This window comes from Diplotaxodon limnothrissa, linkage group LG13, assembly GCF_057381915.1.
Source record: "Diplotaxodon limnothrissa isolate DT_005_m linkage group LG13, D_limnothrissa_male_GT1.1, whole genome shotgun sequence".
Lineage (NCBI taxonomy): Eukaryota > Metazoa > Chordata > Actinopteri > Cichliformes > Cichlidae > Diplotaxodon > Diplotaxodon limnothrissa.
The window spans coordinates 12,134,996-12,423,353 of NC_140608.1; the positions used below are offsets into that span (position 1 = coordinate 12,134,996).

Here is a 288,358-nt window from a genome sequence, read left to right on the forward strand (position 1 = left end):
ATGTTGCTTAGTATAAAAAGCTAACAGACTAAATCATTTCGGCGTCCTGCAACATTACTGCAATAAAGTTTATAATAACTGACAATAATAGTCCCCCAGGAAGATACACAATCCCCCTACTTCCTCCAGTGTTTCTTCACATGCAATCTGGTCAAGAAGTAGAATAAGTCTAAAAACTGCAGTTTAGAGTCAAAACGTGGACAGCTAAAATCTTGTTAAAAGTCTGGGGATCCAGTTGATTGATTTCTCTTAGATCACTTTTGTTAGTGTCCATATTTTGCAAAAGTTTGAAAACAGAAGTTTTGCTTCAATCAGCAAAAATCAGCACGCTTTGTCCTGGCAGCAGATGTTAGCTGAAGCTATAATAAAAGGAATAAAATGACTGAAATGCATAAAAGATAACACCATGTAAAAAAACAAACAAAAAAAACACCTAAAATCGCTGATACCAATATTGAGAGAACAACAGACAAATGGTTGGAAAAGCGGTGGTCACTACCATCCATATTTCCTGTCTCTCTTTACTATTCCCATCAATAAAGACACAAAATCCATGTGATGCAATGGCAGGCACCTCATACATCACAGCACCTGCTCGTTCATTTATTCCATGATGGGAAGGGAACATACTGAAGACTATAATGTGAGAAGGGGGTGGGGTGGGTGCTGATTTTGGACAGAGTCCAACAAAGAAGAGGACAGGGCAGAGAAGAAAGCCATAAATACGCAGGGAGGCGAGCAGGTGTTCGAGAAATATGATTTGCGGGGGTCTACATAGCACGCGGTGCTGACAGGTAAGCCTATTAGGTTGCTATTACCCAGCTATAACATGCACCAGTGTTTAAAGGTGATGGGTTTAAGAGAGAGTTATACATTTATTTTTAAAAATGCAGCAACTACATCATTACTGAGCTGGTTTCACATTGATTTAATTCACTGCATCGCCTTTTTTTGTTTTTTCCGAGCTGACATAATTCGGCAGCCGTGAAAGAAATACGTGTTTCGCTTCGCTTGTTGAATAAAAAACAAGCAAACAAACAACAGCAAGCTTGTTTTATTGCAGTAGATGTTAGGTCTGATTCGACTTTAGAGAGCTACACCAGGTTTTTCTCTTTTTTTCTCTCATATTCTGAAAACGACATTAGCCTTCACATCCAAAAGAGTGCAAGAGAGAGCTAAACACTGAGATGGCAGTGCATTTCTGCGCATTGAAAACTGCCAGGGAGCAATCAGTGAAGAATGCAAACGTTTATAAGAAACCCAATGCACTAGAACATGGAGATCTGCAATCGAATTTCACTTGAAATACTGCACGAGAGACACAAGACTGCGAGAAAATTGCTACCACTTGAGCAGCACACTACAGATGGTGTTGAGAGCAACACAGCACATAGCAATGTGTTCTTTAATAACGTGGTGAATATTGCAGTGAAAAGCTGAGTAGCTTCTGCAGACTCCTGCTTTTTTTTCCCTTTCCTGTCAGAAGTGTGAACTCTTTCATCCAGGATATAAGAGGCTGCGGTAAAATCCTCAAAGAGACTAATCGCGTTAAATGAGGTTTGTGTCTGTATCCATGACTTCTGAGTGTGCGTGTGTGGGATGTCAGGGGCTGGAGTGAGGGAAGTTGTAGGTGCCTGTGAGCGACTACAAATTCTTGTCACCTTTGAATCTAAACTCTGTCCTGTCTCCGCTCGAGTCAGCCGTCTCCTGTTTTCACTTGGTTAATGCTTCAGTCCTGGTAACTGTATCAGTTGATCGGGGTGTACATTTATGGAGACTAGGGCTGCACGATTAATCGTTAGAAAATCGCGATCTCGATTCATACTTATGTGCGATCTCATTTCCAAATGACAATGATTAAAAAAAAAAAAGAAAGAAAGAAAAGACGACGACGATTGTACCGCATTTTGATCCGGGACGTAATCTGCATGAAAACAAGCGCTCACTCTTCCTGCTCAACAAATGACAAGGGCGGAGCCTTATACCACGTGATACAGAAGCTGTGCCGTGTGATGCTAAAATTAGCAGGGAAAAAAACAACGGAGAGCACGTCAAGGATGACGAGAAAGTGACAGGAGAAAATCCGTCCCGGTCAACCACCCAAACATCAATAACGGGAACCTTATACAGCGCTTCCCTATACACGTCGAACTCCCGCAGGCACAATGAAATTACGGAGGCTATCACTTATCACCTGACCAAAGATATGGCTCCCATCAACACTGTGCAAAACGAGGGATTTAGGAAAATGATCAACACCCTAGACAAACGCTACACAGTGCCGTCCCGCAACTATTTTTCTATTGTTGCACTACCTGCTCTATACACGCAGCGTCGAGCAACGGTGGAGACGGAATTTCAAGCAGTACAACATTTTGCGGCAACAACATAACGTGAGACATTTGTTGTTTTTATGTTTATTTATTGTTTTTATGTTCAGTCTCAACTGTTACGAAGTTGATGTGCAGTTAATAAGTGCAATAAATATTTATACTGGAAAAGAAAATCGTGAGAGAATCGAATTATGCAAAATCGTGCAGCCCTAACGGAGACACGAATACATTTTCTTTGGTCTTAAAAGTGATTCAGTTTCTGAAGATGACAAAGCCTAAGTTTGCCTTTTAAAAGCCTTTAACACCACCACATTTACTTTGGCTTTCTGGAGGGGAATCCTCGCCTCAAGTGGCCGCTCGTACAGTTCAGCTCATACAGACGCATTCATACAGAAGCATGTGCACAAGCACGCACACATATGCTATGCATCGAAATAAAAGCAAACCTCATCTTCCTTAAAACAGCCAGGGCTGTCCCTGGGTGTCTTAACACAACTCATCAACTGTTAAACCAGAGAGAGAGGCAGAGCAGTAAAAATCAATGCCCCCAGCACTGCAAACAGCAGTCAATTATGTTAGTTGGAAGAGGAAAGAGCGAGAATTTGCAGCAGTGTCTGGAGAGGTAAGGAGAAAGAAATGGGAGGAATCCAAGGAAGGAAGGAAGGAAGGCAGGAAAGAGAAAGTCCATCTTAAGCTAAAAGCAGCAGGCTAATATATGTAATTGATTACCTCTATGCAAATAGAAGAACTTTAAAAAACCACCGACTGCAATTTAAAGCAGGAGCAGAGGCTCTGAAAATCGATTGACGCCATGAGCGAGAGAAGCCATTTTCCTCTAGCCAAGATAAAACACTTTACTACGAGCTGTCAGATACTTATCAGGAGGAAATTAGCAGAGGAATACCATTTTCCCAAACAAACAGGTCAAGTGTTTCTCCTCTTTTGAGTGGCCTGTCTCACGCTTTCACCGTCTCCCGCTCTGATATCATCATCTGTTATTTCCTCCTGTTTAAATGCCAACAGTAAGGGAGCCAGGGCTGTATTTCATTCAAACAGATCATTTGTAATAAAAGAGGGGGGGAAGCCCCACGCAGGCAGGCCTTGTGCACCGGCAGTAGCTGTCTGTTGTTTGAAACAGAGAGGATGAGGTCTCCGGTTTTGCCTCAACTCCCGGGAGCGACCCCAAAGCCTGCCAGCACCCGCACGCACTCGCTGACGCAAGTCCGTCCTCAATCTACGAGCCCGATCTCACCAAAACAATATCTGAGTTTCTGGCCTGCAGTCGGTGTTACTGGCTGAAAAAAAAGGAGAGAAAACAAGAAAGAAAGAAAACAGACAGAGAACAGAGCACAAAGAGATGTCGAGGCAGGCAGCAGCCCACACAAGGCAACTTTGGTGGAGAGAGAGAAGAGGCCAGCTCGGCGTCAACATCAACACCGGTTCTGCAGTCACTGCTCAGCAGGTAATTATGATAACAACGTGTTCCCTAGGCGGCCTCTCTCTGATTTAGTTTCCAAGCACTTACCCTTCCTAAAATCTCCCCCCTGATAACATCTGATATGATTACAAAGTCGAGATCCCTTTCAAAGAGCGCCCACTTATGTGCCTTTAATTTGGTGTACACTAACTTTCCCTCTCGTGACTACTCATTGAAGCTTCTCATCTTATTGTGTACACCTAGTTAAGATGTTGCACCCTTTGGATTGTCATAACATTTCGGAAAATGCAGTGACATAAACAAACCTCACCTACCGACACCATCCGTTACAGAGTGCGCCACTTGCTTTCTATTACCTTCCACTGTAAACATAGCTTTGCCGCATGGGGAAATACGCCATTCCATTGTGTCTGTTAACATCCAGTTTTAGCAGTGGGAATTCGGCCCTGAATGGAATCAACCGAGCTGACCCTGTGATTACCTCTGTGGTGCGGCATTTTCCTTGGCTGTCATCACAGCCGACCCTTTAAACGGCCAGAGCTGCTCTGCAACAGAGGCTAGGCTGTTGACATACTGAAGACATTTAAGATAATCCCGGAGATGTCTCTGTGATTTCCAAGATTACATCTTCAAAGGGGAAATGCGCCCGGCTGCCTGTACTTGAAGGGGAGAGAGATGCGGAGGGCTCTTGTTCTGAAGGAGGGGGTGGAATAGCTCAAGAATGCAATCATGGTTTTGGAGTGGAATAAGGCCTGTCCTGGCTAGCTAAGCTGGCAGGAGGGTGAGAGGATAGGAGGGGAGCGTGGCGAAGGAGAATCAAACCTGAGAGAGAAAACACACTTGTCGGAAGGGGACAAAACACAGCGGGGCTGAGACAGAAGTCTCACCTGTGCGACCAGACCTGGGCCTGCCTTGTCAAGTTGTCAAGTTGAGATTAAATAGTTATTCACTTCCTCCACATAAATCAACTTTTCTTGCCTAAGAAAACAGACCTAAATGCTTCAAAGTGTATACTTTTATATTTGATTGTGTCATAATGCTGAGGTAGAAATCAAAGCTTCTCAAACCTGAAGGATACGGTCGTTGCTAACCAGGTTTGGGACAAAATATTGCTCTGGTAGCAATTTTCTACTCAAGCACTTTATACCAAATGCCTCATACTCAGATGAACACACTAGAAAGCAACTTGGGGTTCTGCCCAACGATTTGGAGCAGTCAGGGATCGAACCACCACCAACTCCTGAGGTACAGACACCCTTAATATGGCTGTGATATACCGATATATGCTCACGCTTCCTCTTGTGATATGTGTGGAAACACTCACTACTTCATGGCTTCTTGCAGAGGCAGAAATCAACCTAATGCAGCTAATACAATAAAATCAACCTTTACTTTGTTGCCACATTGTTTCGTTTTTATGCAACAAAACACTGAACTACTCTTTCCAGTCCTCTTCACAATAAAAGTCCAATAGAAATAATACTGATACTTTTTTTCTGCTCCCTTATTTCCAATGGGTCACTGCATGTTCGATTTGGCACAGATTTTACACCTCACATTAATCCAGGCTTGGAACCAGTTTGTGTCTCTTCCTGGTCTCAAACCGGGGATCTTTCATAAGTATGATAAGCCTGTTAACCACTATGCTATGAAGTCACTATAATTAAAAAAAAATAAGTGAAGTTAGTTGTGGTGGAAACACAAAGAACCTCATGGGGGAAAGCAAAGAAAAGCAAAAAAACGTAATTATTAAAACTGAATGATATCATACGAAAACACTAACACCACAGTTCAGTGAATACATAATTTGTTTTTCTTCAGTTACACAGATCATAAACTACAAGAAATGAGTGTATTGTGATGTATTGAGATTGCAGATTTGCTTAAGCTGGGAACAACGTGGAAACCGGAGACCACAGGACGTGAATGATATTTGGCAACTTCAAGTGACTACAGGTGAAATAACTTCTAGGCAAGCAACAGGAGCATCTACCAATGAGAGGATAGCATTTATTGACAGATGATTTGGACGTAAATACATTAGAGACTCACGTAGGCAAACAGAAACTGGAATCTCCACAAGCGAGCAGACGTAGCTTTAGTTTTCATGGGGATATATCGCAAGCTATCCTGTAACTCCTGTTCATATTTCCAGTTCTGACCCACTGATTGGGACCCCCTTCTGTGATGGTTACTTTGAGGTTAAATAAAGCCAGTTTCCCAGTGGATCCACTGACACACCTCTCAGTTCAAACAATTGAATGCCCTGACTGCTAGATGCCATTTGTTTTATAGCTGATCATGCATGCATGTAGATGCCCTATTGGACAACTAAACTGGCGCTAAGAGTCATGTACTGTCTGCGGTATTTTAGAATCCACCTGAACTTTACAATGAACTGAATGCTGGAAAATCTCAGTCCCTGAGTCACTTAATCACTTGAGAAGCGTTTTAAGTGTCTTTATACCATTTGTTTTTTGAGTGCAGATATTTGCAGAATATACTAGATTGAGTCCACACCATCAAAATCTGTTACAAACGTCATTATCTTAGGTCCATCCACTCATGGCGCGTTCAAGTAAAGTTAAGAGGGCAGATTTGTCCTCTGCACACGACCCGTTCTGACAATGAAGGACTTGGGCGCTGTAACTCCAGCGAACATGACTTCACTCCTGTGCAGCCTCCAGGCAACTCTCTCCCACAGAGTGTTTACTGCATCATCACAAAGCATTTTTAGATCCAGTGCATGACATCTGCAAGCAGCCGTGAGCCGCTGCATCTACGCAGAAGACCCGAAAGAGAAACGGTAAATCGAATGCGCCACGTCAAATTAATTAGGAAGTATTAAATAAAAGCAAGAAATTATGACTCATATCTGCAACAAATGTCAGCAGTGACGTCCTGTGTGGCTGTGAGCACCTCTTAATGACTCATGGAAGTGTTCACTAATGTGGCTCTGACGGACATTAAAATCATTCAGCGGGATTCTTTCCAGTCGCTGACCGGCATTGTGATAACATCGGGGTATTTTAACACAGCACACGAGGAAGAGCTGTGAATAACAGAAGTAATAATGGCTATTTAACACCACACAGAGTGGCAGGCAAAAACCCAAATGCGTGTGCTTCCTCTCAGCTGGATTGATGACATCATCGGGACCAGAGCCCAGAGCTGGGATCAAAAAGCACAGAGTGAGGCCTGCCTATTACCAGCTGCACATACTGTACAGCATGAGAAGGCACAAACATCCAGTCAAAGAGGCACACAAGTCACACAACCACCAGAAGGCTATTTATGAGCCGCGGAAGAAAGGGAGACAGAGGAAAACAAATCTGTCATCAGCAGGAGGCTGGGAGTGAGTAGACGAATCGGCTGAATCATAACTGCGTCTCGCAGAAAGGAACTTATTTTAGAATGAGCACCGATAAACTGCTTTACAAGTGTAGGCAGCATTAGGTACAGTATGTTTCCTCTCAGTGAGCTCTGCATCGAGGGCCCCTCCTCGCTTCTCCAGCCTCACTGGCCACAGTTGAAAAATTAATGCAGCAAACTGACAACACTTAGGGCCTCCCTCTCGCGCTCACTCGCTCTCTCCCCTTCCTCCCCATGTACCAAACAGGATCAATTACCAAAGCAGGGCTCCACTCAGCAGCGCTAAAGAAACAAGAGGCACTCTCCATCACAGCTGCGTGTGAGCGTGCACATGCAAGCATATGTTTGTGTGGTTCGGGCGGCTTATGATGAGCCGAAAGAGGAGGAGGAGGTGGTAATAGTCTGTTTGCTTCTCTAATGACAGCAGCAGAGTGGATTAGTGAGCCTCCTAACCCTTCAGCATCACTCCTCTGAGTGGAGCTTGTAAATAACCAGTTATGGTCAGTGGGAGAAGGAAAGAAAAGATGGAGACACCGAGACTAATAAGCTAACAAGCGCTAAATATGTGAATGTGCAAGCATTTTTTTTTCTTCGTGCACGTTCATTTGTATGCAGGTGGAGATTTCAAGGAGTTCCATTTCTACAACATCAGCCAAGTTATTCAAATGCAGCACATCTGACTGGAGAGGATAACATAAAGAAAGGCATCAGCAGAAATGGCAGCAGGCAGTAATCCCCCAGCCAGGCCACTTGTGTTTGCCACGCAGGCAGGCAGCGCTGTCAGTGGCAGCACCCATACAGGCCTTATCAGTGACAGCCACAGGGCTATTCTAATAACCCCGCTGATGCTCTGCGGTGCAGGGACAGACGGGGAGATGAGCATGCAGACAGACAGGCGGACAGGTTTCACTTCCCGCATAAAGAAAGAGCCTGAGAGCCAGGTATCAGCTCATGCCTGTGTGTGCTCGTGTGTTTGTGTATGTGGAAAACTTTCTAACATGTAATGCTCTGACAGCTTCATACATGCTGTCACTGTCGTCTGAATACGCTACAAGGTTGACCAGCCCACCTATTAACCCCGCACACGTGCCCACTTTGCATTTACGACAACGTTCTCTAAACGCAAGCGTGCTGGTTTTGCAGCCCCCGGTAGGCGCGTATCTGTCTCCGGCATCATTATCACCATTCAAAAGGTCAAGCACAATGCTTCAAGCCTCTTCTTTGTGATTTATGCCTTTGTGCTATTAACTCTCTTCCCATTACTCTCCATCTAGTATTTATTTATTTATTGTCATTGTCAAGAACAATGAAATTGCGTTTGGGGCTTCCATACAACCCCAAAAAAAGAAGAAAATAATAAATACCCCTTAAAACCCAAGTGTACATATTTAACCCAGTGTGACTCCAATGCAATAAGACAATCCTTAGCAATAATGTTCGTAGAAATTCAGACAAAGACCTGAGAAACATGACAAAATACAACAATGCAACCCATTCAATATTATTGTACTGTGAGATATGATATCAGATATGATAGTTATCTATTTAAGAAAGAGGGGGGGGGGGGCAGGAGGGGGAAGAGAATAAAGATATGATGCACCAATGCAGACCAGTTCATTGCTATTAAGAAGTTGGATATGGTTATTGTCCGTGAGAGGGGGGCAGAGAGTTCAGGAGCCTCACAGCCTGTGGATACAGGCTGTTGGCCAGTCTGGATGTTCTGGCCTGTATAGACCTGTACCTTCTCCCTGAGGGCAGCAGATGGAAAAGGTGGCGCGCAGGGTGATGTTGGTCCCGCAGGATACTGTGCACCCTCCTCAGACAGCGAGTGGGGAAGATGTTACTGATCTCTGGCAGACTTGTTCCAATAATTCTGCCAGCTTCTTTCACCACCCGCTGGAGTGCTTGCTGATCGGCCTTGGTGCAGCTGGGGAACCACACTAGAAATCCATACGTCAGAACGCTGCTGATGGCACAGTTGTAGAAGTTCAACATCAGAGATCTGGGAATGTGTGCGCTCCGCAGTCTCCTCAGGTAGTAGAGGCGCTGTTGGGCCTTCCGTACAACTGAGGTGATATGGTTGCCCCAGGACAGGTCCTCGGTCACAGTTACCCCCAAGAATTTAAAACTGCTCACCCTCTCCACCGCCTCACTGCCAATGAAGAGAGGCAGATGGTTGTTATGACCCCTCTTCCGGAAATCTACAATGATCTCCTTGGTCTTTTTGGTGTTTAAGACCAAGTTATTGTCGTGGCACCATGACTCTAGTTGTTGCACCTCTGTCCTATAGTTTGTCTCATCATTGTTGGATATAAGTCTGTAAATCTAATCACACTCCCTCACTGTTGCAGCGCCTGGTGCTCTCAGGACAGAAGCCGCGGCCGACGGGAAACAGCTTATGTAAATACAACACTGTTGACATAAGACGAGCAGTACACGGTGCCTCGCTGCTATGATGAGACACGCCGATTAGCGTCCAGATAAGAACAGCTATCGCTTTATTGTTCTTTCTTTTCATTTGCTGCAACTGTTCTTTGCTATCTTTTAAAAATCCCGACATCTTAATGTTTATTTCATATCTACAGGATCATTTCCCTGAGCTCACCTTAAGTGACTGAGGTGCTGTTGTTAGTAAAAAGACCAAAAGAACAACAAAGAAATGCAGGCGCAGTGCTGCGGGGCTCCATTTGTAGTCAATGAATAACTCGAATATTGACACCAGTAAATGAGGGTGTCACTCATGACGCAAAGAAACAGAGCAGCGTTCAGCAGAAGCGCTTCCAGGCATTCTCTGCATGTATGTGAGCCAATAATCATTACCTTGGCTTGAGAAAGGCTCCACAACCACTTGAAGCCCCGTGAAAACATCTACTCTCGCGTGCCTCGAAGCAGCCTTGGAGCTCTTTGAGGAAAGTGGGCTGACAAGCCACTCTATGGCTGCCACATGCAGTATAAAGACTTAATCAGGTCTACCGTGTCTAAGTACAACGATGGCTTCTGAGAGAATTCCGTCTGCAAGGACTGATGGGAACTTCGGTGATGACACAGAGAAGCCTGCAGGCCTGTCAGCTCGTCTCGATGCGGTCAAATCAGCGCTGGCCTAACGGAGAACTTTTTACCGCGGCGCTGACACGCACTCACACACTGGCTGACACAAATCTCCAGCATCACTTCAGCCATCCACTCAGTCCTTCAACATCATACTCGACATGTGGCGTCTGTGCGTGAGATTTGCAGCATACACACAGACTGAGTCATTCCAGGTTTAAATTTGGATGTTGCATGACACACGACCATCTCAAAATAACGCTCTGATATGCAGAAGAGCGGCAGTGCTTTAGCACAGAGCCAGCTGGACCAGAGACTACAGTGAGGATGAACTGGTAAAGGTTACATTAAGTTCACTTGGCACAAACTCTTTGGTCTGCATCAGTTTCTGCGTTGTATCGAAATGTAAGATCTAATCTTAGCAAAGCAATTTTAGCTCTAGATTTGGTTTCAAGCCCTGGGATAGATTGGCAACCTGTCAAGGGTGTACCCTGCTTCTCACCCTGTGACAACTGGAATAGGCCCTCCCAGCATGCCTGAATTGAAGAAGGAGAAGAAAATGGATGGATTTGGTTTCATTTGATTAATACAAGATTAAACAGAAAAACTGTCAATGAAAAACTTAGTACCCGATGTAGCAAAACGCTAGAAACTTTGCCAAATGCTGCTTTTCTTGCAAGCATCTGAAACGCACACTATTCAAAACACAAAAGAAGAGAGTTTTAAGAAATCAACGCAAAGCCCTAATCTCTTTGACAGATATCATAACTAAAGATTTCAAGATGGTGACTTATATTTTATGTGCCACCAAAAAAAATGCTAGGAAAGAGCGTTTAATTATTGATGGTACTGGAGTAGGGAGATAACCGCTCTCCTCCTGTTATCAATCATTAATGGAGTTTCCATCAAAAACACTTCAACCCCTCAAGTATCAAATATCTCTTGAAGGTGGAAGACCCACATTCAAACATCCCACTTAATCAAAGGGCACACAATGTGCTCTCAGTTTCTCTCATTTTCACTTGCTCAAATTAGGATAATCGCAGCACAAATTAGAAAATTGTTCACAGCTTAAGTGTAAAAGTAGGCATTTTCGCAGAGGTCTTCTTTTGAGTGATGAGGGTTAATGTGCAAATTTTAAATGTTTAAATCACGGGGGAGAGAAAAAGAAAAAAAAACAGCCAGTGCTTTTATTTTCTTACAGAGACAACAGATCAAATGCTGAATCTGAGAAATGCTTTCTTTCTATTTTTTTTATATGATGCAACACCTCAAAGTAGTTGGAAAAGGGCTATGTTTACCCCTCTGTTGCATCAACTCGTCTTTTAATAATATTCACAAGCATTTGGAATTTGAGGAAACCTATTTCAGCTGCATTAGTGGGCCTTCTTTTTCATATTTTTCATTTCATAATGCAACACAAGAAGTCCGCTGAAGTGCAGGCAGGTCAGAATCTGCACTCTTTTACTGTGCAGTCACGCTGTTGTGATATACGAAGAAAGCGGCTTTGTCTTGCTAAAAGAGCGGAAATATAACATGGCCGACAATTTGTACTGTGGTATTTTGAAGATTTGTTACTGCTATTAATATTATATCTGTAACACGAGCTAGTTGTCTCACAGAAGTACATGAAATACAAATCTTTTTAAAGTCATTATCAAAAAGGAGCAACACAAATAAACCACGTGACTAAAAACATTAAATTATCTACTTTTAGGCTTTGTTGACAAAAATCAAATATTTGGCACATGAGTGGCACGTGGAGTCAGTGCTTAGAAGGCTGCTTTTCATGCTTTTACCAGATGTAGCGTCGGTTTAGCAGGCCGGCTGTTTTCAAACAAAGTCAACATATGGCTCATTAGCATATCTGTGCCTCACCTGGCTCCCTCTTTGTGTGTGTGTGTGTGTGTGTGTGTGTGTGTGTGTGTGTGTGTGTGTGTGTGTGTGTGTGTGTGTGTGTGTGTGTGTGTGTGGAGGAGCTGCCTGAGCCCCACCCACAGTCAAAGACCAGCACACAAGCAGCAGAGCAGAAATGATTTAAAGTTAAAAACTTCCAAAAAGCAGACACAACTCCTGTCTTGGTCTTGAGTTATCTCGGTGCATCTCCGCTCTCTCTTCTTCATCCTCCATCTGTCTGCACTGTGCTCAGCAACAGCTCCTCTCCCAGCTGTTAGCGAACTGTTATGCTACCTGGCTAGTTACCGTCATTTCCCAGCATGCTCGTAAGCGCCGTGATTACTGTTAAATTATTTTATGTTTCACAAATTACTGGGAGCGTCACTGAGAGGTGAAGAGAGCTAACTGTGGATTGTTAACGCCCGTGCTACCGTACTGCTCGGTCTGTGATTTTAATCCTTGTTAAGTAGTTGCTAGGCAATGGGATGAAATCAAAACAGAACTTTTTTGATATAAATCAGATGTTACAGTTGTGAAATTAAAATGACACAATGCTTAATTAGGAGTTATATGTGGATTAACACTACCAGTAGGTCACTTTAGCCCGTTGGTAGGTGGCTGCCAGGTAACGTGATGACATCATAACATCTGATGTGGATAAGAACCTTTGGGAGCTTTAATGTAGCTGTGTGCCAATTCTGATTGCTAAACTTGTGATCGTGTTCACCAATACGCCAGCCATATGAGTCGTGCGATTAGAACTATGAGTGAGAAGGGTTCACAGTTACTACAGACCCACTCTCATGCTTTTTACTGCTACCGGTAGACAATAATATAGTCCATTTAAGCCACTTGAAAAGCCTATGTGGATGTTTTATCCGTTCGCCACTATGCCACCCGGCACTACAAGCTACCCCTTTGCTTTAACTCAGAGGATTTACTGTCTATGTTTCCTAAAAAGGAAAAGAATGTATAATTTAATTGGTAATGCCACATGACACTTTTCCACTTTGCCTCCGTCCATCTTAAACAGACGACAGCACTTCTAGATCTTCTCTGTATACATTCTTTTCTTTGAATGGTAGAGTTTTAACTTGCATTTGTGGATGCCGTAAAATGTTCATCAGTTCAACAGCTTTCAGATGTGATCCTGAGACCATGCAGTGGTTTCCACCACAGCATCTCTTCAATGCATTTCTTCTAAATTTATTTTGGAATTGGGGTTTTTTTGTGTGCGGTGATTTCTTTAGATTGTATATGAATCCCAGAATTTGGTGCAATCTTATGCTGAGACATTTTTTTAATTTAATAATTAACTTATCACACCACATATAGAGTGATAAACCTATCCCCATTCTTACTTCTGAAAGCCTCTCCGCCTGTTTTAACATAATCTTGTTACTAATGTAACCCTAATTAGTTGTTAGATGTTTCACCAGGCTTTTTATAGCCCTACACAAATTTTATAGCTTGAATTTGATACTAGTTACACTGTACAGTGAGCATATGTTTTTTGAAAAGCAGTACAGCTTCTGAATCTCACTGTTTGATATATGTTGTCTCTGCTTTCAGTTACATATAAGCAATAAATTATTTGCACCATTCATTTACATTCAACAACGTGTCTGAACTTGTATATGCAGCACTGTTTGAAGAAAAATCTGTCTATCTGGCTCGCTCTGTAAAGCTGAAGGCTGGCCTGGTCAAAGTCACGCAGGACACGATGTGCATCAGCGACACTCACAAAGAACCGTAACACTGCTGCTACCCTTTAAAACAAACACAAGGTTACACACAGCCCCGTGTGTGTGTTTGTGCATGTAAAGCTGCACACACACAAACACACACCAACGCACACGAGTCAGTTAGAGTTTACAGCTTTGGACTGTCTTTAAGGGATCAGCCAAGATCCTTCAGTCCACCGCCCAGCTAAGGCTACACGGTGTAAAATTGACTTTTACGGTATCCTTGCAGCATCTCCTCTAACAGCCTCGCAGGCTCAGATTTCACATACACACCATACACATTCTACACTACATAAGCACTGCAGCTAAGTGATACCAAAAATGACAGAGTATCCCTAATTACCCATCAAGATGGTTCTGACAGTGTTCCGTGTGCCAGTGATCAGTGTCATGGCGTATCGCCAGCAGCGACTACAGTTTGTCTGATTTGTAGCTGCAGCTCAGTAGTGGGTGGTACACCATCAGAGCTGCAGTGCCATATACTTTCTCTCTCTCCCCCTTCCCCTTCTGCCACCCCCCCCCCCCCCCCCCCCCCCACACACACACACACACACACACTGTCCTGTTTCACTAGCCCCGACCTTGCCTGTCATCGGTATAAAGCAGCTTCTCAAGGCTGCTGCATTACAGAAACACAGGGAGGACACTGAGAAGATTCTGTGGAGAGAATTCGTCTTAAAAGGTTCAGACACAAACGTGGGCTCTGCTTTAATTTAACAAGCAAAGCAATATGCTTACATGCGGTGTTGAAAACACGAGTTAGTGAGTGAAAATAGACTGTCTACATTCATGCAGCTGTGCTTTGAGCTGTACCCCAATGCCAACGTGCTCACAAAAACTGTGGTAACACGCAGATGGTTATGTTTACTACATTTAACACCTAGTTTTCTTGTGTTAGCGCTGTTACCTGTATTAAGCACAAAGTACAGGTGAGGCTGATGGGAGTGGCATCAGCATTGCAGGCAGCTGGTCATAAACACACAAGTGTTTGGAAGCTGAAACTTCTGCCAGAATGTTGCGTGAGCAGAAATGACAATGAAAATCACAGGGAAGAGAAGTCAGTTTGTGCACAGTCCATTCAACAGCTGTAAAAGCACTTGTAAGAAAAAACCATCACCAAAGTCGGTAGTTTTCTGGGGAACATGAATGTCAGTGGAAAATGTCTGGGAACGCTGTCCCATAGATGCTAAAATAGGTCAGTATACACCAAAGTGTTTTACCAACTGACCATCACTGCTATAACTAGAACCACGTCAACAACATAGACTATATCAGGGGTGTCAAACATAAAACCCGGGGGCCAGAATTGGCCTGCTAAAGTTTCCAGTCTGCCAAATGTACATCTTTGGAAAAAATTTATATTTTTATAGCTATCCCTTCTGATCCAGAACACTTAGCAATTTATACAATACCAAAGTAAATAAGCAACAGACAAACAATTGTTTTTTCACAATCTACTATAGAAGAAAAGACAAAATATTAGCAGCATTTTTAATCATGTAAAAAAAGCACTTCTTTGGCTTATATTAAAATATCTCCAGGATTAAATGGGCAGTTAAACTTCTTTACACTGACAAAAAGAGGAGTTTTACTGGTCCAAGCCACTTAAGATAAAAGTGGGTGTGGCCCACTATGTAAACAAAACTATATAAACAAAAATACCGGGTCACCAACAGGAGGTGTTTGACATGCCATGAAGCTCCCAGTGCACAGTTTATGTGCCGATGTTAATGCCAAAGAAGGTTTAGAGCTGGTTTATTAAGTCAGCAGTGTGCTGGGGACTTTTATGCACTCAGCACTCGGCTCTGTAAACCTTACACGTCTGACCTGCTGTGGTTCCTAAATGCTTCCACGTTGCAGTAAAACCACTTACAGCTCATTGTAGAATATAGAGGAAATTTCACAAACTGACATGTTGCAACAGTGGCATCCTATTTCAGGACCATGCTGGAATTCAGTGAGCTGTTTAGAACAAACCATTCTTTCACAAAAGTCTGTAAAGCCAGACTGAGGCTGAAAACACCTGAATTACAGATTAAGAGGTGTGGCTCAATACTTCTGTCTACAGAATGTAGCTAAACATGAAACGCCTGTCCAAATACGAGGTCTAGTCCATGTCAGTTCTATAATGTGAAAAAAACACTTACTTTCAGACAAAATAAAATAGTTGAAAGCACCACTTTAGAAAACTGAGATGACTAAAAAAACAACAGACTTATTGTGTTGGCCTGTTTAATTGAATAAAAGAACCTATAAAAACAATAAATGCACGCGTGGAAGATGTGTCATAATTTATCTCATTAGTGTTGGGATAGCATATGTTATTATAGTGCCATTGTGAACCTATGAAAGGCTGATTTATACAGTGTAAGCACACTGTGAGCTTTGGCTATGGTGCTGTAAGTGAACTGAATTAATGCACAGAGCCAGTTAATATTTGCTTAGTGAAATGCTATCTGAAATCTGCAGCGCTGATGGTTTTTTTAAATGCCTTTAAAGTGTAAACCAGCCATGAGTTTGTCAGGTCATATGAGCTGTTCTGATCTTAAACCAGAGGCAGCATTACTAATGAAGGGTTGATCTATTCACTACACTGTCTACAATGTATTAATTGGGTAAATTAACCTCTTTGCAGCGACAGTATGTAAACATTTATTTTCAGGCTTACTGGAAGAAGCCTTTGCGTTTAAATCATGGAGCCATCATGGGCTTGGGTTCCTGCCAATAAAGTGTCAGAGGTCAATTACCTTTCAAAAGATAACAGCCACATTTACCATTTATCTTATCGCAAGCCTGATTTCCATCTTGTGGATTCATAAGTAAACAAGATGCTGAGATATTTATTTTGAAAGGGAGCAGGCGTAATAAAGGGGACTAATCTACTTGTCACACATGCTCGCCTTTTACTTTGTGACTCTGCTGACTCACACGAGATGAGCTGAATCAAAGCGGCTTCTGATTCAGTGACTTGGGAGCTGAGTATTCGAGAGGCTTTGAGCTGACAAATAGGTTTACTGCTTTATCTTAAAGGACCATACCTGTGGTTTCGTAGACCTTTCATTTTTCATTTCATTTCTCAGATTTTTTCAGTTTTTATTCAAAGGCCTTTTGCTCATTGATGACTGTCTGCCAGGACAGAAAAATACAAGACAATCAGAAGTTTTGTTGTTCCTGTGCCAGAGCCAGACAAATCGAATCAGAAAAAGGGGCATGAAAACAGCAAAAATGCATCAGCTGAAATGATCTTTGAAAGTCATCAGACTGAAATCATAATTCTTAAATACCTTCCTTCCTTCAACATTAGTCTAACTACTCCAACCAAGCAGTAGAGCAATCTAAATCTGAAAATGATTTTGACAGACAAAAAAAGACACTAATCATTTGTTAGTGGTAAAATAGCTCCTTCATCTCCCTAACAAAAAACACAGCCTAACGTCTGATTGAATCAAGAACCAAAAAGAAAAGCTTGATTCAGTCAGACTATGTTTTTGCACATTGAACTTAACATGTATACTTTAAACACCAGCCAATGTTAAAGAACAGTATACCGGCCATTTTATTAGTTACACTTTTCCAGAGTAGGGTTGAACCCCTTTTGCCTTCAGAACTGCATTAACTCAACAAGGTGCTGGAAACATTCCTCAGAGATTTTGCTACATATTGACATGAAGTATCACACAGTTGCTACACATCCATAATGTGAATCTCCTGTCCCAACACATCCCGAATGTGCTCCACTGGATTGAGATCTGGTGACTGTGGAAGCCTTTTGACTGCAGTGAACTAACTAACTGTGATGCTCAAGAAACAGTTTGAGGCGATTTAAGCTTTCTGACATCGTGAGTTATTCTGCTGGAAGCAGCCATCAAACATGGGTACACTGTGGTGTAGAGAAGAATGTGGACAGCAAGCATATTCATGTAGGCTGTGGTATTTAAATGATCCTCGTTTGGTACTAAGGAGTCCAAAGTGTGCCAAGAAGATATGCCCTGCACCATTATACCACCAGCAGCAGCAGCATGAAGTTGATACAAGGCAAGATGGATCCATGCTTTCATGTTGTTTACACCACATTCTGACCCATTTCTTCCAATCTTCCATTTTTCAGTTTTGGTGAACCCATGTAAACTGTAGCTTCAGTTTATTCTTAGCTTCTTAGTGTGGTCTTCTGCTGCTGCAAGCCCTCTACTTCAAGGTCTGACGTGTTTTGTGTGTTCAGTGTCACTCTTCTGCATACCTTGGCTGTAACGAGTGGTTATTTCAGTTACTGTGTCCTTCCTATCAGCTCAACGGAGCGTGGCCATTCTCCTTTGACCTCTGACACCAGCAAGGCATTTTTGCCGAGAGCACTGACACTCACTGCATATTTTCTCTTTTCTGGACCATTCCCTGTAAACCCAAGAGATGATTGTGTGGAAAATCCCAATAGATCAGCAGTGTCTGGAATATCCAGACCAGCATGCTTGGCACCAATAACCACGGCACAGTCAAAGTCACTTAAATCACCTTTTCATTCTGCTCCTCCGTTTGAATTACAGCAGGTCATCTGAAACATGCCTACATGCCTATAGGCGTTGAGTTTCTGCCATGTGATTGGCTAATTAGACAACTGCATTAATGAGCAGTTGAACAGATGTGCCTACTGAAGTGACGGTGATTGTAAGTTTTTATGCTGATTTCCAAACTGTTTGCTTTTGGGTTTTAAAAACTAGAAAAAATTATTGATTCTTAAATAAGTTAGAGTTTGTCACAGTCTGCACTGTGCTCTACAATTGTAAGACACTTAAATTGCAATCAGGAACCATTGTCAAAACTGTTGTTGCAGTCAAAAGCTGAAAAGGCACTGCTTTGACAAGCTGCGCTGTCAGAAATTCAAATCAAAATGGGAAGTGAGTAAACATGGATATGAAACGGCGCGTGTGAATCTAGTTTCCTTTCTTTCCTTTAAAGGTGGCTCACAAATCTCTGATGTGGCGTCTTCAAATATACTCGCAGAAGGAGTTTTCACTCTGCTGTCAACCACATCACTAAGTGCCGATAACATAACTTAAAGACAACTAAATGCTGTGTGTGCTGTGATGGATTAGCTGTGTCAATCAAGCTTCTGCAAGTTACACTTCATAATCTAGTGAAGTCACTGGAAACAAACAGCAGCTTAAAAACAATCAGAAAACATCAGAAAAGATATGCATGTGTAAAATACAGTGTAAGTGATTTGGTGTCAATGAGCTGGGACATGCAAAAAAATCATAATATTAGTAGCAAAACTAAGTTATGGTCCTTTAATTGTGAGCTTTCATTTTCCCATGACCGAGTGAGCGTTCGCCAGTCTAGTCACTTGGCAGGAACTCACCTGTTTTGGGGAGGGGGGAGGAGGGGAGCCACTACTACAACACCAATAAATGTCAAAACGGTGAGCGGGATCAATATGCAGGCATTAATCTCTCGAGAAGGTATGCGATGTATCAAACTTGGCAGACGCTGTGTGTGTCAATCCACACTTATGCTCTCTTTAAAAAAACCGAGCAGCCGCAATTAACGCCTTTTTATTCGTTCTGTCATTGGTTTTGTCATTAATAGCGTTGCCCCAGGCACAAAGAGCCAGTTTAACTGTCAAAATCCTCCCTTCAGATCAAGTGCACATCATCGTGCCTGATGAACAACCTGATAAAATTGACATTTCCCTCCTGCCTGCACCTGTGAGTCTAAGAGCGTTACCAGAAGACATGGGACGGTGCCAGCCCAGCTTGACTGAGTGCCACACAGTCCAAAGGACAGACGCTTCACATAAAGACAACAAACAACTTAATACCCTGGTGTGTGTGTGTGTGTGAGGGCGCCTGCGTGTGTTTGGTTGTGTGCAGTGTGAATTTTAATGAGAAATGCAGAGAAAGACACTGGGAGACCAAAACACAAGAGATAGAGCTCTGAGATTGTCTCCCACTGTGTCTGGACTGGCGGCTGCTACTCTTCTTGACCCCGATGCTTCGAGCCACAGATCAGATCAGGGACGCTATGCGACAGATGTCTGCCCTGGCGCTCTGTTCCAGGCATGAGTGCTGCTGGCACACGAACCGACGAGGGATGGCGGCGAGGGGCAAAAAAGGGAGAGAACAGAGTGAGCACAGAGGACGAGCTGGATGGCATGAAAAAGGAGAGGAGGGAAAAGAAAACAGGAGAAGAAGAAAGGGGTGGGGGAATTCACATGTCACTTCCTGCAGACTTCATCAGCAGGACGAGATATACTCCGTCACATCTCTGTCAGAAACCAGTTTGGGCAGAAAGAGATGCTACAAGTTCAGACATACCTCCAGCTGACCCCGACTGACCTGGGGGACGAACAGGAGGTCCTCACGCTCATTTTGAGAAATAAACGCTTGCGTGAGGCAACACACAAGCCTCGTCTCTGTGCAGCAAAAAAAACCTGATAAAACTACAAGTTTTCAATCAGGCACCGCTACACAAAAGTCAACGCACGACCTCCACACAACGACTCGCTTTCACTCTGAGGAGCAACACACGATAAAGATGATGAGAAGAGAGAAGAAGGGAGCTAATTATAGCCGCGCAGCAGGATGGCCAGAAACAAACTTGATTATCATCATCGTCAAGAAGGCACAAAGGAAACCTGCTGCCTCCCCTCTTCCACCACAATCCAATAGAGAGGCTTTTAGCCTTCGTAATGATTTAGAAAGTGACAAGTCAAACAGATTTACTGTGACAGCCTGAAAGGGACCAGCACGAACACTATAACAGCTCACGTGATCCAGACCTCCGAGCACTTCTCCTATTCCCCCTTCCTCTTCTACATCCCCTTTCTCAAGCCAGCCACCCCTTCACCCACCGTTCCAGTGGTCAGGGAAGAATGAGGCCGGCTCAATAGAGGTAGGCAGCAACACTATTCATTTCCCCCCTCACTCAACACGAGCCCCCTTCAAACGAGAGGGAAAAGCTCTGCTTTTGTGGAAGTTAGTTACTTAAAGCGACAGCCCACCAGATAAGGATCTGGTCACGGAAAACTTGTGGTACGGAGTAAATGGAGATACCTTTGTACAATTTTAACACCATTACCCATGGTTTATCAGATTTAATGAGCCATGAATGTGAGGTCAAATTTTCAGCTTGCAGGAGCAGCTGACAACATTTCTAAAGCACTGTTTGCCCTTCCAGCAACCGTAAAACACAATTAAAAATGCTTATTAATCTGCAAAGGAGAATCATTAAATGTGGAAAACATAAGGCAATCATTGCAACATCCTTTTCTTTTTTTTATCATTATTAGTTTTTGAGTAAAGACAGTGCTGTTTCTTACCCTCGGTTTTTCATCCATATTCATTGGAAGGTATCTTTTGTGCCCTGAGTGACAGGCTCTACATTTGACTTTCATTTCCGTGTCTGAAACATGGAGAAAATTTATGTTTGAGCAGCGCCGGTCCCTCCAGGCCTGAGATGGTTTTCCTGGTGCAGTCATCTGATTTTTTTTTTTTTTTTTTTTTTTGCATGCCTCTCTCCGTCTCCTTTCTCTGGAAGGTGAATAACACCTTGGCTGTTGCGAGCTTTGAAAACAGAGCTACCCCTAAAAAGCCGTCAGAGATGGCAGCAGAGGGATATGCGTGGAGAATACTCAAGAAGGAGAGACCCTCAGGCTACCCAGATTTGGTTTCCACTCGTTCTGGCTTCCAAAAGCAAAGGAATTCCAGAGAAAATCAGGGCAGGACCTCACCCCAAGCCACCTCTACTGCTGCTGCTGCTGTTACTACCACTACCCCCATTTCCCTCACAAACACACAGCACAGCAAAGGTGATTTCATGCACCCATCAATGAGACATCCCTTCTCTCTTTGTTACACATTTATGCTGATTTGATATCCAGGGAGACATGACAAGTAAAAGAAGATGGCAGTGTGTGTGTTTGTGTGAAGTTTGGTCTCGTCCATCTGCTGCTCTTGTTTACCGTCACTAACCAGCACGACTTAGACATCATCTCTGGACTGGAGCACAACACTGTGCAACCGCCTCAAGATATTGCAGGTGAGGCAATGATATGACAAACTGCACCCCCACCCCATCTTTTCCAACATGCCCCTTGCTTGACTCAGACATGAAACGTGTGAGGTCCTCACGTGTGTCTTTAACAATGTCAACACATGCCATTCAGCCTCCACTCAGCTGGAGCTGCCAAGTAAAGGTTGGAAGACGGCTGTGAGAGCAATACAGCTGAGCCGTATAATAACTCTGGTAGATCATTAACATGTAGGTAACGGGAGGATGTTGGGACTGGAGCAGACACGGCTGACTGAAGAAATATTATCGCCTTTTTACTAACAATATTTACAAGCATGTTAAATATAAATCGCTTTACTCAAGCTCACATATTTATGAACAGCAGCCCGCATCCTTAAAACACAAGGACTCTCGTTGGTTTGTCAATAATGTTTGCCAGATAATTAAAGAGCCCTGGGAGACAATGATAAACATTGTTTAGAGGCTGATCCCTGGCAAGCGCCAAGCAGTGTATCATTGCTGTCTCCGGAATACACACGATTACCCTGGTCTCATTACTGATATGATAAACGACGGCTTCCACCGTGGCTTTGGTGTGCCGGGAGGACGCACGCAACAGGGGTAGATTAGGGGGGAAAAAGTGGTTAAACACATTGCCCCTGTAATAGACCAGCGCTAAACAAGAAAGATGGGTTATCTGCAGGAGGACTGCAGATAATGTTTGTGATATTTGCAAAGTCAGGGCTGCAGCCAGCTTTTATGGTGCTTCCAACCATTTATTATGAATTGCTGAGATTACTGTTTAATAATGTGGACTCAGACTCTTTGCTTCTTTATTTGCTTCACTCCTCATCTTCCCATTGCTCCCTTCATCCCTCTCCTTCTCTGTGAAGTTAATGCTGTTGCTCGGCCCCGGCCCACCAGCCCGTCTCTTTTTACAGTTAGTGTATCCACACAGAGGTTTAAAATATGCCCCTTTATCTGAGCCGCCCAGGCGGGAAAATGAAAGGGATGTCAGTCCTTAGAACCCTGGGAAAGCGCCTGGCTCAACCGCCAGTGTCAAAACTGAGGGAAGGGCAATAAGCGGGCAAACACACTGAGCAACGTTGAGAAATAGGAAGAAAACAGCCTTATTAGAGCAGCGAGGCTCACGATTATATGCCAATATGATTTGAGGAGGCTCTCCATAACAACCACAACAGGCATCATTAACTGACCAAAAGGCAAAACTGGAAAATCAAACCCCAGCGTACGGCCGACTCCCCGCCCTTAAAGCTGAATGACATTTTTATTGCTCGCCCGCACCTCGGCAAAGAAAAACGAATGCCGCTTTTCGCTATTGACCACGTTATCAGCCCAGCGCTCCTTGCATGCGTAAGCAGCAGGCGTCGCGTGAGAGCAGATATTGCATGACTCCTTCGCAGCCTCATAACCCACACCGCGAGCTGGAGAATAAATGCTGTCCCTTTGCATTAGTAACATCCCAGTTAATTTACGTTGTCAGAAAACAAGGAAGTATGTATCCCTGGAGGCCATGAAGGGAGACAATTCGACCGCCTTCATAGAATCTCTGCCATCACTCTGCATCTCCCACGCAACCTCCACCAGAAAATCAGCATCAGCGTGTACTCTGAGAGACAACAGTGCCGACTAGACAAGGCGCTGTTTATAGCACAAATGGTATTATAAACACAGCATGTGGTGTATTATCTTTAGAAAATGATTCATTATGGCCTATAAGCTAGAAAGATTTGCAACACGCTGGGTGGAGGGGGTAACTAAACTGTATCTAAAATTAATTCCTATCATTGGGAATCCTCCTCGAGATGAGGTGCTGTTGCTTGAAAACATAACAGGTTATATTGATGCGGGCCCAGCAGGCCGGTCGGCCCAGCACCTGGCATGAAACGAAGCGCAGGACAAGCCTCCTGAGATAGCGAGAGGGAGTCTAAGCGCAGACCTGAGTGGCTCTCTGGCAAATGAACCCACGTGGGACACTGTGCAAGGTGTGAGGACCTCTTGGAGGAGGCTTGCAGACGTGCTCGAGTATCAAGAGAAGCAAGGCAAACACAGCAGATCAGTGCCAAAACTGTAAACCCACTGACCCAGCGTGAAGAGGGAGAGGGGAGTAATTAGCGACTGTACTTACAACTCAAAGGAGGAGGAAAGAGTAGAGGAGAAAGTAGGGAAGAGAAGGGGGTGGGGGTGGGGGGGGGGGGGGGGCTGAGAGCACACAGTTGGAGGATGAAGACAATGAGTTTGTTTAGCTTAAACAGGATTTACAAGCCAAACAGACACACGCCAACGCCACTCACTCAGACACATACTATCTCTTTTCCCCGCTGCCTGCCGCCCCTCCCCGCCCCCTCCCTGTTTTGCCAACACAGACGCACAGAAACGCAGCCGAGACGGGCTCTCAGCGAGGATTTCATCAGCTGGAGGAAAAAAGTGAGGGTAATTGCTCGCGATGGTGAGAAGTCTTGAGTGCATGCAGCGGCGTTGGGGCGAATGGATGGATAGAGGGAACATTTTATTCCTCCTGTGCGGGCTCCGACTCTCATATTGTTCCTGATGAGGCCGGGTGTCATTTATGATTCAAGGGCCCCCGCTCTCTCACGGCGGATGGGAACAGGACACGGCCATTGTGACATCCTGTGCACTCGTTTCTCAAAGAACATTAAATCAAACATGTATGAGATGGTGACAGGGGTGGGCCGGCAACTTCTCCCTATTCGCTCTCCTCACCTTCTCTGCACTTTGTTTCGCTCTCGTCTCAGGGAGAGAGAGGAAAAAAAGAAAGCACTTAAGAGGACTGCGTCTCCCTGATGTTGGCAGAGCTCAAGAGCTGAAATGACGGCTCTTAAGAAAGAGGAGTTAAGCTGGTGTTTTGTCTATATTAAACCGATATCTGTCAACAAGGAAACAACTGACAGGCAAAGCAAGGACAACACGGAAAAATTATATCCCCGCTGTAGTTCCTCATAGTAACCAGAGCCTTTATTTACCTCAAATGCAGAAGGTAACAGGCCTTTATCTGAAGCAGGATTGCATTAGAGGCAGCATTTTATTTCTAATTCCCTCTGTTTGATCAGCGTAAGTGGTCACGATTAAACAAAGCCTCATTGCAATCCCATTTGCCATGTTAAAGCTCAATCTGTTAATACTATGGCGACTTAGTCTTGAGAGAAAACAAGGAAGCTAAACTCCACCTACCCACTGCACACATGGTATTAGTTCATTTCCGATCTAACATGAAAGTAAATAAAACCCAACGGGAGCAAACAGAGCAACTCATTCATGACAGCACGTGCAAAACATTTCACCTGATGTCCATAAACATCACCCGCATGCCCGCTCGGGCTCACGGCTACAGTCCTACACGGTCCTTAACGAAACAATGCTGCTCGCCACTGCCGCTCGAGGTTCGGTGCCTTGCTCGAAGACTCAGCATTAGTCATGCTGACTGTCCAGCCTACCTCAAGCAACTCAGGAGTTTAAAAGTAGTGCTTTCTTCAACCACAAACCCAAACCACAGCGTAAGGTTGGCAGCTTGAAGAACAGTGGTGACAGGCATGTGGAACTGAGGGTTTTTTTTAATCCCGGCGCCTCATGTTGGTCCACTTTTGGCTTTCTGCACTGAACTGATGTCATTGCACGCTGTCAGCAGGATGAGTTACAGCTGCTGTATGCTTCATTTTCTCTGAATTAGTTAGCCTGCAATTACCAGGCTTTAACTTGAAGGGAGCTTAACTGTAGACTTATGGGTAGAATTACAACAACATTTAGGAAGTAGTTAAGTGTCTGACAAGAGGGCACAACCTCAGCTCAAACTGAATATTTCAGGTTTTAACTCCCTCTAAGCTCTTATTCTCAGATTGAGTCTTTAAAAACGCTCTGAGGCAACACACGTTTTCCCTTATTAAAAAGACCAAAATAGGCACATTGAAAAACAAAAGGCTGGGTTTTTAGATGACAAGTAATGCCAAGTTTGAACCGCACTCAAGACACAGACAGCGAGAGAGAGACAGAGAGAGAAACAAGGCCTGACTTCTGCTCTGGACACGAGTGGGTGGGTTAGGGCTGCTGGTGAGACACCAGACTACAAGAATCTGTGTCAAGTTGAACAGGCAGCAAGTATTTCACAGTAGTCCTCGAACAACAGGAACAGTCAGATGAAATGTCAGGCTGTCAAAACATTGATTAGCGTTCGCCAGGTTTTTAAGCACTTAGCTGGCTGCAGCTGTGCCGACACACACAGCAAACAGCGGCAGAGATGGTGCAACTTGGTAAATTGCTGAGTAACAAAAAGCTAATTACTGAGACACAAGTAATTAGTTGTTTTCCTGCTACGTACTTCTAATCAGCATTACCTCACTGCTTTACCGAGGTACAATGACAGGGGGTAATGTTAACTCACTACCTTAATCTTTTCTGTGACTAATCAGCATGTGAGACTGAACAACTGCACAACTTAAGCATGCGTCGCAACTTTCTGCAGCCCAAACTATCAGAAAAGACAGATTGATACTAAAAAGATTTGGTTTCAAAGGATACATATTTCCCAATATTTTCCCCAATATTGGCTAATGCTGCAGCTTAAAGAGAATAATCTCCACATTCTGCCTCAGGATCAAACACGCTGTTGGATGCAAACGTAATTTTTCTTCCCGTTTTGCTGCAACTTGTAGCGGGGCCAGTGCATGTGTTGTATTTCTATCTGCTGAAAATTTCACTATTTTTCCAGTAAGATCGCCTTCATATTCTTGCACAGGCAGCCAAGCACTCCATTCTCAGAGAGCACGCCTGCAATTGTGTCCAGCACCATCTTAAATGACTTTGGAGAAGAAGAAAAAAAGAAAAAGAAAATTTTGATTTCAAAGTGTGTATGCTGGAGCCTTTTAGCCTGTTTAGTGAATCAGACACTTCTGTCTTGTCTCTCAGTCTGGCTGGCTGGCTGGTTGCAGAGAGGCCCCATGAGGGACAACAGAAGGAAAGAAAACTCACACGAACACACACATACACAAACAGACACACTTCCAAGTTTCAAACAGTTGCAGATGGCTTTAATTCCTTGCCCTCTTTCTTTCACAATTTATCAGGTAACCTACTCTGAATGACTGCGCTGCCTTTTCATGCTTTGGTGAGATGACTTAATGCTCCTTTGTTTTGTCAGAAGAAGGGGGGCAAACAGCACTAATTAATGTGGTGCAGCTGACAAGTGTTGCTGCTGAAACAATTTCATTACATCACCAATTTAAATTACCCAGGAAGGAGACACTGGAGGGCGCACCCATCCAAAATCTGTTTATACACTTTCTGAGACATACAGGGAGTGGACACAATAATACGAACACCTGCAATCCAATGCAATACCCCAGTAATGAACCCAGTAACTGTTTTTAAGCCTGTAATATCAACTTTTATGCAAGGCTGTATCAGATTTCTTAGGAATCTGGTGCTTTTGGGCGTTTAAAGCATGATGACATTATAACAGCAGTTAATTTGATCATCCGCTCCAATTACGCCCCCTTCAACTTCAACCTTACTAACAAGTAAAGGGCCCTTTTTGTCACCCTCTCTCAAAGTTCAGCTGTCCTGTAGCAGGGTGCACGGTAATGAAAGAGCAGCAGTCTCCACCTCCTCCTTCTCCTCCTCCTCCTCCAATCGTGAGCCCCCCTCTTCTCCACTCTGCCCAGACTGGCCTCACATCCAGACAGGAGGAATTTAACGGGGAGGGTCCACCAGACTTAAGGCAGAAGCCTGCACTGAGTCAAAGCTGCTCATCCACACTCTGCTGCAGAAGGGCTTGTAAATGTGGCAATGCTGTTCTCTATCGGGGATAGTTTAATGTAGAGCAAGCCAGATGCACATGCTAATACTGGACCATTACAGATGTGAGTGCACTGCAAGGCTCCAGTGCAGGCATACAGCTATTATAAATCACCTGAGCATTGTCTTAATTGTAATAGTCACACTGCAACACACAAATACACACAAATACATATAGTGCAAGTAAACTATCTATCAGAGGCCAGATTCACAAGGTGTCCCTGCAAAGGTCCCAAACGACCTAACACGTTGAGCCACTGATCTTTGAATGATCCCTGACTACATCCAGCAAACACAACTAGTGTTATCAGATAGCAATTACCACTGAAGCTGCATGACATGTGCCGTTCAGCAGAACAGAGCAGGGCAGCATATGGACATGCCTACTAATTGCATTACAACAGGTAGCGGATAATAGCCTTGAAGGGAGTCAACAAGCCCAGGCACACTGCTGACTGTTAGCTAAGTGACACACATTCTCAGTTTAGCATCAAACGAGCCATCAGCTGATCCACCGAGACGAGACATTCACCCACACACATACACACGCAGACCTGCAATCACTGACTTACTAGCGCATTCCTTTCTAGTGATTTTAAGAATAATGTACACACGCCTCACGAAATGATCCTACAGACCCAGTGACTTTGGACGTGTCGCTCCAGCGTAACTACACAGGTAGAGGGGATACGCGGCACAGTCTGGATATTACGCCGCGTAAACGAGCTCCGGCTCGGCTCTTAACGTGCACCCGCTGGCACGAGACTCTCAGCGGCTGCTAAAAGGTTTCCAGGAGGTCACCCTATTGTTAGGAGGTAGTATCTGTCCAGCGGGAGGCAAAACCACACACACGCACGCAAACACACGTTCAAAACCCCGCTGTGTAACACAAAAAATAACCAGGCGCGAAACTTACTTTGAGCTCGGACCCGAGCGGCAAAGCGGCGTATTGTGTCTCCAAACCGCGTGTTTACGATGCTCCCCTCGCTCACTCGCTTCCCTTCCACAAAGACGACGTGAGAGCTCCGAAGACGCTGTGACTGAGTGACTGAATCAACTATCGTAGAGCACGGCAAGTTGAAGTGTCAGATTACACTGGCTATTCAGTTACCAGAGAGAGCCGTGCTCGGCGGCCGGCGTGAAAACGTGACCTAGACTTTCCGCGGAAGGACACCCGGGTGTGAAGGTGTAAGTAGACGCTAACAGCCTGATAACGGCACGTTTCACACTGGAGCGGACTGCAGCCGGCAGCTCCGGCTATTGTCTGCTTTTGTGTCATTACAGCAGTGATGCTTCAGAGCTGCACTGTGTAACCGAGCCAGGAGTTAATTGCTAATTCAGCCATTGTGTGAGTTTAATAGCTGTTAGTAAAACATAATAGGAATATACATGAAAGGCAACACCGTAAGCTTATCTGAGATACAGATTTATTCACGTTATTATCAAAAAACGACTTAATTAACTAGCTAGTAATTATTATTGTTTTTTTGTTGTTGTTAGTAGCAGTAGTGATGTGAACTCTATTAACTTTATTAGCCAATTTTTATTGTTCTTTTTCTTATTATTATATATTATAGTGTCTTTATAGTGTAGTGGTTTACATATTTGCTGAGAAAGCAAACAGTCCCTTGTTCAGTCTCAGAAAAAGACACAAATCCCTTTGGAGTTGTATCAGGAAGGGCATCGGGTGTAAAAATCTACCGAGTCGAACATCCAGTGTGGCCATAAGGGAGAAAACAAATCTCTTAATAACTGTCTAGTTATTATTATTATCATTATGCTTTAAGGTTAAGTACAGGTCATGCCTCACACCACATCTTAAATCATCATTAAATCTGAGAAAGGATTCAAATTGAAGAAAAGTCAGCAAGACACTGTACTTATTGGTTATTTATTTGATTGTTTTTTAAATCATTTCACTTTAGCTTCACTCAGGGGCAATTCTAGGTTCAGATTTTTAGGAGGCCTCAGCTCATTAGTTGGATGACCCATTGTAGTGTCTAAGATCAACCAGAGATTTCAATCCAATCCACCCCTTTTCGCCTGTTTCAGGGTGGAGCCTTTAGTTATCAAACCCGAGGCTAAGGCTCATTTGTTAAAGAAGTTAAAGAGGTATTTGTGGCAAAGCAGATAAGATGTGAAACACGCACAACATTATTTCAGTCTCTTAATCACATAGAGGCAGTCCACCAAATCATTAAGCACTTAAAGTAGCATTAATCAGTACAGACACTGGAAAATCACTCTACAACACCATAGACCTGTACATGAAGCAGGCTGGCAATAGAGTTGTTTTAAAATTGTTATTAAACTTTTTGAATTCATACAAACCCTCTGTTTATTATGCAGACTCAGCAGAGAGCATCATCTACCCGAATTTCACGAGTGGAGAAATGATTTGTAGTCAGTCACTTCAATGTAGTGGCAGCCATCCTGTTCGAGCCATGTTTAGAGTGGTATGAATCTTATAAAATGCTGTCATTCATATCAATATTTTCTGTCTAGAACCCCCACTGGCATTTTTAAGTGCGCTACTAGAAAGCACGCAAAGCATCTGTGAAATGCATGAAAAACTACTAAAAATAATTGTAGTTTTTCCAGCTAACGTCACTATTTGCTCCTTCATTCTTCATGTTCTTGTACAACCTCTCTGTCCTTACTCTCCATCCTCTCTCTTTCCAAGAAACTAGGAAAAGATAAGATAAGATAACTCTTTATTGTCATTGCACAGTCATACATAGTACAATAGTACAATGAAATTGGAAAACTGTCCTACGTCGGCACTACATATAACACAACAGGACCCGATACGACACATCACAACGCAACACAAACAACACAACACAGTATAATAACTTAGTAATAAAAAAGAAGAAGAAGAGTATTTGTATTGCACACTGTTATTATTGTACATTAATTGTTATTGCACCTTGTTATAAATATAAATATTATTATTGTTACTGTTTTTACCGTTGTTACCCCCCCCCCCAAAAAAAAAAAAAAGTCCAGGTAGGTAGCCAGTCAGGTCAGCTATTTGCATTGATCAGGGCTATTGCCCTGTTGTAAAAGCTGTCCTTGAGTCTATTTGTTCGGGACCTCAGCAGCCTGAACCTCCTGCCAGACGGCAGCAGCTTAAACACCCGGTGTCCTGGGTGTGTACCATCCCGTAGGATGCTGCGTGCCCTCTTGAGACAGCGAATATAATCTTATAATAATAATCACAAGAGCAAGTGGGGGATCCACAATGCACAACAGTACAGCACACTGCCGTGTTATGTGAAATCATCATTAATGAATGTGGACAAACGGAAGCTACAGCTTTATCATTTTTGTGAATTTGACCACATGTCCATTCTCACCTGTTTCTTTTTGCTCTTTCTTTTTGCTGTCTTCATCCTGCTCTCTCAGTCTTTGTGCCGTCACCCAAAAGTTCAATGTTGCAGTCAATGAAAGACATAAAGTGATCCGTCAGTTCATAGCAATATTCAAACTGAATACAGGCTGCTGCTGCACATAGGTAAAATCATTTTGACCTGCTGTCACCTGGATCTGGATCTATACTGTAAACAAACACTGAAGTCCAATTCAACCAGAAAAGGAACAGAAGTTTTTTTTAACAAGCTAAAATAATAAAGTACAACAGCTCCTTGACTGGCATCTAGCGATATACCAGCAAACTATGAGATCAGAAGGTTAAAATTAGCTAATAATCTCTAATGATTTAAGCTACGTTAACTAACGTTTTTGACGCTATTTTGAGAACAAATAAAAATTAGCAGACACTGTACAAGTCAAACCACTATCCACGCATTATCAGAACGGTTTTTATTTTGCTGTATTTCAGTTAAAGTGTGTTTTAAATCTGCATAACTGATTTGTGTCATTAAATTAGCTCTTCATCTTCTTTCTGCCGCAGCAATGAAAGTCTTATCTAGGCGATCAATGATAAACAACATTGCTGAAGCAGCAACACCTCTGTGTGAGCGCACTGTAACATCATCACATCAACAACACTGGACACTTCAATCTATCCTGTACTGCTGTCAGCCGACAAGTTAGGAAAACATAACCTTTGACGCTAATTCCAAAAACATATAGAAAAATATGTTATTATTAGCACTATTAATATAGCTATTATTAGGAGGTTCTCTGATGGGGTCGTTTAAACACTTGCTTATGGCTTTCCCTTGTTCATTTCTGCCCAACCTGCAGTTGCTTTATGACCCACCAGTGGGGCCACAGGTTGAGGACCTCTGAGTTCTCCCAGTTAGCTAATTAATTAAACTTATATTAAGCAGTTACATGTGTATTATAAGTCAGCAAGACACAGTAAGAAACTACTGTTTAGTTGACCATATCTTTCTCTTGGGACCTGCCCCACAGTTAACAGGTAATCGGTCATGGACATTTTAGTTAAGCATATTAGTTAATTAATTATTATACGTTTCATGTGTATTAAAATATATTTATTGAAGTGTTATTTACGATGAGCAAAAACCAGCCTTAATGAACAATTATTATGTTATTATTATTATTATTATTATTATTATTATTATTATTATTATTATTAAACATAAAGCATTATCCCAGTCACAGCAGTTCCAGCAGAACATTAGATATTGTTTGAAGTAATAAATAACATTAAACTGCAGAAACACGTTTTTATTTATTTATTATTATTTGTTTATATTTGAACGTTTCATTAATAACTTCCCATGTGTGAAGCCTATGTTCCGTCTGCACTCCGCTCCAGCAGTTGTGCAGGCCGGGCTCCAGGTTTTGCAGGCGGCCGGTCTCTGGTGGAAGCCTCAGAATAACAAAGACATGTTTGAGAGCAGCGGCAGGCTGGGCTGAGCGGTGACGTCAAGGAACAATGTCTCTCCTCCCGACACGCACACGCGCGCACGGCAGCACGCAAGCTCTTCCCCTCTCTTCCTACTCTGGCGAGGCTGAACTGCCCAGAGGGAGGGCCGGTCAGCTCCCTCACTCCTCACGCTGTGCCTCCATACAGGATGTCTTCAGTGTGTGTGTGTGTGTGTGAAGAAAATTAAAAAGAAAGAGCAGAGTCCCAGCTAGTCACAGCACAGCTAGACCTGCATGCATGTTTTCCAAACAGTGTATTTCTTGTCGGTGAAAAGCATAAATCCAGTATTATCAGTAAAGGTGATAAAGATTGACAAGATCAGGGCTTCTGAAAGGTAACCAACAATTTCCCTTCACACACTGTCCTCAGTCCAGGGGTCAAATTCCTATCAGCAGCTCCCGGCCCTGGCTCTTTTCCTTTTTGAAGGGAAGGAAGAGACTGCCATCCTTTTAGTTTCCTGCCTGCAGGGCTCCTGACACTGATGCAGCACGGCCCTAAACGGGGGTATCTGCAGAGAGAGGGGGTTGGTTGGGTGTCTGCATCACACTGTGTCTCAAGGACACCCCAGCCCTCTGGTCGAAGCAGCTATCCACACTGATGGGGACAAATGTGGCCAGTGACATCACCGACTCTGGCAGTCACTCATTTTTATTTCAGGGGGCCAGTTTCTTAGACGGAGATTGGGCGAACAGTCAATGTCACAATGCTGTAGCTGTAAGCTCATGATGTGATTTTTTTTCTTCCCCCCTTCAAAAATGGCTCATTGAGATGACCCCCTGTCTTTGTGGTGACACCGCTTCTGTTATGGATGTTTTTCATCTGCCGTGTTACAGCAGTAATATTGATGTTAACACTGTGGTTCACATCTGAGAAATCACATATATGTGTGTGTGTGTTTCCTGAAATCCTCAGGCCGTCGTGTTGTCAGACATTTTGAGCCTTCTTCAATTTAAAAGAAGACAAATATAGGTTTCCTTATTACTCTTTCCTCAGAACTTGGGATCAGCAAGTGACAGATCTATTGTTGGCTTTTGCCATTTAGTTTTTATTCTGATCGTAATATTAGCCGTTCGGGATCATCCATCAACGCTTTGTTTAATACCGACTCAAGGCGACAAGCCCTGTTATGAGTGTCAGGGGGGCTTGCAGCTGGTCGGGTCATTCTTCGGTGGCACTCCGCAGTTCAAAGAATGGCTTGTTGTCAGAAGTCCTCACTTTCATGGTAAGGCATGCGCCTCAGCTTCTCCAAATAATATGGCCAGATGGCTGCCAATAAGATGGATGGATTATAGGTGGGGTGACTTCGGCTTGACTTTGGCTCTGTGTATAATTTCATACACGCAGCATTTCAAAGCCTGAGCGAATGCATCAAAGGAGAACAAAGAGAACTCGCAGTGAAGCATGCTCCGACAAGGTTAATACATATTGCATTGTGTTGGGGGTGTATCAAATTAACATATGAAAACTGTTTAGCCCTTTAAACATTAGTTAACATCAAGGCAAGCCTCGGCTCCCGACTCGTGCTCAAACACGAAATGATGTACATTTCCTTTGGCCACCGTTCTGCTGGTGACAAGGCGCCTCTCTATAGAGGCAGCGCCGGGAGTGATGGATGCTGCTGGGGCTTCATGTTGCTACATGATGGAGGGAAAATTTCAGTTGTGCTGACATCAGCTCTCCCATTCACACAGAGGTGTGATGGTGGTTTATATGCCACCCTGTTGTCGCCGCCATGACTGAGTGACTGACAGAATGACTGATACGTCTTTCACAGGACAAAGACAAAAGAATGTTTTCCACTGGTGTAAGGCGTAAATGTGTTTTCTGACCCTGCTCCTAACCAAGCTTTCTGCTACTTTGCTAACAAAGACATGCAATTATACAACTAGCAGTTTTATAACAGTGCACTCCAGTACTTTAGAAGCAATCCCAGGATTTTTCTCCCAATAAATTCTGCTGTGACCCTTCAGGATGCTTGTTTAGCATTATTTATTGCATTAACCTTTCATAAAGTGGGAGTAGAAAGAAAAGAATCCCATGAAGTTTCAGCACTTTGTCCATATATGTAGAAAAATGCTTCAGACCTCATGTGAACACAAAACACACAACACAATTTTTCCAAAGCCCACTTTAAGCCTTTAAATTGTTTGTTCTGCGTGATGACCACCAGCTTTTTTAACTTGTTTCACTTTTTTTCTTAACCACCCAATTCAGGGTCACAAGGGCCTGGAGCCCATGGAGCTGTCTTGAGGTGATAGCTGCAGTGAACCCTGGATCAGTTGCAAGCATGGCTTAAAGAATATCTGACAAATCATTGCATTTTAAAATGGAATTAGTTGCCACAACCCGGTATGAATCATGGATTAACCATGGGTTAAACCCACATGCCGAATATCCTGTTTTTAAAAAAAGGAAAAAAAATAAATGTTTGGGTGTGAAAATGATTTAATTGATTGACCGGGTGACTGAATCCAGAGGAGGTGAGACAAGGGTTAATTTTCAGGACAAGTAGAGAAGATGTGGGGCAGTAAATGGATCGTCTCCTGCAGAGAAAAGGCAGAAGAGCACTATTTTAAAACAAGACAAGAGAAGTCTGGTTGAGTACACCATTGATTGTCTCTGGCTGTGAGAAGAACAAGGAGCAGAGCGAGAGAGAGAGAAAGGGAGAGGAGGAGAGAGGACAGAAAACAGATGATGTGACTGCTGGACTCTGGAAGCTTGGACAGCCTTTTATAAATGCTCACTCTCGCTCTGTCTGCGTGTTTGTGTGTGTTTCTCTGTCTCGGTTGAACTCTCCATTTCTCTTCTGTTTTTCATGGTGTATGTTGACTGAGCAGTAAGGCAGACAGCCCGGGCCCCATGCTGACTAGTCCGACTGGCTGTGGGGAGCAGAGAGGCAATCAATGACTGCTCACAATAGAGCGCCAGCATCCAGATAGCTAACAGCTCCCCGAGGCCATGGGAAATAGGTGGAGAAGAGGGGGATGATAGAAGAAGGGGAAAGAAAGGAGAGAAGAGGCAGAAGAAAGGTACAGAGCATTGAGCAAAGAGATTTTGTGGGTGTCATAGGTGGTTTTCCAGCCACTGGCAGAAATAAAATAGAAATAATAAAGAAAAAAAAAGCCTGTTTGAAATACTAAAGCACACATTCCTTTGTGGTTGTTTATGCTCACTAAAGCATGTGTAACTTGAAGATTACATACAGTTCAGGAAGCAAACTCTTGGCTATATCCAAAGCAGGAGTCTTAAGTTATGAGATGTAATGTGAAGAGTGGTGGTGCAATGCTTGGGGTGATGGCTGCAGTGATAGCACTATTTTTAGTTGGCTTCTTATTCCCCTCATTGTTGCATAGTTTGCATGTTTGCATACGTGTGCGTGTGTGTATGTGTCTGTGTGTGTATGTGTGCATGAGAGAGAGACAGAGAGAGCGAGAGACTCTTTTTTTTATTATTATTATTATGCAATGCTGTATCTGACCTTGGCAAGAACATGAGCCAGAGGGATAGGGAGAGAGCTGAGTAAATGTGTGACCATTTCAACCTCTGTGTCATCCTTGACTGCACAACTAGCTACCTCACTAGTCACAGGGGAGCTCTCATGAGGACTCCGAACATTATTAATTCAGTATATTCAGTTCCATAGGTTGCCTGCTCCGCGTGTTACACCACCATCGGAGCTTGTTGCGAGGCTGGAATGGAAAAAAGGGTGACTTCTTTTTGTACTAAATCAAACATAGCTAATACTCCCTGGTTTTGCTTGTTGAAAACGGTCAAATTCCCATTTAAAGCACAACCATTACCTGCCGTTTAAAACAGCTGTCAGTAGAAATCCTCTTATTGCTACAAGGAAACCTTGACCAGAGTTAAAAAGGAAAACAGGCTGGCAGACAAGCCACCTAAGCTAGTGCCTATTTCTCAAGATGACATTAATATAATAGCGCTGGTGCCCAAAACAACTTTGTATTGATTCGCATAACCTTTTAAGCCAGTCGATTGCTGCACTCTAACTCAGAATGCTTTAGCATGGCTATGTTTTCAAGCAAGGATTTGTTGCAGTGTTGCATGTTAAATATTATGTCCGGTGTTGTCGTTTTTTTTAAATATAGTTTCATGAGTAGGCTTTCTCAGCTCTTTCTCATCAAAATGTTAAAAGTAAGAAGTGCCATCTTTTACTGACGTGGCTTTTTTTGGTATCGCGACCCCTAGTTTAAGTATTATTTAAAGCTATAAATACTTATGTAACGTCTGTTTTAATGTGCTTTTATTCCTGATGTGCTGACTCATACTCTTCAGTGGTGCTATGGCTTCCCAACTCACAGGTCATGGTGACTCATCCTCAAACACAGAATCTTAAGATCTTGAGGGAGTTCATGAAAAAAGCTGAATGGCCAAAGACACTGGGGTTGTTTGTAAGTGTATGGCATGCTCACTGCAGTTTCTACTTGAGTGTGCCCGCATATGTTGTGGCAACAGGGTGTTTTTGGCGTTTAACGGGGATTCTGCCTCTCAGTGCACATGGAAAAACAAAGCCTGTTCCAAACATGCGACACTAATAACCACCACGTAGTAGTTGTTATTGTGCTGCAGCTGAATGTTTGCGGGACATGTTTACAAAAGAATCTCCACCCTTTCCTTCTTTCTAAGAAATCCTGTGTGACAATTGAGCCATTTGAAAGCAGATGTTGTCTCTTCAGGCTTTCCACATGTAACACCCTCACAATGAAAACGGGACACAAATGCAGTGATTTATTGAAACAAGCAAAAACAAAGTTTTTATAATTCTAGCGAGCTTGAAAGTCGACTCTCTTAACTCTCTATGAATATTCAGAGCTCCTTTTTGGACGTTGGCAGGTTTTTCTTCCATTCTCTGTGAAGCTGATCCCACGCTGCTTCAATAATATTGAGGTCTGGGCTCTGGGGAGGCCAGTCCATGACTGATAGAGTTCCACCGTGTGTTTTTATATCCAGGTATACTTTTACTGCATTGGCAGGCTGTTTGGGGTCATTTGTCATGGTGAAAAACAAAGTTGTTCTTTCCAGACGGTTTTGCATGGTCGATCAAAATCTAATGGTACGTTTCTGTGTTCGTAATTCCATCTGTTTTGACAAGATCTCCAACACCACTGATTGAAATACATCCCCAAACCATGACAGATCCTGAAGCACGTTTCACAGATGGTTCTAGACAATGACTGAACTCTCTCCTGAGTTCCTACGTACATATCGATAGAACTTTAAATTTGCATTCATAACTCCATGAGACCTGTTGAATTGATTTTCAGTGCAGTTTTTGTGTGATTCTGCATAATTCAGCCTATTATTTTTTCCCCTTCTTTAACAACCATTCTTTCACTGAGATCATTTCTGATGATCAGCTGAAGGGCCAGATGCATCTCTCGGGTCCTGTGGGATCGTTTTTAGGCCTGTCACTTTTTCTCTTGTCCTCCACTTGTCCAGATTCCTCAACTTTTTTAAGGACACACTGCACACCATGGCAAGATATGACAAGTTTTAAGCTAATAGCTCTTTGGGAATCACCTTGTTGTTGCAAAAATACATTTATAACTGTCAAACTGTGTTTTCTTCCTCAGTATTCATAAATGAAAACTTATATGTGTTTTTGCGACAGCCTGCTAGTAACAAAGCACCTAAAGGTACAATTTAAAATTGGTTGTTTGCTAAGTTGTCTGTTATGTGTAGACACAACACTGGTTCATCTGTTAGTTAAACTTTTATACTTGAGTTGACCAAAAGGCCAGTGTTAAATGGCTTAACAAAAACGGCATTCCTTTGAAAATTGTCAGGTATGAGGACTGGAATGAAAATGAGTGAAAAACAAAGAAACTTTGAAAGACTTTCAGAAAGTCAAAACTGTTGCACAAGACCAGTTTTAAAAAACTGCAAAAAAAAAAAAAAAAGGCTCCTTGGACACAAAATACAAAGAAATGAGGGGCAACAGGCTTTTTCCACAGATCTCTAAATTTTGTAAACAAAAGAAGTAGTCTAGTAGTAGTACACATATATACATGGATATTAGAGAACTGAAGAGACTCAAGTAGAAGTAGGGATTTGTGACACTGCAAGAGAACACTCACAATGTCCACTTAAAAGAAGAAACACAGCCGGTAGTCTGCTTAAGAGACTTAGCCATCCCAGATCTCTGTGATTATATCCATTAACAATGACTAATCATGTTATAGAACCTACCACTATCTGCTTTGCCAAAAAAACTCTGTGAGTGAGCTTACAACCTCTCGTGTGTCTCTGGAGGGAAAGTGCTTTGTACCGCAGATGAATCTCGGAGCCATGAAGCAGCGGGAGTAGGTATTGAATCTCCTCCAGAAAAAATAAATAACGCCCTTGTCTGCGAGTGACCAGTGCTCCCTTCCAGACTTTCAAGGCAGCTCGAGTTACTGTGGCCCCTAAAAGGAGCAGACAGGTTGTGTCTGAGAGAAATACCTTCCCACAGATGACATCATTGTGCGGGAGAGCGAGGCACAGAGCAAGCCAGGGATGGCTCCACCACAAAGGCTCGATACTCTATCAAAACATAAGATCATGTCCTGATCTTTTTCTCCTAACACATCTAACTGCATGATGTTATCGCTGAGAACACTGTGTCCTCTGTCAGAAGGTTTGGATGTATTGCTGACTGATCACGACCCTTATTAGACTGTTATGTGTCCATGGAGAGGAAAGCTCCAATCTTCAATTATTAGTATTCAAGAGGCATGAAAACATGACCTTAATTCCCCGGAGTGGCAACGCTCAGACAGTACAGTTTTCTATTTAATATGTGCGAGCTCGCACACATGCACATACACACGCGCACACAAAAGATGGTGTGATCTAACCAGGCAGTCTTAGTGATGAGTCTATTGTGTGGGTTGAAATTAGCTCCCACCACCCTTCTCCCAATGAGGGTGGTCTCCCCTGGGCGCTGTGGATGACATTAAAGGGATTTGTCCATGAAGATCTGACTCCATTACTGCAGATAATGCTCTGGTAAGACAACCACGGAGATCAGAGAGAGAAGTGTGCCGCTCCCAACTTCTAATCATGTGTATCTTAATAATCTGAAACGGACTCATCTTTTCATCTACTTCATCTTCATCTTCGCTTGTTTGCAAAGCAGCACAGAATCACGGAGGTTAACAGGGAGCAGCACTGTGAGAGCGTTTACTCTTAAATGTTGTCCATACAGTTAGGTGGCTGCTATTAAAGGATGGTGCTAAAGGGTAAAACCAAAACATTTTAAGCCAAAGAAAACAAAGTGATACTACAGAAGACAGCACCACCTGCTGGCTGTGTCTAGTCAGTGGTGTGGGGGGTGGGAGGGTTGATACGTGCATGCATGCAAAGATGCAGAGATGTAAGTGCACTGTGAGCGAATGAGTCCCTGCAGCTGCAGAGCCTAAAAGGTGTTAGAGTTATGGTTTGTGATCAAAGAGTCCCAAGTTAACTTGTTGCATTGCTCAACTTGATCAAGTTTAAGCAATGAAACCACGAACCAGGACAAGCAGTTATGCTCTGTGACTAAGACAAGAGAACAAGACGTTCGTGTTCAATCGAATGTTCCTGCACAAGCAGCACAAGTGGAAAACAAAAAAACATTCTGTCCTGCAGCGGTCATTCACGGTCTCACTCTGTTGTTGACACTCCTGTGTGACGTGATGCAATAAATGACGTTTTAGCTGTGCAAACATCTCACCGAGAATGGACTCTGGACCTTATTTACCAGTGAGCTGTTAACCTCCCCAGCCACCACCCACCCACATGTTGCCACATATGGGACCTACTGTGCACAAACAGAAAAAATGACTCATCCCTGTGTTAGGAAAGGAACCGCCCAGGTCCTTCGACGAACAGTATCAGTATGTCTGCATCTATATAACACCTGACCCAACACTCAACTCACCGCGGCTCAATGCCCTCATATCCTAATGCTGTTTGGAATGTGTTGCCAAGCAATGGTCTCTGTAAACACAGCACCTGGCAATTCTGACAGGAAACCTCTGTAGCTCTCTGGAAAATTAGATGCCATTATGGCGTGCGTGCCCATTTGTTCAGATAACTGGATATCCGTGCATGGGATCTTTTTGTCAGTCTCAGCTGTTTTGCTTCTACTGTAGCCCCGAACTGTTTTTTTCCCCTGCTTTTGTGCATTTACAATAACTTTTCCTACAACCTTATCGTGTGTTGGTTAATGAGCTCCTAGCATCAGCTCCCATTCCTCCTCATTACTATAAGCAAGCTTTCACCAATTAACTCCCCCTCTGATTTGCACAACAGAGGTGGCCAAGAAAGTGCCATTACTGAACCGCCGAGCTGCTTACTCTGTCCCATCAATTTCCTGTTATTGTTGGCAGTTGAGCTGAAGCCCTAGTATTGATCTCTCACCCTGGGAGAAGATAAGGTGAGGAATCGAGATGGATTCCATATCTATTATCTAATGGAATTCCTCCTCCCAGAAAGGGCTATGGATTTTCTGCCATTGGACCTGCGAAAATGTGTGTCTATGTGTGCCTCCACTGTGCGCGCGCGTGTGTGTACGCAAGTGTCCCCTCTTCAAGCATAGAATGACACTTTTGTAGGATAGATTAATGCAGCAAGCACAATATGGCGGAAAGTGGCACTGAAGCTTTACGGACTGTTGAGGCATTCAGGGAAATGCACTCTCTATGAATGTGTATTGACCTGCTGCTCTTCAAATGGCCCTCTCAGGGAAGTGCAGATACATAGGCTCTCATGTGTGGAGTATTGCATCAAATTTTGACACAGAGTGGTACTGTTATGGTGGCTTTCTTTAGACTGCAGCTTGTATATATCCAGAGCTATTACTTTCTCAAATGGCATTTTTCTTAAAGTGTTTAGAACATAGACAATAGATCAAATGTGGATGTAGCCACAGTGGCCTCACTCAGCATATTTGGGTTTTTTTTATTTTGCAGACTGAGCTAACCATATTTAGATAATAATCAAACATAGCTGCATCATTAGTCTGTATAAGTGCATGGCATGGACACAGATACCGGCTGATTAGTGGAAAGTAGAATGAATGAATTAAATGATTATTCACTCGCCAAGACTTCTTGGACAGTTGGTATAATTGATTACACAAAAAGCCTCGCTAGTTACGACAGAAATGCTCAAAAAGGCAGCACCAACACTGCAAATACTTAAGGTCCTGTTTAGTGGTCCGAGTAAGCTGAGATGAGAGCTAGCAAAGAGCTAGCAACGTTTTGTTTCCACATGTATGTGTAAGTCAGGCTACCACAAGTCTAATTATGCAAACTGTAGGTCCTGATAAAGTTTTTTTTAAAGTCATCCTCTGTGCAGTTGTTGAAGAGGTGGAATTGCATATTGATGTTTTGCATGTGACCATTAACCACGTGACAGTGTAGGGTCAGATGAATAAGATCACACAGGCCCAGAGACCATCTGACAATCACCAGTCGTGTGGGAAAAATTCGTGTAGCTGTGACTGGTTGCTGGATTTTGATGGCAGTCGCTTGGACCCGGTCACACAGCTCTACAGACCGATCAGTGACTCCCTGGCCACCACCTTTGCTAGGGTAAAATAAGTATTCCCCAGCTGGATGGCAAAAGCCTCCCTGTGATCGTTTTGGTCGCTACTCCTGCAACTGTAGTTTTAATGGACAGTGTTTTTAAGTCTACAAACACTGTCCAGCTGCTCTCCAAGCTGTTGGAAAACTGAAAAATGCGGCACAGACTGGAAAAAGTTCAGCTGTCTGGAGCGCTGAACCATCCCCATTTCTGGTTTTCGGCACAGTGTTTCAAGTTTTACTACTAATGTACTACTAACGAAGCATATACATTGTTCTTTAGCAACTTGTCATGTCATGCCAGATAAATCTTGAGTAATGTGCAGATGATGTCGCTTGAAAAACCTCAATGGTGACTCAAAGGTCACCATTGGTCCAGGGATGGACTAAGCTTCTGGTGGCCTTTTGGCACATTTTGGCATATTGAGTTTAGAAGTTACTAGTTGGTTTCTAAAAATGATTTATTGGTTAATTATTAATGTTTTGTTTTGTTTTTTAATTTGGTTATGTTTTGTAGTCAGGTATGAGCAATAAGACAATCTTTTAGAGTGTCAGGCTGTGCAAAAAAACCCGAGATTCATACTTTTTTAAGTAACAGCAAAGGTTAGCTAACTTCATGTCAGGTCCAATAAAGTTACTAATAATGACTTCAGTCCATTAAGTTGATATTCTTTTAGTATTCACAGTTAAATATGCATTAGCTTTATTTTGGACAGAATGCATATGAAAAACTCTGGATAGACTATTTACACTTCCATTAGATAAGCAATAATATTATGCCTCATTTGGAGTCTTGATTGCATCCCTTTGTCCTGGTGTATACTGTAAATGGAAATGGTGCCGTGAAAAGCTGTGATTTTATGCACCATGCACAACATTTTTCACTTGGATTTAATCATTTTATTAACATTTAAAATACTTAAAAAAAACCCCAACAACTTCATATTTAAACCTTAAAATGTATGGCAGCATTTTTCAGAAGGTTAAACATGACTCTTGATTATGGATTGTCTATAAGGAATATGCAAACGAGTTAACAAGTGTGTTTGTAGAAAGTTGTGCATCAGAAGATTAACCATTTTTGGGGAAAAAAATCATCGCAACTGTAAGTATAAATTGATGTTTATACAAGTTCATTGTACTGCACTGTTTTTAATTTATCCGTTCTTTTTAACATCTTGCATGCTACTTTATCAGATCATCAGATAAACTATGCAGATTATCCTCTTTTTTTAATCACACACAGGCATAGGCTGACTCTGCAGAGATAGCACCTCTGATTTTCATTTTCTAATATCCCACGGACATTAAGAACAGTTTCATCCCCTTCAAATAGCGAGTGCACAGGTTAGACGGGAGTTGATGGAACTATAATATTTCTGTATCCCATTATGACTTGATTATCTCCCAAAAATAATAAGAAAAAGGTGTTTGGGCGGTGATGGAAATAATGAAGAATCAGCAATGCGCCACCGTGATAGCTGCACTTCCAATAACTATACACAACAATATTACAAAGAAGCATAAATCGATGCGCTGTGCAGCAGAATGCAGGTGTCTGTGTTCGGGGACGATAGAGTCCCTGCGTAATCAAGCTGCGGCACAGCTGTATAGTGAATATTGTCATTCTGAATGACTGCTGATAAGACGGCACCTGCTTTACAACACACAGGGGACAGAGCTGCAGTGTTTTTTGTGCAATCAGGGAAAGGGAATTGAAAAGCTGTTTTGATTACAGTATGTGAACTGTTACAGTTACTTTAACCTACGCTGGATTGTAATGGATAGATAAATACACTTTCTTCTGCGGTAACAGGCTAAAACCTGGAAGACAGACGTCGGTTCTTTAATGGGGAAAGTGATAGCGTTAGTGGGTAAATGAATGTCAGCAGCAATTAGAGGCCCATCTAATAGCATCTAACAGAGAGGCCAGAGCGCAGACGGGTCAGGAGTTTACCATGTATCACCAGCATTACGTCCACACAGAGCTGATACTTTCCAGCCAAGGACGTCTCGAGGGCAGGGAGGCAGCAGGACAAGTAGGCGATTAATGTGCATACAGCGGAGACTAACAATAAAATACAAAAAGCTACCATCACTGAATAATTCCCTGAAGGGTATATGCAACAGCTTGCTGTCCTTCATCTTGGATTTGAGCCTTGAATGTCTGTGGAGATGCTGAAATAGGTTTAATAATTAAAAAATTAACTGTAGGGATAAGATTGGTAGGAAAGGAATAGAAAAAGAATCCAAAATAAACATGTAATTAAAAATAGGTGTAATCAGTCCTGTGCAAAAGTCTTGAGCCACCCTTCATTTCTTTACATTTTCCTAAAATAGAGGGAAAGTTGTCCAGTAGTTTAATTAATCATGTGAAAACATATGCAAAAAACTGTAACAGCTTATAAAACTCTAACAAACTTGAAAGTCAATATTTGGTATGAACACCTTTATTCTTTAACACTGTCTGAACTCTCTTAGCCAAGCTTTCTTGTAGTCTGTATGGAATAGTTCTCCAGGCTTCTTGAAGGACATTAAAAGCTCTTCTTTGGATATTGGGTGCCTTTTTTTCCTTTCTGTCAAGATGACCCCGCACATTAAATCCGGGTAGTGGGGGTACCAGTACATGAATGAGCTCAAACAATCACAGAGCCTCCACCATGTTATACAGATGGCTGTAGATCCTCACTGTTGTACCTCTCCCCAAACCAAAAATGTGAAATTTTGGATTCATCACTTCCTAAGACCCGTTGTGTCTGATTTTCAGACTAGCTCAGATCCATCTTTCAGTTCTGTATCAATTCTTTGCCAGAGATTCTCCTTTTATGAATGATATTATTTTGAGATACTGTTAATCTGGTGTAGATATTCTTTTGTTTTTTCACATCTGTCAGATCTTTTTTCCCACTTTTTTGAGGACACACCGCACACCATTCCGAGATGGGGCATGTGTTCTGCCAATCGTTGTTTGGGAATCACCTTGTTAATGCAAAAATGCTATTTTATGCCTGTCAAACTGTGATATCTTTGGCATTTTTCATAGACTAAAACTTAAAAGTAGGAACAAATTATATATTTTTTGTGAAAGAAAAAAAAACTTTGAAAGACTTTCAATGCGAACAAAAAACAATTAAAAAAATTAGAAGGAGGTCTGGCAAAATATAAAAAATTCAGTGGTGGCTTGAGACTTTTGCACAGTACTGTTTCTGGTCATGCACAATATTAAACCATAATTACTGCAGCACATGTCTGGCCAGGGACTTTTTTTTATTAGGAAAATAAATAAAAGGATATTCAAAACTCAAATAAAGCACTAAGAAAGAAAGAAAGAAAGAAAGAAAGAAAGAAAGAAAGAAAGAAAGAAAGAAAGAAAGAAAGAAAGAAAGAAAGAAAGAAAGAAGGGGCTTTGGCTGCATATTCAGAGGTTTTCCCCTGGCACACTGGGCTAATCTCATCCCATGCTGACAAAGTGTCTACCTGCAGAGAGAAGGTCCAAGGATAGAAAGACAAAAAGGATGTGTGTGAAAAAGAAGGAGGTGAAAGGAGTAGGGGGTGAATGGAGAACAAGAGGAATGCTGTTAGAGAGCAGACGATGAGTGGAGTGACGTTCACAGCAGCAGTAAAAGAACAAAGAGCAAAGAGGATACAGATAGTTTATAGTGATGAGTGCCGAGATGACGCAGCGATACTTAAAGCTGTGACATCCTGAAACCTGGGAAATAAAAATAAAATGCTGTAAAGCTATAGAACAAAACACGTGGGCATTTTAGATGCAGGTTTAAGCGGTGGTGCTTTAGCCTGCATTTCCAGCCCAACTAGTCACCTTTTGTGCCTGTCATTACTGAAGTGTGTAGGAGGCAGCGGCAGAAGATGACATCAAGCTTAATTAGATATAATTATCCCTTTCTGTATTGTCATCCTCCAGACCTCAGAGCTATACTGTATAGCGTACACTCCAAACAATGTGCACAGCACCCTCTTTTGGCAGGAAAACCCTCCTCTCGCTGATGTTTACTAGCAGTCAATGGGCCATATGGAAAGTGAAGAGGCTCCAGTTTTGACACCATTAGCTTTAATCGGTCCCTTGGTGCAACATGTCTGAACACACTCTGTACTCCGGCGCCGAGCAGGATAGTTTGTCACCTCCTCTGAACATTTAAACCCGACTCTGATTGTGGAGGAGGAGCACGTCGGGCGCTTTAAGTGTAATTTAATAGAATTAAACTACAAAATAAAGCATCGCAGAAAGACTGCATTCTGCTTAATTGCAGAACAAACCTACCATATGCCAAAAAAAGGGGTTTATCTATGTAAACATATGATTTGACTTTGATTTGAGGCTTTTAATCTCCCTTCTGTCATATGTGACTCTGATCCAACTTTTAATTAACAACATCTTATTGCCACAGTAGTGTACTTTTTAACACTTTTTTTCTACCCCAGATTAGAGACATAAAAAAGAAACCATGGTGGATAATTAAATGCTAGAAATGGGACTAACAGGATTTTAGCATTATAGACGCCAACTCTTCTTGGATGACTTAGTTTATATAGGAATCTATTGGCAAAAATGCAGTCGAGACATTTAACAGGTGCATGTGCACACTGCCTATAAGGGTAGTTTAATAGCTTTAATATGATACATGTATATTTTTCTTCTTTTCAGTGATGCTAACTTTGTCGTTTCCGAGATTCTTGCAGATCAAATTCGCCTTGTATCCTATAATAATCACCCGTGTCCATGGCAACCATGTTTCCTCAGGCACCAAGGAGCTCAGGTGCATAGTCTTCCTCCACACATGCTCGCTCTCTTCCTCACACACACACACTCAGGCTAACGGCTCCCCTGACAACTGAGCACAGCTTGCATGGAGTGAATGAAATGAACACCAGAAACACCCAGCAAACTGTTACATCAACCTTTTCTGGCAAAGTCCTCCCATCACATCTGCTTTTGTTATCAGCTCAGAGGAGCTGCCTTCTGTTGGGTTAGGGTTTGAAGGGAATCTGTCCTTCCCTGTTCTTTTTACTTTTTCTTTATTTTGAGAGGAGGGAGGGGAGCGTATGGAAATCAGAATGGTAAAGACAAGTAAAGGTGCCTGTGACATATATGTGCATAATTGGAGCACCTGTGGTTATTTTTGGTTCCACGCGCAGATAGGATTATGATGGATTTTAGCGTCTCTGTGCACAACAGGGCACTGAGTGACACTCAGAAGATTGATATTGTCTTCGGTAAAAAGATCTGTGTCACGCTGAATACAGAACATTATGTTATAATGCTCCTCGTGTCTGTTTCCCGATACGACCTTGCCCGTCAAAGCCTCCTAAGTGGGGTAATTGCTTGTACAACCTTCAGGAGGCTGCGCATGCTTGTCCCCATTAGATTCAAGCATTTCTGGACAGGGCATGGACAGTGCACATTAAGGGCGGCGTCTATTCCCGTCCTCTCCTCCTATCTGCCTTCAATTTCTCCCTCTAATCTCTCCATCATCCTCTGTCTTTATGAGAACTTGTGTTCATTCCCCTGCTCTCCTGCCGCAAGTGAAGTCCCAGCCAGCCGCCAGTCTTTGCCTACGGGCGTATGACAGAAAGAGCTTTCATTTATTAACGATTATATCACTAACACAAACCAGACCAAAGAGCTCCTTCTTCTCTTTTTTTTCTACACTGGAGCAGCACTGGTCATCAGAGGCAAGAGTGAAAGATCCCATGTGGTTGAGATCTGATAGCTTCAGATGCAGTTCTCTGATCAGCAGCATCAGAACAGAAGAAAGAGTTGTCGTATATTCAGGTCTGCATGGCTTGCATCCAGTTAAAAAAAACACTGATTAAGTGGCATGCTGTGATCAAAATGTTGTTTTTTTGGCCGGTGATCTTAAATCTTAATGAACCAGTGAAACACTGGTTTTCTTGTTATTATATGGAAATATTGCTATTTTGCATTTATACCATTTAAATAACTGCTTCCAGCCAGCTGGCTCTGCAATGCCGAAGTCTTATTTTCAAAATCCTATTTCCCTTCCTGCCCTTTTTATGGTAAATGGCCTGTATTTGTATAGCGCTTTACTAGTCCCTAAGGACCTCAAAGCGCTTTACACATCCAGTCATCCACCCATTCACACACACATTCACACACTGGTGATGGCAAGCTACATTGTAGCCACAGCCACCCTGGGGCGCACTGACAGAGGTGAGGCTGCCGGACACTGGCGCCACCGGGCCCTCTGACCACCACCAGTAGGCAACGGGTGAAGTGTCTTGCCCAAGGACACAACGACCGAGACTGTCCAAGCCGAGGCTCGAACCGGCAACCTTCCGATTACAAGGCGAACTCCCAACTCTTGAGCCACGATTGCCCAGCAACATGTAAAAATGTAAATACACTTTTTATAGTGTATTTAGATTTTGCCAAAGAACCGTGGTCTGAATAAGAAAAAATAAGCTGATCAACATGCTGATTTTATTAATTATGAAGCTATGGGTGCATAATTATTAGATTTTTTGTTGCAGAAGACTGGCAGAAATAGCAGCTTTAGTGAAATCCAGCTGACAGAGCTTCCTCATAGCTGAAGCTGCCTTACTGCGATTAGATTTTACTCCTGTTTTGTGATTCTTGTACATCTGAAACAACTTTGCCTCACATGTTTTAAGCTTTTACATGACATTTAAACAAGCTCTCCAACAGATCATCCTTACACTGCCAAAACAGCTCTGACCCATCAGTCCCGTGTTTGTGTTTTGTTGACCTCTCAGGGTGCAGTGTGGTGTCTGGCACCAGAACATCGGCAAGAGATCCTTCAGGTCCTCCAGGTGAGACAATGGGGCCTTAGTGGATGTATGCCTTGCTGCACAGCCTGCAGATACCTGACTGGATTGGGATGCGGGGAGTTCGGAGGCCAGGTCAAGGCTCTAGGCTCTTCTGGTGCCCTGCAAATGGCAGGACTTAAGGTTTCCCAGCAGAACACTGCAGCATAACTACATGTTCAGTGTTTCTCAGCTCACCTGTAAGTGGTTTTAATGCTGAGGCTGACTGATATAAATATAAATATAGGTTGTTTTTCTCTACTGCACTGCCCTCCAATAACACCCAGAGGAGAGTTTAAAGTTGTGTAGGGAAAGCTAATGATTTAAAACAAATATCCCACCTTTCAGCTGAATTTCGTCAAATGGGAGAAGTGTAGGAGTGATCAGGTGATTTGAGATTAACCAAAGTTGTCACATAAATAAGGCTAAGCATAAGTTTTAAAAGATGTTATCCGATGTGTCAAACATATAAACCACTAAAGGGTCCAGTCAGGTCTGCTTAACTACCTTGAAAAGTTTGATACTTCAGCATAAAAATGTGGTCTCATAACTAAAATGAGACTGACACTCCTAATATAACCAGTTCCAAACATAACCCGACGCAAAATTTTCATGGAGTCAAATCTACTTCTTTTGGCAGTGTGTCCAGTCATACTATTATACTACTTACCAGGCAAAGGTGGAGCCAACACAAAGACATGTTGGCTTAGCCGGTCTAATGGTCGCTCTGTTAGCCTGCAGTAATCCAGCCCAGCTCCCCTGTCTCAGCAGCCCTCCATCTGTCACTGGAAAAACCGCAGTGGTCCCCCAGGTGGGGGCGTTGTGTCAGCCTGGCAGGGTCATTACAGCAGGGCCTGGGAGTACCGCTGGTGCAGTCTGCTCTCCTGCAGTCCCTGGCCAGCTCTAACCCCTGCCAGGTAGCAAGCTCTCACACAGACCTAATGTATTCACACTAATTAAACTGTGCCAGGCGCCACAAGCCTACGGCCGTTAAAATAGAAAGACCAACTGTTTGTATCAAAGGATGGGGAGTGTCACATGTTTACCCCTTCCAAAACCACCTGGATCACCTGGACCAGAGGATCACAGACTAGTGCTTTCCTTTTAAATATCCACAAACATTTACTTTTTAAAAATATTTCCCCGGGTGTTTTTGGCTTAATTAGATGTTAGAGCCAGCAGGGAGCTGACCCAAAATGAGGTGAGACAGATGAGAAATAACATGCAACAAAGGACTCTGGCTGAAATTTAGTCAGCCAAGAACATCTCCCACTGCTACTTTCTACACTTAAAATTTGAACTTTATCTTAGTACTTTGCTAATTTAACTTTTTACACCTTGCAACTCCGTTAATCTGCTTATAAATCTTTATTGGGAACGAGCAGTTTTCAACAATCACACCTCAAGTCCAATATTAGTGCATGGATGGAGGCGTCTAGCTCTTCCTGGACCATGATTGACTTCTAAGTGATCTGTGATGCTGGAAATTCTGCTCGCAGAAATGTGCCCTAAACCCTTTTGGTGAGGATGTGAAACTTTCCACTTTCAGTGGATGAATTTTTAAACAGCCTTCTAGCGCAACAATCTGCACGCTGAAATTCAAACATCCAAGAGTAGGGACGTTTACTCAAAACACATTTTTGAGTGGAGGGGGACTTTGAGGGTTGCCGAGGATAACGGGTAGCCCCTCACCTTTTTGTGCAGCGCACCTGTGCTCTCTTGAGCTGTTATAAAACATATAGTCCAGACTTTATGTACTCCCTTCACCGATCTGCTTCCACGTGAAAACAGAGAGGGGAAAAAAGACGACATAATAACAATTAACATGCGTTACTTTGGCAACATGTGAAAGAAGATGGAAGGATGAGAGGAAGACCGGGGACATTTTTCACGGTTAAGGTTTTCTACTTTGAGGGAAATTATGTCATAAAACCAGTTTATGTCTTATTTCGTGCACTTCTTTGTGTGTTTTTAAGTGCTCTCTTGACTCTGTTTGAGGTGGGAAGAGTGCTGCCTGCTAAACACAAAGATGTGGAGAGCTTCGTGCAGCAGTCCAATATGTTAGATTGCTTATTAGTGATCTCCTTCCAGAAGTGGTGTAGGGGTGGACAGTGCCAGATTGCGCACAAGTAATCATCTGAAGTGTTCGGGGAACAAAGTGAGCAGGTGTTTGATTGTGAGAAAACCATTTGGGAGACATTTGAGTCCAGGAGTTGGCAACAGGGGTGATTGATAGATATTTCTCCCATTTTGCATCGCAGAGGAGTCTGTGTGTGCTGTTAATAGGTTTTTAGCTTGTACAATTTGGTATTTATGCTGCAGTTATTGGGGCTTGGATATTATGTTTTTATGATTTTTATGATTGTTATGCTCACTTGTGACATTTTAACAAGTCTGACTTGATCATAATACTGAATTATGAGTCTTTCTGGTTTGGTTTTGTTCATTTTAGCAATGTTTAAAATCTAAATATACATTTATTTTCTTGTTTTTAAATCATGTTGGGAATGTGTGACTTCAAATACCAATAAGCTGCTCTGATTAAGTTAGTAGGTTTAATTGCTTTCTTAATTTATAAATTATTATCCTTATGCTCCTTAACTGTAATTTCTTTCATTTGATGGTGGTACACAGTGTAATATAGGCCGCATTACCGCTGTTGTTGACTTGCCTTTGTACTCTGTCCCTCTGATGATCTTACCGCATATCGCTGCTGACCCACAAGCCCTTGCCTGCTAATTTGCATAAATCACAGTCTATATCTGACAGTTACTAGGCAGTGCAGGCGGGGAGATGCCCAGCCCCCGTGCAGAAACCAGGCCACCAACCCGGAGAATGGGAGGCCTGGCTGCCAGAGTGACAAATGTATCCAGAGCCTACTCTTAACTGCCTCCTCTTGTGTGAATGGTGTCTGCGTGTGTGTATGTACTGTGTGTGTGCACCTCTGCTTGCACATGTGTGAGTACGCCACTGTATAACATAAAGGTTAAAAAGTGCTCAAGGGCTCTAAATAGAGTAACAAAGAGTATATCTAAAAAATCCCCTTAATTCGGTGACCGACATATATAGAGCCTTGTTATTCACTTCTCTACACCTCATCATACTGGAGTGGCAGATAAACAGAGCCAATACAAGTGAGCTGGTTGGTGAAGCATGAAGTTCTGTGAACCATGACAGCAGGTGAATAAGGAGGGCCCATCACTCTGAACCTTCTCAAACATGGCAGTTACCCAAGGATCCCAGCCTACCACTATTATTCCACCTGCAAAAGTCTAAATTGATGACCACATGAGATTGTACCTGTTCAGTGATACGAAGACAGCGGGACACATAATTAAAGGCCCTGCTGATGTAAACGGATGTTTTTTTCTACTGTAGATAAAGGTTTTTGTTCCATATTTTATCTGGCAGAGAAGCTGAGACTCTACTGTTGACATTACTTTCAGCACTGTGTATGGGTCACATGTAACAGAGTACACAGCTGAGTAGATGGTGCCTTCATGTTAGTTTGTGAACTATGTTCCTGGAAAGTCAATTTAGTATAAGATTTCAACTGATATGTCAATTTTGGAATTTTTTTTTATTTCTTAAAAATGTATACTAGCGTCAGCCACAAAAATCTGGTATCTAATTAAACCTCCAATGTGCATATTCATTTAAGGAGCATTACGCTCTCTTCTTAATGAACCACATATCTGATGTTTTAGTTTTCAAAAAGTCTGATTTTTTTGTGCAAAACCTGCAATGTGCATCCCAAAGAAGTTAGAGGAGCTTCTAAGCCTACAGAGGCAGTTGACACATTGGGAAATATTCTGCTTTGAAATGTTGGGTCCTATCATCCATGTGGATGTTACTTTGACACTTACCTAAGCAAAGACCATGTACTGTATTTTATGGAATCAGTAATCCTTGATGGCTGTGGCCTCTAACAGCAGGATAACGTGCCCTGCCACAAAGCAAAAGTGCTTTAGGAATGGTTTGAGGAGCACAACGATGAGTTTTGAGGTGTTGATGTGGCCTCCAAATTCCCCAGATCTCAGTCCACTCAAGCATCTGTGGGATGTGCTGGACTAATAACCCTGATCTATGGAGACCCCACCTCTCAACTCACACAACTTAAAGGACCCGTTGCAAACATCTTGGCAGCAGACACCACAGCACACAATCAGGGCTGCTTTGGCAGCAAAAGGGGGACCAACCCAATATTAGGCAGGTGGTGATAATAATATGCCTGATTTATGCATATTAACATACACAGAATTTAGGTTTACAAGTCAAATAATTATTAGTGAACAGCTCTGATTAAGCTTGTATTTTTGAAACAGGTAGGATGGACAGTGACCCTGTCATCTTCCATAAAGGTGTCACTTACATAACATCACCCAAATATAAAAAAACACAATAACAAATCTCTCAAATCAATAAATACCTTTTCATTTAGCGTCTAATAGTCATATAGGTAAATGTACCCCCTGGTCTCCATTACAAGCATCACGATATTAAGGAAAAATCTGCCACAAGGTTGTGAAAGATTATTACATCCTGTACAGTGGAGCCAAATCATGAAGTACAGGTGTGTGTGCAGGAGTGTGCTATTTGTTTGGCTACATTAGCAAAAATGCTGCATATTGCCCAAATGACTTTTGATTGGATCAGTTATGATGACTGGGCCTGATTGCAAACAACATGATTTCTGTAGTTTATAGATAATGTTTCATTATGACACCTATGATTTAATTTTAATCTAATCTTCAAAAGAAGAGCCACAAATGACTCTCATTAGGTCAGCTGATGACACTTACCCGTAACGCTTGATACGGAAATGTCAGGTGGAGCTTAAGGACCATGCTGGAGAGTTTAATGAGTGTCTAAGTGCTTGAGTAGCCGCATTTGGAGACACCGCGGGGCTCGAGATGCGTCTCTCATCTCTCCAATTAGACATGAGCAGAGGCTTACTGTACTGTGAGGCCAATCCAAAGTGACAGTCAGAAAACAACATGGTGGGGATTGAGGGGATGAAAGATGGAAGTCAACTGGAGCGTGACAGACCAGTCATTTCCCAGAGTACGCCACTGACACTCCTGTCTGTCTCTCTCAGAAAGACTTGGGCTAAAACAAACAAACAAGCAAGCAAACAACAAAAAATAAACGCAGTGATTTGTTACACTTATTTCAATCACAAAGCCGGGGATTATACATCTCTGGGCAAACCAACTAAACTGTGATAATGTGACCATATAGCTTTAACAAGCACTTTGTAGCTACTGGTTTTTTATTTAACTCTGTTGGAGCAGCCCCCATGATTCCCTGCACAGAACCCCAAACATATATTGGGGAGCTTTTTGATTTTTCTCCTTTTTCTGTCCAGGAAGTGCATAAAGCTCTTAAAGCCTTAGATCACAGGAAACCCCCAGGGCCAGACTTAATAGAGCCCTATTTTCTGAAAATAGCAGCTGATTACATTGCACAACCTCTTACGATCCTTTTTAATCTTTCAATCCAAAATAAAGAAATTCCACTTGTTTGGAAGTCTGCTTTTGTTACGCCAATATTAAAAGGAGGCGACCCGGCCATTTTGACTAATTACAGGCCAATATCAAACTTGTGTGTTTTGGCAAAAGTCCTTGAGTCTCTCGTCAGTGAGCAATTAAAAGAGTTCTTGTACTCTAATGAAGTTCTTTCAAAACTACAATCTGGGTTCAGAAAACAGCATAGTGCTGTCACGGCTGCCACAAAAGTGATAAATGACATACTTGTTGCTCTTGATAAAAAACAGCACTGTGCTTCTCTCTTTATTGACCTGTCAAAAGCTTTCGACACTGTGGATCACGCCATTTTAAAGCATAGGCTTCTTTCTTTGGGGCTGTCTAGACATGTTGTCTCCTGGTTTACTAATTATTTGAGTGACAGGACTCAATGCATTAAATGTGAAAATCTGTGCTCAGAACTTTTGAATATTCACACTGGGGTGCCACAGGGTTCAATTTTAGGACCTCTGCTGTTCATCATGTATATAAATGATTTGGGACAAAATGTGTCCAATGCTAGTATGCATTTTTATGCTGATGACACAGTTATTTATTCCTTTGGCTCAAACTTTGAAAAGGCAATAGAATCGTTGCAGAAAGCTTTTGACGTGGTTCAGCACACACTTCTGGAGCTGAAATTGGTTCTCAATGCTGAAAAGACAAAGCTAATGTTGTTTTCAAACATGAAGAGATTTCCTCAAACTGTCCCCTTGGTGTCCACTCTTGAGGGAAACCTCATAGAAGTGGTGCATACGTATAAATATCTTGGCTTTTTAATTGATGATTCTCTGACCTTTAAACCTCACATAGACAATCTTGTGAAAAAACTCAAACTAAAATTGGGATTTTTCTTTCGAAACAAATTTTGCTTTTCTTTTGAGACAAAAAAGCGTCTTGTAAATGCTACATTTTTATCTGTTTTAGATTATGGTGATCTGCTGTACATGAATGCTTCCGCCCAGTGTCTTCATAAGATTGACTCAGTTTATCATGCCTCCTTACGGTTTATTACAAACTGTAGGGCCTTGACCCATTGTTGTGATCTGTACGCTTGAGTGGGATGGCCTTCGTTGTCCTCCAGGAGGTTTGCTCACTGGTGCATCTTTATTTATAAGGCCCTGCTTGGACAAATGCCCACCTACATTTGCGATCTGCTCACACGGAGAAGTACTGTTTCTTACAGCCTGCGTTCAAGCGATCTTTTATTGCTCAATGTTCCATTTGCCAGAACTGAACTGGGAAAGAGGGCTTTTACTTATGCTGCCCCTTTCACATGGAACATGATGCAAAAAGACTGGAAGATAGCAGATCTTATTTCATTAAATGCTTTTAAGTCCAGATTGAGAGAGCCAGAGAAAAATGTTTTTAAAATGTAATTGTTATTTATAATATGTATGTAACTTTGTAATTTCAACGTGTTGTCGCCTCTTGGCCAGGACTCCCTTGCAAAAGAGGTTTTTAATCTCAATGGGACTTTTCCTGGTTAAATAAAGGTTAATAATAATAATAATAATATAGACAAAGACAGCAAATCCACTAGAAAGGTTTTAGTAACTGTGGGTCACTGTGAGTTTCCGTGCAAACCCCACTTAAACTCACACTGCCTCTGCTGCATGTGATGTGATGCCTGGGGTCCTGTGTTATGCTGTGATGATGAAGTGTGCGCAGCACTGACAATGCAGCTGTTTACACATCCTCTGCTCTCACTGCAACACCCAGCCACCAGGTTACGTAATGCTAGTCCATGTGGGTCGTATGCGAGAAAGAAAGGGAGGAGTGTTAGGGCAGCACAAGCTGTAATGATACAATTGGATATATCCTCCACTTTGATACTGATCCCTATACAACTGTGCTTCCTGCCTCCTCTTACACATTGTATATACTTGTCAGGATGTGTAGAGAAGCTGCTGAATCACCCTGTTCCTTAAAATAACCTGGGTAGTCTCTCCATATATCTACCATTTCAGTTGATCTGAATCTTATCTAGATAGAGGCATAATCCCCAAAAAGACCGTTCGGAGGACGGTGGTATACCAATCAGGATTCAGGTGGAAACATTTAGCTGTGGTCTGACAAAACCCCCACACTTCAAAAGCACTTTTGATGTTTCGCCCTTGTTTTTTCAGGCCACTCATGCATCAGTACTTTTGTGAAAAACAGACTCTGAGACAATATTAGAAACGATGCCCGCGGGCGGTTCTTTGAAGCTGAACGCCAAAGCCAGTCGGCCAGTCAGCCCATTGATAGCGTGCTACTCTCCCCACTAGTTTGTATGATGCCGGTCTTCAGTCCAGCTAGTGGGAATACAAAACAGCTTTTTCCTCCAACCCTTGTCAGCACTGATGTTAAATCTTAATATTGCAGCCTGGGCTTCAACAGAGGCCAGTAAAAATCTTGCAGTCATTTGCTCAACAGAGCATGTAACATTTGGCATAAAGCAAGTCAAGCAGCTCATAACGCATTCATTCCAAGTTAATATAACCAAAGTCAAAGAGTATCCCAGTGCCTTTAGTCTTCTGAAGTACTAAGTAAATATTCATGATGGCACGGGTTCATATTCCACATGCTCGCTCATTTCGCACTAGTTTTCTTCAGTGCACTAAAATACTTAAGGAGATATATATCCCATGAAGCCCAGAGCAATAAACTCTTCACTGAATAACGTTGGCCTGGAAGTAACCATAAACCGCAGACGAACGCAGTGCAGCTTTGTTTCATTTTATTTGATTAGATTTTCTTATGCTACATCTTTGCATCATGTCTGAGATTCAGGGGCCGAGCCTTTCCCGGGCATAAACATCGCTGCTACGGTGCCAAGGATATCTGTTGCTCTTAAAATAGCTGCACCAGAAGGCATGAAATTATGCATGTGTTACAGTGGCCATCAGGGATTAACAAAGGTGTTCTATTTTATGCCTCTTCTCCAACAAACGCACAGAGGGAAGTACTTTAACCGCTCCTCCTTGTAATGCATGATAATGAGCCTTGTATTGAAATGTAAGACAAATTATGGTCTATGGAGACAATTACTGCTGCCTAATATTCACGTGATGTCACAGAGCCAGAGCATGCAAGCATGTGGTAGTCATAATATCACATGACCACAGAAACTGTACAAGACACTCAGACTGATATGGTCAAAGTGTTAGCAGCTGGATGTTGCTTTCATCTAGTAAGTCTGTGTGCAGTTTTGACGATTCGTAGTGTTTACACATGCCTTTGGGCAGAGGTTATCAGTCGTCTTATGAACTGTAATTATTATGTAATAATCAGATGCTCAAACTACCTCAACTGGCTCCTTTCGATGTGGAGGAGTGAATTGCCACCTTATCGTGGTGGAGGAGTTTGTGTGTCCCAGTATTTACAGGGGCTATGTTGCCACCTGGTAGGGTCTCCCAAGGCAAAGTGGACCTGGGCAAGGGGCCAGATTAAGAGACTGCTATGAAAGGAATAAAATCAAGGAGCCAGTGTGCCCTACCTGGAATAGAGTTACCAGGGCCCGACCCTGAAGCCAGGTCTGGTGAGGGAGCTCAAGGGAGAGTGTCTGGTGGCTAGGGCTCGGCCTATGGGTCCTGGTTGGGCACTGCCCAAAGAAGTGACATGGGCCCGCCCTCATGTGGGCCCACCACCCACACGAGGCACCACAGTGGTCGGGTGCGATGTATGTGAGGTGGCAGTCAAGGGCGGAGGGATTGAAAAACTATTTCAGTGATCATGAGGATGTACAAATGGTGGGTGGGGAAGCGTGTTGGTTTGAGCAGAGAGTCAAGGAGGACATATGCGCTAGCCTTACTTTTATATGGGAATATAATCAGAATACAACCAGTTTGGAACCAGTTCAGTGCCCTATTGTAAGGCTATGGGTCGTAGATGATTTGTATTAATTGGTGCATGCTGACTCAGAATCATTGGTAATCTGTCTGCTTTCATAAGTTAGATTCAATTATTTGCAAACCTTCACCAGTATTTCTGTCCTGTTACTCCTCTATTGTGACACAGTCAATAACTATAGTAACCTCACTGTGGACAGATTTTGCCACAGTGATACCTTCACAGCCGTGTCAGATTCAACACCTCGCTAGTGTCTTGACACCTAAACTGAGGTCATGTTTATGGAGAATTTGGACCCAAAATGCAGACTCCAGGGCAGGTTTAAATAAACAAAAACAAACCTTTATTTACACGAGGCAGCAAATCCAAAAGGCAGACAAAAACAGGAAACACACAAGGGGGGAAAACACTCAGGCAGACAAACAGAACTCCACGACAGAGAACCAAGGAAAACCTAGGGCTTAAATATAAACGATGTATACAGGGAAAGATAACACAGCTGGAGAAAACAAGACTCAGGTGAACAGAATCAACTAACGAGAAAGAAGGAACGCAAAACCAACACCACACACTCAGGACAAGAGACTATCAAAATAAGACAGGAAACACAAAGAGAAGACTAAACACAGGAAACAGAAACACAGACTAGACACAGTGCACATAGGAGGACAGGAAAACCATGAGAATAACTAACAGTGATAACTACAAATGCCAAATATGAATGAAAACACAACCTAAGCCAAGGTAATATTCAAAACTACAACAAACCAAGTCAAACAGAGAATATCAAACAGAAACTGAGAGTCCAAAACGGAAAATGCTGGGCCAAAACCAAATAAAGGTTGAGTGGGTGTGATCTGTGATCCCATTGCGAGATGGTCTCTAGTGTTGATTCACTTCAATTAGCTGCAATCTCTGATGCAGAAATGTATTCAGTTTATAAGGAAAAGCCTGGTGACTTCCCTGTTAACTTTACAGGAGTTCTCGCTTCCTGCTATTCATTTTTTCTAAACACTTCTTGCTATTCATTCCATTTCCCTCCAACCCTGCTCTTTCATGCCAGTGCAGTTAACTGCACAACAGGGGGCAGCTTATATTCTGGGTACTGCTTAATTATTAATGTGCTTCTTAACACGTAGCCTAATCCGTCTACACAACTTGAAATACTGACACAGGGAGAAATCTGCAATCTTACTTGCAACCTTTGTCATAATATTAGAAGTTGACCCAGTTGCACCAGGTTTTACGGAGAGTGCAGGAACATCTGGATTTATGGTGTTAGGCTGGTAAACTATTCAAACATAAAACACAGTTAGTGAAAGCAGGGTTTCTTTTTCTTCAGGCCCATCCTTTCTATTCTATTCAAGAAAATTATGTAGCACAGTATAAATTCACCACAATGCATAATAATCAAGGAGAGGCTGCTGATTTATTTGCCGCATTCACTTATCTGCACAAAACTTTTGTGTCTTTTTGAAATTGTAATGAAATCAAGGAAGATCAGTATGCAAACATGCTCACCAAGATAATATTGACATGCAGATTTTTGTTTTTGCAGATATAATATTTAGTGTGTTCATGATCTTAATTGAAACTATGGCATTTGCTTATTACACACACACACACACACACACACACACACACACACACACACACACACACACACACACACACACACACACACACACACACACACACACACTCACCCCACCCCCCTATAGAAAACCATCTGACTATCATGAATGTATGTATGCATTCACTCGACACTTTATTAGAGACAACATGCTAGTACCAGGTTGGACCTCCTTTTTGCCATCGTGCTGCCTTGATTCTTTCAAAACTGCTGCAGATTTGTTGGCTGCACAACGGTGATGTGAATCTCCCGTTCCACCACATCCCAGATCTCTATTGCACTGAGATAAGTTGAGTAAAATGAACTCATTGTCATGTTCAAGCCCTCTGGTAATACAAGGATGGGCAGATTTAAACTTTAAAATACAGCTTTTGGAATGACTGCAACAAAACTGTAATAAGCACTATTGTATGTGTAAATATAAATGCATCAATAATTTACTGAGATTGCTGCAATGGTAACCTTTACCTTTCACAAGAACTCAGCTACTCAACTGTCACCTGGTAGCTTTAGTTGTCAAGTGTTTGTACTGAGACAGCAGAAGACATATAGTGGCCTGATCTGTGTGTTGGGGCTTCCAACATAGCCTGCAACAGAGGTAAGGTCAGAGCCTATTGATTTTTAACACTGCTCAACGAGACAGCAGGCTACTCAGTGAAAGACACCACTGTGGAGCCTGTGTAAAGAAACATGTCTGCAGCTCAGTTCCACTAACTGCTACATCCATTTCAAGTAGGTGTACTATTATGAAAAAGCAATGCAAGAAATCTCTATATGATTGCCTTCACGCTTTGATGCTTTCATCGTTTTATCACTCAGAACTGCAATCACCTCGAAGAAGAAAGGCAGCAGAAATGTGGCGCTTCCATTGCAACCTCATGCGTCGCGTGAGCACGGCCTTTGTATGCCCTGCAGTGTAGGTGGGAGGGAAAGTGGGGCACGGGGTCTTTAATGTGCAGGGTGGAATTATATATCCTTTTAATCATACTCCCCCACCCAGCAGCAGTTTAGGATGAGAGTGACAGAGAGCCAACACAAAGCTAATTCTGCCCCTGTCACATCCGATTGTCTCTTACCTCGCAAATGAGCAGCAGTAATGACACTCGCCTGATGGCCCATGCTCGTGCACATTTGCAGGGATAATGTTTGATAGAAATCAATCTGTGATAATATTGTGGATGGGAACACTGAGGTGATTTCCCTCAGATGGGTTTTGTCTAGTGTGAATATTTCAGCTGTGAGGGTGTCGCTTTCAGGTTCTCATTTCATCTTGGAAAGGACGCAGTGTTTTCCAGCATGCTTAACCAATGAGTGCAGAATGCAATTTCATTTTTGCCTTTATGCTATTTACCAGTGCGTGTTGTGGCAGTGAATGGAAGACTTTTACATTAAATTCGTTTAGAATTCTTGATTATACAACACAAAATGCTTTTAATAAATGGAAACTTTGCAATTCAAGTTAAATAAACTGGGTCACTAAAACTATGGCTATGATTAGTCACATGTTGTAGTTCTTTACCAAAGTGCAAAAATCTAATTATTGTGACTCAGTAAATACAGGAATGTTGCCAAAGAAAACTACATTGAATAATATATAACTTGTATAGTTTGATGAGAGATATTTGTGTTCCTCAGGAGGGAATGACATCCATTCTATCCAATCCACAGACTGTATATCAAAGATGGCCATAGCCATGTCACCCATTGGCTGGAGAACTGTGTATTATTTTAAATGTCAGAGAGTGTAGAAACATCTGTTAGGCTGGTAATGTTAGTTGTCAGCTAAAGCTAACAAGTTTGGTTAGCAAGATGCATTCTGTATAATAAACTGTACTGCACAGATAGATGCCATAGAATTTCTGAGACTTTTTCCTGGAGCACAGACTTCTTAAAGTTTCTGTATCACACAGAAAACTTTATTTGTCAAATAATTGCACCAAAATGTCTCCAGAGAGCACCAACCATCACAAACAGGGTCAAGCGAACAGAATTAGCCGAAGTGAAGCCTAGAAGACAGCAATGGGTTACAGATACCTAAAGAAGTCAATCAAAGTCCCTCACTTCAAGCCAAAATTACAAATGGCTGATTTTTAAAAATAAATAAATAAATAAAATACACACCAACAGTAAGTTTATTAAGAAGGGAGTAATTATATGTGGGAAACAAAACCATTCTTGTATCCAGCTGTAAACATGTTAATCTCATCTCTGAATTTGGTATTTCCCATAGAGAGAGTTTGAAAGATGGACTTTGCTTCCAGGTCTGAAAAGTGAAGCCAACATGTCCTGATCCAGATATGTCAGGGCCATGAATTACTCAAAGATTTGCCTTAAGCAAGTTTTATTTTTAATGACCAAGCGGGAAGCTCCAGTGGTTTAAAACAGACTCCTGGTTGTATAGAAGTCTATAGGAAAGTGGACTTCAGTTATTTCACTATGTTACCTCAGTAAACACTTTTCTGATGACTTTATGAGATTTTTCACCAATTTTAAGGTCACACTGCACAAAAAGTCAATTTTACGCATTTTGTTCTTTCTGAGATTCAAATAGAAGCTAATAGAGCAAACAGCTGTATCAGCTGGCTGATTGTATTGGCTGATATTAGCTCTTCGCATTACATTAAAAAGGAGGAGACCAGAAACATCCTTCAAAGATGTTATGAGTGTTGATGTTGCATAGTTTGCCCACCAGGGGGCGATCTGTAACTTCCTGTTGGCAACACACATTTGGAATGGCACAAACACAAAAACCCGCTGATCTGTGCACTGTCAGTCATAGTGTGAATAAATAATCACACATGATAAATGTTAGGGAAATGTGTTTATGTTTTATGTTTCTGAAAGACAAAACACTTTAGGCCAATAAATTAGAATATCAGGTTTTTAAATTACCACATATTGGTATCAGTATCAGTCTTGAAAAAATCCTAAATCGTTGGGATCTATTGGGATCTAACGTCTTGTCATCTAACTTCTTGTCATTAGCCAGTTTGCGTAGGGTTTCACAGTCATACACTCTTTGCTCGTTACTTACAGTTTCAAAACACGATAATGATGATGTCACCATGTCTACATCCACCTACTGCCTCTAGTATTTTTTCATGGGAGTGTACGGGACTGACTTGGGCTCGTAGCCCACCTGAAGTGGCTGTTGGCAGCATTGCAGCTTCATTTGTCAGCCATGGGGGTGGCCGCTTGATCCAGACATATCAGGGCGGTGAACTGCACCAAAATGTACCAGTAATGAGATGATGAGTAAAACAGCAGTAATAAGGTTTATTACATTTTAATTACTTGTGCAAGTGTTAAAAGATCAGTGAATAAATCTAGAGCCCCAAACTTAAACAGGGAACATTAATTAGTCCAACAATGACCTGATATAATGATGCTGAGTAATATCCCTTTTCCCCTAATTTCATATAGCTCCATGAACTTAATGCGTGGATATGGTGAGAGCCACTAACAACACCATGAATTATAAATTTTTTCCGGCGACAGAACATATTATGGGATCAGAGAGGCAATATGAGCAAATCTTCCTTTTTATTCATGCCAGTCCTGTTTAATGAATCACTGGGAGATTGCTCTCACTGTTGCCATTAATCAGAGCTCCTCTGCTGCTGATTGAGGAGGGTAATATGAACAGGAATACCAATGAGTGGAGGAATGTGCACGGGCTGAAAAATGGCAGAATAACTCAGCCATTCAGACAGCCAAGTGCTGTGTGCAGTCTAAACACAACCTTGTCCCATCCTTACCAGGAATGAAGTCTATTACCATTTGACCGTGTTCTCAGATAGGGATTATATCTGCTGCACACCCACTGAGACTGAGACAATTTGTTTTTTGACAGCTATTGGAAAACCGTGTACCACAGTCATATTGGTACTTTGGAAACAGCATGATGCAACATCTAAAACACAAATTTGTTTCATTGATTGAAGAAAACTGGACCAGACTCAGGCACTGGGGAGCTTTGCACTCATAAATTGAATCTATAAATTTGCCTGCATGCAGTTAATGCCCCGAGAATAAGGATAGTTTTTAGAACTCATCTGGGGGTTTGTTTTTCATATTTTGAATCTTCCATTCACGTAATTGTAATTTCCAAGCCTTTACAAGTAACTGTAACTCACATTAGTGACCAAGAAATTTAAAGGAATAATTTCACAGTGCAGAGAGCATGTGACATACAGGTCTGCGGATACGTAACAAGCACCATATTAGGACAGGGTGGCATAAATACTGGAAACCAAGAAATAGTGCTGCACGCCACAGGCAGATAAAGAGTTCGGTTTGGGCGCTGGGGTGACTCTGGTATTGTGCTTCATTGTGAGCAACATATTGTTATAGGGACAGCTATTATTACTGTTATAATATACACAATCAACCCAACATTTGTCTGGTAGAATTTCCTGATTTTCTACGTGGTCCTGAATGTCGCAGTGACTGATTCCTGCCTGCAAACTCCTTCAAAAACCCAAATTCATCGTCTTTAAGCTTCAGTATTTGAGATATAATGAGGTGACTGTGGCTGGATTGGCTGGAAGAAAGGGAAACAGCTGTCCTGGCTCCTTCAAAGCAGTAACAAAATTTTACTTCCATCATCCTAACACATTTTCTTTGTTTTTGGCTTCTTTTTTTTCACCTGTCAGCAGAGCAGACAGATGCAGAAGTTTCATCAATCGTCATGTCTAATTTTTGTCCAAAGAGTGAATGAGAAGCCAGCAATATTACAACTGCCGTATTTGATACAGGCAGCATTAGGCAGCGTTTTGGTTTATTTCAGTTTCATTAGCAAACTGGAACACCGTGATGCAATGTTTGCAAGGCACAGACTTGGATTATTTTTGCATCACACGTTCTCTTAAGCCCGAGGGCACACGTATGCGCATATATTTTCTCAATAACTGTGCTCACATAAACACACACAGATCCCGATGTGGAGATCATGACTTATCACACACAGCGATCCATCATACAGTCACCCACATCTGCTGCCCTTTCCGATTACTCCATCCTCCTTTACCTCCCCTTCTGCCGAATCCTTTTTTCTTTCCCGCTCCTGCAACCATCCGCGTTATCCCCCCATGCCCCGGCCCCCGACTTCCTTTTCTTAGTGCTCTGCAGACTATCCTTCCGTGCCAACCAAAATGAACAGAATTCCTGAGGACATTGGAAGGTAGCCGGGACGCACGTCAGCTGGCACATTTTTACTCTGGTGTGATGTCCTCTGAGCCTCAGATGGCATGTTAACAACCTGGAAAAAAGGACCACAGAGTGGTTTCAATACACCTCGCATGATTGAAACCGAAAAGTGTTTGTTTGTTTTTCTTCACATGTGCACACTGGTTAGAATGCCAGCATTAGACAGCAGGTATGATGTTTCCCCCCACCTTCCTCTGAATGGGTGGAAGCATTGATGGAAAATACCATTGTTGCATTTCAGCGACTATACGGGACAATCAGAGGAGCTCTGTCTGTTTGGGCAGATGCAGTTTGCTGCAGTCTCTGCAGGTTTTTTTTGTTTGTTTTTTTTTAACCTCTTCCACCATTTCCAGAGAAGGATAAATGACAAAACCATGTCAGGCTGGCGATGCAAAGAGGATAATTAGGATTCACGAAACACAGTTTGTCCTCAAAAGCAAATCACATCCCTGGTGCTCAGGGGCTACCAAGGCACAGATCATTTTATATATCAGCACCTAGCAACTGGCAGATGGAGTGAACTTAGTGCAGGCTGCCAAAGCTGATAGGACACTGCAGGACTGCAAAATGAGCTGTGATGATTCCCCTGCTGAGGCCAACAAGGGAGACATACCTCATTAAGATGCAGCGCATCCTTGAATGCCCGGCCACACTTTACAGCAGCAAGTTGCTCTTTTGCAAAATATATTTACAGAGCTATTGAAAACATACCATTTGGAAGCAAATAGCTGCAAAGCAAACACACACCAGCTTGGCAGTAACAAAATGTATTTTATTAGAGCATCAAATACAAGTAAGGCTGTATAGTTTCCAGTTCAGATGAGTAACATTGCACATTGAAGCAGTGGCACACACACAGTATCATAACATGGAAAACAATAAGGCCTTTGTATGAGACGTGTAGGCTATTGTTGCTATTGATTACTGCATGGACATGCTGGCAAAACCACATAGTGAGTCATCGGGAATTCTGTCCATCTCCTTATTAGTATAATACCATAACGCTGCACTGCATGGAGAGGGACAGGCCATTAAAACGGCACCTGTGGTGAGGGCATAAACATGTGTTCCTCATAAATATCCATCCTGAAGACGACTACAAAAAAAAATCCCCACCTCTTTTTCTACATGCAGGTAGACGAATACTCTCATTACAAATCCCCTTCGTGTCTTGAAGGAAAGCAGAGGTGAATGTTGTCCTTTATCTGCTTTGATGTGGCATGTTCGAGGGTCCCTGGAGGCCCTTGGCAGACTCTCGCTGCTGAGACTGCAGGTACTGTATAAACACACCAATCCGCAGCTCAATGTCACCCACCGCCTTCTTAACAGTCTGCTTATTTTTCTCTCATCAATATAGCCTACCCTTTTTTCCATTATTTCGCATCACATTACTAACCCTTATTCGTCCACAGCTTAATTCTGTAAATTACAATTTATTGCATTAACCTGCTGATGTCACCCTGCCTTCTCGTTATTAGAAGAGAAGCTGGATTAGTGCAGAACGAAACTCATTTAGATACTTTAATGCTAAAACAAAGGAGGGGCAGAGAAGATATGAAACAGAGGCAAGAAAATAAAGAGTTAGAGACACTGAGAACAAGAGCCGCGAGAAGAAAGAGAGACAAAAGCGAGGGAGAGACTCCTGGGACGGACCAACAGGGCTGCGGCGAGTGGAGCTTAATTTCCCAACACCATCTGTTACCAGTCCCTGGATTGAAAGCTCCACTTATGTCAAACCTCCCACCACAGAGTCTTTTTCTCGTCTGTCCCCAGTAACTCTTCGCGCTCCACACCTATGTAGCATACTCTATCTTCCTCTACAGGGCAAGATAAGACACTTAAGATGAGATAATCTCAATCTGAAAGCAATTTTCCAGCTCGTGGCAAGGAAAAAGAAAACCATGCCGTGCTGGAAAAATATGCTCAACTTTACCAGCTCACTGCACACTTAATTAGTGGAGTCTTCATATAGGAACTCCTTTCTGTTGTGTCGCGGTCCAAATGATCTCGATAAACTCAGTGTTTAATCTTTGCCGACTGGCACAGATTAAAGGAAAAGCCCATCGGGGCTGCCCGGTATATATAGGGCTTTCTACTGGGAAACAAGAGCCCATGACACAAAATGTGTCAATGGAAGTGGCTCCAAGGTACTGCCCCCCCCTCCCATCCCTTTTTTCCCGGTGGTGTGTACACTGAGGACTCCGGTAGAGAAGTGTCTGACCTACATTTAACAGTGCAAAGGCATGGAAATATGTCAAACTGCAAGGTTGAACAGAATTATATACATTATGTGGAACACAGAGCTTGAGCGTGGTCCCTAACTTGCACATGTTACATCAGATTGGACAAAGTAGTTGCTGCACTTTGGATAATGCTATTTTGGGGGTAGAGGTTGTCATTTTTAGCAGTGCATTAGTGCCTGTCAGATTGCATTTTCCTTGTTGTATGCTATTATTCATTACTTTAAAGTGTGCACTCAATCTGCCACGAGGAGTTTTCCTCTCCTCTTTAGCTTCTTGCAATCATTTCTCCTACAAGAAGAAATTCTAACCACACAAGAAAGCGAGACACTGCCGCAGAAGCATGGAGTGAGGGTAACCCTGAGGACAGAGTATTCCTTGGCATTTTAATCACTTCATTTACAGTCTCTCAGGGTATTCTGATGCAAATTATCTGAAAAGGTCACACTGCAAAGAGGGATATCTATTCTGTTCCAAATGGTATTTATTTATAAACAGGTCCAAACACTGACTAACCTGTGTATTAGTATTATTTAGTCATCACTGACCTTCATATAAAAAAAGGTTTTAGATCGAAAAGAGTTAAAATACCTAATTTGTCAGGTGACCACCCTTTTAGTAGCAGCTTCAGCACATCAAACCAGTTTCATATTTTCAATGAAAGGAGCCCCCATGTGGCCACTCGTGTTATTACAGCAAAAGCTTTCTAATCAAACAAAAGCTGGTGCGCTCACTGGCCACTTAGGTACATCTGCTCAACCGCTTGTTACTTCAGATATCTAATCAGGCAATCAAATGTCAGGGACTCAGTGCACATACACATGATCAAGACGACCTGACGTGATTTGAGTGAGTTATAACTTGTTAACCTGCATGTTTTATGAGAATTGACAGCCTGAAATACAGAAAATTTCCAGTGAGCAAAATGAAAATGCCCAGTCAATCAAAAGAAGTCATTCGGGTTTGAGTTGATAGGAAGGCAAATATAACCCAAATAAACTTTTATTACAAGCAAGGTATGCAGAAGAGCGTCCCAGAACACACAACAAACGGAAGCTGGAAGCAGATTGGCTACAGCAGCAAAGACTGCAGCAGGTCCCCACTCCTGTCAGCTAAGAGGAGGAAACTGAAGCTACAGTTTGCACAGACTCTACAATATTAGCAAAGCAGAGGAGTCTTTATTTCTGCTGTGACACTTGGATGATAGGCCCAGACATTTCAGGTCCCTGAGAACAAACTATGAGTTATTTAAACACCACAGTCTACCTGATTATTGCTGCTGTGTACCGATCTTCTGATGACTACTTCCAGGAGGAAAACACTTTTAGGGTGTGGTGAAATATCTCCAATGAATGTTACCAGCACCTTGTTGAACCTGCATCATGGAGAGTAAGGGCAGATTTCAAGACATAAAGGAGGTCCAACCTGGTACTAGCAAGATGTACAGATATAGATTTTTGCAATGGTCTTGGAGGAACATTGTCTCGCTTCACTGTGTACTGTACCACTGGACATGGTTGAAATGACAATGAAGCCACTTGACTTGATGTACCTAATAAAATGGCTATTGAATCAGATTTACTGACCCTGCATTTAGATTATTTACATTAAAATATAAAACCTTTGCATTATTTAATGAGTTGTACAAGTGAATAATTGAAGAATAAAACAAAACAAACAAAAAAATCACTTGTTGGCTGCTTGACAGTAATGTTACAGCAAAGCCACTGGATGTCACCATCGACACTGCGTGTGTCAATTAACTATGTAAATATGTAACTTGTGTTCATCATATTTACTGCACTCACACTGGAAAACTGGCCCAGAGTCCTTAGTAATGAAATTCACAGATGTCAAAGCTACAAATATCAGCTTTTCCAACAGCTTCTACTCGGCAGCCTACAAAAACACAGCAGGTCATTCAGATCAGAAGGCTGGCTGCCAGCTATCTGACTTTTCACTCCTCGAGTGTTTTACAGAAACACTCAAACACCTGCTGGCTTCTTTCAAAGTCTAGAGTTTAAAAACATATGGTCAATTCAATTCTTTCAAAAACAAATAAACACAAAGACACATTTTTCCAATTTTTTCCAAACTTTATTTGATGACAATATACAAGAACATCTTGAGCACGGAGACCCTCCCTGGCTGTCTGGGATCACTGTGGGGAAGAAAAAAAAAAAATCAATACCACAGCAAATTTAATTTAAACTACAGCAAAAGAAAACCTCACAGGGAGTTTCAGTAAGTTAGAAGAGTGCAAATAAAGACAAATGTTCACAAAAAAAGTTGCATTTTTTGTTGGGACAGTTTAAATTCACACTTGAATGCAGTCTGAGTAAGACATTTTACTTGAAGAACATAATGTCCAGAGTAAAATTCACACATCGACAGGCTTTTAGTTGAGCTTCCTCCCACACAAAACAAGCTAAAACCCACATGCTACACTCTGCTTCTATTAACTACAGATATGCACTATCAAAGCAGTCTGTTCAAATCTAAGACAGAGTGGGAAAAGCCCACTGTAGCAGATAAAGTGGTAGAATGGGCTGGAGTAGTGGGAAAACACATAAGCTGGGAGTTTAAAAACACCATTGCGGGGGGTGAAAAACACTGAAGGAAAACTGCAGGGAAAATAAGGGATGACATGCACGGCAAAGCTCAGGTCTATCAGCGTCTGATGTGCAACACATTAGCACACCATGCTTGTTCTGCTTCTATACCTGCAGACTGACACTTCATTTCTGCAAAAGAAATCCATGGGAAGCAAAATCAAGAACAAAACATGGCACAAAAACGATGTTAACATGTTGAAAATTGAAACGTGGAATAGAAAAGAGCTCTGAATGGACCCGAGAGTTTTGACCAAGGCCAACAGACAGCACCACAGGCATGGCTGGACAGTGTCAATATTTTCCTAGCCAGCTGTGCTGTAGCTATTCCAGATGCAGTGAATTGGGCTAAAACACTGTCCAGCTGGGCTGTGACATTCAGAGATCTATTCTATGTGACTGATGCCAAAGAGGGTACAGAAGTATGCAGGGTTTCAAGAGATTACATAATCATTTAAGCACTACTTTGATTTATTGTTTGGGCGATTTCCTCGCTATGTTAACAGGTTTATAAAACTACAACACTATTAGTTTACAGTAGTACTTGTTAGTACTAGGAGAAGGGATGGGTAGTATTATGTATTAACCGGTGGGGTCAGATCCTTTCATATTGGATGAGTGTACATCCAAAGACAAAAGCACTACAGCTTTAGTGAAAAGATGGATCAGGGGTGGTGCAAAAGCAGGAGTTACTGAACTACTGAATGTAACTCCTGGATTATCTGCACACTGCATTTAAGTCTATTTCTGGAAAGCATTTACCTTCTACAGTTTCCGAAGACAATGAGATATGATTGGAAAGATGACAAAGGAAATTAAAATAGCAGAAGAGTTGTGGAGAAACAAAGATTAGCAGGGTAGAATAAAAGGACAGGTGTGTAATGAAAATCAAGAAATACAGAGATTTCACAGTAGCTTGGATAATGGTCAAGACTATTTCCCCGTGGAAAACTATGAGGTTGGTCAACGAGTGCTCACGATACCTTTTTGCCAGCAGCGCCAACACTGGCCTTCTTGACGCCTCGTACTTTCTTCATTCTGTTCTTGCGTTCCTTGCGCTGTTTCCTGGAGGTCTTCTTTTTCTCATAGAGACCGTGCTGAGGACACAAAGACAAACGCATTTTATTTTACAGACTGTAAAAGAACATGGGAAACCTCGAGACTGTGAGAGGCTTTTAAAAAGACCCGTCAGAGTCAGAGCTATTAACGGTTTATATTTCGTAGTTAGTTTTTCATTTTATTTCATTCTCACTTTTTATTTTTAATAATTTAGTTTAATTTCGTTTCTAGAGTGGATTTTCTTGTTTCATTGTTCTTATTTTTATTAGTTCAAGTGTTAGTTTTTGTCTCTTTAAATACTACTGTATGACAATCACATGTCACAGGCAAAGTTTAGGAAACTCAGTGCAGGCATAAGAACTTTAAAAAAAAAAGACTCAATAGACACATCCTTTTTAATAACAATGTTATCAAACTAAGAAAGGACATTTCCTCTATGTTCAAGGGCTGCTCTGCTAGAGTTCCACCAAAAACTTAAAATCAATCAAATGTAAAACTGTGTTCAGTATCTAGTTTACAGGAGGGCTGAACCAATTCACCGTTAGCACTTCTTTATCAGAGATACTATCATTATTACTAACAGGAACACATTTTCTTCTTTTAAATACAGGCTACTGCAAAAAATGAATTAGTGGTAGTTCAAGGCATCATTAAACTGTATGTCCACCCAATGGCTCTGACCCCACTGTTTTTAATACTCTCTGCTCCACTGCATGGCATACGATGGAGACGTCCTCAGAACTGATTCTGAAAATGCAACAGTGTTTTGCTGCTGTAGATCTTTTTTAGGCAGCATGTGTACTGAAGCTTGACTATCCTTACATGCTGAAAAGGACAGGAAACATCACACACACATAGGGCACAGCAAAACAACTAAGTGGAAGAGGGGGACTAGTGCAACTAGTTGGGGGTACGGAAGTACTTTGCGATGCTTCCTTGAAATACTGGTTGCTATTTTATTTGAGACAGCTTGCCACTGTAAAATCAGCTATGGTCCATGGTATATGGATGGTTAGTCTAATGCAATGTAGCCAACATTATACCTGTACAACGATTAGGAGGCCACTCAACAACCATCCTAATAGTTCAGTGTGTTTTAACAGACTGTTAAAAATGTTTCAATAAATGGTCTGCTACAATCAAATCAGCAAACATCTTGATTTAAATACATGGGAGAACCTTTTTCCTCCTCCACGGTGCCATATTGGGTACAGAGAATTAGGCACTTCTCGTGATATTGGTTTCCTGAATCTCTGGTATCATGACTCAAGCAGGGTCTTCATAGCAAGGTGCTAACTATTTTGACAAACGCGTATCCTGATAAGTCAATAGAAGCCCCATCATTTTCCCTTTCTATATCTCTCCAACATACCGCATGTTTATATGCATCTACATGCAGAATATCAGCCAATATCCCTGTCACATTTTACTCTGTAAAAACATCAAATCTGGTACTAATCTGGCTCTAGTTCAAGATAATAAATACTACGTCCTAATGTCATCAAAACCTCTTCTCGGGTAAAATAATATTCCATAACATTACACTGGAGGTCCAGACTCGTGCAAAATTTGTGAGATGGCTGAGAGAACATACATCTCCTGCTCATATATACCAATTTCAACAGACAGCTCTCTGATTTTTGTATAGCCACTTGTGTTGACTTGACTTGGCAAAGTTATTCAAAACTCACCCTGGCCAGTCTGTGCTTGGGCTCATTCTTCTTGGCATAATCTAGGGAGTCGTACACCATGGCAAAGCCTGTTGTCTTGCCGCCACCAAACTGAGTCCTGAAGCCAAAGACGAAGACGACATCAGGGGTGGTCTTGTACATCTTGGCGAGCTTCTCCCTGATTTCAGTCTTTGGGACTGTGGCCTTGCCGGGATGGAGGACATCGACGACCTACAGAGAGGAAGGGCAGGCGATAAATGTGCTGCTTCAGGACTAGAGCTTAAGCTCGAGATGTGATCAACTATGAACATGAGAGCCCTTACCATTTGCTTCCTCTGAAGCAGTCGGTTCGTCATGAACTTGCGGGTCCTGACTGTTACAGTGTCGTTCTGAAGACGAAAAGAAATTATGCATTAGCAACGAGAAAACTGCTGTACTTGTAAGAGCCTCATAATAGTGAAGATAGAGGCTCACCTGTCTCACCCTACCTAAATACCACTATGTTGATATAACCGTTAAGTCCTCGACTCTCCTAACGTTTACACGGTGTGTTAACTTAGAAATAAAACAACTAATTGCTGTAAAGCCTATTTCTGTCCGTTACTGAAGTGTTCTTGTGGTACTTTAACAAACATGCTAGCCTAACGTGTGGGCCGCCATTAGTGTAATTATGCTAACGTTAGCTGCCATAGGTAGGACTGTAAGCTGCGCTACTTTGTGTTTATTTTCTAAATTAACGTATTATCTAAGCGTGTTAATGTGGCCATGTGGTGCATAGAAAACAATTTACAACGACTGGAAAGACGAGTGTAGCCTCTGGTGTGTGCAATATGCGGATCGACCTCAGTCAGACTAGCATCCTGACGGTATCTCTGAAATTTCTCTAAGATCGTTTCACACTACAACAATATCAACATTTTATTATAAAGCAGCTCTAAAGGATCACTTGGTCTGAGAGAAATGTGTGTTGGTGAACGGATGGCCTCGATGATCGACAGATTTTACTCGCAATTTTCACCACAAGACTCACCATCTTGACGCCGGCCTCGCTCAGGGACGTAGAAAAGGAGGAAGGACCAGCAGGCAACCGGATTAATGCCTGCACAAAATTTAGCGAGCATGTTACTCGTACTGCCTGATGGAAAAGATGATATCGGCGAAATTTTATTTTATTTCGGTTTCTAACAATATTTAATAAATGTGAAAACATTTTAATTACGCTACAAAGAAATAGAGCCTATTATATGATACTTTTAAAGAAAAATCCAGAACTTTCCTCACCATAAAAACATTTGGCGTTTGAGGTAAAAACTGTGGACGTTTGTTTCTGCCACTTAAAAAATTGTTTTTCATCGGAAAAAATACTTTTTTTCCATTTACAAATCAAAATTCTTGTTGCTATACAAAATATCGGGTTATTTTTAAAAAAACAAACAGGTTCTTATCTCAAACGCTTAGATCATTAGCTCAAAATTTTGACTTAATTTACATTTTAGATTCTCGGAGTTTTTAGTAATTTTCGCATTGGTTTGAGTAAGTCAGTCCAACAAAACTTGTTTTCAGTGAAGGAAACAAACTTCCAGAGTAAAATGACATAATGAACAACACTTCTGGCAGTTCTTCAGTTCACTAGACATCAATTCTCATTTTATAGTCATTAATTTTAAGAGATGGACAGAAAACACAACACAGCTAACAACATATTTTTTTTAATACTGTAACATACTGGGCTGAACCTTTTAGGTAGGACCAAATTGCTTTTTGATGAAAACATTTCATTTCCAAACTGCGCTGGAAAAAAGGACACTGTAAGTGCAGGTTTTTGTCAGGGTAACTCCAAACACACACCTCTTTTGGAGCTTCAAGATCCATCCACTTTAACAATGCCCATCCCCCTAAAAAAAAAAAAAAAAAAAAAAAAAAAATAGGGAGATGACTATATAGTTTGAGTAAAATTAGGGAATAGACTAAGTGTAGAGCTCAATTTCCAAACACAGTTTAAAAATTTTTTCTTTTTAAACCAAGTATAGGTCAGATTTGTTTCTATATGTACATACATATGTAGTTATTGAAGAGATTATGAAAGAGCAGTAACAGAGATAGGATTAAGTATTAAGCAGTTTTCCAAACATGTAAAGTGAGTGGTGCAGTGTTGTTGGTGGTAATTCAGTATCCTCCCTCTTGTTTATTATGCACTTTTGAAATAGAGCAATCAATTTACTTATGAACGTAAACACCAACAACACACCAAACACCATTTCTTTTTTTTTAAGAAAGTACGTTACATGCACTATTGTGTTAGATGGTAATAGGTGGTTGGCTAAACAACACTCAATGAATAAAAGACATAGGAAAATGTTTACAAGGGTGATCAGATAAGAAAGATCAACTTCAGCACACCTGTTTGCACGAGTGTGATTCTGCCTCTCCAAGTTGCCAAAACCACACACAAAGAAGAAAAATAAAGCCCCCAAAAAATCTTGTTTTTCCTTTGTTACAGAATTTTATTGATCTTGCAGCAACAGTGTCCACTGGCATTGGAGTCTCATTTAAAATAAACGTCATTTAAAAATCAGAACAAAAGATTACAGTAAAGTTGGTTTCAAATTTGTGTCTCAAAGCATAATATTAAGCCCTCTTTGTGAAACTGAAGTCACTGGAAAGAAATCTGCCGTGTAAATTATAATGCCGTAAAGACTTATCACGAAACATGGCCAGAATTAATAATGGCAAAAAGAAGAAAAAAAATAAAATAATCTGACAGACATCAGAGGTTCCAGTCTTACTGAGAAACAAACTTCATGTTGAGTCATTTACCGAATTCAGAGCTGCTAATTGGACAGAGTACAGTTAGCAGGTATGAATATGATTTGTGGTGTTAAAAAGAAAAAATATTATTTGAACATGAGTGTGCGGTACTCTCACATTGCCAACTTCAATATCCCATATTTACCATTGCACTTCAAAACTTCACAGCTGTTTGAGGATAGAAAAATGGCAAAGAAAATAAAAAGTATTCCTTTTGCTCAATTGCCAAGTACAATGTTACCTGTTCAATGTTGCAGTGAAAAAATAAACATCTGTTGGAAAGTACAAATTGATGACCAGGTATCTAGTTACTGCATTTCATGTAAAGTAAGGCATGGGCAGGCGTGACTCATGAGATGAACAAGGTAATCTAAAATGGGTTAAGGACACTGGGGGACAGATTTGTTGATTACAGCATCCATCAAGCCTGATGCAAACAGTTTGTTCTGGCTGCAATTCAACAGGCTTGACAGTGCCCATATCCAAACAAATTCACTCAGTACTAAGAAACCGTATTAAAAAATAAAATGCATATAAAACATCTGGACTATTTCAAGTTTTCCAAAATCTTGTATCGCACCAAAAACATCAGCAGGATATTAACCGTTTCCATGTTCTTCTAAATGTTTTTATCTGGTTTGGAAAGCTCCCAGCACATGGTGCCAAGTATCCTTCGATTTTATCAAATTATGAATGCAGAGCACCTGCCAACACAAGATCAAAGTGTAGTAAAAAAAAAAAAAAAAAAAAATAATAATTTTTTTGGCAGATGAGAAACATGAAAATAAAAATCACAGCGAGGCCACGGTCGTGATGAAATGAGTGGCTTTATATTGTTACACTGAAATGTAACTAAAATCAAAAGCTTGTTTGTCAGTTGCCAGGTTGAAACCTTACATAAGTGGGAAGTACAATCATTTTTTGATTAAAAACCGCTCAATCGCAGGCTAAAATTCATTTAAAAAAAACAAAAAAAACAACAAACAAACAAAAAAACAAAACAAAACATAAAAGCCAAACAAACAAAAAAACAAAACATATCTTGGAAATTGGAAACTTGTGCACCCTTGTGTTGATAATGAAGAGTGAAGTCTTGGAATAGCATGAAATCTTCACCTAATTGAAAACACAGCATCCCTTTACAAACCATCACTGGAAACTAAAGAGTCCAACTGATAATAATAATAATAATAATAATAGACTGTGGGGCTTTTCAAGTAGTTTCAAAACAATTAAAAAAAAAAAAAAAAAAAAATAATCACTGAAATATCATGCTAACAAGGGTCTTCAAAACCAAAGACTGTGTGGAATTTCATATGTTTCGATTGATTCCGAGGCAAAGACTAAAAAGAAAAAATTTAAAAAATAACCACTTCCTCTCCCAATTAACGTGGATTATTTCCTGTTTTACGTCTCTGCTGGGGGACTCCCGAGAAATTGGACTAATTTGTTTGGGCATTCTGGGAGAAGCTCCCGTGTTGTGAAGTTAATTTGTACTGCAACTGGTAACCATGGAAATCTATTCAAATAAACCGAGTTTCCAGCAATGGCCAAACTGTACCTGTATGATAGACTGAATCCCCATGGTTTACACACATTACATCCAGCAGTGAGACAAAGAGCTAAAGAAGATGGCTGCCATGAGGGCTCACGACATTGGTTTCTACAAGCCAAGCCACTGGCACACGTGTTGCCAGGTTATTTCCTTTTGCTGGTGTGGTTCCAGTCGGTTAGATGTCCATTTCAAACTGAGCATCATCACCTTTAAAGCACAAAGAAAGGGGAACAGGACAAGTAGGTATTGAGATGTGTCTAGAAGAGGCAGATTAATTAATCAATATGTGGAACAGTGGATCTTTTACCAGTTGTAGGCTTCCCATCGTGGTTGTTGGCTTCATTCTTCCGGTTCTCAGTCAGAACATTTAGACTGGTCACGCCAGGGATGACAGGCAGGTGAGCCGGTGGAGTCTGGGCAATGGGAGAATTGCGCCGATCCAGGAGGAACTTGCGGTCGTAGATGATCCGGGTTCCTGAAACGGGAAACATCAAGTTTCTGCTACCTTTCAAAGAGATGGTGAATATGGGTGCAGCTTAATTTGTTTAAAGGCAAAAGCCTGGTCTTCATCCACAGGGGCCAGATTCAACTATATGCAATAACATTAGTGAAGCCAACTTCCTGCACATATTTCCCCATTAGGTTCTGAGTTTCCCTGTACACACTATTGTCTAATAATTTCTGAATAAACGTACTAAAATCTGCAGTCTTGATGGCCATGGTGACATCACAGTATTTGCATTCGTGGCTGACTCAAAATGCAGTTTGACCTTTTTCCTCTTCTCCATAGCAGGCAAACACAGGTGAAACTAATAACATTAACATCAGCTTGTTCACAATAACGGCAGCACAGGTCAAGTTGATTTCATCAGCAGCACCTGTGTGACTGATCAAATCAGCTGAGCTTCTTCAAATTTTAGTTTCACTTCTTCCTCTCAGGCGTTTTCTTCCTGCTCCTAAGAAACCCCATCTATTCATTATTCTAGCCTAAAACTAAATGTGCATTTAGAGTGTAGTTGAGCAGTTTCATTTCACTGTAAACTGACTGTCCTTTTGTGGTTGTAATGCTTAATACAGACATTTCCTGTACAAACCGTTTGCTGATAATGAAAGAAAAACAGTGCTGTGTAATCCTGCGCACTGTTTTTTTTTTGGAGACCTATAATGTAAATGTTCCTCTCTTTGCCTGTATCTGTGCTAAAGTCCATAAATGCAATAAATGTTACAGTCTACACAAAAAGGTCCAGATATATTTTTGTAGTGCATCTTTGAGGTATTTTTGTTCGTTTCCCCAAAAATAATTAACACAATTCAGCAGCTACATACTGAACATAGAATACAGAAACAAAGTATCCAATATTGATAATATTGATATTAGGATCAAACCACCCACTTCTAGAAATGAATGCTTTAACAGAAAGTCTCTATGTAAGTACTATTACTATGCAGAATAAAGCATATCAGTGATGCCAGTCAGGCAGGAAAATTGTGTAAAATTGTCCTTATTGGAAAGGATCCTTTAGTGCGGGCATGTCAAACTCATTTTACATTGTGGGCCTCATTACAGCCCATTTTGATCTGAAATGGACCTGTGAAACTGCCCTTTCAGCAACTGAAAACAGTTCAACTACACATTTAATCTGCATTAAATATGAGAAAAATAAACAAATGCTCATTCTCAACAATACTTCTCTGTTTCTCTGCATGGTAAAGAAATGTTGCTGTAGTAAACGAAATAAATCTGTCAGCACAACTCTTTGGGCTTACATTGTAACAAATAAACGTGGAAATTTACAGAAGGTTCTGGTAGGCCCATACTGTGCTATAATTACAAAACCAAGTTTCTGTTCATTTACAGGACTTGTTTTACTGCAGACCTATTGTCAAAACATTTAATTCATTGTTTATCTGTTACTTAATCAATTGTACGTATACACTGACAAAGTGGAGATCTTTATGTGCAGAAAAAAACCTGTATAAAACTTATTAAAATACATTTAAAAGTCCAAAATTTATGCCCTCTTTCACATTTTCCATCGCCATCCAGTGGGCTGGATTGGAGTCTTTGCCGGGCCAATTCTGGCCCCTGGGCCTTATGTTTGGCAACCCTGCTTGAGTCCTTGTAGAAATCAAGTATTATGAACTGAAGCTAAAACATATGGAAGCTTGTTTCTGCCACTGAAAAACTAAATTTCTTGCGATCCATAAGTCAAAATATCGACTTAATAACTCATTTTGAAGTTAGTAACTTAATAAGTCAAAACTTCGACTTATGCATGAAAAAAAATCCCAGTGGTGAAAACGAGCTTCCACAGAGACACGCCTTTACCTGTAATCTAACGATCATCAGATTTCTGCTCACCACCGCTGGCAAATGTAACAAGTACACCTTTATACACAGTTTCAGGTAACGATGCACTAATGGAATCTCTGCGTTGCCAACGAGCCAATCAGGCAGCAGCTAGAGCGCACGGGGGCGGGGCTAAGCTTTGTTTTTGTTTTCATCTGGATGACAAGGCAGCCTAGGCCAACACTGCCAGGCACAGTTGAAGCTTAGCTGAGACCACAAGCACCACCTCACTCCAAAAGTCCCCTCTTTCCCTACAAATCGACGACAAAGCAGGCGAGCTGCCCTCTCACCTCCAGGAGTGGTAGAGAATAAAGTGCCTCCGGGGGTGGTACAATAGTCATGAGGTAGCTGCGTTGTGTCGTTGATCAACACCGTCTTGGTCGGGATGGCCCTGCTCTCGCTAAGCTGACGACTGGTCGACATTTTTGTTTAGCGCTGATTTGGTGACAAATCCAGCAGCTACAGAAAACTGGGGTGTTTGTTTCCCGACGGACGGTGGAAACCCGGGCCGTTCCCCACTCTCGTATGTCTTCCCTAAAGCTTTCTTGTCTCTCCTTTCGTCCTCCCAGCCGTCAGCACCGTCCCCTCCCTCAGCAAGGCAGGAAGCACGACAAGCTGCGTCCGGATGTGAGGTCAGCCGTGCGAGGCGTCACTATCGGTTAAAACCTTTTTTTATACGTTAACAGGGAAACCTGTATGTTCTTCGGAAATCATGCATGCTGGCAAGAAATGGATGGACTTGTAGGTGTTTCTGTCATGCAACATAAAAAAACAAAAACAAATGGGGGGACATGGCTGTACATGCATGTAGAGTTTCCCCTTTCCTTGCTAAAAGTGAAAACATTATTTTTTATTTTATGAAAAAAGGGTTTAATAGCAGAATAGGAGGCGGTTATAATTAAAATTTATTAAATAATTATAATAATTCTTAAAACTGAGTTTGGTGTTGCTATAAAATATGTACACATCCACGTTAATTTCTATTTTTAAGGTTTCTGAAGAGACAACTATGAGAAGGATGGCAGCAAACGTGAAAGGGAAGGTTTACAAGATGGTAGTGAGACGTGCTATGATGTATGGTTTGGAGATGTTAGCACTGAGAAAAAAAATATATTGGACAATAGGATGTTTATGATGGAGCTGGCAGGCAAGAGGAAAAGAGGACATCCATGAATCTTGTCCTCAGAAAAGATTCATGGATGTAGGGAAGGAGGACATGCAGAGGGTTGGTGTGATAGAGGGGGGTGCGAGGGAGATGATCTCCAAAACGAGCCATTGGAAGCTTTCTCATAGATGATCACTTTGGGATCATCTACTCCGCTTGCCTCAGAATTGAAGTGTAGTCGGAAGAGGGATTTTAAATCAACCTTTACAAAACACAGATATACCTTAAAGTTTCTGCGAGAATAGAAATAGAGAATAAAAGCTAGTAAAAGCAGTGTTTCTGGGTGCATCACTTGTTGGATGGAGGGCAGCTGGCAGCTGTATCTGGTCATAATGGGTCTGCTGTGTTAACCTCCTGGAGCTCAAAGCAGTGCAGAAGGTGTAGCGTCAGTGGTGAGCTGATCAAATGAATATGATTGTACGGTCACCTCTGAGCACTTATGTTGGCAGTTAGCTGAAAGCATTATCTACAGATCAAAACAAGTATAATGGCAAGGCACTTGGATCCAAAAAAGAAAGGGCAGAAGATGAACTGGACAGCAACAAGTGCAGGAAGCTGAAGCATGATTGACAACTGACAAGAAATAGTGGAAGGAGCTAAGAGTAGTTTGTAGTTATTCATGCAGTTTAGAGCTCCATGCCCAATCCTTTAGCTTAACTATGCACATTCTTGTATGATTCTTTTTCAAAAGAAAAGGTGATTCTCTATGTGTGTGTGATGCAAAGAGTTTCCATGTTTGAGAGTGTGTAATTTTGTGTTATATTGTGTTATAATTTTTGTCAACAGAGACCGGATGTCTGTAAACTAGACCAGACAGAGAACAAACTATAAATTCACAAACTATGCATCTGACGAGCCAGATCAAAATCAATGTACTGGCAAAATGCTTCTTGCACGGGTCTGCAGGGCGAGGCCATCTTGTTCCAGTTTGTCACCTGTAGATCGCATTACATGGATTCTCTGTTTCCCCCTTCCAGCAGGTTTATTGGAGAGGAGGCATGAAGTGAAAGTAGGAGATATATGATCATTAGAACCTGAGGTCATCAGTTCTTCCTGCAGGAGGCAATCAGCTAAAGACATTTTTTCCATCTCCTGACAGCAGAGAGGAAGAGATGCCTTCAGACACTGCGCAGGTGTTTTCGTTCAACGTCGACCTGTTTGTAAATTTATGCATGGCGAGGGATCCCCTGCTGTCTGCTTACTGGATTTGAGGCTATCACTTGCACTTTCCTCTTCAATTTTTTGTGCATATATTTGCATATTGTTATATTTGTTCAACCTGTGTTGTTCCTGCTTTGTTTGAGTTTGTTGATGGGCCTTTTTTCACATTTCACATTAATTCCACATTTAAGTGGAATTTGGAATACATATATTGAGAATCCAGATTTAGACTCTGTTATCAGGACTGTTCTGTCAGGGAACATTTTTCGTAAACCACGAAAACAGACAGCTGACATCATTTAAACTCTTAAGTAAGTAACTAAAGCTTGCAAATGAGAAGAAAACCCTTAAGTTAGCAGGACTGTTTAAATATTTTAAATGAATTTGAGACGAACCCCATTTTCTTATCTTTATTTTTTGCACAATTTGAATATATTATGTCAATTTGTGAATCATAATGTCTTATATATGTTTTTTCCTCTTAGTTTTTGTATAAACTCTCAACCTTTAGTACACATGTATCGTGGATAATGGATAATATTGTTAGCACTGATGTTCACAAATAAAGTTCTAGCTTGGTGGTTATTACTAGTAATGAAGTTCAATGGGAGAATTATTTTTTCTGTTGAAGCTAATATTTCCAATCGCCTATAAAGGCATCATTGGCTAAGTACGCATGCGCGGTGCCCTCGGTGACTGACAACCCAGCGCGAGAGCCCTGCGCAGACTCTTCCGACGCCATCCTTCACCCAAATCCAGCGTGAAACAGAAAGCCGAACGACAACATGAGCTTCTCAGTAGAAGAGAGGGGAAACCCGAACTCCCTGAGCTACCGCTTGTTTTTCAGTAAGTAGGAAATAAGCACAAGTAATAACGTTTCGTCTTTATTCTCTACTTTTAGGACTTTCTTCAAATGCCACCGGCTAGTCGCAACCTCCCACGTGTCACTTATTCATTTGTTTTGCACGTTCCCTTCAGTCATATCAGTGAAGTGTGTGTATTTACATATATCCTTGCAAAAGGAATTAATAGAATGTTTTAAAACCGATAGTAAATCTCCTCTCGAGTCCAATAACCTGGCCTAACCGGTCCTTTAGGTTTTGCCCTGTGAAATAATGATGGATCTGACATGAAGTGGCTATACCTGATCGGCGACCTACCTGTTTGTACATGGGAGAAGGAAGTTGCTTTTGGCTAACTTTCGCACGATGCTAAATTACCTGCAGGCATCATAAATCCTTGGAGATGGTGGGACTACGCCCTCATTGATTTATTACAACCCCCGCTCTTATTTATTGTGGGTCAAAGTGTATTTAGTAATTTCAGCAAGGGCTTTGACTGTCATCACATTATAATCTAGTGTTGTTGTTGTCTCACAGTTTACAGTTTTTATGGCTAGATTACTGCAGGTTTTTCATTAAAGCACGTTCATACCAGCTGCAGTAAAGAAGTAAGGGCAAAATAAGCTCCGGTTAAGTATGCACGGCAGAGTCCAGCCTTTGCAAGCAGGGGCCTCCGAGCACGATATGAATGACTTCATTCAGGTGAATGCTGCGTGCAGTTGGTATTTGCCTGCCGTATTCATACAATGTTTAATCTTTGTTGCAGAAAATGCTGAAGGGAAGTACATCTCACCATTTCATGACATACCTATGTATGCTGACGAAGGCCAGGTAAGCCACCTTGTTACGTGTGTAAATATTTGTGCATTTATAAGATCAGCCCTCAAGATAAATTTCCCCTGCAGCACAGGCAGTGATGTTCAGCTGCTTTTTTTTCTGTAGTAGTGAGCCAATAATCGATTTGCAAGGCAGTGGCCTTTACTCCATGTCCTCAGTGCTGTGTCAATACCTTTTGTGATTACTGTAGATTATTTATCTTATCTGCCAGCAGCAGTTAATTGAAGCAATACCTGAGCATGAGCTTGAATGGATGATAAAAAGTTTAGAATTGTCTCGCTTAAGTATGAATGAAAAAAAACAAACTTAAAATAACTTAAAGACAGTTCAATAGATTTCTTTCTCTCTGTTTTTCAGAACATCTTTCACATGGTTGTTGAAGTGCCAAGATGGACAAATGCAAAAATGGAGGTAAGACTGGTGCTGCGCAAAATGCATTCTTTCTGAAGGTGCAGTTGATTGACACAAGAAGGAAAACAAACAAAAAATATATATACTTTTGAGGTGTTTTCACTTACTGAGTGCAGCCCTGACATCGGTGTGTGTGAGAATGCAGATAAGATATTACGTGCTTTTTAGTCTAGTACAAAGTCTGTGCAATACCTGTTGGAACCAATAGAATAGTGCAGGTAATAGTCCAGCCGATATAATTTTTCCATTAGTAGACTCCTGTTCTTTGTGAGAAGGGGCAACTTCAGTTCTCCCTTGACAAGGACAGTGGGAGAAATGTTTTGTCACTCAAGTCTCGAGACTGAAGATTGCTCCATAGCGATATTTAGGGCTCATTACCAGTTATCACAATCATTTGATTGCAGTTCTTGTTACCAATGGTGGCACTATCAGTTATGAGGTTTAGGTGGTGATTACTTTTTCTCACAGGGCCATGTAGGTTTGGATAGCTTTGTTCCCTTAATAGATGAAATCATTCAAAAACTGCATTTTATAATTACTCAGCTTATCGTTGTCTAATAATCACATTTATTTGATGATCTGAAAAATGGAGATGTGACAAATATGCAAAAGGAGAAAAGAAATCAGGAAAGAGGTTTTTTTTTCACTGCATCACTTGTAGTTTACTTGTTAATTTTCTGTGCTAGTCATTTCAATACAGTAACTAGAAAAATTTGCATTTCCTGCGAAAATGCTGTGTGGATGCCTTAACGCTGAAGATGTCTGCTGAAAAAAGTTGAAGAAAAAAAACGTTGCCCTGAGCAGGATTCGAACCTGGCCCTTCTGGTCTCAAGGCAGCTACTCATCTCACTGAGCCAAACTCATTCTCACAAAGAAGAGGTGGAGAGACTGACAATTCTGCTGAAATGAGCAGAAGCTGCTGAGAATTGTGCTGATAAGAGGTGAAAAGGCTAAAAATTTTGCAGAAAAGAGGTGAATCAGTAGAATTTCTGCTGAAAAGAGGTAAAGAAGCAAAAAGATGCGCTGAAAAGAGATGAATCAGCAGAAGTTCTGCTCAAAATAGTTTTTTTTTTCTTCTGAAAACGGCTGAGATTTGTGCTAATAAGAGGTGAAAAGGCTGAAAATTTTGCAGAAGAGGTGAATCAGAAGTTCTGCTGAAAAGAGGTTTTTGCTGAAAACAGCTGAAAAAGCTGAAATTTGTGTTGAAAAGAGTTAAATAAGTTGAATTGGTAACTGAAAGAAATGTTGCCATAAGCGGGATTTGAACCCAGGCCTCCCAGTCTGAGAACGGATGCTCATCTCACTGAGCTAAAACACAGGTCAACCCGGCAAGGAAAATCAGTGAGGCCACTGATAATATGGCAGAAATGGGCAAAAAAAATTCAATATCTCAAAAAGTATAGAAGTTATGAGCACCAAAAGTCATAGCTGGAAAGAGCAGAATTCTTTAAGATTTGAACGGTGAAAATGGCACAAAAACTGCGGGAGTAGTTAAGCGCCGAAAAACGTATGGAAGCAACTTGAAGATGAAGAAAAGATAAAGAATAAAGAGAAACAGGAACTCAATGAGCTGCTTCATAATATGAGACTGCAACAGTATCTGTGATGTAGTCTGTGACAGTGCTGTAAATGTTTGTGCGCTCACTCCACTGTGACAGTGTGAAGTCATTGTTGCTGCACTGTTATATTTTTCCACTTGCCAAATGTTTGAGTGTTACGATCGCTGTAATTTCTGCCGTTAAAACGTTTTTCCCTTGGGCTAGAGATGTGAGCGCATCTCTAATGAGCTCCACCGCGGACATTATCTGTGCACCAGTTAATCTGTAGCATTTCATTAACTTGCTGTCATTCAGCATTTACAGAATATTTCCCCTACATCTTTATTTGCCAGCTGCTTTCTTCTGTTCCCTGCAGAAGAATCTCCTAAGCCTCTTGAAAGTCGCCCTCATTACTCCAGATTTTCACCACAGGAACTCTGGTTGCAAACATCTTTACCAGAATCTTGTCTTAGGGAAAATTTAATCTTAAATGCTGAGTGTTGTCATCATTAGTTACTTTTTGCACTGTGATGAACTCTCTGAATTCTGCATCAGGGGCCCGTTCTTCGTACGTCGCTTACTACATCCAAGATCAAATGACACATCCAAGATCAAATCATCGCGCTAACCGTGAGCTCGCTAATCCGGTTCCCCGAACACACCTGCTGTTGACGATTACTACAGCTGGACGCAGTAATGTGACATCACTGGGTGTCGTAAAAGGGGCTACGCATCGATAGTAGAAACATTGATCGGCAACCCTCTGATTGGTCGGCGAAAATGTCGAAGGAGCGCGCTCGGCTCGGTATTTTTCGGCAGCAGAGCAAGAACTCTTGAGTGAGGGATTTCAGGAGTTTCAGAGTTTAATCAGAACGCAAGGGAACACTGCAAAGGCTGCAAAAGCAAGGAGAGAGGGCTGGCAGAAAGTTGCTGACAAATTAAACTCGTAAGTAATTTAATAATAATAATAATATATTGGATTTATATAGCGCTTTTCAAGGCACCCAAAGCGCTTTACAATGCCACTATTCATTCACTCTCACATTCACACACTGGTGGAGGCAGCTACGGTTGTAGCCACAGCTGCCCTGGGACAGACTGACAGAAGCCAGGCTGCCATATCGTGCCATCGGCCCCTCTGGCCAACACCAGTAGGCGGTAGGGTAGATTTATCATATCACACTATATTATCCAATATTATATTACATTATATTATATTGTTATATTATATCCTCTTTCACATTAGAGCCACAACAGGACCCACTAGAACATGGGAACAAGTAAAAGTGAAATATAAGAATATTCTATAGAATGGTAATATTTATCACTTATATTGCTTTTCGTCTCTTGGAAAGAGACCCTGAAATAATCTGTTTGTTTGTTTATAACAGCAACCAAGAAAAGGGCAGAGCAAAAAAAGACAGGTGGTGGTCCTGCACCCCCTCGTCAACAAGTTGGTTAAGTGAATAATACCCTCACGGGAATATCGATATCTCTCTATGAGCACACTGTCGCGCTGAGCTAAAGGATCCTGTCTGTCCCGCAATATACGCTGAATTCTGAGGACTCTCCTTATCAATCTTGCACCTTCCGCAATGGGTTGGTCGCGTAAACGGACAGGACATGGCTGCGACAGACTTCCCAAATCCACCTTCGCTTTTATAGCCGTGGTCTCTCATCTTGATTACACGAAGTAATTTACAATTACTACTCTGAAATATGACTTACATCTGTAATAATCACATACATGTAATAGGATGTTAATAGTACATTTCCCTTTTTTAGGAAATGACCTGTATGTATCTGTGTGACATCAATAAAAGGATCAAGTGCTGCATTATCTTCAGTTACATTGATGTTATTTATTTATCGCTGTTGCTTTCGTATAAATGAAGCGGACATACCTGCGTGGCCGCGATCTAATCCTGTTTACATAAAGTAAACCTGCTCCCGAGCAGGTTTACGCTTACGGCTCTGTTGCTATGACAGCAAGTCCCGGATGAGCTTCGGGGAACCGACTGATCCAGGATCACGCGAAATCGTCAACAATCTAATCCGGCTAACCTACTTAGCGAGGTACGAAGAACGGGCCCCAGATCTTGGAAGATTTGGTTTGAGCTTATTCCACAGTGTATTTACTGTGGCTAATGCATTGTTTCCCAATTTTGATAGTTGTATGAAGAATTATTGTTTCTAGCTGTGCATGTAACATTAAGTTACAAGTGCATGCCATTTACCAGGAATGAACTTAATATTAACTGCATTAAAAATTTCTTTCAGATTGCTACAAAAGACCTCTTGAATCCAATAAAGCAGGACGTTAAGAAGGGCAAGCTGCGCTATGTTGCCAATGTTTTCCCACATAAAGGCTACATATGGAACTACGGAGCCATTCCTCAGGTCAGTATTTTGTTCAAAAGAGCTGAAGTATCCACATTAGTAGATTGCTTGAACAGTGAGTGATTTAACTTCCTGCTTTCATGTCTTAGACGTGGGAAGATCCGGCACATAAAGATGGAGACACTGGCTGCTGCGGTGACAATGATCCCATAGATGTCTGTGAGATCGGCAGTAAGGTGCAGTGCACGCTGATGATTTTGTGATTGTTTCATTTCATAAATGAATAATACTGCCAATTATGTGATTTCTTCTTTGTTACTGAAAATTAACCATGAGCTGGAATGTCCTGTGTAGGTGTGCTCCCGTGGTGAAGTAATCAAAGTGAAAGTCCTTGGCATCCTGGCCATGATCGACGAGGGTGAAACAGATTGGAAAGTGATTGCAATCAATGTTGATGACCCCGAGGCCAGCGAGTTTAACAGTAAGTGCCTCAGATTTCTCAGTTTTCGTTTTTCTGCATTAGCGTCATGAACTTATGACGACGATGTTGTCCATCATTAGACATCGGTGATGTCCGGCGCCTGAAACCTGGCTACCTGGAGGCCACAGTTGAATGGTTCAGGAGGTACAAAGTACCAGATGGGAAACCAGAAAACCAGTTTGCTTTCAATGAGGAGTTCAAAGACAAGGTCTCCACCTAACATCTCATTTAGCCAACCAGTCATTTTTTAAACACTTTGTCAGCATTTCCTTCTTTGTCAAACTCAGCATTCAGTTATAAAACAGTTCAAGGAACTGTCAAATTAGTTCCTGCATGTTCAGTTATAAAAGCTTTGATTACTTTATAATTACTATTAAAAGTCCTACACTCATATGTAGTTGCTGTTTTATGTTTCAGGACTTTGCCATTGAAGTAATCAAGAGCACTCACAACTTTTGGAAAGCCCTCATTTCCCAAAAGGCTAGCGCTGGTGAACTGAACTGGTAAACTCTGACTTTTATCAGCTGCTTTTAGAAGAAATGCAAACTTGCAGCCAATAATTTCTTGAATATAAGTAGTCATACTTACTATAAATCTCTATATTATCAAACAAAACAGCAAAAACACATGTGTCTCAGCTGGCGACAGCCCTTTCTGCTGCTCTGCAGATGAGGCTACTGCTGCTGTTGGTGAGGTAAGACTTCTATCCCTGCCAGATTTTGCAATATAACATCAGAAATTTCAAATTTGGGTCTCTTTGATGGATGTTTCTTTCTTTCTTTCTATTTTTTTTCTTCTCTTTCTAAAGACATGCCCGTGTGGAAAGGAAGACCCTGTCCCCTCGTCAGGTAACATTTCATATAATTGTTATGATTCTGAGGTTGAGTGTAGCGATTTGAGATTTACACTATTATTTTCATTCGCAGTTGATAAATGGTTCTACTATGAGAGGAAGTAAAAGAGGACCTTCTTCAAGTGGACCAGGAGGAAAGCTCATCTCTCACAGGAATATTTGAAGACCTACTTGGATTAGGAACCAATGGGATGATGGGTGGTGGGGTCTGGGTTTACCCATCTCCTTGTAGATGGAGAAGAATAGCGATACTATTGATCAATAGTAATGATACTGTAGAGAAAGAGAGCACTTGTGTCATGACCAATGATTTTTCGCTTATTTAAAAAAAAAAAAAGTAATCTCTTTGGAGATGTGCTGTAATGAACAAAGTGCAGGCACTGTGCCTAGTAGATGCGCGTGTCCTGTCTGAGACCGAACTGCTTTAATAAAGCTTCTGAACGTGAACGTGTGAGTTTGAGTGGAGTCATTAGTATTTAGTTTAGACCAGTGGTTCTCAAACTGTAGGGTGTTATAGTCACCTGATGATCATGGAAAGATGGAGCTGACACAGTTTTTTAAAATTTTCATTTATTTATTTTTTAAGAGTACTGCTTTTCTTTTTCTTTCTTTTTTTTTTTTTTTTTAAATTGGGATCTGGCTTCTGAAGCGATGTAACAAAAGATTGAGAACGACTGGTTTAGAACATGGGCTTTATTGTTATTTATGTTTATATGCAATAACTGGGCATGCCACCACTGGATTGAAATCGGTTGATGGTGGAGTTAACTCATTTTCGTGTTTAAGATTATTTGAACTTCGTGATGTGGTGGGTTATCCCGTTGGAAGCATCAGAAGATGGCAGCTTCCAACAGGGTACACCGTGGTCATTAAAGGATGGATGTGGTCAGCTACAATATTCAGGTAGGCTGTGGTGTTTAAATGATGCTCAATTGGCATGAAATAGCTGCACTCTTTTTTTTTTACATCACAGCCAAAAGCCTGATGCTTTGACACCAGGGAGAACAGATCCATGCTTTCATATTTATGCCAAATTGTAACCCTAAAATCCAAATGTTGCAGCAGAAATTGAGGCAGAAAGCAAAGTAAAAGCCCAAACAAAAGTCTTCGGCCCCCTTGAACTTTCCACATTTTGTCACATTGCAGCCGCAAACATGAATCAATTTTGTTGGAATTCCACGTGAAAGACCAATACAAAGTGCTGTGCACGTGAGAAGTGGAACAAAAATCATACATGATTCAAAACATTTTTTACAAATAAATAACTGCAAAGTGGAGTGTGCGTAATTATTCAGCCCCCTTTGGTCTCAGTGCAGTCAGTTGCCCATAGACATTGTCTGATGAGTGCTAATGACTAAGTAGAGTGCACCTATGTGTAATCTAATGTTAGTACAAATACAGCTGCTCTGTGACGGCCTCAGGTTGTCTAAGAGAATACTGGGAGCAGCAACACCATGAAGTCCAAAGAACACACCAGACAGGTCAGAGATAAAGTTATTGAGAAATTTAAAGCAGGCTTAGGCTACAAAAAGATTTCCTGAGCCTTAAACATCCCACGGAGCACTGTTCAAGCGATCAGTCAGAAATGGAAGGAGTATGGCACAACTGTAAACCTACCAAGACAAGGCCGTCCACCTAAACTCACAGGCCAAACAAGGAGAGCGCTGATCAGAAATGCAGCCAAGAGGCCCATGGTGACTCTGGACGAGCTGCAGAGATCTACAGCTCAGGTGGGGGAAGAAAGAAGAAGCAAGAAGAAAGCCATTGTTAACAGAAAACCATAAGAAGTGCCGTTTGCAGTTTGCCACAAGTCATGTGGGGGACACAGCAAATGTGGAAGAAGCTGCTCTGGTCAGATGAGACCAAAATGCAAAACGCTATGTGTGGCGGAAAACTAACACTGCACATTACATTGAAAAACACCATCCCCACTGTCAAATATGGTGGTGGCAGCATCATGCTCTGGGGGTGCTTCTCTTCAGCAGGGACAAGGAAGCTGGTCAGAGTTGATGGGAAGATGGATGTAGCCAAATACAGGGCAATCTTGGAAGAAAACCTCTTGGAGTGTGCAAAAGACTTGAGACTGGGGCGGAGGTTCACCTTCCAGCAGGACAATGACCCTAAACACAAAGCCAGAGCAACAATGGAACTGTTTAAAACAAAACACATCCATGTGTTAGACTGGCCCAGTCAAAGTCCAGATCTAAATCCAATCGAGAATCTGTGGCAAGGTCTGAAAACTGCTGTTCACAAGCACTGTCCATCTAATCTAACTGAGCTGGAGCTGTTTTGCAAAGAAGAATGGGCAAGAATTTCAGTCTCTACACAGCAAAATCTCCAGTGTTAAATTAACACTAGAGTGTGTCTATATGGGTCCACTCCTCTGAGTGTTAAATACAACACTGTTGAGTGTTAAATTAACACTTTTGACAGTGTTATATGTTTAAAAGTAACCTAGTCAGTTTTGAAGATTAACAAAGACTAACACTGAGCAGTGCTGATTTTCTAACACTGGAAAATAACTCAAAATGTTAGAAATATTCCAGTGTTAGAAAATCAGCACTGCTCAGTGTTAGTCTTTGTTAATCTTCAAAACTGACTAGGTTACTTTTAAACATATAACACTGTCAAAAGTGTTAATTTAACACCCAACAGTGTTGTATTTAACACTCAGAGGAGTGGACCCATATAGACACTCTCTAGTGTTAATTTAACACTGGATGTGCAAAGCTGGTAGAGACATACCCTAAAAGACTGGCAGTTGTAATTGCAGCAAAAGGTGGTTGTACAAAGTATTTACTCAGGGGGCTGAATAATTACGCACACCATACTTTTCAGTTATTTATTTGTGAAAAATGTTTGGAATCACGTATAATTTTGGTTCCACTTCTCACGTGTACACCACTTTGTATTGGTCTTCCACGTGGAATTCCAATACAATTGATTCATATTTGTGGCTGTAATGTGACAAAATGTGGAAAAGTCCAATTGGGCCGAATACTTTTGCAAGCCCCTGTACATGTACCGAACAAAATACCCAGTGAGTTAAAAAAAAAAACAAAAAACAAAACTAAGTTGAATCAATATATTAGTTTTAAGGGAAATGACGTTTGCTGATACTTTGGAACTGGACTTATTTTGATTACTTTAATTTCTTTCATTTAAAAAAAATATTAGTGATTTTAAAAAGTGTTATTTGGCAAGAAAAAGTTTGAGAACTAGTTCAGAACAGACTAAACTCTCATGGTTGTAATGCTGCCACCTAGTGATCACAGCCCTCATCGCCTTCACTTTTTGCTTTAACTACTATATTCTCTGAGAACCGAGGAAAAATGAATCTTCCCATTGAACTTTTTTGTAATTTTCCTTCCTCTTTAGCGTTAAAAGAGGCCACTCAAACACATGAGATATTAATGGAAAGCCCTCTATTTAGTACATCGGGACTTAGTAGGGTAGCTCAAATAAGTAAAAAGATATTGATCAAAAACAAATGTCCATTACAGAGGACATAAAATAATAAGCTGGTTCTATATATTAAATTTAGATCCCGAGGCCCAGTTTTTGTAGCCCAAAGTTATACTAAGAGGCGATTGTGTCTCCTTTATTTTTCTGTTCCTAGTATGAAAACTGTATAATGTCTGGGTAATTTAATTTTTTTTAAATAGAAATAATTATTAAAATGTAATTACGTTGATACTATGTATGTCGGAAAGTTACACCGAAAATGTAGAAAGATAGTGGCATGACCAGTATCCCCCCCCAAACTAAAAGTAAACTACAGTCAGTAGTGTTAAAAAGCAAATTAAGTTCTAAGTTCTTAAAACACATTTTAAATTAATGTTTTCAGGACCGTTTGAAGTGTACTTTAAAATTTTTTTTTTTTTATTGTTATTAAAAAACTAACAAACAAAAAACCCAGCATGCGCACTTCTTACCTTGGTGTGTTGGTAGCCATCCCGGTGACGTACTTCCGGTTAACTGTCAAAGTTGGAGGCTTTGAGAAGGAAAAAAAACCCAACAACGGACGAGTTCAGTTCACTAACACTGCTGACCAAGGTAACGCTGCAAATGATGTATTAAGTTGGCTTTGTTGGGGTTTAAACTTTTCCATTCAAGACTGCTTGTTGAAACCATTTGCCGACATCATAAAGTTCGAGGACTGGACACTGTGGATCCCTCCGCGCGCTCGTGTTTATTAAATTTACCGTTGTTTATTAAAGCTGACGTCGGTACCGCGGAGCTGCACGTGATAAGCTAGACAGTAGTAGTGATTTCACTAGAACGAGCGTTTATAAAGAGTAGTGAGCTAGTGGTGATTTCTGCTTTTAGCCGTGTTTACTTGTTTTGGAGTGCTGATTTGGTCATTTCATCACTAAAACGGCAAACCAAAGTTTGTGAACAGTGCCTACAGTGCCACAGCTTTAAATCCACAGATGAAGCAGTTAAGTGCCACGCTGACATTTAAGTGACCCTGTGAAAACATTGTATAATAAAGGCATTAACAATTGGGTAATTTCTCAGAGCCCACAGGCCTCACTATTCACTTTAAGTTCACCCAGTGACAGGTGTTTGTGTGTCATTGAGCGAAGGCAGGGGGAGACTACCAAGATCAAGTGTCGTTGTCGCAACCCTCACAAAAATAGTCAGGGGAAGATCACTGTGAGCGAGCGAGACAGCTCCCAGATCAAACCAGCGTCTGAAAAATCACTGAAGGCTGTTTGTTGCCTTGCTTAGCTCCTTTCCTTTCAAGCTTTAAAACTTGTGTGATTACACGGAGCTCACACATACCAGCAGAGTAATCCACGCAGGGTCAAGAATAATGATTAACAATGCGCTTTAGTGCTAGATGACAGCTTTTTGCAGTAGTTTAAAAAAAGGGTTCTTTTTTTTTCATTTACAGACTTTATGACTGGTATCTTATGTACATCACTGTCCTTCATGTGTCATAATTAACTTCAGCTTTCTGTCTTTCAGGAAGCCATCAGAAATGTCTTTTCTATTTGATTGGATCTACAGGGGCTTCAGCAGTGTCTTGCAACTATTAGGTGTTGAAATAAATTTCCACATTTTCATCCATTATCATCCAATATTTGCCATTTATCTGAGGCTGAATTGTGGGTGTGGTAGGCTAAGTAGAGACCTCCCTCTCTCTTGCCTTTTCCGCCTGCTTTTCCAGAAAGGACTCTAAGGTGGCCTGAAGCCAGACAAGAAATGTAATCTCTTTAGCGTAACCTGGGTCTGCCCCTGGGTTTCCTGATAGAACATACCCTGAACACCTCACCTAGGACGCACCTGGGAGACATTCAGGTCAGATTTCTGAACCACCCCAAATGTCCTTTTTCAATATGGCGGTGTAGCAGCTCTACTCTGAGACACCTTTCGGAGGAAGCCAATTTCTGCCGAGTCTCGAGCTGAGTGTCGTCCCAGCTGCTTCACACTCATCTGCAAACCGCTTCAGAGTAAGGTGGAGGTCATGGCTCTATGTTCAGATGAGATCCTGAGACCACCAAACCCTCCACCCCTTGGCTAGATATCCCATAAAAATAAGTCCATAAAAATCATTAACATACCTGATAAGAAAGGGCAGCCCTAGTGGAGTCCAGTATCTGCATATAGCTGGCAATGGAAACCATCATACGAAGACCCTGTAACAACAAGGACCCAGTCCTCCTGTGCCCCCACCACAGGAAACCCAGAGAGAAGCAGCTAAATACCAAGTCTCAAGTCTCCAAGTCCAGTCTAAAGTCTATGTAAACTAGTTTGGTCCCACGCACGCACCCTCAAATATCCTTGAGAGGATATAAAGCACCGATATTGTTGTTTTACAAAATGGTAACTTGGAGGTAGTAACTAGACAGTTTGAAGTAAATTCGAGCCTGAATACTAACAAATATCCAGATTTTCACTTTGTTTTTGGCATTCGCTCTATTTCTATAAAACATATACCAGCCAGTTCTATTCTGGCTCCCAGTTCTCCTGCCCAAGACTTCTTTTAAACCCATCAATTTGACTTCTTTCTGCTATCAGGGTTGTACAAGAAGACTGGGAAGATGGTTTTTCTTGGACTAGACAATGCTGGAAAAACAACGCTCCTGCAGATGCTCAGGGATGACAGGCTGGGACAGCACATGCCGACGCTATACCCAAGTAGATTTTTACTTGTCACATCAGGAATTAGCCATGTGTGTCTTGCTTCACTGCTTATCCTAAAATCAAACCTCTCTTCCCCAGCATCCGAGGAGCTGACAATAGCTGGAATGACTTTTACGACATTTGACCTTGGAGGTCATACGCAAGGTGGGAGTAAAAAAAAAGTGATTCTCAATCTTATTTTTGAGCTTTTTAAAATATTATTGATGTATTTGTTGAGGTGTTGCATAAAAATACTGAAAATGTGTGTCTTTACAGCACGAAGGATCTGGAAGAACTACTTCCCAGCCATAAACGGTATCGTGTACATGGTGGATTGTGCTGACCATATGCGACTAGCAGAAGCAAAAGTTGAACTGGATGTGAGTTATTTGTACTGATGTCAACACAGACAGCTGCCCATAGCTGCCACTGATAGGAATGATCTGTATGATATGTCTGATATGACACTTCTTTTGTGTAGGCCATGTTAACAGATGAAACCATTGCAAACATCCCCATTCTAATCCTGGGCAATAAGATAGACCGTCCAGAGGCCATCAGTGAGGATGCACTCAGGGCAGTACTTGGTCTTCAGGGGCATACAACTGGAAAGGTTTGTACAAGAAATGTGGGATTAAATGATGATGTGACGTCTGGCAAGAGCATTAGAGTCATATGGTGTTGATATTTTCTAAACCATAAACTGTATTTAAAAGGTTAACGTAGCCTCTGGAAAAGTGAAACCTGTTCAAAGTACTTCAAATCTGCATTCTTTTTAATGGCCAGCAGGAGGCGACACCTCTGGTGGGGAAAAAGCAGTCAGATTGTATAGACATATATTAGAAAGTGCTGCTCACTTGATCTTTGACCTCACTAAATACTTTCCTGGTGTCTTTACAGTCTGAGTTCTCATTTCATAACTTACTGAATAGAACATGATGTTCTTTTGTAAAGTATGGTCCCTTTTGGAATAGAATAAAATACAAGATAAAGCTGGCTACGCTCTAGTAGCAGCTTAGTGTTTCACAGTCAAATCTAACTTTTGCTTGTTACATCCAGTTTAAAAAAAAAAAAATAATAATCAAGATGTGGCAGCCAGAATGTCTAACTGAAGGCTTCAAAACAGCACTTAAAAGAAAATAAAAGGCGATGTCACAATGCCTATATCAATTTCTTACTGTTTGTACATGTTACTGTGTTGGAAAGACTAAAACAATCATAGCAACAGTACTTAGAGACAGTCTTCTTACTAGGCTTTTAAGACTTCAATAAATAGGACCGAGCTATTTGACATGGTGTGTTATCCTGCTGGAAGCTGCCGTCAGAAGCTGGGTATACTGTGGTCACAGTGGCTACCCACTTACTTTTCAGGAGCCAGATCGCAGATGGGTGGACTCAGCAGTCAGCCAGCCAACAATATAAAATCTGGTGATGACCTGCTGAGTCTCAGTGTATGCATTGAGTGGTGATCACATTATAAATATATAGATATTTGGATTACTGAGCAGTTCAGGGATACCTAACAAATTGGCTGGTTAGTGTATGTGCATTCTTTTTAGTTGTCTGTGCAACAAGCCCAAATCGACCCTAAGAAGAAAAGACTTAAGGAAACCGCTGCCCCACAACGATATTTTACTGCAGTTAAATTTTTTGTATAAATCTGAGACATCATTTCTGGTTCAAGACCTAAGCGTCGGTTTATTGATCCATGCTGACGAGTCAGGGAAAACCTTTTCTAATAGAGCTTAAAGCACGGTTAAAGTTTAAGATGTGCGTTGTATTTGTTCAGTGTTCATGGGCAAGGTTGCTGGATGGAGTTGTAGATTTAAAGCTGTTCTTTTTGATGTGTATTTTTGTTTCTTTTCAGGGCAAAGTGCCGCTGAAGGAGCTGAATTTGAGGCCAATGGAGGTGTTCATGTGCAGTGTGCTGAAGCGACAGGGATATGGAGACGGTTTTCGCTGGCTTGCCCAGTATATCGATTGATTGACATTTTTATAATAGCCTTAACCAGATTTGTTCCACACAAAACTACCTGCAGTAGAGAGATTTTATTAAATATGCTAGTACAAAATATGTTTTGTATTTAAAAGCCCAGCATTATTCATCTGTTTGAAGAATTCTGTATTTTATCTCAGTCGTACCGCAGCAAGTCAAAGATAAGTTATGAATCATTGGCCTGTATTATTCATACTGAGTGTGGAGTGTGGAGCTCCATGCTGTGGTTCTTCTACCTTTACCTAAAGCCTGTAGGGAATTGTTTCTGCCGTGTAGGACATGCCATGGCTGTGAACTTGTTTCAGACCCGGGTGGGTGTATTTTTGGCTGCTGGTGTTGGCTTACAGTGAAGGTCAGTGTAGTTAACACTGTGTGCTTAGAGCAGCTCTTCTTTGATAGAGGATGAAACATTTTTGTTGGCACGTATGCACATTATTTATTCTGTTTTATTTTTTTTCTTTCAATTGATCGTTTTCAAAAACAACTTTTTTTTTTCTTCCTAGAAAGTGCTGCAAAAATGTGTTGCTGTAATTGTTAAACTCAACTTGCAAGCCTACCTCGGAGGATGCTGACAGTTCTTGTGATAGTATGTTTATTTTAAGGTTTACATTTAGGTTTACAAACACGGCCACTAACAGTAATGTTACCACAAGTGCACTGACTGACTTTTTGCCTATACTAGATATTTACGCCAGCCAAACACACCGATAGGTGACTGCACTGAAAAGACTTGAGTACTTTGTGATTGGTTGCTGCTAACAGTACGCAGTGATTTATGAGAGTACTTGGGTGGTGATTAGCAAAAAAAGCTTATACAGTATTTTTGGATAAAATTATCTTAAAACATTATAAAATATTTTATAAGAGTGTATTTATATTTTGCAATAAATAACTGGCCTGTCTGTTACTTCGCATTCTTAATGCTTGATATATCTCATACAAAAAAGATGTCATGTTCTTGTTGGGTGTGTTGTGCAATATTTTAGCAAAATAAATATATTTGGTAACTCTTTAAACCTTGTTTAAGATATTTTAATTCATTTTTGGTTCATCCACCAAAGGAACATCCATCTATCTATTGATCCATTCACATTCACAACACTTATTAGTCCTCCTTGAACAGGAATGTCAAACTTATTGAGCTTTAGTGGGGTGGACCAGTGAAAGGCTCCTTTCTGTCAGTGTAAAGAACTACACACGTAATACTGTATAATTATGGAAGGTTCCTGTGGTGGAACTTCAAGGTTTCTGTTAGTTAATTGTTTTTCTATTACTTTGGTAATAAAGAGGTCTTTATTAGTGGGGACAGCTGTAAAACCTATAAAAATACAGTTAAAAATCTAAAATCCGAACCTTATGATATTGTGGAAGAATTTCTTAAATTTATGTATTATTCACATTATTTTATTGTATAATGCCTTTCTGCAACTAGATTTTAGCATGTCTCAGTGTCTCTCACACTCATACTCTGATGGTCGTCTGCCCCGTGATGATGGCTGCTCTCACCAAGCTTCATTCTGTCTGTTTTTATTAAATCCAGTTCTAGAGCATTAAGGGCTAACACAGACAGACGACCCATCACATTCACATCGGTCAACTTAGAATCACCAATGATCCTAAATGAAAACTTTTGGGCTGCAAAAGTACCTGAGGAGAAAAATGCCTCACCTTTCACCTTTGATTTCCAGGTAAAGACCCCCCCCCCACACACACACACACACAAAACAAACAAAAACAAAACAAATCAGGTCAGTCCGATTAAAAATGTCTTTATGTCTTTTCCAAGTGTGATAGAATAGAAAGGATATTTTAAGTGACCCAAAAAGGACTGTATTGATTACACAGTAGAACACAGAGTCATAAACGGGCAAAAAAGTTTTTTATTTATTTTATATAAAACTCCATATCAAATGCAGTTGACTTCAGCCTATATGCTGATAACAGCAAAGATATTATACATAAAAACCACACATAAAACATCGTAAAACGTAAATAAACTTCTAATCGGGATATAGGAACGCCCTCTAGTTTCCTTGTTTACCATTGGCTAGAAGGTGTTTGCTTTCAGACCAATCAGGTGCAGGAACGGAGCAGAACCAGGAAGTTACGAACAGGGCGAAGAAGTTAGAAGACACTGTGGGAAATATTTGCCATAAATAGTTTAAACTTAAGGTCACAGTGACTTATCTGAAGGTTCCTTCTCACTCCTGGCATGTACACATTTTTAATGAGCTGCTTTTTCGAGTGTTTTAAACGCCGTTAAAACATTTGTTGATTTGCTTTGCTAGAGCATGGAGTTAAAGGACGTGGAGAGGCGCTGCTGTGTTGTCAAGGTGTCAGAGGCGTCTTCGGCAAAGAAACCGGTGAGCTGCAGCGGAGTTGTTGTCCACCCTCGCACAGGAATCATCATATGCACCGGACTCCCGTTTTCACGTTTTATCATCGACGGAGACCCCCTCTACTGGGACCACGACTTCTTGCCACCTCACAGCTTCAGTGCCAAACTTCAAATCTGCGTCACCTTTCCAACTGACACCAAGCAGAGCGCACGGAGAGCAACAATCACACCCACTAGAAGCAAAACAGCAGCAGGGCAGAGGGAGGCTGCAGCCGAGCTGCTGATGCTGGTGAACTGCGTGGAGTTTAAACACGCTTTCCAGGCAGTTTTCCAGGAGGCCGACCAGTGGCGTTTCCATTGTGATGAGGATGAGGAGCTGCTCAGAGATTTCCACTTCCTCAGCTGGTTTGCTGTACTCAGGGTAGGTGTGGTGCTAGACAGCAGCCAGGATTCAGGAACCATCCCCTGGCAGAGCAGTGCGCCTCTCCAGAAGGGCTGCCCTGTTGTTGCCTGCGGCTCACCTTTTGGCTCCCTCTGCTTGGATCTCTTCATCAGCACCCTCAGCAGAGGCATCATCAGTAACCTTGCTGGAGAAGATAACGCTGTCATCCTCACAGACGCCCGCTGCCTGCCAGGCACAGAAGGTGGAGGGTTGTTTGTGGTGAAAGGTGCAGGCAGCGTGCATCTCATCGGGCTGATTGTGTCTCCATTTGGCTGGAAGGCCAATGAGTGGATTGGCCTCACTCTGGTCTGCTCTGCCCAGTTGGTCTTCAGGAATCTCATCAGCTGCCTGAGTGTCCAGGATCCCCTCAGAAATGTTTGGCTTCATCCAGGAGAGTTGGACATCCAGATGTCCACCGCTGCTCACGAGTCAAAAGCTGTTAAATACCCCACTGTTTGCTTTGTGGACAGCGGGCAGTTCTGGGGTTCAGGGGTTGTTGTCGGCTCTCGACTGGTTGTGTCGTGCAGGCATGTTGTCAACAGGAAGTCTAAAGTCCGCTTGAAGTTCCACCATAGGGACAGGTGATGGCACATTTACTATCTTAAACCCCCTCCTAATTGAAGCAGAAATTAATTCAAACCTTATTAAACACTAAAATGTGTTAATCCGCTAATCTTAGTCTTCTTTTCAAACCTAACACAGTTTTGGGTAGAAAAAAAAACAAGCATAAACAAGTACTAGGAACTTGCCTGCAGATTGACCTGGTTTGGATGAGAGAAAATCAAAAATATATTCAAACTTGTGCATCAAATTCTTGATTTTTAACGCCATTAAAGATGTATTCGGTACTATTATTCCAGCCTGGGAAAAAATGAGTGCAATTTATAGGCAGTAATAAACTTCTGAATGTATGGACAGTCCTATAAGCTGACATGGACTTGCTGCATCAAAGACAAAGCTTTCTGTATGGATCTACACCATATGGGATTATGGTCTTTTCCTGTTTATTTAGCAACTTCACCACATTTTGGAAGTATGTTTTGTGATCACAGAATGTGTAAGACTAATAATCCTCACTTTTTTGGCGATTTTCTTTTCTCAGAGTCCATGATTCAGTGGGTGATGTCCTTTTTTCCACTAAAGCATCTTCACCCTATGACCTCGCTTTGGTGCAGCTCAGAGATGCTGTCCCAGAAGCTGTGGTCTCACGGATGTGTCAGAGTTTCATTCCAGGTTTGATTTCAGTCTTGTGCAGCAGAAACAGTAGAATTATTGTTATTTTCTTATAAGCAGTTCCAGAAGAGAGTTTCTGCTTCTTTACGCTTAAAAACCGTTATGGCCTTTTCTAACTTCAGGTGAATCTGTAGTTGTCGTCGGATACGGTGGGCTGGGTCGGAGCTGCGGTCCGTCCCTGACCTGCGGCGTCCTATCCAAAGCCATTAGCTGGAATTGCCAGCCTGTCATGCTCCAGACCACATGTGCAGTACAAGCGGGAACCAGCGGGGGTGCTGTGGTGCAGAGATGCTCAGGAGAGCTGCTGGGTAAGGAGGTCCTGCAGGAAGAAAGCCATGTGCACCTTTTGAACAGAGGGGGGCACATGATAACCACAGAAAACGTCTCTGTGCAGGGAAAAGTCAGCTGTGCTTATATCAGTGGTTCAGTCAGCACTGCTGTGGCTTTGAATTCACAAAAAAATGTTTCTTTGTTGTGTTGCAGGGATCGTTTCCAGCAACACGCGAGACATGGCCACTAAAGTGACTTACCCACATCTGAACTTCAGCGTCCCAGTGACTGTTTTCCAGAGATTGTTGCAGCACTTTGAGCAGACAAAGGATGTTAATGTATTCAGGGAGCTGGACAGTACAGAAAAAGAAATCAGGAGGGTGTGGAGACTACAAGGTGCTCAGAGCAAACTGTAACCGAGGACCCCTGCACTACACTGACACGTGGTACAGATGACAAATCAGAATTAATTAGATGAGACATTTGCAACTGAAGGAATAATTACTGCTTAATTGTCATCTCAGAGTCATGTGGTTAACCAGAAAATCTTTATAAGGGTACTAATGTTTACAGGTACTTTAAGTACATTTATACCTGCACAATAATTACATTAAATAATTTTTTTTTCAGCTAATGATTAGTGTTTTCTTGGTGTGCTGCTGGATTCCCAAGGTTATAAAATACATTTATCCATTTATAAAATAAAATAAAAAAGATTACGTAATCTGCTGGGATAAAAAAAGTGAATCATCCAACTTTTGATCCTTATTTATGTTACAGTTACAGCATCAAAGACACATTTCTCAGAGCATGTGTTAGGATTTACACCTGCGTCTGGTGCATACAGTTTGTTTTTTTTACCAGGCGGGGAGGAATATTCAGCATAATAGGCTGACAGGCTGCTGAAAATGATTGGTCCCTTTGGGTAGCCAGAGGACTGCTGTCGGTTTCAGGTATTCAGACATCTGTTGGCAGACGTACCCACTCACAGTGAACACATTTGAGGGTTCACCCACTGGGAAGCTACTGGTTCTTATTTCCATTATCACAGAAACGTGAAACTGAGAAATGACATTTCAGAGAATTGGTTGCTGTCAGTTTTTACAATGCTAAGACGAGCTTTCTGGGCCTGAACTCCTGAGGATGTGCATACGCTCTAACATGCTGAAAGGTTTCTATTTCACTGTTCCCAGGCTGAATAGTTCATAGTGGAGTTTTCAGCAGTGTCCCAAGGAGGCTGAGGAGAGAGTTTTCTAAAGGCATTGTGCTGTTCGAAGTGCTGATATGCAGACTTGTGTCTGTATCTCATTTCTGCTGGTTTCTCATAGCTACAAGCCACACTTCACTGCAGAATGAGGTGCAGTAGGGGTAGAAATGAGCTGAGAAGGACACTGAATCCTTAAGGAGCATTTCGCACAGAGACGCATATGCTGTTTTTTTTTTAAATAGCATCTAATTATAGGTGCAGTGTTCGTCCATGCTGCACTGCTCATTAAAATAAGGCAAATATATAGATTTTAATTTGCTATCTGTAATCACAAATATGGCTAGCCTGTCTGTGCACCAGTAACCAACTTTGCTAGAGGAATTTTTATTTTAGAAGATGTAGTAATATTCTGAGCAGTTTACACTAGTGGAAAAACTCAAAGGAGCACTTTTAATTAAGAGTATAGCATCAAGTCAGTTAAACTTCTGGGATCTTGATCTGGTCAGTTAAGTAGCAGAGGGTTGTTAATCAGTTTCAGCTGCTTGGGTGGTAATGAAATTAACAACAGGTGCAGAAGAGAAGCAACGTTGAGACAATCTTTCTCACTAGTTTTGCATTTAGCCAGGGTCAGAGCCTCTAATAGCATGAGGTGATACCTGGATTCTACAGACATTACACAGGTAGTTCAAGTCTTCCAGGATACCAGGTTTGCTGCGTCTCCCAGCACAGTCTCTCGAGCATGGAGGAGATTCCAGGAGACGGGCAGAGAGCCTGTCAAGGCCCTGTTGAAGGGCCTGAACCCATTAGCAGGACTGGTGTTTGCTTCTTTGTAGAAGAAGGATGAACACTACCAGAGCTACAAAATGAGTTCCAGCAGGTCACTGGTGTGAATGTCTCTGACCAAACAATCAGAAACAGACTGAGGGTAGCCTGAGGGCCTGACATCATTTAGCGGATCCCTGTGCTCACTTCCCAGCACCATTAAGCCCGATTGACATTTGACATAGAATACCAAAATTGGCAGGTCCACCACTGGCACCCTGTGCTTTTCTTAGTTAAAAGCAGGTTCACCCTGAGCACATGCGACTATGTGAAAGGATCTGGAGAAGTTGTGGAGACTCAAGACTGTCCAGGACCTCAGTGATGGCCTGGCCCACATCTGGGAAGAGATTCCCCAGGACACTGTCTTCTCATTAGGAGCATGCCCCAACAATGTCAGGTATTCATACAAGCACGTGGGGGCCATAGAAACTACTGATTACCATTTTGAGTTGCTCCAATCAATTTTAATCATTTTTTCCATTTGATTTTAAGGATTTCTTTGATTTCAGCCCTGTATAGTAGGGGTGCAACGCTGCACAAAATTCACAGTCCGGTTTGATATTTTTTTGATACAAAAAAATGTTCATGCCTTTTTAATTTGTCATTTATTAAAATTAAAAATATATATTTTAACTCAAAAGTACAGTTTTTAAATGTAATGTTGCTGAAACAACAAAATAATAATAAAAAAAAAAAATCTATCTGCTCGAGGAATCACTCATCTTTGGAAAAGAGAGTTTATTACAGAGAAATGGCTCTTTCCAAAATAAAAGCTATACTATACGCTTCTTCTGGGCTATATTCTCAGCAGCATATTAAACATATCAGGTCCCCATGAGGAGAATCATGTGCTAACGGCTGTCTAAATGACTCGGGTAAAGTTTGTAGCATGCGTGCTTGTTGTTTTTGTCTGCTTCCACTTGTCTTTGCACTAGGATGATGTCGGTGTAAATGTGCAGTCATGTTCGTTGTGTTCCCACTAGTGCTGTCAGCGTTAATCTCGTTAAAATGACATTAACGCCACAACGCGGCAAATCTCCGTTAACGAGCTACCGCGGATTGCCCCTTGCGTGGGGCTGGACAGCGTCAACACATTAACGAGCAAACTGCGCTAACGCACTAGTTCCCACCCATGTAATTGAGCACTGCATGGTACATCCGACATACTGTTTTACTTTTGTCCATGACAGGCTTACCTTCAGGGTCATACTTCACATGAAAACCAAAATAGTTCCAAACGCCAGATTTGAATGAGGGTGGGGGAGGTTCAATTTCGGCTAGCAGACAGCATCTTTAGAAGAAAAGTTGATAAAATCTGATGTGTTTTCAATGTGTTCCAGCAATTTTGTTTGAGTAATGTAGTATCTAACAGTTTCAACTCGATGTTATATGGGTGTTGGTGCACACGTGTAGGTCAGTATTATGAAACAACAAAAAAAGTAAAACAAAAAATAAAAGCAGTTCATCCAACACAGTCTTAGGTAAATTTGTTTATCAGAGAATTCTGGCAAAATCATGAACCCATGCAAGGTGACTTTGCTGAGTAAGCTTCATCCTCTTGACGTCAGTAATGCACGTAAGCACCTTTCTGTCTGCCAGACTGACTCGCTGATATCCTGGCCAAAAATGAGATGTTCTTTTACAAACACAAACACTTATTGTAAGAGTGCTGTAGGACTTTTTTTGTAAAGGATCCCTTACATTTATCAAATTTGACTTGTTCTTTTAGTGTCTCAATCAAAATTTCCCTTTGTCCAAAACTCTGTTTTATGACTAACCGTTTGCCTAATTAATCATGCCCATCAGCTATACTTATGTTGTGCTTATTTGCCATTTTTTTTCACACTAACAAGGTGCACAGGAATACAATCAACTTTCTAAACCAGCATGTTATTTTTGTTATTTTATTGTATTGTTCAAAGAGCAGATTTAGAGACAAACAGCAGAAAATGACAGATTTTAGTACTGCTTTTCAATGTTCCAGGAAAAAAGGAACAAATGTCAAAGCTATGCATCAGAAAGTCGGCTTTCTTAGCTGACGTGTCATTTCAAAAATATATTTGTAGTGTTTTTTTATTTGTATTTAGTGGTCTCAGTCAATAGTTCTCCAGGCTTTCTGAAGTTCTTTCTCTGGACACTGGCTGTTTTTGTTTCCCGCCCCCATCATTGTCAATCCTCAATCCAGTCCTTGTACCTGAATATTTTCAGAAGAATGCTTTTTGTCAAGCTACTTAATGCTAACCTATGAATCATTTAAGCATAAGCAAAGACTGGTACCTTGTTAACACACTCAGTATAATGTCTTTTATTGAATCAGACGTGTTAAAGTCAGACATTCTTTTAGATGAGTGGCTCCTCAGTGTTGCACTCACTCCCCACCTCCCCTCCTCCTCTCTCTCACTCACTCACTCACTCACTCACTCACACACACACACACACACACACACACACACGCACGCACACAGAGCCTCCAAGGGCATCTCCATACAAGCTCTCAGTGAGCGGCCTGCCACTAGAATCATTACTATATTTTCTCACTTGTTACATCAATTAAACTTATACCCGATTAACTATCAGCAAACTCGCATATGAAATATGATTCCCTGTCCCGATTTCCTCTTCTTTATATTATTTGTCACTTTTTAAATATAAACTTTAAACCTGTAGGTTCGATTTTCCATTTAGAAACTGCATTTACTTGCCTCGTCTTTGTCTAATATTTAAATTGATTTGATCTGAAACATTTAAGTGTGACAAACATACATAAAATTGTACTATCATACCATTTCTCTTATTCAGAATCATGTATAATGATGGGCTGGAGACATTTCTTTTCACATTCCTGTAGACACACACAGACACTAATCTATCAAGGTTACAGCTGTCTACACACACAAAATCCAGACATTAGAACAAACATTCATCATCTTAATTAGATGTATATTTTGATTATATCATTAAGAATAAAGATGATTTACTATTAGCAAAAGCAAATACAGATAAACTCTGTCATAGCATTTTGTATCTCTGTAAACATAAAATGCTGGATCTTAAGACCTTGTCCTCTCTTTCAATCACACATTTCTTGACAGCAGCCAACAACCAAAGAAGAGCTTTGAATATCCTTCAAGAAGCCTGGTGAACTATTCCTGAAGACTACTTAAAAGAAATGACAAGACAAAAGTTTGCCCAAGAGAGTTTAGGCTGTGTTGAAGAATAAAGGTGGTCATAGTAATTATTCACTTTCAAGCTCATTAAAATTGTACAAACTCCTCTTATGCCTTATACACTCTATTTCCCTGTTCCCAGCTTCCTTGGAAATTAAAGGAATGAAGAGCGGTTCAAGACTTTTGCACAGTGCTATAGATATTTTGTATATATGTATGTCTATAGGATAGCCCAATATTTTCTTACCGGTGAATTTAAAGTCCCTCCATTCTCTGTTAATGAGTTGATATTAAAACGCTAAATAAAACAAGCTATGCGGCTGGTTTCAAGGGTTCCAGTGGTGCTAAGCTCCAAAGTTCAATCTCCTGGTAACCCACATTAACACTCCTATTGAGTTCAGGTCAATCCTAATGCATGTTATGTCATTTTGCACTTCTGGATGGATGCAAACTGCATTTCGTTGCCCTGTACCTGTGCATGTGCAATGACAATAAAGTTGAATTGTATTCTATTCTATTCTATTTTCAACAAATAGAGAGCTAGGCTCCCCTTGTGCAGCCGGGGAACAAGATGCTTTGGCTCCAGTTTAGACATGAAAAGAAAAGAGAACACACTCAGTTGTACGGTGGCCACTGGAGCCACATAGATACGTTTATTTTATTCCATTTTTTTATTAAACACAATAACCAATCCACACTATGATACGATGTACACTTGTCAACTAAGCAGCATGTTCTGCTAGTCTTTCAAGGCATTGATTACGGGACTAATAGGTGACATTCTGCCTTCTGATACACACAATATATACAAGCTAAAGAGTGACGCATGAGAAACCTTTTCTTAAGTCATGAATGAGACAGAGCACTACTGTCACATAAGAGCTGAAGCATAAGAGATGAAAATGGCAAAGTCAAAAGGTGCTTTTCAATATTCTAATGTGGCTTTCTCTCTTTTCTTTTTCTTTTTGCCAGATTTCTGCCTTAAAGCAAATCTGATTATCTAAATGTTGTTAATCAGCAAACATAATCGATGAAAGATGCCAATTTGGACGACTGAAGTGCACCCGATCTCGCTTTGTTTATTTTATTCTTTTTAATGCAAAGCACCTGCAGTTTCTTAAAGTCTCCATTATGCATCAGCTAAAAACTGCTCAAAGATAGTTTAAAGGACAGACAACAGAAGAGAACAAAGATTCACAAGTATGAAGGACAAAATTCATGACACCAGACCCATAATTTCTTAACTGTGATCCCCCCACCCCTCCCTTGCTCTTTATCACCCTGTAACAAGAATTACTTCCATAGCATCTGTATCTTCACCCTCCCAACCTGTGCCACTTTCCCCCCCTTTGCTTTTTTTATAATCCAGTGTTGTTCTGAGTGTGAGCGCTTGATCCCGTCCATCTCTTTGCAGGATTTGTGTGTATAAGTGTGTGTGTGTGTAAGTTTGGGACCACAGAGATGCTCCTTTAGAGATTGGTTGGCCCGTTTACCAGATATATCCCCCGTCATCAACCTCTCCCACCTCCTCTTCTTCAGCCTCCTCTGCAGTCTCCTCGGCTTCTTTCTCCTCCTCGTCTTCCCATCCAACCCCACTTCCAAAATCACCTGAATATGCCATTTCGTAATCTGCGGGAAGACGGAGAGAAATCACACGGGCATGGGAGGGGGGGGATGCAGAGAAATCGAATTATCCGCTGTGGCCATCTTGCACATTGCAATATATTCTGTTCAGCATGCCTTCCTGTCAGTTTTGATGGAGTCCTTTCTGTGCCAGTGAGAAATGCTAAAATCAATTTAAAAACACTGACTGCAATGGCAAAAAAAAAAATAGGGGGGGGGGGTGTTTGACTTTGTCTGGATTTTAATAGCTATTTCTAAACCTTGCCAAGGGACCTATTCTTATCAGGCACAGGTTCAGTCCAACCAGTCCTCATTTATCTTGAAAGACTTTTCTCACAGCGACAAGCGGCGCTTTAGAATGCAAATGACTCCGGACACATGAATGTGGCACTTGGTCCCTACTGTGAGTTATGCTGCAGTGGGCCTCGGCCCTTTAACATAAAGAAAGCCTTGTGCAGAATGCATGCAGCGGGGACACGTGCAGAATTGCGCCGATCTGCACTGAACTCTCACTGCATTCAGCTTTCAAGTTCAAAAAATCTGTTTTTTATCGGTATGCGAAACCTTTCGACACTCACCGCAATCTGGCTTGCCACGAATCCTCGATCCGGCCACTTCTCCTCCGTTTTGGTTGACACACCAACACTCCCCCCTGTCACACTGCTGCTTCCTGTAGAAGCCGTCTTCGTCACAGCTAGGAATGAATCGACCTGCCATTTACACGCACACACATAAATAAATAAGAGCAGAGTAAGGTAAAGAGGCCTCGCCTTCAATCTCGCACAGTTTCTCAGTGTGGCTCATCACACATGAGCCCAAGTGACAATATAATGCATGCAGCATATGTGGAGGCTAATTCTATATTCCATGAAAACAATATGTTCATGGAGGAATACCCAGAGGAAGTCAGCATGCTGCAGCCTACTGAGGTGATGTGGGGGTGGCTGGCTATCATGATGTTATAAGGGAGGACGTATAAAAAGCAGCCTGTGATCACACCTAAGTGTAGCTGTGTTTGTCAGTGAGGCAAAAATTAGCCTGGTTGTAAACTTCAGAGATGGGCGGATCTGTTGTGTTGCTTAATTGTTTTTTGATACATTTGTAAATGTAATGAAAAATAATAATTAGGGACGGCTGAACCGTCTATCCAGTTTTTCGGGGGAACGTCAGCGCGTCAGGCTGGCAGACTGCCCCCTGCTCACCGCTCTGTGTCCTTGGAGAGTCTTGACTCAGAGCCCAGTCAGCAAGACAAAATCAAAATCTGCAGTGCACACATGCACACTCACACATAATCCCACACTGCTCCTCTTTACTTCTTAACATGCACGCGTAAGACAAACACAAAGATGCCCGTATCATGTTATAATCCACAGAAGGGATCAGGGACTAACCCCCTGCACCTACCAAACTTCCTCTTCCCGCCGTCTAATACTTGGATCCTCTCGAGTTCAGCAAGGCAGGGGGGTTCTTAAAAGAAGTGGAAATAAAGGCACAATTAGTCACAGAAGAGAGAAAATAACAAAAATCTTAGAGAGCTGCAACTATAATCCATGTATTTTAGGACCCTTTCTTCCCAAATAAATAACTGCACAATCCTGGGACCTAGTTTCTGCTCAGCTGCTTGGCTGACACGCTCAATCTCTGAGAGCGGTGGGAGAATCAGGCTGTCAACAAGCAGCAGAAATGTTTTTAGTGCCTTGCGGTGACCGTTTCGGCCCATAGGGGGACTGAAGGATGAGGAGGAAGACAAACACTGATGGGCCAGCGCACAACACAGACGCAGCCACACCTCGAGGGCAGCCGAGCGCCTTGAAGTTTGATTGCATGTGCCAGAAGGGAAAATGTCAGCATACAGACAAGTGAGTGCGAACCCACAAGCCTGCAAACCTCACATAATCCCCCGAACACTCACTCTCTCTCCAGAAGCAGAGGCACCATTCAGCAGTGGAGACCTTGCCGTCCCTGTAGGAATCGCAGGAGTTGAAGAAGGGCCGAATGCAGACCTCATACTTGTCTAGGTTGATGGCAGCCAGCTCGGCCTGATCCAGGTACAGGTCGCTATTGGTGTCCAGCTTGGAGAACATCCAGCCTATGGAGTCCTTACAGCTGGCCACCAGGCTCCTGTCCAGCACTGCCAACACACAGAGGCAGACAAACAAACATAGACTTTTTTCAGGGGGACAGCTGCACAAACGGAAAAAATCACGCCAGCATGCTCAGAAACATCTCCTGTTTCCAATGGAAAAAAAAACTGCATTTATCATCCTCCTAATGCCTTCCAGTGCTGCCAGTTTCAACGTTAAAAAAAAGAAAAAGTTTTGCATATGAAAATGGCATTATAACGTATTGTTCTCCCGGCTTTACAACGCCGGTTGATGCTTGGAACTTCCTGACTGTACCCTGAGGCATAAACATCCTCCCGTATGTGATGCAGCGTTATGTTACACTATCCATCCAAGATAGTTTCAGGCAAATGGTTGCAAGTGGCACCAACAGGACAATTTGATTTTCCTGCTGTACTTCTTTTTACTATTTTAATTATAGTGATTGGCTGATACGATTACTGATTACAAATCCTTGAACCAGAAAATAGCTCGTGGAAGGCATCCAGTTTATTTCTTTATGAGGCATCAATTATTTTTTGTGAATCTAGAGATCCAGTGTTAAACAGCCAAGAGCTACAGTGTCGACTGTCAGCAGCAGAAACAAACTTTGTCTTAAATGAGACATGAAAAATAGATTTAATGGCTTTCTTAGATATTTTATAGTACGCTACCCTGCATCTAAAGCATTGAAATGCCCTCTTCATGCAATGAGTTTATTAAGTAGTAGCGCTAACCTGATGTGGTGCTGACTGCAGTGGCTTTGGCCCCGGGCTTGCTGTTGTTGTTCTGGTTGGCATTACTCTGCAGTAGCTGGAACCAGTCCCTCAGACGCTCCCCGAGATCAGCCAGATCCTGCCCGGTGCAGCCCTCTGTGTAAGTACAGGAGAGAAAAATATTTGTTGCACCTATTTATGCAGTTATGATGGCTGTTATGCTTGAGTAGATGTGTGAGAATAAAACAAAACAAAACACGAGTTGTATGTCATGTATGTTGCTCTCACCATGTTTACTCTCCTTGGTTGTAGGAGCAGTAGTTGGACAAGGACACAGACCAGAACACTTCAGGGTAAGATCCTTCCCCGTAAGACACGCCTGCTGCTCCAGCTTGCACTGCAACACACATACAGTCATTAAACACACACGCACACACACCGATGACATCGACAAGGGGACACAAAGGTGAAGTGAAATGAGTTATTGCCGCAACGCAGATCAAATATTCATGAGGTGACCGACTGTAAGCCTTAATTCAAAATCAGAGTCCTGCTCTTGAATGCGCTTCCCAACCTTTACTTGCACACAAGGTCAGAAATAGTGATTCAAAAGACAAAGCATTAATCAATAAACACATGGGATTCTGTCACCGCAAGCCACCAATTGGTTCCTCTGAGGCCATACATCACGGCTCTTTGTCTCAGCTTTGTGTCCCTTGAGATTCTCCTCACACTGCTTAGCTCTGAATGTGCAAAGGTGTGTGTCGGTTCTTACCAAACGACGCAGAGCACGTACAGCATGTACCACGGATTTCAAGATGTGTGTAAAAGTATGTGTACATCCGTATGACCTAAATTTGCAAGAGTTGTCAAGGCTATTTAGCAACGTAGCATATAGTAGCAGAATTTATGTGTTGAATCAGCATGTAATAATGTTCACCGAGGGGAACGAGCCACATTAGGGGAGCTCAAGTGCACATCACAGTCACAGCACTACTAATATACGTAAAGCCACATGGAAAAATTAAAGTGGTGCTCAGTGCAGTCAACTTTGTACTGTTGCTTTGCTATATGTATAAAATTCAACCATAAATCTCACTTTGTAACCATTTAACCACTCATTAATCATATTCGATATGTACAATATGGTTAGGTTTTGTCAGTTTTGGAGTATTCCACATCATCGGTGTGATTTTTCCCCTCCCAAAAAAACCGAATAAAAGCCAGACACAGCAAATATGATGCAAATGAAAACTATTTTTAATTATTATTTAATGTTTTTAATTTGTCAGGCAGTTTAGTAAACAGTCCATTTTCAAAAAATGTTAAATTTCTGGCAATTATTTAATTGTTTAGACATTAACAGGTTAATTAAAGTGGGGGATGGAGGTGTACCTTTGAGGCATAGTTGTGTCCATCAGATCCACACACAGGCCCAGTGGAGGAGATGGGACAGGGGTGACAGTTTCCATCAGGAGACCTGAGAGCGGGCTGCTTCAGCCTGCAGGACAAGGGGACAACACAACCATGTCAGCCTGGATAAGTCCAGCTTAGACAGCAACTGCTGCGTTAATTCAGAGTACACACACAGCAGCACCAAAACACAAGCGCGAAGCTAACAGGCCTCCTCTGTGTTGTCCAAATGCATTAGCTTATCATTAAACAGCAGGCAGTCGTACTTACACTGGTGCACAAACAAGCTTTAATACTACGAGTGTGGCCGACAGGGATAAACACTCCAGTTTGCAGCAGACTATGGAGTGCGTGCTTGGTTGAGTTGAACTCATGTTAGTGTGCGTAAAGAAGATTTTTTTTTGACTATTTTTCTGTTTTGGGAATTAGTCAATTCTTGCCCATGGGCTACACACACTCACCTGTGTTCAAGTTTCTTGCGGTTGACGCACACAGCTCTCTGGTAGCCCTGGGCGATACACACCTTGTGTCGGCTGCACTTAACCTTTTGACAAGGGTCCTTGGTGGTGTCTACATCTGGGGAGAAAAAAGAAAATGAGACATGTACTTTAGCTTTCACACTGCTTCACTTTTCCTCCCTCCGTTCCCCCTTTTCTGTCTTTTTTCTGCTCCCTACTTGCTCAGCATAACCCAAGAGTCAGTCTAAATGACTCAAGCTGTGCTGGTGTTGCACTATTTTAAATATGCACTCTGAGGCACTTTTATTTATTGGGAGGAAAAATCTTATTCTTGAACATAAAATTACAAGAGCTTCTTTAGTTGGCTTTTGATCCAATTTAGCTCCTCAGCTGATATATATATATATTTTTTTAAAAAGCGTTGAATAACTTGCAGACTTCATCTACTTACATATTTACATTCTCTACTACACTTAAATAATTCCTGCAATCTGGGCTAAAGCCAGGATGTCTAACTCAGGTTGCCACATCCATCAAACTCTCTGCTAGCAGCACCTCACACATGCTCATATGTCATATCTGTCTCTTCCTAGCAGGCCTCCTGGAGCCTGACCTGGATGTCACCCTCTATTCTCTTTAACTACTTCAGCCTATATTCACCTGCACTATCCATGAGCACAGCTACACAGGAATAGAGTTTATTTTCACACTGCTATCACAGACTTCATATGTAGGACTGAGGTTCGCCTTGAATCCTTACTGTATCCTGTTTTATGGCAGTTAGCAGGCAGGCTTAGGATCTCCTCTCTTGTCCTTTCTGGTTGCAGAATACATTAATTCTGCCTACATCACAGGATTATTGAAGCGAACTGACAGAGATCTGATTTGAGTAGCAAATCCAAAACAATACAACCCCCCCCCCCCCAATCCTGCTACGGCTGAGCTGGTTGTATAACTGATTGACTGACTGCTCTGCTGCTGGGGAGAAGGCTTGGAGGCATTAATGCCCAGATGCAGACTCCTCATCCATTTAAACTGTCAGCAGTGCAGCCTTATTCTCTGGTTGCTCCTTATCCCAGTTGGCATTGATTGTGTACACTATCTCAGTACACAATATCACAGACGTCTCCCAGCTTTTCTTACTCGACTCTGTCCTCTTTTGCTGCCACCCGCCTTTCTTTTCCTCGCAGGTTTGATGTTTCACCACCCGCCCTGTCCAATTCACACCAGCGCATCAGCACAATCACGGTGCATCAGCCAATTCCACCCTTTGGGGACCCTCTCTCTGACATGAAGGAGAAGGCGATTAAGTGTAGTAGGTAAAGGGCCACGCACGCAAAAGGCTATATGTTTTGCAATCCATTGAACCAAAGAAAGCAAAGGAAAGAGAGAAGGAAAACCATAAATACAAATAAGATGATCCTGATTTTTCTAATAGCAAAAACATTTGTAAATAAATCTCGTCTGTAGCGAGTGGCTACAATGCTGGCACGGCGTTGTGTTGTGAGTACAGAAGCATAAGGTGGCTGCCTGAGCCTCATGTTAACTTAACAGGCTTCCACGGATTAAAGCAGTGCCTGCGATGATGACGTTTCCATAGCAACAGGCTCTCCGTGGTCTGGGAATCATTTCTGGGTTGACTGTGATTTGCAGCTCAATCTGGTGTTTCTAAGAACTCTCTCCCTCTCCGTGTCTCAAACCCCCTGTTGTGCAATCATGTTTATCAAGCCACCTTTCTTCCATCTTTTCACATTCCTTTGTCTTCTCCTCACATCAGACATCCTTGCTGTGCGCCCTCACTCTTGGCCTACCTGTTTTGCTTATTATTTTCCACCTCGCATTCCACTATTTTTCCATCTATTCCCCAGTGCACCTACTTTAATTCTTTTTACTTTTAAAAAGCCTCTCCTATGGTTTTAAACTAATGCCTGTAGCAGTAAACCTCTCCTAATTAGGCTCCCCGTGCTTCAGTCTAATCCAATCGAGATTTGCACGAGGTTTATCCCTGCAGATTGGGGATAACGGAAGCAGTGCTCAGGCCACATCCTCATCATCAGCTCTTTTATCTAGTATTTACACACCCAGTCTCTAATGTCATTGGTGCTATGTTGTTTTCTAGGTAGGAGTGTTCTCAGGTGTGCCTGCACTTTGTGCAAAAATAGTCCTGCCTGGATCAAGATGAGTAAATTACTGCTGCTAAATATGATGCTATAACTGCAGGCAACTTGGCAACATTACATTACATATATTTTTATTTTTTATAAAATAAACAGTTAAGATCTACTGTGTTAATTCCAGCTTTTGTGCTAAGATAAGCTACTGGCTTTAATTATACATTTAATAGATGATCATATTTCTGTTCCATTTAAAAATGCTGATTAGTGGCAGCTTTATACCATCTAAAACCCTTTACACATTCACCAGACCTATATGGAAGAAGTAGCAGTGAAATGACAGAGATTTAACACAATTTATTAAATTAAATTATTACATTTCCTCAGAAAATGTTAAATAGAAGAGCCTCGGGAGCAAAAACATAATTTGTTTCACGTGCAAGGCAAACAGGACAAAAGGGTCTCTCTTTTGCCTCTACCTTGTTTTAAACAGGTTGGATCTCACAACATCTATCAATAGTCCTCATAGAGAGTGGACTCAGCACATTCACCCATTTTCATGCGGTCTGCCTTTGACATAACACCAGGAAGTGTCCATTTACAATTTATTGTCCTGTCTACCTGGGAATGATATATGCAAATCCAGGGTGTAATGTGTAAAAACCATTACATACTCACAAACTGTATAAGGAAGAAAGAGCAGTGAAAGGACTACAATTCAGATTACAGTGGAGATTTACTGAATGTCCTTAGAAAATGTTAAACAGAAGAGACTCAGGAGCAAAAACATAATTTGTTACAAGTACGAGACAAGGTTGACCCCCCTCCAGAGTTGGAATAACAGGCTGTTTCCTTTGCAGCCTTATATAGTTTGAAATTACTGGATAGAAGGAACCCCAGGCGGGCCTAAAAAGGATGCTCAGGAAGAGGTGATGGTGAGAAGGACAAAGGGAAATTCCCCAGGGAACTTAATTGGGTGTTTTTCTGTTTTCTGAGGTTTAGAGTTGGAGTAGTGTGCATACAGTACATGATGTGTGCACTGTGTGCAAAGAGCTGGGCAGAGTCCCTGGTAGGGGGAGCGCCAGAAGCGCTGGTTGTTGTAAAGTAAAAACAAGGTAATAGCAGTGGAGATATTTTGCAAAGGGCAAGATTTTCCCAACAAAAACAAAACGGTCTATCCATTGTCTTTATCTTGTTTTAAACACATTATCCCTTACATTTATTAATACCTTCTAGAGCAGCGATGTCATATATATGGTGGGCCACATACAGCTCACTTTGATCATAAGTGGGCCGGAAAGACTTGTTTACTTTGGTGCTGCATGAACGGCCATGGATGAGGTTTTATTAGCAGGAAAAGCTACAAAACGTATTATAATTGAAAAACCCTAAATATGTGCCCTTCTTATGCTTTTTTGATGCTTGATGCATTGCTTGTGTCGTGCGCCGATTTTGACAAACGAGACGAGACAAGGAAGTTTTACCTTTACCTTCCTCGTCTCGTTAATTACTTCCAGCTGTGTCCCCCACCTGTGTGTAATCTCCCTGTGTTTCTCTGAGTGTATTTCAGTCGTGTCTCCTGTCATTGGCTGTATCCCAATTCAGGGTCTGCAGCCTTAAAGGCCGCCTTTCAAGGCCGATTACGTCACCGCGACGCGACAAAGGCTGTCCCAATTCGAAGGCTGCTCGAAATGCGGCCTCAAATGCGTCCTTAATTTCCCTGAATTTTAAGGACGTGGCGGTGTAGACTTCGTGGCCCAATATATCCCAGAATGCATAGCGCGGCGGTGGGTGTGGATAATTTTGCCGAAAAAAACGGCAGATGAGGGGTGCCCGAAGAGTAAACTTTAAGTAAGTACTGAATATTATGTCACTTATTTATGTGCAAATGTTTAATAACGAAGAACATTAAAACATTACTGTTGGCCACATGTCGGCAACGTTATGTGACATTAATGACGTTTGTACTAACTTGGTTTTACAGCCTTTACTTTAAAATATACGCCGTTCAATAGCTGAGCTTAATCTTACAGAGAATGATCAAAGCTCATGTAGAAACAAACAAATGAACAAAAGATTTTCTCCTTCATTTCTGTCAAACAAAGCTGTATGACACGTTTCCAGCTGTTAGAATCATGGTTGCTAGGCAACCTGGGCAGCGCAATGGAGGCTAGACCGTCCCATTTCACAAGCCTCGCACTTCTGGCCTTAGCGGTCTTTAAGTACGCGGCCCTTGAGGATCGTTGAGGCTGCGTACTTTAAGGCTGCAGACCCTGAATTGGGATACAGCCATTGTAGTCGCTGGTCCGTCTGTGTATTCACCGTGCTTCATCTGTGTGTTCTTCCTGCTTTCACCGTCATTTACCTCTGTCCATCCTCCCTCATGTTCAGGTCCTGGTTTGTGTTCAGTAGTTTAGTTGTTCCCAGTTTAGATAGAGAAACGGGACAGAAGGCTATTTGCTCTGTGTTCAATAAACCACCTTCTCACCTTCACGACTGCCTGCGATAGGATCCTCCTTTATCATCTCCAGTGTTGTTCAAGTTACTTGAAAAAAGTAATCAGTAACTAATTACTGATTACTTCCCCAAAAAAGTAATCCCGTTACTTTACTGATCACTTATTTTCGAAAGTAATTAATTACTTAGTTACTTAGTTACTTTTTAAAAACACGATTTACAACCTGAATAGGTGATAAAGCGATAGATCTTTCAGCCCAATTCTACTTTTTCTGCATAATCCATCATACAAAATGTAATCAAATGGAAAAGTCTCTTTTTTTTAAAACTTGTTTTTTCAGTTTTAATCTTTTAACTTTATGCATCAAGCAAAAATTTAATTATATGCACCATTCTCTGACTTGAAGAAATTAGTTAAACATTAGTTAAACCTATTTTCTGCACATTCCAGCATATTAAATAAAATATTTTTTGTGTTTACACTCAGTCTTTCAAATAGATGCAAGTAAAACACAGCAGAAAATAAATAAAATCAAAGACTAGCGGTCCTGTTGCTCTATTTTCACCTGTAAAGCAGGAGTGCAGTAGGCGGAGGTTTGCCCTGGTGCAGGTGTGCCGCAGCGGTCAGTGGAAGAATCCGCGAGTTTCTCTGTGAATTTCACATTACGTGGTAGCGCACTCGGTGCTTGTTTAGGGTCTTTTTTTCGCTATAAAAAGAAGTTTTCTTCCCACGCACAACAGACACTAATGTTTTTGTCACTTTTTATGGAATCAAACTCAAAGTAAGGTCAGTACTTCCACGCTTTAAACGCTGCACGCTCATACTCTCTCCCGCACTGATATATTATCCATTGTTGATCTGCACACAGCTGTTGTCACGAACGTCGCACTCGCTTACGTCACTGTCATGAGACGTTCACGCAAAAAAAAAAAATCACGGTTTTAGTAACGCAGCGTTCCTATGGGAAAGTAACAGTAATCTAATTACCGTTTTTGCAATAGTAATCCCTTACTTTACTCGTTACTTGAAAAAAGTAATCAAGTAACGCGTTACTGCCCATCTCTGATCATCTCCACACGGCTCACCTCACTCGCCGTGACAAGTTGTGACTTCTTCTCCTCCTATAGCCGTACTTTAGCAGCGATGTTATCTGAATGGCGGCACCGATCCTTCAGGACAATACTGCATTGGCTTCCTAATCGGCCATTATAGCGGGTATATCGCGGCCTTTATTTTTCAAAGCCATCCAGTGGAGACTTTGCTGGGCCGATTTAAGCCCCCGTGCCTTATATTTGAATCCCTGCTCTAGAGGAACAGTCCTTGTAAAGTGTGGGTTCAGCAAAATTCACCATGCTCTTTGCCTTTAATATATCCAGAAAATGTCCATTTACCATTTATTGGCCTCTCTATCTTAGATCAGCATATGTAAATCCAGTGTACACTTAAAGGTATACATAAAAACATCAGTGCTATACACATGCACTTAATTGTTAGGGTGTGTGTGCTTGATTACTCTTGCAACCTTACATTACAACAGTTTGCCTACCACAATTTAATGTCTTTAAGTATGCCAATTTAGTCATTTGTGGGGTTGCACAAATCAACTGTAGATTTCCTGGACCTGTTTTTACAGCAACAAAGAGAGATCACTGCAGTGCAGCTTTAGACAATGGAAACAGCAAAACATAAGGAAATTAATGACAAATACTCATTCATTTTGCAACACATGTACTGCAGATCCTACTCACAAATATATACACTTCACTGAGGCCAACATTAGTCAAACAAATGTATAGATTAGTTTTGCTAGAGCAGCTGCAAGACCCACAGCACATGACAGAGCGGGCAGAGCAGATGCAGCGGTTGCGTCAGGTTGCAAAGTGGCTTGTAGGGCCAACAGCAAAGTGGAGAAAAGGTATCAACTGAGCCATCTGATGATATTAAGATTGGAATTAACTATTTGTTTCGGTTCTGAGTCTTTCACCCAGCCTTTTGTGTTTTGGATTTCAGAGTTCTGTTGATTCCTGGTTATAGTCAGCTTGTTTCTTAGTTTGTTATTGTGCTTTTAGCTTTGTGTTTTTGTTCCACTTACTGTTGAGTTCTTCCAGTTTTCCCTGCCTCTCTTGTGTTCCCCATGTATAGTCTCCATCAGTTCTTCCTATTGTATTTTGGAAGTCTCCTACCAATCCTTCACTGATGGAAAACTGAAAATGCTACGTCCAGAGGAACAGAATTTATGGGATCTCCTGCCTTGTGTACGCTGCATTTTGTAGTACTTTCTCTTGTTTCTCAGATAAATTTCTATTGTGTTCCCTGCTATTCCACATCTCATTAATTATCTTGTGTGTTTATATAGCCCTTATCTCCCCATAGATCTTTGTTGTCTCACCCTGTTTCATGTTCATGCTACTATTCATCCCAGTCTGTAGTGTTCCTGTAGAGTGTCCCCATGTTCCTGTGTTTACTGATGGATTTTGGTTTGCCTTAAATAAAATGTTCTTTTCACTTGACACCTGCTCATGAGTCTGAATTTGGGGTCCTTTTCCATCACTAAATTTCACACAATTATCTCCTAAAGTACCAGGACAAAAAAACACACCGCAAGTCAAACAAAGACAATGCAAATGAAAACTTTCCCATCAGAGATATTCACAGCGTACTTAGTTGTGCTTTGCATGTAATGTCAAATAAATGAAGACAATTCCTTAATTGGCTTGTGTCTTATCTATCTGTCCTTTAATAAGCTGCGGTGAGCTCTCTTGGCCACCCTCATTCGGGACAGCATCGACTAAAGTGGAGTCAGCTACTACGATTCCTGAATGCAAATTTCCACCTCAGTCTGACGGCTTTGGCTCTCTTGTCTGTTGACATTTCTAAAGCTCTGTCTTCCTCTGCAAAGCAGTGTAGCAGTCTGGGCAGCCCGGCTGAGAAATGAGGCCTGTAGGCTCAGAGCTTCGGAGTAAAGACATCACACTGATTTAGTGATGTCTCAGAGGGACAAATCTCCTCTTTTCACTCTTTTGCTTCATTAGGCCAGTCATAAAGGAAGGCAGATCAATGGAGGGAGATAACACACTTGCGTCAGAATGAGAGAAAGGGAAATAGATGAAGGGTTTTATGCTGTGTGAAATGAAAGATGTGGAATACTACTCATCTGACAACCTAAGGCAAGCATTTTAAAGTTTCATAAAAGCTGAAGACGCAAATGCCACTTGTGAAGTTGATCCACAGTATGCTGGTATGTTTGACTGCAAAATAGGTAAGACGAGAGCCTCAAAAACTCAGGATTAAGTTCAAAGATGACATTTCATTTTTTAATGTTTGCCATGGCAACAAGTTAAATGAGAATTAAAACCCAACTGTTACCGTGGCTTTATGTAGACACTTGTGTACTACTGGAAATCTTTGCTTGTCGTGCAAGGTAGTGACTGAAGAACTGGTGGTTCCAAATTTTCTAGTCTTTGGCTTAGAAAGAAGTTGGTTTGGAAACATATTTAATATTTTTTTGTTTACACTCAGTCTTTCAAACAGATGCAAGTAAAACACAGCAGAAAATAAATAATATCAAAGACTAGCGGTCCTGTTGCTCTATTTTCACCTGTAAAGCAGGAGTGGGGTAGGCGGAGGTGTGCCCTGGTGCAGGTGTGCCGCAGCGGTCAGTGGAAGAATCCGCGAGTTTCTCTGTGAATTTCACATTACGTTGTTGCGCACTCGGTACTTGTTTAGGGTTTTTCTTCGCTGTAATGCTTCATCTCCTGCTTTGCGTTTCTGTGGGCGCCCCGTGCTAGCAGTGTCCAAGCGTTTTGTTTTTCTTCCCCCCTTTTCATCCCCCCCCCCCCCCTGCAATGGCTCTGCGCCCCCCCTAGTGGGCAGGCCCCACACTTTGGGAAGGTCTGCCTTAGAGTTTGGATGTACACTCATCAGCCACTGTGATTGGCATTCCTACTCAACTGCTCTAATCAACCAATCACATGGCAGTAACTGAATTCATTTAGGCATGGAGACATGGTAAAGCCAGCTCACTGAAGTTCAAACCAAGCATAAGAATGGGAATAAAAAAGATGATTTTGACCACTTTGAACGTGCCATGGTTGTTGGTGCCATAAGGGCTGGTCTGAGTACAGACTGCTGAATAACCACTTGCTACATTAAGGCAGTGGTTCCCGAAGTGGGGGAGAGCCATTGTGTGTGTGTGTGTGTGTGGGGGGGGGGATTAAAAAAAAAACAGAATTCTTGGACACTGCTAGCATAATGGGCAGGTTTCTGATGGGGCTCCCACACAAACGCAAAGCACAGGATCAAGGATCATATGCTTCCAAACCACCTTTCTTCCAAACCAAAGACTATAAAATATGATGAAGCATATCTTGCCTTTGGCTTCAACTGAACAACAGCGGTGCCAGGTCGGGATCCCCGAAAGTATTTGTTTCCCCTGCGTCAGGAGCATGCTCTGGGCTGTCCAAGTAATGGACAAACAGTATCCCACAATTCTTGATTTTTAGTTCACAAACACTTCTTATACTGAAATGTTGGCAATGTTAGCTCTTTATACAGTAAAGTTACAGTGGGATACAAATAATATCAGGCTGATCCTGCCACAATTTGTTCCCCCGGTTCAAATCACGGACAAACAGTATCTCACAGTTGTATAATTTTTGGCAACCACTGCATTAAGATATGCAGAAGACCATCTCTGAACACACAACATGTTGAAGTTACTCTGAAGCTACTCTGTTGGAGTAGGGATGCATCTAAAAGCTGCAGGACGGTAGCTCTCGAGGACTGGAGTTGGACACCCCTGTCTTATTCCAACAGAGCACTTTCACATCACGAATGTGCAACCAACAAATCTGCAGCAAGTGTGTGAGACTGTCATGTCAATGGGGAACAATAACCTGGGAATGGTTCCAGCACCTTGTTGAATCGATGCCATAAAGCATTAAGACAGTTCTAAAGACAAGGGGGGGGGGGGGGGGGTCCCAACCTAGTATGTGCAAGTTGTAACTAACAAAGTGAGTGTGTAATGTTTTGTGCATTTTCAGTAAATGTTCTCGTCCTTGCATTCTTCCTTCTGAATAAAATATTTCCTTTTTACAGATGAACAGGGTATAAGATATTTCTATTAGCATCCTATCACACTCTCATACACCAACTTGCCTTCACCCACAGTCCACAATTTCCTGATCATCAGAGTGCCTTAGAGCTGGCAGGAATAAAGCTGATGTCAGTCATTTTACACTAAATCAAGGCATATTAGCTTCACACCTCTGCCTCACTGTCTTCTCATGCTTTTATACCTCTCAGCCATTGGGAACAATAATTAGTCCTTCATTAAGTCCTTGGAAATTCCGCTAATGGACTCAGCTATTCAGCTGACTTCATTTAGGCTGCAAATCTAGTGACAGTGGTTAAGGACAAAACTCCATGTCATGACTTCATCTGGCACCGGCTCAATTAAGGCTGGAGTTGCAGCAGGAGTTAAGGAGGAGACCTCAATTGTTCTGCCTCCACTCGCGGCTCCTGCTGGAGTGTAAATGGAGGAAAAACGAGGAAGCAGAGCGAAGTGATGATGGGTGGAAGTCGAGCCAATGTTTAGCATTTCCTGTGGGAGTCACATCAGATCCGCTCAAGCGGAGTGCAAACATCTTTCAGCATCTTCGCCAAGGAATCAGTGCAGCTGTGGACAGTGCATGTCTGACCCCGGAATAAAAAATAAAACCACAAAAACACAGGCAACACTGTCTAATATGGTGAACCGGTGACCATCTGGAAAGCGCTACAGTTCAAATACAGGCCACGGATCGTGCAGCAGCACAGCCATATAATGACATTCCGTTTCAATCAATCTTGCAGCTTTGCTTTCACTGCAAAAGCATCCATCGCAGGGATTTCTTCGTTTTGCATGGATTTATATTCATGCCTGAATAATGAATGCATTATGACACATTTTGAGTACAGGAAAAGGTTTTTTACATGCACATACATTACTGTATTATACAAAGCCTGGGAGGTTTCATGAATATAGTTTTATTTTGAGATAATTGGATATACTTTGGATTCTGGTGGGTAATATGTGTGCGTTTTGTGTTATCATTAAGATCCCATAAATAAATCTTACAGGGTAATAGCCTGTTTCACTGGGGCCTGGACATTTACGTATTAACAGAATATGTTCTCTTTGAGCAAATAAAGTATCGGGTTGTGTCAGGGTTACAGAAGAAGCATTAAAGGGGTGTTTTGCTTTGGACTGCCTCATTTGTAACCTTAATGATACTAGTCCAGAGTTGCCCGTCTTTCCTTTAACACATACAAAAAAAATGCAATCCTGTCTAGTCGATTTCTTTTTCTTCATTTTATTTGTTACAACATTATTTACCAGTGTTACTATTTGATTCATTGCAGAATAGTTAGCCTAAGGCTTGTTTTCTTCCACTGTGACCAGGCAGGCCAACAATTAAAATGTCCACAGAGCGATACAACAACAGCAAGTGAGACGAAACTAACCAGACAAAACACACTCACACATACGCACTTTGTCGGCATCTTAAATGTATCAGACAAATTATAAGCAAGAATATTTGAATACCAGTCCAAACAAATATAACACAGGTCAATAAAGAGCCAAGAGTGGGCAGATTTTATAGTGATGATGTTAAATTGGCTTCTTTCCATTTTTCTTGAGCAAAGATTCTAGTGGTTTGCTTTGGCTTTTATTTTGTTGAGAAAGAGCCAAGTTACATTTAGTGGCTATTTTAATTTGACATGTTTCTTAAAATTTGCATTTGAGCCAGAGATATGTCAATTTAGAAACCACATCAATCTTCTCACCCTTAATTAAAAGCAACTTTACTGTCCTTTTGATAGCATTAGTTAACTTCTTTAGCTCAGCACACATTATTAAATCTACTCCATGACACTATAACGGAAGGCAGAGTTTTCATAAGGAGGCCAGTTGGCTGACTACTTGTCCAGCAGACTATTTTATTACAAAAAATGTTGAGTTTTGATTTACAAGCGCAGATTAGCTCTGTGCTTATTACTGTCACGGTACTAGGTCTGCGATCCAGGATTTGTGTTTCTGTTCTGTTCTGTTCTGTGTGTGTGTGTTTCCTCCATGTTCCTCGTCATCCTCGCTTCTAGTTTAAAGTTTCTAGTTTCCCAGTGTCTTAGTTCCTTGTCCTTAGTTTTTAGTTCTCTGGTTTTTGATTTTTGTTTCTAGTGTATTTTTTGCTACAGCACAATTAAAGCTGCCTCTTTGAGTGTGTGATGAGTCCTGCATTTGGGTCCACATCCTGCCTGCCACTCAGCAGATTGTGACAACTACAATTTTTGATCTTTCAATATCTACCCTGCCTCTCTGCACTTTTTTAGAATGTCAGTACGCAAATTTAGGCTTCGACGGCCAAAACGTTTCTCAACTAAACCCTAAAGATTATACATATACAGACATATTAGTAAGGGGGCCTAGCACTGATCATTGAGGAACACCTACTATGCTCAAGATGCATAAGTCTAAAGAAGTAAGTCAGCGAAATAGACAGTGTGAAAAGACGGTTTGAAGCTGAGATGGTTTACATGTAAAATGTCGTTAAAGAAAATTAAAATACTGGGAAACTCAAACTACACCTTTCCATAGTTTGTTTTTAAAGTAAGCACTTCATTTGAAGACAATTTTAATTGAATTTCCCTGTTACAGAGCCAAAGCATACGTGATGCAAACCCGAAATGCTGATATTAAGTTGTTCAAAGATGCCATGAACCAGGGCTTTCTACCTAGGGTTTTACTAGTATTTGAAATTTAGGAGTTGGGAGTTATTGTCTTGGTTTTGATTTCCATTCTTTCTTCAGAGCTTCTGGTTCTTCATGTTGTTTTCGGGCCATTCTGGTTTCACACTTTTTCATTAGTGTTCGGTTGCTCTTATGTTCCGGGTATATCCTCTGTTAGCACAGTTTGTTTTCTCACTGTTCCCTTTCCACGGTTCTTCACTTTTATCCATTCACTAAAGTTCTTGTCTCCGTGTCTCCTTGTTCCAGTTTTTGGTTTTTATTTGTTCTGTGCCTTGTTTCCCCAGCTGTGTCTGATTCCCCTGATTAGCCCTCGGTGTGTGCATTAGTGTATATATTGTTCTGCCATTCCTTCAGTTCATTCAGTTTGCCTTAAGATATATGGTGATGCATTTGTAAAAACATTTGTATGAGTAACTGCAGCATTTCTTGCAGTCATGGTTAAATTATGATCGGATAAGCCAGTAATCAAATTGAAACTTTTAGCTTCTCTTTCTATAGAACTATTACGTCTAACTAGGTATTTCAGAGCTTCACAATACTTGCTGAGGCTTTTGTAAACTGAGCTGAAAGCAGCTTTACTGCAGAAAAGGCCTGAGCATGGAATCATGTTTCAGAGAAACACAGACATAATGGAGTTCCACAATGGAAAGCCAAAAAATGACTAATTGCTAAAGATAAACATGAGACCGTACGACTGATACAAACGCAACAAGGAAGCACTCGGTATATATTTAGTAATATTGTGTAGCAAGTTACAAATCTGTGGTTTTACATTTAGCTTTAATGAAAGTAGTTCATCTTTTACTTGAACTGTAAAAGCCTTAAGAACCTTATTTGAGCCTAAATACATTTATAGGAAACTCTCAATAAGACCATCAAAAGGGCTTTCCCTCCAAATAAGCATTTTTATAATATTTATGTTCCTCATAATCTTAAAAACAGCATAGTCATACATGTTGGTCCATTTTATATATTATTATCACACAGAAAGTGATCACTGAGTATAAGTTATTTATTGTTTTCTCTAATTAAGCAAGCACACTCACAGGCCACCTTGTTAGGTAAACCTCTTCAACTGCTCTTTAATATAACTAATAAACCAGATGACATTTAGGCATATAAAGTTCAGACTTAGCATTGGAATAGCAAAGAAAGACAATTTTGGTGACTTTGAACGTAGCATGGCACAAGATAGGCTGGTCTGAGTATTTCAGAAATTGCTCATTGGGATTTCCCCACACAGAAAACTCTCTGGGTTCTCTGGGTGAAAATGCCTTGTTGATCCCAGAGGTCAGAGGAGAATGGCTAGACTGCTAAAAGCTGTCAGAAAAGCAACACTAACTTAAATAACCACTAATTACAACCAGTATATGTAGAACACACATCAAACCTTGAAGGTGGTGGGCTACAAGCAGCAGAAGACAACACTGGGTGCACCTCCTGTCAGCTACGAACAGGAAACTGAGGCTAAGATTCGCGCAGCCTAATCAAAATTGGACAAAAACATTGCCTGGTCTGATGAGTCTTGACATGTGCTGCAACATTTTGATGATAGGCCCTGAATTTAGTATAAACAACATTAAAGCATGGGGCAACCTTGGTCTCTGAGGAGGGTTTCCAGCACCTTGGTGAATCTATGCTGCCAAGAATTAAGGCATCTATGAAAGCAAAACTTGGTCCTAAAACTTCTATGAGCCATTTGTAAGCTATCAAAATTCAACAAGACGCTTTTATGTTCAGCATCTCTCAGCAGCACACACAGGAAGGAACAAGATGTTGTGAAACTTACTGTCATTAGAACCTTGATTTTCATCCCAGGTACGCACGTAGTCATCCTGCAGAAAGAGGAAGAAAACACTACTTTACCATCTGCTGCCAAGACAACAGAGTCAGGTAATTCACAGTGAGTGCACAGTGTTGCTGATATTATAAAATACAGCATGAACACTGCTACACTCCACATCACAGTGGAGAAGTGATGTAGTTTACATTATCACTGGACACTGATTATAATGTGTACACTGGCATGATAATTAGCTAAGTGAGTCACACCAGAGACTGTGGCTGTACATTCTTTATGGAAATGAGCTCAACAAATCTGCACACTCTGCCTATATTCGAGACATATGGTATCAGGGGTGAGCTGCCTTTTAAATGCTCTGCCTTTTTACCCCTGTTTAATTAGAACATTAATCGCTCTAATTAAAATGGGCAAATTGAAAGAGATTTTGCAAAAAAGGGAGAAAAGATGGATGGTGAGGCAAAGATAAAGACACACAAAGAGACAAGGAAATTACTCATGAATGCAAAAGACACTGGACAAAAGGCGGCTATAAGAGAGCTGTACAAAAAGTGAAGAGAACTGACCTCTACCTCCTGGTGAAATGACAGCAAAAGGAGAGAAAAGAGTCGATATTAGTCAAGAAGAAAAGTGCAATTTTGGACAGAGCGTATTAAGCTGTATTCAAGACATCATGAGGACACAAAAAAGACTTTGTAAGTTCATTTTTAAATCTCTTAGAGCCTGATTTTATAATAATATATGTAACAAAGTCTTTTGTTGCTTAATTTGGTTTATTTACCACAAATTTAGAAGATCAGATCAGATTAGATTTGACGGAGAGAGACCCACCAACATTAGGAAAGTGGTTTCACCTTATCACTAAATGTAACTGAATGATGGCTGGTGCATAAAAACACACAATATTAAATTTTCCCAACACTGCTTCACCACAAACCTAAACAAGGTGAAAAAGGTGGAAAAGAAGGGTAATGAGTATCGTAAGAATACAAGGTGACAGATGTCTCAACCTGTAGTTGGTGGCACATATGACATTTCAGTTTTCTACCTGTTTCATCTTCAGGTTTGGGACACCTGTCAGTACTTTCCTGATGCAATTTATGTCCTGATATAAATACACAGTGGCAAACTGCATTAAAAATACAGTAAATTTTATACACTGAATCGCTGAAACAGAATGCCTCTACATTTTTATGGTATTAAACTGCATTTCTTTTCTGGCATGACTCATCAGAATATACATGTTTATTTGTGATTTACAATAATTGCATGACTGACTGACGTGTCACGGTTTAGCTACATACAGCAGCATTCCCTTTGTGGTGTAGTGCAAAGCTAATAGCTCAAAGAAATTGAATGACAGATAAAGATGCAAGAATATGAAGTGGTCCCTGGGTGTCTCTGGGTGACAGCTGCACTGAAAACCCCCTGTCATTGCTTTAGCCCCTCATAGTTTGCACGGAAGATGCTGACTGGTTTGCAAACACTTGCCAACTCCTCACCTAGCAGCAGCAGTGAAACTGAGCTTTTCTGCTGGTCTGCTGTTTTTAACGCTGTTAGCTGCTGTTAGCCTCTGTTAGCCAGTGTTAGTGAAACTTTCTTCTAAGTGGATCTAATATTGTTAGACTCTGCTGCTGAGTGAATAAACTCTAATACAATGTACGAATGTCAAACAAAACAAAACAAATGTTTATCAAAGGGAATGTTTGATTTTTTTGGATGCTTAAGCCTAACATTAGCTAGACTAACATTAGCTTATATCCAGCTACTGTTGCTGTTTTTAAGCCAGTTGTCTGGAGACGGGAAGATTGCATGTTTAACCTGTTAACAATAAGTAACTGTGACAATATTGGAGGTGAATAGTCATGTTAGAGCCCTTACTTCAGTTCAGGAGATGACGCTTCAGGTAATGAGGAAGAGGTGGAAATAAGGGAGGAGAGAGACATAATGACAAAGAGATGATGAAAATATAGATGTGCAGGTGTTAAATGGTCATATATAGTTTGAAGGAGCTATTTGTGATGCTTAAATTAAAAGTAACTTATAAGGTGTGCTACATATGAGGCCAGTCTCTAGCCATATAGATGTGATAAGGGGGAACTATTAGGCGGGCCACCATGGCAGCATCTACCTGCTCCTATGCATTTTTAATGGATTAATACTAAGTTTATGAGAATGCATCAATTTTCTAAATAACCTGAAGAAATTACTAACTGTACCTTTAAAAATTGTTATTTAACATCTTGATTGACATGGGGAAAAATTAATTTTTAAAACACTTCAGCTTGTATTTTGGGGCTCTTCATCATCTGCCTGCAGGAGCTCCTACTTAGGATGGAGGATATCCAACATGTCTGACAGAAACCTCTGTGTCTGTCTGAGTACAGACTGCTCAGAAATGGACTGAACCAGATGCAACGGCTTAGATTTTGCCCGTACACATAAGCTGCCATAACCACAACGTCTCATACTTCATGAGTTGTCGTGTGTACTCCGAGACTTTCAGCCTGCGTAAAAAATAAAAAAAATACAGCCTTTGCTGCAAAGGAAAACTCAAATTACCAGTGTGGTCATTCCAACTCAAAGGGTAATTTAGATGAATACCAAGATACCTAGAGGATTTAACTTGGCAGGTTATCACGAGGAAGTTGGTATGTGGAGGACACTGTTTGTGTTCATCTGGAGACAGCCAGCAACCTCCAGCCACCACTTGCCAATCAGCCAAGGAATACATATTTTTCCCCAGTGATCAGGGGATGCCGCTCATTCGCCAGTGGATCTTTAGTCCTGTGTGACAACGGAATAATATTTTATGGCAAAAAGATTATACAGATTACAATAGGACTGCCAAAATAACAGTAAAATTCTGCAAAGCTTCTACTTTTGTGTACACACACAGTATGATAAGTTGTTGTTATTATAGATTAGTTCAGGCACACGGTTAACCCTTTAAACCCTGACCTAATTTACCCTTTAAACCAGGGGAAGGAAACTCCAGGGCTCAAGGGCCGGTTTCCAGCAGGTTTTAGATGTGTCCTTGATCTAACACAGCTGATTTAAATTGCTATATGACCTCCTCAACATGTCTTGAAGTTCTCCAGAGGCCTGGTAATGAACTAATTATTTGATTCAGGTGTGTTGACCCAGGGTGAGATCCAAAACCTGCAGGACACCGGCCCTCGAGGCCTGGAGTTGCCCACTCTTGCTAAAAATGCTAACCGTCACCGGTGACGGGTTAGGGTTTAAAGGGTTAAAGAGTTTAATGTTAGCAAAACAAGTGTTTGGCGCATATTGCCATGTCTGAAATAATAAATATGAGTCATTTTAGGATATTTACAATCAGCCACCATCCCTCCTTAGCGATGACTGACTCATAACTGTAAACATTTACTGTACTGGGAGAACGTGCCAAACCGCTCCCCTGAAGGTGATATATCCCAACACAACATGCGAGAAAAGCAGCCGTCGTGAAAGCCAAGATCGTCTTTTTTGACCCTCACCACTGCAACACAGAGAGGTAAGTATTTTCATCACTAGCAAAGGCTCCACTTGTGATTTAAAATCTACCCCAGTGCAGCTCAGATGCTCTGCTCATCCTCTGCTCGCTGCAGTGCCAAGCTTATTCCCCCTCCTTTGGTAACCTGGCTCGTGTCTAAATCTTAACTCAACACTACAGATGAGCTTTATGGACGATTGCTGGTTATGCAGTTTAACCTTGTCTGGTCTGATGGAGTCACACATTTAGAGTGTAGACATCAAAGAGTTTACAACCTGGGCATTAATCCGATGCCTCCCATGCCTCTCTTATTGATGCTACAGCTCCTGCATTATTTAGCAGCCTTTCTGTATTTGTGATTCTGCCAGGACTGATGAGGAAACTGTCCTGCTGCGCTGACAGGACTGGAAATCAATGATTTCATAGAAGAGAGACAGCAGAAAATGTATTCGGGGAAAATAAATTCTCCTGAGTGCAAACTGAAAGTGAGCATGAAACGTGGAACAAGACGACAAGTTTGGCACGCAGCGGAGAAATTACATCACCTCGAATATGATTCACAGACCAGTACTCTGATGAAAACACTGCTGGCTTTTACACAGAAGTGATTAGAGGTAGCAGGCAGCGAGAGATGAAAACACTCAGGTGCATCCAGGAGCTCTGTGATCTAACTGATAACATCAGAAAGATCTCCTCTTGTTAAACAGAGCGGGAAAGCTTACCCTCCACATCAAACACGGCAGAGTGTTCGTCCTGCTGCCGGGCTACAATACTGATTGACAGATCACAATCCCTCATATCTGTCGGGGGAGGATCACAACCCTGTGAGCCTGTCCACCGAAAGATTGGGTTCAACTCGGGAGGAACTGCACAGAGTCACAAAGATCTCTTGACAGACTGAGGTCGTGCTTGTTTGCTGGATTGAAAAGAACAAACAAGAAAGCGTTTGAAATGAATGTGGGGGTGTATGTCCCCCACACGTGTGACTGACAAGTGTTTTGGGGTAAATGTCAGCTGTCAGATGCACTCTGCTCGCCACGGTTATCCTGAGGGGTATGTTCATGGTAACTGCAGAGTGCATCACGGGCTCATCAGTAACAAAGGATACAGTAATAACACTCTCTGGAGGAGATGCGTACAAGCCTGGATGGAACTTTATTGACCCTTTGCTGCAATTTCTGTTAATATCGGCCTTCAGTGGATTCATCACATTCGTGCTAAACCTCACAGAGCTCTGGCATATCCACAACATCAAAAGAGACCAGGGGCCACACAATTCACACAATAACAAAATTATTTAAGCATGACAGCAGCCAAAACCCTTTTGTGAGGGAGGTGAAGTGCCTCAGAGCTGTTGCATACTAAACACAAACGTGTAAATGTGAGCCACTCGCAAACATATAATTTATGCTGATGCAAAATATTCATTTCTGTGTCCCTGTTTCCTGAAAAACAGCAGATGACTGTTTCTGGTTTAATCGTAGCAAGTAAGTACATGTCTAATTCTACAATGTCTAATTAAGGAAAAAAAAAACTTCTGAATGTAGCTCATGAAAAAAAATACAAATTGTCAACTTTAAAATACAAAATATAATCTTTGTCCATGCAATTTTAAAATAAGACTGATTTAATATTTGGCCTTGCACTGGTGATGCTTCATTTACAGCATCGTGTTCAATCTACGGCGTGCTGTAGCCTGATGTGGTCCATCCCAGAAATGTAACTACATTGCTGTGATAGCTCGGTTTGGTACTAATACGTGGTTTGAGTGCAGTATATTGATTATCACGAGGATAATACCTCAGTGAAACCAAATGTAATAGGCTGTAATTGTTGCTTATTGTGTTAATAAAACAGATTGTATTCTGCCCATAAAGACACAAGCCATTTATCATTCCCCTAGCCTTGACAACACATGTATTAAACTCAAGAATCAAAGTCCCTCCCTACTTCGTTTCAGTAAGAGTAACTGTTGTTTTGCAGGTAGCTCCAAGTGCAGGATGAACAAATCAGCTTCACTTGCGATGGTAGACCAATAGAGACCCACCAGTGCATGAATATATATACATCTGTAATGCCTAAGTATCAAATCAAATCAAATCAAATCAAATTTATTTATATAGCACATTTAAAGACCGAAGTACACCAAAGTGCTTTCCAGTAAACCAAGATACAGATAAAAATCACAATATAAAATATAAATTACGGATATAAAATATAAAATAATTACATAATCTAAATGCAGAGCCAGATGTAAGCACTAACTAGTATAATAATTTTTTGCACTTGCTGAAAAAAAAAAAAATCGATGCTGATGCTTTTTCTTCAAGGCTAGTGAGGATGTGAACAGACTGCTACCTGGACCTGCAGGATCTTCACTCTTAAGCTTACTTTACACCAAGGTCATACTAATGTAACATAATCTTCCTTCAGAGTTCATAGACAGATGGGCTTCATGCCCAAAGTCAGAGGGACTGAAGGATGAGGGCACAAAGAAGCTCATAATGTACAATAAGAATTTCTGTCTGGTGGAAATAGTAATTAGCTAAGTGACAAGCAAAAAAAATCAACCCAGTTTCACCTTAAAATGCTGGAAAATGAGGCTTGCAGCGTCTAGTGCAATCTTTATAAGACTTATGCACTGATGTTTTATTTATTATCAATGAAATTATTGTGGAAGCACACTGATATAAACTTGGTCGGGTAACAGCTGTACAACCCCCTCCAGATCTGCTAAATGCAATTATATTGCCTTGAGGTTGCTGAAGAAAACCTCAAGGCAATATAAATTTAATATATTATGCTACATACAGAACTGTACCACTCCCTCCTACCTCATAAAAACTTGCTTGTTGTTCACATGCTTCTCGGCTTTAGTTTACGGATCACATACCAGAGATGAAACAAAACCCCCTCAACATTATTCATATTCTATATCCTTTCTCCTGATCTTATGCGTGTTTGGTTACAGGGCATGAGAAGCAAGCCTGCAGATTCCTATCTCTGCATGCACCAAGCAGAGGCAGAGCAGAGGCATGGCATCAAATACTGAGAGGCTTGTGCGCTTACAGGACAGAGAGAGGCTTATGTAAGAGTGCTCCAAAGACCGGGTAAGTAAAAGAAGAAACAGAGTTTAGTACTTTTTGAGAATTCAATCAATGGTCAAAATGTGGGTGAGGGCAAGAGGGCAAAGTAATAATCTACAGCACTGTGCAAATGTATTGATCCACCTCTCATTTTGCTTCTGATGAGCCAAACTTTCTTGTATTTTTTTAAAAGTGGTCTGGAGCAATAGTTCTCCAGCCTTTTTGAAGGCCTTTCATAGTTTATCTTTGGACATTGGCTGCTTTTTTATTCATTTTCAGTTGAGACCTTGCATTTGCTCATTTTCAGATGAATGTTGTTTTTTGTTTGTTAAGCTGCTTAACACTGACCTGTTAGCTGAAAACCTGGCATATCTCAGCATGGTGTGCAGCGTGTCCTTAAAAGATTTAAGGAAACTGGACACGTTGAGGACAAAAGATTAGAGCGGTGAATCAAAATGGTTTATTATTTTAATTTATTTATTTTCTAATTATTTTCTGTGGGGTTTTTTTAAGCTTTTAAGGTTTTGAAGATGCAAAATTGAAACCTGCATTTGTAGAGCAAGTCTCTGGATGTTTAGAGAAGCACCAATAGAACTAGTGCTATTTTAAAAATGTATTTTACAAGAGGGAGGCATCAAACCAAAAGACACAAATAGAAAACACTAGACAAAGAATGATTGGAGAGGTTTGAGTCAAGACGTTTCCGTCTTGAGAACATTGAGGGTTTTCTTGTGCGAGCATTTGAGTAGCGCAAAGGTGCACAGATTTGTGTCTATATACAACTAATATCGAAGAAAAGCACAAAAAATATAGGCAGATGTGGACAGATTCTACCTCGAATAAACAGACATGACCCCCTTCCTTACTTTTTCCAGAATGAGTAATCACCTTCACTCTGCAAGTGGTGGATAAAAAGCATTCACTCACATCTGCACTAAACAGTGAGGTACTTCGCTAATATGGTCATTGTGCATTATACATAATTCTCATTCAAGAAAGGCTCTAATGTCACTCTTCACGCTTCACGGACAAATGACGTCAGAAATACTGTGAGAGCAAAGAATGGATAAAAGGTCAAATATAAAGCCTGACTGAAAACTGCATCTAATTAGACAAACGGTAAATTGTTTTTTCCATTTGAGTGAATACACATTAAAATGTACAAAAAACCCCAACAAAACTAAAAGGACGGGCTACACTGAATTAAAAAAGACATTTTCATGCAGTTTTAATCATCCATGTTGTTTGGCAATACATGAAGCATAGACACAACAGGCATGCAGACATGCACAGATCCGGTTATGAAAAAACAAACAAAATGAAAATCACACTTAATCCACGAAACCTCTGTGCACTCATGCCAGCCCTGTCCTCACTATCTATAAATAAAATCAGCCCTTGTGCCTTTCAGGGCCCTGTGGGGAATAAGAAAACAGTGTGCAATTCACAGGAGAATCTGGTGCGCACAGCAAGAAGCTTCACACTTTGCAGAAAACACATCTCAACTGAAAAACAGGCTCATACGACAATGGAAAATCAATGAAGCTGCCTAGGTAAGGGTTTCAAAAGGGATAAGAATTGGCCGATGTTCTGAGACAGGGGAGTCTAAAACAGTGTAATCGGACAAGAGTCACACCCACGTTAACACAACAGGACTGAAACCTGGCTCATCTCATGTGAAAAGCAGATATGGGGGTCTATTAATTTCAGTCTTAGACCCTGCTAAAATTCACAAATTCCTATTTTGACTAAAATACTTTTTTTTTTTTTTTAATTCATACATATATTCCTTTTTCCTTGTTTGGGATACTGTTAAGAAATGTCAGTATATAAATATTCATAATCAGTAGGTAAGAGATAAGAATTTTAGCACCAAAGCTTCCTTGGTTCAGCTTGAAGTCTGCTTGAAGTTCCCTTTGCTGAAATGTTATCTTGAAACAAATGGGTCTTGTGACAAACAAGCTCTTCTTTTTGGTGTTTCAAATACTGACAGGCAGACAGATCAAGATATTCAGAAGCCCCCCCAAAATTCTTAATTTCCACCAGAGACTAACCTGAATTTTGGGGTGAATCTACGTGGACTCTGTGATCTAACCGCTGTCAACAGTTACGCCCATGTGGACTGTTTCAACAGCGATATGTTGCTGCATTTCTCGGGAGGTACACATCATGTTGCGACGTAGGGTTATGACCTACCTAAAGCACAGAATTAACACAGACCCAATCAGTCAAAATCAAGTTCATTTTTATTTGGTTGTGACGCGATAGGTCCTTAATTTCTCACATAAATAATGTCCACTTGGTGACTCACTGCTCAGTTAAGCTGATGTCATCTTACGTAAGAAGAATACTGCTTGGAAACTTAATCTGAACAAAAAGAATAAATTATGAAATGTCAAGTACTCATAGTCTCTATATTAAAGGTGGACGTAGCCCACCATCAGCCAGTAGTTTGTCGACTACAGTTTGAAGGCATCATGTCTGGCAACACAACCACTGTCATTGTTTTTTGGAGCCAGAAATGACCATACTGCTTTGTTCATTGTTTATCAAGAAAAAACTGGGCCTAATTAAAACATACCAGTTTGCCCTGCTTGACTTTTATTGTTTAATCTATGCTGACAGTCTCCTGCAATTTGCTGCACTCTTCCTGGATGTCTTCACCTTTCTGCACAAAAACTGTAAAATGTTATTACTTTTCTAGTTAAATAAATATTTAATATATTACTAAATATTTACTATTAGTTGAAAAGTGGTGGAGATTTTTTTAAACCATTCCTTTTTCCAATAATAATAATAATTATAATAATAACAACAATAAACACTATAAAAATCACATCTAAACTCTATTCTTGTCAAACTGCACATAAATGATCAAAACAATGATAACAAATAAAAGTACCTTCCCAAATTATGTTATATTTGCCAATATTAATGCTGAAGATGACTAATCTTTTTTATTGAACTACTTTTAAAAACTTTTCTGTTTAATTTCTAGTAATGCACCCTATTCTATAAAATCACATTTCTTTATTAGCTACCATGCAAGGATTACATATCTCTGAAAAACAGGTCAGAAAAACAGGCCTTGACTTTGAAAAGTGTAATAAATATATTCATAATAAATAAAAGGACAGCTGAAATACAAGGCTTCGGGGCTGTGGGACATGGTTAAGTGTTTATATCTTCAGGGGGATTAAGAATATTCAGAAAAATGAAGGCGGTGTGTTGGCGAAACAGCTGGTTAGTTTGTACGCTCATTCTACCAAGTTACTTCTAAGAGTTGCTAATTTAAAAGTGATGGTTGACTTTAACTTGCATGTTTTATTAAATTAGATTAGATTTCTTTTCTCCATCATTGAAGCTTTCTTTGCTAATGCGCTAAAAGAATTATTACACTCCGTCTCCTCTACATCACATATGTTGGCCAAGATAGTTGGCAATATAACCACAGAAGGTAGTTTACTTACTAATGTTACCTCTGTTTCCACAAACGTACATATAGTAACTGATCTCAGTGCAGTGAAAGCATAGACAGTGGCAGCTTTATTCTGACTTCACAGACCATGCACAAACAACAAGAAAGAAGCTATTGGCCTCTCAACTTGGCAAGCTCATGCCTCTGTTAAGGAGAAACTGAAATGCCCATGAAAGACACCCTACGATTTCATTGGAATCAATGTCAAACCTGCTTCTTGTGACAATAGACGGTTGTGGCAACATGATCACGGTAATGTAAAGGATAAATGCAAAGAGGTAAGCTTTATGATAAAACACAGTTTCAGATAAAAGCAGAGGGATTGTTTCACTTTGTTATGTTTGAATTATTGTCAGTCTTTAGATTGCACTGGGCAAGCACAGCTTGCCTTGCTTGTCCTGACAGAACTCCATTACTATACTGGGCTCAAGAGGGTGGAAAGCTAATTTTTCAGTTAAAGCTAGTCAGCTTGGTTTGTCATATTGATACAAATACCTGCTCATTATTCCTAGCCAAAATTATATTGTCTTTCCCTCAGTAAAAAAACAAAACCTGGCCTCAGACTTTTCGATCAGTCTCTTAATACAATTAACCTCACAGCAAGCCACATTATTTGTATCCATATAAAAAAAGGTCCTGTTCAGTGACTTAAATAACCACAGTACTTTCTCAGTATTCAAAAAATTAGTGCTTAAATACAATTAAACAGCTTATATAAAAAAAACATACCCAGCCCATACAGTTGTCATAAGGTGGGAAATTAACTAATCTTATGAGTGTATATTTGACTCATCAAAGCTCTTTTGCTCATGTGTTTTTAGTTTTAAAGACAGCAGTGTTATGAATGCTGCTTTATCAATTAAAACTTAAATCTGAAGGACCAGACTCGCCAACCTCCTTTCAAAACAAGAATCATAGCTCCATACACTGGATTTATATCTGCACATGACATATTTGCGTGTGTGTTTATGTTTTTCTCAGTTTGATTACAACAAACAGTTTTTCCTCTCAGGATTTCCCAGGTGCTAAAACATCTGGATACGTACAGTTATTTCTAACCATTTTTAACAATTTCTCCACAGCGCTAATCAAAATCCTTGGTATCCACTCCTGTACCCACAGGGCCTGATCTCACACTGGCTGTGAATCAGCCTGGCTCAAGACCAACTGCATTTACTGCTACTGGCACTTAAAGTTATTGTTAGCTTTAAAGGGGGCAAAGTTAGATTTACTGAACCTGCTGTAAAGAACCTCAAAAGGCTCACTGGGTCTTAGATTGCTGCACTGTTGTTTTTCAAATGAGATTCATGAAACAAATTTATATATAGAACGTTGTTTTGCACCAGAATTGATATAAACATGTCATACTGATATGCAATTAGAATTAATTTAGAGTGTTTTTCAGTTGATAATCCATCTTGCTCTATCCAGGTGTGGGTCAAGGGGGCAACAGTATAAAAAGAGATGCCCAGACCTCCTTGTGGCCAGGCATGGCTGCAGGGTTGGCCCCAAGTAACTATTTCCTGGCAGAGTAGCCATGTACCTCTATTTTCTATGATATCATCACTCTTGTCTGTCTTCTCACCCCCAGGAACAATTTGGCTTGGAACACCCTACGCTGCCCCTAACAACATATCACCTCTGACCATGCATAATCATGCGTGCTTGATATTTTAAGTCTAACCAAATCACAACTTAAATCACCTCAGAGAAAAACCAAACAACTCCAAAAAACAGTAAATGGGATCTTTACTAACTTTGTCGTTTACCTTCAGGACACTGGCAGTATCCCATAAAGAGCTCTTTATTGGTAGTTTTTGGGATATTAGGTGTTTCCTGCAGCAAGTTTGGCAAACAGACTCCCAAACTAGGTGTGGGAAATGCAGTAGAAGGTCACTTAGAAATCGAGGCAGGCAGGGATTGCTGGCAACTGGAAGGAAAATGGCTGTTTTAAATACCCAAGTGTTGTTAAGCAGGCATTAGTCACACCTGTATGAAGACTTCTGAATTGTGATGCACTTATTCCATTTTGTAAACAACTGAATCTTCCAAGAAAGTTGAAATTAATCACCCTCTTAACTCTTTAGCAAATTTGTCTTTGTGACACCTGTTCCCTTCAGCTGTGGCTATTGTACCACTGTAGGAAGCAGCTGTAGCCTGGCACGATGAAAGGCTATTTCTTTTTTTTTCTTCTTCTACTCAATTACAGCCCACCTAGGCCTCTGGTAACCAGCCAAGACACCCCACAGTGCACCAGTACTCTATCTAAACTCTGAACAAGCAGACCCTCTCTCCCAAAACAGTTGGAGGCGATCAAGATGCACTCCGTGTGCGTTGCCTCAGAGCTTTGGATGCTTACAGCCTCGAGGAGAATCTGGTGAGCGATAAGCACCGACTCATGCCAGAACAAAGCATGACTAGATAGATTAATGGTTTTCTGATAAGCCGCTATCATCATTCATAGCATTAATGCATCAGTAGCAGTCTATTTTAACATCAGACAGCATGTGCAGTGGGAATAACAGACTGAGCGTCGGGCTAGCGATGATAATTTACTGTTCGTCTGGATAGCCTTTAATGGAGAGTTTGGCTCCAGCGTTACAGACGATTTATCCACAATCATTTCTGTATGCCATGGTGAAATAATAAAAGAAGCAACTGAGAGTGCGCCCACAGTTCTGCTGCACTGTAGCCAGATAAATGGCATGAGAGACTAAAAACAGACAGGTGAGAACAGGTAGTAAAGGTAAACCTGCTAGTGTTTTGGAGCAAAAGAATACAACATCACATCTCAATAAGAACTGTCAGAGTCTACTCCAAGTGCTTCCACCGTTCTGCATATTTAATTCACTGACATCGACGAGGGATCTGATGTTTTTGTGCAGGCCGACGAGTTTCTGTTCATTAAAAATGAAGTGAATGGATAACAGGTGCAGGCAAGATTGCTACTGGGTGGTCCTGAAATGCCTGACTGGAGACGTGCATGTTTTTAAGATGAGGATTTAGGGCACAGACAGTGCAGGATAGGAAGGGGGAAAGCACAAAAATATATACAGTACACAGAAAAATCCAGTTTTAAACACTGAGCTATTTCTGACAAGTACATACTGCCATGTTTGACTGAGGCTAACAATGTAGAGCATCCTTCGGTATGAAGTTGAATTGCTGACTCTTTGTTATCATCAATTTCTAGACACATATATATGTTCATATTACTTCAACAGAAATAAAGGACCAGAACAATTTCATGCCCGTGTGATTTCATGGACGCTATTATTTTTTACAAGGTAAGTTGAGAACAAAATGGAATCTACTGTTGATCTGCTTTAATAACATAAAAGTGGATCTGCAATGCACAAAATTACAGCAGACTCCCATCATTTAGTACACTGTCTATACATAGTGCTGTGAAAAAGTATTTGGCCCTTTCCTGATCTTTCCTTGGGGGATATTTATCAGATTTAAATGTTTTAGATCATCAAACAAATTTTAGCCTTTGAAAAAGATAACCTGAGTTAAAATGATTTTTTTAGATGATTATTTCATTCATTAAGAGAGAAAAGCTATTCAAACCTGCTTGGCTCTGTGTGAAAAAAGTAATTGCGCGCTAAACCTAGTAACTGATTGTGCCATCCTTGGCAACAAGAACTGCAATCATGTGTTTGTGATAGCTGCCAATGAGTCTTTCACATCACTGTGGAGGAATTTTGGCCCACTCGTCTTTGCAGTGTTGTTTTAATTCAGCCATACTGGAGGATTTTCAAATATAAATGGCTTGTTCAAGGTCACGCCAAAGATCAGATCAGACTTTGACTCGGTCACTCCATAACCTTCATTTGTTTTTGTTTTTTTAAGCCATTCAGAGGTGGGCTTACTGGTGTGTTCTAGATCATTTTCCTGTTACATAACCCGAATGTGTTTGAGATTCAGGGGACAGATTGATGGTCCGACATTCTTCTTCAGGATTTTTGTGTAAGAAAGCAAATTTCTTTGTTCCATCAGTCATCCTGAAACAGCAAAGCAGCCCCAGACCATCACATTACCACTATCATGTTTGACTGTTGGTATGATGCTCTTTTTATAAGATGCTGTTTTAGTTTTATGCCAGATGTAACGGGACTCAACCCTTCCAAAAAAGTTCCAGCTTTCGTCATGTCAGTTCATAGAATATTTCCCCCAAAGTCTTGGGTATCATCAAGATGTTTTTTGTAAAATGCGAGATGAGTCTTTGCAGTCTTTTTCATCAGCAGTGGTTTTCTCCTTGCCCAGTCTCTATCTTATTGTTGAATCATGAACTCTGACCTTAACTGAGATAAGTGAGTCCTGCATTTCTTTAGATGTTCTTTTGTGACCTTCTGGATAAGTGGTTGATGTACTCTTGGAGTGATTTAGGTTGGACGGCGACTCCTGGCAAGGTTCACCGCCGTTCCAAGTTCTCTCCATTTGTGTATAATGGCTGTGACCGTGTTCGGTGGAGTCCCAAAGCCTTAGAAATGTCTATGCAACCATTTCCACATTGACTGATGTCAGTGACTTGTTTCTCACCTGTTCTGGAGATTCTTTAGATTGTAGCATGTACATGTTGATTTGAGTCTGCTTCACTTTGTCCGACAAGTTCTATTTAGGGTATTTCTTAATTCAACAGGTCTGACAGTAATCAAGCCTGGGTGTGGTGAGTGAACTTTAACTCGGCTTTCAATATGTGGTTAATCCCAGTTAATTAATAGTGTAACAAGATGGGGCAATTACTTTGGTAGGATTATGTTTGGATAGCTTTTTTCCCTTAAAAATTTCCTTTAATATTTACTCGAGTTGTCTTTGTCTGATATAAAAATGTAAAAAAATGTCAATGTAACCCTTAATTGATTGTCATTTAAGCTAAAAAGTGACCAATTCTTCATAAAAATTTGAAAAATGACAAAAGTTGTTCATGTTTGAGGTAATGTAACAAATCTGCACCCAGTTACCATGATTGTCTTCCCAGTTCCCATGTTTGTCTTATAGTTTTTTCCAGGATTTGGTGCATTAGTGGAATGAAATGTTGAGTGCACCTGTCAGATTAAAGGATTGAAGGTATCCCATTCTATTATTTGTTGACTGTATCTGTTAAATCTATCTGCCTCGGATGCCAAATAGATTGAAGTGTGGGAGCCCTTTTTGTATTGGAAGTGAAAGAGCCTCTTATCCTGATCCTGCTTTTAAAAACCTGCAAAAGAATAAATATAAAATATTTACGGTGCATTTTCTGCACCCTATGTATTCAGTGTGTTTTTGTGGGGGGAGGTTTGGTGTGCATCTGTGTGCATTTCCGTACATGCCAAAGCAAGAGTGGAAGAGCTCCTCTTTCATGTTGTGCTGCTTTGATTATTGCTTTCCAGTGTTGGATTAATATTTAGCATTTGGCTCTCAGAGGACTGTGCAAGTGAATTTGCGTAATCTCAATACCTATAACTGTGTCATTGGCAGTCATTTATACACTAACCAAAATATTCCCAGGGACTGAACTGCTCCAGTTTTTGTCTTTTTTTAACTGAAAGACCATCATGGGGCAACTATTAAGAAAACCCCCCAGCGCTATTTGGTTGCGAAATCTGTATTTCAGCTGTGGACGTTTACAGTTTTAATTACTGAGAAACCCTAATAAAAGAATTTTCCATTTATTCCCACACCCTGAAGCAAGACTTGTGAGTGGATAGAGTCATCAAATTCCCAGTGATACGTGCTTCATCCAGAGACTGCAGTTGCTACAGCAGCAAGCTGAAATCAAAGCAGTTTCTACTGGCGATTCCCTCTGGATGTTCACTGGTTACTTCCTCTGATGTTTTCTCCTGTCATCATCATCATTAACAAAGACACCGCCATGCACACGGGCGTTAAGACTTCCCAAAATCAAGAGCACATCTGTATGCCTGTATGCATGCACGCATATGCACTAACACACTGAGACAATCACCTTTGAGAATAATGATCATGAAAGAGATTCAGTGTGTAAAAGTAGGGGCCGTTTGTGTTGCACAGCAGCTTTGATGTTAAATTAAGGGAAAAGGGGGCACAGAGAAAGTGACATCTTTATATTAGAAGCTCTATCGTTAAGCAAACTGTTTATATCTTGGGATACTCGTCAAATTCCTGTCATGTTTGTGAAAAGTGATGTTTCTGCATAGCTAATCACGAAGTGCCGAATTCATAATGACATCGCTGCTGTAACAAACATTCTGCATCAAATATGGAGCCACGACCAGTGAGTTATAATCCCACCATAATTCTGACTTAATCTTTCCGTGCCCACAATTTCATTACTTCCCTAACTACAGTTCCAGAGGACACACTCTTTAAGTAATCACAGTCAAACTAATCCGTCCCCGAGAGGGGATGCTGACAGTTTTCACACACGTTCACGTCCTCTCCGGGGACCATGACCCGTGTTTTAAGGAGGAGGATCAGAAATGACACCGCAATCTCTTCGGGAAAGGTTATTACTTCGAAAGGCTCATCTTTTCTTCCAGAACAGATAAGCCATTGTTCTCACAACAGATGCTCAAGCTGAAGCAAACCGCTCACATTTCAGATCCAATAATGATACCTATCATTCAGTGCAGTTACCACATAGGATCAATTAAAACCCAATTAACAGGAGTCATATGGAACCTAATCCAACTGCACTATTGCCCAAATCGTGTTGGGATCATTACTAATCATTTCACAGAGAAGCAAAGGAAAGCAAAACTATGGCTATGCAGCCCCAGACACGGCAATATATCACAGTGCTCTGAAAGCTTTAATCAATCCCTGCAGCCCAGTTTAGTGTGTTTAGTAGGTGAAAATGCTCATCAATCAATCACTGGCTCTGCTCTAATTGCTAAATTCCCTTGTTTGTGAAATCTCTTGGAACACGTCTGGTAGCACATCTGGGGCAACCAGTAGTCAGGTCAGTGTGATGGAATAGGTTTATGCCTCTGTGCAAGTGGGGCTGAAACTTAATTGCTTAGAATGAGCAAAGGGCTCATAAGCGAAAAGTAGGAAGAACAGCAGTCGATACACTATGGACTGTGCTTGCAAATGTGGCATTTTTTTCTTGGGCTCTATTGTGGAAGTTTACTGAATCAATATTTATAAAATCACCCGAATTCAATATAATACACAATACCATGTTTTGTCACTTACATGTATTTCCCATTTAATTCTACTATAAAAGCCTTTCTGTGTAAAATAGATCTTATAGTGCTTAATTTTCTATGTTTTTTCACATTTTGAAACATTTATATGTGTTAAAACTGCCAGCACCAAGTTTCTGTGCTTTAACCCGCTTCGAAAGTGTGTGATAATAACTATTAGGCTACACTTCCGAAATGTGGAGTGCGTGTTTCCCCATCAGCGCATCTCATACCGCATTACAGCGGATCTCCCAATCAACACTTACATCTCTGAAGCGATTCCAGTGCTTGATCTTGCGGCTGTACTGTGAAATGGTGGACAGCCACTGCTCGTCTTCCATGAAATTCCCCGTCTTTTCCGCCTCTTTGACGCTCTTCACTTCGGTTTGGAGGGTTGACCCCGCCAGCATCACCAGCGGGACGAGAAGGCACACGATATCCGTATTTCCCACCATGGTAGCGGACAAACAAAAACACCTCGCGCACACCGACTGTCGGCAGCAGGAGGAGGATACCGAGGCTGGACTGAAAGTACCACCTGATTAGCCTATAGGATGCGCCTTCTGCTCGAGGAGAGAGAGAGGGAGAGGGAGGGAGAGAGAGATTTTCAGGGTGTGTTTCCGTGAACACGCCACACATTTATTTGCATGTTCCTGGGTGCTGTTGGTGTTTACAAGCAACGAATTCAAATGCCACGTGACTCCTCTCCGCTCTGGGCTTTTTCAGGTGGGACACTTTGGTTTGTGGGGCAGGTAAATAAAGGCTATAATAATGTATTATTGACTCCTCAGTTAATTCTTTTAGGATTGTGAGGGGAAACATATTTAGATCACCTTTATTTCTGATGAGATAAGTAAAACCTTCCACCTGAAAGGCTGGGATTAGACAGGTTTTAGTTTTTATTTGAGAAATTTTGGCATCGGGATAGTCGTAGATTGGATTTCCTGATCATTCCAGCTCATGTCTATGTTAAAAAAAAGCCTTCAGTCAGTAAAAAGCCCACTCTGACACACACTCAGCCAGCAGTTCTGCTGCAGCACGGTAAGATGTCTTTTTCATTAAAATTTCACCGCAACAGGGAAACCCTTTGCGACCCTTTATCTACAAAAGAGCTATGCAAATGTACTTAGCGATGTTAGTTTGGAAAAAAAATACCAACTGGGTCCACTTAGAGCTTTTCCAGAGGCTTCAATCATATCACACGACTTTCATCAATGAATGCGGCTCTCTCTTGGTTGTCATGGAGATTAATCACTTGGCAGGGATGTTTTTGTTTTATTTACAATTTATTAATTTCAAATGAATCAAACTTTTCAGGTATCAACAGCAGCTATTAGGCGATTCACTTCACCCCCCCTTTTTTCTAAAGTGACTGGATTTTTCTTTTTATTTATGCTTATCTTGTTAGTTATCCTTTATTCATCCAGATATATTCATCCAAAATACCACAGGGAACTGTGCTGTCCCCTCTTCTCTTCACCCTGTACACCTCTGACTTCTGCTACAACTCTGAATTATGCCACATTCAGAAGTTTGCAGATGACACAGCCATCATGGGGTGTATCTGGGATGATCAGGAAGAGGAGTACAGAAGTCTGGTGAGGAACTTTGTCGCATGGAGTCACACAAACCACCTGCAACTCAACACCTCAAAGACTAAGGAACTGGTTGTGGACTTCGGGAGGTCTAGAGCAGGTCCACTGCCGGTTCAGATAGAGGGGGAGGAGGTGGAGGTGGTCAACAAGTACAAGTACCTCGGGCTGTGGGTGGACAATAAACTGGACTGGTCATGCAACACAGAGCACCTGTATAAAAAAGCACAAAGCCGACTGTACTTCCTCAGGAGGCTGAGGTCTTTTAACATCTGCAGGAAGCTCCTGAGGATGTTTTACCAGTCGGTGGTTGCTGGAGTACTTTTCTATGCTGTGGTGTGCTGGGGGAGCAGCACAGCAAAGAAGGACTCATCCAGGCTGGAGAAACTGATCAGGAGGGCTAGCTCTGTGGTCGGCATGAAGCTGGACACTCTGGTGACAGTGGCAGAGAAAAGGACATTAAAGAAACTGATGGACATTATGGACAATGCCAGGCATCCTCTGCACACGGCCATAAACAATCAGAAGAGTCTGTTCAGTGACAGGTTGCTTCTCCCAAAGACAAGAACTAACAGACTTAAAAACTCCTTTGTCCCACACGCCATCAAACTGTTTAACTCCTCTCTGGAGGGGAGAGGAAGGGGAAACAGGAGGACAAAGGAGGGAACAACTAAGCTGTAGTGCCTCTTCACCTCACTGTGCAATACCTTTTGTGCAATACTTTTGTAAATAGTCAACGGTGCAATAGACTCAATACTTGAAATGTGCAATTCACTTGTATTTTTATTTTTATTCCTATTTATTCTATTTATCCCCTTCGTATATTTTATTTATATTGTCTCCCTATTTATATATATATGTGTGTGTGTATAACTCTGTAACTTCTGTCGGTGCTGTGCTTTTTTGGAAATCGAATTTCCCAGAGGAACCCACCCGAGGGATTAATAAAGTTCTATCTTATCTTATCTTATCTTAAATAGTGTGCTTGAGATTAAGATATCTATTCCAAGAGAGACCATGGCGTTATTATTTATAATACATAATCAATTACTGTGGCTGTGGCATTTGTTGTAGTTGTTGAAAGTAAGGCTATGAATCTGCTCCGCATAATTCATTTAATTATCTAGTAAGTGCCTGCACTTACTCAGTTCAAGAGTACATTTGTTTACAAAGTTGAGACTTTATAATAAATACAGTACAATATGACATATAATATAAAATTCAAATCCAATTGCATATAGACAAAACCTAATCATCTATTTAATATAAAATAGTAAATGTAAGTATTTTCAGAAGAATAACACAAGTATTTAGAAATTATCATTTGGTTTCATGGTCCAGCAGCTTGTATGAAAATTTAAAACAATTTAGGAGTGATAGATTACAGCTGCTGCCCAAACAGAGCCTTAAAAATCAATGAACCATAAAGATAATAAAATAAAATTTATTTGTACAGCACTTAATAAAACCAGCATTTACAAAGTGCTTCTCAAAAACACGCAATAAACAAACAATAAACGTAATTTTTTTTAAAAGCCCCCTAGGAATAAATTATAAAAACAATTTTCCATATCAATTATAAAAAACCACACGAGACTCAAGTGCAAGAGACAATAAAATATAATGTGACTCCATAGGAAATAATACATTTAACATAAAATGTAAAAGTTTAAAGAATGAAATGGAGATAAGCTAAGAATGTCAAAGATATAAAATCTATAATAAAAGCGCTACCAAGTGCTATAAATTAACACTGATGAAGACACTGAGGAAGCGAGTTGGACTTCCTCGGGCAGGTCATTTCACAGCTGAAGAGCCCTAACAGCAAATGCTCAATCACCTTTTCTCTTTAAGTGTGAGCGTGATGGGAAAAGTAAACAGGTTTCTGGGAGGATCTCAGGCTGTGCAACTGCAGCCAGGCCATGAATGTTTTTTAAAATAATAAGTTGAATATTAAAACCAGTTCTTAAAGTAAAGGGCAGCCAGTGTAAACAGTGTAACAGCGCCACTTGCTACACTGTAGCAGCAGGACTCGTTAACCTTGCTTATGTGTTTCTCAAGCACACCCAGGTTTCTGACAACTGATTGTACATGAACTGATAACCAAGGGAGGACTTGATGAGTAAATGGAGCGTTTCTGGACCAATGATAGGATTTTCTGTTTTTTTTTCTGAGTTTAATTTTTTAGAAAATATAAGTCTGTGTATTTTACCATTCATTTAATACTAAGCTGTTAGCATAGTAGTGGAACAAAATATCATTTCTCTGTATAATGGTGCCAAGAGACAGCATGTATATATAATTTTTTAAAAAACAAGATAGGACCTAGTATAGACCCCTGGGGGACTCCAGATTTTAGAATAGGGAGAGCTGTGGTCACCAGTAAAAAAACAAAACAAAAATAAAACTGTAGAGCTGTTCCAGATATACCAACCTGATGCTGCAGCCTCTCAGTCAAAAACGTTTTATGGACTGTTGCATCAAATGTTGCACTTAAGTCAAGCAGAACAAGGACAGAACATTCATCAGTGTCAGCAGTTTTTAAAATATCATTTGTGATGCTAATAGGCACCGTCTCAGTTCTGTGATGCTGTTTAAAACTGGACTGAAATTTTGAAAAGATTTTGTTCTCATGTAACTTTTAAAGATGCAGTGGACAACAATTTTTCTCCTGTGGCATCCAAAAAGGTGTTAACTAAGGTGTAATCTCACACGACTCTGCTAAGTGTCCCGGTAAGGGGCAGCATACATGACACCAGGCCCTAGAAATGGGATACCTAAGTGCAACACACCTACAACAAATGTTATGAATTATTCAAACTGTACTGTTCATGCTGTCAAAACTCATTATTGTATGTGAACTTAATCAAAACCTCTCAGTCTTAATAAAAATGAAACAAATTACCACAGTGCTGTCTGATTTCATGTGATTTTCATATGGAATAAAGTTAAAGCAATAGTTAATTACATTGTTATATCTTGATTGACAAACTGACAACCTTGCATTTTTCCCTTGTATCTACATTATAACAATGAAACACAGTTGGCTAAAATAGAAAAAAAAAAACCACAGAAAAGAGTCAATGTTGATTGTTATCTGGATTAATGACAACACAAAAAGAGGTATGCGATGTGGTTATGTTGACTGTAGTTCTATGATACGTCTCGGTTGCGTTGTATAAAATGTTTTGATGCATTTTTTGGGGAAGTACAGCATTTGCACTTTGCCAGGCTATAGCGTTTGACTATATCTGCATAGCCTGCTGCAGTCTCAGCCCTAGAGAGGAGCAGTGAATGACAGCTTGTAAATGAAATGCTGGATTAACTGATGCCATCTTTATTTTATCCTGAAAGAAGTGTATTTGAGACCTTAATAAAGGCAGGCGTAAAGACAGGAAGTTGTTCGAACTGAACATGGACTCGTGCATGGAAATTATGTGATGTGATACAAGCAAGTGTGTGAAAGCAGCTGAGCTTAATCCACATATAGTGAAGCATACAGCAAGCATGCAAATGCTTATTTTTAATGCTACACACTCAAGCTGAATAAAATATTCATGTGTGCAAACAACAAATTTTCTAGCTGGTTGGACTCTGCTTAGTTTGTACTTCCTGCGTTCAACTAAAGCTAACTGTAGCCAGACACGAATACATGCAATCTCCCTGCTTTAATCTCAGCAACATTAATCAAACTGAAAGCAATGAAGAGCATGAAGAAAAATTACAGTGTGATTAACTTCTCTCTTGTAAGTCACATATTAGGAGGAAAACCTGAAGCTACTGCAGCAGGAATCGAGCAAAGGCCTGGCCGTGAACCCAGACAGATGTGATATGACAGTCACGGAGCAGTGAAGCAGAAAGTGAAAGGAAGAAACACGGGAACTGACAATTTTCATCTCGTTCTTTGAAGACAGAAAAGGAAATAAATGGCTGAGAAATCCTTGAGTCATAGTACTATAGGCTGTAATGCAATCTTATAAAAGCACTGTGAATACACTCCTGTGTCATGTGAGTGTTTTCCCTGGGTCTGATGCTTTGTGACTCAGAGGAAGAGATGTAATTGTGACGACCGCACAGATAAAGTGAAGTTCATTAACGAAACATTTTGGATTCTGTCATCCAGAACAGATGTGTGTATCCATGAGCCAGTCTTGGAGCCTAAGTTATTTGTCAGCTTATTAATTAATACTTTTTTAATGAATGTGTGCCATTACTAATGACTTTCTAGCAGTCTGTTTAAGGGGTCAGTCAATTGGTTCAGGTCTCCCTACAGATATCATTATATTAATGATGTTACTTAACTTTGGGCTGGAAAAAAGCAAACTGCAGAACTTTTCCCTGTAACGTCCATTCAAGACTAATAGGTGGTATTAGTCCAGTAAATACGGACGATATCCAGGATACTTTAAGATTCAAAGAGCAGTCACAACAGCCGAGGAAAGCTGTGTTTGGCAGGATTGCTAAATAATGCACATGCTTCTAAAATGAGAGACAGAGAGAGAGAGCTTCACTCTGGGACAAGTCACACTAAGAGTACTTATAAATAATGATCGGGATCCTTTTCTCTGTCTTAAGTCATCATGCATGCAGTGACTTTTTTGCTCTGCTACCTATCACTTAGCAATGCAGCCTCTGTGCCAAATTACACTCGATCAATATCAATAATGAAACTCGTTCACAAACTCAGCAACCAAAGCTGGAAAATGCAAATAATCCACCTCCTTTGGGTGCTTTATGTCAAGTTGGCAGTCAGTGAAAGGAAACGATAACACCTTTTTGTTTTGTTGCTCATGTTCCGTGACCAACAACAATAATAAATGAATGACACAGGGCTTATTACACCTCTGGAAATGTATTTAAAGCAGATAGTGGTAAAATGTTCCTTACTAGATTTTATCTAGGCCTCTTTTTTTTCCTCTTTTTTTGTCAGATCTATCATCTTTGAACAGAAAGGCCCAGCAGATCCACCCTCTGGAGTGTTGTGTAAAGTTTTAATGCTTTAATAAAGAAGAGTGTATCTTCACAAACAAAGAGAGAGAGAGAGAAAAAGCTAAACATCACATTTTCCACTCCCCTGAGAGTGTGGGTCTGTTTCTGCTTCTTCCAGCAATAAATCAAAACCTGTCCCAGGTCCAGCGTCAGGTGATGCAGCCTCGCCGAGCCAAACAGCCGATCCTGCATTCACTGCAAAAGCCTTTTCAGATAAACACGAGGAAGGCTGAGATGGAAAGGTTATTCTTCTTCAGTTGGAAGTGTCTCCTCAGAGTGACAGACACCACCTCATTTTTCATGCCACGAGAAGTGATAAACAGCAATAAAGTACTTCTGCTCACAACGGCATGCCGTTGCTATAGTCACAGCCTCCCAAACACAATCCAGAGACCCTTTCACCTCTTACTGAATTCATTAACATAAGCGTATGCAAAAGAGCGTGAAGAAGAAGGTGGTATCTGAGCACATTCTGGTTAAGTGCATCGTAATTGCTCGGGTTATTTTCGCACCAGTTACTGAAACAAGTATGCTGGGATGAAAAAAAATACAGGTAGGATTTTCTTTGTGGTTCGCTCCAATGATCCTCTGATTAAAGGAAGTACTTCCAGAAAACAACAACAACAACAAAAAGCACTCTCAACAAGCCACTTGGTAATAGATTTATTATACATGAATTAGCCCGAGGCTGGCCAGCTTAACAGCCCTCTCAGGCCTGTTTGAATTGTAAAACACACTGCCTGTCACGCTTTGTTTCCCTTTTTACTTTTCTTCCATGACAATGTACAAATAATGTTTTCCCCCCAAACAGTGTAGTCTGCAGGCTTAAGCTCAGGAAAACGGCACCGGCGCTGTGTGCGGAGAAACATTAATGGAGCAGAATAAAACGCACTTGCTACAGTTGAAACGCCCGTGAAAACGACACGTCAGACAGCCTGCTGTGTGTTCACGGGCACAAACAATAGATGCAACCGGGCATAAACATTTCCCATGCAAACATAAGCACTTTCACCACACTGGCTGCAGCTTCTTCGTTGTGTGAAACTTAAAGCTTGTATAGTGACGCCACTATCTGGTTATGCAGTGCATTACATCAATCGGGGGCCGACTGTGGAATTTCACCACTAGGTTAAGTGCGATTAAGCACACAAACTGCACTATGAAATGAACGTAGCTTAAATAGTTTTGGCATTAGTTTATTGTTAGGTAGTTCAGCTTTTTTATTTTTTTGTGTAGTCAGCTACTGAAATTTTTTCTGTTTTACCTTTCCTTGTTTACTACTTCTTTACTACGACTATTAGGGTAACACCATATATATATATATATGTTGTTGTTCATTTTCAGAATAAAGTTGAAATGTGGAGAATAAAGTTGTCGTTTAAATTCAAACAACTGCTACAGCTGCCTTGTGCAGGTGAATTAGTAAAGGAACGTGATCAGCGATCTTATTGTGTCTCGCGATACATCATACTTTAACTGCACGAGGGTCTAACCATCGGTATCCTTGCATGTGCCATTTCAGTTATCACAAATGTGGTGTTTTCTTTTTAACCAAATGAGGCTTTCTGCCAACACATTCTGCCCCATCTCTGCAGCGTTCTTAGTCTTATCACAACACTGTTTATGTGCTAAATAAAAGGTAAACTTAAAAAAAAAAAGTTTAGCGCTCACAAAACTATACTTACGTAAAGCTGCAGAGAAAAAAAAGAGAGTTTTAGTCTTAGTCAGTGAGGTCAAATGTGTCATCACAACCAGTATCAGGTGGTTCTGGTGCGTGCATATTATGAGACTGGGATGACTACGTGACTGACTGTGAGTCAGTTTTTGATATGACTTGCAATAATGGACTTTTCAAATCTTGCTCAGCACAAATAGGAATCTTATTAGGCTATAATAATAGTAGTAGTAATAATAATAATAATAATCATAAAAAGACACGAACCGAAAACTGAAGAGTGAAAAATAAGTCAATGGACCACGTTTAAACAATGAACAACAAAAGTTAATAAACATGTATATATATATATATATATATATATATATATATATATATATATATATATATATATATATATATATACACACACACACATATACTGTATATATACAAACTAACTCACAGCAACCGTTTCTTGGGGGCTCACACATTAGCAGCTGTAGTAATGATGACTTCATCAACAAATGTCAAACAGGATTATTTCCTGCTTGTTGCAACACTTAGGCTATCTGGGCTTTCTGATATTGCAAATGTAAAATCATAGCAATTTATCATATGAGTGCTGTAAAGCTATTTTAGTTTTTAAGACCGTTAAACAAGGACCAGTCAGGTAAACTGAGTCAGATATCAACTTTTTTTGTGTTGCATTGTTAGAATTTCCTGAAATGTTCATTCATATAGTCAATTTGAGTGTATATTTTACATCTGATATACTTTTGGTTTTACATAGTTTTAATCAACTAAGCTTCAACTTCAGTGTAAAGCAAGTGGTAGTTTTCAAAATTATACTAGTACTTTTCTGTGTTTCTTTGGGTTTTTATTCCAACAAACCTAGTCAAAGAGAAGGTCAGTCCCCAGAATGGGATGTAAGTAACCTACAATCCCCATAAAAATAAGAGGCATGAATGGACACAGAGGCTTAAGACTTTAAGTTGGAGAGCAATTACCTGCTATTGTAAACAGGTCTGGAGGCATTTGCAGCAGTGGGGGATGGTAAAGCCTCCCTGTTAGAAATCATGAGCCAGAATTGTGCAAGATTTTTCTTAAACTTTGGGTCTCTGAGAATAGCACACTTTCTAGTCATTTATTAAAGCATTTAAGTGAACAACATGGTCATAAAGTTGTGACACCAATCTGTCACTAAAGCTTATTGACTGACTGAAAAAAAATTAACATTTAAAAAGGAAAAACTAGCATGTGTAAGCTGTGTAAAATGTAGATAAAAACAGAATGATTTTCAGATCTCATACACCCATATTTTATTCACAGAAGAGCACAGGGACGTATCAGCTGCTTAAACTGAGAAAATGGCAGCAACAAATGTGAAAACAGGTGGGACAGGGCCATGTTTTAGGCTGTGTATCACCCCCTCCCCTTTTAACAGCACTCCATAAATGTCTAGGAACTGGGGAGAGGAACTTCTGGGAAAGGACTGTTCTTCCAATCTTGCCTGATATAAATTCCATGTGCTCAACAGTCCTGGATCTTCTTGTATTTTTGTTGTATTGAACTGAAGGCAGTTCAGCACCCGGACTCTTCTACTTCAAAGCCATGCTGTTGTAATAGATCTAGGATGTGTGGGTCCTGGAAAGGACATCAGCTGGATGGAGCAAATGTTGCTAAAACCTGATTTCTGGAAGTGTCTCTGAGCTGATGCAATGACTTCCATGACAGAATCATGTCTGTTTTGAATGCAATACTGCCCGAGTGCCCAAAGACTATATAGCATCCAATACTGATTGCACACAGAGATTCCTCCAAATTTTAAAAATCTTTTGATGATAATGTTTTTTTTATTTAGATGATTTTTAAAATCTTTACAATTTTACCTTCGGGAATATTGTTCTGAAATTGTTCCACAATTTGTAAATGCAGATGTTTTATTTACAGATTAGTGAACCTCTGCCCATCTTTACTTCAGACAAACTCTTTTAAATATCCAATCTATTGTTGACTTTTTGCCAATTAACTTAATTAGTTAAAAATATTTCACCACCTGTTTCTTTCACAACTTTTTTAAACAATTGTTGCTGCCATCAAATTCAGAATGAGATAACATTTTAATAAAATAGTAAATTATTAAAAGATTTCTATGTTTTATTGTGAATAATATATGGTTTTAAGAGTTTTGACTTTGATTGCATTCTGTTTTACACAGTGCTTTTTTTGGTAATGGTAAGACTTTAAACCAACTTTAACTTTAAAACAAAATTATCATAAAAGAAAAAGAAGAATGAAACTATGAGGATGTGCAGAGGGGAAAATAAAACTCATTAAAATAATAAGATCTAGGCTATGATCACTACAACGCCCCCTTTAAAAAAAAATCTGTTTTTTGTGCCAGCAATGTCGACTGGGCTTACTTCATGCCTGAGAAACTGCCTGTTGAAGTTTAGTTTGAGTTGGCAGTTTGAGTTTAGGTTTGGCCCCTGCTGAAGAGACTTTTAGACGTTTATAAATTATTCCCAGGGGCGCTGTTTAAAACAAAAGCTGTAAAGTTAATGGTCAGCACTCTTTCTGACCATTTGACGGAAACGACAAACGAGGTCTACGTGCGAGACGTGTCCCCCATGTCATTCACAGGAATCGATCTTTCAACAGCTGTACAGTCATCGTCTTTTCCTCTGGGCTTTCGTGTGAAATTTCTGTTGGGCGGATCTTTCTTTATCGTTTAGTGGGATTTGTGTGGCAATCTTTACTTTACCTTTAAAATGACTAACAAATAGAGGAGTAAAAAAATAAAGAGTAGAAAGATCAGGAACTTCTGCGCGTATGCAGGATGGGGGTCGGGCTGTTGCTGCAATACCGGCAGAGGGGCTTTGCCTAATCATCAATGGGATCAGCAGTGTTACCAGGCAAGGCAGAATGCTGAGGACGTGAGCTGAATCGTCATTGGCTGAAAAATACGATGGGCGGGGTGTTCTTTTCGTGGGTATTTAAGGCTTTGTTCCATTGTTGCAGAGGTCTTCCAGCTGGTCTGGTTCAAGGGACGGGGCCACCATTCGAGGATACAATAGCACTTTAATTTTTTTGTTTTTAAGGATGTCTTGCAATCAGTCTCTGTACGGTAGTTTTCCTCCATCTCCATCGGAGGACAGGGGCTCACAGCGGCTGTCCTGGAGCAGTTTGCTTCACAAGCTGACAGAGCTGAAGGGACACAATCAGAGGGTGACAGAAGATCAGTACTGCAGGAGTGAATCTGGTGAGTGTCATTTGATCGAACTAACACTGTTCAAGAATATATATGTATAATTTCTGATTGTTTAAATGCATTTTGGAAAGAGAAACAGAGAACAAGAGAGAACGAAGTCTTAAAGTACCAAGAAAATATGCTTGTCAGTCTTTCTTCCACTTTGTTTAATGATTAGAAAACTTAAAAAAAAAGAAAGGTGAATCCCACACTGCTATATATTCCTTACTAACTTGTAGCTACTCCTTTGTTTCAGGATCTATGACAGATCTGTCAGAGTTAGACATCAGCTCCTTCTTCTATCCTCTGGAGGAGACCTTGGCTGCAGATGTTGTGACTGCCATTGCACATAGTCTCAGTGATGCATCGCACACCAGCTTGGATTGCTCCAAACTCATCCTCCCTGACTGCCTGCTACACAATATCAGCCAAGAGCTGCTCCACTTGGCCGCGATAGAGCCTTGTGGTCTCAGGGGAGCGCTCATCGACCTGTGCGTTGACATGGGGAAACAGGACTCCCCATGTACTGTGGATCAAATAGCAGTAGATCCATCCCTTGTCCCAACTTTCCATGTGACACTGGTGCTGAGGGTGGAGTCCAGTGGACTGTGGCCAAAAGTTCAGAAGCTCTTCAAAAGTAGCAAACCAGCACAGACATCCTCATCGTCTCCGAAGCACCACGACACCCTGAAGCTGAGCACGAGTTTCAGGGCTATCAAGAGGAAACTGTACAGTTCAGCCGCACTGCTGGTTGAGGAGTGCTGATCGCTGAGCACTCCTGTCTCTGATAAGCTGAACTCTAAAGAAACTGTAAAGAAGCTGCTAATTAATGCAAAATCTTAACAAAAGCACTCTCGAGACATAACAATGATGACCTGTCTGTGATGATGTATGACGGGGTTAATACTGAACTACCTTTGTCTCATAGCAGCTACTCATGTGGGTGCAGTGAAGATTAGTGTTTGCACATGGGTCAGTTTCATTCCTGTGAATGTGAAGCCACACCTATAAGGGAATGCCTTATGTATGTGACATTTAAATATACCAACGGACACTCGTTTTGTTTTTTTTTTAACATGAGAGAATAAATTATTTTTTTATTAACTTTTTGTGTGAGTTTTATCTGTCTGTGTCCCATATCCACACAAATTCATACATGCTATGTACTGCAGTGCTGAGACAAAACAGTAAAGCAGCAGTATGTTGTATTTTATTTCTCTTGCACCAACCATTCAGTTATGTTACTGCTGTAAACAGATACTTCCAGCAGTTTTCTTAGAGTAGTCAGTACTTAATGACTTGACATCAGGGGTGTTAAACATGAGGCCCGGAGTCCAGAACTGCCCACCAAAGACTCTACTCTGCCCTTTGGATGGCATGGGAAATGTGAAGGAAGATATCAATTTTAGACTCTACCTCCCCCTTGGCCATTATACACCAAAATAATTAAGTACATAAATCACAGAAAGTGGGTTTAGTTTTTTAAAAAAAGACAAAAAAAAGGAGAAGTATTCTGTCAGTTTTTTAATTTGTAGTCACAGGACAGTCTGCACAATGAGCTAACAGAACTTTTTCTATAATTTTACACATTTATTTCTTGCAATTGAATTTTTTTTATCATGTAGTAAAACTGAGCTATAATGTTGAAACGTCACTTGTTTCCTTATATTAAAATATCTTATGGCTTACATGTGTAGTTAAACTTTACACCGACAGAAAGAGGTGTTTCACTGGTTCAGCCCACTTAAGATCAAAGTGGGCTGTACGTGGCCCATAATGTAAAATTTGTTTGACATCCCTGCTCTACATGGAGTGGAGTAGTCAACAGGTGTAGTTAATGAAGTTAACCAACTTATCTTGAAGAAGAAACCTTAAAGATAACAGGGGAAACTGGCAGACACCAGTAAAAGTGAGATAGTACTGTCTGATAACGGTTATCATAGGAAATGTGTGAATGTTCAACAGTAATATTCAAAAGTCTTGAGGAACGCATCAGTTTTAAAAATGTTGTTTCCAACAACTTTATACATTTTAAAAAGGTTTTAAGCATTAGTTCGCCAGGTTTACTAAAAATCTTTGACATCGTTCAAGCATAAGAAAGGCACTTAACAGAATGACAAACCTTTAGTTGAACCTACAAAAAAAAAGTTACCATAGTTCGAAGGGCATAAAACTGTATTTTTGCAACAACAAGATGATTCCCAAAGAGCTATTAGCCAAATTCCTGGCGTAGCACAGCGTGGTGTGAAGTGTGGCCTTAAAAAAATTAAAAATCTGGAAAAGTAACAGGCCTGAAAAAGCTGCAGCAGATGAACAGCATCTGAAAGACCTGAGAGACCTTCAATTAGTTATTAATCAGTCAGCGACTTCATTTTTCAGCATGACAATGATCCCAAACACATCGCCAATACAGAAAAAGCATACTATTCCACACAATGGAGCACTCCATCAATCATTCATGGATTGGCCTCCCCAGATACTGGACTTCAACTTTGCTGAAGCAGTTTGGGATCATTTTGACAGAGAACATAATAAAAAAGCAGTCAACAATCAAAGAGCTTTGAACTACTTAAAGAAATGACAAGAAAGTTTGGTAAGAGCTCAGGCTGTGTTTAAGTTTAAAAGTGGCCACACCAAAAATTGACTTTGAAGCTTGTTAGAAATGTACAAACTGTTTTTGCTTATATATATATATATATATATATATATATATATACACACAAATCATATTTCCATGTGTGTTTGCATCAGTTTCCCTGGAAAAATATGAAGAAATGAGAGGCTCAATACTTTTACGCAGCACTGTACATCATAATAAAACTCTCATTGGAACCAACTTATCTTGTGTGTGTCTGAACCTAAAGCCAACATTAGACAAGGTGTAAACCGGCGGTTCAAAGAGTGATGATTCACATGAAGTGAATGCGTCACGAAGCAGATGTGTCACCTTTTCCTACACATGTGAGAAGTTTGCCTTCAGGCCATCCAACTCCCAAAAAAGCTTTCCTAGGAATAGCAAACATGGAAAAAAACAACCCACAGTTGTTTCCAAATGCTAGCCAAAGTGCAACTGAAACCTTAAAGTATAGTGAAGCAAGACGTCTAAAATAAAATTTAACACTGATTTTTTTTCCTTTTTTTTTTTTTTAAACAAAAACAAAACCACAAAACACAGAGGACACAAATCTCTACTTTCCCAGAGCGAAACTCGTCTGTTCACCCACCACAACCAGCTGAAGGCCGGTTGCTGACTCCCGAAGGCATTTTACATCCAGCTTTTAAGTGTTTATGTGGTATTTTTTCCAGATTTCCCACCAAAGTCACAAACATATGACACAAACAGCATGACTGATCAGTTGCAGTGATGGTCCTAGAATAACATTATGCCATCAGAGAAACAGCAAATACCAAAACGGGGGATATTGTGATGCTATAGGTCATCATTCTCACCCCCATATCTACTACATACACTGCAGCACACAGTTTAAGCAGTTTACAGAAAATCCAACGAGGACGTCAAAACTGTAAACGTGGAGAAATAACTGAAAATTAAAAATGTAAAGGTTTTGAACTGCGATTCCAGTTTCCTGTGAATGCTACATTTAGGCACACTCAGAAACCCGCTTTTATACCCTGACTTACATAGTGTAAAGTTTGAATTTGGGACACAAAAACTGACTTACTATTGAAGCACATAAGCGAGTGTGTGTACGTGTATGTATGATGTAAAACAAAAGGCGTGCACCAGTCAATCATTGGACAATTTTAATTCAAAGAAACTTTTATACAATTTTAGCATGTTAATTTAATAAATATGGTTTACTTTCATTTGTGCAACAGTTTACAGTAATTATGATCCAACAGGCTACAAGCAAATCCACTTAACAATGTAAATGACTTCAATAACCCCTGCACTGTTAAAAGTAAAATGAATATTTACATTGGTAAAACTACAAAAATTACACGCTTTCCTTGTGAGTGGCTCAGACATCTGTCTATGACAAGGCCATCGGGTTTCTCAAAATATTTAAGAAAAAGAAAACGATTGGGACAGAGGAAGCTAATCTTAGTAGCTTTGCGTACCGACAACAATGCTCTTACTTTTCAGCACGACTACCCGGCCGCCTCTCACCACTGTAAAGATTCTAGCAAGACAATGTCAGCAGTGAACTCAAAGCTTCTCACAGTTCTACAGGAAGTCAATCTACACCGAGGCGCAGAGAGGTTCCCTGATGAGGTCTGCTGCCCACTACACGTAAGGCATTTTTTGATTCTCTTGGTTTGCTGCAGAAATGTGGTCAAATTTGAGTGGGCTCCGACCGATTTCTTCTAATTAGATTCAAGTACTGACGAACCTGAGAAAACCAAGAGAATAAATCACAGTTATACAGCCATTCATATCACAGGATAATCACTTCAATGTTATATATATTTAAGTTTCTTAAAAATATCATTCATTATCACTATTACTCAGTAACATTCACCACGAGTGGAAAGGTTAAATTATACAGATAATTTTGCATGTTTTCACCAAACCAGCTACTGTTACTTTACACCTGGTCACTCTTTTTGAATTGTAGTTCCTACTTTAAAAGGTGGAACGTTAATTTATAGGGATGTTTCCTTAGCTCAATATGGCTAAACAATCACAGTCAAAGACAGATTTCTTTCATTTACTGCAGGAGCTTTTTTTTAAGCAGAAAAACTGTGACACATTGTTTAAATTGCACTTGTTTTCCTTATATTAAGACATCTTAGGGAATAAAGGGGTAGTTAAACTTCTTTACACTGACAGGAAGAAGAGTGTCACTCATCCGGCCCACTTAAAATCAAAGTGGGCTGTATGTGGCCTGCGATGTAAATTGATGTAAATCCCTGCTCTTGAATATCTGGTATCAGTCCCTGACACAGCTCGATTATCAAGCCACGCAAAAACAAGGTGTACTGACTGATTCTTGTAAGATATTAAAAATAAATTTAAAACAGCATTCTGAGTGGCTGGAGTAATGGGGGATGTGTCAGATAAAACATGCAAAAACTGAATTCTTTCCAGTCCATATACGGCATCCTGTAGTACTCATACTGTATGCCACAGACAGCAACGTACCCATATGTGCAGAAATGTTTTCTAGCCATCCAATATGACTTGAATCTCAGATAGTCTGGAACAGCTGGGAGTCCCCATCCTCTGTGCTCTCTGGTACAACTCAGAATCCCCGAAGTAACGAGCACGATACAGTAAGCCTTCCTCTGAAAGTACAAGAAGAGAATTTGTCAGTACAATTCACATTAACTGGTTCAAAATCAGGCAGAACTTAAGTGTTAAACATAGAATAAAATATGGATTTAGGCTCCTGGTTTGAAGTGCGAAGCCAACTCCCAACAGCCAGCAGGGGGAGCTTTCCTCCTGGTCTGGTTCTGCTCTGTCATCCCAGTAAATACTTTTCTGACGACTTGATTACCTCAATTGCTAGGCTAAAATCTAACTGAATAAATCCTGAAGTTCATTTTGTAAACTATGATCCCATTCGGAGTTAAAAAAGATAATACAGGGTCGTATAGTGTCCTTGGTTTCACACGGGACGCACTCGGTTTCCAAACACCAAGGCAGCAATAACAGCTCAACCCAAGGCTGCAAAACAGGAATCCTCCGACCTCCAGGTGACGTCATGGTGGCTACATCTATTTTTTATACTGGTGTTAAATTGCTCAGTTGGACGTTGTTTTAAAGAACTTGGGATGTTAACCAAACAAGCTCAAGCACTACAAGGTGACATAAAATATTCAATGAAGAAAAGAAAATGAAATGTAAACAATAAGAGTTAATCTTTAAAGCCAAATTTGAAGAAAAAAAGAATAATTCCACCCTAAAAATGTGAAAATCTTCCAGTTTTCTTCTTGTTTCGCATCAGATCTTGAATCAAATAATTACTTCAAATATTTAAACTCCGGCAATGTAAAACTCAATAATAATCATAGCTAATGCTGTAAACTCACTCTGCTGCTTCTCCTTCCAACAGTTGTTTCTTAGATTGGAGATGTAGTCTTCTTCTACACTTCTCTCCACAGTCTTCAGCATATTTCCAGAATATTCCTCATTGAAACGTTCTCCCACATAAAAAGGCACCTTCAGGCTTGATGTATGCCTTTTGTGGATATGTCCTGCTGACCTGGTATAGAAACATGTATAACTGAGGGTGTGACAGATGTTCAGACACTTTTGCACAACCTCATTAACCAATGCACCACTTACGGGCGGTAGCTAAGGCTGTATGGAGGCTGGGTGACCATCATCTGACTGAGAGCTGAAACAATGATGAGGATTAAGATGGGCATCAGCTGGACAAACAGAGCCAGACCTCCCTGTGAAGAGAGGAAAAAACAAAAATGGACTGATTAGTTTTTAACCACAGATCAGACACTAAATCAGGTGGTATAAATATCAAGTGTATTGAAGGTCTTACAAGGTTTAAGCTTGTACTCACATCTCTCTGTTGTTCTCGTCTTTCTTGCCTATTATGGTGTGCAAAGTGCATTCTTCCATTTCTGTAAACATGTACGTTACCTGCAAAATTTGAACACATCATGATTATGAAACTGCGCCTCTTGGATATGTAAAATTCAGTCCAAAGCATACTCAAACTTTCTGCCTAATCACTTATGGCATTCTCATGCTCAACCACAGAGAAGGATGTTCTGTTATTTTTAACAACTGGTCCAAGGAATCATGTTATTTGGTGAAACCGGTCTGGTGTTCATGACATCATCTCTCCTAATTATACTGCAACACAACTTGAGCAACAATTACAGAGAAAGTCAGAGAAAGCATCTCTTCAGCAATCAACTAGCACATAACTAAACATTACAGAGGAGCCGACCACATTTATGGAGAAGTGATGAATCAGTAGCGGTAGCTTGTTGGCAGTGTGCGGGCAGTTACGGAAGCCCGCTACCTGCAGAAAGTGTCTGTTGACAGATGAGGGCAGTGTGAAAAATATGTGGTACAACCGGTCTGGGGGCTACTCTTGCTTGTGCTCTTCTTGGTCTGTAAGCAAGCTGAAGTAATAACACACAAAGAGCTGATGTGAATCCGAGTGTCCACTGGAGCTGCTGTTTGTGCATTTCGTGCTGTGCTTTGTGGCCTTTGATGGCTTTTTTGCAATTCCCATTCCTCATGAATGCTGCTGTCTCCCCCTTCCTTGTTACAGCCCACTCAACACAGCGTCATCGACATCAAGCACAGTGCAGTTGGGATTTTGGAGAACTAAACATGAACACGTTTGTCCTGGTTTAAAAAAAAAAAAAAAACCCTCCCAGGAGGGTCTCTGAAGGCAAAAACCTCCCCAAACTCCAAACTCTTCATATGCTAAATGATAAAGCAGCAGTGCTATAAAGATGTACCCAGGTCCGTTTGTGCCGGTGTCAGCCTGCATTTTCTTGTTGTGGAGGATGAAAATGATGCATGGTCAACAAATGCGTAGATTCACACAATAAGCTGGTTTGCAGGTTCCTCCTTCACTGCCTCCATACAGACACTTTGGTGGTAAGGACAGACAATGGTGAAGGCGAAACGATCCTCGATGATTACCAAGAGTTTTTCAAACCTTTCAACTCAACTCATTTCTAACACATGTAAGCATCTAAAACCAGCTGAATATGCTGGCTTTCAGTCTGGAGTGATTATCTTTCTGCATTTAGAAAGGTAATCTGGGAAGCTGCTTTGTAAAACTGCCAGATATGAGGGAAGATTACATATTATGGTTATGTAATAACCACTAGCTGACTCTCGTGTTGTGCAGAATTTCTAAGATCCCTTGCTTGCTTTGATAAGAGTGTATCAAAACACGCCAAACATCTTTACTGGGATGTTATTATTCCTTTGAGCTCTACTTACTTGTTGGAAAGCCTCCACCAAAGAACATGTTAAAGAGGTCCTCGGGTGAGATATCTGCTTCAAACTCATGATGGTGTCTGTGTCTGCTCGGGTGCGTTCTCTCCTCGCCATACTGGTCGTACTGCCTTCGTTTCTCAGCGTTACTCAGAACAGCATATGCATTACCAATAGCTGCAAGACACACAGAAGATCACCACCGTTATGCACTTTCTGAATCTTTGTGTCCATGTCTTTCCCGTAAATAACTTTTAATTTACCTTTAAATGCTTCTGTGGCTCCTGGTGCGTGATTTTTATCTGGGTGAAATTTCAGAGCGAGCTTTCTGTAAGCCTTTTTAAGGTCCTCCTCAGAGGCAGTCTTTTCCACTCCTAGGATTTGATAGTAATCTTTACAGCTCTTAATCCTGCAGGAAAAAAATGATACAGCAGAGATTGTTAGGAGACTACACACGATAAATAAAATAAAACACTATAAACACAATATGTAGTTAGAGCTACAGAGATGTGACTCTGAGTCTTACACTATGTGGATTTTATGATGCTTATTTTTTTAATTTCCGCAAATAATAATAAAAAAATATATATATTTACAACATTCACATCCCCAGTTTGAGCTCTCTCTCTCTTCAGATCTAACTACTTTAACTTTACATGAACCATCATTTCTACCTGCTTTGCCATCTTTAGGGACCGATATTGACACCGGTGCAACTACTGACATTGCTTATGGGTCCGATACTTTTATCACTTCTCTTATTGATTCTAGATCAATTTTCTGTAGAGGGGGGAAACAGATTTGCACATCACTTGGGTGTGTAGAAGACGTCTGTTTGACGTCACTGTTTTGCAAAAAAACATGTCAGCATTGATAAAAGGAACTAATAAGTCTGGAGCAATGTGATATAGATGGATTAGATAATGTGGTCATCACATCCCAGTAGTAATGATATCTTGTCATCCTAAACCTAAACCTGTTGACCTATTGGTCAACTAAATCTGCTGGACTGAGTGATGTGTGAAATACAGTCACTGCACACTTTATGAGGGCCACCTTGCTGAATGGGATGTCTTTTTGCCTTCAGAGGTGCCTTAATTCTTTTACGGCATGGGTATTGGAAAACATTCCTCATGATTTTGTTCCATATTTACATGACAATATCAAAGTTGCTGCAGATCTGCTGGCTGTACATCCATGATGTGACTCTCCCGTTTCTCCGCATCCCAAAAGTGCTCTATCGGATAGAGAGCTGGCGATCATTTGAGTACAGTGAACTCACTGTGAGACTACTTTGAGATGATGTGAGCTTTGTGGTCTGAGGTCATAAAAGCATGGGCATGGTTAGCAACAACACTCAGGCAGAGTGTGGCATTTAAAGGATGCTCAATTGGTTCGAAGGAGGCCAGAGCATCCCATGAAAATATCCCCCACAATGAAGAGCCTGAACTGTTGATACAAGGCAGGTTAAATCCATGCAGTTTATGCCAAATTTTGACCCTAGCATCCAAATGCTGAGATTCATCACACCAAACTGCATTTTTACCAATTTTCTTCTGGCCAATTTTGGTGAGACTGTGTGAATCTTGGCCTCAGTTTGCTGTTCTTAGCTGACAGGAGTGACACCTCAATGGTGTCGGTTCGATGCGTTCTGCCTATAGAAATGCTCTTCAGCATACCTTGATTTTAATGAGAGGTTATTTGAGTTATTGCTGGAAGAAGTCTAGCCAATCTCAATCACACTCAAGCTCAGTGGATCGGCAGTTTCTGAAATACTGAGACCAGCCTGCCTGGCACCTAAAACCACTCCACATTCAAAGTCCCTTGAACCACACGTCTTCCCTATTCTCCTGCTCAGGTTGCACTTAAAGGGGTCGTCTTGGACATGTCTACATAACTAAATGCACTAGGTTGCTGCCATGTCATTGGCTGTTGAAATCCTTGCATTTGCCAGCAAGTGTACCTAATAAACTGGTCAGGTAGCGTATATTCACTATAATCACACTGACTTTTTGATAAACGTCAAGTGATATCGACGTCAGCCAGCTCTACCAGCATTTTCACTGCAACAAAGGGAGCACATAGACGCGAACTGACTTTTTAACGGCCTCCAGCTGCTCGGCTGTGTAGGACTTTCCCGAGTCCGCCGTCGCTTGTGCGGACACTTCGGGCTCCTCTCTGCCGCCGCGGTGTCTCATAGCGGGTCCTTCTCCGTTCACATGACTGCCGTTCTCCTCCGGAGGCTTTCCATTCTGCGCTAAAGACTCCAGTAAGTCTGTGAAAAGACAGAGGAGACATTATCGACGGTTGCCACCTGAGTTCACGTTTCCTATGTCGTTAATCCTACCACGGTTAGCTACTTGTTAGCATCCCAGCTGCTACGAAGACCACTCTATAAGGGATAAAACTGCGAATACCGACTAATCGTCCACTATGTTGAAGAAACCAAACGTATTAGAGAAACGCGACTCTAGGCTGAAAAACTACAAATACCAGTGTCGGCTAGCAGCTGGTGTAACGTTAATGCTAGCATTAGCTGCTTCGGTTTCACAGCGACGGCCTAGCACCCATGATTTAAAAACCCCCCAATCACTTCCCAAACAGGCATTTATTCGACGTACTTTTGGCTTGCTCTGTCGGAAACAGGCGTTGTGCCTTCTCCAGGAACTTTCTGGCTTTATCCGCCTGGTTGTTACTGACTGCATTTAGGGCTATTTTAATGCACCGCTCCGCTTCGTCCTTGTTTGAGTCCATCGCGACACAGCGGAAATGTTTACTTGCCCTGGGACGCAGGGGGATGTCGACAGCAAGCTTATCTGTCCGGTAAATAAGACGTCAGAGGAGTTTCTTTGAACCTCCAGCATGTGCTTCATGAACACCCGGTAAAGTCTTTTGCCGTGTACACCTTATAGATTACAATGCGCTAATCCTCCTGCAGGACCCTCAGCCATAGTAGCAAGTTTTTCAAAAGTAGAAAATGGCCTTGGTAGCTGCACGCAGCAAGTCAGTTATATTTGTCAAACGTGACCTTTTGCGGTTTCTAGCGAATGGCACTATTGTAACCGAACAGGGGAACCCACCATCAAAGAAGCGATGGAGGAAAGGTAAGGAGAAGAAACCACCCTCATGTACTGATGATGTGTCGTGGGAGGAGAGGCTGGCAGATGTGGTCACCCCTCTGTGGAGGCTGAGTTATGATAAGCAGCTTGAGCTCAAGCAACAGAATCAGGAGAAGATCCTGTCCCAGCTCTCTGGGCATCTTTCTGGCGACTCACCTGTCAGGGATAAACTCAGCTTTCCTGTGCTGCCTGTTCTGCCCTCACCAGTGAGAGATGGCTACCGCAACAAGTCCACATTTTCAGTCAACAGAGGAGTGGATGGCAATCCGAAGACGGTTGGATTTTACGTGGGCACGGGCAGGAAGGGGAACATCGTCTGTGTCAGCGGAGACCACCTGCTCAACATGCCACAGAAGCACAAACTGGTGGCCAGGTGCTACCAAGACTTCATCCGCCTGTCCTCACTGGAGCCCTGCCTGCTGTTCCACACCGGGGGTCACTGGAGAGAGATCACAGTGAGGACCAATAAAGAGGGCTGCACCATGGCCATCGTGTACTTTCACCCACAGAGCCTCACCCCAGCAGAAGTGGCCGTCCATAAGGCGGAATTGGTGGATTACTTCACGCAGGGTCCTGGATCGGTCTGTCAGCTGGACTCGCTGTACTTCCAGGAGAGCAGCATGACTCGGTGCACCCATGAGCAATCTCCCTACCAGCTTCTGTATGGTCAGCCACACATATATGAGGAGGTAACCTCACAGAGATTTCATAATCCCTTGTCCAGCTGCACAGACACTGTTCAAGTGCTTGCTCTCATGAATAATTTCATGTATATTTTAATTCAGATTCACTGCCAAAATAGGAAACAAAAATAGGTAAATGTGCACATTTAAACACTTAAATTTAAATAAAGTGTTTGAAATCTGTTATTCTTTTATTCTCTTGGCTATATAATGTCTTAACACGATCCATTCCCGCACAAAAGAATCGGAGAATATTGGAAAAACATTACTGAAAGCTGGTGTCAGTTGCCTCATGCAGAGCTGCACATCATTCAGTACTTGTTTGTGCATGTTTCAGTAAGTCGCTGCACATATTTTCCTAGCAAAATATGAAGAAATTAGGGTTGGCTCGAGACTTTTGCACAGTAATGTATCTAAGGACATGTAAATGAGGCATGTAAGAGCATTATTTGTAATAGCAAAGTTATCATAGCAAGGCAATAGGGAGAAGCAGAAGGGAAGAAGTAATATTTTTGAGGTTAAGAATAGGCCATGTAGGAAATTCAGCTTATTTACAGCTGTGGAAGTACTGGGAAAACCCCCCACAAGATACATCATGGAAGCAGTGGAACATGTATGACTAAAATGTAAGTCGGCCATTCCCAAAGCCAAGAGTACTGTGTCTCATTAAACACCAGAAAATCCAGCGGAGCCCATCAAGCCCTGAATCTTCGCCCAAATTAATACAAGAGAAAGAGATGTATTTCCTTGAAAACTTTATTAAATAACATAAACAACACAGACTGTTGTCTATAAATTCCTAATGTTACACAGTCAGACACAAGGTGCTAAGGCCAGTGTGTGACCCGACTGCTACTGGAAGACAGAAATGTCAATTCAAGAGCTGTAACTTTAGGTCAGAGTAATGACTAATATCACAACTTAACCACCTAATATTACCAGTTTTGTTTCACTTTTTATATAAATAAGTATATTTTCATACATTTGTAATGAACTTAGTATATTAAAACTGAGTTTCTGTTATTACTGTGGCCCACCTGCAGTATCTTCGTGGCCCACCAGGGGGAACTGTCTCTTTAAAAAAGACAGGAGTCATTATTCAAACTTAGCAATGAAATATAAAACTGTGTGTTTTTGTGTGTACAGCCATTGCTCCCTTTCATTGCATCCCTTGCAGGCTTGCATTTTGAAGTCTTGTACCACTACTCTAGCCAAGCAGGTGGCAGTAATACACCTTCATGTTGGTTGTCAGTTGCCATAAAACAATAACATTAGCTTTACTTATAAAACCATCCTTATAAACATTGAATTTATGTAGGCAATAGAGAAGAGTGGGTAGCTACTGTTTAATATGTTTTTACCTTATGATTGTTTTTTTCATTGCTCCTCTGTCATCTTGTGATTCTCAGATACTGGACTTCAAGTTCCGCATCTCGGCCGACGCCTTTTTCCAGGTGAACCAGGCAGCTGCTGAAGTCCTCTATGCCACAGTGAGAGACCTTTGTGTCCCAAACACTGAGGAGGATGGAGGGCAAACAAAAGCCGGCAGCACTCTTCTAGATGTGTGCTGTGGGACGGGTGCCATGGGAATCACTATTTCTCCCAGAGTGGACAAAATTATTGGTATAGAGCTCATAGAACAGGCAGTGGAAGACGCTAAACACAACGCAGCTCTCAATAATGTGTTAAACTGTGAGTTTATCTCTGGGAAGGCAGAAGCTGTGCTTCCTGGCCTTATATCTCAGCTGAGCTTCGCAGGCAGATGCCTTACAGTCGTGGTAAATCCTGCTCGAGCCGGCCTCCACCACAGGGTTGTCCGGGCTTTGCGAAACCAACCGGCTATCCGCAGGCTGGTCTACGTTTCTTGTAAACCAGACGGAGAAGCTATGCGGAACTTCAAGGAACTTTGCTGTGATCCTAACTCACAGAAGAAACTCACAGGAGAAGCATTTTCACCAACTCTGGCTGTGCCCGTTGACTTGTTCCCACATACTCCTCATTGTGAAGTGGTGATACTTTTCGAGAGGTAGCAAATAGTTTTTGTTCAAAGGTTGGCCTTAACCCTGAAAGCTTGTAAGTAGAGGAATAATGATGTACTGTATTTTAGATGATAAAATAAATCGTTGCGCATCCTATACTCATGTTTGACCCACGTGTTCTCAATTGTTTGCTTTCAGGACTCTGTGCTACCAGTGCAACAAGTTACTGTTTAGATTATTAATCAGCTAACGTGCCATTGTTTTGGAGTAATTATTGGTTTATAAAATATTAGAAAGATGAATATCCAACAGTCAGTCCCCAGATATATTCACGTTAAATACTGAAAACTAAAAAATGGAAAAATCCTAATTTTAATGGTGATCGACATTGTTGATTTCACATTATCAGACTAAGCAGACCTAGAGTGACATAAAACACCTCTAAATACAGCACTGGGGGGTTTATTACTCTGCTCTGACAGATTGTGCTTTACCAAAGTCCTTATAGGAGGAGGTCTTGCAGCTCTCTCCCCCCCCCCCCCCCCCCCCCCAATTTATAAATTAATTCCATTAATTAACTAATGGAAAGTAACACACAAACAGTAACACACACAAATCCATGGACTTTGGTATTTACTCAAATAAATAAAGTAATACCTTTCAATCCTTTAATTTCATGAGCAGCATCAAGACAGTTCAACATCTGGGAGTCTGATCTGGTCAGATAAGTAGCAGAAGGGGTTGTTATAACAGTAGAACGTCAACAATGAGATAACCCCCAAAACAGGTATGGTTTTACAGGTGGGAATTATATGCGCTGGCATTTTTTTTTACTAGTATTGCATTTTGACTATGATCAGTGTGGTAACATGAGGCGATACTTAGACCTTGCATTAGGGGTGAAAAGCTCCAGGCCTCAAGGGCCGGTGTCCTGCAGGTTTTAGATATCACCCTGGGTTAACACACCTGAATTAGTTCATTACCAGGCCTCTGGAGAACCTCAAAACATTTTGAGGAGGTAATTTAGCCATTTAAATCAGCTGTGTTGGATCAAGGACACATCTAAAACCTGGAGGAGACCGGCCCTTGAGGCCCGGAGTACACCCACACCTGCCCTGCAGAGATTGCACAGTCTCACAGGCAGGCTTCAAATACAGCTAACAGGCATCCAGCCTCCCCTATCACTATCCCACCCCACGCAGATGGCAACAATCCAGTCAAGGGGACCTCGATCACCTTAGTCTAACGTGGACTGTCCCCTCTCATCATCATAATAAGTTACTAATTAAAATGTCTAGCGTAACCTAAGCGGTGAACGACAAACAAAAGAATAAGAGTGTCTGCAGACACGATCGGAGACTGTGTGCGCGTTTTACTGATCACATCTGTCTGTCTAGTTTTCGAGGTGCTATTACAGGGTCCTCTTTGCAAAAAATAAAAAATGACTAACAAGAAGCAAAGCGGAGATGCGAGGACAGACTCAAGTACGGTAGATGATGCTATTTACTTTACCTATAAAGAGAAACCATGGAAACTGCCGACAGTCTTAAGATGGAGAAATATCATAGTGTTTATCCTCTTACATCTGGGAGCACTTTACGGACTGATTCTCATTTCCTCCACATCGCCTTCAACCCTTGCATGGAGTGAGTATTCAGGAAATCCAGGGGCATGCTTGGTTGTACGATTACATATGGGAAAAATGGAGGCTGATCCTCTCTAGCTTTATAAATTTCAGGGTAAAGTGCTATGAAAAAGTAACCTCTGGCACATGATAAAAAGACACTATCTGCATATCTTCAAACTAAATATCATAAAAAAGGAAGCCAACCTGACACGTTTTAAATAACTGAATGGCCATTTAAAAACATGCAATGTAATTCCACACGGGAAAAGTATTTGGCTACTGCTTTTACAGAGGTGTTCACACTTGCTGATCTGTTAATCAAGTGCTTTTTAAATTTTAAGTATTTGCACTTTTTGTTTTTACTGTATATTAAATTAAATACTGTAATGTAGTAAGAAAATATTGTTTTTTTTGTCATAAAACATTGATGTACCTAAATACTTAATATTAAGTTACAAAACATAATTGCGGATGTGATGCTTCTTTTGAACACTTGTACTTAAAATAAAATGCAAAGTCTGAGATGTGATATACTTCATGCCTTCTCCCTGTCTATGTGTATGCAGAAGAACATATATGAATGGGTGAGGGACCATTGCCTCCACCACAAATATGTATGCACAGACGCAGACCCTCACAATGCCTCACGGGGATTTTTCTTCTCCCACATTGGTTGGCTCCTGGTCCAAGAACATCCTGACTGCGCTGAAAAGAAACAGAAACTCAGCCTGTCTGACCTGACGACAGATAAAGTGGTTATGTTCCAGAAACGGTGAGCAAACCTTAATGCAGACACTGATTTGGATCATAAAAAAAGTACAGTTATGCAAGACTCATTCAATCAACAACAAGCCACAGAGTGCAATAATGCACCTCATACTTTATTGGTAGTCCAGTTGATTTCTTTCCAAGCTCCTTAGAGTAGCAAGACTTGGATGACTGAGAACCTACACAGACATACTTTATTACTGTTTCTGAGCTTGATTTCTGCAAAACAATGTTGAAAAGTGAGTTTGGCCTTGAATTGATTTAGTAATGTTAACTTTTTGGTCACTAGTAAACATTTACACTGTTCTGGGCAAATCCTCCTCTGCTAATGATGGTCAGTGACCTGGTCAGAGGTACTGAGGAAGTTGTTGCCCTAATAACGATGATGTTGGTGCTCTTCATGCTATGTTTGATTTCTGTTCCATTTGGAGTCACTGGTAGTTCAGGAGGTAGAGCAGGTCCTATCTGCTCTAGTCTGCCTGCCTTGGAAAAGATACTAACCCAAGTATGTATGTGGATGTTACATAGAAAGCACTTGCTGAATGTGCTGAATGAATGGATGAGACATGTTGTATAAGTGCTCTGAGTCCTCCGGGAGAGTAGAAAAGCGCTATGTAAGAATTTGTCCAATTACCATTCAGAGTTTGTGCGTCTTTGAAACTAGTCCAAAAAAATGTTCATTGCAAACCAAATTGTAGCCAACTAAGAATGGATGTATGAGATGCTATCTGTTGATTTATTTCAGACATTACGTGGTGTCTATGCTGGTCCTCTGGTTCCTCGTGCCCACGCTGGTTCCCTGGTACTTCTGGGGTGAATCCTTAGTTGTGGGGTGCTTTGTCCCTGGGCTCCTCAGACATGTTGCAGTCCTAAATGCCACCTGGCTTGTAAATAGTGTTGCACAAATGTGGGGCAACAGACCTTATGACAAGAACATCAACCCAAGGGAAAACAAGTTTGTTTCTTTCAGTGCCGTAAGATTTTCTTTTACAACTCATTAAAGTTACTATTTGCAGTCAGGTCCTTAACTGTATGGACAGTGTCACAATTTCTTAATTTAACCTCTATATACCACAACAGCAGATTTAAAAAAAACTGAAGTGCAGACGTTCAGCTTGAATTCAATGGGTTAAACAGATTATTTTTGCATTAACTGTTTGGGAATTGCAGTCATTTTTGTCCACAGGATCCCATTTTCAGAGAATCTAAATTCATTTGAGAATTGACTGATAAGGTCAGGTGAGGCCTGCTTAGGCCTGCTCTTATTTCATTAAAGGTTAAGCAGATAAAAGCTATGGAGTCTGATTCCAAGTGTTTAACTTCAGTTTAATATCTACTAGCTGAACCCTCAATTTAAGGTTCAAAGAGATATAGGCTGAAAAGCCAAAACTAAACCTGAGAGGAAAAAAAAAAAATTAGGAGAGGCCAAATCAAAATCTAGCATGTTAGTAAGAACTAATGTACTAACCAGCTCGGCAACAGCGACAGGCCTGAAAGACTACAGAAGAGAGAGATGATCAAAGAATGACTTTACAACATCGAAGTCAAGATCATAATGACCTAGAAGGTGCCAAACTTATTGTAATTGTAAAAGTACATATATAATGAGAAAATGTTTTCACAAGTAAGGGATTTGGAAGGATGTTAATCACAGGTGCTTAGCTTAACATACAAATGTGTGTGATTATCTTTTTATTTATTTATTTTTCAAGATTTTTAAATGGAAAAACGAGTGTACTCAGCATCAAATTATCCTTCACATGCTTCAACCAGTGTCTGTCTCCCTACTGCTTTTCTGTGATGAGTTATCATCACCATCACCAAATCAGTAGTTTGTCTCTTTTTAAGAATGACTTGCTACACTGATAAAGGCACTTTGTTCTTGATTTTCAGACTTTTTTTTATTGTTGTTTTTTGTATGTATGAACCTTAAGCAGGCACCAAATTCTTTGCACACCAGAACGGACTTCTTGTTTTTTTTTTTAAATTTGGAGCACTGTAAAACTATTCACATTCCGAATAAAAATAAATAAATAATGTAAATTTAAAAAAATGAAATAAAAGCAAGAATCACAACCAGTGCTGTTTGTTTTTTTTATACTATCTATACTAAGAATCACTCAAAAGCAGCTAAGTATATGTTACTAATCAAAATGCTACTTTAGACAAGAAGATTATGCACTTTGACATTATTTAAAGAATAAAAAAAAATAAAAAATGACTTGACAAAAACATGAACTGTGTGAATGAATCTAAAAACCCTCAAAAACATTAAGTATTACATTTCAGCGCCACATATTGGATTCTGTGAAAATGACCCTTATAGAAATCACTTATCTTTGCTGATAGCTGTGTGAGTTTGGATCATATCCATCTGCAGGTTACACATTTGACATGCTATTCAGATATGGTCTGAACATTACTTGCAGCATTACGTTTCTGCTCCATTAAACTTTGACATTGTCCTTTTTTACTGTGGCAGGGTGACCAAATGCAGATAAACTTGCTGTGAGACAAAGGCAGCATTTGTGTGGGACACCTCTGAATTTAATCTAATTTACAAATAAAAATAAACTGTGCACTGCAAGTGTGGCAAGATTAGTATTCTTCTGTGCCTGGGATTAAATATTCATACACTGTCACACATTTGAACAATTATGACACATACATAAACAATGCCTCTTCACGCTATACTTTTATGCTGTGTGAAGCTAAAAATGTACTCAGTTTCCATCATGTTTACTGAAACCTGCAGTGCTAAATTTTTGCTGTTTGTTTCAGGTAAGGAATAACAAACTTCTTGTCGTAGCTCATGGTCATAGCACCCTAAGCATTCTCATCTGATCTGGGAAACTAAGCAGGATTGGGCCCGGTTAGTTGGGAGACCACATGTAAAAATGAGGAACTCTATGTTTGAGGTGGCTGTGGCTCAGGAGGGTGAGTGGCTTGTCCATCAAATGGTTGGTGATTCAATCCTTGGATACTCGAGGCTGCATGAGAAATTTTCTTTGGGAAATATACTAAACCCAGAGCTGCCCCCAATCCAGTGGGGTGTATACAAACGTTAGAAAAAATGCTTGTGTGAATGTGATTGTTTTATCCTATTGTAAAGTGTCCTTGGGTGACTTGAAAGGCGCTCATAAATAAAATTTATTATTATTATTATTATTATTATTATTATTATTGGGTGAATATGACTTGGAGTAAAAAAAAAAAAAAGGGGGGGGGGGGGGGGAATGCCAAATAAGGACCAATTCATTTATAAGAAAAAAAATAAATGTAGTGTTTTTTTGGAGAAACAAAAACAAAAAAAAGAAGCTAAGGCAACAACGTGGTTCCTGATTTCATCTCATCTTACTTGTCAGTTCTTTTTAAATCTTAATCCAAAAACATCCCTCAGAAGTCCCTCATGATGACCCCCCCTCCCCCGCCCCAAATCCCAATTTGCACACAAGAAGATCGCAAAAGTCCTGCCTCAGATAAAGGAAGGGACCTAAAGGTCAGACGAGGTTATTGGGGAATAACCCTTTATCCAGTGTCAGGAAAGGGCCGTCTGGATTAGCGATGCAAATGTCCTATTTCTGATCAGTGGCTTGGCCTTCACTCTGTCACAATCCACCTTTTATGTGGCTGTTAAAATATAGCAGGCAAGTAAACAAAAATGTACTCCTACTAAGATCAGTAAAATAAATAAATAGAAAATTTTAAGGGAAAACCTGCTAAACACTCAAAATAAACATCGCCGCTCCCTGCAGCACGTCATCGCACATTATTCTGAGAATGCATCTATCAAGAACCCCCACCCAAACATCATTCATTTGCAGAATTTTGCTTTAACTCTCCTATAAATAAACAAATATTAATTAAAATAAATAAATCAATTTTAAAAATCAATCACTAATCGGGAGTATTTGACCTGTATGAAACTACACACTCGCTCGGTGCTGTTAAATTTCGTTGAGTAACAGTTTCCATGACAGATACACTGATTCAATCACACCTTTGTTAAACTGAACCAAAGTTTTCTGTTGTCCCATCAAACTGACAAACGGCTATCCTCCAGCTAATCCCCGACAAATCAACTGCTTTTCGATAGCTTAAATAAACATTTTCTCTGCGCAGAAATTCAAGGGATCACTGTTACACTTTTCCTAAAGGATTAAACAGATCTGCCTTTGCTTTTAAAGGAAGGCAGGGAACCTACCGTTGCTCGGCCCTGAAGGCCCAGGGTGCCCTTTTGATCATTTCAGTCTCTCCTTGGTGCATTACTTCTGATTGGCCAAGAGAGTAAGAAGGGGGAAAATCTTTAATTAAGCAGATAATCTCTTGTTGGGACGAGAGCAGCTCCATTTCAGAGCCCCCGCCTTGAATCCTGGAAGCCCTTGTGAAGTTTCATGTGCTGGTAGTTCAGTGTCCTCTCCATCTTCACGCCGTCTGCAGCTTTGGACGAGTTGCCGTCTCTTCCCTCCCCTCACCTGTCAGGATGTTCATGCACTGGGAGGTTTTTTATTACATTTTCATTCTCCTGACTCACATGAGGTCCACCTGCTGCTGGTAAGTTGGTTTATTATGAAATATTAGCCACTTTCTTGGCTATAACGTCCGCTCCAAATAGCCTACTGAAAAGGATTAACTGAACACACGCGGGGAACTTTTATTCATTTATTAATTCGAAAAATAAAAGCCCAATTTATTTAATAGAATTATTCAATAAGGAACCTTTTATAAAGGGCTTATTGGGTTTGAAGGCGGTTAATAAGCACTTAGTGTTGGCTAAATATAAGCCGTTTATGAGGTCGATTTGCGGGTAGCCAGGTTTTGAAAATTCCCTGAGATTTCTTACAAACTAAAATCCATCAACCAGCGAAATTTTTTTTTCTTGACTAAGTCAATAAAATAACATTCCCACATCAGTTCCCACTTTTAAAAAATCTTTCAGTAGTGTGGTTCACTAAAGTTTGAATACCCACATGTCATAGTTTAACATGTTACAAAGTGCACTAATGAGAGATGAATTAGCAGAGGAATTTGTGGAGGACACTGAGCTTCCCAGGGTGAATAAGCTGTCTCCTTTTCCAGGTCAGTGAATAATTTCTTGATGACTGGACCCAAGGTAAGCCAACTTTCTTTTGATCTTCTCTCCTCTCTGTTTTTCCACAAAAGAGAAAGACACTTCTTATGAGATCTTAACTCAAGTTTAGGGACAAATTCTGGTACCTGTCTGCGTTGAACAATGGTGCTACATCTGTGATATTCTTGGACTTTTGTGATTTTTTTTCTTTACCCCCCCATCCGTACACTTGACCTTATTCAAAGTCTCTGTGTAGCCGAGGGTTGAATGTGTTAAGAGGCAAGAGCAGGCACTGCTGTAGTGGGTGGTCATCATTAGTGATCCAGACCCCTGTGAAAGAGGTGGTACTCCATCTCCCTGAAGGCCACTTGAGACATATTAGTTATATTATCATTCACACAGTCCGAACAAGCAGCAGAGCGGCAGGCGAAACCCGCACAGACGGCGCTTTGAGACTTTACTGCAGCTGATGAGACCTCCACATGCAAACTGAGCCGCTTCATAGTGTTTTTGTCACATAACTGACAGATATCATCTATTTAATCTGTCTGTTAAAGAGTAACCACTTTATACCAGCTTCTTCCACATTTTAAACTCCACATAGTAACTTAAATTTTGCACTGATAAGAAAGTGACATGAAAGCAGTGGATTTAACACTAACAAATGTGAAAGTCGCACATCCTTGATCCAGTCCCTCATGATCTTTTAGTCCCGCAGATAGCAGCGACTGACTTTCCCTGTACTTGATCAAGCTCGTTCAACCATGTTTCCTAAAAGTATAATATGATGCTTGTTAGGTAGGATGCATCCTGGTACTGAAATCACAGCAGATGACATGTTGTGAAATCACACTGCTGTTGCTGTAAAATGTGCATTGTATTATAACGCAGGCATACCTGATCTACTCAAGCAGCGTGGCAGCAGGAGCTCAGAGTGGCATAGAGGAGTGCAAATACCAGTTTGCATGGGACCGCTGGAACTGCCCCGAGCGAGCTCTGCAGCTATCCACGCACAGCAGCCTGCGCAGTGGTAAGTCCTGACCCCCCCACCCCTCACAGAACAACTCAACGCCATCCCAAATATTCCCACACGCCTACGAGGCTGAGATTCAAACTCATGGCAAACATGGCAGATTTTCAAAGATGTTTAAAAAGTGGTATGCAACTGTGTGCTTTTTTTTTTTTTTTTTTAGGTTTATTTCTGATGCTTGAGTTTTTTTGTCTTCTTTGTGTCTTACAAATATTTGCTTAGTCCAAAGAGTTGGGATTGTTACAGAGGCAAGTAAGACAAGAGCCAAAACAAAAAGGCACTCATGTCCCACCGAATCACAGCCTCTACATACAGAGATCCACAAACACAAAGAGACAGATTTGTTAGGTAATATAAAATAAAATTAGTTTAATTTAGAGAATATTTATAATAACTGTCAGTGAGGGTTTTACTCTCCTGGCACGAAGGCGGGATTTTTTTTCAAAATAATTTTCATTAAAAAAACAACAGCAACAACACAAAATACATAAAGTTAAACTCTCTCTGTAGTTGATTTAACTTAGTGGAAGGAAGCAACTGGAGTATAATTGTGTGAATGTATTAGACAACATAGCTAACAAGTTTCTCCGATGATAATAGCAAATCGAGAGACGGCGTTTGTCCACGCCATCAGCTCAGCTGGCGTTATGTACACCCTAACCCGGAACTGCAGCCTTGGAGACTTTGATAACTGCGGCTGTGATGACAGCAGAAATGGACAACGAGGTCAGAGAGATACACGAACGCGTACATGACATGTGAAAGGACAGTTTTCGCTTCCTAAAGCGATTCCAGTAATTTCATTCTTTTTGTTTTATAGGTGGTCACGGGTGGCTCTGGGGTGGCTGCAGTGACAATGTTGGCTTTGGTGAGGCCATCTCCAAACAGTTTGTTGATGCTTTAGAGACTGGACAGGATGCACGGGCAGCCATGAATCTCCATAACAATGAGGCTGGGCGCAAGGTACAGTATGCCCTCTTAATTTACCCGATCAACTTGCAAATGAAAAACGAGCATCTTGCATGAGATGCAGTACAATCATGCAATATTATGGCTTTAATTAACCACTCATTATTTAAACTGGGTGGCATCCTGGCTTAAAATGTAAGAATCTTACACGGCCCTCCGACTGATTGCAGATTGTAAAGCACCTTTTGAATCATTTTTCCCTGCGCAGAATTACGCTGAGTGTGCCACCCAAGCATCCCTTTCACGTCGCTATAAGTGAGGTGCCACTCGTCTCCAATAATAACAGCGTGTTCGGTGTACCAGAAGGGCCTATTTACCAGTGCTGAATGCTCCTTATGACAAAACCTCAACTCAAGAATCTCAGGATCACTGGTGCACGCTTAATTAGAGATCCTGGGGAGCCAGACATTGCACGGCATTCTGTATTATTCTGCTTTTTTTAAAATAAGTGTTTAGTTTTATTCTTGCAATAAGGATCCCACATTTATGTTGGTCTTTGTTTGGCCCCGAGGGAGTCTGAGGGGACCACAGGCGTGCAGCTGAAGTGGTCTTTGTTTACGGTGCCTTTGCTCCCCCCTGTTGGGCCCTGGGATCCCCATGGCACCTGGAGCATCATTGTAACAGAAAAAAATGGGGATAGAAAGAGAGAGGGAAAAACCCCTCCTTTTTCATTTATCCACTCAATGGGACTCTCCATTGGGTCGTCTCACACTAGAAAACATGTTGATAATGAACATGCTAAATAAATACTTCTATTTATTCTACGAGGAACAATGCGACCCGATGTGAAACTTTGATTCAGCCTCACTTCAACAGAAAGTTCATCCCCTCTTCACGGAAAGAAAACACCGCTTTTCAATTGACAGCTGTTTTGTGTTGGTTGAAGTCAGGAAACACAATGGATGACAAGGAACTCCGCGATGGACCTCGAAGCTATCATTTCTTCCTTTTCACCGCTTTCATGCCTTTATCTGAAAAACTTTGAGAATACAATCAGTTAATTTGACCACACGTCAATCAAGAATTTGCAGGAAATGTATGCACCAACACACAATTACGGTTTTTATGTTTTGACAGTTTTTCCACTAAACTCAGAGCAAAACACAGTTTTCTTTAATGCAGTGAACTATTCCTATTTATTTTGATAACATGAACTGTGTCTGTGTGCCCAGGCTGTGAAGGGAACCATGCAGAGGACATGCAAGTGCCATGGCGTGTCAGGAAGCTGCACAACTCAGACCTGTTGGCTGCAGCTGCCAGAGTTCAGAGAGGTGGGGAACTACTTGAAGGAGAAGTACCACAGGGCGCTGAAAGTAGACCTTCTGAGAGGAGCGGGGAACAGCGCGGCCAGCAAGGGGGCCATCGCCGAGACCTTTAGTTCCATCTCCCGTAAGGAGCTGGTCCACCTCGAGGACTCTCCTGATTACTGCCTGGAAAATCGCACTCTGGGTTTGCCTGGCACTGAGGGCCGCGAGTGCCTAAAGAAAGGCAAGAACTTGAGCAAATGGGAGAAGCGAAGCTGCAAGAGACTATGTGGGGAGTGCGGCCTGGCTGTGGAGGAGCGTAAGGCTGAGATGGTGTCGAGCTGTAATTGTAAATTTCACTGGTGCTGTGCGGTAAAGTGCGAGCAGTGCAGAAAGACAGTGACCAAGTACTTTTGTGTGAAAAAAGGAGGTCAGAGGGGAAGAAGCGAGAGCGCCGGGAGCCGCAGGAAGAACCTCAGACTGAGGAAGAAGCACTGAGGATCTTAATGATTTCTTGCAGCTCCCCGGCAGATTCTTTTTTAGATAGTTTGTTTTGGATAAAAGGATGATCTCAGACCGTCGTCAGTGTCCACAGCGTTTTAAAAGTAAACACAACGGCCACAAGATAGAGGAGATGAGAAGGGTTTTAACAAATTTATAGATGGTTAGGAATAAATGTATTTAAGATATATTTTTTATATTTTTTACAACATCTTGAAAAGTCACTGGGCATTTGAAGAGTTTTTATCTGCTTTCAAAATTCTCCACAACTTCATGTATTTATTGTCATGCAGATACACAATCTTGGTGGACGTGGCTATTGTGGTATAAATAACTTATCTGTATATATATATATATATATATATATATATATATATATATATATATATATATATACATATATATATATATATATGTATATATATATACATATATATATATATATATATATATATATATATATATATACATATATATGAACCCGTCAGTAATCTTTGTATATAAAACACCCATCAGTGTCAAGTTTTGAATTTTCTCTCCCATCATTTGGCTTGTTGTGACCTTTGCTCCACCTCTTCATGTATTTAATTGTACATAAAATGAAGCACTTTGTACTGTACATTGTTAATTTATTGCGAAGCATTTTCTAGTTTTGCTTTATTGTTAGTTTTCTTTGTGGTTTGTTTACTATTAAAATGCCATAAAAGAATAATAAATCCGTCAACCCTGTCTATCATTCAGCCTGGAGAAAGTACTCATCCTTCTTTAACACACTCTTTGTGACAGTAATACCCTGCCGTTTGGAGTAAACACAGCATTACGCTTCACATTCCTCCCACTGGGGTTCGGATACCAACAAGAATAGAAAATTTTCCAGCATACTCTTCCTTCCATCACGCCTTTCTCAATTTCGCCTCAACAAATACCTCCCATTCTCTCCCTCATCATGGTAATCCTCAAAGAGCCCCCTAACTCCTGAGCGCTTGGAAGTTTCTTCACTGTTTAATACTAGTTTAATTAACTTTGTCCAGACAGAGTAGGACCATGGGGGTGGAGGGCATGAGGCAAGTTGCCCTTAAAAATCATCCCGCCTCTAATTTTGTATGCTAATCTCCTTTTTCACGCCGCACCTCCTTAGGAGTGGGGGAAAGAAGTGTTGGGAAAACTTTGGGCTAGCTGTGCAAGGCTTCCTGTGGCTGTTTTATTTCTGGGCCCACCTATTTGGATCCTTTCACTCCTCTAGGGCCTGCCTTTGCTCGATTTAACAATGAATGCAGAGCTAATCAGCTCTCTCGGAAATGCACCACTGTCGAGGAAGGTAATCCCTTCTTCTCCACTCTCAATGGGCTGTCGCCTTCTAAAGGACTTTGGGAAAAGGCTTTGCACAGATTCACACTGTTCGCTCAAAAGAAGTTAGTTCAAGTATTGTGCCCAAACAAGTGGGTTTTATAAACACATGCTTGCCAGGATACTCACCCCACCTGCGAGTAAGAAGTGCCAGGTTCAGGCAAACTAGCACATGGCAGCCGAAGCTGAAACCCTTCAGACAAGAAGAGACATGAAAGGGGAGATTAGAGTCCCTATTGAGACGGGGGCATTCATTTCTGCACCTTCCTCCTTTTACTCAATGAAGTGTCAAGGAAACACCTTGTTGACATCTTATTTACCAAATAATGATTATAATCAAAACTCCTCTCTCCTCTGATGACCCCCGTGGGCTGGTCAGATCGCTCCGACTGGCATGCAGCAAAACCCTCGCACGAACAAAAGCCCCGCGGCTCTGCAGTCCTGCAAATTTGTTGTGTTAGGGAGTACAACAGAGGCACAAAATGTTCATTCACTGCATTCAAAGGTAATGCAGAAATATAATTAGGACAAGCGTTTTGGATTAAACCTAACAAAGCCACTTTAGACTCAGTGTGCACAATGCAGTGATTCTCATTTGTGCTTTCCTCTCCATGCTGCCATCCAGTAATTCGCCATCAGCAGTCGTTTGCTGCCCACTTACACCCGCGTGTGAAAAAGCACCCCAGAGAGTGAGGAAAGCATGCTGGCACAACAATTGGTTAACGTGTGGGAAAGCTGAACATGAAAAACACATTTTAACCTCCTAGGACCTGGCGTCCACATATGTGGACATCACATTTTGGGTTGTCTAGACCAAAATACTAAATTTTGCTCTACAAGGGCCTGATATCCACTTACAAGGACATTATACTGTTATATCAGAATTTAAAGCAAATGTCCTCATATGTGGATCTCATTTTTCTCAGAAACAAAAATAAGTAAAAATTGGTTAAAAGAAATCACATACAGTGGGGCAAAAAAGTATTTAGTCAGCCACCGATTGTGCAAGTTCCCCCACTTAAAATGATGACAGAGGTCAGTAATTTGCACCAGAGGTACACTTCAACTGTGAGAGACAGAATGTGAAAAAAAAATCCATGAATTCACATGGTAGGATTTGTAAAGAATTTATACGTAAATCAGGGTGGAAAATAAGTATTTGGTCACCTCAAACAAGGAAAATCTCTGGCTCTCACAGACCTGTAACGTCTTCTGTAAGAAGCTTTTCTGTCCCCCACTCGTTACCTGTATGAATGGCACCTGTTTGAACTCATCATCTGTATAAAAGACACCTGTCCACAGCCTCAAACAGTCAGACTCCAAACTCCGCCATGGCCAAGACCAAAGAGCTTTCGAAGGACACCAGGAAAAGTATTGTAGACCTGCACCAGACTGGGAAGAGTGAATCTACAATAGGCAAGCAGCTTGGTGTGAAAAAATCAACTGTGGGAGCAATCATCAGAAAATGGAAGACATACAAGACCACTGATAATCTCCCTCGATCTGGGGCTCCACGCAAGATCTCATCCCGTGGGGTCAAAATGATCATGAGAACGGTGAGCAAAGATCCCAGAACCACACGGGGGAACCTGGTGAATGACCTGCAGAGAGCTGGGACCAAAGTAACAAAGGTCACCATCAGTAACACACTACAACGGCAGGGAATCAAATCCCGCAGTGCCAGACGTGTTCCGCTGCTGAAGCCAGTGCATGTCCAGGCCCGTCTGAAGTTTGCCAGAGAGCACATGGATGATACAGCAGAGGATTGGGAGAATGTCATGTGGTCAGATGAAACCAAAGTAGAACTTTTTGGTATAAACTCAACTCGTCGTGTTTGGAGGAAGACGAATACTGAGTTGCATCCCAAGAACACCATACCTACTGTGAAGCATGGGGGTGGAAACATCATGCTATGGGGCTGTTTTTCTGCCAAGGGGACAGGACGACTGATCCGTGTTAAGGACAGAATGAATGGGGCCATGTATCGTGAGATTTTGAGCCAAAACCTCCTTCCATCAGTGAGAACTTTGAAGATGAAACGAGGCTGGGTCTTCCAACATGACAATGATCCAAAACACACCGCCCGGGCAACAAAGGAGTGGCTCCGTAAGAAGCATTTGAAAGTCCTGGAGTGGCCTAGCCAGTCTCCAGACCTCAACCCCATAGAAAATCTGTGGCGGGAGTTGAAAGTCCGTGTTGCTCGGCGACAGCCCCAAAACATCACTGCTCTCGAGAAGATCTGCATGGAGGAATGGACCAAAATACCAGCTACTGTGTGTGCAAACCTGGTAAAGACCTATAGTAAACGTTTGACCTCTGTTATTGCCAACAAAGGTTATGTTACAAAGTATTGAGTTGTATTTTTGTTATTGACCAAATACTTATTTTCCACCCTGATTTACGAATAAATTCTTTACAAATCCTACCATGTGGATTCATGGATTTTTTTTTCACATTCTGTCTCTCACAGTTGAAGTGTACCTCTGGTGCAAATTACTGACCTCTGTCATCATTTTAGGTGGGGGAACTTGCACAATCGGTGGCTGACTAAATACTTTTTTGCCCCACTGTAATTCTTTGTTTTTACATTCATCAGGTCCCAATCAACCCAAATAGCAAAGAGAAACTAAAAGTGCGTGCCATGAAAGAGTTCGGGTCTTAGGAGGTTAAAGTTGAGCAGTTTGACACATCTGTGAAATTATTCTCCTGTTCACTGAATGAGATCTAAAATCAGGGGCTGGACTATAAGATCAGCTGAGAAGATTCACAAGGACAGAGAACATTAATGCTCACTCTAACTCTAAATCGTTGCTTTACTATAATTTTTTTATTACTATTAAATACCTTCAATATATTTGGACTACAATAAAGAAAAAAGCTGGCAGACAGACATAAAGTTTGATGCAAACACCAGCATTTTCCTCAAATGCGCTACCACACACCCTGATGAACTGAAGAGAGCTGACCTGAATTAACCAAATATTATCACGGATGTGTGAAACAGCGCAAAGTGTTCGTCGCTGAGCCGGGCACACAGTTTCCCACCACGCAGAGGTGACACGACCTCTGACCGAGCGGTCTTAACTTCCGTCTCTCGGGCCGGCCCTGCCATTTTCGATCTGCGGTAACACATGAGCCTGAGGTGACAGGGAAGCAGGTTACACCACCACCACACGGGAACTGTGGGATCTGTTTTAAAGCAGCTGCTTACTTTCACAGTTTAAATAATTAATCTGAACTTCTGAACCAAAACAGCGAGATGCATAATGTATAAAAGATTTTTTTTCTTTTAATCTGTACAGTAGCGTCGGTATTAAAACCTAATTTTAAGACTTTGAGCTTTTGATGTGGAGTATTTTTGTTTGCAAACAATTAAAGTTGGGAAAATGACTTATAATGCCTCAGAGAATCCTCAGCTTATAGGATTTATGGCTTAGGGGTTTTAGACCTGCAACACCTAGAGGGGAGAGGGTCAGCATGAAAGCCAACACAGATGAGTACAGATGAGTTTTACTTCCACTATGCGCTCTACTCTGCTTTATAAAACTCAATGAATGCCAAAATTTGTTGCAACTTTTGGAAGTGCTATAGATATGAACAGCTTCTATTCGTCAGTAGAGATCCACTGTAACACAGAGTGATTGCTTTGTCAGCTGTTTGGGGAAAAGACAACAGTGGTAGATTTGCTGGTATTGGTCAGCAGGATGGAGCAACAAGTTTCTTGTGACTCACCAGGCTGTTTGATCTCCTGGCTGTGAGTAACTACGGGAAAAATAAAGCATCAGAGGGATCCGCTCAGCTCACTGATCTCCACAACAAACAACACTAAGCATGGGAACATAAATACTGAATCAGGAGAAAACACATAAAGGAAGTGCATTTGCATTATTGAACTAAAATTATGTGTAGCATTAAAAGCAGTTGTTATTTAAATAACAGAACAAGGCAGCATCGGCTAATCAGCCTGCTGAGCATGGCATAGTGTGTGAGTACCTAAATATTAGAGTAAAAAAAGACTCATGTTTCAGATCATCACTGATTAACTTTCATGAAACTTTTAATATGCAGTGCTTTGTTAAGACCAGTACTGTTGTAAGCAGTTGGTCTTTTTCCTGAAATAAGAGCCACACTATCAAAATACTACATCTTCCTTTATCTGAAGCAGAAAGTTTGACTTATATAGGTGGCTCATCTGGGGTACTGTGTGGTGTTACTGGGACACATAATCAAATTAAATTAGTATTCAAAGTATGAGTCTTGAATTCAGAATATTACAGGAAAAATATTAATTATTATTATAATCTGAAGAGTATCCCCGCCACTATGGCTGAGAAATTAAAGCACTGAAGGGGAAATGCAATATTTCCCCCTGACATCTTATGGAGTAGAAGTACTTTAACATGGAACTACTCAACAAAAGTATTTAAAAGAGTATTTTGGTACAATACATGCTTTTTGGTTTACAGTTTCAATCCTCACGTGGAGCTTTTTAACACGTTTGTTTAATGTAAAATTCCCTTCACGGAGCTTCTAACTTCATCAGTTTTGTTATTTTTTCTTACATATTTTATATAGAAGCTACTGTCAGTTGCTCCCTTATTCACACAGGGGTCACCACAGTAGATAGGGCCACATATTTGCTTTTGCAGGATCTGTGCCTCCTCCCACAGTTGAACCAGGGATCTTTGGTTTCACAAACAAATGTACATACTACTACACAATAAAGCCGCTGCCATCCTTTCTTTCTGGTCCTAATTTATTGTATTTCATGTATTTAATGTGTGTGTGATTGATCTTATTTTATATCATTTTATGATTATGGTGGCATTAAATAACACGCCAATAAATGTCATTCTGTCCCTAAAGTAAGAGTTTGTGTTTCTCTACATTATTTTCAGGATGTCTTGTCATATTAAGACAGGTTTCAGTCCACTATACCAAACCACTGTGAGGTAGGTGAGGGGGGAGTCTGTCTTTTAAAACTTGCAAATATTATTATTTAACATTACATAGTTACACATTCACTGGACATTTTGTTAGGTACCCTTTTTAACTGCTTATTAATGCAAATGTCTACTCAGTCAATCACCTGGCAACAACTCAGTGCATTTAGACATGTAGGATATGGTCTAGCTAACCTGCCTAACTCAAACTATGCATCAAAATGGGAAAGAAAGACAATTTAAGTGACTTTGAACATGACGATATTTGGAAGATAGGGCCAACCTTTGGCACAAACAACATTGAACAGTTCAGGCTTTCAGCCGTGGTGTAACGGGGTGAGGGACATTTTTTGGTACACTTTGGGCTCCTCCTTAGTAGTTCCTCTGCGCATCATTTAAAGACCAAACACCACACCACCTTATGAGCAGTGTGTACCCATCTTATGATGGCTGCTACCAGCAGGATCATGTGCTATGCCTTAAATCTCAAATTATCTCAAACTGGTTTCTTAAACACAACAAGGAGTTCATTGTACTCAAAAGGCCTCCATAGTCATTAGATCTCAATTCAATAGAGCACCTCTGGGATGCAGTGGAGTGGAGTGGAGTGCACCATGGATGTGCAGTCTATAGATCTGCAGCAACTCTGTCTCTATATTGGACATGATAGCAACTGACTGAATGCATGGCATGAAAAATTAAGGGAGTTCTGAAGGCAAAAAAGGGTCCAATCTAGTACTAATAGGGTGTATTTAATAAAGTGGATGGTGGAGGTATATTTACACTGATTGAGGGTTATGGTACTTTAACTATGGGGGTCAATGCCAACTCAGCCCCATCGTTTGCCCTGCCATTGTATAGAACAATATAATTGATGTCCATTATATTAAACTATTCTAATTGTCACTGTGAATTAAAAGTCCTGTTAAAATTACACTAGCGTTTCCTGTATTGAAAACCATGCAATATCGGATTTATGCAATAAAATTTTGCATAACAGAGGAATAAAGTGAAGCACTTAAATAAAATATTCATATTACATGTAGGCTGAGCTCTAATTAGGACATATTTTTTCAGAAGTAACAACATTATGTTAACAAAGTCTTCCAGCTTGTATCTGCACACTAGATGATATAAGTGTGACTTTTAACCTATCACTGATGGGCTCGTTGCCTCTTTGCTATCGACTTTCTGCACAACTGTGAAAAAAGTAAGTGCGACTGCTCCCCCTTGTGGTGAAAGGAAATAGATGCAATAGTAGCATTTAGTCAGCCACAACGCTAGGAGTCGCTGTCCGATATTCTGAGCATCACATTATCAGACCAGAGTATATATGAGTTGGTTTCGTTTGTTTTCTAGCTGTCAACAAACAGTTGCACGGAGCGGAGCTGTGTGCTCTCTGTGGGACTGCGCACATTTTCTTGTACCGATTAATAATTGTGAATGGAAAAGCTTGTAAGAGAGTGCCGTTGCTGACTGTGTAGCCTAGCGGGATATCGTTAGCAGCGAAAACCGGTGTATGGTTGTTTTATTCAGGGGAAGACTGAGGCGGCTAATCAGCGCTTGTCGACGACCATGGCAGCGGCGACCGTGGTGGAAGCTGACCCGGCGACGAGCGAAGGTGGTGCCGCTTTCTCTGGCGTCCAGAGCCGGGGTTGGGATGAATCCCAGCTCCGAAAGTATTCTTTCCCCACCAAGCCCATTCCCAGGCTGTCTCACACGGACCCGAGAGCAGAAATGCTAATAAACAATGAGGTAAAATTGCTAAGTTAGCTTATGGGAACTTCTAAGATTCGCTAAAATTGCACCCCGTGTTTTTACAGAAACCAAAAAAGTACCGCTGCAGCACAAACATTTTAGTAACAGCTTCATCTAAGAAATATCAGTCTTCAGGTTATCTACCAACGCGGTGACAGTGAAAGATCGCGAACAATCTTAGAGTTTTGTTTAGTGTCCAAGGACACATCCTGGACAGATTTAGCCTTGTTTTTATCACAACACTACATCAGCTCAGTGTGGTCAACATAAATCTGTATGATGCATTTAAATTTAGTACAGAGACTTTAATTTTCAAGCTCAAATCCTCAGAGTTCCAGCTTGCCATGTAAGAATTTGGCACTGTAAATGGGTTTTCGTGACAGCACATTACACCCAAAGCAAGATGCTTTCTTTTTCTTCCACATTTGGACGCAAACGTATTAATATAAGCAGATCCGGTATCTGTGCTTTGTGACTTTGCAGAGCTGTTTGGGGTGATCATCATTGTGGTCTACACACAGAAGTGTTTATAAGAATCAGCGTTTCTGTGGTGTCTTATCTGATATAGGTTTTTCACCTCTCCCCAACTTCTTGATGAAACAGCTGTAGGTTAATTCCAACCATAACAAATGGAAGTGAAATGCATGCCTCGTCTGCTTAAGGTTGAGGCTGTAATAATTTCTATCTTGAGCAGGCAAACAATATCATAATACGTCCACTGTCTTTTATTGCTCTTATTCTTTGTTTAATTTAGCTGGAGCCTTTTACCAAGAGACCTCTCTAGACAATAGTTACCCGTTACAGGAGTTTACTGATGGGCCACTGACCAATCATGTATAGGTGCATGGCTTCTATGCAGGCCATTGCATTTAAAAAGAAGTGACACCTAAGTCACTCCCCATAGAAAACTCTAATCACTTCAGTGTTGTCTCACAAGAATTTAATGTGGAATATAGAGCTATAAAGGTACTGTTAACCATATTAACTTTCCTCATTTAAGATATGGTATGCGTTATAAAACTTTATGGAGTAGGTGTATGTGCCCAACAAAAGCATATTGCAAAATGGCACATTAATAGAGCTGACACTTTCTCTGTTTGTAATCAGAATTGGTTTGCACAGAAGTAGATGTGTCATCTTACTAATACTTCTCCAAATAAACCAGCTTCCTGCTCTGCTTTTTATTATTCTTCTGCACACTAATCCATGACAGTTTTCAGCTCTTGAGACATGTTTATCTAAGAATAGTAACAGAACACGGATAGTAATATTGTCAAGCTTACTCACGTTTCACACTTCATTTTTATTACCATATATGGAACAAGGGAAGTGAAAATTTCTTACACATTTTCACACCTTTTCTTACACATTGTGCTCTTCCAACTTCCTCAAAACTGGTGCAGTTATCTGTATTTGGGCTTCAAGATCTCTACTTTGCAAATTGTGCAACAGTTAAAAAATAGTAATATGTATGATGGTGTAGAATATTTAGCAAAGGCAGGTTAGGGTGGGGAAATGCACTCAGAGATAATCAAATGAGTATAATTGCCCCCGTTTATTCATTATCATAGGCATCTTTTACACTGGAATTTGTTTATTTGGTGTTGTCATATTGGAGAGACTGCTTTTAACAGCTGCAGCCATTCTGATTCAACCATTAATACATGAGTGAAAAAAAAGACACATTGAGGGGTATGTGTAATGTAGATCACAGGTTGTGCTAGGAGTGACCCCTGTAGCTACCAAACACGGCTTCAAATGTGACATGTCAATTGTGTCGCCTTATTAGCTGTTTAATGTTAACAAAAACATCCATATTAAAACTACCGACTCTCTTTCCCAGCAGTATTAAGGCAGAGTGGAAAATAATGAGATATATTTAACTATTTTAAAACGACGCACATAAAGCGCGGGCGTAAAAACTAAAGAAAAAAAAAGATGTATTTGAAGTAAATGGCAGTTTCCCCCCTTATTTGCTTCCACCTGCCATCTTAATTTAAACACAGACCATAACTAAAGTGTCTATATTTCAAAACGTTACAGTTAGTTGACGGCGTCGAGGATTTACAGCATCATTTCAAGCCTTTGCCACCGAAAATTCTCCCAGTTGTCCGGTGAAAGTGAAACCGAGAACCAGTACAGTGCACAACGTACGAGACACGCGGGCGGCGGGGGCGCGCGCAGCGGTGTACGTTCAGTTAGTCACGTAGGCCTCGTAGCTCAGAGTGTGCTGCCATATACTCCCCGTGCAGCCCGCTGCAAGCTGCTGGGATATATTTATTTTAATGGCATTCAGAGCAGTTATTAAACAAATATTTTGGGAGATTTTATGAACAATAATGCGACAAAATCAACATGGTGATACACGCAGCAACAGTTAATGTTTATTTTTTATGTGTAATTAATAATTTAATTTTTTTTTTTTTTTTTTACTTAAAAGCTTGAAAAGTCGCCCTTGAAAGACACTTCAGCAGTCTTTTTGCATTCCTCTTAATTTATGCAGCATAGTTATGTGCTGGTCATAAAGGTGAGAAATGTAAAGTAAAACTTTACATTTTTATCCTACCATTGTACACTCGCTGTCCACTATATTAGGTATGCCTGGTAGTACTGGGTTGGATTTCTAATGGCAAAAAGAACACTGTAATCAAAGATTTACACTTATTAGTGTATAATTACATATTCTAACAGATTGATGCATTTTAACAGCCTAGAATTAGTCCATAAAAAAACAGACAGGGCACAGATTCGCAAAAGCCACCAAGTTGTCTGTCTTCAATACAGTAGTTGTTTGACTATTTAACAGTTTTACATGTATATTTTCATTATGTCTCTGTTTTCCCTCTTTTCCACTCATCCTCTTCCTTCTCACCCCACGTTTCATCTCCTGAACTGAAGTCAGACCTTTGAAATATGAAAAAATGCAAAACATGCTTGTGAACTTCACTGATCCATCAACTCATATTGGACTCCTTTCACAAAATTTGACGTTGTCATTCAGAGTAAATAGATGTAGAAAATTGGCATATTGACAGATAAGGTAAACAGTGGACTGACAGCCTGCGCTAATTGCAGACGAACAGTGGCCAGCTGTTTTTGTTTTGGGTTTTTTTGACCTATGATGGCCATTGCAGCTAGGATTAGGCGCTTGAATTGGGTGGAGTAGAAAAACAGAAATCACTTGACTGTAATCTGCAATCTACTGAAGTCTAGTTGTGAGATTTTTCCACGCTGCCATAAAGAATTAAAAGTAGTAGTAGATTCAGCAAGTTGCTGGAACCATTTGGCAGATTTTTGTCCATATTGACATGCTGTTATCACGCAGTTGGTGCAGAATTTTTGGAGTCCCGCCCATGATACAAATCTCCCATTTCACTATAATGGTGATGGTCATCTATTGCATCGAGAGCTGGTGAATAGGGGGGGCATTTGAATGCAGTAAACATTGTTATGTTCAAGAAACCTGTTTAAGATAATTTGCGCTTTGTGACATAGCATGTTAACCTGCTGGAAGCAGCCATCAGAAGAAGATACTGTGGTCATAAAGGGGTGGACATGGTCAGCAACAATGCTCAGGTAGGCTGTGGTGTTTAAATAATGCTCAGTTAGTCTCAGGGGGTCCAAAGTGTGCCAAGAAAATATCCTCCACATCGTTTCACCACCACCAGGAGCGTGAATGGTTGATACAAGGCGAAATGGACATGGTCCATGTTCCAGTCTGGTCTTCTCTTGCTGTATCCCATCTTCAAGGTTTGATGTGTTTTGTATTCAGAGATGCTCTTATGCATTGGGCGTGATGAGTGGTGATGAGTTACTTTTTCCTCCTATCAGACTGAAGTATTCTGACCGGTCTCCATAAACAATGCCATGTTCAAAGTCACTTACGTCACCTTTCAATTGCGTGAAATAAAGTTAGATTTTTCTGTTGTGTTGAAATGCTTTTTATTATTTTTTTTTTCAGGAACCGGTGGTTTTGACAGACACAAACCTCGTGTACCCAGCTCTCAAATGGGATATCGCATACCTCAAGGACAACATTGGAAACGGAGAGTTCTCTGTTTACATTTCAGGAAACCACAAATTCCTTTACTACGATGAGAAAAAAATGTGCAACTTTGAGAACTTTGTCCCGAAGTCTCAGCGAATGGAAATGAAGTTTAACGAATTTGTGGATCAAATGCACGAAACGGAGGAAAGGGGAGGAGATGAAAGGTAGGATGAAATGATATTTTAGTCGAAGCGGTGTGTTTGTTATATAGGCGTATCGACAGGGGTGCACATAAGTGGTCCGCAGGTGCGCATGTGCTGTCAAAATAAAAGACACGCACCAGCTAAGAAGTTGCTACGCGCGTTTGCGTACAAAGGTACTGTTTTTGTCCACTACAGTGGGATTTTCATGGCATATTCTGCATCCCATCTCTGTGTTTTCATCATTTGTTTGAAACCAGCTCGCCTCCTGCAACCACTTTTCCGAGAATACGTGCTTCTTTTGCGGTTCGGACTCCTGATATTTCTTTGGAGGTGGAGGAACACCAAAGTAATTGCTTAAAGGAGCTTGCTTCTTCGACATCTTTAAGAGTTCTAAACAAATGTCTGTCCTCCTCCACAAAATCTTATGTACGCAAACGCGCGTTACAACTTCTTATCTGGTGCGCGTCTTTTATTTTGACAGCGCATGCGCACCTGCGGACCACTTAAGTGCACCCCTAAGTATAGAAATATGGTGCACGAGGGCCTCATTGAATGTCAGGGACAAGATGTGTTTGTGCTGCAGGTGTACTTAACAGGGAAGGGTTTTTACACTCACAGCGTAATGCAGCAGAGGAAAGCGGTGGCCATGACTAAGCATTTCCACCAGAGAACCATGGGAGAAGCTTATTCCTGTGACCTGACTTGGCCTGGCAGCACACACACAGACAGATCATTTACTAAAGAGAGCTGACTGTTGACTTGCCGACACGCAAAGCGGCTTTTACCTATTTGGATTTAAACTAGCCACTTCCTTAAATGCTAAATTTCTCTTTGTGGTGTAAAGGAGATGTAGTCAGCTGAAACAGGAGCTGGTAAACAAGTTGTCATTGTACACTATAATGCCAGTGTATTTTATACCACTTTTGTCTCAGGCTCATACATTTTGCATGTGCCCTTTTCTCGTGCATTTCAAGGGTATATCTGCAGCAGACGCTGAACGACACAGTAGGAAAGAAGATCGTTGTTGACTTTCTTGGTTTCAACTGGAACTGGATCAACAAGCAGCAAGCCAAGAGAAGCTGGGGACAGCTGACATCCAACCTCCTGCTCATTGGCATGGAGGGTGAGGCTCTGGCAGCAGAAAGAAAATAAGTTCAAAGTTATTTTTGTCACCCCTGCGTTACATTTTCTGTTAATCTGTCACCGCAGGCAATGTGACGCCAGCGCATTATGACGAGCAGCAGAATTTCTTTGCACAGATTAAAGGCCATAAGAGATGCATCCTCTTCCCGCCAGACCAGTTTGAATGTCTCTATCCATACCCTGTTCATCACCCCTGTGACAGACAGAGCCAAGTAAGTTGTACTGTAGGTGCAGAAATTTGGTCAAATGATTAAAGAATAAGATGAATAGATTGATTCTTGTATAGCGCTTTTCTACTCTACTGGAGTCTATACAACATGCTGGGTTCACCCATACACAGTTATCTATACTTTCTAACTGTCATTCATACACATTCATACTCCGATGGATGCATCGGAGAGCAAGTCGGGGTTAGTATCTTGCCCAAGGATATTTGGCATGCAAACTGGGGGAGCCAGGGATCGAAGCACCAGCCTTCCAATCAGCAGTTGACATGCTCTACCTCCTGAGCTACAGCCACCCCGAAAGTTGCTAAATTTCTTTAAACTTTCAGCAAGATGACACTGTTATTTCCATTTTTTAAATTTTTAAATTTTTTGCAGTTTTAAAATAACAAAAAAAGGAAAGGATCACTCTCTGCTTAATGACACCCTCTTTGCCAAAGCCATACAGATGTTTTTTTTCTTTCCTCTTTCTACTCAGTCTCAATTCTTGTTTGGCAAGTTTTCACCAATTTATCCTGCAAGATGTGTAGTTGTGTTATTCTCTTGTATGGGTCTTGTATGCTCTTCTCCTTTGAGGTTTATAAATATATTGTTGATGTTCACTTTAAGGGCCTGAGGGCTGTGGTGCAACCTGTATTTTGTGTTCCTTGCTGTTATGGATTTTAAACTATCATTATGTGCTTCCAGGAGTTGGCATTTACATAAATGCGTTCTTCCCGGTTAAATGTTCCCATACTACTAGCTGCAGCACAAACCCAAAGTGTGTTTGAGCTGCTCCATTCAGGAGGGGTTCATGTTATTAAGCCAGGCTGCTTATTGGTGTCAGTTTTATTTCAACAATATCAGTTTGGATTTACAAATTGTGTCAGGCTTGCTTAGATGTTACTTTGCAAACTTGCAGAGGTGTTGCTGCACAGTAAGACCGTGCACCACCACTCCAGAGACTGTTAAAATGTTCTCAGTCTTTTGCAGGTCATCAGTGGCAATCCGACATGCAGTTTTCTTGCTCTTCCAGACTTGCCCTGCGGCATTTGTTTGAACTCTTTATTTGCATTACAAATTTGAAGAAACTGTTACCTTTGCTTATCCTGTGATAGCCTTCTCTTCTGTAGGCTATCAGATTTTTATTTTCACAGTGCCAGTATGTGTTTGTGCCACTCTGCGTTTTCTGTTAGAGATGAAATGATGGGTTGAAAGGTGACGCTTGCCCAACATTGTATACTTACCTGTTTGACACGCACAACACACAGAAAGCTTCATATGTTTGATCTCCGGTCCAAAGCCAGCTCCATCCTGCGAAAAGGCTTTCGGCCATGCTCACGTGCAGATGCCTGCACTGTGTCCATATACGCTGCCTGGAAAAGAAAAAAGGCACACAGTCTAATAGTTCATTGGACCAATTTTAGCTTTGATGACAGCATGCGTTCATTGTGGCATCATTTTTATAAACCTGTGCAATGTCACAGCATTTATTTCCAGAGTTGCATTCATGTTTTGCCAAGCTCTTGTGTTGACAGTGGGGGAGTTGGCCCACTGCCTAATGTCTTCTCCAGCACATCCTAGAGATTCTCAGTGGGGTTAAGGTCTCGACTCGGGTGGCCAGTCCATGTGTGAAAATGTCTCATGCTCCCTGAACCACTCTTTCGCAATTTGAGCCCAATTAATCTTGGAAGCTCAGGAAAAAAAGCCTTTGATTAAAAAAACCTGGTCGTTCAGTTTATACACCTCACTTTTTAAATTGTAATTCTCTTAAACCTCAACCTGACCAACCGAAGCAACCCCAGATCATAATGCTTTCTCTATAAAACTTTTTTTTAAAACCACATTTCTAACTCAAAGATGATTGTTGAGTTGTTAAGTGATTTTCTGTGCTTGATTCAGGAGAGTAACTTGACCCTTCAGTAACAGAATATTATCTTCGCCACAACCACAGGATGTGTCTAGCTGCAGAGTTGTTTTAGAGATGAGAAGCTGCTCACTGCGTCAGCTAGGCTTAAATAATCTCTTGCTAGCTGAAACACATTAACAACACATTTAGTGGAATTTAGTAACATAATTATTCAAATGTGTCACACCAGGCAGTTGCATAGACGGCACATGAAAACTGGATAAGGTTTTAGTAATATTTTTATTTTTTAATTAGTTATGATTATAAAGAAGCCTTAGCTCCATTGCATTAAGGGTTAGGGTTCTATTTCATTTGCACTTTGCTCCTTTCCTTTTTTTATACTGTAAAAACTGTGAAATACAAAAATAATACACATTGCATAATATATTGAAAAGAATATTTCATCTTTAACTTTCTAATATAATTATTTTTCACATTTTGATGAGTGAAACCAAACTTTTGTGTGCTGTATGTAGCAATACACCCAAGTTTGATTCCAATGACGTCATTAATGTGATAACATTAGATTTGTTTTATTAATTTACCTTAATAACTTTAATCTGCACCTTTTTAAATGTGTTTTATATTTCATGAAGACAGATGAGTAATATGTTCCTGTTTCTTATATAATTTATTTATTCATTTATAGGTTGATTTTGATAATCCAGACCATGAGAAGTTTCCAAATTTTAAAAATGTTGTTGGCTATGAGGCTGTCGTGGGCCCCGGAGACGTGCTCTACATCCCAATGTACTGGTAAGAATAATATCTCTGTGATCTTTCTATCAATCTTATGTGTGCAAACATTTCTTGGAAGCCCTGTCAGCTGTTGTGTTTTCATGCTCTCGGCATGGCTTTGTTTTATTTAAGCACTTAGCAGGCTGTTGCAGGATTATCCATCAGTCGTTTGGTTTAGGTTGGCCTCATTAATTAGCCCAGAAAAAGCAAGCGTGACATTAATGTGTCATGTGATGGAGTTCTCTGAGTCGCACTTTCACATCCATGTGAGGAGGAAGTGTGCGTTGTATTCCGCCTCTGTCATTTAAGAGGTTTTAAAACATGATCTTTTCCTTTTTTAGTGTAAAAGTAGTGTCTTGTGTCACTTTGTCACTCAGTACATGTCTGCTCATCGTATTATGCCTTGCTATTTTAGCTAATGTAGCCAAAGGACAAATGAGCTTGTGCCATGGGGAGGAGTCAGTTGTCTGTCCATCTGTCCACGATTCACAATCCACTACTCCGCTTTGAGCATTAGTCAGATTTTGGTGAAATTTGTGCACAGTGAACAAACCCTTTGGTCCCTTTTTTTTTAATGAGCATTTTTCCATTTTCTCCATCATAAACTTCATGTGCACTCCTTAGTTTAACCAAATTCTTGCTCCTGATGTACATTTTTCAGTTTAAACCATTTAGCAAGGTTGTTGACATGAGTCTCTGTGTTGACGAGTGATGTCATGACTTGCTGTATGTGTTGCATAGCACTTGATTTCCTTCAGATCAGGGGTGTCAAAAATCATTTTACGTCATGTGTCACATAAAGCTCAGTTTCATCTTAAATGGGGTGGACCAGTAAAGATGTTGCCCAATATCTCGTATAAAGAAATACACCTCAAAATTGTTACTTTGAGTGTGAAGAAGGTTACCTATGTATTTAATGCCAAATGTGTCTTAAGAAAAGTACAATTTCATCAATATATCTGTTTGTCAACATAATGCTGTGGTAAATCAAATGAACCGGTCAGCAGGGCTTGTACTGTAAAGAAATGAAAGACGGTTCCATTATTTACTTTGTAAAATCATTGGAAAAAACCCCCCCAAATCCTATTGTAAATGGTTTTAAAATGAATACTAACAATAAAAAAGTAAAATTTTCTTGCAGTTGGTGTTTATCTGTTGAGCTACTTGGTGTATGGCAGATTATAGGTTATTACAGGTTACGTCTTGGTATAGACTAAAACTAATGAAAATGCAGTTAAAGGCTCAAAAGTTTTGGCCTCCTCCTTTAAAATACCACCTTTTCCAAAAGCATCCTGTGGGCTGGATTGGATCCTTTGGTGGGTTACCTCTGGCCCACGTGTCGTACGCTTGAAACCCCTCCTGTACATGGATTATGATCTTACTGGTCTTGATCATGGAGGACGTGGTCATTAAGAAGGCAGCGTAGAGGTCTTCTTGCCACCATTATGCATTAAGCGCTACATAGCACTGAAACTGCACTTTTAAAAGTTCTTAATGATCTTTTATTAATTGCTGACTCTAGTAACTCTGCCATTTTTGTGCTTTTAGATATAAGTGTGGCATTTGATACAGTAGATCGTGGGATTCTCTTATCAAGACTGGGGAGCTGTGTGGGTATTAAAGGAACTGCACTTGAATGCTTCAGATCCTATTTAATTGATAGAAGTTTTTCTGTCAGGTTTGGTGGCTCTTCATCCACATCCACTTACCTTACATGTGGGGTTCCTGAGGGATCTATCCTGGGCCCAGTACTCTTTTTCCCTTTACTTGCTCCCATTAGGCTCTATTTTCAGGAAACACGGAATCTCATTTCACTGTTATGCAGATGATTTTCAAATTGACTTTCCTCTTAAAAATAATTCTACGGACTCTCTAAAAGTGTTGCTAGACTGCCTCGATGACATTAAATCATGGTTTGCATTAAATTTTTTGAATGTAAACGACCAAAAAACTGAGATTGTACTATTTGCAGTGCTTGCAAAGAATCTCGGAGTGTTCTTTGATAGCAGCTTTTCATTTGAGAAACAAATTCTGTTGTAAAAGCCAGCTTCTTCTAGCTCAGGGCACTTGCAAAAACTAAGAACATTTTGTCATTTGCTGACTACATGCATTTATTTCATCCAGGCTTGACTACTTGGCTACTGTAACAGTCTTTATTTTGGTATCAGCCAGGCTCTGCTCTCTCGTCTTCAGCTAGTTCAAAATGCTGCAGCTCGACTCCTGACCGGCACACGTAAACATGACCATATTTCCCCAGTCTTGGCTCATTTACATTGGCTTCCAGTACGTTGTAGAATTGATTTTAAGATTTTATTGCTTGTTTTTAAATCTCTAAATGGATTAGCTCCATCATACCTCTCTGATCTGTTAACTAAAAATACTCCTAGTAGAACTCTCAGGTCAGCTGATAAATTACTTCTAGTTGTCCCTAGAAGCAGGCCAAAAAACAGAGGAGATCGGGCCTTTGCGATTGCTGCAACCAAACTTTGGAACAGTCTGCATCTTGAAATTAGGATCTCTCAAACACTTGACATTTTTAAAACCCGTTTGAAAACACATTTCTACGCTCTAGCTTTTAATTGTCACTGAGTTTTGTTCTGTTCTTTGTGTGTGTTTGATCTACTTTTTTACTATGTACAGCACTTTGGTCAACCTGTGTTGTTTTTAAATGTGCTTATAAATAAATTGATTGATTGATGCTAACACCAGTAATGCACAGACAACCAATGACAAGAAAACATATCACTTACTTTGTGTACTTCACACATTACAAGAAATTGGGATACTGGGGTACTACACCATTGACATTCTGTTTTATTTTCACTTAGACTGCTTGTAGTTTCTTACTTGCATTTGTAATGCTGGGATTAAGTGATGGTTAATTTTGCTCTAACACATTCAGTTCACTGGATTTAGTTGATTGTATTTTTCTTCTGTCTTCAGGTGGCATCACATTGAATCGCTGCTGAATGGTGGAGTGACAATCACTGTAAACTTCTGGTACAAAGTATGTACAGTTACTTTAAAACATGTGGTATATTGCCACCACATGTCTGTTCATGATTGCTCAGCTATTACATGTACTTCCAGGGTGCCCCCACACCTAAGAGGATAGAATACCCTCTGCGGGCTCATCAGAAAGTAGCCATCATGAGGAATATTGAAAAGATGCTGGGAGAAGCACTCGGAGATCCACATGAGGTAAAAAAAAGAAAAGAGTGGTTTCTAAAGTACTGGCAGTGTACATGACTGCACAAAGTTGCACATGAATGTCACATTGCCTGATTCTAGAACATCAAATAAGATCCACATTTAGGTCACCTGTTACATGAAATCACTGGGGCATGCTGACCCTTCCAGCAACCCAGTTACTGTGAATATTTATGGCTTACCTGATTTAGTACAGAGGAAAGATATATATGCAGTTCAGGACAATGCAGTGAGCATAACCGTGTAGTAAGAGTACGTGATGTAGCTTATCCTAAACAAAAAAAACCTTTTTCTTTTACTGTAGGTCGGACCTTTGCTGAAAACAATGATCAAAGGGCGATACGAGCAGGATCTTAGTTAGACCCCTACCCTTAAAAACTGCTGACTAGACTGCTTTGGAAACTGTGTGCATGTGATGCTGACACTGCTGTGTGTGTAAGCACTGTCTTTGGAGCTACGCATCACTGCATGGCAATAAGCGGCCATCATGAAAACGTTGTGCTTCAGTCTTCGAGTGCCATTGTCATTGGAAAAATACAAAAGCAACAGAAGAAACATCGATCAAACATTCATGTTCTCGTTTTCTTTTGTCTATTCGTACCGATCTGTCAGAGCTGTCTCAGTTTTACAATTCAAGCTGTTGATTGTCTGAAATTGGTAGAGAAGCATTGTTATTTTAACCACTAATGAAAGAGTCAGAGGGGTATTATATGTACAGTGCACATCAGGATATTTGTCATATACATGGAGTAATACAGTTTTGGCTTGACTAGTAAATTTCATTTCATTATGTTGTAATAATCATAATCTTTATTGCAATTCAAAGACAGCTTTACAGCTGAGGTTTTTGGGAATATTTATCTGCGTTTCCTCTATGCCTACCTAAGACTTGCTTCGGATACGATCAGCAAGACTTCTCGTTTAAAAAAAGAAAAGAAAAAAAAGACATAGGCACAGATGTTAATGCAGTACAGTAATATTCAAAAAGTGTTTTTTTTTTTTTTTTTTTGTTTTGTTTTTGTGGGGGGGTCATATATTCAGCTGAAGGAATATGTCACATTCTTTTTAGCAGTGATTTCTTTTCCTTTGTGTGTGTTATAAACTGCTCTTTGAGTTTTTACTTCAAGGCCTTTCTTTGGGATGGGCTACTCTGCACACCAGTATCAGGAGAAGTGGGTACTTGAAATGAGCTGATCAGTGCAGATTTAGTTGCAACTTTTAAGAAAGAAAATATGAAATTTGTGGAAACCTCTTAGAACAATTACACATCATGTTGTCTTGGGTTAAAGGGTGTAAAACCGGTTTAAAACAACTCACATGTTAAAATGCTATTAGTTTAGTGAACTAGCAGGAAAATGTGTGGAATGTAGCTCAGTATCAACCATTGCAGTGCAACAAAGAAGCACCACCTAGTGGTTAGGTTTGCATTTGCTTTTCAAGCTTGATGTGGACTACAGTACACTTAATCAGAATGTTATATTACATACGTCTATTTTGAAATTAAATGATTCTGTAATGTATACAAACATTTAATTCCTGGTGAAAATGCTGTATTTGCATCTGTAGATGAGAAAAATGTATTTTTACTTTCACACAAACAGGTTTGTAAGATCTTGACGCGAGAGCGACTTGAAAGATGGCTGTCATAGAAGTTTAAGCTGCTCTCTCGAGTTGTTATTAATATGTACATTAAATAAAAGGGACACCATTTGGTACACGCTGTGTGGCCACGGTATTAAAAGCGAGCACAGTGGGGTACGGTGGCTTGCGCACGTCAAAGTAGCATCCACACGAATGCTACAGTAGGAGCATGGTTTCGCAGAACAGTTTGATTAACTTAAATATCAGTGGCTTTAATGTTGTGGCTGACTGGTGTCCTGTGCAGTATGTGCCAAACCAACCAGTAGATGGTGTCTTCATAATGTAACTGAATAAATCAGTGAGATGAACCCTTGAAATGGAAATATACATATATTGTCAATATTTTTTCATTTCTTTCTGCTCAAGGTTCAGCCTTTAAACTCCTGATAGTAATCATCATTTGTTCTTCTCACAAATTGTGCAGTGATCAAACGTTGAGTACTAATTACTCTGTAAAAATAAGACTGTTTTGCTAGGGTAATTAATTACTGTGCGTGCCTTGTCTTAAATGGGCAGGGTATTAAATGTCACAAGATTATTATTATTTTTTTTTTAATTTTCCAATTTTATAGTAAAAATGCTTGTTGTCACTCTGGCATTAAGCTGCTTTAAAGATGAGAATGATTTTATTTGCAGAGATAGTTATGTTTTTTTTTTTTTTTTCCTTTTTTATTGATGGATGCCTGTGGTTTCTTTTTTTTTTTTTAAATGTCATCTCCTTGTTCTTCTGATTAAAGTTTGTTTGTTCTTCTTCTTCTTCTTCGTCTTCAGAGTTGACTGATTACTGAAAGCTGTGAAATTAAATAATAAACTTAAATATTCAAATTTAGCACCTTATGTATGTACATGAATAAATAGACACAACTCATATGGTAGTCTACAAAATTAGTATTTACTATAAATTGTGCGTCAGCAGTTTCTCAGAGCGAGGAAAGCTGTTTCGGTTGTCACTATAACAGCTTCAGGGGATCCATTCCATGCTCTACAGTAACACCATCATACAGTATTTAAAGATAACATTGCTGCCGATAAGCACCAGAAACAAGACATCTTTCCAACACCCAGCTGTTACACTACACCGAGGGGAAAACTATATACCATCCATTTAGAACAAATGCTTATAGCTGGTCCAAATGGACGCAGAAAGAAACACAAAGCATATATCTAAAAGAAAACCCCATTTATCCTAATCTACAACTAACAAGAAATCAGAATCCAATCAGAGGAAAAAAAACATCCACAATCACATGCGAAGCAAACCTCACAGAACACAAACGAGATGAGAGGCGCTGTGACAAGAGAACCACTTCGGTAATATGTAAACGGACCCTGAAAGCACATGATCTATTATCACAAATACATGATTGGAGAATTTGAAAATCTAAACATCTCTATCAAAAATAAAGGTAATCCTGTTGGAATGAACTTTAAAATGAAGTCATCCAGCAGCATTTTTTACTCTGCATTAGGGGTGTGAAAGAAAGCACACACACAACTTCGTAATGTTAGAAAGTAGAGTGCTGCAGTTGTTTGAACATGTCTTGAAAAATGAATTTATATAGCATACGGACATGTTTTCAGCTGGGTAAGGCCTGTGAAGTGTACGTCCTCCTTTATTAGGGATGAGCTGTGAATCCGTAGGTTGTCAAATCTCACTTCTGTCAGACTTCAGATCAAGTTATTGTAATGCGTTTTCTTCCCCTCTGGTTTTAAATTCAGTACTTAAACAGCTAGGTTGCAGAGTTAAAGACGCCAAGATTTTTACTGGGAGTAACCAAGATGGACAGAATTAGAAATGAGTACATCAGAGGGACAGCTCAGGTTTAGCTGTCTGGAAACAAAGAGGCAAAGCTGAGCTGGTTTGAACATGTGCAGAGGAGGTGATGAAGATGGAGCTGCCAGACAGGAGAAAGAGAGTAAGACCTGAGGCGATTCAACAATGTAGGGAGATGCAGGGGACGATAGTGTTCTGTGGCAAAACAACCAAAATACCGTAAAACTTTGCATATTAAAACATCCTTTTGCCCTAATACGTGTGTGAGAAAGTGGTTAAAGTAAACAATCAGGACTTCCTCTTATGGACTGAACAAACTGATTTAAAATTCAAGGCCTGAACAAACATATCTGCAGCACTCCTACTGACTACAATACACAGTTAGGTGCATAATTTGTTGGACAAAGACAATTTTTGTAGTTTTGAGTGTGTACACCACAACTGAAAGACCATAGAAAAAAAAACAAAAAACTAAAGGTCACAATGGCAATTATTTACATGGGTAAGAAAAGCAATTTCATCAGCATATCCTCCATTTTCACAAACTGCAATTAATTCATCAATTTAAATACAGCAAGTTTAAAACAAGTTGTAAACCACTGATTACACAAGAACAAGGAGGAAGGACTTGACTTTACCAATAAACATCTAAGACTAATGTTTTAAATCATCACGATTATCTTATTTAAAATCCACCGTGGTGGAGTGCAGAGGCAAAACTCCAACAACAGTGTCCTTGTCCAACAAACTCTGGACCTAACTTTAAACTAAATGAAATTGGCCTCTTTGAATCAATATGTACATAAAACAGCTGATAATTCTAATGTCCAGAAGAAACTTTACAGCACCACTAAAACTTAGTTACAGAAATCAATATAGGTTCATTCACAATGTCAGTACGGCTTAAAAAGAAAAATGCATAAAAAAAAATAACATTAATTTTTTTTAAACAAACACAACCTCAATACTGTCAGAGCAACATCAGACCTGCTGAGATGGCCAAACGTAGATAGGTTAGGCTGTTACAAACACACACAAGAACGCAAGTCACAACATCCTGACTGAAATATCTGTTTCAGTTTTTCAATAAAAAACTGAAACACTGTAATCCAACGTTTTAACCAAGGCATGAAAAGGTAACTTTTTTTTTTTCCTTTTCCAAAAGAAGCTTCTGACAACACTGCAGATGTCAGCTTTTAATTGGGAAAAAACAAACAAAATGTAGGCTAAATGAAATTAATAAATTAAAAATAGTGTAAACAATACTGTCATTAGCTGCTCTTTCAGAACTGTGCTCGTCATCAATGGAATCTGTACTTTCGCGCTGGCTTGAGGTTGACATATGTCTTCTTCATGTCCTCGGTCTCGTCCTTCTTCACGAGCTGATACCGTTCTCCTTTCGTGGTTACCACCTGGTTACCGTGGTACCGAACTAGCTTCTTTGGAGCCTGTCACAACAGAGTGCACCTGGATTTAGAGGCATGAAACAGATTTGATGTGAAGAAAATAGAAGTATAAGGGGAAGCTTACATCTTTGGGAACGACGGGACGGTGTGTTTTCTTATCTTCCTCCCTGTCCACCAGCATGTACCTGGTATGATTAAGCACAGTCATAAACTCAAGAAACAAACAAATGAGGAAAGTTCTGCTGAGTCACACTAGCACTCTTACTCACTTCTCAAGGATGCTCTCTTTAAGTTTCTGGTCTGCCAGTGAGGAAATACTCTTCCCATGGTTTACCTGAGACAAGAGGATCCCATCAAAGACTGCTAAGGAAGGTAGGAGGAACACAAAACCAACGTTTCTGTGTGTATCAGAGACTCACGTTAAGAGGTGTGGGACTGAGTTGAACATCCCCTTCTATGATAAGACGAACAGCTTCCTCCATGTCTCCTTTGGCAATAGACAGGGCGCTGCGAGCCTCAGTCAGACTACACTTGGGAAACATCTCTAGTAAGTGCTGCTCCTGGGCCTCCCACTCAGACACTGGTGGCTAACACAGACACGTGAATATTTGTTAATGGATGTAACAATATCTACAGTAGGACAAAAAGACAAATGCAAATATGTAAAAAAACAATGTGCTGATGTCAGGTGAATCGATAACCTTGGCAGTGGCTCCCTCTGTCTGTGATTTAAGGCACTGCGTTTCTCTTCTTGGTGGCTCACTGGGCAGGCTGGTGAGCTTCAATGAGATCTCTTCTGTCCTTGCCTTGGGGATACCATTTTCTTCACGAGCTAAATAAAAAGGAACAAATAAATTAACATTTAGTAGAATAGTAGAGGTATCAGAATCACACTTTTAGAAACGCTGAGAAAATGAACATGTTTGCCACCTGAGGTCCGAGCAGTAGCTAGTTTTGAAGCCAGACTGAACATCATTTCACAGACTTTGACACTGCAGAATAAAAAGAAAAAAAAACTGTTATTAAAAAAATAAATAAAAATAGAAATAACATTAAAACACATAGTACAGTTGTTATGTGGTTTTCTTAACCCATCCAGAGAAAGGAGAAAGTCTGTTTACCTGTCAATTTCTGCAAAGCCAGGTATGTAAGCTTCTAGCATCTCTGCAAAGTCCTCCACATCAAAGTTCTCCTCAACACTCTGCTGGGAACCAAGATCCTCCAGGACCCCAGTGATGTAAGACAACAGGACATCATCCAGTGTGCTGCATGGCACGGTAAGAAAGGAAGTTACTTCCAAAAGCCATAGAAAATGATTTTTCAGGCTTAAATGAGGCTGGGGGCTGCTTACCTGAGATCTGCATCAGTAATGTAAGTCTGAATAAATTCCTGCAGTGCACTGTGGATAATTTTGTGGAGGTCCATTACTTTCTCCTGCTGTGAGGTAGAATACGCACAAAAGTCAAAGTGCTGGATGATCACGTCAGTTATGTACTGAGCAGTGGCAAATGCAGACCATTAAATAACCTAACAGCTGTCACCATTTACCAGATTTGGTACACAGTCAGCTCATGCTGAAATAAACACGTTACAAAACCAGTTGTTACAAAAGCTTGAGATCCAGCATCTCTAGCAGGCAGCGATGACTTTTATGCGGGACAGATCTCAAATGTGGTTAGCTGTGATGCAACCATAATATTACAAACTTTGAGGAAAGACTTACCATTGCAATTAGGCAGATTAATTCAGATAGTTAAGCAACAGCCTATCTATGCAGCTAACAACGCTTTAGCACAACACACACACAACTATACAATGACCTCTCTCGTGCTTTGCAGCACAGCATTAGCACTGCAGCTGTTACTTACCCGCTAATGGTTAATTACTAGCATCACGGCTTAGCTATCATAAGCTATACGATATTGTGTGTTGTTATTCACACACATATCACTCGTATTTTCTCAACATCACAAGTGTCTGTTGATCCACAAGGCTAACCTTCATCTGGGCATCTCGTTAGAGAAATAGCGCTAGCAAAGTGGCTTCTCGTTAGCTGACAACAACTACAAGCAAGCTAACACTCAACGCTGAATGCCTAAACGAATGCTGTTACATAAGAGCGGGTTTGTATTGAAGAAAACTTACTGTGAGAGAAATTATGGAGACATGAAGCTAAAAGGTTTTCCCCAGATATATACGGGGAAGACAGGTCAGTACAGGGATTTCTATTCGTGACAACCGCAAACTTGCACGGCACGATTCAAAACATTAGCACGTCACTTCCTCTAAAAATGTTTAATCCTTAATAATGTTGGTTATATTTAATTGAAATAAAAAGGAAATCTAATGCAATTCAGACTGTTTCTTTTGAATCTGCACTGTCAAGCTTAAACACACACACAAAAAACAAAACAACCAAGAGACCATGGTAGAATAATATTTTATTTAACATATGTTTTTTAAATATTCATATATATTCAAGGGACTATCCTGCTCCCTCTTAAAATACACAGTTACTGTGACAAAATATTGCTACAAATAACAAAGAACTACACTCACTGCAGCAACAAGATGCTGAAAATATTCCTAAGAAATTTTGGTCTATATTAAAATAATATCATCACATCATTCTTGCAGATTCGTCAGCTACATATTCATAATGGGAATCTTTTATTCCACTACATCCCTAAGTTGCTACGTTACACTGAAATCTGGTCACTGGAGGCCATTTGAGTATACTGAACTCATTGCTATGTTCAAGAATGTAGTTTGACGAATAAAACACAGCAAAATCCAGTTTGAGATGATTTCAGCTTTGTGACATGGTGGGTTATCCTGGTTATCCAGTGTACCCATTTTATGATGGACGGTAGATAGTAAGTAGATAACTAATGGCGGAAATGCAAAAACATCAGTGTAAGACTTTCTCAGAGCTATTAGTGCTAATACCTACCAGTTCAAGGTCATTGTTACCTTTTTTAAAATATCACATTTTTTTCCTTAGTGGGTAAAATAAGTATTCAATCAGTCAATCAGTCAATGAATGAATGAATGAATGAATGAATGAATGAATGAATGAATCAATCAATCAATCAATCAATCAATCAATCAATCAGTCACAGATACTTCTTAGACACCAACCTCTATGCCACCATGGGCAAAACCAAAAAGCTGTCAAAAGAAGCTGGAATGAGTTACAAGACCATCAGCAAGAACTAGTGACAACTGTTGGTGACCCTCAGTCTGAAGCTCCATACAAGATCTTTGGTTTATGAGGTGAGGATGATCATGAGAAAGTTGGTGGATCAGTCCAAAACTATATGTATGAGTCGGTAAATGATCTGCAGACAGTCAGGACCACAGTCAGTGAGAACACCATTGGTAACACACAATGACTGTAGAAAACAAAAATGAGCTCTTTGGCATCAATTCTACCCACCCTGTTTGGAGAAAGAGAAGTGCTAAGTATGACCCAAAGAACATCATCCCCACAGTCAAGCACAGAGGTGGAAACATTATGATTTGGACTGTTTCTTCTACTAAGCGTACATGCTACTTCACTGCACAGAGGGGCCTATAGACAGAGCCACGTACCATAAAATCATAGCGGAGAGCCTCCTTCTCTAAGCTGTGGATGGATCTTCCAGCATGACAGTGGCCCCAAAAATATTTTCAAGGCAACAAAGGTGTGGGTAAAAAGGAAGCACAATAGGGTCATGGATTAACAGCCTTCAGTCCAAGAGGGTCTGCCAAGATGCAGTAAAAGAAGACTAAAGGATTTAGAGAGTTTCTGTAAACAGGAGTGGCCCCAAATCCCTCCTGACATGAATGTAAACCTGGTGACCAACTAGAAGAAATGTCATATCATTATGATTTCCAGTCATGTTTTGCTTGGGGATCAAATGTATATTTCACTCAGTGACATGCAAATCAATTTATAACGTTTGTGTAACATGTTTTCTTCATGATTTTTGGCTGATATTCTGTCCATCTCCATTAAAATGCAACCATAAAAATTAGAGACCGTTCATTTTCTTGCGAGCAAGAAAACTTACAAATTCAGCATGAGATCAAATAATTATTTCCCCCAAAGTATTTTCCAGCTGTCATCAAATATTTTTCTCTTAGAAAATACATTTTATCTTCCACTGCGAACCCAAGATTTACAGTTCATTTGTCTTATTGATACATGTGTAGATTTCTTTTTTTAAATTCCTGACTCAGTGTCTGAATATTGGTCTATTTACCAGCCTATGGTAGGGTGGTAAACAGTCTACTCTCACTTTGACATTATCTTATATCTTTTGCCAGATCCATACATAGTTGATGATCAAGGTGTTATCTGAGGCAACATCAATGATGTCATTAGAGCCTGCTCTCAGTTACCTCCGCCTGTGTTGGTATTATAGCAGATATGTACCTGTAAATCATTAATGCTCATTCAATTGTCTCCTTGCTCCCTTGGCAGTATCTCTTGCCGGCTGTAGTATTTCATCGGGAAATATGGTACACACCACTGATAAAACAAGCAAGAACAATTCTCGACTTGGCTGAACTCTGTTTCAACTCTGAGCTCATGGCTAGACAGGTGGGGCTGAGGTATCAGAGGAGAGCATGTAGTATCTGTATTAAAGGACAGCATGGTGTTTTTCCCCTCTTTGTGTTTTCCCAACACCGAGAACAGCCTGCAAGTAGTAATACACACATTTGAAGAACATATTGTAATATTATATTGCGCATGCTCATACTTAGAACAGCCATTGCTTATACCTTAATGCACGAAACAAGGTTTTAACTGCATTTGCACATGTCCAAACAGAAAATAATAGTCTCAAAAGCCATCTGGAGGTCCTGTTTATAGCTTCTTCTAGTCAAAGTTCAGTAGTTAAATCAACCTCACAGACCATGATAAAGACAAAATTAACTTTTGCCTTTGAAAGGCCAGGTGGAAACATTTGGGAACTAAGTTAAATGACTATGATTTTTCTGCAAACCCAGAAAGGATTCCTTTTTTTTACTGTTGATATTTTTTTTAGCTTCCAAAAAGGGGGAAATGCCAGAGAAAGTCTGAGACCCGCTGTTTTAAATCAACAGATGTGCTGACACTGGGTGGCAGCATTGAGTTATTAGTGACAAGAGGACCTCTTCTATTTTTTGAAAAGATAGCATTCTCATGAGACCTTTCAGTTGGAGAAAAATAAAATAAAAATAAATGAAAGCAAGAAAAGAATTTTAGAATATCTTTGTGTATTTTCCACAACCTCCTGGGATGGCGAGATGCTCCCAATGTTACGTTTTTAAATGCAAAAATGAATTATGTAAAAAACAAAAAAACAGACAGAAAAGTTCAATTTAAGAGTGCAAATTTGGATTAATAACAGTTGTGTGGATGATGTTGGGGTTGGAAGTTGTTAAAAGTCACCTATAATTTTGTCCTATCTGAAAGCATTAACCCATGCTGATGTACAAATTTAGGTTTCTTTGATTTGGTTTTATGAGTGAAGACTTTCTCTGTGCATACAGTGGCTACAGTGCATTCAGTGTGAGTGGGAGACATGTTTGGACTGCTTGTACTGGGTTGACCTCAGCCTGTGCTGTGAGCAGAATTGTTAAATTTGGACTTGAGTGAACGAAAATGGAATAGAATATACCAGTAATGTGAATGTACAGCTGAGGGTTAGTGAGGTTTTTTTTCCTGCTATTGCTGCAGGCCTTTTTAAGGTTCAGAAGAAAACATTTACTTCTATAAAACATGTGGAGCATTTAAAACAAGTCATATTAATGCTTACAGATGGCTAACACTGTAAATAATTACAAAGATTGTTTTAGACTTTTAGTTTTAACCTAAAGACATGGAAGAGCAGGTTGATTAAGTTAAAGTGGTGTGGCAAAACTGTATCCTTTTGATTGTTTTGTGCATGCGTGTGGCGGAATGATAATTCAACATAATTGCGTAGTTTTCTTTTTTCGAAATTTAATTGTAAAAGTTTAAAATTGACCGCTTAAGCATGTCCAAAGACATAACAAATAGGAAATAAATGCATTTCTTCTGCATTTAAATCCAATCAAAAGCGTTGTACAAAATGTCTAAAGTGGTGAATTTTATTCAGAAAATACAAAAAATTAAAAAATGAACTTAAAAACTTACCTTTTACACAATAATGTGAGTGGGAGATAAATTTAATATGTGCTAATGGTATGTTTATACATTTCTGTTCTTATATGCCAGGGTACAATCAAGCATGTCATGCAACAATGTCGAGGCAGGGCACATAATGTGGATATTGTACTGGTGGCACAGATTTCCATTTTCACACAGACAATGGGGGCTGGGGGCTGGGGGTTGGCTGAGGCAGTGTCTGAGAAAAAAAAGAAAAGAAGGTATTTTACAGTTCTCATCAGACTCACCAAAACACTGAATGATTTAATGCCAAATTAATTACCCCTTACCCAACTTTAGACAATAATGCTCGGAGCCGTCTGTCGGAACGGTATTCTTCTATTAACAGTCGCTTTGCAGTTCAGCCAGAGTGATTTCATATTTAGATTTTATTGTATTTTCTCAGTGAGTGCGTGGCATTGCATCCACAATAGAACGGTGCAGAATTATTTCACATTTTCTGTTGAGTCACCTGTGCAGTGCAGATGGGATCAGCACACTCAGCGGAGGCAGAATTTGTTAAACAGTTAACAGATCTGTTCCTAAGCATTACAAAAGGAGCATTTACGAAGTGAATTCAAGCACAGTGTGGTTTAATTAGTTGAAACTTTTATAATATAAGGCTTTCTTCACAATCATAACCTAAGGTATGTTTAATCAAATCAGATGCTTGAAATCCATTTCTCCTCTCTCTGCTTGGTTTTGAAGGTCATAGATTTCAAAGCCAGACCGTGTAGATTTTTTACAAAAGCACCATATTAACAACACTCATGAAATCAAAGCGGGCATATGAATTTAATTAAATGTTACCTTTTACACTTTTTCCCCCCCTTAACAAAAGCTGCCAGTTAGTGACTTGAGAGAACTTGGAGCATAAGCACAAGATACGCTGGCTTGTTGTTCGAGGGTGAGGCTGACCTGGTCCAGATCCGGGCCACCTGTGTGGCCTAGCCTGCCCTCTCATCTGCCTCCTGTCCTGGCTCCAGGAAATGGTCACTAGGCTTCCCACTGGCTCTTTCCATCCTCTTCTACTTCCCCCATCACCTTCAACACAGAAATCAGAGCTAGGTTAACAGGATGTTTAGAAAAATCTTAATTTGTATCTGGAAATAACATAAAAAAATATACATTTAATTATGATATGAATATATATTTTTTTGTCGAGCTACAGCAACAAGCAGAGAGATTCAAATCCCAACTAGCTTAGGTTTATCTCAGTAAATGGATTGGTCTCTCTTGTCTTAGTCTGCGTGTCTCTGTTCAGCAGTCGATAGGTTAACCTGCCTGTGGCATCCATCTTGTGTGGCCCGCCTCACATTACCATTGATCTGAGGGAAATAAAGAGCACACGTGTTATTATATACAGCCCAGAAAAACACCCTCTCACAGTGATGGAGTGAACAGGCCAAATGTATGAAATATTGCCCCTCCGACATATTCAGTCTTCCTGTCAATAGTGCAGCCTTTGCCCACAACCTGGATCAATAGGGACTTTTATCTTTTCACGATAACACATAACGATGCCTGTTGTCTTCTTCTGATATTGAAGTTTTAATTTTGTCTGCCACTCTTTTTTTTTTCTTAAACCATCCTTGCTGATATGTACATTTGTATTTGCTTTTACGGCATCTCTTTCTTTCTCTCTCAGTGTTTTTTTCCTAAAGAAATATAATTGGCGTGGGCCTGCTTGTCTGAGACGTGGCAGTTACAAATTTACATGTTGGTTTTCTGGACGTTTCTCTGAAGCTTTTGGGGGTCTCTCATGTGTGAGACTGCTCAGCGGAGAGAAGACACCCCTCTGTAAAAACATCTGTTGTGGAAATGGCTGTCAGACTCCCTTTTGTGGGCTTCGTCTCCTCCTTGCGCAGAGATTGTCATTTGTTTTGATCATTTATGTGGGTGAAAGAATAATAATAAAAAATCTGGAGAATATTCCCATGTAGTTAAGCTATCTACAGGAGGTTGTGCCTTTTTTAATGGAAGGCAACATTTCCATGTTTTAGTGGCACAGTGCAGCTGGCACATCGAGGCATGTCATGTAACTATGTTATTTAGTGTAAATCTAAACTATAATTCTCTGGGAGCAATATGGCAAAGTAAAGTTTTTAGAAACATTTTGCAATTTACCAATTCAGTAAGCATACATCCCCCCATGCATTTAGCGTTATCGACAGCGGCTTAAAAATGATAACAAAAATTATTCATGACGCGATGATTGTTATCACAATAGGGAAGAAGTCAGTGGAGAAGAGAAATTGGCATTGTGCTATATTGTTTCGAACGATTTCATTGTGCAAAACACAATTTATTTACTTTGTCAGATTTGTATGAGTGAATGAAGAAGTCATTTTGATGTCATGAGTAGTAGCTAGTCTAGTAAACAAGTACACTACAGCTCATAGACGATGAATAAAAAAGATGCTGTTTTAGTTTATTGTCAACAAGAAGTTTGCCTTCTGTAGGGACTGCAGGTGCCACAAAAGTCAAATGTGACTGAAATGACTTGGTAACTCCTAAGACTTTTATTCTACAGCAATGCCCTGTTTGTACAAATGTACGCCGACTGATATTCTCTTTTGTAGTCTTTTAGCGATTTTACTCAGACTTGAGCCAAATTTGATTTGGGATTTGTGGAAAAGTGCATCATGACAGCTGTGACCCACTTTGAAATGATAAAAAACATTACATTTTCACATTTAACCTGTCTTTGTATGATTTCCACAAAACAGTTTTGGTTGGATGTTTCCTTAAGAACCTCTTCTACGTTGTTACATTGTTTTTTTCTTTCTTTCTTGTTTCGAAGTACGGCATTAATACTCCAAAGTGTTGGTGTACACACTGACTAAATCCTGACTGCAATGTACAGTTGGTTTACAGTGTATATAATAATATTATCTTGTGTCATTTCTGTCTGAACAGTCTAAATGTTATACGCGAGACACAGTTTAAAGATATCTACATTTAAATGGATCATAGCTATAAGATCCTTGTGGGAATTAATGCAGTGCTTGTGACTGTGTGATTTTTCCTGAGGAACAGGTGAATGTTTGAGTAGAGTGACACCCCATAAACTAGCTGATAACCTGTTCCTGCGTCTTCTTATCTGTCTTCCAGACAATCCCTGCTCCCTGAGCACGTTGTCATTTCCCCTCAGGCCCATTATCAGATCCCCTCTGTGGGCTCCCAGCAGCTGCAGTCATTGTGGAAGACTCTACTTTTATAGCACCATGATGTCTGTGACAGGATTTTTATTTTTTATTTTTTATGAGGAAATATATGCTCTATTTAACTTGTTTGGATAGTAGTTTCCTTCTTTTTTAATGCATGTTAACACAATACTAGAAAAATATAATAATGCCGTTTTGTATTAAAAAATATTCTGAAAACATGACAACTGTAAAAGATATATCAAACATATCATAAAAAGAAGAAGGATTAAATATTAAATATTTAATTTAACATATCATTGTTGTGCTATTTTCCCCAAGCTATATCATCAGTAATTTTTTCCAATTATGTTTCAGCACTGATCGGCCCCTCTACTATCTGTGGGAAATATGTTATCTCTCTCTGCCATTCATGTACACATTTATTGGTTTCCAAGTCTCTGGGATCAATCTTTTGGCCACCAGAGGAGCATAACTAATGGCAACATTAGAATGGCTTTGTGAGAGGGACTGGCCGGATGCGGGTTAACCAAGCAGGAAATAATCTAGGATTTTATATCCTGCATGAATGGCCATAGGATATGCTGAGAATAAATTAATCCCCCCCCCCACCCTGTCCAAATTTTAGCAGAGAGGTTATCTTTTCAATGAAACACTTTCAGAGAGGCAGGTGAGTTTGTTTGTCTGATTTTCTTGAGGGAGGGTGTCCCCCCGCTGCATGCACAGATGTGAAATTTCTGAGCAGATAATGATCGTCATCTTAATGCTCAGCCAGGGTCAGACTATCTATTCTCTGTCTGACCGCAGGTCTAGACAGTCTTCCTCTGGAAAGCCTTTTCCCCTTCTTTTTAAAGACCCACTTCTATTTTCCTGTTGTGCCCAAACAAGGATTTTATAAAACGGGTGACATAGCCACACAAGCTGTCTGTCGAATCCCCCTTAATTAAAGTGACGTTTAAAGCCTTCCTTAGACACTAATAAACCCCCTCTCCATTAAGATCCTCCTAATTACTGTGTGCAAAGGAAAAAGGGACACACACAGACAGACAGTGTGGAGGTAAGCCTGCTGGCATTTGGCCCCATAAGCTGAGTGCCACACAAAAGAAAATGTCCCCTGGGTTACCCATCCTACCAGAGAGAGAGAGTCCTTTTTTTTTTCTAACCACCCCCTCTTCTCCTGTCTTCTTCTTATGAATGAAAGTATATGACATGCGGGGCTCAGTGTCCATTCATGGAGCTGGTGGAATGTGGGAATAAGGGCTTTGAATGAAGCATGAAACACAGACACCTGATTAGTCATTAAACAAGCTTTTGACATTAGCAGTGTTTAAATGGGCATGCTGGAAGTGGGAGCGCTGTCATCAATAAACACCAATCCAGTCAAGTGAGGATGATTGGAAAAGGTATTTAGTGTAAACTTAAAGATACAGCCATCCTCCTAGTGCTGGTGAAACCTGAGTATCTGTAGACCTTACGTGTTTTACATGATGTTTTGCAATGCTGCATAGCACTCCCACGTTGGTCCAACGTGGCTTTGTAGTGGATGAAATTGATGTGGACAAGAGAAACTCGTGTTGTTACACCTAACACTAAGCAGTAACCGTCCACACACTGAGCACCGAGTCACAACAGCTTCGTGGAAGAGGCAAACCCAGAAAGGTTAACCATGTTTGGTTCATGTCCTGGTCTGCAGATTAATGACATTAACGAAGTTTCCATTATTCGCGCAACTGGGGGAGACAAGGGCGTCCATGCGGAAAGCCACATGACCGAAGCAGAGATAAGAGAAAATGAAATACGTCTTCGTGGAGACAGGAGGGGCCAGGAAGTGCCACTCCAAATTAGCTGCAGGCCCAGTTTGTTGTTACTTCATTAACCCAACAGCCCCGGGAAAAATAAAAAGCCGGGTCACAACCTTTAGCAACAGGGAGGCCTGAAATTTGCAAAGAGCAGCCCCGTCAAACTTTTACTACATGTAACTGCTGACAGAGTACAGACAAGTTTCAGTCACTGTTTCATTGTAACTTTTTACCAAATAATTTGAGGTTAATTCAGTTTTATTGGATGTAATTTCATATTAAAAGTGATAATAAACACCGGCATTACCTTGTTGCCATTGCCATGTTTTTGATCATTTACACAGGTGTGTTGTTCTGTCTTACTTTTTTTTATTAACTTTATCTCCATCTAGCCAGTGATCGGCTTCCTAAAAAAAAGACGAACCAATCAGTATGTATCGGTATTGATTTACATCTTTCTCAAACTCAACATCAATACAACGTCTGTTCTTGATTGAGCTGACAGCATGTTATGTCTATAAAATGTAATACATTAAGTATTATTCTCAGCCAAACAACCAGTCTTCAGGACACAGATCAGACAAAAAACTCAGCCGTGTTACTTCAAACTGTGCAGTTATATATTGATATATCTGTTGTGAAAGGAGACGAGCAAATTACTGATCGTCAGTATCAAACCATGTGGATTGTGCCCCTTTGTTGATCTTTAATATATGGTAGCGAACTTCAAAACAGAGCCGTGGTGTATAATGCTGTCCTTGTTGTTGTAACACGAGCAGAGCAGCGGCTCTTTATTTGCAGGCAGTGACTTTATTAGAGTCTATGGTTACAGACCCTTGGAAGGAAGGCTATTGTATTCTCACCCCTTCTCTGGCAAACCTAGCTCTGCTGCACTCTTCCTTTGTAAGCTCTTAGAAATCTGAAGCTAGTATGCATTACTTTGAGTATGTTTTGAATTTTGAGCTATATTTTAATCAGTAGAAGTATGTAGTCTGGTATTTATATAATGTTTTTTAATGAGCACTCAAAGCAGTTTTCAGACTGTCACATCTACTCATTTACGCACATATTCAAACAATGCTTTCTTAAATGCCTTTAAATGCATCATTGGGGGGAATTTCAGGTGGAGTATCATGCCTGAGGATAATATGAAATATTATAAATATGGAGAAGATGGGGATTGAACTACAGACCTTCTGTTTAGTAGACAACCCACTCTACCCACTGAGGCTCATGGATTTGCTTCATGTTTGTCTCTTAAAAAGCCTTTAAGTTAGCTTAAGTACATTTCCCCCCTCACTCACTCACTTACACACACACACACACACACACACACACACACACACACACACACACCCCTACTCAGCAACATGGATCAGCAGCAGCTGACTTGGCTAGAAACTCTGTGGCACAGGTAGACAGAAGCAGGGTCCAGCGAGTATCTACTGAGGCTGCAGACACATCTGCCTGCTTGATTTCACCTGGTAACTGAGCATGTAGTATTTACTTCTCAGCTGAAATGCAATCAGTGGCTGGTAGCTGGCAAAGAAGCAATGAGCCTGTGATTAGGTGCAGTCCCTCCCCGCCCCACGCCTTTCAAGGAGTAAGGCAGAGTTTGAGCTGAAGAAGTAGCACAGAAAATATATTGCAGTAGTTTGGTCTCTCACACCAAACTGCATGTAAATTTTAAAACACGGTGAAGGAAAAGTTGATTTAGTTTTGACGTCAGGGAGCTGTGTGGCATTAAACTGATTAATGCTAAAGCTATCACTATAGGAAACACATAAATGACAGCTAACTATAACTGTTTCGCCATATGTGGAGAGTTTTAATATCCTATTTGGGAGCTGTGTCAGTACTAAAAAGAAGCGCTTTCTGAAGTCCTGGTGTTGTATGTGTTAGGAAAAACTGCTGAAGTCCTACGGTAGAGTGGCTCTTGTGCCCATGTAAACATTTTACATCCTCGAGACAAGAGTCACCTCTCTAATCTGACTGAAGACTCTGTGGAGAGGTCCTTTATCCCACCCTGTTTTAACTGGTTGCTCACAGAAGAGCCATTTACCTCCACTAATGGGGAGTGAGTCTTTCACCAGGGCCTGTTTGCCTCTCAACACTCTGAAAGAAACTTTGCCAGAGAGGAGACATTAAGAAAACCAGCTAATCTGCAGCAGTCTATCTGTGTCTACCTAGGGAGCAGAGCGAGCTCTGTGGTGCCTCTTCAAGAGGCTTCTCTTCACAGCTGCTATAAAAGTGTCAGCACTTTTCAGTTACCCCGATAAAGACAGGGGTTAAACAAAAAAAGTGATAGCCATTTTTTGGTCCCCTGAATGCTTAAAAATGAATGATTTATTATTATTTATGCCTGTGTTTATTGGAATATTTCATGTACTTATGTGCAACAGCATTCCCATGTTCAATAATTCTGGAAAAGCAAAGTAATGACCTGATGTGTTTTAAGAAGACTAAAAATCCAATGCAAGTCATTAGAAGCTAGCATGCTAATCTTCGCCTTATTTTAGCATAATGACCAGCTAACATTTGCTAATTAGCAAAAGATATAAAGTAGGACTTTAAAGTAGGAGAAGTAATTTTCTTGCACTCAAGTACACATACTGGGGTTTGACCTGGTAATAACGCTGGTAAAAGTGTTCAATGATCCCCAGAGTTAAATTATCCTGAAGGGAACAACGTATGTAACCATCATCAAAATCCATCCAGCTACAAGGAGGACATTTTGCTGTTGGCCAATTGTAAACCTGCTGGTAGCAATTTGGAAAACCAGCAGATCAAAGCGTTAAGTCCATCATCTGTTGAACTTATAAAAATATGTTAGTTCATGCAGTAGTTTCTGAGAAATTCAGTCTGGACCTACCAGTATTAGCATCCTTACCCTAGACCCACCTTGCTAGGTTAAAAAATAATACCAATAATACAACTACCACTGACAATTAATTTAATTATCTGAAACATCTAAAAGAAATACCAAATACTGGAAAATAAGAATTAATTTTACCTGATGCTAAATTCTCATTATAGCACCCCATTCAAACCAAAATGTTGATTTTTAATACCACATGTTTGCAATCTAGTAATAAAGCCTCACTCTCTTCATAAGGAACCAGAAGATCGAGTTGTTCTGGGAAGAACAGAAGCTCTATAATCAAAGCCCAGTCACTGTTACTTACCTTTGTTTGTAACAGTGGGGCCTGTTAGCTCTCAGGCACTCGGTCTTTACTGACCATTTATGGAGCAATCCTACTGTGGCAGGAGTGCTAGACCAAGGTCATTAGTGGCTGCGACCACAGTGACCCGTCATTAAAGATGGGACAAATAAACACAGGAGGAACTTGGTAAAATAGGGATAATCTGCCAGCCACAATGGCAGGTAGCTGGCAGGCGAGACAGAGTGGGGAAAAAACAATTTGAGCAAGACAGGTGCAGCTGGGTAGGATGAGACTGAAGGGCTAATGTTTGAATGTTTTAGCTTTGCACAAATATAATAAAATGGCAGAATCAGAAATATACAACATGCACACACAGGCAGCTACATCAGTGTACTCACAGCCATACAGCTAAAGTGCAAACACCCCACTCACATGAACGCCAAATGTGTTTGTTGCGATAGATACCGTATGGACGGATGTATTTTCAGCAGTAAAGCAGGGCCCTGAGGGTGCCTGCTGTCAGATTGTACACCAGGGATCATCTGTGACACAGTGACACCGATCCCCACGTGTCATAGACAATGCTACCCTAACACCACTGTATTTAAAAGTGTGTGTGTGTTTACTTTCCTCATTTATTGTCCATCTTTTTGGAAATCAATCTATCATTTACTAATTCATACAGCTCCAGTACACTTTGTGTAAAAAACACTGGAAAGTGCTGGGAGGTGCTGTAAGTTGTACTGCTCATGTTTGGCCAGTTGAGGCCATGCTTTCCTTTAGGGTGAGTAGAGCCTGTTTTCAGCCTGTCACTCTGGCCCACTTCTTTCCTCACACCGATGCTGTCGACTATATATGGGTCACGCTAAAAGAAACATTTACATAATCTATCATTTTTAGGCAGCAGTGACAAAAAGGGTTCAAATGATATATTTTTGCTCTGTGTTTAATTTCAATACAGCTCAATGCATTTTACATGGTTTTCATTTCTGGAATGTGTAGTTGTTAGCTTGTAAAATATGTTCTTAGGACAATAGGAATGCTTTGCACCTTAAAATACCTAACAGAAAGAAAAGCTTTAATAACTTAACAGACAATTTGATTCATTTCTTCAGAATGTGTACTTTACTTGTGTTTCACATTTTTTAGTTATATTTTAATGCATATATTGTTAATGACGTGAGGAAGTTACCTACAAAGGAAACACTGCTAAAATTTACATTTTAGGGTCTTTGAGTAATTTTTTGTTAGCATCAATCTTAAGGATATGGCAATTTAAGTAAAACTAAAATGAGCGAAAAGGGAATTTATACATAAATTTACACCACAAACATGACATAAAACATATGAGTATAAATAAAGGGGAGGCTACTACTGAGTTTGGCTCCGACTCTGATCCAGCTGCAGTGGTCCGTATCCCATGTTGGTCAGTCTCTTTCCATCCTTTCCACTGAAAACCACCATAAGCTTGTCAAATAAGTAAAGCCAGGGAGATGTGTGCCTGTGAAAGGGATATACTCATCCTGCTAGTGGACACAGAGACGCTCTTTTGTTTCCTGGCATGTCTCACATACTTTCAGAGGCCCGATAAGCCCCAGCACCATGAAACACTGCTTTATGTTTGGCCTCGCCAGCGTCCCAGAGAGGGCAGAGTGGACTCAGAGGAAAGACCAGCCAGTGAGCAGGTAACATGTCCTCTGTGTCACACCTTATTAAAGGGCCCGATAGATATAAGAAGGCTGGTTGTGTAGTCTTGAATTATTAAAGCACAGAATTTGTACTTTACCGACAACCAAACCCCTGCTGTTTAAATATTCCTCTCTCCAATTTCTTTACTTTTTGTCCAAGTTTCTTTTTTATTTCCTTCCCTCTCTGAGGAGGCGTAGTAAGCTGGGATGGTGAAAGGCGAAGGGTGGGGTGGGGGTAGGTGGGTAGGAGAGTAGGGCGGTGGGGGCTTGGCTGTTTCCTGAAATCGGATTAGCAGCTACTCTACACTTAGATTGCAGGGACTGGGGCTTTCGTTTAGCCCAGCTCAAGACCACCCAATAGGTAAACAGGTACATTTCTGTGGAGGAAAAGGGAAAGTGAATGGCGTGGGGATAGAGGATAAAAATGCTCCTGAGAGACGGATACAGAGTGAGCGATTGAAATAAATACTACTCTAGCTGACAGACTGGTGAAAGGGGATTTCTTAGTGGTTAATCTGAAATTAATTCCAAAAAAGCCTTTTGATAAAGCGGGGTAAAAATTTAAAATGACATAAAAAGTAAGTAAAAAAAAAAGTAAATAAATAAAAATTGCTTACTTTAGAAATGTATTCTGAACTACCAATTTGTGAACTTCCTCTTCTTGAACCGACTCTCTGGACCTCCACAAAAGACCTACATATCTCAACCCCAGCCCTCCCCGCTCGCCAAGATATCTAAACCTCACACTGTCATGCTGCTGCCACTGCATCCCACAGAAAACCTCCTGAAAATTAGTTTTTGGCAACCAGTGTGCAAACACACTCTCCTGTCTGCTGCAAGCCACCAAGGCTTTGTTAGGCAGGCCTGCTCTGAGCCCAAAGCCTTCAAGACCCCCATTATGCAGCAGGACTCAGCGGGGCAGAAAGAGCAGGAGTGTTTTCGCCAGTCATGTGGGCACACAGGCATTATACACTCTTCAGTGGCACTGTAGATATTTTGTGTGTCTTCCAAACAGAGGGGGAGGCCTGCAAAGGCTGCAAGAAGAAGTTTTGATAATTGGGAGTTATATAAGTTCCTAAATCCTCACAGGAGGATTTTAAGTTTTTTCCCCTTCCTTTTCCCCCATTGTGTGTTTTTAAAAAAGCTGTGCGCAAGGCCCTACTGCGAAGGTGACAAATCCTTTGACATAAATCATTGTGTAAAGGTTAAAGGAATACAGCCAAGTGCTCAGGAAGAAGAGTCCCTAATTGCCTGCTTTGCTAAGCTGTGTTTTACAAATTAAACAACAGTCCTTGCACATGCAGAGCATTTGTCTGTGTGCGCACACTCGTCGTGCTCGTGTGTTCGTGTCTCTTTGTTTACATGCGGGTGCCCACGTATGTCTTATTGTGAAAACAAACAAACAAAAAAGCTTCTTTGGAATTTGTGTCGGGATCTGTGGACGAGCATATCAGCTGCAGACGGGCAGGAAGGGCTGGAGTTTTTACTAATCAGTGATGGACAAACTCAGGGCTCCCTGCATCTCAAACATCACTGCTTCTGTCAGGGGCCCCGAGTACAGAGCAAGTGGGCTGAGCAGCTCTGATCAGCAGTGCTGTGTTATTTATTTATTTTTTTCCCCCCACTGAATCACACAGGGGAACATGTGTGTGTTTGAGATGCAGGGATGCATGGTGCTAACCCTCCCCTGAGTAGTAATGCATGAACTGTTAGCAAAACATTGTTGCTGCTGCTGTTTCTGTCTATGTTAATAAGACGTGGACTGGGGGTGGGGGTGCGGTGGGTGCACAGATGTAATTCAAGGTTGACGTCTCAAGATTCATAATGCACCTTTAGTGACGGATATCACGCGTTTGGCAGAGCTTAGGCAAAAGTTCAAAGTCAATAGAGAGGATGCCCCTGCAGTCACTCGCAGATGATGATTGATAATGAGAAAATGATTTAACATTTGGTGTTTAGTTTAGTATCAAATAGGATGTTTTGAAAATCAATTTTACTTGAGAAAAATATACATATTCAGTAATATTTTGACAGAAAAAGCCCATGCAGCTCATTACAAGCCTGTATTTGTAATCGCTGCGCCTTTCTTTTTCATGCCGTTTTCAAGCTGTCAAGCCGCTCGTCTCCATGTCACTCAGTTACATGTTGTTGCGAGAAGAGTTTAGGGTGTGTAAATGTATTTATGAATGCATGATTTGGTGAAAGTGTATACTTGGCTCTTTCCTCTTGCTGTCTAATAACTGGTAACCCCAGCTGTGAGTGTGTGTGTGTATTTGTCTGCCTGTGTAAAGCTGAGTCTCGCTGGGGCACTGAGGCGTAACTTGGCCCCAGTCAGGCCAGTGCGCAGAGGGCAGAGACCAAAAAGCCTCCAGCCGTGCTTTCTCTCCTTCTCTCTCCTGCTTTCTCTTTCAATCTTTCTCTCTTCCACTGGGATTTGGAAATAGGTAGCACGGAAGATGTAACATGTATTTATGTTGTACACAAGAGTCAGGGATTTTTTTTTTTTAACTTTTGTGAAAGCAGATGCAGTGACTTCACTGTGTGGCTGAACAAGTCACATGGTCAAATTTCCAGTGTCCTAAATGCTAATTTTTGATTTCAAGCATCTTCTCAGTGGAAAGAAATGTGTGTATCCAGGCTCCTCACACTAGACCTTCCATTCAGGAAACCAGCATGGAGGAAGTGGTTAAGCATTTCCATGCTGGATTTGAAATCAGATTATATATGGTCCTGCATAACTGACTTAATGGATTTGAAGAGACTAGATCCTATTAATAAAGGAATAAAAGAGACAGAGAAAAGGAGAAAGGGGGGGAGTTAGCCCATGAGGCTGAAGCCCCGCTAAACCCTGCCTCTATGCACTGGTCCCTCTAATGTCCTCCATTATGCACCTTTTATTTGTTGTTGTGTGATATTGCAAACAGATATGGTTCCGGCAACAGTCAGGGACATCAGAGTGGGATGGGAGTGATTACTGGGGAAGATGGAATTTGCATCCATTCTCATCCCCAAGTGCACTTTGCCTTGCAGGAGCAGGCAATAGAAAACATTCCAAAATGGTTTTCAGATTGAGACTGACACTTGTTTGTGGTCTTCGCTGGATGTCTTTTTTTTCCGCCTGCACTTTCATGAGTTCCAGGCAGGATTATGATGCAGTTGAGACTGAGAGATTAAATCACCGAGAGTGGCAGTATTTCCTGCAGTAGAGCTTACCTCGCTGGTTTTTCTCTCGTCTTAATGAGGTTGTACTTTGCTTCATTCCTACGTCTCACACTCACTTTCTGCTGGGCTGTCAGAGGTAGCTGTAAAAACACACATATGTCACATGTACTAATCCGATTTGCACTTAATCATGACAGGGATTAGACTGTATGTACAGTAGGTCACAAAGCTATGAAACTTTTCAGTGCTCTTGTCTGTGTTTTCCAGCAGGGAAGTTCACCTTCTTGTGAGCCTTGCACACGTTTTCAAGGTAGACAATTTCTCTCTGATTAGGAATTAAAACTAAACAAAACCAGGAGAAGTAAATCCTGAGAGGTCTTGCATAAGTAGCTTTCAGAGTTCCCGGTTTTGGGTTTTTCTTTCAGTAATTACCACAATGAGTAGCTGAAATACCGACTGAAGCATTTATTTGTGCGCTGGCTTGTCGATGGGGAGGTCTGTTTTCTTTTCATGTGCATTTGCGATTTTTAAGATGAGGTGATCAAGTTCACCTTACCACTGACGTGGAATAAATAAGAGCAATAAAGCTCTCTATCAGAGGAATTTAAATATATAAACTGCAATCTTTCACAAAAAACAACACATATAGGTAGATAAATATTTCCTTATTGTATATAATAGAGCCAAAAATAAATAAACAATGAGAATACTCCTTAATAACCCAGGGATCTGTCTCAAGGCTCAAAAGAACCAATTTTTTCCTCAACAGTGGTCAATATGAAAGCATAATTTTACCTACAGTGCCCCCTGTTTCACATACAGAGCATTTATACCTCATATCTTCCACGGCACAATGAAAATCATGTTCTGTTTTTTCTATCGCCTCCCTTTCCCCCCCAGTGGAGCAGGAAGAGCATTATTTCTGTCCAATCACAATGGAGAGAAAACAGGACTAAAACTGAGCTTCCGTAGTGTTCTTAGTCTATTATTGGACTGTTTGACCAATCACTGCAAGAGAAACTGCGTGTGCAGGATAACCATAAACAAAATATGGAATATATCCTGTGTCTTTGATATCAACATCCTGCTGAATAAAAATGAATATCCACCTTTCAAACAAAGGTATGCCTGGGAGTGTGGACCTCATTTCAAGCACAATTAACTTGAAATGGAGTGCTGCAAGATCAATAGTCCCCAGTTGATCCAGAGGGAGCTGTCAGTCTATGGAAATGGCACACATATGGTAATATCCCCAGCTTAACAACAACTTAGAGGATTTACTGTTGCTGTTTTCAGACCCACATGAATAACAAACAGTGGGCCACCCCCTGGGAACCATTTTGTTTTATCCCAGCTTCAATGAATCTTTAAGGGGGAGGATACCATTTGGGAGAAATGGCAGGGGGGTATGAAGAAGTCGTTTGTAGATGCGAAAGGTATACAGCTAATTATGAAAATTACAAAGAGGTGAACCGCTCATGCAAATTCACTGATGTACAGTGCTGTGCAAAAGTCTTTAGCCACTCCTCATTTCTTTATACTTGGGTGCAGTGATTTATTGAAATGTGGAAAAATGCATGTAAATACATTTTTAGAATAGAATAGAATAGAATAGAATTCAACTTTATTGTCATTGCACATGCACAGGTACAGGGCAACGAAATGCAGTTTGCATCCATCCAGAAGTGCTTAGTGATATAGATATATTACAATATATATTAGCAATAATATAGATATGTAAGTATATTACAGAAATGGGTCTATTATGTTATAATGTACACGGTATGAAGTATGTTGTGAATATTCTATAACTATAAGTATGTACAGGCTGTAGTGAGTACAAGCTATGTACAGGATATGGACAGGATATAAATATGAAAAACTATACAGAATATGAAATAAATAACTTTACAGGAATCTGAGATATACAGCTATACAGAAATGGGAACTATGCAAGTTGTAAACAGTTGTAGGGTTAAAAATTATCGTATGTACAGAATGATTATTTACACAGAGCTATACAGTAGTGCAGTTAAGGTAAGTGAGGGTGTGGATAATTTCTACAGAGGCTATATAAAGTGCTAGTGGTTGTGAGTGGTGGTTCACTCCATGTTATTATTGTGTGTTTGAGGGTACAGTTGTCCATTGTGTGTGTGTGTGTATGTTCAGTCCATGAGTTAACGTGGGTCAGATGTCAGGAGGCAGAGTTCAGGAGTCTGACAGCTGTGGGGAAGAAGCTGTTCCGGTACCTGGTGGTCTTAGTCCGGAGGCTCCTGTGGCGCCTCCCAGAGGGCAGGAGGGTGAAGAGTCCATGTGATGGGTGACTGGGGTCTTTGATGATTTTCCCAGCCCTTTTCAGACACCGCTTCCTGTAGATGTCTTTTATGGCAGGAAGTGGTGCTCCGGCGATGCGCTGGGCAGTTTTCACGACCCTCTGCAACGCCTTCCGGTCCGAGGCAGAGCAGTTCCCGTACCAGACTGTTATACAGTTGGTCAGGATGCTCTCGATGGTGCAGCGATAGAAGTTCACCAGGATGTCTGAGGACAGGTGGTTCTTTCTCAGAGTCCTCAAGAAGAAGAGGCGCTGGTGAGCCTTCTTGACCAGCTTGGAGCAGTTGGTCGTCCAGGTGAGATCCTCGGAGATGTGAACTCCCAGGAACTTGAAGCTGCTCACACGCTCCACAGCCGTCCCCTTAATGTGGATGGGTGGATGTGGGTCAGCATTCCTCCTGTAGTCCACGATGAGCTCCTTGGTCTTCTCGGTGTTAAGCAGCAGGTTGTTTGTGTCGCACCACTCAGCCAGACGATCCACCTCCTCCCTGTAGGCGGCCTCATCGTTGTCACTGATGAGGCCAATCACCGTGGTGTCATCTGCAAACTTAATGATGGTGTTGGAACCATCAGCAGGTCTGCAGTCGTGGGTGAAGAGGGAGTAGAGGAAAGGGCTCATCACACAGCCTTGTGGTACACCGGTGTTCATTGTGATGGTAGATGAGCAGCGGTTATCCAGCCGGACATGTTTTTTAAGGCAAAAACAGAGTTTGTGCAATTCTAATAAGATTAAAAATTTGGTGTGACCACCTTTATTCTTCAACATAGCCTGAACTCTCTTAGGGAAGCTTTCTTGTCAAATACTTCTCCAGGCTTCTTGAAGGACATTCAAAGCTCTTCTTCTTTAAATGTTGGCCCCCTTTTGTTCTGTTCTCTGTTAAGTTGATCCCACACTGCTTCAGTGATGTTGAGGTCCACCCTCTGGGAGTGTTCTGCTGTGTGTTTTACTATCCAGGTATCAGTTTTGATAAGATCACCAACACCATTGGTATCTCAACCAATGGACAGCCCCTCCAATGTATTTTACAGATGGCTGTAGATGCTCACTGTTGTGTCTCTCTCCTGACCTTTTCTGTACATATTGAAGATGATTTGAACCAATAATTTCAAATTTGGATTAATCCCTGCTGCCACTGATTTTCAGTCCAGTTCCTGTGTAATTTGGCATACCTCAGCATTTTCTTCCAGTTTTCCTTCCTTAAGAATTGTTTCTTGACAGCCATCCTTCCACTAACACCAATTCTGATGAGACTTGAGTGAACAGTAGATGGATCATCTTTCAGGTCCTGTGTCAGGTCTTTCTGGATTTTTTTCCTGTTTCTTAAAGACATGACTTTCGGATACTGCTGATCTGCATTTGACTTCTTCTATCCCCCACTTGTCCAGCTTTCCTCATTTTTCTCAAGGATGGTGTCTCCCTAAGTGCCTAAAGCTATAATTGAAAATTGGTTCGTTGCTAAGTTGTCTGTTATGTGTCGACGCAACACTGGTTCATTCCTTGAGTTATGTGCCTCTTTTAAGCTCGAATGATTCATAGGTCAGTGTTAAATGGCTTAACAAACAAACACAAAAACCTTCCTCTGAAAATGAGTGAAAAAGCAGCCAAAGTTTTCTAAAGAAAAACACTGACAGACCTCCAGAAAGCCTGGAGAACCATTCCCAAAGACCACTTTAAAAATGACAAACACGTCTGGCTCCTTTGAAGCAAAATGTAAAGAAGTAAGTGGAGGCTCAAAACCTTTGCACAGTACTGTGTTTGTTCCACTGCTGTATTCACCTAACAAGCTTTTCATCATCTTTTTTTTCACTGATTCTCCCCCTGTCACAGACACAGAGATAAAGTGTGCTCACACTCTCATTTCTAATTAGAACAGTTTTGTCTTGGTGAGAGTTGCTATCGACAAGCACTCACACATTACCAGGATTATATGACTTCTTATACTGATCAGTGTGATGAGATCTCAGGAGACGTGTATGGATTTAACCTCCTGCTGACTGCACTTTTCTCTGCTTACCCTTAGGCTGCAAACCTGTGGCGTAAAAAGACTCGCGGAAGAAATGCAAGCTTGGACTGCTGGCATCGGCGGTGGTTATATGCTCCAGCGTGATGTCATTAAGTCAGATTCATTTAGCAGAGTCAGGTGCAGACAACCATCACGTATAGACAACGCAGTGTCCCCTGAATGAGAGCTGGGACTTCGGTCAATTCAAAATTGATTTATCTCAACTCTGCGATTGATGAAGTCCGTTTAGGTTAAACTGCAGAGCTCTCGATTTGGACGTACACTTCGGGGGAGCTGCTATTGGAATTGACTTCTGTGTGTCACCCTCAGCTCAAGCCAGGTGGGAAATTGAGTTACAAAGCACAGTGTGAGAGAGATAGATGACCTCTGTGACAGTTATACAGTGTGTGTCTGCCTTTCATAACTCCAGCCGACGAAAGTCAGTTGATTGACCTGAAAAGGAGACTGAGCTAAAAATCCATATTACCTTTTTTCATACTCTTGTAATCTTGAAGCAGGTTAACTCCTCTTGAGAGTAAGAGTATCGGAGGAATCAGGGAAAGCCCTGCTTGGGAAATCACAAAATGATGGGACAATAAGAGATATGTAAAACACTTTCCCTCCTTCAAATTCAGCTGGCAAGATGTTGGTGGAGATACGTGACCAGCTCAGAGGCAATTCCCTGCCCTGTTTTCCAGGGAGTATGTTAAGGTAAATCCAAATTGCCACACTATGATTTCATCACTGGACTCTGATGGAGAAGCCATGTTGGTAAAGAAGCGAATGGGGAAAAAACGCCTTCGCCCAGGGCTTGCATCTCTTCTTGACTCCAGCTTTTATCATGTAAATAAGGGGAATGGGACTGGGTGAGCGGGACAATTCCCCAGCCGCCACTTGGGCCAAATACAACTTTCCTGCATTTTAGGCCCACAATGAGGAATGTATTTGGTGGCCTCAGTTTTAATTTAACTAGAGTGGCAGCTGAGGGGGCACCAGGGACCTCATCTCATGACTGTTACAATCACTCGGGTGCAAAGAGGGGAAACCTCAACCTGGTGCCTTACATTTCAATGTGCAAAATCTCTTCCTCAGCTCCATCCCAAGTTGTGTGTGTGTGTGCGTTTATATGTAGTGTTTGGTGTGCTGCAGCTGGCTGCCGCACTCACTTGGTAACACCTCTTTGGTTTCCCAGGGAGGCAACACGCTTCTTGCTCCTCTCTAACATTTGATTCATTACGATCTGAAACAGCACATCAGTTCGCTTATTATGTCTTAAAAAATTCTCCCAGAATCCCAAAGAGCAAGGGGGGGGGGGGGGGGGGGGGGGGAATCCACCAAAGAGGCACTGCCTTGAAATTGACAGCTGTTATTGTGGTGTGCCATCTGGTGCATTTGCCATGGAACAGAAAAGGGTTAATATTCTATGATGTGTGGTAGCAGTGGCACAGCCTCTTTTGCACAGCCAGTGTGAAATACCGGGTGCCAGGAGTCTGTGCACCCGATGGAGAGAAAACCTCAACATTAGCATGGCACCATATCAACCAATGTGGCTAATTTAATGGGTCAAATACGGTTGGGAGGCTGCCAAACTAACAGCCGTACCAGCAGCATTTCTAACAGGGCGGAGAATCACAAAGGAAAGTTACAGCACCGCTTGGCATTCTGCAGCCTTAATCATAATTTTCTGCAGATAAAGCACAGAAATCCCATAAATTCCATTTTCCCTTTTTATTAACCCTACATTTGGGAACTCTGTGTTCAGCTTGTGTGTCTACTTGTGTCCCTGCACATTGTGTGCAAGTATGTGTTTTGTTGTGTTGGAGCTGTCATTATTCATTGACCACAGATGTAAATGGAACTAAACAATGGGATGTGCGTGCTGCGGGTAGCGATCGCCCCTGGAGAGGACAGGGCCTGCTGAAATTAATAGGCCTCCCGTGGCTAAATAAGCAATGGCAAAATAAGCCTAAATGTCCCCCAATCGCATGACAGACAGGGCCCAAGAATCCGAACAGCAGGTAGTTATTATATGAATTGCTGGAGAGGGACATATTGCAGACCTAACATGCCACATCAAAACCATCACACTGCACTGGCTTTGAATCATTATGTGTGCGTGCTAATTTGCTGCACAATGCTTCCTGCTAAATCAGCTTTTCATATACCATTGTTTACAAATGCCACAACTTATGCCCACGCTTGCTAGCCTTACTCTGAAAAGTCACAAGATTGTGTCTGCGTTTTTACAAAAGTGGTTAACATGAAACTTTTCAGAGAAGTGTGAGAGAGGCAAATAATGAAACATCAAACATTAAAACAATGTCTCTAAATCAGAAATGCCACATATGGCCACGAATCTGCCCAAAGCTCTAAGGTTGAAAAAACTCTGAAAAATATGGGATGAAATATGCTCCTTAGCTGGAAGACACACTTCTTTGAGCCATGGGCTCATTTCTAATTCTGAGTGCTGGTTCACAAAATGGTCCAACATTTAAAACGACTGGCAGGGGGTAAATTAGTGCTCCGAGATGAATTATCATACAATTAAGGACTGCAGAATGTGCCAAAAACACAAAACACACAATATGGAGGAAAGACCTACTTTTACCCTCATTCATCAGAGCCAGGCCAATGTCGCATCCTCTTTTAAAGGAGCAAGTTTCGACTTTCTAGACCATTTAGACTCGTGCACATGACACTCATGCATCTGTTAATGCACTTCTGCACAAAAAGTGTTGCCATTCACTTTTAAATATCTCACCGGCTTCGTTGCTTGTGTCCAGCAATCCAAAGAATGATATCTGTGTACTTACCGTGCAAATTTCAAACAAACTATTTAATGTGACCAAGCATTTCATTTGTGGTTACACGTGCTCCTCATGCTGTTGCTTTGTGTCTTCACTTCTGACTTCTGCTTGGCAAAATCGGTGGCTGTATTAAGGATCTGAGAGTGATGGGACCGCTGAGGTGGTCAATAATCTATTACCACACACAGCTCTCTGCAGAGTGACAAATGTCTGTCAGAGAAATGGGCCCAGAGAGGTCAGAGCTGGGCTACTGACCTCAACTCCCCCTCAGCCACTACACCCTGATGCAGGCTGACTACAGCGTAATGCTCAGCTCGATCATTGGCGTCTGCTGACTTTTATCAATACCAGCGTGAAGGCTTTCATGTCATTTTCCTCCTTGACACTTATACTTTCATTGCTCCATGATGCAACTTGGCCAAGAACCTTTGTTGTTTTGTCAATCAGTTAAAATCAAGTGAAATTTTCCCACTTTATGATAGTGTAGATTTGGCTTTTAGTTCACTGTGAGCTTATATTTGAGATGACAGACATCGAGTGTGTTTGCACTCCATGGTTAATTAATCAGTTACACTGGAATCTGCATTGCAGTCCAGGTATATATGGTGGGCTTGCATTTCACACATGTAGTTCTACTCTTTCTACATATTTCAATAATTTCTATGTTGTGTGTTTGTTTTGCCGAAAAATAAGGTCAGTTTCCATAATGTGGAGAATAAATTTCAAACTGTACCGTCAGTTCACACAGGTTCAGCATGTGTGACTTGGTAAACTGAGATGCTACAAATTAATTTGGTGCTGAGTGCACAAAAACTTACTCGCAGCCATTTGGAGTCACCCTGAGAAGAGTCAGTGGTCTTTTCTTTTTGTATTGGCAGTGCTGCTTCTATGTTATAATGATAGGAATAGACGTAGACCATTTAAGTATCAAATCAATAGCAAATTAAATTTTTTAGCAGTGCAAGCTACACTCAGAATCACCTGTAATTAGCCCTGACAGATTCTAGTTGCACTGCTCGTGTCACTCTGCTCCCAGTGCACACACTGTTTAGACCTCACAGCAGTTCCTGATTATAATTCATACTTATTGAAAAACTGTATTCGCTATTGCTGTTTTCCAGAAAATTCACTGGCTGTCGGCGCTCCCTATATGTTACTGTTACATGCAAACAGATTTAAAACAACATCTAAATGCTTGAAATGGGTTAAGTGGACCTTCATGAAACTGGCCTGGTGGTGTGAGTTGGAATACGGGCTGGGACCTGATTCAGATAAAAACTCAATGACCCACAGGCGCTCCTATAATGAATAGTGTGTCCTCCAAGCATTTTGTTTTCCTCCGCCTTGGTACATTTGTCATCTTCATATGAATAAATAGGCCTATTTAATCTCTCTGGCATTATATACATATAAATATATATATATATATGTACACACATAGGCATGCTTGCTAACAACACAGTCTGTGATGCCTATAAACATGCTTGTTTTGTCCTGTTTCTTTTGAATAGTTATCAACAGAATCTCCATTGCAAATGAACTGCAGTGGGATGCGGTACCAATCTGTCATCCTCTGAATTTATGTGGAAACTTTGACAGAGTTTGGAATGAGCTCAGATCTCGCTACATGACCAGGATGTTTTTGGAACATAAAACTCAGCAACAGCTGTAAGCCTAAAGGGTCACCCGAGGATACGCCGAGAAACAGGGAAATCGCAGACGCACTGATGCTGACCTGTCAGTCCTTGTGGACTCACCTCAGCAAGACATCTACTGTTGATCAAGTGGAAATTAACTGCACTCCAGTGACGTGCCGTGCTGGGTATCTTCACATCGGCTCTGCCTTTTTAATAGACTTACACCTCATTTGGCCTCTAAAGCCTGTGAAACCTCCCATGGGAAGGCCAGAGGCAAAGACGCACACATACACAAATGCATGCACATACAGAAAGCCAAAGTAAGTGATGCCTGTGCCAGAGGGATAGGCTTAGAAGGGTGCGGAGGGAGGAAAATGCATAAAGGAGAAAGAGAAAGAAGAGGAAGAAAGAATTTCTGCAGGAATAGGACGAGAAAGAAGACAGGTATTAATCAAAGAGACAAAGAACAGACAAAGAGACAATGGTAGATAAAGGGGAAAAGCTTGTGTTGTTTATGTCAGACAGCAGAGCCTGCTTAGGGCATCGCTGCTCAGTCAGGGAGGGAACGAAGGCTGAACAATGTACCCCGCTTCCCCTTCATAACAACAGACCTTCCTGTCTGACTCCTCACCTCTGTCACTGGCAATACGTGTCACAGCCGCGTCGACACCCTGTCAAACTCACCCTTCCCTGCCACCTCCCTCCCTCCAACCTCAGCTCAGTCACTCCAACGTTGTCAGCTGACGACCCTGAAATCATTTGCTTTTTCACCAGCAGGTATCACAAAGGGAGTCTGAGATAATTTATGCAACAGCTTCCTCCTGTTTACTGAGTTTTTATAAATTTACCTGAAGTATAATTCAGTGTTTGTAAAACAGCCCTTAAAACACCCTTTAAAGTTTCATGCCTTAATTACTGTCATGATTAATACTGCTTTTTTTGGTAAGAGTATCAAATTACAGGAAATGAGTTGATCCATTACTGATTAAGGGTAAAACATGAGCAAATATCTTATTGTTGGTAAATGCTTTTATCTGAGTAAAATCCCGGTAAATTTAACATTTCTCACTTATGAAGTGTTGTTTATAGAGCACAAAAAATATGGGTCACTAATTTATGTTATGTTACTGGCTGAAAAATAATAAAAAAAAAAACACTATTCAGGGAAAAACAAAACAAAAAAAAAAACTGTTAATAATAATTGTTAAGAACATCATCAGCATATTTGCTATATTGTACATTTCCCCTTCTTTTTGATAAAGTGATTTATAAGCCAGACTGAAATGGTTGTATTTGCATTGGTATTATATCCAAACCAAGCCAATGCTGTGACTGTGTGTACTGTTATAGTGTTTTTTTGTTTTGTTTTTTTTAACAATGCATGACTTTTAGCGTGTATGTCCTTAGTGATACTGCAGTGTTGAAATCAATACAGAGGTAAACTGTTTATGGGAATGTGGAGAGGAACTTACTTGCCATCTAGAAATCTCCTGCCACCTAACTCATGTGCACTTTTTTGAGTGAATGAAGCACTTTTGTTTTGCACTGCAAACAATTCGCAGCAGTTTGAGGTGGATATTAGAAAAGGCTCGGCTTCCTAAATCATCTGCGCATTCAGTGATGTCAGCGAACACTTCTCAGATGTTTTCTGTGTGACCGTTTTGTGGTTCGTTTCAAATTCGTTTCTCGTTATCTTGACCAAGAATCCAGTTTGGACTCAATTATGTATCAATCATAATATATTTGCTGTAATAAGTTAGCAACATGTAAACACAATTTCTGGGGTGCAACCTGATAAAGTGTTTCCCATTATTAAAGGACCCCCCTCAGCGGTGCACATTACACTGCTTGCTTATTTCCTCATTTAGTTTTGTATTCAGTCTGCGTAGTTTGATGTAACTCTGGCAGATGGTTACAGCAGAGTTAAAAATCTGCTGCAAATTGGCACCCCTCTATCAGAAGTTAGCAGTTAACAATTAAAGCACTTCTCCAGTTAAACCAGATCGAATTAGCTTTTGCCAATTGCCCCCCTTCTCTCGTACCCCTAAACATTCCATCTGCTGTATATGAGCTTGTGTTAGTGAACTCCACTATGAAAAAGAGCTTCTTTTTTGTTTCCGCTAGCTGGTTTGAAGTCATCCTTTGTCTGCTGCCAATGGTGGTGGGGTTATTGTCTACATATTAAGTGAGGTTCTGTAAGGGTTTCAGCAGCATCTTGACTCCCCTAAGCTGAGGAGCAGCTGAGGTTAAGTGGTCTCCTCGTTCATGGCACCCATCTTCTTCTTCGCCGTGACAGCTGGGGACCAGACTGTTGCCATAGATACACTCTCTACCCCCAGTCAACTGCTCATTTGAAGTAAACGCGCACTCACACGCACACATTGTATATGTACTATGTATCAGCTAAAAACGATTGATCTGCTTGGCCCTTTGAGTATTTTTATGTGCTCTTGTCATTTTATTCTTCACCCAAAGCAACAGAAAGTGAACACTGAACAATGTGAACACTGAGAGAAAAGAAAATACTATTTTCTTTCATGCACTCTAAGGTTTAATTGCTATCTATTAGAGCTGATTACAAAAAAATGGAAAGTCATTTTTTGGAACAGTAAAAATAAATTTCAGTCACTGAAGATGAGTGCATTTCTGTTTGTTTTGCTCAAATTGCAGAACTTTTGACTGGAGGTGGAAAAATTCCAAGAGATAAGCCAGTGATCAGGAAAAATAATTTCAAATATTATTTTCCAATAACACACTCCACAGGGCAACTTCTCGTGTGCCAGGCTAAAGAAGATACAGGTCTTGTTCCCCGATTGGATGAGCTGGAATTTGCTTTGTGCGCACGAGCTTTGACTGACAAAATCTAAGTTTGAAAATGTACAAATACGACGGGATAATTTATTTCCAAAGCCAGCATAATCAAATAGCTTTTTTTCTTGCTTTAATACAAAATAAATAGTAAAGAGAGAAATGATCCTGTAGGGTCTGCAATCTTAGTCTTTTTGTTAGCATTTTAAAGCATGCAATATGTTTATTAATGTTTTTTAATGTAGCAGACTGCAGCCATGGAGACACTTCAAGCATTGTTTAATATATTGTAGCAAATAGTGTCGTTTTTCTTTTACAACGTTACTTTATTGTTTTGCCTTGCCTTACATTTTCATTCACCAGCCTGAATTTGTGGGTGTGGAGAGAAGGTGTTATCAGTGTTGATAGTACATTAACACGGACAAATACCTTGCATTGTACTCATTTAGTAAATGCCTACATGCCTCTTGTAGATGCACTTTCACCTTCATTCCGTTTGCTCTTAAAAAACAACAAATGGCTCAATAAGTTCTTTGCCAGAAACAATGCTGATAAAGTAATTAGCATTGCTCACCGTGGCTTATTTCAGCTGAAGTTACATATAAAAACTTTTTGACTGAACACATGCACACTGTTACAACCCTCTGCTTTTAGAGTGGGCATCACTGCCATAAATGACCACTTCTCATAAACAGGCATGCACTGAATATCTGTTAAATTTATTGAGAAATCCAACTTCATTTTGATGTGATCACACAATATCTTCTTTAAAAAAAAGTTGCTTTTATGTGATAAAAACTGACCATGTGTTATAAACAGAGTAATAACAACATTTGCCAAGGTATTAATAAATAGATGTAGCCCAGTAGACCTCTGTATATATTAGCCTTTGTACTGATGAGTGGCAGGGTTTTGGATGTGCAAACTATGGGTTATTATTGCATCATATGTCAGGCTGCACTACCCCACCAGACACAGAGGCTTAATAAGAAAGACTTACTGAGAATTTGCTGCAGAGCTTAGGCAGAATTTTCATTTTCTAATTTACAAAAACAGCTTAAAGTGATCACATAGCCTATTCAATAGAAGAGAATGAACTCAGCATGTTAAAGATATCAATAATTAGCAGAACATCAATCTCCAGAGATGTCATTATAACACGTCGCCAGGCTGCTTCTCCGTTCAAAACCCACCAGAAGACTGTATGTCTGTTTTTATGAATGTATTAAATGTACAGTAACTAACTCTGGAGAACAGAAATTGTTGTGTATGGTTTGACCTGTTTTGCTTTACATTAGCAAGAACAGTGAGCGTACCGTAAGCAGAGAAAAACGGAATGGAAATCAAGCTCACAGTTTTTGACTTTCCTGAACTATTGTGATAATCGGAAAATACATAAACTCCAGATTCACACAAAGAATTATTTACATAAAATAAAATAAATATCCTGCATGGATACAATTTTATCTACATGCCTTATAGGATATTAAGACTCCTGGTTTGCTGGATCACTGGCACACCCTTACTGCTTGATCAGTTGAAGCCGCTGGACTAGATAGTGTTGTCACACTCGTGTAGGTGTGCCCTCTTTTACACTGTAATTTACTGTATAACCACCATCCAATATAACCTTTTAAAGTAAAAAAGTCAAATGATGGGACAACAAGAAGGCCCCACTGAGGATCCCAGACCAGCAGGCTGAGATTAGAGGACATTTGTTCCACAATATTGCTGCCTCCTGGTTTCCTAAGGCTGGTGCGTTTGCACAGAAGGTGTAGGCAGATATTTGGGTTGCGGCCAAAGCCTTTCCTTGCTAGCGGGCCACCTCGCTAGAGCTGCAGGTGCTGAGAAAGACTCCCCACTGATTCCTGGTGTGGTGTCCGACCCTACAGGCTGATGGAACAAATGCTGGTCTAGGGAAAATAAACTTATCTCATTTGGATGACAACACATAGCCTCAGGTTACCGTGTTGTGTTGCACCAGTTTTGAGAAACAAGTCGGAAGGGGTCAATGACTCCTCGGTTGCTCTCCTCCTTTGAGAGTGTCCTCTCTCTGCCTGTCACTCTCTTTCTTTCTCTCTCTCTCTCTCTCTCTCTCTCTCTCTCTGTGTTAATGATTCCTAAATCAACAGCATTAATTAATCAGATTGGAAATTCTAATGATTTTTTCCTTGGACTCTGGCCGTCTTTGTGAGATAACTGAGAGCGTTATCTGAATGGCTCTCTGTGGATGGGCTCTCTTCTGACTGACCTGGCCGTGACCCCTGAGGTGAACCCCATCACACAGAGGTGTTAGTGTGCCACCAGGCATGATGGATCACCCCTTAGATCCCTGTGATCTTATAATCACGGCCAATCATCAGGACTATCTCTGTTACTATAATGATCGGCAATGATTCGGCCCTGGAGTATTCAGATGATGGATGGAGGCTCATGCCGGGTCCTGGGAGAGGATGAGTCAGGCTTTCAACGTCTATTGAAAGCATTGGCAGGTTGGCTAGTTGTTCACATCTTTATCATAATGAAGTGGAGACACTTAACCCTGGAGTACGCTGGGGTCTCTTGGTGCCTTAACACTGATGTTTAAGGTGACCCCCCTCAGGGAGACGCCCACATATTGGCTAACCATTTTGCCAGATGATATGCTAATTTTTGTGACCTTAGACTGAGCTGGGTTACTCCCACACCGACTGAAAAAGGATAATGAACTCAGCGCCACATAAAAACGCATTTGCACACTTGGAATTTCATGTTTATGTTGACACTCAGTTATTTACAGCTATTGTGGTTGTCTCATATTTCCAAATGCTCCACTACGACTAAATGCATGCAATAATTTTGCCACGATGTCATTTATATGTAGAGACTATAAATATAATAAAAACTGTGATGTTTTCTCACACAGCATGACCTCTGTTTGTATGGAACGAGAGCATGTCTGCAGCAGTAAAATCTTTGAAACTGGGTTCTCTACTGTATCTCTATATAATACATGCAGCGCCTACGTCTGGCTTTGGATTTGGGTAAAGGCTGTCACAAGCTCACATGAGTGCATGCATCATAGAGCAGGGGTACTCATCCAAACCCCACCCAAAAACCCAGTCCCCTGGTGCAGGGAATTACTGGGCCTCTCCCAGCTCCTGGTAACCCCTTCATTATCCACACACCAATGGGTCCAGATCAGATTCAGCCTTTCTACAGGGGGGAAAGAAATGGAAATTCAGAGGCAGGAGCTGCAGTTCATGCATCTGAACAATGCCTCAATGTTTAAGAAGTGGCCTCACGGATGGGAAGTGATAGGGTTCACTTGTGGTTGGTCTGGAGCAGGCTTCCTTGTTTTCATTTGTGAGAATGTGGCTAAATGGTTCCTCTGGCTCTGTGACTACCTAACAATCACATGTTTAATTAAACACATAGCAAATAGATGACTTGGTGCTATGTTTCGCTGTTTTAAAGAACTGCCTGCTCTATTTTTCCCATCACTTTTTCTCTGTATATCTTCTACTCATTTTTAAATTAACCTCTAAATGGACCTCATCTGTCCAGAGAGAGCCTATTATCTAACACCCTGCTCGCATCCAAGGTCCTTGCCACAGAGGTTTGCAAACCCCACCCACGCGGACCTGTCTGTCACTGCCCATCAAACCTCCTCACACATCACAAGAGAAAAAAAAAAAATCAAACGCGGAGAAAACAAAGAGGTAACTGAAGGATTACATTATATAGTTAATTACCTACTGGCCTCTTTGGAACTGCAGAATTAGAGAGTTTTAATTGCTTTATCACCTGGGCTTGTGAGTGCTGCAATCAACCTGATTTGTTTTAAATGAGCTGCCGCGGGATGGGGTAGAGGCTCGGTGCTCTCTTTCTCTCTGCCCTCCGGTGACTACAGGTGAAACAGTGGGCTAAAAAGGTGAAGAGTGACGGTGGAAGCCTTACAAATGATAAACTGAATATGTGTAAATGAATACACCCTCTGAAGCTATCTAATATTTTTACTCTGGCCAAAATGGTCATATTGAAGGGCCTCTTTTGTGAACAGAGGTTCCAAAACCCCAGCACATGAACTCCCTCAGGATGGCTGCAGTAGCCTTGGGATTTGAACACCAGTGTTACTGAATCAATTAGCATATTCCTGTATTAAAGGAGGGAAGCGTGACAGTGTTTTCTAGGATGTCAGTATGTATCATTAAAAGGCATATTTTAATTAGGGACATGTTAGTTCGTTACACTAAATGGATTAACATTGCTTGTCAAGGGTAGAGATATGTTTTACATTTAAGTCCACTGGGGAACGAGGTCTCAATTTAACAAGACATCTTAAGTTGAGATGGGTCTTGTTAGTGTGTATTCAGAAATGGCACTTAGACAGTTTAATATTTTGAAAATGTGTGAAGATGCCGTATCGCCGGGCTGCTGTTTGTGTGTAACTGAGTGTAAGAAGTCAATTATTATATTGCAATAGTCTGCAGGCTGTGATCTGGAAACAATGCGATCAAAGGCCAGACAGTTTGCTATCACTTTGCAAGCTGTATCAGCGACAACAGACAAATGCAAATTGGTCTAGATTTACATGATTATTTTTAACAGAAACAAATCTAACTGCAATCAGTTTCTTCACTTACAAAGTTTTTGAGGAGGGATTTAAAGGCGAGAAGCCTGACAGCACACTTTCTGACGATGCAGCGAGTATAGGTTCTGCATGACCGTTTGGATCAAAGAGTGGTTATCTCTCCTATTGAGCTGTTCTCACCTCTGTCTTCTCTCATTATGGGATGGACAACAAGAATTTCCCTCCATTAATCAGAACCCAATCCATGGGTCAGCCATCACAGAACCCCTAACAAGCCAAAATGCATAAAGAAGTGTGGGGGAAAAAAAGCACAAAAACAAAACAAGCATCTCCTGAATGTCATAGATGCCAGAGAATTGATTTCTTCCCTGTTAGTGGGAGAAAATGGGTGAGAAACTACTGCTTAGCCAGAGGTTCTAGTAAATTAGATTCACTTTGTGTGTTCAGTCAGCAATCAGTCAGCAAAGTCAACTTGAAACTGGTTGTGAACTAAGCACATATTCATAATAATTGTTTTTTTCCCCTCTGCTATGAATGAAATAACACTTTTACTGACCTTGGTATTCTACATACATTAGACAACATGCTTGCAACCACACAGTGTGTTACAGTATGTTTTTCTAGCGCTTCCATAAAAAGGATAAAAGGAATTTGGGATTATCAGGATATTTATTGGCCTGTGAAGCCAGCACCTGTATTTCACACCCCATCAGGGGGCTATTTCCAAGGGTATTTTCTGCCCAGAGGAGTAGAAAAACAAGCATCTTAATTGTTGCTAACATTCCCACCTAAAGATGAGGTTCATTCAGTCTAATGTTTTAACTGCAGCAGAATTTGAGCCTTTTTGAAATCCGAATAGCAAAAACATGCACCCAGTGCTTAAAACGGTTTCTATGTTTTGCCACTTTCCTGTTTAGGAATAATGCCCTGCCCTACTTTGCCAGATCTTGATTAAAATGTTGACTTTTTGCTGGGTAATAACCTGATTAATGTAATTGAATGTAAAAGGGCGTAGCTCAGCAGCACTGCTGATCACTGGAGATGGATTAGGAGAGAAGGCTTTCAAATTGAATACAGTTCTCCCTCCTCAGCTTGTTAATTGTGCCGTTTACCACTACCTGAGTCAGTGACCACTGCTATTTAGTTTCTCTAATGATGATGCACAGTCGGACCCAACCACAGATAATTAAAAAAGCCTTCCCTGCACCCACCCCCATCTCTCTCTGTCTTGAGTTTGGTGTTGCATTGACAAGCTGCACTAAGGCCAGATATTGAGCTGTCTGCTTCGCAGAGTCTTCGCTGCAGGACCACGTAGCCCTCTAAATGCTGTTATATTGTGTGTTTTCTAGAAAGAAAGCTAGGTATAGATCTTTGGTATCTGACTGTGATTGACAGCAGAGTGGTTTCATCAAGTTCTTTGCCTTAAAATGGTTGCCCACTTTGTCTCACTCAAGCAAAAGCAACTGACTTTGTGCTATTATTAACACTAACGTCAAAAGGAAAAGAAAACAACCGTATCCTTGTTAACTTTCAGGACTCACTCTTTATGTTTCTTATGAAATCTTCTTAATGTAGTGAGAATGTTCTGTACAGCCAGTGCATCTCAGACAGGCTGTACCCGAGTACAATTTGAAGAAATCAGATATGCCTGCATTACTGGGTCAAATATGTAACTGTGGAGTGTTTTGCAGTGTACATAAAGGGCACCAATGCCGTTGATGTTTATTTAACATGTTTTTATTGAGCCTGTTTTGTCCTGGTTTAGATATTTATGTGCAAAGAAGAAAAATTCGCTCAATCAAATCATTAAGTGCTCTAAGAGGCTGATTGGTGAGCCACAGCTGAACCCAGCCACCTTGTATTCCAGACAGTTACAGTGGTTGGCTGATTCATTTTTACTCGATGACTCACACCCTTTGGAACCGTTTCATTTTCTTCCTTCTAGCCCCAAAGAACAGAGCGACAAGGTATAAATACCCAGCTTTGTTCTAATAGCTGTCACTCATACAAAAATATAATATTAGTATAAATAATGATGATGATTATTTTATTTATTTCTTTATTATCCACCTACTGCAGACCAAGTCCCCCTAGAGGAACAAATAAAGAAACCTGAACCTGAACCTGACATTAGAAAGACACTGAGGTGGATTTTGGCAGTGTGAAGAAGTAACGGTTACATTTGTGGTGCTTGTTGATATCCTTTAAAAAATAATGCCATTAGTACTATTTTGTTTGTACTAATGTGAGGGTCTTTAATCCTACAAATACTATTTCTTTTGTGATGTTACAATATATTGGAGATATTTTGTTTTATATTTCACTGTTTAGTCTTTGAAATCTCAAATAACAGTGAAAGTCTTCAGTGTCTTCTTTTTGCGTTTTAAAGAAAAAAAACCCAATTTTGGTGTTTTGTGTAAAATCTCTCTCTCTCTCTCTCTCTCTCTCTCTCTCTCTATCTATCTATCTATCTATCTATCTATCTATCTATCTATCTATCTCTCTCTCTCTCTCTCTCTCTCTCTCTCTCTCTCTCTCTCTCTCTCTCTATATATATATATATATATATATATATATATATATATATATATATATATATATATATATATATCACAATTCTTTTTGCAACTGAATTCACAATAATAAAAATCACATGTTTTTGTGTGACCTGTTTGTGATCCTGCCGCACATCCACGGGCCTTAAGTGGATTATCAGTTAAGAAAATAGATGAATGAAATGATATGCATGTATTTGCCTCTGGCTTAGTGCTGGGTTTAAATACAGAAGAGAAAACAAACATCAACAAATTCAATTTCTTTTTTTGCAGATCAAATTTCTCTTCAGATCTCCTCTGCTGAAGCAGCTCCACAATCAGGAGCATTTGAAGAGGTCTGAGAGGAAAAGCAGTCCATGAATTACACAGCTTGCAGTCTTGAGTAAGTGCTGAAATAATTAGGAGAGAGAAATCTTTGGCTTGTGCAAACTTCCTTCCACCACTGCAGAACAAAATAATAAAGAGAATGTGTGTGAGACAAAGGCAAGAGACCCCCATGGTGCCTGGGTCTCTGCTTCCTGTCATGAGTATTCCTGTGGGGTTTCACATGACAAAATGCAGAAAGTTGTTTTGTCCCCGTGCCTGTCACGATCCACCCTCATAACCGCAGCTGTGTGTTTGTGCGTATGTCTGTGTGTGTGCGGGTGTGTGTGTGTGTGGTTGTGCACTTGCACTTGTGTGTTTGTGACTGTGCTTTTTTCGTGCTGGCATGTTGTCTTGCTGTCTTCCCTGTCAGCTCATAGCTTGGCACCTGCTCTCATGTTCCTAATTAGTCTCATTTAATTAATTATATTCTACAGCACATCTCCTCTCTGTTCATAGGCGATTTCTTTCCATAGGTTTTACTCCCATCCCGCTCTTCTACTTCCTTACACGTCATATGCAGAGAACAGGGAGTCTTTACATGTTGTGTATTGGTAACATATGGAAGTCAGACGTGTTTTCTGGGCGTAAATATGTTTTGAAATACAGAGAAATACGCACATTAATGATTCATGTTATCATACTCTCAAAAAAGCTGCACTTCACAACTTTTTCCTCACTCAACTTTGACTTTAAATTACTGTTTTCTTCTTTTTCTTGTGAGTCGAGCTGACAACCAGCTGACTCACAAGCAGAATCTCTTCAGCAAGCTGCAGGAAAAACAGGTCAAGTCTCACTCGCATGGTGAGTAAACAGAAATCAGGAAAGCACTTTACCTGTGACAGTTGGTCTAAGCACCTCTTTCTTCTCTGTTAGCTTTTCTGTTCCATTTGTCAGGTTCACTTGGCTTGTATGCCACTGTTGTCTATTAGGTGTATTTTCACTGTGCTTAGCACTACAGTACAATACTTAATGGAGAGGACTGGAAAAGAGAGGGAAAGAAAGAGTTTACTGTTCCACAGTGTCTTATGAGAAACTGAATCCTTTTGTCATATTAATTTAAATTACGGTTATCAATATTTATGGTTTGCTTTGGTCATGAGTTTGTTGTACGTTGCTGTTGTTTGTGTACAAATGCTTCTATATGATAAACAGAGTGACTTTAACGCGGGGGCATCCAAGGTGCACAAGCCCATCAATGAACGACAGTGGAAACAGCGTTGAATTTCACTTCCTGATGTCAGAGAAGAGCGGCAGCCAGTCGCAGGCAGCCTCCCAGCTGCCCCTCATCCCACGTTTTCCACTAGAGGATCCTGGGCTTAAAGAAAAGATGCCTTTAATAATTCAGAGCCGTGATGAACACCACGTAACACAGCCACAAAAGACAAGATCAAACTTTTGGCAGAGCCACTGCTGCAGCGGGCTGATAGTGTTTCCGAGTGTAGCTCGTTGTACGTTGACCATATGGACATGATAATCACCCATGGGATGAATCAGCAGATTCTTGATCTGAAGCCCAAAATCACACGACACCTTAATTAGCTGGTGCTGATATCGCCCTTCACAGCACTAATTTGTCACCAGCAGCAAAATAGCTTCTGGCAAGTACCTTTCTTTTGAAATTTGTCAAAAGTGTTAAGGAAAAAACAGAGGGAGCATTTAAATGATGAACCAGCTTTTATATATAGTGCTGATAATGCTTTATGACCTCTTGAAGTGCTATATTCACATATGCAGCCACACATTGCATGCATGTGTAGCACTGGGTAAAGTTTGGAGTTCACAAACACAAACAAATGAATGGCCTGCTCTACCTCCTGAACTACAACAACACATATACGACCACAAGCATTTGAAATCTGTGAGGAAATCTCCCCTTACAGGTAGCTCTACATGGCAAAACGACATTTTACACTGAATCATGTTACATATTCAAGCCAGTTTTATTTATAAAGATCCAATTTACAACAACAATTGATTCAAGGTGCTTTGCAGCGTAAGGTAAAGACCCTACACTACTGGGTAAAAGCCCAACAACTGAAAGACCCTGAGCAAGCACTTTGCGACAGTGGGAAGGAAAAACTCCCTTTTAATAGGAAGAAAGCTCTGGTAGAACCAGGCTCGGGGAGGGGGAGCCATCCACACCCCCTCCTCGAGAAGAGAAAAGAAGACGAGAGCATAGTTAAAAGGATAAAACATATCAGCAGTCAATTATGAGGACATAAGCACAAGTTTGTCTCAGTTATATCCTGACTAATATATGCCGCCATCATTAAACTATTTGGGACTGTGTTTACTTCTAATGACATGCAGTTCCCAATAAGGTGTAAATAATTGCTGCCCTCCTCAGGAGGTGTAGCCACCATGAAGCAGTGAGTTGAAAAGGTCAGACGTGTTCAGCACGCCAGCTCTAAAGTGGTTTATTAGCATCCCAACGACATATTCAGGAGTTCGCCTGAGACATAATTACCTGGATAAGGTACAGATGAATACTGTATTTGGGAGAGAAGGCAAGGTTGGTTGGATATTGGCTTTGTCTCCATTAACCTGGAGCACGGTGTTAAAGGATCTGTTTGTGGAGAGAAAATGACAGGGAGTCGGGCTGACGGGGCTGGACTGAGACAGTTAAAGGCCCCTTGCTGCATAGGATAATTAATAAATAAAATACCAGGGGAGCCCCTGCCATGCCTTCGTCTATGACAGGGGCTGTCTCCAGTGCGCTAAAGCATTAAATGACCAATTTCTGTCAGACTAACTTCCACCATGCTCTCTCTCTCCCTTTCTCTCTCCCTCTCTCTTTTTGCGTGCCCTCTCGTCTCCACTACACCCTCACCCCTCTCTCCGCCGTTCCCTCCCTCGCTTCCTCGTTTTCTGAAGTGGGGCTACTTTGCTCTCTTTGCGCTGAGTTTTTCAGCGACTGATGGCTCTAGTTCATTTCTGCTGAATTAATTGGTCCCTGAATGAATTCTGTTGACAGGGCAATTCATCATGTGTTTGGCCTGACAGTGACTGGGTGTTGGGTAGGGGAGGGGGGCTGGGGGGTGGGTGGAGGTGCTGGGGAGTGTGTGTCTGTGTGTGTGTGTGAGTGAGTTCATGTGGGGCGTTGTGAAGTGGTGTGGGGAGCCAGTCAGAGGTGGTGGGGGTTGGTGTTTGTGGCCTCCTACTCCTCTTTCTCCCCCTCGTCTCTTCTTCTTCTTCTTCTTGCGCTGCAGAAGCTTTGGTGCTCTTGTTGAACTGTTTTACCAAAACAGTTGGGACTCAAACAAATCAGCAGCCCCTCCCCATCCGGCTGGGCTTCTGTCAGACAGAAGACGCTCTCTCAGCTTGAAGGGGGCACGCAGGTCAGTGCTACCCTATTTTATACATTTCGGCCTTTTGTTACGCCCCTACACACTTCCTCTCCAACTACAAATCCCTCCCCATTGCTTGATATGCACGCACAAACACAAGACCACCATCTCTCGCCCCACAGCTCCTCGGCTCTTTTGGAGAGTGACATAATCAGGTAGCAAGGCATATTTAGTGCTTAATTACACAATGTGTCGCACAATGGCCATTCAAAGCGATAATTTAGCTCCTGAAGGGAAATTGCTGTGCACTGCTGACTGATCTAACAGGGATGGGAATGGTATAATAGCATATAGTTGGCAGATGAGGCCTGGGTTGAGAAAGGCAGCAATTGCATTTCTCCAGACAGCTCTTTGGCTCCTCATTATTCTAATTGAGAACTATGCGACAGTGCGAGGATGCACAAAGAGCCTCAGCATCCTTTGAGCTTGAACATGGAGGAGACCTCTTTAGGCTGCGTTGAGTCAATCAATGCTCACTCATTACAAACATCACAAAGTCATGTTCTTGTCGCCTGGATGGTCTCACCCGCTGACAGTGAAAATAACCTCATAATCACTGTTCTGTCAGGATCGCGATCATCAGCGAACAGGCTTGAACTCTTTGGCTCCCGTGACACACTAAAGTACATGAACAATTACATGTTTTTGTGTAACTTTTGCTAAATTTAAGCCCAGTGTCCAAGCTCCCAGAGCATTTTAAGGCACATAAAAAAGAGAAAATTGGAAACACTGATGATTCTGTTTTGGGATTGTCTTTTAGTTTGGATGAACAGAAGAGAAGGGTTTTGAAACAGCAAAACAGACACCAAGTAAGCTTCCTGAGTGGGTCTGTTCAACTACAAAAATTAAGCCACAACAGCTAGCCTCAAAAACTGTCAGTGGCAGAAATTTCAGGTCTTATTTTTTGCCATTTCTGCCCATTCTCCAAACTATTTTCTTCAAGCAGCATTTGTTTCTCATTTGCACGTTCACACTCAATGAATGTGTATGATATATTGGTATACAGTTATTAGTATAGACAAAGGTTATTTAAGAAACTGTACAGAAATTGTTTAAATGTGGATATAACAGTAACTTGAGATGAAACTCTTAATACTTTTCATCCTTGAGCAAATTACTACACATCACACATCTACTTGCTCGGGGACACTTAAACACTTTTACATCTACTTATTGTACGCATATTCAATACAGCATAGAAATCTTTTTAACCCCCACCGCATAGCAACTCAGCGATAAAACACTGGACCACTGTGGCGCTTCCTCTTCCCAACACAAATCCATTTGGGATTAACAGAGTTAACGAAGGCAGCATTGTGAACAATACTGCACCCGTGCAGCCACTAATTAAAGTTGCTTCTAATGAGGGCCCGTTGATTGACACAGCAGGGTTGGCCTCTCCCCTCACTAGCATCAACTATGACAGCCACATGATGAGGCTGATGACAGGCTCCCATGCAGGCAGATGACAGGACGTCACTGCTAGACCACCACCGCTCCTCTTCCCCGAACAATGCTGCACTCGTTTGACACCGCGAAATTCATCGAGTCTCAGATTGTAGATGTTTATCCAAGGGATAAAAACATTAAACATAGTTTTCCCTGGATTTGTGCTGTACTTAGTTGTTTGCTTGTTGCTTTCAAAGGAAACACCTTGTTAGCTCTGGTGGAAAAATCTTAGTGCTAATACAAACATTTCAAAATACTTCAGATAAATATACTTTGTAAAAATGCTTTTAAATGATCATGTACAGTTTTACATTCAAAAATTTAAATTTTTTGCAGCACATGAAATTTGAGCAGTTATTTAAATGAGAATGTTTGAAACTTTTGAGTATGGGACCTTATTTTTTCAAATAAGGGCACACTTTGCATGTTATAAGCTTATGTATGATTTCCATTTTTAGATCTGATGCGATGAATAATCTGTAATGTTAAAATCTCACTGTTATATTGTGGGTCCGAATGGTACTTTTTCACATTTTGCATCTGACAATATATAAACTTTCACATATGTGAAATGTAATGCAGTTGCTTCAGACTGTGTCCACCTACCAGTGTCTTATTTTGCTGTTCATATTATCAGTGACAGGCATGAATCATGCCAAATAGGCCTAGCTATAGGGCATCACCAAGCCAAGCTGACAATAAAGGTGAAGTGTTTGAGTAAATCTTGCACGAGGCCCGCTGGCCCCCGTGGCAGGGCCTCTCTGTGTGGGTTTGAGAAGCCCTGAGGATGACAGGTGCTTTTCGTAATGCCTAACTGATGAGAGCCAATCAGTGGGCTCCATTCTGCTGGTGTGTGTCTCTTCTCCTGTTGTTGTCATCTGGCCCTCTAAAGTAAAGATGAGCTTGACTGACAGATGCATCCGGGTTCACAGTTTATTGGTTTCTACGAGAGAGCCAGATATGCCAATTTAGACAGGGTAGTGACAAAAAAGTTCCCATCTAAATGGAATAATTTTACCACTGGGAATACTCAGCTGGGAGAAGAGGGAGTGTTAGCGCGCGCGTGTGTGTATGTGGGTGTGTATTTTATCTTTTAACAAGGCCTGAATGACAAACACATAGGACAGTTATGGGCTGACAGAAACAGAAGCTTTTGATGCTTCACAGGGGATCCATGAAATAAACAATAGGCAGAGGAGGCAAAGAAATTGAATTACAACTGGCTGGGCTTGTGTGTTTCAGAGTAGAAAGTGGAAGTGAGGCAGCACCAGTGTGGTATAGCAGAATGAAACCAATGCATCATTAAATATACTGGAGTCATTGCTCGCCTGCCTTCCCAACTGTCCTGCTTCTTTGTTTAACACTTCTCTTTCCTCCAGCAAAGGCAATTCTTCCCTTAAACACGGGAATAGCAAATTTTAAACAGCAGTCACGATTTAAAGGATTTCTTCAGAGATCTAAACACCAACACGCACAAACTGTGCTACGTTGTGCAACCTTTGTCTATTTCCTCTTAGAGAGCGCCTCGTGGATTACTGACTGTTCATAAAGTCAAATGTCAATACACCAGCAGCAGGAACGCTCGCAGGGAACCTTGAACTCTGAATCATTTTCTTATGGGGTTAATAATGAGGGGACACCGAGTCAACGACAGACATATAAAAGAATTTATTTCTCATGTGCACAAAAAGAATTGGAACAGAACTGAAACAATGATTGAGGCCACAAGGCTTTCCATATAGATTTTCATCAGAAATCCTTTTTATGTCCATGCCACATCTCCTGTATCATCTTTACAACGGCACAGGGCCCATTCCTGCAATGGTGCTCCACTTCATAAAGCAAAGATTTTGCTTGAATGATGGTGGCATGCACTCTGCACCAGTGTTTCACTCTCAGATGCAAGTAGACAGAAATAGTTAAAATCCCAAGTGCAATTTGTAGAGGATAGCTTCTCTTGAAGAGCAGAACTGCAGTCTATTTCTCTGTTATCTGGTGCCCTCAGCAATGACACTTAACCCTGGTACCAGAAGATGCATTAGCTTGTATGGAATTAAATAAAATAAAAGTTATTTTTTTGATGCCTTCTGCTAAACTGTCAGCAGCAGAGTTGAGAGAGTGGAGGGGAAGAAGTATGGGCGTGTTTCTTTACATCGAGGCACAGATCACTGTAATTTGGAGTAACATAATGAGCACGACATCTACAAATAGCAAACAGGACAATATCTTTGATTGTTGCCAAGGACATCAGTTTGATCGTATCTTAATTTCAGGGAATTTGCGGAGCAAACGTAAAAACTAGAGAATAATTATGTCACACTGGAGGTCTGTTGTACTTTTGCAGCTTTTATGCTGTTCTCAATGGGGATAACTTATTCTATACAACAAAAGATGATACAGAAAGCCATTGAACTCATTGCATAGTGACATAAAACATCATCATGACAATATCATGAAAATAAAATTAAATGACAAAGACAACCTATGTGATGTTAGCATCTGGAACCTGCTATTGATGTAGCCATAGGTTAAACAGCTGTTGTGCCATTCCTCAGAGCACAACATTACATTTAGACACAAATGTAATGCATGTTTTTTTTCAGTCTGTATATCTACAAAGGGAACCAGTACATTAGTATGATACTGCGATGGTGTGTTTGTGTGTGTGTGTGTGTGTGTGTGTGTGTGTGTGCGCGTGTGTGTGTGAGTGACAATATATTTACAGAGAATTGTCTTCACATTATTCACAAATCCTTCTATAAAGCAGCATTTCATTGCAGTTAGTGGAATATTAGATCACTGAAGTTCTCCTTTCGCACTACAAATGCAGCATGATGTTCACCAGCTGAAATGCCATGACATACATGTTCAGTGTTGACTTATTTAAAAGATAATACTGCTTTATTTATGCATACATATACTGTAAATAAAATATTAAATATCAAACTAAGTCTTTGGCAAATGTAGTTAAGAGTACATTCACAAAATATTTTCCAAAACTTAAAATGAGTCAGTATTTCCTTTCAGCCCCTACGGAGAGTGGAACCTAACTTCGTGGAGGGTGGTGAGTCTGTGTTTTTAAAGGCAATTAATTTCAATTAACAGGCATGAATTTATGTTTTAAAAAAACTGGTCTGTAAGGCAATTGTTGAAGCTAATTTGCAGTCGGTTTGCACAACTGCACGCAGCTTTCTAAACTGTGTAGGCATCTATTGGCATGACTAAGTAGCTGAATGAGATACAGTTGAACTGAAAGGATTTGCTCATGTAGCCAAAGAGTTATGGCTTCATTTTTACTTGGAAAAAAGATGTTCATACGCAAACGGGTCTGTTAGCTTGTTAGCTTTGTGGTTTTCTAAGAATGCAACATATATATTTTCAACTTATGCTTATAAAATGGTTAATTGTAGGTGAATGTACCACAAAAAAAAGAGAAAAAAGCTGAGGTTATAGTGCAAAAAAAAGAGAGCAAAGGATGACACTGCGCACGTACATGGACATGAGGGAAATGTGACAGCCGTTCTGAAAAATCGTTGTTTATATTAAAAAAAATGTAACAGAAAATATAATTTAAAGTATTTCAAATTCTGGCAAGACCATTTTAAGTTCACGGTCACCACATTTTTAATACTTTGCAAAATGATTTACATTTTTACATCTGATTGTTTGCCACGGGGAGCGCGATGTCGCCAGGGTCAGTAAACGCTGCAGGGCATGCTGTGTTCGTCTTATAATTTAAGTGTTATCAGAGAAATGGGAGCAGAAAAGTTCATCAAAGCACCAGAGTAAAGCCCGCTCTACATTATGGAGCCAGGATCTTGTTAATGGTCAGAGGGGCCCACAACACTGGTTTAATTCGCTACATTGTTACGCTATAGGACCACTGTCATCTCCCCCTGGACGTCTGTCTTCAGAGCAGAAAAATACTGCAGTTCATTACATAAAGGAATGTGACGATCCATGAATAAAATAACAACAACAACAACAACAACAGCAAAGAAACAAAAATTAAAAACCCACGACATTTTTTCCACATGGTTTTCTTCACACTGTTTTTCTTCAATTTATATGTTATAATATATATATTTATATAATCTCTTAAAGTCATTCTGGAAACGCTCAGGCCTGTGAGAGAATAAGGGCATGACAGGTGAGTTCTGAATGCCCCCGGGCCCTTTTGACCCAAAGTGTGTGTGAGACGCTGAAGCTGGGTGCATCTGCGTCGACCTCGGCCATCCTTCCTTCACAACGCACTTGCTGACGGGGGTTTCATTTAGGATTCCACCTCGCTTCCCTTTGACCTCAGTGTTTCTCAGACAGGGACAATATGGAGGCCGAAGCTCTGGCCCTGCAGTTTGAGCTGGTCTCTGGTGTAACTAGTGGCGGTCGTAGGCAGTGGCAGCAGTGGGAGGTGCGGAGCCACGGGATGCGGCACTATAATAATAAGGGGAACCTGAAAGTTAACAGAAGAACGAACCGTTGGAAACCACGAGGTCAAACATGATGTAAGACACGTGTGTAAAAGTTCTGAGGATGCGCTGAATATTCAGAGACTGACTTTTTAGGTTTTAAATAGGATTTAAATTTTAGAGCATGTTCAGTATGACAGTTTTTTTAATGATGTCAGACACTTACTTAATAACGCTGGATTGCTGAACCGCCAGGCTTCATTGTAAGTTGTGTATTGTGGATGAGAGTAGGGGTTTCCAGAAAAATCCCCTCCTAGGGAACAAAATGGTAAAAATACATATTTATAAGAAGCTAATAAATAGAAAAATTCAAAAGCCTACACTACAGTTACATTAGATTTTTTCCCACAACAATATTACTGACACATCAGTTCTCTGGACGTCTGTACAGCTTCTCCAGAGTCCCTTCAGGTGAGTTAATTGTTTTATTGCCTGCTCTGTTCTGTATGTAAGTTTGGACTTTTGTCCTGCTTGTAGGCAGTCACACTTTGCTTCAGACCCTCTCTCATTGTCCTCTCCCTGCAGGTTGTAGTGAGAAGCATGGGAGGGTGAGGGGATATCACAGAGCGATGCTGCAGGCCCACAGGTTTCTTTCTTTTATGGCACTATAAAGGCTGGGTTTTATATGAAGCTGCTGAAGAATGGCCTTTGCTTTAACGGTGTTTGGGGCCGGTCACTAAATCTTAGTTATTCGCCACTGGGTGAAAAAAAACACAAAAAACCCACAACCCCTGGATTAAGAAGGTTTTGCTGTGTTTTTCTACTTTTTGTGTCCATACACACTTTCCAGTTGTATAAAACACACATATTTTTTTATTTGATTTGAGATATGTGTTTTGACCTCTATCTATAGGCTAAAATCACGTGCTAATCCTACACGGCTGCTTTGATTGTTTGTCAGTGTTAGGCACATGTCACGCCGCAATAAAGGGACTTGTGTTTTGAGTTGTTTGGAGCACAGATCTACACATGCTGGCAGCATCTTCACCGCTGGTTGTGTAACTTAAGCTCATCCCTGAGAGAGATAGTGATTTAAATATTTACAGGCCCTCCACGCCTCTGTGTTTTGACCCTTAACTGTTTGCTGTGAACCTGAACTGCAGGTTAAGTAGAGGGGAAAGAGATACGCTCTGCAGCCCTGGGTGTCCGGGGAGGCGAGGAGAGGAGCAAAAGCAGTGTTTATCGATGGGGCTGGTGAGAGTGCGCTGTGTGGACACGGCGAGGGTAATGAGCACTGGGAGCTGGAGTGTAACTGAGAGGAACTGTCCTATCTCACGGCCACTGATTGTGGTGATCGCCTATCGAGTTCATCTAATATCCTCATCCACAGACGCTAACCACACGCTAACCGCAGTCTAACAAAGCTATAACAAGCTTGCTTCAATCCTTTGAGTCAAAAGCAATGATTTAAAGTGTCCTTGCTGTCTCAACAGTGAATTTATGTTTGATGTTTTTGGGGTTTTTTTTTGTAGGGTTAAGTGACCGTAAATTTTACAGTATCAACCTGACAGGTACTATGTGTTGCAAATATGTTAGAATTAACTATATCACCTACCGGGAACCATTCCAGCAAGTGTGGATGTGGGGTAGCTGCCTTGTCCTGTGGGGGGGACATGAGGTGGGTAGCCAGGTAAGGTGGTACTAGCCATATCTCGACCTGCAGACACACAGAAGGAGGATCTGTATCACAAGGATGGTCACGAGGAGAAGAGTTAAAAGTATATTCTACTTGAGAGAGTGGGTTTAAGCTGAAACCAGTCCAGGGTGTGTAGCACTCAGCTTGCTCTTTCCTGGATTTGAGGTTTTTTCCTGTAGTGAGTGCCTAATCACAAGAATAAAAAGCCACAAAAAAAAAGGCATGTGCTATGTCATAACCGAGCTGATGCAAACTAAAATTGTTCTGGAAGAAGAAAAAAAAAAAGTGCTACCAGTAAACATTACAGATAAGTTTCTGCATTGAGCAACATGAAAGAGTTTTGTCATTAAATTGATGATAAAAGATGGAAACGAAAACCTTCCTTCGAAGCATATTGCTTTTGGAAACGTCTTGTACATAAACACAAAAATCACCAAAGTGAAGTGATGCATATAGCCACTGAGAATAACAAGCAATGCCCCTGTCTGTCACAATGCATCGACTCATCCTGTTTCTTAGGCACGCTCACTTTGTAAAAGCAAAACTAGAGATTTTCCAAAAATGTGCAGAAATAATATGTAAAATGTCTGCTGTCCAATTATATATACCGGTATGTATATCTCTCCTGGGGTCACATATCAATATCATGACACTACAACAAAACATAGCATACTAGTGTCAAAAGCAGTGTTAGGAGCATCAGGCCAATGACAGCATCACGCTGGCCTCTGCTTTATATTCAGCCCTTTAATTAACCCTGACAGCAACCCAGCTAGATGAAGGGGCACACATGACTGGCAGCTATGGGTTTAAGGCGGGCCCCAGTATCAGCCTATATCTGCGCCTTTGAAACCCCCTGTTTTGGCCTCCTGTGGCCCCCTACACTTTGGCCCTGTCATGAGTCTGTAAGGACCAGAAAGTCTACTGTGACAGTGAGAGACGAGCAGGGGGTCAAATGCAGAGCAAAGCACGGAGGGAAAGGGTAGAGATCGTCTGCTTTTAATGAGAGCCAAACGTTCAACTTTGCTCCTGTGTACACAACTGCAAGGCCCAAAAAGAGCAACAGGGGAGGCGTCCACTTTAATTTGTACATAACTGAGAACTGAGACTAAAAGTGAGCACAGAGTGAATAAAGAAATCATTTTAATTATTATCCGGCTACGGGGCCTTGTGGGAAAAGTTGTACCTGCTATAAAGGGCTGGCTGGCATACTGGCTGTAGCAGGAGCTGTGAGCATGGGCAAGGTAGCTGGGAGTAGATGCATCTACTGAGAGGCTGGACTGGTGGGGCAAGATGTCAGCTAGAGCAGAATCCCCAACAGAGGAGGGGGTGAAGGGGGCAAAGGATGCCTCATGGGGCTCTCGCTTTACACACATGGAAGGTGGATATGACGGGTGAGAGTCTGGCAGGTGGGGGGAAAAAAAGAAAAAGAAAAAGAAAAAAAATTGATACAATGCAGACATACAACTCCACACAATCTGTACATACGTTTATGTCAGTCACTCACAAGTATGGTGAGATGGATTTATAGCTGTGTAGATGTCCAAACTCAAGCGTAGACGGGTAACAGCAAAAAGCCAAAAAATTAGATCTGTCGCTGACATAGACGCTCGTAATTAAAGAAAGAGCGGACTACAAATCCCTCTCCGATTTAACGTATTAATTAAAGGGAGCCCAAAGAATTAGGAGCAATACATTAACTTGCTATCTTTTAAGAACTCACAAGCAGACATTTTATATGAATACTGAATAGATAAGCAGTCTTTACCACTTGATTTGTTCATTTACATGGCTTATAATAATAATCTCATATGCACCTAGCGGTAATTCATTCAACTAAGTGGAAACGTACACCAGTGAAATGTTGCAACAACACATCGCGCCTGATCAATCAAGCGCGTAAAAAATTTCCCCAAGGTTTTGGGAAAACAAACAACATAATCTCACGGCTGCTTTCTCACAACAAAATCACTCCCACAAATAACCAAGCAGCCGGCTTGTAGACAGTTCAAAACTCTGCACTTTGATCTAATTTGGCTGATGAGTCTTGGCATCTTTCATTTTAGCGTCTCTGCCTCTCGAACCTGTGCAATCAATGTGAGCTCTGTTTCTGGCCTCTCCGTACCCACTGCAAGCCTGTTGTGTTTTTTCGGGGGCCTGCAGGGAGAGATGGCTCTTTCCCGACACCATGATAGCCTCATTAGCTGCTTCTCCCATCATTGTTGTTTTACAACAGGACTGTGTGTTGCGATTCCTCATTAAGATAAGGGCTGCTCAATGGAAGGGGAGTGCAACAATGTCAACCATAAGAACCTAATTCCAGAGAAACAGGCAATGTTGCTCACTACTTTTCCCTAGGAGCAGAAAAATAAAATTGTAGGCTCTCCTAACGTTATTCTCCTTCTTTGTCTTGGTGATAGCTAAAAATGTGGATTTAGACAGAAGTACTGCAATTAGAGTGAATCTTTTCTTAGAAAAATGACAACACAATGGGGAAAAGACACAGTGTGAACAATGTACAATCTTTTCTAACATATGATCAGATCATTAAAAGGAACGTTTGCCCCGAATCTTTGGCATGAACAGAAGTATTCTAATGAGTAGGCTTTCCATTTAATTGGATGGACCAAAATGTTGTCACATGTACTGCCCAAGTATGTCATAAGTTATATTGGAAAACTGGGTCTACATTTAGGAATGACGGCAAATCCCTTGTGCTTAGTTCTGCTCTTCAGTTAATTATAGCCAACATGTAGTCTGTTAAAGCCTTTGAAGTTCAAACAGCTCTCAAAAGTCCAGTTACAAGAAAAAAATACTGCAGAGGACAATGCTAGCAGCTAGCTTGTTTCAGAAACACAGCAAAGCATCATATTCCACCTGCACCTGAGCCATGAAATCACGATGACATCAAGTGTAAACCCATGAACCAAACGCAAATCTCTACTAGAGAGAGCCCGTAGTGTAAAACAGCTTTATGACAGTCAGATTTTTAAAAAAGAAAATAATTTGATTCTCTTTGTCTTTATTGTGTGTTGCGGTTTAAAAAAAATGAACCAACTGTGCAGCAGTGGATTCAGAGGGCTTTTTTATGTGCACCTTGCTCATGCGCGCTATTATTAGAAACACCCCGTTGCCAGGTTATTTTCTTCACTGGTAACAGTTTATAATTGGGGTACAAAGTACGTTACGCTAAAGAAACACTAATGACGAGTTAATACATCTGGATGTACCGTAAATTTCTGCTACTCACCGACTACGGCTTCAGTTAATTTTTAATAGATCACCAATCAAGGGGTGGTTACTCAAAATTATCCACCAAACTGTATCGATTTCAGGTACATTTGGCTTTATTTACCTTCATTTAGGACTTAAGTGCCACAAGGCATCAAAAACCGAGACTAAACCCTGTCCTGTCTGCCAGCTTTTGGAATCTGAATGTGATGTTGTGCCAAACAATATTTCTGAAAAGTCTAACTGTGAATTCATGATATATCCTGTATTAATTCAAGCGTGAAATCATCAAGGGACTAACATTAGTTAAGTATGGTTTGCGCTCTTACTCTATGCATGCTGGGACTTTAATTTTGCGAATGAGGATGTCTAACATGAAGTCAAGGTCAAGCCTGTTTACACTGAATCTGAGACTTCCTCCACACTACTGTAGGCTTCCGTGTTCTCAGCGCCCGAGCAACCGTTGTCAAACAGACAGGGGTTACAACGCAACAACAACCGATACAAATGCTGCGTTCAAGACCACTGAACTCTGAAACTAATCAGACATGGTGTTGCTTATTGTCCTGGAGACAAGGCAGCGCCTGGTAAAGGGAGCCTGTCAAATCGAAGGCCCTGATGATGGAGATGGAAGATAAACTCAGGGTCCTTGGGGACTTTTCTCCTCAGCAAACACATCTTTGAATGAGCGGAGATGGTATAGAGTTCTCCAATAGCTGTCTCTGCTCCACCACTGATACTACATCGAGACCCCATCAACCATAGAAATGGACTGTTAAGAACCTACAGCAATCCTCCGAGTGATGCTTCCAGATATAGCTACAAAAGGCTTCTCTCAAGTGAGCATTTCATTTTTAAACGTGCACCGAGGAACTTTGCTGCACAAACCATTTACTGGGAGAACTCTTGTTTAGAAAGGCTGACATTCAATCTACAGAGAACTTTTCATGCACGCAAAACTTCCTTTCTGTGCTGACAGACAATAAAATTCAAATTTTACCCAGACAGGGACACATTCATGTTTGTATCGCAGCATTTCAGCCTCTGGATTTGCTTTCTTCCATTCAAGCTTTGGTAATTTACAACTACTTACACCAACCCCCCCCCAAAAAAAAACCAAAACAGAAGAACATTTGTAAAAGGTGGAAACTATGGAAAAACAAATGCAGGCAAAAATAGCTTCAATTCCCCATTTAGAGGTTTAAAGTGATTCATTATCAAATGTGTGCTCAAAGGTTAGCGTGCTAGCGACGGGGTGATATAAACATTAATTTCCAGTCTTGGGGCTGCAGGCGTTAACTGAGCTGAGAAGAGTCATTTGTCACCAGGCCACACAGCAGGCATTGCAAGTTAGGTGGCTGCTTGTTGTTTGCCACCCAGCAGAGAAAAGCTCGTACTGCCAACTCATAAAAACAGCTTCAGATTCTGATTTGTATTTCAGCAGAAATTAACCTGAAAGAAGGCACTCGGCACTTTATATGTTTTTGTGCATAAAGTGAGAAATATATAGATAAATAAGTAAAAACGAAATTGAAAAAGCAACAGCGTTTCACACCTGCTAGATTTGTTGTAGCCAGAGTGGAGCCACTTTACACCTGCCAATCCCACAGGCTCTGTTGGCCCAGCCTGCACAGAGACCGCTGCACGTGTCTGAATGTAAGTTTCTGACTTTCTTTGAGCATCAATAGAAAACTGCAGGTACACAATTGGAGCCAAACACTAGAGCTGAATCATGATAAGGATAAGGTGATAAGGAAATACAGTACATGTTCAAAAATAGTGAATATGCAGTGTAGCTACAGCTGTATAAAACTAAGCACCTAGCTATGCAGAGTTGACTGGGTCCTAAATAGCTCGCTCAATTTGAGCATGGTACTGTAATGGGATCCGATTATTAGCTGTAAGTGGTATTATTGCAAATTGGAAGCATTGAGAAACACAGAAACTTAGCTACAAACTGCTAGAATAGACCACGTGAACTTACAGGTCGGGGTCCATGAGTTATGAGCTGACTAGTGTGTGAAAGTTTGCCAAAGATCTGCTGACTCAGTGACTGCAGATCTCCGAGCCTCCTGTGGCATTAACATCAGTACAAAAACTGTGCTCCAGGAGTTTCATGGCCAAGCAGCTCCTACAGATGCAACGTCTAGGTGGCTCAGTACTTTTTTCTATATAGTGTGTATAAAATCATTCATTTAAATGTGATATCTTTTGTAATTTTAGCAGTAGCTACATTCAATGCATTTTTAAAGCAATCCAAAAGACTTTTAAGAATAATTTCTTATGATTTTTTATCTACATATATAAAATGATATATAGATATATGTAAAATAATATTTTTTTTAAGTAATATTTGTTGCATCTTAGTAAGTGGTGCAAAAAAGTGCGATCAATCTCTCCCTATTTTTGTTGCCTCCAAGGTAACCTTCTCTTTCACACATTCGGGACACAAAAGATGGCCGACCGTGCTTTCGTTATAGCGCTCCTGTAATGCAAAGCTGAGCACTTCATTAATCATTCATCTTTAATAGATTATGCAAATTTCAGGACATAAAAATCAACAAGATCAATAACTGTATGAATTTTAATTGGGAGCAGAAAACATTTAAAGAATGAATATAATCTCATAGCTCCATCCAGTATGAGAGCATAATTTATTGATAATTGGATCCCAGCCTAAGTGAGGAAGGTAATTTAGCATTTTTTCAGCCTTGGCATACATTCCTATTTACAGGGTTTGCTAATGGAAGGAAAAATAATATTATGCACTAACAACCTACACACAATCAAATGCCTCATGCATTACTTTGCATAGTTGTGAAAATTGGGTAATAAAAGTTTACAGGATATTACTTCTGAGTTTAATTTGGTGCTCAATATATTCAAAACACATCTTTAAAATGGCTGTACCAAAACATGTTGTCATATATTACTTTCAGAAAAGTTTTGCTAGTTCATTCCCTCTTTACTCTGGGCGAAACCCTTGCATGTATCGCTTTAGGAGGCCCCCCAGGCCCCCAGGTGGCTTGGAGGCCACCTGCTATGAGTGTGCTCACCAGAGCGAGACCACTTTCATAGGAGGAGCCCGCCATAAAAGGGAAAAACACACCTTTCTTCTCCTGAGGCCCGACTTTCTGGGGCAAAGCTACCTCCCACATGTTCAGGAATAAAAAGGGGTTCTTTCTTTTCCCATAGCTCTGTGCCTGAGTGTGTGGCTGAACTATTGGGATCATATGAAAAGGCCGCTGTAGTTTTCAAACTTCCTCTTCTTTACTTAGACTCTCTCTCTCACACACACACACACACACGCACACATGCACAGACACACAAAGTACACTCCTTGACTCTGATTCCCACTGCATAATTATGAGCCTTTTATTAAAAGGCTCATAATTATTCTCGAGCCAGTGTGGCCATCAGTAAACCTAACCTCCCTTGGGAAACACCCTCAACAGCAACAATGACACAATATTTCAATTAACCAGATGTCCATCAACCTGGACAGCAAAGCAACCACAGACTCGGTCCAACACAGGGGATGTTTGATACAGACACTGCAAGATAGTTAACACATTGCACCTCCAATTACCTGTTGACTCTCAGTGCAAACGATTTGGCAAAAAAATGCCCCTTTCTCTCTCTATATTTCTCTCTCTCTTTCTCTCTCTCCACAGCATAAGGCAGCCAGCCAGTCACAGTGCTATTCCAGCCGCTGTCAATCAACAGGCTATGATAGCGTTTGATGACAACGTCATGTCGTGGCGAGAACAGCAGCTGTCTCTTATGAGAAGTGCTCCCAGTCAATCTGTTAGCGGGCCAATCCAGGCTAACACAATGGCCAGTTAGGAGCGTTGCGTGAAAGACCTGTGGGATTTAATGGACTCAGATGATATGTTACCTCAGCCCGTCCCTTAGAAATACACAGAGCACCCCAAAAAGTGCCTTGAAAGAGCTTTATGTAAAAAAAAAAAGACATTGGTGATAACTTTATATGGCTGGAAAAATGTGCACGCCATCAGGGAACGGCAATCAAAATCTTAATGATTCAGTGATAATGTAGAAGTTTAGATAAGAGCGAGATGTCTTTTTAAAGTAGGAACCCTAAAAAAGTGATCAGTAAACTGATGGTAAAATGACAGTTTGGTGGTATTTAAAAAAAACAATTAGAACTGGTTAACCTGGGAAACTTTTTCAAGAGTTTGGCATCATAAAGAACGCACAGTTCGACCATCTTGGTGCCGGTGTATTTTGTTGCAGCACTGTGTGTATTCTGTTAGGCGTCAGTGTAGCATGAGTCAGATTGTACCTGTCACAACAGAGTAGCTCTGGGAGACGCTAGAGGCGAGGTCAGAGCTGGCACTGGTGGAGAGGCTCGGCTTCACATCTTCCAGGCCAGTGTTCAGGGACGGGAGAGTGTACTCATTCGCCTGTAGACGAAAAAAAAAAAACCCCATGTGTGAGCAGGTGGGAATCGAAGACAGCAATTCACACTGCTTTAATTAAATTTTACATTCCACCAGATCAGGTCATGATCTGGTTAAAATCGCTCTTGGATTTAGATCAGATTTCCTAGTTTAGGTGACGACATATAAAAAACAATGTCACGATGAACGCCCCTCTCGTGTTTGCTGCTGTACATTTCCTGTGAATTCTGCGAACATCACCCCTGCCCCTGCTCCTTGTGCTTTACCAAGACCTATGATGATGTATGCATGCATTAGAGCTTGTCTGAGGGCAAGGCAGAAAGGGAGAGAGGGATGAGAGAGGGATTGGGAGAGGAGTGAAAGGACGGGGTGTCAGCTGGCTCTTTGTGCTCCACTGCAGTCATCCCTGTGACCAGTCAAGGGAGGAGACATTCAGGGCTTTGTTACAGGAGAGACATGTGGTGTGTTTTTTTAAAGGCGAGTACAACCTCAAAAACAGCCCTTTGTGCTTTGCCTCCAGGATGAACACATAAAACTGGGTTAATAAAATGTTAAAATTGTGAATTTTCACTTTATGAGTTTTTCTACTTTTACTTGTATTTTTTAAAACGTCACATTGGAGGCTTTCGTTGCATTCCTGTTCCACTCTTATAAAATACTCTGTGCCACTCTGGCCGTCTTTCTTTTTTATTTATTTATTTTATTTTAACAGATTCACATTCACAGTTTACTGCAGAAGAAAACTTCAACCACCATCCAGTGTCTTAAATATTTATTCACCTTAATCTCGTGTTAAGACTCTGCTAGCAGTTGTGATGAATCCTGTTTGTTAATGAGATGACACTTCCTGACACAACTTTTCTTTGAAAGGATAAGTGTGTGTGTGAGAGTGTCTGTGAGTGTTTATTTGAAAGAGTGTGTGTGTGTGCGTGCATCTGTTTCTCTCAATGGGTTGGGGTCCCACAGGGGCAAGCTGGTGACCCCAGTCTTGTCTGCCTCTATCCCAGATAAACTCTAATTGTGTGCTTACAACTGTTCCCTGGCACTAGGCTGGATGTTCCTCTCTATTCCACTGGGCCTCAGCAGCACAAGAGTCATTTTGTCATGCAGATGGGATGCGGGTAGGGCCGGGTAGGGCTGGGCGGAGGGCGAGTGGCAAGCGCAGAGGGGCCTGAATGACCTGACCACATGGCTGCCAGAAGTGTGGGAGGGATGAGGCCTATTCAGCCTGGCCTCTTCAAAATGGCTTTTTAATGCCCTGACGCAGACACCAGACAAGCCCCTAATAGCCTAATATCCCACCTTTTCACCAGTTTAAGAAAAGGAGGGGGTTCTGGAAACAGGGAGAAAAAAGAAAGAGTGGAAAGCCATCTGATTAATATTACATTAAATTAAAACTGATTTTTCTGGACCATTCTGACGCCGTTTTTCTCCCCCCTCCGCTACCCCCCTCTCGCCTTTTTAATACCTTCTCCTCCACTCTTTGTGATTGCAAGTCATTTCCAATTCGTTTTGGTATTGATCTTGCCGTAGAAATCACTTTGGTAATTAGCTGCATTAGGGGCTGTATAGCCAGCTGAGGGGCTGTCCCTCTGATTTATCGCTGCTGTAATTCCCCACGATCGCGGAGAGATGAAAATGAACTCAATTAGGGCACTGCTAAGGCTGCATGGGCACCCACATAGAGCTCCAATGGAAAAATTAATAGTCTCTTGTTGTTTAACAGTCTAATAAATGTAAATAAAGGTTATCCGCTGTTATACGCTGTGGGTTTGCAGGTTGCTTCAAGCAAGAATTTGCACTGAGCTTTTTGTCACCTGTGTCAGAGCGTTCGCGGGTTCACTACAGCTTGTTAGAAATCAGTGTAAATGCTGTAAATCTTATTGTGTAGGGAGAAATGTGTGTGTGTGTCGAACCTGCTCGGGTTTAATGTGTTCTGAGGTGGGGAAGACATCAGGATAAGAAGGCCTTTCAAACACACGGTCGAGGGCCTCCAGCTGCTGCTGGGTGAAGGCATCCGCCCGCAGGTGCTTTCTTAAACTTTCCACACTGCCCTGAGAGTCGCTGCCGGGGCCCGAACCATCAGAGCCATCTAAAGAAAGGAAGAGGTGAAAAAAAAGGGAAGGAACGAGGGGGGCAACACTGGTATGAGGATGTGGATCCAGTCTTTTTACTTCATACTTTACTTCTAGCAGGCTAGCATTACGAGGAATAAAACAAACAAAAAAATATTAGAGCTCAGCGGGTGTGATAGTGATGGCATGAGGCAATTCAGGGAAACCCACCATCATGCTTGGCTTTTATCTCCCCCTGTTTTTTCCTGTCTCTCTCTTACTCTCTCGCTCTTTCCTTCTCTCACACATACACTCACTCAAACAATCCTCTACCTCCCCCCTGCCACTCCTTGCAGCCACCATCAGCATGGTCATCATGTGATAGGTCCATGGTAATTGATGGATTACCGTCAGTGCAAATATATACTTGTAAGGCAGACCGTGTGCTTCAGGAAGAGAAAGTAGGGCTGGCGATTACATCCAGAGCCTCTCATTCTGCTGGCGGGAAATGGAGAGCCATTATTTAACTGTACTATTTCTTCCTGAACATATTACCCTTCCCTCTCTCTGTCTCTCTTCCTTCTCTTTCCATCCCCCACATATTACCTGTCCTGTGGAAAACAGAATGGAGTGGGGATGGGACTCAGGGCCGAATGAGGACGGGGTGTCTGGGGGCAATCATATGCATTTCCTCACTTGGTCACACTCTATATAAACAAATGAGCCTGTGCTTCCCTCGTTCTTCTGATCTCTGACCCTATCAACTCGGCCAGGGAGTCCACTGCCGCGGCTGCAGCTCTCCCTCTGCTCACTCATCATGTCCTGAGCACTGAATGAAAAAAAAAAAAAGATCTAAAGCTAAAACCTCCAGCCAGCATTCCCCTCCACTCTCCTGGCTGCCTCCCACCACCCTCCCCTTCCTCCCTATACTGCGCCACCAACAGCGGATGAGGGCTTTAGCTCCCGTACAAATCTGTCATTCTAAATTTGCAGCAGATTATGTTCTCTCCTGGGCGAGCCAGCGGTGATATATGATATGCAAGGCCGCTATTGATTGCCTGATCCGCTAGCAGAGGAGGGAGGCGAAATGAACTTGGAATGAACATCATGCCTCAACTCATTGTGCGTATAATACTCTACTTAATCCCACATTTTTCTGTGCTATGGAATTCAATTGATCAATCATGTTCCACTGATGGTACCATTTCAGGGGCGTTATTGCCATTCTGCTCGGCTGCTTGACCTTTTCTCAATGGCTGAGGCCAGAGGATGAACCCGATTCGCACCAAGAAATAGATCCATGGAGAGAATGGAATAGAGGACTGCAATTGGGTATGAGTGTGTGTTATGTGTAGATGGGAGAGAGCGTGTGTGTGTGTGTGTGTTTCACTGCTAAAATATATTGACTTTTGCTTTGTGTAACATTTATGAAGGAATCTGATTTTTCTCCTGCCACATGTGTTTTCTTACCATGAGTTAACAGAATATTTTAGCCCTGGCTTTTTCTTTCTTTTCTTTTTTTTCAAACAGCTCCCTTGGGTGTTGCGTTGGAGGAACAGTAGTTTTGCTGTATGAAACCCAATTGCTGTGTGTGGTACAGAAGAAAATGGAGTCATTAATTACCTCACATCAGCTGGTCTGAGAAAAGAGGCTTGATCAATAGCAAGTGCTTGTCATTCACTATGTGGAGCCTGTTTATACTCAGCATCACCTTATACACTTAATCAGGCCCTCTGAACGGGCAGCGAAAGGACATAAATTCCCCTCATAAGATACTTTTTTGTGTTCTCTGGAAACTTACTTAACACAAGACTGATAATTTGCAACTAAAATGCAGGATGTCAACACTTTCCTCCATGGATGCTTGCTATGAGTAACGATTATTCCTCTTTTCTGAACTGAGCAGTTTCTGTCATTTTTAAGGTCAGTGAGGGTGATATCTGCATGTACCTATTCTAATACTGAGCTATCGAAACTCATCATTAAGGGTACAGGTGAGGTCATCTTTATGGGGGAAAGAGTTAAAGCTTTTCTTATACAAGTAACCTTGTAAAATTTCTAATGATAGAGACTTTGTCAGTTTTGTAATTGTGAAAATATGCGAGTATCTTTCAAATTTATGTGTTAAAAAATTGACTGATTTGGCCTTTTAAAAGCAGCAAATCATTTATTTTCAGTATTCGGCATTAGAGATTCACGTCTGCTATATATCATAAGATAGCTGCATTAAATCAGATTCATCCTTTTGACAGTCAGTGTGTCAAGTGGAGTGTGAAGCACGACTGTCAGACTGCACGCATGTGTGTGTGTGTGTGTGTGTGTGTGTGTGTGTGTGTGTGTGTGTGTGTGTGTGTTTGTCTCATTGACTGGTTTGTTTCTTTTTCTTAGTGTTTCTTCAACCCCTTTGGGTGTCTCAGCAGGTATTCTCTTATCACTCCCACAGCAGCGTCTGACTGCGTCTCTTTGTTTTAACACAAAAGTGTGAGGAGACAAACAGAGATAAAAACAAGAATCTGCTAAGGTGACATTCCCACATTAAATTTTTGTTTTGTTTTGATCAGCTTAAACAGGTGCTGTTCGACCTTGTTGTGTTGAAAAATGTGCTTTTTTTATCATTATGTATTCAGAGATTTTAAACCTAAAAGTTATTGTAGGCTTTCATCAGACCACTCATATGTTTGCACTTTCAGCCTTTTGTACCACACACACACACACGCACACACACGCACACACACGCACACGCACACACGCACACACACACACACACACACACACACACACACACGCACACACACACACACACACACACGCACGCACACACGCACACACACACGCACACACACACGCACACACACGCACACACACACACACACACACGCACACACACACGCACACGCACACACACACACACACACACACACACACACACACACACACACACACACACACACACTTTCCCAGTAACAGTAGCTATTGTGAAAAAGACCTCAGCTGTATCTGTCGTGTTTTGGGGGATGTTAAGGTCCTGTGATGGTGTGGTGGCACTAATGTCCCTCTTTCATCTCTCCTGTTTATATGATAAGATAACTCAGAGAAAAGTAGAGGTGGAGGCTTGTTTGAAAGGCAAATGAATCCCTACACACTGGCTGGCTCTCTCCGTAAATCAATGACATGCAGTCCCTCAGATCAGAGGCTGCTTTACTTACTCGGCCTCTGTTGATAGGTGGAATGATGCTATCGCAAATTGTGGATCATTTATTGATGGGGGTTTTTTTTGAGAAAAAAAAATGCTGTTGAGCTTGGGAAGAGAGAGAGAGAGAGAGAGAGAGAGAGAGAGAGAGAGAGAGAGAGAGAGAGAGAGTGAGAGAGAGAGAGAGCGCAAACAAACTGGTATACCCAGAGGGTGAACACTCCTTCCCTGTAAGCTAGCTATATTTATGAAAGCTCTGAAGCGGAAAGGAGAGAGGTGGGTGGGGTGGGGGAGAAAGAGGGAGAGAAGCAGCAACACTGCCATGGCTGTTAAGATCCTGTTATGTTGTGGCATGTTTAAGAGCTTTATTAATTCGATTTAGCACCCCAACCAGTGTACTGACTGTCAGCAGGCACAGTGATGCTTGTTTGATATTTGCTCTCACTGCTTCCACCGCGGCTGCATTGACAGGATTTCGCAGATCTCCACTTTATTTTATTTGTTTTATTTACTAGATTTGACAGAAAGTTTATAATAAATAAATAAAACCACTTAAATGTATATTCTGGAATATTAATAAGATCTGGTGGCAGTTATTTAGCCTTTGAATGCAGGGTTAGTGGTTCTTTGAGCAAGACACTGTATCGGTCAGATTTGAGGGGAAAATATTTGACTTGGACAAATCTGTCAAAAACTGCAAAAGAAATTCAAAGGAATATTCATACGTCTAAATATGTGAAATTCTTTTTGCTATTTGCCACAGAGTCTCTCTCACTGTTTTATGCCCATCTTGTATTTTTCTTTGTCCTCCTCTGCTTTCAGTCTGCCGTTTAACACAGCCGCCCTGTGTGGTGAGTATTTGTAGAAATGCAATTAACGTATCCCTACTTTTCTCGTGCCGTTTCTCCTTCCTCAAGCTGAGTAATGCATCGCTCCATTAATTCTCTGCATTGCTGCCCATAATTGACTTTTCTCTGACATGATTCCTCTCCACTGAGTAAATTTCCTCTCTTTAAATTTTTTTTTGTGACGGCTCTCATTGTATGTTGTTTACAACTGTAAGCTGGAGCTCGCACAGCCACGTTACTAAACCACAAGACTCAGGAAGAAGAAGAACAAGGGGACGACGAGAGAAGGAAAGAAATCTTGAAGAGAAAGACAGCGATAGATCACAGAAGGAGGAGGGGGAGGAATGCAGTGTGGACCCTTTTGTGCCTCTTCTACTGTCAGGGCCCTAACAGCCTCTTGTCTCTATGTTACGCTCTGTGGCCCCTCTCAAACCTGGGCTTTTCTCTCTCGCACACACACCCCATCAGGGCCATCATGGTGCTCATGATTCCATTTTTCTGTCTTGCTCTGGATGCATTTATTTTCTAAAGTGATCCTCTATTGACTCATTGTCATGGAGTGGCTTGACTAGTCAACCAGTGTAGGCCCAGGTTTAAATCCATACAGTAACTGATATAAACTCCACAAATGGGTCACGTGTGTTAAAAGATACATTGTGGACAATCTCCAAAAGGGCCAAATATCAAATGTGAACAAATCAAAACAGTGACTGTATTCATTTTTTTTCGCTCAAGCTATTGAGCAAGGTTGATATGATTCCGGCTGCTGCCGATGATCATGGTTTTATGTCATGAATGAGCAACCTGCTAGGCCGTATTTTTTTCCCTCCCCACTCACACACTCATCAGCTCCTTCTACACTTATCCCACACCCACGCTACAATCACAAGTTATGACCTTTGCTTTCTCTATCTAATTTATCACCGTGGCTCCCTACTGCCTGTCCTCCCCAGAGCTCCACCGGGCTCTGCACAGGACTTGGAGAGCCAGCGATGAGAAAAACATATAGTTAGGTCACATCAACCTGACTGCAAACAAGCAACAAGGTCAGCAGTAACCTGTCAGTATATACTAAGACTAAGAAAACACTAAGCTGCAGCTCTAATAAAAACATGTTTCGATGTACAAAGAGAACAAGTTATAGCATGCAAGTATGTGACATATTAATTAGCTCAAAATAGTCTGCGAGAAATTACCGCAGGCCTCAAACCTTGCAAACGACTGCATGGACTTATAGCGCTGTAATACACATTTTACAATCACACAGAAGTTGTCACCCAATCCTCTCTGTCTTTTCTTGGCTTCCAACTCCACCATAGGTTTAAATGACTTGGTGAGAGCAGGCTGTACAACAAGCTAATTTCCCCACTTCACTATTAATGCATTTGGCAGGAACAACATTCCATTTCCTGTAATGAGATACACAAATAAATCTGGCTATGGATAGATTCGGGGTGGGGTGGTGGTAGTAGTGGTGGTGGGAGGAGGGAGTGGGGGGAGCGGTGGGGCAAAGGAGAGGGGCGCATTGAGACGCATTCTCCCAGCACTGGCATAATTGGTATCGCTGCTTGCAGACATGCAAACCAATCTCTCCACAGATAGGACTGAGACTCTCTCTTTTCCCCCCTTAAGGCTATTTCTTTTGTCTTTTCGATAGCATGCACATCCAAGATAGAGGGAGGGAGGAAGGGAGGGAGGGAGAGATGTTAATTTGTGAATTAATAGCTTTTCTCTGCAGAATTGCAAATTCTTTTTAAATGTCACTATGTTCACTATGTGAAGAGCATCGGAAGCCACGAAGTTACGCACAAACACATAAAAGACACATTTCCGTGCATAGGTGTGTTCGCAGGCATGCACAGATCCTAAAATTAATCCTTGCTCAATTCTCATTGAGGCTGCCTGGACCTCCTTGTTCCCTCCTTCCCTCATAAACCCACTTTTTTTCGACAAATTCCCCTGCTCCTCTTGTCGCTCCTCCTCCCATCTTCACTCAAAGCCGTCCAGTGTAACATGCTACTTTTAATTTGCAATAACACATGACAAGGACAGATTAATAGCTCTTATGGCACCTATGTCCCTGAAGCTCGTCTTACGGGGACCTGGTGTACATAACGCGTGTCACACTACATTATCTCTACAGCCCTGCAGTAATGGGGACCTTTTTCTTCCTAAAAGGGCAACCACTGACTTCAACCACAGCAGGATCACCAGCAACCACCATCAGCACAAAAAGTGTGAAATGGTTTTTCATTTAGCACGGTCAGATTATCACAACGCAGGCACAAGCATTAAAGGAATTACTAGTATACAGACGTGCAAAGTCCAGTCAGTTATTTGTAGATTTAAAAATCAAACACTTTCCTGCACTGATCTCCTTTTGTTTCTAATCTTGCTTAACTTTTCCCCCCAAATTAATTATATTTTTACAACAGACAAAGAAGCATGTTAACATTTTAGCTTTAAAAAATGGATATTTTCTGCTGTATAGGTGTGCCTATTTATTTTTGGTAATAAAAAAAGACGCTATAATTCTAAAATATGAGGGGTTAATAATTAAATGAAGTTACTTAATTAAATATCCAAATACAAAAAAAAAAACCTGCACTGGAACTTTTATATCACAAGTCAGTTTGAATAGAAATGAGAAAAATAGAGTCGTTAGTAAATATGCATTTGTTTTTTGCAATAAACTGCATTGTGTTTATGACAATCTATGGAAAACGTGATTTTCTAGTCTATTTAGCTTTATTCGTTTTCATTACTAGGGAGATAATCTGTGTGAAAAAGTCTTCCCCGCCACACCACACCTCATAAGCTCATTACCCTGGAAGAGCAAATAGAGTGCGTGACAGTATTGTGATCTGTTTGACCAAAGCAAAAGAGAAGGTTGTCTAACTTAAACTTACAATGTCCTATTTTCCTCCCATCCAAGTGGTTGCCACTCCAGAGAACTAAAGAGACAGAAACATAAAAGAAGGAAGTGGCCTGTTTTGATAAGTGCTCTTTGAGATCATTTTCAACATCCCATCAGCCACCTCAAAGCACAGAATCACACTTGTACACATACACACATGCACAAACACACACACACTCACAAACACACACAGCCCCTTCCCTGCCTCCACCGGTCTGTTCCTACACCTGTTCAAGCCTCCACCAGGGACATGTTAATTCATAGGCATTAAAAAAGCCAATTGTTTGCACAACCGATAATCTATTAGCCCTCAGGCAGTGTGTGTGTGTGTCCACTCTCTAGCTTTACCTCGGAATGAGAAATTCTGGCTTGGACTGGATAGGCTTTCACTTAATCTTTGGGTGTATATAGATCTATTCGCTGCCTGCCCCCTGCTAGTAAAAAAATATTTTGGGATGTTTTAATATACTTAAAATTATTTGAATCATCGTGGAAAAATATAATTAAAATCATAATCAAATCAATCAATCCTTATCTTTAAAAAAAAATATAGTCCATAATGATAAATCATGACTTATCTGACAGGATCAAAGCAGGAAATTTCAAAAGAGCTACTTTTTCTGCTGTTTGTTACTTTACTGGAATAAAAGCAGCGTTGATGCCTTTTCCGAAGGGCTTTAGAGTTGTATGACAGCTGTATGGGATATCTACAATACATCTGAGCGTGGTATAAAATTGAGATACAGCTCTGTAGGCGTATGGTAGAACGTAGGGCATCGAAAAGCTGATTGAATCACAGCACTCTCGCAACTCTCATCCCGCCTTATATACAGCATAACAAGTCACTGGAGACAGCACACAAAAACACACTTGGCTGCAGCGCTGTCATAAATGCCATCTTCTTCACACACAGGAAAAAAGTAGGAGATGAGTGATGAAAAGAATTAAAAGGATGGCAAACAAAGGGATCTTATGTTTCCCTTACCATCGTCTCGTTTCCTCTTCTCACCATTGGAGCGGGGGATACCCAGAATGCCGTTGATGGAGTAGGATCCTACGGGATTGTTGGAGGCACTGGTCACAGGAGGGGAGGCTGTGCTGGGCACTGACGGAGAAAGCAGAGTTAGAGTGCGCATGCAGTACTGTGTGTGTTTGTGTGTCTCTTCAGGTTAACGTGGGTTAATATGTGTTCATGTGTAGTTTTTTTTTCCGTTTCTTATTCTTTCTGCAGCCCCGATTTGTTCGTTTGATTGGCCTGTGTAGCCGTATTGATGCTCACCTATGGTATGGCCGGGCGTGGAGAGTGGTGTAACAGATCCGTCAGGGGATGGGTGGAATTGCTGCTGGACTTTGGTGCGGATAATCCTGGTAAGGGGAACAACACACACGGATCAATCAATAGTGCTTTCAGAGAATTGAGATTTTACACCGTACCGGTCCGCCACAGGACACTTAAACATGACACATCACGTCCACTTACATCTGTGCATGTACAAGTGCTCCATCGTTTGGGGCACTTGTATCCTCATATTCAGGCCCCTGTCACCAATAGCCAATCTCGGGGCTTTAGGAGCAATCTCTCGTCTCCTGTGCAAGACTGAATGGGGGCTGCCCCCTGAGACTCTGGATTCAATCTAGCTGGATTCTGAGGTTAGAAATATGATAAAGTCCCTATAGCAGTAAGATGTGATGTGGCGGGAAAGTCTTCATTGCACTTTGGTCTGAATGATCTTGCAAACAAAGCATGAAATCACATCAATTCACCTCAATGATCAGCTTCACTGGCTCTACCTGGCCAACTCTAATAATCTGCCTCTCCTGCTCCCCACTCCCTCTTTTCTCCTTGCTCTCCTCTCTCTCTCTCTCCATCTCTCAAAGCTGATCTTTCACTCCCACTCTCATCCTCTTTTCTCATTTCAACTCTCTTTACTGTCCAGTGTCCTATCAGCTTTACTGTACTTTGCAATAGCTGCCTTTCAAACCTCCATCTCTTACTTTTCTTTCTTTCTTTCTTTACTGGTAGCCGATTTATTTCTGTATTTCTCACTTTTTTTTGCCCTTTTTCACTCGACGAGTGTAGCACGCAGGAATCCCCCGGGCTGACCGAGGATCAGACCCTATTGATTGGAACTCCCAGATAGAAAAACTGACAACGAATGGCAGAGAGGAACAGCAAATGCAAATTGTGAACCATACATTATTTGTGAAAGGAAACCAATAGCATCTTATTTGCTGAAGCTGAGACTGCTGTCACCTCCGGTGCCGATTAATCTGTTGTACACTTAATAAGTAAATAAATAAATAAAAAACTAAAGCAGGCTGTAATTAAAACAAATGAAGGCAAATTTTATTTTACAGTAAATCTGATGATTGCTGTATTTCTTTTAGGAAGACGAGCACAATGGGATTTGCACAAGCTCAGCTCTTATGGGGCATGATCGCATTACATTAAACTGTGACTATGGTAATGTTCTGATTGACAGCTCAACTTGAGATCATTGAATAACAGGCAGTATTGTGTGCCCTCTCACTTTAGAGGTATGTGACAGAAACGGACTTCTACAGACTGCAAATGAGGCGAATGGCGCTCACATGTGGCATCCGGCAATAAGCTATCAGTTCTGAATCAGGCATCTATGGGGTTAACGTCCTCAGGGGCAAAAATGTACATCAGACTCTTTTCATTCCCCTCACTATCTCATGTGTCCTCCGTGCTCTCTCCTTCAGGCGGGGCAACAAAGGCAGGTAGTCTCCTCCAGAAAACACACATCAATATCATATTTGAATTTCTAACATCTCACCACAACAGTTATCTGACCTCATGACTCGAGGGAGTCTCATAAATTCAAGGACTTTGTTTCAAGTCTATGTTGTTGATATTGAATAAGCAATTTGGATGGATGAATTAACGACTTTGGTGTTTCACAGTTGTAAAAAAAAATGTAATCCCCAAAGAAGTATTAAAATGTGGATCAATATGATTGAAATTCGCTCACGGCTATGCCTTTGTTCACTGGGCATGGTGCAGCGGATGGAAACTCCTCTCTCTGCGACAACAAAACAAAGTGCAACCCAGTCTCTGTGTAATCTTTAATAATTAATGCAGGAAAAATGTGTTTAAAGCCAGGACATCCTCTTTAGTCAACAGAGCAGAGGTCAGATCCTTAACCACAAAGACCACCAGGGGTCCGCTCTCCCTTTCAGTCCTCTTGACTGGCTCTAATACTTCTATTCGTTCTTTTCTTCCTCCTCCACACCATTCCCATTCCTCCCTTTAACATCAGCAAGCAAGAAATTAAGCTAATATTTTAAAAAGCCAGTACTTTCACAATTATACAGAGCAAAGAGAAGATTTTGCTAAAAGTGCCAGTTAACTTCTTTTCAATGCCAAGAAAGACTTTAGGGAATAAAAGTGGAGTAAGGCTCACTGATTGCTATGTTTTGATTTGTGATGCCATGTTTAAGGAATGAAAAAAAAATGCAGATTTGTGCAGTGCAACAAAGTCTAAGAGTTAATTATTAATGCGGTTTCAAAGGACATGTTCCTCCCTGTCCTGCTGTTCCACAAAGTTCAAACTGAGCAGATTATCAAAAATTGTTTTTTTATTTTTGTAAAAAAAAAAAAAAAACTAGACATAAAATGGATTACAAACTGCTGTGGTTTTAGAAACAACAGGTGCAAACACACAATAGTGCTAAGAACCTATTGAAGATATAATTTCCAAAGCCATGTGATTTTCTGCTATTTCCCTCTCCCTATCTTTCTGTTGTTGTTGTTGTTTTTTTAAATTTAAATTTAGCAAAGATTCATCCATCTCCTGCATTTAGCTGCTTGTGTTATGAGACTCTCTTCAGCTCATTAAAATGTAATGCTGATGACCAGCTCTCTGGAACAGTGCCTCCTAACCAAAGTTCATCACTGGCAGGCACTGCGGGCTTTTTCACTTTGCACACATGCAGAGGGGTTTTTTTCACCAGAGTCCTCTGTCTAAAGACACTTTGTCTGCTGCTGTCCTGCTTCATGTGGAAAGGTGAAGGTGTAGGGTGTCTACTGCTTTCGCTGTTTTCGTGGAACAGAAACTCCCTTATCCCACAAATACCCGCAGATCACCTCTGTTTCTGGACGAATGTTTTTTTTTCTTGCAGTTTCTACATTAGTTGATTTAATTCTGTAGTTAAATCAGCTCCTACAGCCACAACATAATAATACGAATAATACGAATAATACGAATAATACGAATAATACGAATAATACTACTACTACTAATAATAATAATAATAACAACAATAATAATAATAATAATAATAATTTTACAAACTGTCCTGTAAAAGCCTATGTGGTCTGTTGTCACTCTCTTCCTCCATTTGGCTGGCAATAAAGATGGTGCTGCCGCCTCTGTGGTCCGCGTATTGAACGACTTTGTTGGGTATTTCCTTCTGCCTCTGGATCTGGTTACGCTGTATTGATCGGTTTTTATCGAGACAGATGTGATTCTTCGCGGCTCCAGCCTCAGCGGCAGTGCTGGCTGTGTTGCGCAGGGCCGCACAGGGGATTGAATTGCACTTATGAGACCACCCCTAACAGGCTCGTTTTAGCCTTGTATGTGGGGATAAAAAAGCTACACTTTTATTTTTTTTAAGTTTGGTAAACGACAAAAAGTTCCTTTCTTGTTTTTTTTTGTTTTTTTTATCTGTTCCCCCCTGTTTTTTTCCATCACTTGCACGCAGACGTTTAAAAAGAAATAAGTTCACAGCTTTATTCCTGGAAGAGTTTGCGCGCTTTGGCGCAGTTTAGCGCGCCTTCTAAGAAATAAAATAAAGCCGTGCCACCTACCTGTTGATGGATGAAACGCTGGGAACCGTGTCATTGTCGCAGACGCCCTCAGCCAGTAGTCGGTCCCTTATTTCCCAAGCGAACATGGTTGGATTCTGCCGTTTATATTCTGCAATTTTGTCCACCACCTTTGGAGTTGCAACCTTTGGTTTGGAGCCACCAATAACCCCGGGTTTAATACTGCCGGTTTCATAGTACCTGCATGGGGACAGAGCGAGTGTTCCTGAATGGATCCCTCCTTTATTTAAATCAGTCGTGTGATCAGTGAGAAAGGTGGCTTTAACAAAATCGTTTGTGTGGAAACAATCTCCATCGATCTTCTGCAGTTACATATAGGCTAAAGAAAAAAAAATACCTACGAACATTATGGCGGCATTAATCTATTAATTGGCCTGCAAGTGTGCTGTTATATGGGCCTAATTAAGTGTCAGCTGGAAGGCGCACAAAGCGGATTTTCAACGAAAAAAAGCAGTATAATTAAAATTAAACAATATGAGCAGTGAGAAGGACAGAACAAAGGATAGTTTAGATGTAAGAGCGCAGTCTGGACCTCATTTCCAGTCTGCATAAGCTTACAGTAGCATGCACTACATGCCACCATGACCTACTGGTAAATGTTGGTGACAAACATACAGTGTGTGTGAAATGAAATACCTCTGAAATGCCTTCTGATAGCTGAAAAAAATATATGTCAGAATATTATCTCACAGCATTTCTGCTCTCAAGTAAAATTACCTAATTGCTCATATTTATTTATTTTTTTTTACACCGATGGACAAATATAGGAACGGAAAGTATATATTTGGCGTTTATTTCTCACAGTAACATCTGATGCTCAAAGGCAAGTTTGGGTAGATTGTGGTAGTTTTCTGGATTTTGCCGCTTTTATTCCAACTCGAGTTTCTTTCTTTCTTTCTTTCTTTCTTTCTTTCTTTCTTTCTTTCTTTCTTTCTTTCTTTCTTTTGTAGAGAAGCGATAGCACCATTTCTTCGTCACCGACAGCCAGCCTCATATTTCTCTGGGATATTTTTTCTCATTAATATTTAGCTGTAAACTCCCCTCTTAACATTTATTTCATGATTATGATGCTTTTCTCTTGTGGGGCTGCAGGTGATGGATTGAAAATCTGGGACACAGAACTGCTGCGTTCAAGAAAAAAGAGAGAGGGAGAGAAAGAAAGAAAGAAAGAAAGGGAGAGAAAAAAATGACCTGCCTATATAACCGATGACTGAGGCTGAAATAGAGCTGGGTGCGCATATAGCAGCTATAGAAGATTGATGTTTGACACACACAGGGCTCTGTTTGGTAGTGTATCCCCCCTTTTACCTGCCGAGGATTTTGCTGACACAGCCGTGACTGACCCGTAGCTGTCTGGAGATGTCGCAGGGCCGGACGCCCTGGTGGGCCAGCTCCACGATCCGCTGCCTCACCACGTCGGGAAGGGGTCTGCCGTTCACAAACACCCCGCCGAGCTGGTTCACACCGCCGTGCCCTGCGTGGGATACAACAGCAACACGAGGAGGGGACATAACATTACATACCTGCAGAACACACTGCTGTGTGTGCTCATCAGCCCTCTACTGTGTGTGTGTGTTGAATTTTCAGAGTAAATGAAATCAAAGTAGCACAAACACACACAATGTGACGCAAATCTGAATATTAGCGAACTCTGATGCTGTTCAATAATAATAATAATAATAATAATAATAATAATAATAAATGAATTAAAGCTGCCACAATTTTAAACTAATTTTAAAACATTCAATTTTTAGAGGATTTTTGCCCAGCAAATGTAACAGTGAAATATAAAAGAAAAAAAATATCACAATTTAAAAATAAAATCTATCTGCTTTTTCTTTTTCATTTCCAGGATCTCATCTGTCCCTGCTCACTGGCTTGGTTAGGCAATATTTTCCAAAAGGATCTCCCCCCCCCTCCTGCAGCCTAACACATGTCGCAGATATTACGTTTCAACCTGTTTAATTTTCCTTGCACAATTATTGTAAATAATTAAAACAAGCTTTGATAACTCATATTACAAACGCGGATTGTGCGAAGGAGGTGGGGATAAATAATTCACACAGAGTCCGGGTCTTCTTTTACGCATATCATATGGAGGGAATACGCGAGGAAAAAACAAGCAGAAAAAAGCAGACGCTTTCTAAATTCTGTCGTCACTTTAATTCTTTACCATCCGAATCAAAGTGAGAGATTGTTAATAAAGTGAAACGTTAAGGCTACATCCATTTGCACACAGCGTGCTCCCTGCCTCCCTAAAAGTAGCCTGAATGTGGCAGGTGATTTCCCAGGTAATAAAAGCTTTGTATTTAAATTAACTCTTTTCTTTTTAAATCCTCCCCCCCTCTCCACTTGTGTCTTAAATACAGACCTACATATTTCCCACAACCAACCTCAGGGTTAATAAAGTTTAAAGATAATAAACTAAAAACACACAAATAAAAGCGGATTTCACCCACGTGGGTTTAAAAATAAGTCAGAAATCTTCCGTTTTTTATTATTTTATTTTAATTCATCAGCCATCTGTTATTATTTACTCTGCATTATATTATCATAAAATTAACGTCAAAAACTGCTAAAACTATATTTTTACAATTAGCCTTTTAAGTCAACCAGTGGGGGAAAAAAATCAATTTGGAAAAAAAAAAAAGTAAAGGTAGCAAGATTTTAGATGTGAGAATCGTGTACATTTCATTGGACAATAGGGGGGAAAACAGCGAGGCCCAATAAAAAATATCAATCACCTTACATTTCGCTATCGTAACTGTTTCATTTCTATTTAAATTAGAGCGCAATCATTGCAAGTGCACAGGATCGTTTTTTTTTTTTTTGTGCGCTTAAAAGTAAAGTAGGATGACAGACATGTTTTTGGTTTCTAAACTAATTCAGCATACTCACGGTGCATCGCTGAGAAGGGGTCTGCTTTGCAGTGAATATCCATGGGATAGCAAAGGAAAGAAAGGTAATCGACTGAGGTCGCCGTTTCGCCTCGGTGATGCAGCTTAAATGACAAAAAGAAAAAAACAATCAAGGATTTAGATGTTGGTGTAACACAGTCCGTGTGGGAAGAGTCCGCGGTGAACAAGCAGTGAACAACTTCTTGGGCGCGATGCTAAGTTTTCCTCCTGGAATAAAAAAAAAAAGTCTAAACTCAAAAGTCTGCAGAAGGGGCTGTCAGGTGCAGTGCATGACCCACGCGTGTGCAGAGCGCACCAGTCGCGGAAACATTGGCTCGAAGCGGGTCACTGTTTGTTTTTAAGGGACATCATGAGGAAAACAGAAGCGTAAAACCGAGTCTCCACTGCTCCGCTCAGGAATCTGCGACCGGAAAAAAAAATCCCTCTCCTCTGACGGCGTGGTGGACCGGCAGGCTCTGTGGTTTAATCAGATAGGGGCGGAGATGACAACAACATGGACACGGCGAAGTACAGAGCAGCGAGTCCCCCTCTCCTCCAGAATGGGCTGTGCCTGAACGAAGCTTTGGGCAGAAAATGAAACCCCTCTCCTTGTGTGTCTGTTTCTAAAAGCTGCAGTCCCACAGTTCACCCCCCCCCCCCCCCCCCTCCTACCTCCATCCCACAGATCCCCTTGCATAGAGATGGATGACTTGTCAGACAAAGGCAATAGATTCCAACACTTTGTGATTCGCCCACGTAAAAACCTGCAGCTCAAATGAGGAGGTCCCTGCATCCGACAGCCAGGAAGGGGAGGGAGACGAAATGGGAAATGATGAGACTTTGGGGTAAAGAATCAAGGAAATTAAAGGCAGGAGGTAGAAAAGAGGTAAAGCACTGTCAGGCTACTTTAAAGCCATGCTGCTCGGACGCTTTCAGTGAGAGGACTACCAACACAAACACAGTGAAGATTTTTGTTATAGCAGAGCCTAAAAAACACGCAGACACCTCAAAGAATCATTATTACATAATTACAGATGGTACAATTTTCTTGTAAATTAAACAAAGATAAGACGAAACCCTCCGCGTTTTATTTAACCAACTTTGTAAGCTTGGGAGAATGGCTAAAAAGGAATTTCGTGAACTTTTGCACCAAAATCTATATGAAAGCATTTCCTTGCTTTAATTTTTTCTGCTCCTAAATACACGTTGAAAATATGTTGGCGCTGGTTAAATACAAATAAAGTTTTCACATTCAGAAACTGCCAAACCTTATTTACCCATATATGTGTGTGTGCGTGTGTGTGGTCAGAGAAGTGGTGTGTGAGGTGTGCAGGGGAGCGTCAGTCAGCAGGCCACCATCATCATCACCATCATCATCATCTACTCCTGGGCCTGTGTGCAGCACCGCTCTGTAGATGGCGCTCATACAGTAGGTTACACAGCCCACCACGCTCATGGAGGCAGACAGGTATAGGAAGGAGGGCTGACGCTGCTGAGGCTGGTCGGGTCAAAGGTTGGTGTGGTAAGAGTACTGCCAATTACGCACTCGTAATCTTTTCTTTGGAGGAACTCAATCCGTCAGAAAAGGAGAAGAAAAAACATGAAAGCGTGAGGTTAACATTAACTTCTACGTGTTAATGCATTTTTCAGGTTATCCATCAGAATGGTGTCACTTTGTTTTCTATAAATAGGCTGGATGATAGTGAACTGTAAGCTGTGTTTTCCAGTGAATGGTGTGCCTGAGCAGTCACCTTGCATTCAGCTGAATTTTTGTACGTTTGTTTTTGACTGGCACAGCAAGCACAACAACCGCAATCTTTGGCTGTTATTTAGAAGTTTTGTGGACTTCATGGCGGCAGTTTGAGTTGCGAGTCCAGCTGCCCTCTGGACACGTTTGAGAACTATTCCTCTTTTTTCCACCTTTTTCCCTCCACGTTTTTTTTTTGTTTCTGCATTTTTTGGGAAGAGAGCTTCTGGTACAATATGTAGCACCATGGGCTGTAATTTCACACATCGATGCACTTTTGCCCTAAAGCTGCTGCTATTTCGCCCACAACACCCCTATTTGCCCCCATACTTCTCTGTAGTGCCACGATGACGTTCCCGTGTCACAGCACTACAGCAAAACAAACGGCGTGATAATTAAGAAACTGTTAGTCCTGACTTCACCCCCTTTAAAGCCACAGCCACCAAGGACCTAATACGATTATTGTTTTCGATTTTCCTTTTTTCCCCTTGCCTGATTTACACAGTAAAGAATCTCTGAGCTCGTGGAAAACAACATAAGAACATTTGATTTGAATATATTTCAGATAATTTTTGTCAGTGTTTTTGAATGATGCTGGTAGAGGTTAAACTGTTTACACATCCTTTAGGTTCGTTATCAACAAATACACGCTATTGGGAATGTAAATATCAAGCTTGTGTTATACAACGGAAATTACAGGCTAATCTTGATAACTATATTTAATACGTTCACTGTGTGGAAATGTAAAGACACAGACGAGAGAGACAGAGGGAGGGTCTGATGGTTTCAAAAAGGACAAGACAAACCCCTCTTCTTCTTCTTCTTCTTCTTCTTCTTCTTTCTTTCTTTCTTTCTTTCTTTCTTTCTTTCCTTCTTTCGTTCTTTCTTTCTTTTAATAGCACATGAGCACCACTATTTTCAGATTGCTGCTGTATGGGACAATGTAAACACACACACACACACACACACACACACACACACACACACACACACACACACACACACACACACAAATAAAAAAATAAAATAAAATAAAATAAGTAAGCGTCGATCGCCCACGTTGTATGTTTCTATATAGTCTAATTTCAATGCAAAAATATCTGATTGTAAATTTGCATCTATTACCAGTTGAGAATGAAATAACACAGAGATTGATAGAAATGTGACAATTTTCATCTTCATTAATTAGGCATTTGAAATATACTCGAGGAGTCCTAATGTGCCCCATGACACCACTGCACAGCAACTCCCTGCAAGCTTCTCTTTAAGCGTAAAGCTTGTTCACTTCCACTTCTGCGCAAGCTCTAACTCTAGTTTATTGAGATTTATTAGATTTTATCGAAAATAAATCAATAAAAATCTTACAAATCCCTGTTTGCACAGCGTAAATGTCCAACTTCACTTTTTTTTCTCAACTCAATGAAAAAACCCAGGAGTCAGTGAAGTAAACGCTGAAAAAAACAACAACAACAACCTCAAGTGCTCAAGTGCAGTACGCACGGTGCACTTAAAACTTTTACTTCCATCTTTTATCTTTCTTTTTTTTCACAATTGTAATTTAATCTTTCCCCATGAATTCATTTCCTCTTTATTTGTTAACACATCAGCATCATATCGAGAGCCACGTGCAGCATCCCACCATGATCTGGAGTCTCCTGACACCCAAAGCCATATGGGTAGGCTATGCCAAACTGCAGGATATCAGCTGCGTCCTTAGATTGCTTATTCATGTGCTTTATAACAGGAGCAGATGGATATCAATTTGACTCCATTCTCGACACCACCACAGATTGATTTTGTACTTGCTTTTAATTTTTCCATAATTAATTAGATCATTACAACTGTTTTCCATTGATCTTCCCATCTAAACTCAAAATTGAGAGGTGAATTAGATTGTGATCTATGTTTTCAATTAGAGCCTCGAGCATGTAGGTGATGTTGATAGGCTATTTAGCAAAATGGTGCAATAATAATAATAAAAATAAAAATAATAATAATCATAATAATAATGAATTTCATTAAAATACAAAGTTCTTACCTTAATTTCTGATATTTTACGAAAACAAAAACGAAATATAAATGCGTAAAAGCAGTTCACAATAACGAAAGAAAAGCGCAGATTGGTTAAATAATAAAGAATACAAATCCAGATGAGTATTAGGAAGAAAGCTGCATCCGCCAGAGATTGTCCCGCACAGCGCAACCAACACACCTGCAAACAAACGCTGACATTAGTATGAGGCAGAGGGAGAAATCCTTACCTGATCGACCCGCGCTGTGAGGCATGGCTCTCCCTTGTCTAATGGTGCGACTCTCCGATGCAGCCCAGTAGATCTGTCCGGCCTCCTGCGCTGTCTCCCCGGCTGGGCGTCCTGCTTCTCCCCGCTGGTTGTCAGAATCTTTGACCGATCATCCAAAACTAAACGGTTTAGGCGACAACAAAAAGAGGAAGCAACCCTGCTCCAATGAGCTACGAATTGATAAAGGAACGAGGAAGAAAAAAGCAAAGAAATCAAAGAACAAAACAGCGTTGCAGGTGCTGAATTAAAAGAAACTGTAAAAATTGCCCATTAATGTGTATCACCAAAAATAAAAATAAATAAATAAAAATCGATTTCAAATTGCAAACAGCTGTGCCTTTCACTGCTTTATTCGGCAGCACTGATGTAGATTTATTAACATCATGTTGCAGACTTTGTTATAACTCGACACACTGTGGACTACATATGATTTTCTCTGGAGACTTTACAGTTTATTCAAAAATGTAAGAAGTGACTTGTCAGTCCTACCTCTTAAACACTAAGTTGAATTAATAAAATGTTGAATTTATGTATTAATCCTATAGAAGAAAAATACTTAAAATTATTAGAGGGAAAAGGCCATTATCTAAAAATAATGGTTAAATGTCAGAATGTAGGCTGTTTATGGTACAGGCCTCTCTCCCTCTCCCTCTCTCTCTGTGTCTCAGAGTGGGGGACAAACAGGAAATATGATAGTGCAGCTCTAATTGTAAACTCTACATTTTCAGTAGTTGTTTCCACCTGCCTGTCAGACCTAACCTAAAGTGAGATACTTAATGCAGTCAGGTGTCACGCAGATAAACTTTGCCCAGGAAACTTTCTCTGTGTGTTTAACAGTGGAAAGAAATACAAAAAAAAAAAATGTATAAGGGAGAGTATAAAACTTAGTAACTGGAACATTAACAGATGAATAACCAGTAAAAATGCAATATTACAATATCCACAAGAACGACAGAGCGTGGTAAAGCTATAAAATCCAACATTAAAAGATTATGGCGTCTCTATCGGCTATTTAACAAACATTTTGTATTATAAGAGTCTTTACAGTGCTTGAAGTTCAGAAATGGCAATAAGACTGCCACTGGACCAAGGACCAGTAATGGATATTATGGAAGCCTTTATACGCAGCTCTTCCTCGCTTAAAATGTCATTTAAACAGGAACACACTTTGCAGCTGGGTGCTGTCTCCTTTTGAAAACATTAGATCTTCATGACACATCATTTAAATGTCTCACATAAAGAAAATATATTGTTTCCAAAAAACAATTGCACCAGATAAGGTGTAATAATTAAGTGAAAGCATTGATTTAGAAGCAGAAACTATTGGCAAATTAATCAAATAATCAGATTTTTTTAATGGTTTTTCAATAGGAAATAATAAAACTATCCAAATTTAGGAAGCTCATTTTTAATTAAATATCTAGAAAATGTGTTTATGTATTAAGCTTTCTGTTATTATAATGATTTCATCATCCCTAACAGTCTGCAGACTGACGCACACACACACACACACACACACACACACACACACGCTATTGTCTTGTTTTCACAGTGCTATTGTTTATTGCTGAGTATTAAAAATACATTTCAAGCAGCAAGAGCTGAGTCTGCCTTGGTAAGCTTGACATTAACGATCTCACTAAGTGTTTTTTTCCCTCTCTGTCTGTTCAGGCGACACACTAAGGGTCTGCAGGAACATCCAAATGGGAGGAACCCAAATCGAGGATCTTAAATGGCCGTAAAGCTGTGTGGGCTGTCAGTAATGGAACCTAAGCTCTTCTCAGAGCCACACACCGCATTTACGGGTTATGACCGGCGTCTGCAGGAGAGGCAGATTGAAAATTGAGGGAGAGGAGTGAATTTTGGTTAGACGGAGGTGTGAGGGGGAGAGAGATCTTATGGCAGAGTCCATTAGACTAGTCAACAGTATCTACTCTGTCCAAGACTGCCAAGATGCTGAAAGCGAAGAAGTGTGTGTGTTTGGTGGTGAGGAGCGCATGCGTGTAGGTGCATACATGTATATGTAAAGGTTCTCCTCCTGTCTCCTCTCCACGGACAGCCAAAGTTTTCACTTCCACTTCCACCCTTCATCCTAAAGCCCCCACCACCACACTGCCACTGCCCCCGCCACCTCTCCTTTCCCGTTTTTAAAAAATAGCGTCCCACTTGCTCATGGGCTGAACATTAAATAAACCTCGCCCCCTTCACCCTTCATGCCCCCCATCCCCCATCTCTCCTTGGCACCAACTCCCTCTCCTCACTCGGAGGCCATTGTAACTCCATGCACCAGGCTGCGCCCATCATTTATCACACCACACTCTGTCGTTACAGTCACATATATTTCTTTCTTGTTTTTTTTTTTTTTTTTTTTTTTTTTTAGTTTTTTGGAAACTAAAAAAAACTGTAATCTTACAGTTTCATCTAACTATTGTTACATACCTAAACAGTAAAAAAGGATCAAATACACCACGTGTATCTTGTTTCTTTTCACCGGGGCGGGGGGAATGGACGGCCAAACTAAGACAACATCGTGACAATATGTTTCCTGCCTGGTGTCTGGATGGTTTGTCGGAAATCTGGGCTGAGCGACAGCCAGTATCATCATCATCAACTCTTGCCAGCTTTTCATATTTAAAGCCAGCAAGGGTTTAATTACCAAATGATGACAGTGTCATATGGTACCATGATGGCACAGAACGAGTGTGTGAAACGTGCGTACTTGTGTGTCTCTCCCTCTCCCCGCTGCACTCATTTGTTTGTGGCGAGTGCGGGAGTGTGAACACCTTTGTGTGGTAGCAGGTAGCTGAAGGGCCTGAACGGATAAAAACACAGTGGGCAGGAGATCTTGTGTGTGTCTGTGCGAGAGAGTGGGAGAAAAAAAGAAGCACAGTGAAACATCTGTAATTTGTAATTCCCCAGTATTCAATGGCTGCTCATGGATTAAAGATTAAAATCTATTGTCTTGACAGATGGGAGAGAGAGGGTAAGAAGAGGGGGACACTCATGCACATCCCATTTCCATTTGTATATGAGCTGCACAGTTTGGCTAATCACAGTAGAAAAATAAGCTGTCTGCGTGCCTTTCTGTGGGCAATGCCACCATGAGCCTTAATTCCAGCTGTGGAGACATTAGAGACAGACAGAGTGCTCGTTCTGTTATGATGGCACTGTGTCAGCCGATGAGCAGTATTTGTTTATTAATATTCCAGCGGGAACAAAGCACAGAGGCGCACTGCGATCAGCAGGTAGGAACGGCAGAATAACACAGTACATCCCACCTTCCAATGCTATCAAACCAGCTGTGATGCAATGATCTATCAAGGTACTGTAGATTTTATTAAGATACAGCACTTAAGTCAAATCTCAAAAGCCCAGCAAAATGGCCAGTGAGGTGTCTATGTGGGTATAATTAGACTTTTCTTGAAATTTTAACTGAAATTTTACATTAAGTAGTTAGAAATGTTTATAATTGTACAGAAAAAGCTGAAAATACTGAATGGGTGAGTTAGAGTTTCTTGTTTAGTCTGTGTGGTCTGCACTAAGAGGGCTGTGCATGTGTGTGTGTGTGTGTAGGGGGGTAATGGTCTGGTCAGTGGAGTGAAGCAGACCACCTGAGAGTTGTTTTTGGGCATTAGTGTGTGTCTCTCGCTCTCTCTCTTTCTTTCTTTCTTCCTGTGTGTGTGTGTGTGATATATGACACTGGCCATCTGAAGGAGGTACCATGCTCTCCCTCTCCAAGCTGCATGAAAGGGAGCTGAGAAGCCCGATGAATTAAAGCCTCTCTTCAATAAAACATCAGAGTCTTTCAGTAACACACGCTTGAGATGCCCCAGTAATTGACTTTTGGACTTTAGAATTTACATGAACCCTCCAAAAGCAGCTTACCTGTGCAGTGATGCCCCTTGAGTAGGCATCCATTCCCCGCTGATGTGGATTTCCATAAACTAGTGCAATCTTTTTTATTTTGATTTATTATTTCATATTTGATAAATGCAAAACTATCCACTGTAGATAATTTGAGGGATTTATTGAAGTGTTTGAATTTGTTTATCATGGCTAAATCTTGCCAAATGAACCTTAATCCATAGATATTTGGCACGGCTCTAATCTAATGTAGCTGCCATGCAGATTTCCCCTAATGTTTGTTTGCTCATTATAGAATTAACAGGGTTTTATTTATCTATTTGGAAGCAAGCATACATACATATAGTGCAGGCTTGCGTGATTTAAATTATTTGAAAGTAAGACACTTTGAACATGGTTGACTAAATAAAGCCTGCACATTAATATTCATTTTTTTTCTTATTGGATATAATAAGACACTTGCACATAGTAAACTGCTACAGTATAATAGATGCCAGAAAAAAGATTATTCATTGAAGTCAGCCAAAGCAGGGAGAACCCAGAAGCTTCTAAAGAGATGAGGGCTCTTGCAGATTTGCACTGAATGTTGTTAATCCTTTCCTTAAAAGTTTCATGTAAGAATCGGTCCTAGTTTTCATCTGAAATGGAAATTCTAGAAGCAAACAGGACAGCAGAAATAAAATATCACCTATCAGGTTGAACGTTTAGAGAATCTATGCCTTGAAGGAGCGTTCCTGGAGTTGTTGTGAAAGTTGTGAATCTTGCACAGCACATAATAAACTCTTTAACAAGATGGGGAAAGTAAGAGTGAAGGAAGATCTATGGGAGGGGCAGAGGAGCTTGGCAGATTTAATTAATCACTGCATATTAAAATGTTTGTTTACAGAAGTGAACAGCTACAAGAGGTCCGATGTTAATTAATTTAAGGCGTACTTCCCCACAGCCTCAGCGATGTGTCACATGCTGCAGAGCTACTCCCTTTGGCAGGGACTCTGCGTCTCATTGGATATCCATCAATTGCTGTGAGGTGTGTAAGAAACAAAGAGGCACGGTGCACAAATTAGACCCAATGTTAACATGATTGCATATTAAGATTTCTAATTAGCGGGCAAAAGGAAAAGGTGAAGAAGTTGAGGAATACTCTATGTGGTGCATGAATGGTCAGCTGAAAACGTTTTTGTCTGTGGAGTATCTATTTCCTGCTTCACTACTGAGATCATCGAACTTCACTCTTCAAACATACACCACTCAGCCCAGATGCTTTATGTCCTAAAAACCGACAGATGCAGTTTCTGGTCAGTCAGAATCCTTAACACACGTGCTGCTTCTCTCTGGTCTCTAGAGGCTCCTCTACGGACAATGATGTATCTAATGCCCCCTCGAGGTCAGCTGGACTGAGTCCAGAACATCACCTGCAATCAATAGTGTTGGTAAAGCAGGCCCAACTGAATGCATGTGAGGGCAAAGACTCCACTCAGAATCCCACTGTGGAAAAAAGGCCTGCATGGCCCATTGCCTTCCTAAAACCAAACCATAGCCAGGCTGTGCACCTGACACAATGGTGTCTTTAGGAGAGATGTGCAAAGGTGGTGTGAAGAGAGACAGAGCTAGAGGGAGAGAGGGAATAGGAGTAAATGTCTTCTATAATATTTTAAAGAGATTTGCCTGTCACGAGACAGCATGTGCTCAAAAACAAACATACAAACAAAAAGCTGTGAGATAAATTATATAGCAACAGAAAATAATTCTCCATGTGAAATATTAGGTGTGTTTATTTACACCTAATGATTTTACACCATGCTTCATTCTGTATTTATCCATCATATTCAGCTTGGGATATTTCTTCTTAATCAGTTTCTCTTAGATTTATTTAGTTGGAGAGCAAGCATTAAGGAGCTGACAAAAAATTAAGGCAGAACGAGAGGCGATGTGCAAAATGATCTTGAACCAGTTAGTGATGGGAGA

General features: G+C 41.0%; 13 protein-coding genes and 1 long non-coding RNA gene across 24 annotated transcripts; 8 read left to right on the plus strand and 6 right to left on the minus strand.

Moving 5' to 3' along the window:
- Positions 1-69,424: 69,424 nt before the first annotated feature.
- On the minus strand, positions 69,425-73,759 carry rps24 (ribosomal protein S24). The gene is made up of 5 exons (XM_085369201.1): positions 73,714-73,759; positions 73,007-73,072; positions 72,705-72,914; positions 70,938-71,051; positions 69,425-69,503 (listed from the first exon to the last, which is right to left on the minus strand). The coding sequence occupies exons 1-5, from the start codon at positions 73,714-73,716 to the stop codon at positions 69,501-69,503; spliced, it is 396 nt and encodes a 131-aa protein (XP_085225327.1). The 5' UTR covers positions 73,717-73,759; the 3' UTR covers positions 69,425-69,500.
- A 1,416-nt stretch (positions 73,760-75,175) lies between these two features.
- On the minus strand, positions 75,176-79,986 carry eif4ebp2 (eukaryotic translation initiation factor 4E binding protein 2). The gene is made up of 3 exons (XM_085369202.1): positions 79,687-79,986; positions 77,354-77,521; positions 75,176-77,253 (listed from the first exon to the last, which is right to left on the minus strand). Exons 1-3 carry the CDS (start codon positions 79,817-79,819, stop codon positions 77,222-77,224), a joined length of 333 nt encoding a protein of 110 aa, XP_085225328.1. The 5' UTR covers positions 79,820-79,986; the 3' UTR covers positions 75,176-77,221.
- A 2,460-nt stretch (positions 79,987-82,446) lies between these two features.
- ppa1b (inorganic pyrophosphatase 1b) lies at positions 82,447-89,465 on the plus strand. Its single transcript, XM_085369203.1, has 11 exons — positions 82,447-82,568; positions 83,331-83,395; positions 83,759-83,812; positions 87,631-87,750; positions 87,840-87,926; positions 88,045-88,171; positions 88,252-88,379; positions 88,589-88,674; positions 88,790-88,865; positions 88,980-89,019; positions 89,098-89,465. Exons 1-11 carry the CDS (start codon positions 82,508-82,510, stop codon positions 89,127-89,129), a joined length of 876 nt encoding a protein of 291 aa, XP_085225329.1. The 5' UTR covers positions 82,447-82,507; the 3' UTR covers positions 89,130-89,465.
- A 3,551-nt stretch (positions 89,466-93,016) lies between these two features.
- sar1ab (secretion associated, Ras related GTPase 1Ab) lies at positions 93,017-98,135 on the plus strand. Of its 2 annotated transcripts, XM_085369827.1 has the most exons (7): positions 93,017-93,080; positions 93,999-94,069; positions 95,052-95,171; positions 95,256-95,321; positions 95,433-95,536; positions 95,638-95,769; positions 97,024-98,135. In XM_085369827.1, exons 2-7 carry the CDS (start codon positions 94,012-94,014, stop codon positions 97,138-97,140), a joined length of 597 nt encoding a protein of 198 aa, XP_085225953.1. In that variant the 5' UTR covers positions 93,017-93,080; positions 93,999-94,011; the 3' UTR covers positions 97,141-98,135. The 2 variants fall into 2 exon arrangements, with proteins under 2 accessions (XP_085225953.1, XP_085225954.1); XM_085369828.1 differs by lacking the exons at positions 93,017-93,080; positions 93,999-94,069 and adding an exon at positions 94,079-94,331.
- A 644-nt stretch (positions 98,136-98,779) lies between these two features.
- On the plus strand, positions 98,780-102,028 carry tysnd1 (trypsin like peroxisomal matrix peptidase 1). Of its 3 annotated transcripts, none has more exons than XM_085369206.1 (5): positions 98,780-98,840; positions 99,441-100,513; positions 101,035-101,165; positions 101,288-101,473; positions 101,649-102,028. In XM_085369206.1, the coding sequence occupies exons 2-5, from the start codon at positions 99,444-99,446 to the stop codon at positions 101,849-101,851; spliced, it is 1,590 nt and encodes a 529-aa protein (XP_085225332.1). In that variant the 5' UTR covers positions 98,780-98,840; positions 99,441-99,443; the 3' UTR covers positions 101,852-102,028. The 3 variants fall into 3 exon arrangements, with proteins under 3 accessions (XP_085225332.1, XP_085225331.1, XP_085225333.1); XM_085369205.1 differs by lacking the exon at positions 98,780-98,840 and adding an exon at positions 99,237-99,345; XM_085369207.1 differs by lacking the exon at positions 98,780-98,840 and adding an exon at positions 99,244-99,324.
- Positions 102,029-108,120: 6,092 nt separating this feature from the next.
- On the minus strand, positions 108,121-144,773 carry spock2 (SPARC (osteonectin), cwcv and kazal like domains proteoglycan 2). 2 transcript variants are annotated; one of them, XM_085369209.1, is made up of 11 exons: positions 144,585-144,773; positions 127,671-127,679; positions 127,093-127,138; positions 112,947-113,061; positions 112,468-112,573; positions 111,361-111,469; positions 111,094-111,228; positions 110,167-110,385; positions 109,659-109,721; positions 108,833-108,964; positions 108,121-108,260 (listed from the first exon to the last, which is right to left on the minus strand). In XM_085369209.1, exons 1-11 carry the CDS (start codon positions 144,771-144,773, stop codon positions 108,121-108,123), a joined length of 1,263 nt encoding a protein of 420 aa, XP_085225335.1. The 2 variants fall into 2 exon arrangements, with proteins under 2 accessions (XP_085225335.1, XP_085225334.1); XM_085369208.1 differs by lacking the exon at positions 127,671-127,679.
- A 10,839-nt stretch (positions 144,774-155,612) lies between these two features.
- On the plus strand, positions 155,613-156,853 carry LOC146619916 (DNA damage-inducible transcript 4 protein-like). The gene is made up of 2 exons (XM_085369210.1): positions 155,613-155,818; positions 156,063-156,853. Exons 1-2 carry the CDS (start codon positions 155,659-155,661, stop codon positions 156,569-156,571), a joined length of 669 nt encoding a protein of 222 aa, XP_085225336.1. The 5' UTR covers positions 155,613-155,658; the 3' UTR covers positions 156,572-156,853.
- A 2,716-nt stretch (positions 156,854-159,569) lies between these two features.
- dnajb12a (DnaJ heat shock protein family (Hsp40) member B12a) lies at positions 159,570-166,451 on the minus strand. Its single transcript, XM_085369211.1, has 9 exons — positions 166,316-166,451; positions 165,792-165,969; positions 163,958-164,103; positions 163,701-163,871; positions 162,292-162,371; positions 162,060-162,169; positions 161,804-161,976; positions 160,914-161,056; positions 159,570-160,161 (listed from the first exon to the last, which is right to left on the minus strand). Exons 1-8 carry the CDS (start codon positions 166,446-166,448, stop codon positions 160,935-160,937), a joined length of 1,113 nt encoding a protein of 370 aa, XP_085225337.1. The 5' UTR covers positions 166,449-166,451; the 3' UTR covers positions 159,570-160,161; positions 160,914-160,934.
- Positions 166,452-166,671: 220 nt separating this feature from the next.
- trmt2b (tRNA methyltransferase 2B) lies at positions 166,672-169,573 on the plus strand. The gene is made up of 2 exons (XM_085369212.1): positions 166,672-167,502; positions 168,906-169,573. The coding sequence occupies exons 1-2, from the start codon at positions 166,672-166,674 to the stop codon at positions 169,524-169,526; spliced, it is 1,452 nt and encodes a 483-aa protein (XP_085225338.1). The 3' UTR covers positions 169,527-169,573.
- Positions 169,574-170,836: 1,263 nt separating this feature from the next.
- Positions 170,837-172,657, plus strand: LOC146619919 (uncharacterized). Its single transcript, XR_014906664.1, has 3 exons — positions 170,837-171,121; positions 171,669-171,874; positions 172,616-172,657. It is a non-coding gene; the product is annotated as an uncharacterized LOC146619919 (long non-coding RNA).
- Positions 172,658-176,353: 3,696 nt separating this feature from the next.
- On the plus strand, positions 176,354-180,682 carry wnt8b (wingless-type MMTV integration site family, member 8b). The gene is made up of 6 exons (XM_085369213.1): positions 176,354-176,424; positions 176,950-176,983; positions 177,833-177,971; positions 178,572-178,697; positions 178,792-178,934; positions 180,113-180,682. The coding sequence occupies exons 1-6, from the start codon at positions 176,354-176,356 to the stop codon at positions 180,680-180,682; spliced, it is 1,083 nt and encodes a 360-aa protein (XP_085225339.1).
- Positions 180,683-188,341: 7,659 nt separating this feature from the next.
- On the plus strand, positions 188,342-202,446 carry hif1an (hypoxia inducible factor 1 subunit alpha inhibitor). Its single transcript, XM_085369832.1, has 8 exons — positions 188,342-188,730; positions 192,695-192,945; positions 193,899-194,047; positions 194,134-194,279; positions 196,829-196,935; positions 199,861-199,924; positions 200,008-200,118; positions 200,432-202,446. Exons 1-8 carry the CDS (start codon positions 188,551-188,553, stop codon positions 200,486-200,488), a joined length of 1,065 nt encoding a protein of 354 aa, XP_085225958.1. The 5' UTR covers positions 188,342-188,550; the 3' UTR covers positions 200,489-202,446.
- Positions 202,447-204,772: 2,326 nt separating this feature from the next.
- cuedc2 (CUE domain containing 2) lies at positions 204,773-207,184 on the minus strand. Of its 2 annotated transcripts, none has more exons than XM_085369272.1 (9): positions 207,094-207,184; positions 206,300-206,385; positions 206,070-206,213; positions 205,879-205,940; positions 205,650-205,780; positions 205,368-205,535; positions 205,218-205,282; positions 205,073-205,133; positions 204,773-204,990 (listed from the first exon to the last, which is right to left on the minus strand). In XM_085369272.1, exons 2-9 carry the CDS (start codon positions 206,371-206,373, stop codon positions 204,844-204,846), a joined length of 852 nt encoding a protein of 283 aa, XP_085225398.1. In that variant the 5' UTR covers positions 206,374-206,385; positions 207,094-207,184; the 3' UTR covers positions 204,773-204,843. The 2 variants fall into 2 exon arrangements, with proteins under 2 accessions (XP_085225398.1, XP_085225399.1); XM_085369273.1 differs by lacking the exon at positions 207,094-207,184 and adding an exon at positions 206,817-206,877.
- Positions 207,185-252,276: 45,092 nt separating this feature from the next.
- On the minus strand, positions 252,277-278,526 carry pax2a (paired box 2a). Of its 6 annotated transcripts, none has more exons than XM_085369216.1 (13): positions 278,484-278,526; positions 276,894-277,059; positions 276,222-276,242; positions 275,568-275,765; positions 272,013-272,098; positions 271,719-271,838; positions 270,726-270,770; positions 263,641-263,816; positions 261,607-261,727; positions 255,256-255,471; positions 253,989-254,090; positions 252,600-252,686; positions 252,277-252,398 (listed from the first exon to the last, which is right to left on the minus strand). In XM_085369216.1, the coding sequence occupies exons 1-13, from the start codon at positions 278,524-278,526 to the stop codon at positions 252,277-252,279; spliced, it is 1,503 nt and encodes a 500-aa protein (XP_085225342.1). The 6 variants fall into 6 exon arrangements, with proteins under 6 accessions (XP_085225342.1, XP_085225340.1, XP_085225344.1 ...); XM_085369214.1 differs by having other exon boundaries at positions 276,894-277,071; XM_085369217.1 differs by having other exon boundaries at positions 252,341-252,417.
- Positions 278,527-288,358: the final 9,832 nt, after the last annotated feature.

What these genes read in the sequence shown, in the direction of transcription:
- sar1ab (XM_085369827.1), top strand. Translation starts at nt 94,012, where the DNA reads ATGTCTTTTCTATTTGATTGGATCTACAGGGGCTTCAGCAGTGTCTTG. An exon ending in CCTTGGAGGTCATACGCAAG is followed by an intron (nt 95,322 to 95,432) that starts GTGGGAGTAAAA and finishes GTGTCTTTACAG; the next exon opens with CACGAAGGATCTGGAAGAAC. An exon ending in AAGCAAAAGTTGAACTGGAT is followed by an intron (nt 95,537 to 95,637) that starts GTGAGTTATTTG and finishes TCTTTTGTGTAG; the next exon opens with GCCATGTTAACAGATGAAAC.
- tysnd1 (XM_085369206.1), top strand. Translation starts at nt 99,444, where the DNA reads ATGGAGTTAAAGGACGTGGAGAGGCGCTGCTGTGTTGTCAAGGTGTCA. An exon ending in GTGTCAGAGTTTCATTCCAG is followed by an intron (nt 101,166 to 101,287) that starts GTTTGATTTCAG and finishes TTCTAACTTCAG; the next exon opens with GTGAATCTGTAGTTGTCGTC. An exon ending in ATGCTCAGGAGAGCTGCTGG is followed by an intron (nt 101,474 to 101,648) that starts GTAAGGAGGTCC and finishes GTTGTGTTGCAG; the next exon opens with GGATCGTTTCCAGCAACACG.
- eif4ebp2 (XM_085369202.1), bottom strand. Translation starts at nt 79,819, where the DNA reads ATGTCGACCAGTCGTCAGCTTAGCGAGAGCAGGGCCATCCCGACCAAG. An exon ending in ATTCTCTACCACTCCTGGAG is followed by an intron (nt 77,522 to 79,686) that starts GTGAGAGGGCAG and finishes TTCCCGTTTCAG; the next exon opens with GAACCCGGATCATCTACGAC. An exon ending in CGATGGGAAGCCTACAACTG is followed by an intron (nt 77,254 to 77,353) that starts GTAAAAGATCCA and finishes TGTGCTTTAAAG; the next exon opens with GTGATGATGCTCAGTTTGAA.
- pax2a (XM_085369214.1), bottom strand. Translation starts at nt 278,526, where the DNA reads ATGGATATTCACTGCAAAGCAGACCCCTTCTCAGCGATGCACC. An exon ending in GTCAGCAAAATCCTCGGCAG is followed by an intron (nt 276,243 to 276,893) that starts GTAAAAGGGGGG and finishes TATTTTTTTCAG; the next exon opens with CTATCAGAAGGCATTTCAGA. An exon ending in TGGGAGGAAAATAGGACATT is followed by an intron (nt 263,817 to 270,725) that starts GTAAGTTTAAGT and finishes TCCTTTCTTTAG; the next exon opens with ATGGCTCTGATGGTTCGGGC.
- ppa1b (XM_085369203.1), top strand. Translation starts at nt 82,508, where the DNA reads ATGAGCTTCTCAGTAGAAGAGAGGGGAAACCCGAACTCCCTGAGCTAC. An exon ending in CTACTGCTGCTGTTGGTGAG is followed by an intron (nt 88,866 to 88,979) that starts GTAAGACTTCTA and finishes CTCTTTCTAAAG; the next exon opens with ACATGCCCGTGTGGAAAGGA. An exon ending in AGACCCTGTCCCCTCGTCAG is followed by an intron (nt 89,020 to 89,097) that starts GTAACATTTCAT and finishes TTTCATTCGCAG; the next exon opens with TTGATAAATGGTTCTACTAT.
- cuedc2 (XM_085369272.1), bottom strand. Translation starts at nt 206,373, where the DNA reads ATGGACCTCCACAAAATTATCCACAGTGCACTGCAGGAATTTATTCAG. An exon ending in ATTACTGATGCAGATCTCAG is followed by an intron (nt 206,214 to 206,299) that starts GTAAGCAGCCCC and finishes CGTGCCATGCAG; the next exon opens with CACACTGGATGATGTCCTGT. An exon ending in GGCTTTGCAGAAATTGACAG is followed by an intron (nt 205,941 to 206,069) that starts GTAAACAGACTT and finishes TTTATTCTGCAG; the next exon opens with TGTCAAAGTCTGTGAAATGA.
- rps24 (XM_085369201.1), bottom strand. An exon ending in TGCTTCAGAGGAAGCAAATG is followed by an intron (nt 72,915 to 73,006) that starts GTAAGGGCTCTC and finishes TCCTCTCTGTAG; the next exon opens with GTCGTCGATGTCCTCCATCC. An exon ending in CCAAGCACAGACTGGCCAGG is followed by an intron (nt 71,052 to 72,704) that starts GTGAGTTTTGAA and finishes TTGTGTCCTCAG; the next exon opens with CACGGTCTCTATGAGAAAAA.
- spock2 (XM_085369209.1), bottom strand. Translation starts at nt 144,773, where the DNA reads ATGGTGGGAAATACGGATATCGTGTGCCTTCTCGTCCCGCTGGTGATG. An exon ending in TGCAGTCAGCACCACATCAG is followed by an intron (nt 110,386 to 111,093) that starts GTTAGCGCTACT and finishes GTGTGTTGGCAG; the next exon opens with TGCTGGACAGGAGCCTGGTG. An exon ending in TCGTGGCAAGCCAGATTGCG is followed by an intron (nt 108,261 to 108,832) that starts GTGAGTGTCGAA and finishes GTCTTCCCGCAG; the next exon opens with ATTACGAAATGGCATATTCA.
- trmt2b (XM_085369212.1), top strand. Translation starts at nt 166,672, where the DNA reads ATGGCCTTGGTAGCTGCACGCAGCAAGTCAGTTATATTTGTCAAACGT. An exon ending in AGCCACACATATATGAGGAG is followed by an intron (nt 167,503 to 168,905) that starts GTAACCTCACAG and finishes TGTGATTCTCAG; the next exon opens with ATACTGGACTTCAAGTTCCG.
- LOC146619916 (XM_085369210.1), top strand. Translation starts at nt 155,659, where the DNA reads ATGTCTTGCAATCAGTCTCTGTACGGTAGTTTTCCTCCATCTCCATCG. An exon ending in GTACTGCAGGAGTGAATCTG is followed by an intron (nt 155,819 to 156,062) that starts GTGAGTGTCATT and finishes CCTTTGTTTCAG; the next exon opens with GATCTATGACAGATCTGTCA.
- wnt8b (XM_085369213.1), top strand. Translation starts at nt 176,354, where the DNA reads ATGTTCATGCACTGGGAGGTTTTTTATTACATTTTCATTCTCCTGACT. An exon ending in GCACAGCAGCCTGCGCAGTG is followed by an intron (nt 177,972 to 178,571) that starts GTAAGTCCTGAC and finishes CGATGATAATAG; the next exon opens with CAAATCGAGAGACGGCGTTT. An exon ending in ACAATGAGGCTGGGCGCAAG is followed by an intron (nt 178,935 to 180,112) that starts GTACAGTATGCC and finishes CTGTGTGCCCAG; the next exon opens with GCTGTGAAGGGAACCATGCA.
- dnajb12a (XM_085369211.1), bottom strand. Translation starts at nt 166,448, where the DNA reads ATGGACTCAAACAAGGACGAAGCGGAGCGGTGCATTAAAATAGCCCTA. An exon ending in TCCGACAGAGCAAGCCAAAA is followed by an intron (nt 165,970 to 166,315) that starts GTACGTCGAATA and finishes GTCTTTTCACAG; the next exon opens with ACTTACTGGAGTCTTTAGCG. An exon ending in CAGCTGGAGGCCGTTAAAAA is followed by an intron (nt 164,104 to 165,791) that starts GTCAGTTCGCGT and finishes TTTTTCCTGCAG; the next exon opens with GATTAAGAGCTGTAAAGATT.
- hif1an (XM_085369832.1), top strand. Translation starts at nt 188,551, where the DNA reads ATGGCAGCGGCGACCGTGGTGGAAGCTGACCCGGCGACGAGCGAAGGT. An exon ending in GAAAGGGGAGGAGATGAAAG is followed by an intron (nt 192,946 to 193,898) that starts GTAGGATGAAAT and finishes GTGCATTTCAAG; the next exon opens with GGTATATCTGCAGCAGACGC. An exon ending in CCTGCTCATTGGCATGGAGG is followed by an intron (nt 194,048 to 194,133) that starts GTGAGGCTCTGG and finishes CTGTCACCGCAG; the next exon opens with GCAATGTGACGCCAGCGCAT.